This window comes from Triturus cristatus, chromosome 7 (assembly GCF_964204655.1).
Source record: "Triturus cristatus chromosome 7, aTriCri1.1, whole genome shotgun sequence".
Lineage (NCBI taxonomy): Eukaryota > Metazoa > Chordata > Amphibia > Caudata > Salamandridae > Triturus > Triturus cristatus.
This window is the reverse complement of record NC_140590.1, coordinates 1,749,714,112-1,750,002,469: the sequence shown is the minus strand read 5'-3', so window position 1 is coordinate 1,750,002,469 and position 288,358 is coordinate 1,749,714,112. Positions and strand designations below refer to the sequence as shown.

Here is a 288,358-nt window from a genome sequence, read left to right as displayed (position 1 = left end):
GAGCTTTAGGTATCATTGGTGGTGCAGGTGCAGTGGCGCCAGGGCCCAGCAGTATGAGGACCCAACTAAACTCCAATTATGTCTCTTCTACTATCCTTCCTTGCTTGCATTAGGGCCCTAAGCTTAGTTTCGGAGTGAGTGTTTCTTTGGACCTCATAGCGCTGACATAGGGGAGAGGAAAATTGAAGCAGAGGAGACACTTTACTTTGGGCTTTAGAGTGATGACAAGGAGATGGATGGTGCAAGATGGAGCCCATATTTTAAACAAAGGGCAGAGGAGACAGCCCACTTCTCAAAGCAATACCTATCGTTCGTGAAGCAGGTGCAGTTGCATTGGGGTTCAGGGATCTGAGGTGCTCTGTGCATCACAATTATGGCTGTCTTTCTTTAAAACAAGCATTTGCAATTCAATAGGTCTCACATTTGCGAGAGTTTGAGCTATTGGCATTGTAAATGAAAATGCCCTTTATTTATGTGTTTTGAAAACAAACCTGCAAGCAGTGCATAAACACACACTTTGTTCATACAGTCATTGCCTACGAGAAGCAAGGCTGGCACTAAATCAGGTCAAATAACTCAAACACATTTGGTAAGTATTCAAAAAACAGAACTTGTGCAGTACTCAATAAACCCATTAGAAGTGTCTGCTTGATTATTTTAGTATGCACAATAGTTAACAGAACCAGCATGAAGGACACTTTTTTAATTAACTGTAATCATGGAAATGAGCTGAAATACTTCTGCTGGCGTGAACAAATAAAATGTCCATTAATACCTCTGAATGTATTAAGTACCTAAAGCCCACCCAATAAAAATTTGGACCAACGAATGCACATTGCAACAAATGAATATTATCATAGTATCTGCAAACCATCACTTTAAAGGTCAACCAATTATGCATGTGAGAAAAAAAAGTAAATTAAATGGAAAAATATTACACCCACAACTTGTTATGTAGCACTAAACACTACCCTATTTACATTTCAAGTTCTATCTGTTAGACTTACTATAGTCGCTAATTAAATTAAGCTTTAAAAAGATAAAAACTTCAAACACACAGCAATGCACAAGTAAATGTTTGGTGTTCGAAATTCTAATAAATAAAATAACATTTACTAGCCCATAAAATGTCATCCTATCACACCAAAAGTCGCCACTTAATAGGATACATTATTTAATTTGAAATGTTTTTTACTTAATTAAAACCTTTGCATGAGTTTTTAAGACATCAAGATGGCCGACAGGTGAGGAGCTACGGCTGGGAGCTCCCGGCCAGGGATTGCCTTTTTGGCTTAAATCCCCAGATTCCTACCATCCTCCTGAGACCTTCTTACTCACCTGAGGTCTTGTTTATCTGTGGTCTTCGTTGCTCTAATCTCCCACTTGTGGGCTTGAGATTGTTGGAAAAAAACAAGATCAATGCTTTCTCCAGTCGAGACTGAGCAATCATGGCCGATGCCTGGTGGAGCTGCCCAGTTAGCTATAGGGAAGATTGACTCCGGTTTCTCGCCGTGGCCATCACCTACCCAGCCTGGCATCGGGCACAGCTCTCCTCGCATCTCCACTGCTTGTCTTCTTCCTCCCTCGCCTTCCTATGAATCTTTCATGACCTGCGGTCGACAGAGCCAATCTCAGCGATGCTGATGCCTGGTAGATTTTTCCCGATGGCCGTCGATGAGCTCGGAGGAGTTTCTCCCCTACTGACCGTCCCCCTGCCATCCGGGTTCAACTGCTGCTACTTGCCCTACTGCCAGCTCTCCAGCTTCGCCTCCCTTAAGACAACTGGGACGCGTAATATCTTGTTTTTTTCCAATTTGGGGGTGTAGCGGCGGTGAGAATTATGGCACTGCAATGAGGGGCCCTTTGATCTTGTTTTCTTCCTTCCGAGCCTAGGAGGTCCACGCTGCTGCCTCCCTTTCACTGGATTGTTGCCCTGGCACCCGAACAGACTTCCCTTGACCTGTGGCATGTGCATCGGACACTGCTACCCAGACTTTGTGCACTTGGACGGCCCCATCTGTGTTTCGGCTATCGCCAGCCCTCCTCCCTCCTTTGATCCTCAGGCTACTTCCCCATTAGCTATCTTGGTTTTGGACTTGGTTCTATGTGTACTCCGAAAAAACCTCAGACACTCAGAGAAGAATACTTCTCGCGTGTCACAAGGGCAGAGAGGAGATCTCTGGTGGGAGTACCTGCTCCCGTAGTAAACTCTGAATCACAAGAAGTACCCCACAGTTTGAAATAGCGGTAAATAAACCCTGCTTAGGTATGGAAAGGTGATTACTGAAGCATCTTAATTTTTGCCCACTGGGTTGTGAGAAAGGAAAGAATTCCTTTTGTTTTAATTACCCTCACACACCCCAGTGGTGTCATCCTTCATCATCGGGTCACCCTGACTCCTAAAGGTCAGGGTGGGCTCAACCGTGTTTCAGGGAGCTCTTGGTAGATGTGACCAGGGGGTCCTAAAGATAAAAATCCTCATATGGTTCCCGGTATCCCTTTATTCTTGGAATCGTCTGGAATATTAAAAATTACAAGCATATAAAGGGTCACTTGGATGTTTGTGGTCTTATGACCCTAGTGCCAATATGTTTCAGCCCAACAATTGTCCCAAAACGGATCCTGGGCTTTCTTCAGGGCAATATATGTGAAAGTTCCCTCCCTGGTTATGGCAGTGGATAATTATCACACCACTCCTATTTGGTGATAAAGGGCAGATAGCTGCTCCTTTTGTGAAAAACAAAACACAAACTTATCTTTAGTTTAGAGGATGTTGTTCCTTCTTCTCCATCCGTTGGGAAAAGAAAAACAAAGCGAGAAAGCACAACGCAACAATTTTTTTGTAGTGACTATTGCTTCCCGCCCCCGGTACGAGGCTCACCACGTCTTCCTGCTCCCTTCATATATGTGTGACAGACATGGACCAGGGCGAAAGCCCGTGGATGCAGGTATAAGTAGGTTTGTATGCGGGGCAGGACCCTTGACGATGTAAGTAGTGTATGCTATTTTATAAGTCTCACATTGATTGTGAATTGTGAGCCACACAAAAAGTATCCCTGCGCTCAGCCCCGCCCCTCCCACTCTCCAAATCTTTGCCATAAAGTTTTGAAGGGGGCCGCGCCTTCAAAACGTTTGCTTTGGTGGGGGTCTCCGAGCAAAAATAATTTGAAGACCTCAGTTATCAGTAGTTAAGGGTACTATTGCTCAAGTTCAAAGACAGGAACTAAGCAAAGACCGTAATGTGCAGAAAGTGAACAATGATGGGGGCAGAGACAACATGAAGGGTCAAAGAGAAGGAATGAGTCAAGGAAAGGACCTAGGGAGGAGTCAAGAACATCTGAATCCATGAACACAGCCATTGTGACCCCTCATGGCAGCAAGTGTTACAATCCATCCATATAATGGGTAAACATTGGTTAACTGAAAATGACAAAACTTCAAAATTGTAGTCTCATGCACGTGCGTGACAGGCAGGACAATTGCTATAAATTGAAAGCACAAGGAAAAGTGAAAGAATATCATAAAAATTAGACCTCTACCCGCAGTTTAAGAACAAATAATCATTGTGGACACAATAAACCAGTAAGTAAAAGAAGAATAGAGCAAGTACAGAGAGACAGGAAACAGCTCAAAAGCTAAATAGATATTTAAGTGAAATGTGTGACAGGCTTTCCGTCCTCCTATCTTCTTGAACAGAAAATAATATTATTTCTGACTGAGCAAATGGATCAAACCATCTCCAGCATGATGCATATAAAACTGCATTTTGCTCTCAGTCTCCTCTTAGTAACTTGTGGGACAGCAAATTTACAAGATCTTCTTCTCATAATGTTGAGGTTTCACACTCAGAGGAACAAAATGTGGTGCACTATGTGTGTTGGGGAGCAAAAAATATTTGGAAAAGGGAAGTGGATATTTACCTAATGTGGTCAATACTGCAGGACAATGTGTCACTTTTTGCATCGTAATGCTCAATGTGATGAAGAAGAAGACTTAACCCCTTTGTTAAGAGAATAAAGTGGGCTCCCCTTATGTGTCTGAATTTTCTACTGGGACTTGTTCAACTTTCTGTAAAATGCGTTTCTCTTTAACAGTATCCAATGGAAAAAGAGGTACAACTAAATGACGTATGGTGGATCACCTGCTCCAAGAATGCCCTTCAAATATTTGCTCATCTTTTGGTGATTTTGGTCAATTTGTTTATGTATTTTTACTCATCTGTTTGTGTTGTTTACTCCTCTGTTTATGATTCTTCTTCAGACAATTTTGTATTTTACTCATCCGTTTTAATATTTTACTCTTTTTTTTCTTGTAATTTCCCTCGACTATGTGTATAATTTACTCACCCATTAGTGCACTTTGCTCCTCCCGTGTATTTTACCCATCCATATGTACCTTCTACTAACCAGTTTGTTAATTTTTACCAATGTTTGTGTATTTTGCATTTCTGGTTGTGTATTTCACTCCTCTGGGTGCATTGATCAGCAGTCTGTTAAATGTGTGAGTGGGGGTAGCTTTGGTTTACATGAAGGACAGCAATTCCACAAATAAATTCTGAAGCCATGAAAATTGATTATCTTCATGACTTCCTCTTTGGAATAAATCGTTGACCTTCACATTAAATCATCTGTACCACTAATCATGTCTTCAAAGAAGGATGGCGTCCACAACAATCATCATGTAGCACACACGGCCCAACAATTCAAAGTGTCTCCCTGGTCCATGAGAACCTTCGAACCTGAACCCTAAACACATATGATGAGTAGATGGGATTGACTGGAATGGTTTGATGGCAGGTAATGGCGCATCTTTCGGGTCTTTGCTCTACAGTTTGCTCCACCTTGGCACTTATGCACCTATGCAAAACTCGCTCAGTCTTTTACCCAAAACCTTTGTACTTTTACTAATAGGGAATTGGACGTTTCAGGGCCAAATCATGAAGGTCTGTATTACAATATCCCATACTTATAAATGAGTTTATGAATCAGCCTCATTGTACCTGACTCACCACATTTTTTAAATCTCCTTTAACGATTATTCCACAATGAAGTATGGATGTTTAATATATCGTACCAATATGTTCCATTACTTTAAGGGTTTAGGGTATTTAAAGACGTATTACTGCATCTGACTACGTAAATTTGATGATATGATGATCAATTCCCAGGTGTAGAGGTTTTTAGATACCTCGCAGCTCCTGTCTAAAAGAGGGGCTTTATTTTCCGGTTACAGTCCCAAATGCAGTGCCAGCACGGATTCTGTTATATGCAAAAATCCCAATAGAGAAACATATATAGGAAAACATTTTTAAAAAATGTGGACTCCAGTGCCCTCAGCCCTACACCCCATGGCTCTGAAACGTAATATTCAATGGGTCTGACTGTGTCCCAATGGCAGGAGAGGAGTAGTTTCCCCGCCCACTGTGCACCCTCTTTCCGTCTGTGAGAGCATCATCTCCCACCCCCCTACCTCAAACAGCCGCTTGTGAGCTCTGCAGGAACCAGGAGAGGGATTTGAGTAGTCATAGAGGGGGTCTCCCAAAGAATGCCTCCCAGGTTTGCGAAGTTGCGATATTTTTTAGCACAAATTTCACCTTTAAGGGTCATATTATCAAGACAGGCGATACAATTATCGCCGCTTTAGTGGCAGAAAACTGCTGCTAAAACGGCGATAATGGGCTTGATAATATGCTCTATAGAATTCCAATTGAAGCCCATGTTAGATGTGAAGGACAGTAGTTTAGAAATACAATATACTTTATAATTGCTAATACCTGCCTCCCCAGCCATTCCTTTAGCTTTGGGGACCTGGAATAATCTGACCTGTCACATATACATGCAAGAGAGATGGTTAGTAGTTGTTTTGGCAGCGATGACAAGGGCGATGGGTGGTGCAAGCTGCAGTGGCCTCCAGGTCAGAGCCCTGGCACTTAATATTTTACAAATTAAGCGATGGCCATTGTGCCAAAGTGGTGATGCAGGAAAAGTGAGACCCTGTGTGAACAGTGAGAGAGGGTAGATTTTATATCATAGCGTGCCCCTGGCCCGTTCTGTCCACACCTGAAGTATGAGACCCTTGTCCTTGCCCTGCCAGCCTAATTTGTATGCTGTGTTAAATTGACCAGAGGGTACTGTGTTACTATATAACAAATACCCTGGGACATCCTTACCACTCAGCCAGCATAAAACCCCTGTGTAGGCCCTTCTGTTCAATATGTAGGCCTCTTTGTTAAATTGACCATAGTTCTGCCATTTTACTGTATAACAGGCTGAAGGCAGGTCTGACCCAAATCATATCCAGTTCCTCTTTCTGTGAGGCCTCCTGCTCAAAACTAAGAGCCCCCACCCTACCCGTGTGCCAAGTGCACTAGCGCAAAGTTCAACATCCCCCTGTTCTTTCGGCATGCAGCAGACTGCATCCTGGGCTGGTACATAATTTTAAGGAAGTGGCCACCGCAGATGTGTCAAGCTAAAGAACACAGGAGATTTATACATGTATATATACAATTCCCATACAATACCCATTTTTCTGCTTGCCCTACGCAATTTACGACAAGCGCTTGGCCTGAGAAACTGACCTTTTCACCTAGTCTACGGTCTGCATTAAGTGGGAAAAGTGACGAGACGTCTGATTGCAGACAACGCTTTTTGGATAGACTGACGTAGGTAGAAGTGGCGTGAGATGACGTTATTGTAGGCGCTTCTCATAGCCTAAAAATCATATAAAAGGGGAGCTCACACAGTCCTCGGCGGACTACCTCGCTGTCTGTATGTAGGTAACAGGCTGTGTAGGTTTTTCCACAAGAGCTAATAGCTCTTGTCTTGTCTTGCTTAAAGTGTCTTGCTCTGCTTTGCTTAAAGTATCTTGTTTTATTTTACCTATATGAAATGTCATGTTATGTTAACCATTGTTCTCTTCACTTTTGCATTTAAAATGTTTTGTATTGTAATTGCAGGATTGCTCACTCTTGGGTAAACGTGAGTGTTCCTAGGTAAAAGTGTTTTACATTCTGAGAACATTTTCCTTGATGTAACTTATGTTTCTCATAATGCATTTATAAATGTGTCTTTGAGGGTTTCTGAAGTGTCTCTCTTCAAACGATTTCAATGCCTTCTGATTCATGCAAGGTCACTATATTTGTATTTTGTATTTTTATGTCTTTTTCTTGAAGTTTCTTGAAGTTGCACCTTCTAAATAAATCTGTTAAACTTTCAGCCTCAGTTTCCATGGCTCACATATCTGTTTTCTTAATTTTTTGAGCGATCGTTCCCAGACACCCCGTCTCAAATTAAGGTGCCCCTTTTGTCCCTAACTCACTCCCTCGAGGCTCCCGGGGCTCTGTTCACAGCCCCCTGCCCTCCTGACCCTTAATAAATCTTCCCTCCAACAACAGTTATGGCTAATAATGTTGAAGTAAGCCAGATTTTACTTGAGTAATAAAAACCCTGCATACCTCTAACAGTTAGGGCAGGAACTAAGTGTTACTTCCATTACCCCTCTGTAGGCACCAAAGCAACACACAGGACGTTACTTTTTGTAGCTTGGTTGATCGACAAGCAGCCAGAACTACAGAAAATAATGACTTTCTGCTTCTAATGCCACTGTGACAAGAGAAACCTAATAAATAATGACTGTACTAGGCTGACATGGAGGAGAGATTGGTGTTAGGACCCTTGGTGGCCACTAATTGACTCCTGTAACCCAAGGAACCAAGTATGGTGTTAGTCTCACATGTTTCTTCCCTTAATGTGCATAAATTTAAATTGCCAACTATCACTGTGAAGTACAGAAACGTAGTATCAGGCTTGCATCAGTTTACCAACCACACAGTGTGTGAAGTGGTTAGGAGCAGTGCTCGCCGCTGTTTAGTGAATTCAGGTAGAGTGGGGCTGGGGCGCTAATTCCCCTCTCTTAAGAGGTTTTTGCACCAGAAATGCAGAAATGCAAAGTAATGATTGGTGAAATGTTATTCATGCTGGAGAGTGTGGAAAATGACCATCTTTTGTGTGACATTCTCCCAGTTTTTGTTGGCCATGGGACTCTGTGCACTTTACTCCTGCTAATAAGTGGTAATGTGCTTGTCCTCTAGATTTTAAACGATGTAAAATGATATATACATAATTGGCAACATTTAATTTCCTTTTACACCCATGGTACTACATGTACCCAGGGCCAGTAAATTAAATGCTACTAGTAGGCTGCAGAATTCATTATGCTACCCACTAAAGTAGTACTGTAAAACATGTCCCCAGGCCTGCCATTGCAGCCTGTGTGTGCAGTTTTAAAACTGCCATTTCGATCAGGCAAACCAAACCTTTTGCCTGGCTTAAACCATCTCCAGTATAAGTCACCCCTAAGGTTGGCCCTAAATGCCATTTGCCATGTTGCATGGTATTTAAAAAGTATGACATGTATAATTTATGTTTTAAATGTCCTGCCAGTAAAAAAAAACCTACAAAGACATTTTTCACTGTGGCAAAGCTGGCTCTCCTATAGAGTACATTATTACCTTTAATAAGTGCTAAATTCAGTTTGGGAGTAGCTATAAAAATGCTTCAAGGACACACTTTAAGAGTAAGTTAAAATCCAATGAAATAATCAAGTTGGATTTTATATCACTGGTTTGGAAATGACATTTATAAAATTGTCATCTTCCTGCCTAACACCAAAAGGCTTACCTTCCAGTGTCCATTTGGCACGTGACCCTGGATGGATCCCTTGTGATGAGATATATATTGGCCCAAGATAGTGGATAGCAGGCCCTGGAGGTGGAAGGAGAACTTCTCCCTGGGCAAGATGGCCTCGGGCAGCTGTGTCCAGCCCTTTTCTGAGCTTCAAAGGATGCCATTCTGTATATCCACGATGTTTCGCGTAGAATCAAGAACTTGCGGTTGTCACGGCCTTCTTTAAGTAGGACGATTTCACACACCAAAAACCGTAGCTGACTGACATTGTGTTTGTGTTCATTGAAATGTGTGGCAACAGTAGATTTTGTATTGTTGTTTCGAATGTTGCTCTTATGTTCGTTCAAGCGTGTTTTGATTTTTCTTTCCGTTTTACCGATGTATGGTAAGCCACACGGGCATTTCAACATATAGACCAAATGTTTTGAATCACACGTGGCTGATACAAATAGTTTGATGTTAAAACCCTTTGTTGGATGATGGACGACGTTACCCTTGATGATGTTGTTACAATTGCCACAATTGTGGCAGGGCATCGTGCCCTTGGGTGTCAAAATGGTCTGAGAAGGATTCATGGGTTTCAATAATTCCATAAGATGTTTGCTCCTTTCATATGCGAATAACGGTTTTTCTGAAAAAATCTGATTAAAGTCAGGCTCAAGTTGTAACAAAGGCCAATGTTTAAGAACCGCAAGTTCTTGATTCAACGCGAAACATCGTGGATTTACAGAATAAACTCCCTGGTACCTTATGGACTTAACGATTGGATTGAGCTTGGTTGTTTTATTTAAACCTGTAATGTACTTTGTTGCCTGTTCCTATGTATGTATCCTTTTACATGTGTCTCACTGCTTATCACACTAAATTTTCACACATTCTTCTTGCCTGCACATTTTTCACTAGTCTTCTCTTGGTTCCTGTCTTCTGTTTTTCCAATTGTTACATCAGCATACCAGTCACTGTATCACAATCTTGTTGACTTTCAATTGTCCTTCGTAACTTTTCTTGCACAATTATAGTTATCATTACCATTTTTTATTTTTCTATCTGTCATTTTATTTTTCCCTATTTCTCATTTGCTCTTTATTTTATTTTTTCACAATCTTTAACCGTCCCTACATGTTTCTGTTCGATCCTCAACTCTGTTCGATCTTTAACTCTGTTTTCTACTTTCTTTTATCCAACTTTATTGACTATCCATAAGACTCTCATTTTTATAGTTTTTTATTTTTCTTTTCATTCCAATGCTTACTTGGTCATAGTTCTTACAACGTTTTCTCATATAAATTACTCTGGACTTGACATGAGTTGTCTATCCCACCGCATTTTATTGCGGCGTTACATTCTGTTAATTTCGTACTCGCCTCGTTCAAGATGGCCGCCGTTTGAGTGTCCGCTTTTACTGTTTAAATCTCACGAGTTTGGCAGCAGCCCATCACTGTGAGTTTACGCGAGCATCGTTCGAGGTTCGCTTTTGATCATACTGAGGTAACATCACATTGAGAAGCGTTTGTCTTTAGATTACCCGTGCACTTTTCGGGCTGTACTTTTTTGCACTTTTCCGGCTTGTCTCTTATCCGCGGCACGCATTAAACAATTCTGCACGCCATTTCGCGTTGCGAGATTTTCACCAGTCCTTATCACTAGCCTTTACCACGGCGTTTTTTCTGTTCACCCGGCAATACGATGTCTTTAGCTTTCGCACCTTTTTATCTGTGGCACATCTTTTATATCGTGTTGTTAGGCACCTATAAACGTTCATCACCATGGAGGTTATATTTGGTGGTTGTCATCTGGAGCACCTTCTCTTTTGCCACTCGGTTTTTTGCACTTACGTTGTCGTGCATTTAGTCTTATATCTTGTTTTCATTACAAATGACATTGTTGATTTTTTCCTATTTCAATGTTAGCTTGCATGTTGTTTATTACACATGTTCTCTTATACATAGTTAGCCCACTGGGGGCTGCGACATTTACCCCTATCTTTTATTGTTTAGGATTTCTCCTGATGAAGGGTCATTTACCCGAAATGCATTGGGGACTTTCCTTGGTTTCTTCGAAAATACTTTGGAATACGTTCAGCATTTGATTTGTGATTTACAAGTTTAATAATGGACATTTGTACTTAATAAAGCATTCAAGAATTACCTGGTTAAACATTGTTTGGATCTTTTGCGATTTATTCGCCTATTTCCTGCTGTGCTATAAGAGGGACACTGCTCAGTTCTGGGCAGTGCAACCATTGACATTAATTCTGAGAAGGGTTGGGATAATTATTTGAGGTGGGTTCTCACTCCCATCAAGTAATACTCCCATTTTTTACAGGGAGCAACTGCTAACGCCCTCCACCGAAAGTATCTCCCAGTAGGAACATCAATGTACCCCAGTAAGGTTTCCCACTAACTCCGATTTTAAGACGTCTTCTGGCATACCTTATTGCTTATTCCAATCTCATATTGTCAGGTAATGAGTCCCAGATGTCATGGGATTTACCCTCTCCTCATCATCTACAGAACATGTTTTTCTACAAGAAGCTAGGGGCCTCATTTAGAGGTTGGTGGATGCAGAACATCTGCACAAAATAGGCAAATGCACTGTCTGCAGATCTCAGGGTCGCCCTGACCCATGTGGAACTAGTGAAACTCACGGATTTCTTATGGTGAAGCCTTGGACGGCGTTCCCATCAGAAACCCTTGACCAGACACCCTGTCTACTGATGGGCATCCTGGTCACTGTCTCCCACCCTATTTAGGGCATGATGACCATCATTGGTTCCTCTGCCCGCATTTGCCATCTCACAGTGACGCAAACGTGTATGTAGGGTGGAAATTCCTTAGGCATCAGTAAATTGATATCTTTGTTTTTCACAAACTCTCGAGTTGGCATATTTTAGTGTCAAACAAAAACGTGTGTGGAGTGGGGTAAAATACACATGCAGTCCATCCCAGCATTCTGCAACATGCCTGCTGTACTAGCAGGTGCAATGAAGGCAGGTGGGGGATCTTAAAATGCTGCAGAAGGGGGGGGCGGGTCAGATGCAGGTGACAGCTCGAACTGGCAGGATGCCTACTAGGGTCCAACTGAGATACAACATCATTTAATTCTCACTTCCTGGTTGCAGGTCTGTGGGTATGAACTCGCTCCAACATATGGCAAACACAAGCATGAGTGACTGCACTATTAGAAATGTGGATTCGTGCACAGCTCGACTCCATCTTCACATCATCAAACATCATTGCTTCTGTGTTGAAGAGTCCACCGGCCTTCCCCCATCACGCTGATGAATCTGACAATGATCCGCCAGGAGTTGTTAGCATGAAGTTAAATAAATACACATAATGCAACTTTCGGTTGACATCATTTTGCACCATCAACCATGCTATCCACTTTACTAAGTTTTTCTTGGTGCAAAAGACATGGTTTTTTTTGCAGAGTTTTATATATAGCGCAAACTTGACCCGAATCGAATCAGGTATCAGAGCGCTTTACATAGCACCAGTTTCGTTACATTAGGACACACATTCATTTTTTGTTGGGCACGGGGAGATAATGGGGCATATCAACAACAACCGGCGATAATTATCGCTGAGCGCACTTAGCGCTCGGATAATTATCGCCGGCTAGCGCCGATTTTTATCGCTGAGATAGCGTGCTATTAGCAACGCTTATCTCAATAGAGATAAAAATCCTGGTGCTAAATGGCTAACGTGAGATTATCGCTGGAAACCCAGCGATAATCTCACGTTAGCTTGTTGATAGGGACAGACAAACTTAGCCATGATATCCTCCTTCCATAGGATATCATGGCTAAGTCAGAAAAATACCAGACGTAAAAAAGCAGCGTTAACCGCGGTTAGCGCTGCTTTTTTTGTCTCGAACAGGGTTAGCGATATTCTTGATAATAGGAGAAATGTCGCTTAGCGACATTTCTCCTATTATTTTACTCTGGAACGCCCCCTTTGCATCTCATTAGAGATGCAAGGGGAAGCGTAGAGTAAAAGGGTGCTAACATGCAAATTTGCATGTTAGCACCCTGTTGTTGATAGGGTCTTAGTTTTAGCTCTGCTTTTTTGGCTTTTAAAGCCAAAAAAGCAGAGATAAAGCCCTTGTTGATATGCCCCTAAGTGATTTGCCCAGAATCACAGGATGTTTAGCGTCGTTACCGAGACTCGAGCCCAGTTCCCCAGGTCCGAAGTCGAGCGCCCTAGCCGTTAGGCCAACTCCTCTCCCCTTGATGGTTGGTGTGTTGTGGAATTCTCCTGAGGAGTGGCTGCAGTAAGACTTTCATTGTTCTCCTCAACCCATCCCAGTAATTATTGGGGCTAATTCCACCTGGACATCTTATTGAGCAGAGGCCCCAACTCTGTCAATGACAATCACAATACAGCAGTAATAATACGGACCTGCAGATATCTCGGCTGAGTTAACAGTGCATCTACTCCTACCTTAACGATATTTTCATAGTCGATGTTATGTCACGATCTAGCCGATATCCTGACTGCAGTATTGTGTCATACAGCCCATAGGTAATGCACAGCCTTTTCAGAACACACCCAGGGCTCCAAAATAGGGCAAGTGAGACAAACTTTTTCAATCCCTACCGGTCTGAAACTATAACATGAGTGCGGTAGCACATGATAAATGTATGCTTGGGAGCTTTTACATTTAGAAGGTATTTGTTTGAATGTTAAGGCCTTGGGGGAGAGATGTGAACGCTCCTCTGAGACGCCTCAGCTCTGTTTTGATTGGTCCTTAGAGCTCACTGTGTACAAGGGACTCTCGGAGGAGTTTATTGCATCATGTTCCACCCCAGGCCGGGTGGAGAGTGAGTAACAGGAAAGACAGGCGCTTCCAAGAGCTCACAAGAGAAGTGTCCTTTCATCATTCAGCAGCAGCAAGTGCGTGGTGACACATTAATGACCTTATATAGGGGTTGGAACAGTAAATGGTCTCAGAGTGAAAGTGAAACAGAGGTCGGACCTATGGGAACTGAATGTTATCTGCACCCCCGCGGCTTCTTGTACGTTTTCTTTGTTAACAAAGCCAGTTTGCCTATTCAGCGATGGCTAATTCCGCGTGCACAGAGCAAGTACAAGCTTGTCCAAGTATTAATAAAAAGTGAACTAGACCTTACTTCAACCCCTGCCACGTAATAACTTCCAGAGCGTACCTGCTTACAGAGTCCTTGACTACCTTCATAGTTAACAAGGTGTCCATGGAGAATAAATGCAGGGCTGTGTAACTGAAACATACACAGAAAGCAATACTGCGCTTCACCTGTACTCTGATGAGACTCTTACCTGTACATTCTCATCCGATGGACCCCTTACCTGTGTTTTCTCATCAGATGGGCCCCTTACCGATGCATTCTCAGCTGAAGGGGCCCCTACCTGTGCATTCTCATCCGATGGGCCCCTTAACTATGCTTTCTGAGCCAATGGGGCCCCTAGCTGTGCCTTCTCATTCGATAGTCCCCCTACCCGTGCAGCCTCATCTGATGGACCCCTTACCTGTGTATTCTCATCCGATGGACCCCTAACCTGTGCATTCCCACCCGATGGTCCCCTCACCTGTGCATTCTCATGCGATAGGTCTCTTACCTGTGCATTCTCATCCGATTGGACTCTTACCCGTGCAATTTCATTCGATGGGCACCTTACCTGTGCATTTTCACCCACTGGTTCCATTACCTGTGCATTCTCATCCAATGGGTCGTTACCTGTGTTTTCTCGTCCGAAGGGTCCCTTACCTGTGTATTCTCATCCGAAGGGTCCCGTACCTGTGTATTCTCATCTGATGGGCCCCTTACCTGTACATTCCCATCCCATGGGCGCTTACCTGTGCATTCTCATCCAATGGCCGCTTACCTGTGCATTCTCATCCGAAGCGCCCCTTAACTGTGCATTCTCAAAGCGCCCCTTACCTGTGCATTCTCATCCGCAGGGCCCCTTACCTGTGCATTCTCATCCAATGGCCGCTTACCTGTGCATTCTCAAAGCGCCCCTTACCTGTGCATTCTCAAAGCGCCCCTTACCTGTGCATTCTCATCCGAAGGGCCTATTACCTGTGCATTCTCATCCCATGGGCCCCTTACCTGTGCATTCTCATCCAATGGCCACTTACCTGTGCATTCTCATCCAAAGCACCCCTTACCTGTACATTCTCATCCCATGGGCCCCTTATCTGTGCATTCTCATCCAATGGCCGCTTACCTGTGCATTCTCATCCGAAGCGCCCCTTACTTGTGCATTCTCATCCGAAGCACCCCTTACCTGTGCATTCTCATCCGAAGGGCCCCTTACCTGTGCATTCTCATCCGAAGCACCCCTTACCTGTGCATTCTCATCCGAAGCTCCCCTTACCTGTGCATTCTCATCCGAAGGGACCCTTACCTGTGCATTCTCATCCGAAGCTCCCCTTACCTGTGCATCCTGTAGTAAAAATGGATTTAACTTGCAATAAGCTCACTGATACAGAGAGACAGACTCCTATTTATTTCTCATCATCGGGTTCTGAATTCAATCCTCCCTCTACCACATGCTCTCCTCTCTTGTGTTTACTTGGAAAGCGGGCGGAAATTACGCTGACTTGCTTTGATTTTTTGATTCGCAGGGGGTGGACAGCTCACAACATGCATCCCTGGCATCTGTTCCTTCCACACTTTTCATGTCGCTGTCACCAAAGTAATACATGAAAAAGGTTCCTTATTATAAAAACAAATCTACCAGCTGTCTACGTGGCTGTAGAGCCCCCTCCCTCATCCACCTCCCAAAATATCCTTACAGTAACCAATCTGGCTTACTGCTCTTGTACCCACCCGAAGCTCCCTCCCTTTCTCATGGAGACCTGCAGGGTCATCATCCACCCAGACCTGCTGGTCTTCAGGCCAACTTGCAGATGTTGCATGGTGACTGATCTTCAACATCCCCTCCAGCCCCTCTTTCTCATCCACGGTTTTAGTCATTGCACCCACCACCAATGTTCCTGAATGTTCCTGAACAGGGAGAGACACTCCTCCCCCCCGGCCAAGGCCCCCTTTTCACCACGCTCTGCCTTGCTTCTCCAAAGAAGCCGCGGGCGCTAGTAAATGGAAATCGTCATGGTGAGCAGATGGAGCTACAACATTTGCGAGATCACACCGGCCCTATGGACCATAAAAAATACAATTGTTGTGGCATTCTTGGCCAGTGCAAGAAACTGTGACACTGACACCTGAAACTGTAAGTATGGACCATAAAAATGAAGTTATTGTTTAGGAGTCAATCTGCTTAGATGTGTCTTTTTTTAATTTTGCCGTGGATATGACATCACATTTAACATTTTGCAAAAATGAAGGATCGGCTTAGAGGGTCAGTGCAGGGAAGAAGTTATTCTACATTTTTATGACGTGACCTGCAGTTACCTCTGCCCAGAAGCTTGTGGACAATATAGATGAAATCTGAGAAGACAAGAGCGAAGACTCCAGCAAAGACAAGTGACACAGAAATAAAAGATGAATGACACAGGGTAGAGGTCGGTCATCTTGTCTGGAAGCTTTCAGAAGTAGCCCCATCCTGAGTTTCTTCCATAAATATAAGCATCCGAGTATTATTCACGGATCATTCCACATGGGGTGCCTTTTCTGCTCAGGATCCAGATCCCATGGGGCAGTGGGCACCTGCAGTAAGGCACCGTAAACACTGGCAATGTGGCATCAGTGATTGTATAAAATGGGGCATTACCCAGCATGCCAGATGTAATAGGTGTTAAATGCTTACACACTGAGCCACCGACTAGTGACCACGAAACTGCTCTGTTGGACAGGCCACATGAAGGGCTTGCTCCCTCCCCGCATGACAGGGCCCGAGCCCCGGCCCTCCAGGTGTTACCCACAGAAGCAACCCGCACCCCGTCTCAAGACGGGACTCCTGCCCCCGGACATCTCTGTATCATGGGGCCGAACCACTACCGGCTCCCTCGCCCGGCCCGGCCGCCATCTTGGACACTGCACCACGAGGCTGCGTGGCCTCAGCTTGACCCTAACCCTGGGCCTGGCCCGGCCCCGACATCCCGGCACCACCATCCACCCAGGAGGTGAACGGACCACTTGGCAGGTCAATGGGAGAAAGAAGTGTCGATGGCTCTCCCCCGCCAGGTGCCGATCGCCCCCCAGCTCCCCCGGGCGCTGGCTCCACCCCCCTGCTGGGTGTCTGGACTCCCTCATCCCGGACCTCCCGACCTCCAAGTGCGAGGGTCCGGACATCAAAGGGCGCCAGACCTATAACTGGACTGTTCCCATGAGGCACAGGGTCAGACTGATTTGCATATGGCCATGTCTGAACTGGGGTAGCAGAGTGGGCTAAAGAACGGTGATGGATCAAACCCAGATCTGTTGACTGGGTGTGAGTATTTGATTGGTTCTGATGCTCCGTCCATCACCACCCCCTTTTGTACCGCTTTGTTCGCCATAAGTTGGCAGGGTATGCTCAGACGTGAGTCCCTTGCTCACTTTGCTACTGGATTCAAGCAAGCCTGGCTGAAGACGGCTGAAATGCCAGAAACCGGTCCTAGGAAGCTTGTTTCCGGTCCAGGGAAGGCATGGCTTGGCAGTTCGGGCTGGACTGTTCCCATGAGGCACAGGGTCAGACTGATTTGCATATGGCCATGTCTGAACTGGGGTAGCAGAGTGGGCTAAAGAACGGTGATGGATCAAACCCAGATCTGTTGACTGGGTGTGAGTATTTGATTGGTTCTGATGCTCCGTCCATCACCACCCCCTTTTGTACCGCTTTGTTCGCCATAAGTTGGCAGGGTATGCTCAGACGTGAGTCCCTTGCTCACTTTGCTACTGGATTCAAGCAAGCCTGGCTGAAAACGGCTGAAATGCCAGAAACCGGTCCTAGGAAGCTTGTTTCCGGTCCAGGGAAGGCATGGCTTGGCAGTTCGGGCTGGACTGTTCCCATGAGGCACAGGGTCAGACTGATTTGCATATGGCCATGTCTGAACTGGGGTAGCAGAGTGGGCTAAAGAACGGTGATGGATCAAACCCAGATCTGTTGACTGGGTGTGAGTATTTGATTGGTTCTGATGCTCCGTCCATCACCACCCCCTTTTAGACCTATAACTGGGGCAGCTCCAGAGCAGGAAGGCAGTTGTATCCTGGAGTCGAGAGACACCGTGAAGAACTCATCCTTGACGGACTACTGGCGCTGCCGTAGCCCTGTTTTGCGAACTATCGTCCTGCCTGCTGGCGCTGCCGCAACCTTCTGCATCCTCCATCCTCGTCGGGACCTGCTGGCGCTGCCGCGGACCGTTGTAACTACCACCTTCGTCGGGACCTGCTGGCGCTGCCACGGACCGTTGTAACTACCACCTTCGTCGGGACCTGCTGGCGCTGCCGCGGACCGTTGTAACTACCATCTTCACTGGGACCTGCTGGCGCTGCCGCGGCCCGTCCATCTAGAACGCCGAGCTCGAGGATTGTGAGCTATCCATCATATCATCGCATCTACCAGATTGGTAACAAGACTGTCCCGCTACCCCCTTTCCCAACCAAGAGCCTAGAATCGAGGGGACCCCTGAGTCCTGACCTCCTTGTACCATTCCATCGTACCTAAAGATTGCTTATAAAGAACGTTAAACCTTATCTTTGTGTGGTGTACATCTGTGGGGGGGAAGTTACTCGTGTGTACGATCGCTGGAGACGGCTCTCCCCGGAGACCTCTCCCCTTGTCCTCGGCCGACCCTCCCGGTCCGTCTAACATTGGTGGCCAGCGGCGCGATCCGAATCAACGCGTAATCGTACAGAGAGTAGCTCACCCCACGACGAAACCACAATGACAACCAAAGAGAGCGGATCCACCGAGAAATTCCAAATGGAGAAATTGGAAGAGTACAGCCATCGTGAGTTGAAACAATTCTGCATTGAACTAGGCATTGCTACCACCGGTCTGAGTACTAAAGACGATTTCAAGCACGCCATTGAGTCGTGGGCAGAAACCGGGGCCGCCAGACCCCCGGACCAAAACATTGCAGCATCAGAGAGGAACACCACGGCTTCCGAGGAGCGAAGAACGGGTCTCTCGCAGGAAGAGATCCAAGAGAGAGAAAAAAACAGACTGCATGAGTTAGAAATGGCACGGCTCAAAATGGACGGTGAACTAAAATTAGCCGAACAAAAACTGAACCTAGAACATCTGCGGCTCCGAGAAGAACGGGAAGAAAAACAGAGGCAGAGAGAGCTCGAAGAAAAGAGATTAGCGTACGAACACGAGCGCAAACTGGCAGAAATAGACCTACGGAAGCAGAACAAAGAACTGGAGGTGCCCGAGCAACCGCGCACCCCAGGAGCGACAGAAAAGAAAGTCCACATCCCCAAGGATGTCGTTCGAGAGTATTTCCGAGAGGACGACATACAACAGTGGTTCAAGGCCTACGAAAACGCCATGACCTCCCACCGGATGTCTGGGGAGCCGGTCTATGGGGGAGGTTCGTCAATGAAGGCCGCGATGCCCTGTTACAGCTCCCAGACCATCTGATGTCATCCTATGACCACAGGAAGGCTGCCCTCCTCACCCGATATGGGCTCACACCCGAAATGTACCGCCAGAGGTTCCGAGACTGCACCCGGATCCCGGGTACAACTTGGGTGGAATATGTAAACTATTTCAGCCGAGCCTTCGAGGGTTGGATCAAGGGAAGCCACGTAACGACCTACGAGCAACTTTTTAATCTCATGGTGTGGGAGCACCTCTCTAACAACTGCTTCGTCGAGCTCAGGCAGCACCTCCTCGACAGTAAATTGACTGACCCACGGCAACTCGCCGCCGCAGCTGACCGGTGGGAAAGCACCCGAGTAGGCCGGAGAGGGCCGCACGAACAGAACCGGAACAACCAAGGTCAGCACCGTCCCCGAGGAGGAGGAGGAGGCCAGGGACGAGGAAGAGACACCGTCCCGGCCGCTCCCGCGGCCAGCACCCCGCCCCCGGCCAGCCGGGGCAACCCCCCGATGCGCCCGGGGTTCTGAGCCAATGTCACGTGTCACCGATGCCAGCGAGTCGGCCACTACGCCAATGACCCGAACTGTCCACAGAACCAAACTCCGAGACCCCGCCAGGTAGCTGCCGCCGCCCTGGGGGGAGAACAAATCTCCGAAGAACAGGAAGAATGCGGACAGGAACAACAAGGGTGGGAACCGGCCGCCATGATTCTAGCGTGCCTAGGGGGAAGAGACATGGTCCCGCGGGCTCCCCTACCCGCCAACACCAGAAAATATAGTCAGTGGGTGAACATTAATGGACGCCGGGCCGAAGCACTACGTGACACGGGGGCCAGTGTGACGGCCGTCCGCTGTCACCTGGTAACCCCAGAGCAGATCCTGCCGAACATTCTCTGCCCCGTCCGTTCAGCCGACAATTCGGAGAGTCTATGTCGGATGGCCTGCGTCCCCTTCGAATGGGGAGGAGTCTCCAGCATGTTGAAGGTGACGGTCCGAGATGATGCCCCCGTGGACTGTCTCCTGGGGAATGATCTTGAGAGTTCCCCGTGGGCCGCCGTAGAAAGAAGAGAGCACCTGGGGATGTTGGGCCTCCCGGACTGGGCGTGCGTAACCACCCGGTCCATGGCCGCCCGTGCCATCCCCCGACCAGAAGAACCAGAATGGCTAGCACCTCCTCCCCCGATCGCTCCAGTAGAGGACACCGACCATACCGACCCCCCAGAGCAAACCCCCGAAGGGCTCGCTTAGCCCCAGGACCTTCCCGACCTGGCTCAGTGGCGTCAAGAAGGGGGGCCCACCCAGGAACAGTTCCGTCAAGAACAGAAGACCTGTCCCTCCCTCGAGGGACTCCGCCAGCAAGCCCTCACCCAGAGCGCAGGGGACACCACCGGAGCCCATTGGATCTATTGGGACAACAACCTATTGTACAGTGAACAGAGAATCGCGGAGTTAGGGGCCAGTCGAGTGCTGGTGGTGCCCCTCCGTTTTAGAGACTTCCTGTTAAATTTGGCCCACGATGTCCCTCTGGCTGGACACCTGGGCCAGGACAAAACCTACAGTCGCCTGGTGACCCACATTTTCTGGCCAAAGATGAGAAACGACGTCCTCAACCACTGCCGGTCCTGCCCCACGTGCCAGGCCAGCGGGAAGAGCGGCCGCAAACTCAAAGCACCTCTGCAACCCTTCCCAGTTGTCACCACCCCGTTCGAGAGGGTGGGAATAGACATTGTGGGGCCCCTGGACCCCCGTACAGCCCAAGGACATCGGTTCATCCTGGTACTGGTGGACCACGCCACCCGCTACCCCGAGGCTGTGCCCCTGCGAACGGTAACAGCCCCGGTGGTCGGCCGGGCCTTAATGGGGATCTTCTCCCGGGTGGGCTTCCCCCGAGAAGTCGTCAGCGACAGAGGCACAAACTTTATTTCGAAATATATGAAGTCCCTCTGGCAACAGTGCGGGGTCACCTACCGATTCACGACCCCCTATCACCCTCAAGGAAACGGACTAGTCGAGCGGTTCAACCGCACGCTCAAGGGAATGATTGGGGGGTTGGAAGAGCCCCTCCGTCGCCAGTGGGATGTGCTACTTCCGTGCCTCCTCTTCGCATATCGAGAAGTCCCCCAGAAGTCCCTCGGCTTCAGCCCTTTCGAACTCTTGTACGGACACCCTGTGCGAGGGCCCCTCATCCTAGTCAAAGAAGGTTGGGAGATGGCCCCCCTAAAGACCCCTCCAGACGTCTTCAAGTACCTCCTGACCCTACGCAATCAGACCAGGCGATTCAGAGAAATGGCGAAAGCGAACCTTAAGGCCAGTCAGGAGGACATGAAAAAATGGTACGATCAAAATGCCTCCTCCATCGAATTCGAACCTGGCCAACAAGTATGGGTGATGTCCCCCACCGAACCATGTGCCTTGCAGGACAAGTGGACGGGGCCCTTCAAAGTGGTCGAGCGCAAGAGCCCCGTCACCTATCTCATCGATATGGAATCTCCACGGAACCCCCTCCGGGTCCTCCACACCAACAGACTCAAACCCCACTTTGTGCGCTCGGAGCTCAGCCTCCTGATGGCTACAGACAGTGGCGCGGAAGAAGACTCCGAGCCTCTCCCTGATCTCCTGAAGACTCGTGAGAAAGATGGTTCCGTGGACGGGGTCCGACTCTCAGATGCCCTCACCCCGGAACAGCGCCAAGGCTGCCGGGACCTCCTGCTGCAGTTTGCGACCTTGTTTTCCCTCACCCCAGGGGTCACCCCCTGGTGCTTTCACGATGTGGACACTGGGGACAGTCCCCCTATCAGACATCGGGCGTACCGCGTACCAGATCGGGTACGGGCCTGCATCCAAGAGGAGGTGTCAAAGATGCTCACGCTCGGGGTCATCGAGCCCTCGGACAGCCCCTGGGCCAGCCCGGTCGTGCTGGTCCCCAAAGCTGCTGCCCCCGGCACCACTCCTGAGCTCCGATTCTGCGTCGACTATCGGGGCTTGAATGCTGTCACCAGAACCGATGCTCATCCCATCCCCCGAGCGGATGAACTGATCGACCGCATGGGGGCTGCCCGCTACCTCAGCATCTTCGACCTGACAGCGGGCTACTGGCAGATCGGTCTCACACCCCGGGCTCAAGAACAATCCGCCTTTTCTACCCCCGATGGCCACTACCACTTCAAAGTCATGCCATTCGGCATGAAGAATGCCCCAGCTACTTTTCAGCGACTGGTGAACCAGGTCTTGGCGGGACTCGAGGAGTTCAGCGCCGCCTACCTGGACGATATCGTTGTGTACAGCCACCACTGGTCCGACCACCTCCACCACCTCCGAGAGGTCCTGCAGGCCCTCCAACGGGCCGGCCTCACAATCAAGGCCAGCAAGTGCCAAATTGGTCAGGGGTCCGTGACCTATCTCGGACACCAGGTGGGAAGCGGTCTGGTGGCCCCTCTACAACTCAAGATCGCTGCCATCCAGTCCTGGCAGCCTCCAGTCACGCAGACCGAGGTCCGAGCCTTCTTGGGGCTCACCGGCTACTACCGGCGGTTCGTGAGGGACTATGGCAGCATTGTGGGGCCCCTCACGGGACTCACATCCAAGAACCACCCGAAGAAGGTCAACTGGACCCCAGACTGTCAAGCGGCCTTCGAGAAGCTGAAAGCCGCCATGTGCACTGCCCCCGTGCTCCAGGCCCCCGACTACAGTCGGGAATTCATCGTACAAACAGATGCCTCCGACCATGGCATCGGGGCGGTCCTCTCCCAGTTGAACTCCGAGGGACTTGACCAACCGGTGGCCTTCATCAGCAGACGCCTCCTGGCCCGAGAACAGCGCTGGAGCACCATCGAGAGGGAGGCCTTCGCAGTGGTGTGGGCCCTCAAAAAGCTCCGGCCCTATCTCTTCGGTACCCACTTCCGGGTGCAAACAGATCATCGGCCCCTGCAGTGGCTCATGCAGATGCGGGGGGAAAACCCCAAACTATTGCGTTGGTCCATCTCCCTGCAGGGGATGGACTTCACTGTGGAACATCGACCGGGCCAAGACCATGCCAACGCGGATGGCCTGTCACGCTTTTTCCGCCTCGACGAGGAGAGTCCCCAAGAGGATGGGTGACTCTCCCCGCCTTCAGCTGGGGGGGACGCATGTTGGACAGGCCACATGAAGGGCTTGCTCCCTCCCCGCATGACAGGGCCCGAGCCCCGGCCCTCCAGGTGTTACCCACAGAAGCAACCCGCACCCCGTCTCAAGACGGGACTCCTGCCCCCGGACATCTCTGTATCATGGGGCCGAACCACTACCGGCTCCCTCGCCCGGCCCGGCCGCCATCTTGGACACTGCACCACGAGGCCGCGTGGCCTCAGCTCGACCCTAACTCTGGGCCTGGCCCGGCCCCGACATCCCGGCACCACCATCCACCCAGGAGGTGAACGGACCACTTGGCAGGTCAATGGGAGAAAGAAGTGTCGATGGCTCTCCCCCGCCAGGTGCCGATCGCCCCCCAGCTCCCCCGGGCGCTGGCTCCACCCCCCTGCTGGGTGTCTGGACTCCCTCATCCCGGACCTCCCGACCTCCAAGTGCGAGGGTCCGGACATCAAAGGGCGCCAGACCTATAACTGGGGCAGCTCCAGAGCAGGAAGGCAGTTGTATCCTGGAGTCGAGAGACACCGTGAAGAACTCATCCTTGACGGACTACTGGCGCTGCCGTAGCCCTGTTTTGCGAACTATCGTCCTGCCTGCTGGCGCTGCCGCAACCTTCTGCATCCTCCATCCTCGTCGGGACCTGCTGGCGCTGCCGCGGACCGTTGTAACTACCACCTTCGTCGGGACCTGCTGGCGCTGCCGCGGACCGTTGTAACTACCACCTTCGTCGGGACCTGCTGGCGCTGCCGCGGACCGTTGTAACTACCACCTTCACTGGGACCTGCTGGCGCTGCCGCGGCCCGTCCATCTAGAACGCCGAGCTCGAGGATTGTGAGCTATCCATCATATCATCGCATCTACCAGATTGGTAACAAGACTGTCCCACTACCCCCTTTCCCAACCAAGAGACTAGAATCGAGGGGACCCCTGAGTCCTGACCTCCTTGTACCATTCCATCGTACCTAAAGATTGCTTATAAAGAACGTTAAACCTTATCTTTGTGTGGTGTACATCTGTGGGGGGGAAGTTACTCGTCTGTACGATCGCTGGAGACGGCTCTCCCCGGAGACCTCTCCCCTTGTCCTCGGCCGACCCTCCCGGTCCGTCTAACATGCTCCAAATTCATGAATACTTTTCATGTCTGTGATCAATATCTAAGCACAATCACCACCCAGAACCACTGGGGTTTGTGGGTCTTTAGCTGGTATCAGTGATATGTCACTTAAGAGGTTTACCTGATGGACATAGGAACACGACTGCTGCCTAATTCAGCTTTGGCCCATCCCATTATGCCCTAGATGTTCACATAGGGCCCTTCCGTCTCATACCCATTACGCCTATATTTTCACGAAAGAAATGTACCCTTATTCAGCCTGTTTATATAGTGCTGGTTTAATGTTGCCTCTACTCTCCTGTGAATATTTCCTGCATAGACTCTAACAAGGTACCCCTCTGACCACCCCCTGCTGTATCCCACCGACCTCTTGCTGCATAAACCTCACTGGGACTGGCACCTAATTATCCCACCAAAAAACTATTTCCAACTCCCAATCTCCAGGAAAGGTAAGCAATGGCTCTCCCTCCAACAAACAATATATTTAGTCTAAAATATATGAAATCTTCCCTTATATCTGTGTCTAGTGTGGGAGAGTAGGATCTGCTTCACATGGGTACCCCCACTTTTTGCTTTTGTTTCACTGTTTTTCGACCTTAGTCTGGCTGTGGCCCTGCTAATCAGGACCCCAGCCTAGCTGCTTCCGCTCTAAAAAGGTTTCCATGTACATTAGGTACATTTCCAATTGGATTCTGGAGTGCCTTATAAGCCCCTAGTAAATAGTATACTATGTACCTAGGGAATAGGTACCTCAGAGGCCTACCAGGGTCTGAAGCATGTTTTATGCCACCCCTGGGAAGCACTCCAAAATGACACCACAGGTCTGCTACTGCAGCCTGGGTAAGGTGGTGCTTGCACCCCTTACAGTGGTATAGGCTACTTATATCCACCTATATATACAGACACATATAAACCTATAAGTCACTCCTATGGCAGGCCTTGACAATCCTGAAGGCAGAGTGCTTGGTTTTGTGTGAGAGGGTGCCCAAGCATGAGCTGAGCCCCTCTGCAGCTTTCGGAAATACTTCCTTAGGGCTGTTCTGTGATACAGCCATACCATATACTCTTAAGTGCGGTAAATGCTAACTTTGGAATGGCTGCATCAAAACATGTCGTGTTTGGTGTCAAACACCTTGGAATACTACCCCCCTGCCAGTCCTGGCGGCGGGGGTAGCATTCCACCCTTCTAGAGGGAAAGACATGTACACACTGGTCTGCCCGGTTAAAACTTTCTAAAGCCCTGGCATCACAAAATGGATGCCACTGACACAGACACGGGTCTGGCCTCCTGCTGCTGACCGAAACTCCAGCAGGGGGGGCCTGGACAATAGGCTTACTGTCACAGGGAGGTGTAACCACCTCCCCAGACAGGCAGATGTGTATTGGTGCAGGGTGGGTGCATTCAGAGAATGCTTTTGAGACACTGCCTGGGGCACACAAGGTGTCCCTGTGCATAGCCCAGTTCAAACCGGTTGCAGGGGCGCTTAGCCCCTGCTCTGGCGTGAAACTGGACAAAGGGGAAGGGGTGTAACCACCCCCTCCCCAGGTCCTCCCATAGGTGGGACTTTAGAGTTAGTCCAACTCCTAAACTTAGTATAAGTATAGGAACCCAGTCCCAAGGACTTCAGATTACCCTGGACGAAACTCTGCAACATATATACTAGACCTTCGACGTTCTATCACGACTAGAAGACTGAAGAAATCTCCCTTGGGTTCAAGGAGTGACTCCCCTGCTTGGCAGGCACCAAAGAAGTACCTGACCGGTCTGCATCGCTGAAGCTCCCACTGGACGCCGAAGTCTTTGCATCACCAGAGGTGGATTTCCAGACTTCCCCAAGGCTACCCTGAGTCCACAGCAAAGCTGAGGCCCGTGGCTATCGTGGGTGATGTGGAACCGTGACCCCTGAACACCGTGATCTTTTGCAGCAACAGCATCTTCCTGGTCTTCCTCGAAGTTTTTCTTTGGGCTCCAAGTAGCCCCAGCCTTGAGCACTTCCTGCACTGAAGATTGCTGGGCTCCACTCCACGAATCACCAATTTCAAGTGCGACCGCTCAAGGCTCCTTTGCGATCGCTAGTCCGTCGGCTAGTGGGTCCCCACGAAGGCGACTCCTCTTCTGAGTGGGCCTACCTGGTTGCTCCAGACATGCCCTGACTTACCCTCGCTGGATGAGTCCCCCAGACCTTGCTGGTTTGAACCGCAGTCCTGTCTCTGTTTCCAAGAAACTTGCCATTGCCAAGGCTCGTTGGGTCCAATGTGGTCGCCGACACCGCAGCACTCGACAGACTTTGTGGGACAGCTCGAATCCTACTCCTGGTTGTCATCGGTGCCTTCAGGACCTCGTGGCTGAAGAGTCAAGACACCCGTCAACTCACCTGAAGCACCCAACATCTGTGGGCATTGGTCTATCGTGCCCCTGGTCACTGGCAAGTGACCCAGACTCTGTCCACTCTGCTTTCAGGTTCCTTCCATCTTTGATCCAGGCTTGGATCCCTCCAAACACTTCTCCTCTTCACGACAGCAGGACTTCCTGAGCAGCTTCCATTGAAATCGATGACATGACCTGACATCAAAAGACACCTATACACCCGGCTTCCTTGGGTGAGGTAACATGAGTACTCCAGTGCTCCCGTGGGTGCTAGCCCTAGAACTGTCTAAGTCCAAAAGGGTTTGGTCCTGAGTCCATTCTAATTGTCCCTAATCTTTAAATTTCCAACCGCGACATTGCCCATAGAAGTTAACGGGAACCCGCGGCTGTGTTCTCATACGGCACACGGCCCCCGTGGGTCCCCTGTGTCACTACCTTGGGAGGTTCCTTGGTGTCCCAGCGATTCTACAGGCTCTAAGCCTTGTGTCTAGGTCAGTCGTGGTTCTTATACCTCTTTTTGGTATATGGTTTGGTACGCCCCTAGGGCCCAAATGTGTATTTGTGCTATTACTGTTGAATACTGACTTGCAACTTAAGCACTTCAAATTCTAGCCTCATAAAGAGACTAGAGGGGTGTGTTTTATCTTAAATACATATATTTTAAATATATACCTGGTGTGGTTGTCCTTTCAGAGACCTACCAGGGGCTGAAGCATGTTTTATGCCACCCCTGGGAAGCACTCCAAAATGACACCACAGGTCTGCTACTGCAGCCTGGGTAAGGTGGTGCTTGCACCCCTTACAGTGGTATAGGCTACCTATATCCACCTATATATACAGACACATATAAACCTATAAGTCACTCCTATGGCAGGCCTTGACAATCCTGAAGGCAGAGTGCTTGGTTTTGTGTGAGAGGGTGCCCAAGCATGAGCTGAGCCCCTCTGCAGCTTTCAGAAATACTTCCTTATGGCTGTTCTGTGATACAGCCATACCATATACTCTTAAGTGCGGTAAATGCTAACTTTGGAATGGCTGCATCAAAACATGTCGTGTTTGGTGTCAAACACCTTGGTATACTACCCCCCTGCCAGTCCTGGCGGCGGGGGTAGCATTCCACCCTTCTAGAGGGAGAGACATGTACACACTGGTCTGCCAGGTTAAAACTTTCTAAAGCCCTGGCATCACAAAATGGATGCCACTTCCACAGACACGGGTCTGGCCTCCCGCTGCTGACAGAAACTCCGGCAGGGGAGGCCTGGACAATAGGTTTCCTGTCACAGGGAGGTGTAACCAACTACCCATACAGGCAGATGTGTATTGAGGCAGGGTGGGTGCATTCAGAGAATGCTTTTGAGACACTGCCGGGGGCACACAAGGTGTCCCTGTGCATAGCCCAGTTCAAACCGGTTGCAGGGGCACTCAGCCCCCACTCTGGCGTGAAACTGGACAAAGGGGAAGGGGTGTAACCACCCCCTCCCCAGGTCCACCCATAAGTGGGTCCTTAGAGTTAGTCCAACCACTAAACTTAGTATAAGTATAGGAACCCAGTCCCTAGGACTTCAGATTACCCTGGACAAAACTCTGCAACATATATCCTGAACCTTCGACGTTCTATCACGACTAGAAGACTGAAGAAATCTCCCTTGGGGTCAAGGAGTGACTCCTCTGCTTGGCAGGCACCAAAGAAGCAACTGACCGGTCTGCATTGCTGAAGTTCCCACCGGACACCGAAGTCTTTGCATCACCAGAGGTGGATTTCCAGACTTCCCCAAGGCTACCCTGAGTCCACAACAACGCTGAGGCCCATGGCTATCGTGGGTGACGTGGAACCGTGACCTTTGGACACCGTGATCTTTTGCAGCAACAGCATCTTCCTGGTCTTTCTCGAAGTTGTGCTTTGGGCTTCAAGTAACCCCAGCCTTGAGCACCTCTTGCACCGAAGATGGCTGGCTTCCACTCCACGAGTGACCCGTGGGCCAGTTTCAAGTGTGACCACTTGAGGCTCCTTTGCGATCGCTAGTCCGTTGGCTAGTAGGTCCCCACGAAGGTGACTCCTCTTCTAAATAGGCTTCTCTGGTTGCTCCAGATATGCCCTGACTTAAGCTTGCTGGGTGAGTCCCCCTGACCTTTCTGGTTTGAACCCCAGTCCTTTCTCTGTTTCCAAGTGACTTGCCTTTGCCAAGGCTTGTTGGGTCCAATCTGGTCGCCGACACCGCAGCACTTGACAGAATTTGTGGGACAGCTCGAATCCAGCTCCTAGTTGTCATCGGCACCTCCTGGACCTCGTGGCTGAAGTGTCAAGACACCTGTCAACTCACATGAAGCACCCGACATCTGTGAGCATTGGTCCATCGTGCCCCTGGTCACTGGCAAGTGACCCAGGCTCTGTCCCCTCTGCTTTCAAGTTCCTTCCATCTTTAATCCAGGCTTGGATCCCTCCAAACACTTCTCCTCTTCACGACAGCAGGACTTCCTGAGCAGCTTCCATTGAAATCGACGACGTGACCCGACACCAAAAGACACCTATGCACCCGGCTTCCCTGGGTGAGGTAACACGAGCACTCTGGTGCTCCCATGGGTGCTAGCCCTAGAACTATCTAAGTCCAAAAGGGTTTGGTCCTGAGTCCATTCTAAGTGTCCCTAATCTTTAATTTTCCAACCGCGACATTGCCCATAGAAGTTAACGGGAACCCGCGGCTGTGTTCTCACACTGCACACGGCCCCCTGTGTCACTACCTTGGGTGGTTCATTGGGGTCCCAGCAATTCTACAGGCTCTAGGCCTTGTGTCTAGGTCAGTTGTGGTTCTTATACCACTTTTTTGGTATATGGTTTGGTACGCCCCTAGGGCCCAAATGTGTATTTGTGCTATTACTGTTGAATACTGACTTGCCACTTAAGTACTTCAAACTCTAGCCTCATAAAGCGACTAAAGGGGTGTGTTTTATCTTAAATACATATATTTTAAATATATACCTGGTGTGGTTGTCCTTTCATTTGATCATTCAAGAGATTATAGACTGGTAAAACAAGCTGCTTTACATTCCTTCAAGACTTAGCCTGAAGGCTGCTCTCCATAGCTACCACTAGGATAGCTTTCAATAAAGGTTTTGGACTGATAAAGGGTGCCCAATAGAACTAGTGGACAGCATATATCAGACTAACTTCTCACATTGGTGTGCAGCGTGTGGGATTCCAGCTTGCTATTGTTTTACCAGATAATCTAAATTGAATTGATCAACTGAAAACCACTAAAGGTACCTTAGGTACATATAATATCAGGTTTAGTATACAGTAAGTTCTACTGAACTTAGAGTTGTGTGTTAAGGGATAGCACACCCTTTCTACAACTCAAGAGAGTTTAGTAGGCCACACTGGTGTAGGTAGTGCAATTCACCACACCACATTAGTAATGTTTAACCAGCCAGGAACCAGTAGGTCCCTGTCGGAAGCCACTGGGCTTCTCCCCTATAGATATGAAGATCTGACTTTAGCACAGCTTAGGTCCTTGTGTTCCATTATGAAGCTGAAGACAGGCAAAAGCACAACCACCCAGCATCTCTTAGAGATACTGAAGTTAGATGATCTCTCAACCTCTAGTGGGTCTGGTGGGGTAGGCAGAGTCGGTGGGGCAGTAGTTGAGGGTGGGCCTAGGGGTGGAAACTCCCCTGAACCTACCTCTACTGCTGACCAGACTGATCGACAATGATCAGGATCTGGTGAACACAGCTCCCCTGGATGAGGATGATGACAACAATGCTCCCCTCTTTGTTCCTCCAGGGAGAGTTGAACACAGGGTTAGAAGGAATATATCTCCCTCAGGGGAGTCTGTTCACTCTACCTCATCTGTAGGGACCTCTGTTTCTTCTCACAGAGGGAGGGAAACCTCCCAGGAGAGGAGAGAGAGACTTCTGAAATATAAGCAAGATAAATTCAACCTCAGAAAGCAGCAGATGGCCCTAGATAGGGAAGCCCTGGAGCTCTACAGAGCTAGTAAAAAGGAGGGACTAGAGTCCCGTGGTGGCAGCAAATTCCCTAGAGATAGGGAGAGGTCTTATGACCATAGAAACATGAATAAGATTGTCCCTCCCTACCAGAGCGGGGATGACATCCACAAATGGATAACTGCCTTAGAGAGGACCTGTAAAGTACAATGGGTCCCTCAAAGTCAGTAGGCAGCAATCTTATGGCTCTCCTTTGCAGACAAAGGTAGAGATAAGCTCCTCGCTGTAAGAGAAGAGGATGCTGATGATTACCAGGTCTTGAAAAGTTCATTAATAGATGGGATTGGCCTAACCACTGAGCAATACAGGTTACAGTTCAGAGATACCCAAAAAGCACAAAATCAAGACTGGGTGGACTTTGTTGACTGTTCTGCTAAGGCTCTGGAAGGTTGGTTATTGGGCAGTAAAGTGTGTGACTTCAAAGGATTGTATAATCTGATAATGAGGGAGCAGATTCTTAATAACTGTCAAAATCAGCTGTTGCACTAGTACCTGGTAGACTCTGATTTGACCTCTCTCCAAGAATTGGGAAAGAAGGCAGACAAATGGGTCAGAACCAGGGTGAGGTAGAAGGTACAGAACCAAGGTGGTGACCCAAAGAAGCAGGATTCTAAGAACTCTGACAAGGGTGGGTCAAGGGTAAAGACCAGAAGTCTTGTCAAGGGCCCCAAAAATCTTCTTCTAATGGGGAGTCACAGGCAAGTAAGGGTAAAGGCCAAAAGAAACCTTGGTGTAAAATCTGTAAACAGAAAACTCACTAGACCAGTGACTGCACCAAGTCCAAAGAGAATACTCCAGCCCCCACCAATGCCCCTAAGGCACCTGCTCCCCCTAGTGCAGTTACAATTGGTGGTGGGAATACACAAGCTAAGGGTTTAGTAGGGTTGACCCTGGGACCTGAGTTGGGCTCTGGCCTAGTCAGAGAAACCACTCAGGCTGTTCTTGTCTGTGATGGGGGCATGGATATGACCCCCTCTGTGAGTAATGGTAACTTGGGCAAGTACAGGCAACAGCCTTTAATCAATGGAGTACAAGCTTGGGCATTGGGCATTCAGGGGCACAGGAGCAAGTGTCACTGTGGTGACAAAAGATCTTGGTAACCCTGGGCAGATTATACTTGGTGAGATGTACCAAGTGACCAATGCTTGCAATGTCAGAACAGACCATCCTCTGGAAGTTGTTAACTTCTCCTGGGGAGGGGTAACTGGCCTTAAGAAGGTTGTGGTAAGTGCTGACCTACCAGAACTGTGCTTGCTTGGCAATGATTTGGAGACTTCAGCCTGGGCTGAAATGGAGCTCAGGACCCATGTTAGCGATCTCTGCACATGTCTTTGCCGTAACTAGGTCACAGGCTTAAATGTCAAAAGGTGGACAGGCCCTGGATTCTGGGAAAATGAACCAGGGGCCTCCCAAGAGAAGGAGCAGTAACTCAGAATGCAGATCAGTCTCTTCAGGGACAAGATCTTGAGCCTGAAGAAGGAACTGTCCCAGAGGGGCTTGAACCTGACCCGGTTGAGTTCTTGGAGACAGGGAGCCCTTCCAGGTCTGATCTGAGCCAGGAGAAGAAAACCTACCCCTCTCTTGAACCCCTCAGAAAGCAAGCTGGTGATGAGGCTGCTGGGAATGCTAGTGGCGCCCATAAAGTTTATTGGGATGATGGACTCCTTTACTCAGAGAATAGAGACCCCAAGCCTGGTGCATCCAGGAGGTTGGTCATACCTCTAAAGTTTAGGGGTTTCCTAGTGACAGTAGCCCATGATATTCCCCTAGCAGGACACCTGGTCCAGAACAAGACTTGGGACAGAATTGTCCCTCACTTTCACTGGCCCCACATGTCTGAAGACACAAAGGAGTTTTGTCACTCCTGTGTAACCTGCCAAGCCAGTGGCAAAGCAGGTGGCAGTACAAAGGCCCCCCTGATACCACTACCTGTGGTGGGGGTTCCCTTTGAGAGGGTTGGGATTGACATTGTTGGTCCCATGGATCCTCAAACAGCTTCTGGGCACATGTTTATACTTGTGGTAGTGGATCATGCCACCAGGTACCCAGAAGCAATACCACTACAAGGACCACTACAGCACCTTTGGTGGCAAGAGCTCTCCTGAGTGTATTCTCAAAAGTAGGCTTTCCTAAGGAGGTAGTATCTGACAGAGATCCAAACTTTATATCAAGTTACTTAACTGATATGTGGAAGGAGTGTGGAGTGAATTACAAATTCACCACACCCTATCACCCACAATGCAATGGTTTAGTTGAGAGGTCCAACAAAACCTTAAAGGGCATGATTAAACGGCTCCCAGAAAAGCTTATGAGGAGATGGGACATACTCTTGCCCTGCCTTTTATTTGCATACAGGGAGGTGCCACAAAAGGGGGTTGGCTACAGCCCCTTTGAACTTTTGTTTGGTCACCCTGTCAGGGGTCCATTGTGTTTGGTGAAGGAAGGATGGGAGTTACCTCTCAAGCCTCCAAAGCAAGACATAGTGGACTATGTACTTGGTCTATGCTCCAGGATGGCTGAGTACATCAAAAAGAGAACTAAAAACCTTGAGGCTAGCCAGGAACTGCAAAAAGCCTGGCATGACTAAAAGGCTGTACTGTCTGTTTATCAGCCAGGACAGAAAGTGTGGGTGTTGGAGCCTGTGGCCCCAGCAGCTCTCCAAGACAAGTGTAGTGGACCCCACACTATTGTTGAACAGAAGGGAGAGGTCACTTACTTAGTAGACCTAGGAACTCCCAGGAGTCCCCACAGGGTTCTCCATGTCAACAGGCTAAAGCCATGTGGACAGGGTTGACATGGGCTTGCTCATGGCTACTGATGAGGGACAGGAGGAAGAGAGTGACCCACTACCTGACCTCCTCTCACAGAACCCTGATGATGGGTCAGTAGATGGTGTAGCCTTGGCAGGCAGCCTCACTGCCCGGAAGCAAACTGATTGCAGACAGGTGCTCAATCAGTTCAGACACATGTTTTCACTGACTCCAAGTCAGACTACCTGGTGCACTCATGAAGTGGACAGTGGGGACAGTCTGCCAATTAAAAATAAGATTTATAGGCAAGCTGACCATGTCAGGGACTGTATCGGGACAGAAGTCCAGAAAATGTTGGATTTGGGAGTTATTGAACCCTCAGATAACCCTTGGGCTAGTCCAGTGGTCCCTGTGCCAAAACCTCACACCAGTGGTGGAAAAAGAGAGATTAGGTTTTTTGTGGCCTACAGGGGTCTCAATGCAGTCACTAGGACTGATGCCCATCCAATATCAAGGCAGATGAGCTTATAGATACTTTGGCCTCAGCCAAGTACGTGCATCACATTTGACTTGACAGCTGGCTACTGGCAGATCAGACTAGCTGATGATGCAAAGCCAAAAACTGCATTTTTAACCCCTAGTGGGCACTATCAATTTGTGGTAATGCCCTTTGGTTTGAAAAATGCACCTGCCACTTTCCAAAGGTTGGTGAATACAGTTCTCACAGGTCTGGAAGCCTACAGTGCAGCTTATCTAGATGATATATATTGCTGTATTTAGCTCCACCTGGGAGGATCACCTGGTCCACCTAAGGAATGTTTTCGGGGCCCTGCAAAGGTCAGGCCTCACTATCAAGGCCACTAAGTGCCAGATAGGGCAGGGTCAGGTTGTATACCTGGGCCACCTTGTAGGTGGAGGCCAGGTTCAACCACTGCAGAGCAAAGTCCAGACCATCATGGACTGGGTTGCTCCAACCACCCTGACTCAGGTGAGAGCCTTCTTAGGCCTGACTGGGTACTATAGGAGATTTGTCAATGGGTATGGATCAATAGTGACACCCCTGAATGACTTAACTTCTAAAAAAATGCCCAAAAAGGTTCAGTGGACAGCTAGCTGTCAAAAGGCATTTGATGACGTGAAGCAGGCCATGTGCACTGCTCCCATTCTACAGAGTCCTGATTACTCCAAGAAGTTAATTGTCCAAACAGATGCATCTGAATTGGGGGTAGGGGCTGTACTGTCACAATTGAATGATGAAGGTCAGGATCAGCCAGTAGCTTTTATAAGCAGAAGGCTGACCCCTAGATAGAAACGTTGGTCGGCCATTGAGAGGGAGGCCTTTGCTGTGGTTTGGGCTCTGAAGAAGTTGAGGCAATACTTGTTTGGTACTCACTTCCTAGTTCAGACTGACCATAAGCCCCTCTTATGGCTAAAACTAATGAAGGGTGAAAATCCCAAACTGCTTAGGTGGTCCATTTCCCTACAGGGGATGGACTTTACAGCGGAACATAGACCTGGGAGTAACCATGCCAATGCATATGGACTCCCTAGGTATTTCCACTTAGAACATGAAGACTCAACTGGTCAAGGTTAGTTTAATGTCCCTGCGTTTGGGGAGGGGGTGTGTGTAGGAGAGTAGGATCTGCTTCACATGGATACCCCCACTTTTTGCTGGTGTTTCACTGTTTTTCAACCTTAGTCTGGCTGTGGCCCTGCTAATCAGGTACCCAGCCTAGCTGCTTCCACTCTAAAAAGGTTTCCATGTACATTAGATAATTTCTAATTGGATTCTGGAGTGCCTTATAAGCCCCTAGTATATGGTATACTATGTACCTAGGGCATAGGTACCTCAGAGGCCTATCAGGGGCTGAAGCATGTATTATGCCACCCCTGGGAAGCACTCCAAAATGACACCACAAGTTTGCTACTGCAGCCTGGGTAAGGTGGTGCTTGCACCCCTTACAGTGGTATAGACTACCTATATCCACCTATATATACAGACACTAATAAACCTATAAGTCACTCCTATGGCAGGCCTTGACAATCCTGAAGGCAGAGTGCTTGGTTTTGTGTGAGAGGGTGCCCAAGCATGAGCTGAGCCACTCTGCAGCTTTCGGAAATACTTCCTTATGGCTGTTCTGTGATACAGCCATACCATATACTCTTAAGTGCATTATAACCTCGCGGTAAATGCTAACTTTGGAATGGCTGCATCAAAACATGTCGTGTTTGGTGTCAAACACCTTGGAATACTACAGTCCTGGCGGCGGGGGTAGCATTCCACCCTTCTAGAGGGAGAGACATGTACACACTGGTCTGCCCGGTTAAAACTTTCTAAAGCCCTGGCATCACAAAATGGATGCCACTGACACAGACACGGGTCTGGCCTCCTGCTGCTGACCGAAACTCCAGCAGGGGGGGCCTGGACAATAGGCTTACTGTCACAGGGAGGTGTAACCACCTCCCCAGACAGGCAGATGTGTATTGGGGCAGGGTGGGTGCATTCAGAGAATGCTTTTGAGACACTGCCTGGGGCACACAAGGTGTCCCAGTGCATAGCCCAGTTCAAACCGGTTGCAGGGGCACTTAGCCCCTGCTCTGGCATGAAACGGGACAAAGGGGAAGGGGTGTAACCACCCCCTCCCCAGGTCCTCCCATAGGTGGGACCTTAGAGTTAGTCCAACTCCTAAACTTAGTATAAGTATAGGAACCCAGTCCCAAGGACTTCAGATTACCCTGGACGAAACTCTGCAACATATATACTAGACCTTCGACGTTCTATCACGACTAGAAGACTGAAGAAATCTCCCTTGGGTTCAAGGAGTGACTCCCCTGCTTGGCAGGCACCAAAGAAGTAACTGACCGGTCTGCATCGCTGAATCTCCCACTGGACGCCGAAGTCTTTGCATCACCAGAGGTGGATTTCCAGACTTCCCCAAGGCTACCCTGAGTCCACAGCAAAGCTGAGGCCCGTGGCTATCGTGGGTGATGTGGAACCGTGACCCCTGGACACTGTGATCTTTTGCAGCAACAGCATCTTCCTGGTCTTCCTCGAAGTTTTTCTTTGGGCTCCAAGTAGCCCCAGCCTTGAGCACTTCCTGCACTGAAGATTGCTAGGCTCCACTCCACGAATGACCAATTTCAAGTGCGACCGCTCAAGGCTCCTTTGCGATCGCTAGTCCGTCGGCTAGTGGGTCCCCACGAAGGCGACTCCTCTTCTGAGTGGGCCTACCTTGTTGCTCCAGACATGCCCTGACTTACCCTCGCTGGGTGAGTCCCCCAGACCTTGCTGGTTTGAACCGCAGTCCTTTCTCTGTTTCCAAGAAACTTGCCATTGCCAAGGCTCGTTGGGTCCAATGTGGTCGCCGACACCGCAGCACTCGACAGACTTTGTGGGACAGCTCGAATCCTACTCCTGGTTGTCATCGGTGACTCCAGGACCTCGTGGCTGAAGAGTCAAGACACCCGTCAACTCACCTGAAGCACCCAACATCTGTGGGCATTGGTCCATCGTGCCCCTGGTCACTGGCAAGTGACCCAGACTCTGTCCACTCTGCTTTCAGGTTCCTTCCATCTTCGATCCAGGCTTGGATCCCTCCAAACACTTCTCCTCTTCACGACAGCAGGACTTCCTGAGCAGCTTCCATTGAAATCGATGACGTGACCTGACACCAAAAGACACCTATGCACCCGGCTTTCTTGGGTGAGGTAACATGAGTACTCCAGTGCTCCCGTGGGTGCTAGCCCTAGAACTGTCTAAGTCCAAAAGGGTTTGGTCCTGAGTCCATTCTAATTGTCCCTAATCTTTAAATTTCCAACCGCGACATTGCCCATAGAAGTTAACGGGAACCCGCGGCTGTGTTCTCATACTGCACACGGCCCCCGTGGGTCCCCTGTGTCACTACCTTGGGAGGTTCCTTGGTGTCCCAGCGATTCTACAGGCTCTAAGCCTTGTGTCTAGGTCAGTCGTGGTTCTTATACCGCTTTTTGGTATATGGTTTGGTACGCCCCTAGGGCCCAAATGTGTATTTGTGCTATTACTGTTGAATACTGACTTGCAACTTAAGCACTTCAAACTCTAGCCTCATAAAGAGACTAGAGGGGTGTGTTTTATCTTAAATACATATATTTTAAATATATACCTGGTGTGGTTGTCCTTTCAGAGGCCTACCAGGGGCTGAAGCATGTTTTATGCCACCCCTGGGAAGCACTCCAAAATGACACCACAGGTCTGCTACTGCAGCCTGGGTAAGGTGATGCTTGCACCCCTTACAGTGGTATAGGCTACCTATATCCACCTATATATACAGACACATATAAACCTATAAGTCACTCCTATGGCAGGCCTTGACAATCCTGAAGGCAGAGTGCTTGGTTTTGTGTGAGAGGGTGCCCAAGCATGAGCTGAGCCCCTCTGCAGCTTTCGGAAATACTTCCTTATGGCTGTTCTGTGATACAGCCATACCATATACTCTTAAGTGCGGTAAATGCTAACTTTGGAAAGGCTGCATCAAAACATGTCGTGTTTGGTGTCAAACACCTTGGAATACTACCCCCCTGCCAGTCCTGGCGGCGGGGGTAGCATTCCACCCTTCTAGTGTATTTGTGCTATTACTGTTGAATACTGACTTGCAACTTTAGCACTTCAAACTCTAGCCTCATAAAGAGACTAGAGGGGTGTGTTCTATCTTAAATACATATATTTTAAATATATACCTGGTGTGGTTGTCCTTTCATTTGATCATTCAAGAGATTATAGACTGGTAAAACAAGCTGCTTTACATTCCTTCAAGACTTAGCCTGAAGGCTGCTCTCCATAGCTACCACTAGGATAGCTTTCAATAAAGGTTGTCTTTAACCTATACCAATAAGGGTGTTAAAATGAAGATTGTCTTGTAGACAGGTCACATAGTAACAAGTTGTAGGTTTATTCATTAAGTAACAGTTTCAGATAAAGGTAACTGGAATGTGGTAAAGTCCATGTAATGCCCCACCAGGAGCAGCCTCCTTGCTGCTCAGCCCATCTCTTCCAACTGACATCTCCCCAAGTCCCACACACTCAACATTCCAAATAACATCATTAATGGCTGAGCAGCAAGGGACAGAACAGGAATAAGGAAGATGCACCAACCAACAACAATTAGGTTATAGCAAAGGGGTTGTTTGGACTGATACAGGGTGCCCACTAGAAATCACTGCCTGCCTTATGCTCCCAAGCTCTACACGCAGCTCCCAAAGAAAGAGGTTTTACAGGAGTGACACCCCCAAATAAATTCATTCTAGGCTTGATAGTTGAGTGTGGGGGAGCTGCATTGGTTCTGCAATGTCTCTGTTGGATTTTTTCAGTAGTAATGCATCCCCATGAACGTGGGGTATGTCCCCCGGGCACTGGTGAAAGGTCCTTCTGATGAAGGATTCTCCTGTAGACGTATGTTTTAAACGCAGAAGCTTGCCATTTTTTGAAGAACAATATGTTTTATTAAATTTGTTGCTTCACAATACATTATGTTCCATTCTAATGGATTTTTATCATTGTTTTAATTTCAGTAAGAGGTATTACCTTGTTCATTTTTGGATCAGAACCTTAAATATATACATTGCCTGATTTACCAAAGAATTTGTAAAATCTGCACTCATAGAAGTGCTCCTTGATTGCACGAAAAATTCACTACTTTTTAGAATTCACAAACGCTAGCTGTAGTAGGCTTGCAAAGTTGTGCCAGTCTCAGGTTTCCAGGCCTAACACTGGCAATTAAACACCCAAAAGGTGGTGGAATGAAAGCTTACAAATAATCTAAACATTGGCAATAGCCCGGGGTAGAATTCCAGCCCATTTTATTTTGCCCCACTGTGCCACTCTAGACTGAGGCCCAACCAATGCAAATCCGTGCCATTCCTGTTCCTAATGGGAACAGTCCATCTTGAACGTTGGTCATCTCACCCCTCCAACCTATGCCCCAGTACCTTTTAGTGGGCCTGGGCAAAATTTAAATAATGACTGCGTAATTCAAGTAATTTCTGGAATTTTGAATTACGAAACTGTTAAGTGGATTCTTCAAAATTACGTCATTATGACACTTAGCATAAATACACATCAATAACAGTAAAAATATACTGCAAAGGCGCCAGTCGCTGTAAAATGTTATCACAAATACGCCATTCATGGTAAAGTTTTACAGAGAATATACAGAATCAACAGAATGTGAGTGGCTTTTGTTTGTAGTGTCTTCATTTTTTTGCCCATTTTTTAAATCATTAATAGCGTTTTTGTCTCAAGACTAATGCAAAGACGCATTGCAAGCTAAAATGTAGTTCTAAATGATGGATTTGTATGTTGTGTAAATTTGCTGGAAGCAACTTTTGCATACTTCACACACACTTATTTTTTAGTCGGATTTGTTGAGAAATTTGACATTGACCCCCGCTCTAAATCTCACTCAGTACACTATGCCTCTGAGCAGGAGAACCCAGCTCATATGCCCAGACGAGAATCAAACTAGTTTGCCACGACTAACAATTATCGGCAATAGGCTCCATGAGTCCCACCTTGGGCTCACTGACCTATTTACATATAAAACAAGACTCCATAGCCACAGCACTATTATGGCGACCACAGAAGATGGACCTTCAGATTGATTTGGTTCAAACTATGGCCTCTACCTTAGCCGACTTGGGCACCAGGCTAAGTACAATCAAAAAGACCATCTGGCTACCAGACGCCATTAATAAATGTTGCCGCTCTCCACTAATCAACAAACTTTCGTCCCTCCCCGAAAAATTAAGCTCACTTCTGGGTAGCATGAAGAGCTACACCCAGGGTTGCAGAAACCCTGCTCAAAACTTACAAATTGGGTTTCCCTTAACACAGTCATCGAGCGCCACATCCAACGACATATCACCTGCCCCTAGAGGAAATACCTCTCCCCCTCGAGAACCAGGCTCTAACAGGGTCAACTTTCTTTGTGTGCCAAACACAAGGCAGTAGCCCCTGTGAACCAATAGCCGGAACTATGCCAATTAGCATTCACAGCCCAACAGCTATACCGTTCTCGCCGACTCTGAACCAGCTCGGAAATGACGACCCAGTCCCACCAAAGTGCTCAATATTCCTCCACTCATCCCCCAATAAAATCAACTGCCTCCAGAAGAGACAAAAATAAAAAAAATAAACAAAAAAACAACATCTAGCTAAACGGAGATCTTGGCTAGCAGAGGCAGGGGCTCTCACTACGTCAGCCACGGATGAGAGGGGGGAAACCCATTTTCCCATCTTTAATCAGATTCTAAAACCAAAAAACGGAAACTGCCGATTTCAGGGAGGCCTTCTGCAATTTCAATGTTCCTTTCAACAACTTTTTGACAATTACACAGGAAGCATCCAAGGTCAACCCCATTGTTCCCACTGCTCCAGTATTGTATACCACTACAGACAAGGCTAGCAATTCGTCTACACAACCCACGAGCATACCCTTACAACTTTGCAGTTCGGTCTCTCAAAATACCCATACACAATCTCCAAGGGGTGCTCCTAATGCATGGAGTGGACCTAACAAGTGTATGGCAAATGCAAGTAACAACCTGGAAGCATCACACATCAAAACACCAGTGGCCTGTTGGGACCATACGTGCCACAGCAGACATGCGATCCCTTTGAAGTCCCTCGGGCCAGCCGACCACAAATGTCACCTTCCAATCAGTCCCAAACTCCACAGGCAACTGACAAACAAAGACGAATGGAGGAGAACCGTTTTCCACTTGAGCTCACATCTCTCCACTTTAAGGCCCCCAAATCTCCCTTGTAGAACTAGGAGAGCGGAATCAAATGATTCCTGGCACACACTCTGATCTTGCCTTCATTCCGCACTATGCCCATAAGGGCCCACATGACATTCCAAACAGGAACAATCTCCTACGCCTATTCAAGAACATCCCAGTCCTCAGGGGGATAATCTCCTCTGACCTAACAGAAGTTAAGTTCGCCCAAATACCGGGCAAAGGGGCTTCGAACGCAACCATTACTACATGATCAAGAGAGACTATAAGGGACTCCATTCTCAGGGAAGCCAGGTCTTTTGAAGACTGGGGCATCGAGCTGTGGACTCCCCGCCAAAAATACTGCATGCACTCCTTCAGGATAATTCTGCTAGGTCTCAGATAAGTGTTCTCAGTGGGACATGGGGAGCTACTCATGACTGGCTCCCAGGCACCTCAAAAGCTGACAACTCCATCAAAGTCATGTATAACAATAATCAACATCTGGTGAGATGCAAATCCAACCCCACAGACCTCTTTAATAGCCAGAGTCACCAGGGGTTCCTTCATCAAGACAAGTCAGCGTTCCGCTCCTAGCAGGAACTCTCCAAACCCCCCTCACGGCTCACTTAAGCTGGCAGACTCCAAACTAAGCATTACTACCTGGAACATGGCTGGGCTTAAGTCAACACTCTAATCCAAATCCGCAGTGGACTATCTGAGAGAAAGTGACATTATCTGTCTACAAGAGACCTGGGCTCGGTCCCCATCGGTCCTCTACGGCTGCTATGAACTCTTTAAATCGGCATCCTGGCCTAATCTGTTTGGACGACCTTCTGGTGGCCTCTCAATCTTCATTAAACACTCTTGCAAGATCACGGCTACACCCCTTCACCAAACTTTTCTGGGTGGGCAAACTGTTTTAATCACAGGGCTTTCAACACAAACAAAGGCCTTCGCTGTTCTTTTAATTAACTTATCACAACACAACGAAAACATCAATGTTATCTGCAACAGCTCTACAGACTAAGAACTTGGAAGATCTCCTATTAGAGTTTGCCTCTGCTGAAATCCTGCTATTAGGTGACTTCAATAATAGGGGCCTGGGATCCAACAATCACCGAGCCACTAAATCTAAAGATCAAGAAGCTATGAATATTCTACTATGAAACTGTAATCTACGCTCTGCGAAGCAAACCTTACTGTCTCAAGATTCCAGTGTACATCTCCCCACAACATTTAAGAACATTTCAACCATAGATTACATCTTCCTGTCAACATCTCTGGCAAGCCACCTAGTCAAACTGGAGATTCCTATTCGCTCAGAAAGTGACCATAACCCCCTGACTGCAATAATGGACCTACAAACTCCTGTTGCCACCAAAAGTTAAAGAAATGGGGCATTCAAAGTGGACCAAATGTCATACACTAGCCAGAAGAATCAAATGGGACACCTCAGGCATCGCCAAGGTGGGCAAATGGCTTTAGGAAGAAACCTTGAATTTCATTGACAACCGCCTCACCGACCGCCACCACAGGTGGGACAATCTAATAGTCAAACTAAGACACATCTTAACAGGACCTAGAGCCCCTGGCTCACATGCCAGGCCCTCTTCACGGCTGCCCTTCAACATGGTCAATGCCAACGCAATAAGATCGCCAAGGAAGTATGCATGCTTGCATAAACCCAATCCTACCACACTCTCCATCAAAAACATGGTTTCCCTACGCAAATTATACAAAAAATTAACATGGGAAGCCAAGAAATTTAAAGAAAAGGAGTGGTTAAAAATATACGGAATGCTAAAAGTAAAAAATCTGATCCACTTTTGGAACCACATCAACAAACGTCGATCTCCCAACATGCGCAGGGGGAACACGATGTCTGAATCAGCCAGGACTCGGCATGTCACCCAACGATACTGCAGCGAATACCCCGGCCTCCTTGAAGCTTCTAATAGGGATTCAGCTGACTACTCCTGCCCAGGTTTGCAGATTCCAGAAAATCATTAAAAACTAACGGCCTCCCAGCTCCTATATTTAAATGTGATCTGGAAGAATGGGCCAAGCTGTTAACCCCTTGTATAATCACGCCTTCATCACAGGCCAGATACAAGACTCATGGAGAGGCTTGATTTTATGCTCAATTCTTAAAAAAGGAGATCACTCCCTTCCTTCCAACTACCAACTTATAGCCTTCCTAGAACTAGAGGCCAAGGCCTATGCTAGGTGTGTTTTCACGTTACTAGAAGAATGGGTTGTGGAAAATAACATCTTACCATACTTCCAAATGGGGTTCTGTGCACCCGCCTCCACAATTGACAACATTACTACTTTAGCCATCCTAAGGCATCAAGCAGTCCAAAGAAGTCGCTTTTTTCTTTACTGCTGCTTCATAGACTATGGTGCTGTGCTCATCAAAGTGGCCCGCAAAATCCCTCTGGCATAAATTAGACGCTTGGGGGATCCCAGGGGATCTGCTCTGAGCCCATATTTCTCTGCACAAGAACACCTGGGTGCGGGTGAGAACAGGTCCTTTGACCATCTCTACAAAAATTTCCACCATAGATGGCCTGAAGCAAGGCTGCGTTCTCGGCGTTCAATCTCTACACTGCCGACCTTGGGAGATTCTTGGAACACAGCACCCTGCTTCCTCCGCAATTGGGCCAATCGAAATCGGAACTGCACATCTTACAATATGCTGACGATATCATCATAATGGATCATGCCAAATCTGGTGTCCAATGCGCCCTGAGTAAGCTTGATGAATATAAAGAAGCCAACGGCCTCAAAATTAATGAGGATAAGACCAAGGTCCTGATTTATGGTCGCTGCCAAAAAAAATACATTTTTAACCTGGAGCTTTGGGTCAGCGAAGACCAAATCGACACCCAAGTAAAACTACCTGCAGGTATGGTTCGTGAGTCCTCTAGACCACTAGTCCACCTAGCCGCCCTGAAAAAGAAAGCTGGAGCTATAACACACAGCCTGACATGTCTCAATCTCACCCTGAGCAGCGCCTTAGCTGACCCCATATTAAAGGTGATAAAAGCCACCCTTCTTCCCACCCTAAGCTCTGGGAACCATGCCTTCCCAGAGTCTTGATAGCGCCTAAAATATGACTTACAAAAAAACATTTCAACTCCCCAAATACACACACAGGGCAAGATTACCACTTGAGCTGGGCCTCTCAAGACAATCGCTTACATGTGAGGCCGATACACTAAAATACTACATAAGGGTACTAAAACCCCAGGCAAAACCCTTAAAGCCCGCCTAAAAGAAACCTTTGAGAGCCCCAGGAACTCACGGAACCGACAAATTAAAAAGGCTATAAGATCTCTACAAATTGACGAATCAGTGCTAAAATCAGACTCCATTTCTTACACAGTCTGGAAGAGGGATATAAACAAGCAAGTGAGAAAGATCTCGTACCAGCAGGATCTACAGACTTGAAAACGTCAACTACTCTGTCTGTTTTGAACGATTCTTTTCTCCCAGTGTTACCACAACCATACCTTCAAGACAGTTTAAATGCACAGGCTCGCAGGAATATCATGTTTATGTGCTGCCAAGGCCTGCGAATCAATGATTTTAACCAATGGGCCCCATGTGGTGAGGAGGGGGCATGCAGACTATGCAACTATAGGTCCGAATCGTGGCTCCGCCTCCTACACTGCTATCCTTCATCTGACGCCCCCAGAAGATCTCTTCGGAAGCCATTATACCTAGAAATGAGCATCTACACATGCTTGGAGGCATCAGCACTTTGTTTTACCTGAACAGACACTCAAATGCTCGCAAGATGCGGAAAATATGTGAGAATCCTGGAAGACTTACTTTTTCCTCGTACAGTCCCTTCCAAACCGGTTTCCATTCCTCAAAAACTTATAACTGATTACTTTATGGTTTGCCCTAGAGTTTTATTAACACACTAAGCCACTTTATACGTCTTAACTTCGATTTTAATGTTTTTATTCTTAGCAGGGCTACTGTATAAGAATGCCTTCTATAAATAATGATTTGACCTTAATTGTGATGGGCAGTATAACTACTGCTCCCATGGTTGTATCAAAGGTGCTTTTATTGTAATGGTTTAGGTGACTGTGCAAAGAATGTAATAAAATACAAAATACACACACATAGATTCAAACTTGTTTGCTACGCCCTCTAATGAGCCAACTAAGTACCATGGAACGCCAGGCAAGGGTATTGGATTGGCATTTGGGGATGCAGTGCACGCAACGAAATTCGTTTTATTAATTTATATGTTAACTTACCTGTAAACCTCCGGAATCCATAGTTTACTACGCCCCACCCTGCCCCTCCCCCTCCCCACGTCACCACCCTGCAGTTACTCCTACTACCGACCGTGGCTGGTGGAAGGGAGTTCCACAGCCTGGTTGTACTGTACTGTGACTGAAACTCCTACCACCCCAGCTCGCCTTTTTAATTCTAACGGCGGTCACCAAGCTGGCATTGGCTGATCGAAGAGATCTATTTGAAGAGTACCAACTAAATGTATTCCAAAGAAATTAACCTTCTCTGTGCAGAGCCTTGTGAGCAATGCAGGGTGCTTTAAATGTGACACACTGGCTTTCTGGGAGCCAATGAAGATCCGGGATGCCTGTCGCTATTGACTGATATTTGGGAACGTCCAGGATCAATCTGGCGGCCGCATTCTCTACCACCTGCAGCTTCCTGAGTAAGCTGACCAGAAGATTCATATGTAGGCCATTACAATAGTCCAGCTTGGACAAGACTAGGGAGGACACAACAGTGTTTCTAGGAATAAAGGGAATAATTTTTCTAAAGTTTTGATGGTGAAAAAAGATGAGGACGCCACCTTAGACACCTGGGTCTCGAAGTTAAGTTTTTCATCCATGATAAAGCAAAAGTTCTTGGCTTTTGTTATTGGGATAGGAGGAGGGCCCAGGTTATCTGGCCACCAGGCAGGAGACCAAGGTGGAGAGAGGTTACCAAACAGTACCACCTCTGTTTTGCTTGAATTCAATTTCAGGCAGTGCTTGCTTATCCAGCTACTTAGGGCAATCAAGCAGTCATGTAGTTTTAGAGAAGGTTAACATCCTTATCCACCGCCGAAATCACCAGTTGAAGGTCGTAAGCATAGGATGTTGGATTCAGGTTGAAACTTCTAATCAGCAGGGTGAGTTCAGAGACATATATGTTAAAAAGAGTCTGGCTCAATGGGGAGCCCTGAGGGACCCCACAAGGCAGGATAAATTGTTATATTTCATATCGATACCCTGATATAGGTCCAGTGAACATCATACACTTTCCCTACATCATCTCCCGTTATTTCATATGAACAAGCCATATAAGGACATAACTCCAAATAAGGACAGAATGCCTTCCAGGGACATCACACCTTATAAGGACTGCAGCCTTTTATGGACTAAACAGTTCACCTAGTTCCATGCCGAGGGTGGGTTTTTCCCAATCGATATTGCTAAGACGTCATCCTTAGCACATATGAATAATTGATGAGTACACTCTCCAGGGGGTATACTTCACCTCTCCCATCGACGCACAAGGTTTAATCTCCAATGTCATCCTCATACTGAACAATGGGTAACACACGTACATAGACTGTATAAATACAGCACCTCTTGCTATCAGAGAGCAGGAGGGAACCGATACTTCAAGACCAACACACTGAACAGAGACGCTGCAGCTCCGGCATGCCATTGCTCCAGCTGACAGTGGTCTGACGATCCCTTGTGGGGTGTCCAGCTCAAGTCCAGGACGAAGTCCCACACTCTCACTATTCAGGTATGGGGGTTCGACTAAATCCTAGTGGGATTCTAGGCTCATAGGCTCTTAGGCTCTTTCGCACCTACTCACATGCTAGGTACACTCAGGTACATCTAGTCAGGCATCTTAGGAGTACGCACTTTATTTTATAAATGCATTTTATAATCATGTATGTGTTCATGACTATTGCAAAATGTTAGAACAATACTATTCCTTTTTATTCACTGTACTGCTGGTTCTATATCTCTGCTACTGTGTTACAGTTGTAACAGTTCACGTATTTTACATGAGAAGAACTACGATACAATAAACTCTTATTGTAAACACACTCGACTGTTTCTTCTCTGTATCTCTCTGAGAGCAAAACATGCATGCACGAGTGACTGGGTGAAAAACAGTATATTGTTTCCACGAGTCTGAGGTTATTGTGTTCTGAGGTTGCCAAAAACTAATCTCTCTGAGAAAAGGAGATTCTAGTGGCACTGCGAGCTAGCTAATGCAAAACATAGGCTAACATATGCAGCGGGGGTGTACGGAGTCAGTCTGCCAACAGACCCACAGTATAGGTTATCCGTAAACAGCGTAGGTCCTGCATGAAATGGGACTATTGGAACTACACTACAAAATGGTGAGGATTTAAACTGACCTAAATGTACCGTTTGGGATCTCCCTGATAAAAAGGATGTTAAAAGAGTGAGGGCCTTTCCTCTTATCCCTATAGCGTTCAGACAGTGGACCAATAGACCATGGTCCACCGTATCAAACACTGCGGACAGGTCCAGCAGAATAAGAGCCGCTGACCCTCCGCTGTTTAATGTCATGCGTATTTCTTCCATAGTTTTTATCAAAGCAGTCCCAGTGCTATGATTTGCTCTGAATCCAAACGGACTGTGGTCCAAGAGCTGATTTTCTGAAATAAAATTAGAGAGTTCAACATTGATTTTTTTCTCTATGATTTTTGCTGGAAGCGGGAGTCTCGATATGGGACGGTAGTTAGCAGGATCGCTAGTGTCCAGATATGACTTTTTAATAAGGAGGAGAATACTGGCCTGTTTCCAATTGCTAGGAAATGATCCTTGCATAATAAGCATTTGATTAAATACTAATGACAAGTAGGGGGTGATGAACTGATTTGCGAGTTGTAAAATCTTAGGGGGACAAGGGTCATCTGGGGATCCAAATATAGCAGCAGAGAGAAGCGTAGCGATTTGAGTTATGGCTGTTGGAGTAAATTCTAAAAGCAACGTCTCATTGGCTGTTTCCTGATCTTTATGATTGGTATTAACCTTAGTTTTGTAAAAAAAAAAATCAAAAATGTGATCAACTTTATTTTGGAATGTCTGGGCGAGCAAGTTACAGAAATCTTCGTTGTGACTAGAAGAATTGTTTTTTGTAACTATGGTGAGTTTCTTTATGACCTCAAACAGTTCTTTACCAGAGTTGCCAGCATTTTCAATTTGTTGGTTATAATACTGACTTTTCTCATTGACAAGCTTCTTTTTATAGTTTGCAAGAATAGCTTTATAACAATGTTTTTCGAGTTTGTCGTAGTTTTTGCGCCAGTTCCTCTCTTGCCGCCTATATGCTTGTTTTTCCATTCTTAAGGCCTCAGAAAACCAAGGAGCCAATGGTGTCCCTCTGTATTTATTCACCAAGATGGTTGGGGCTAGCATTGCAAAATTAGATTCAAGCCATGTGGTGTAGTTTATGGCTGAGGAATCAGCTTCCATTTTGAAGTCCGGTTGGCTTTGTATCAGCTGAGTTGCTAATGCTGTGGGATCAATTTTGTGCCAGGGTCTACTAAGTAACTTACTGGCAAATGCATTGAGCATAATTGCACTGGCAAAATAAGCGAAAATGCAAAATAGGACCTTAGCGACCGCAAAACAGAACTTTCCAATGCATCAACCGAAATACCGAACAGACAAAAGAATCACAAAAAAAAGCTCTAGCAAATTTAGCGATTAGCAAAATAGTGAAACCATAATAGTGAAACATACAACTGCTCCCGCACATAGCGATTAGCAAATAAAGAATCACAAAGCCATGCATCAAAAAATCGCAATTAGCATTTCAATGAAATTCGCTATTTTGCAAGAGCAGAATAAGGGGAATCACAACCAGGAGGTAAAGTTAAAAAAAGCAAAAAAAACTTTAAAATGCCTTAGGAGACCCCGTAAGCCTTTCACAATGGCAGCCCTCTACGTGCTGGCAAGGAGGATGAGGATCAATGCAGCAGCCCAGCGGAGGAGGAGGATACAGGAGAGGGTATTCCGAGTGCGCATAACATTGCTGGGCCAAAATGAAGACGAAATATATGATAAGTACCGGCTGAACCGTGCTATGTTAATGCGCCTCATAGCAGATTTGGAACCCCTGCTGCAGCACCAGACCCGTAGGATCAATGCCATCCCTGCACACGTACAGGTCCTATGCAGCCTGCACCTACTAGCGTCAGGCAGTTTCCAGGGGGTAGTAGCCGTAGCCGGAGGTATATCCCAAAGGGCACTCTCATGTTTCTTCCGAAAATTCCTTGACGCCATGTTGACAATGATTCACACCCACATCACCTTCCCCAAAACCCCACAGGAGTTGAACCAGACAAAACTGGAGTTCTACCAGGTGGCACATTTTCCACATGTCATCGGATGCATTGACTGCACGCATGTCCCCATCTGTCCACCAGCAGCCAACGAGTACATCTTCCGGAACAGGAAGTCGTACCACTCCATCAATGTGCAGGTCGTGTGCAATGCAAAGCATATAATAACAGACATTGTGGCACAATTTCCGGGGAGCACACATGACTTGTATATATTCCGCCATAGTGGCATCCACAGGCATCGGCTCAGGGTGAATTTGGAGAGGGACACCTACTTGGTGCATACATATATCTAGTTGCTACATCATGAAACAAAATGTAATAGCATTACTGTGGCTAACCGTTTGCTTTTCACCCGGTAGGTTACAGCGCATATGCCTTGCGTGAATATCTCCTGACACCATACCTCAACCCAGCCACAACACAGGAACAGTGGTACAACGCGGCACACATAAGCATAAGGAATGTGGTAGAATGGACATTCGGCATACTCAAAAGTCGTTTTTGCATTCTTCATAAAGCTGGTGGTGCATTGCAATATAGCCCCGAGACCTGCTGCAGGATTGTGGCTGTATGTGCCATGCTGCACAACATTGCCACCAGAAGGGGCATTCCCATTGAGATGGACACTAGTGACTCGGATGGTGACGAGCAACCACCCGCACAACACTGACAGGCGCATGTGGCAAACACTGCAGAGGGTCAGAGGAGATGTGCACACATCACACAACATCATTTTTGAGGTAGGTAAGAATGAGCCATTACTAACAAATGCTGAACGTAAATGTTTATTAACATGAGCACATGTCAAACTGGAGAAGTGCGTTTGGATTTGGAAGGTGATTGCATTGGTCTATAAAGTCAAAATTAAATTGTACTCAGCACTGGAGGGCAATCACCAAGTAGAATTGACCATGGTTACCCCACCATGGCCAAAAAGGAGTATATGCCTGGATAGCGCCTCTTGCCATGTACCCCCAGCCTCCTGTCGCTCGCCTCTGCAACATCACCCTGATGTGATCCCGTGGATGTTGAGCTGCGCGAACTGCACCTCCTGTTGGTCGTCACTGGCACCGATAGGCTACTCAGGCTAGAGGCCTCCTCACTACCCTCCTCCCCTTCCAAGTTGATGGCACTCACAGTCCCGGACTGTATGTGTTCCACAGCAGTGGTCAGTTGTTCTAAGGACTTGGCAACATCCCCGCAGAAATGGCCTAGATCAATGTGCATTTGCGGTGGTGTTACAAAGCTTGTTTATTGCCCTTGTATTTGCTGACATGCTGTTGGAAATGGCCCTTTTTGAAGGGTTATCCCTAAACTTTTTGCTTTTTCCTCCTATTTTTTCCTGACCTGTGTGTGTTGGTTTTAGGACTCTTGGCACTTCACCACTGCTGATCAGTGCTAAAGTGCATATGCTCTCTGTGTAAATTGTGTTTTTATTGGTGTTTCCATGATTGGCTATTTGATTTATGTGTCAGTCCCTAGTAAAGTGCACTGCGAGTGCCACGGGCCTATAAATCTAATGCTGTTGGTGGGCTGCAGCACTGGATTGGGCCACCAACGCAAACAGCCTGTAAAGTGTGTCTAAGGCCTGCCATTGCACAGCCTGGGGCTGCCATGTCGACTTGGCAAGTGCACACACTTGCAAGTCCCTAAACCTTCCCTTTCCTACATGTTAGTCACCCCTAAGGTAGGCCCAAGGCACCCCTGTGGACAGGGTGCATTGTATGTGAAAGGTAGAACATGCCCTGGTGTGTGTGGCATGTCCTAATAGTGAATTACAGCCATTTTCGTTTTTCACTATTGCAAGGCTACCTGTTCTCCATAGGTCAGAATGGGCAGTTTGATTATTACATTGTATAATCCTAACTGACTCAGGGAACATGGTAGAAATTCGAATTTAGGATGCCTGAACTCAGAATGATAAAATACATCTTTTAGTAAAGTTGGTTTTAACATTCTGTGTTTGAAAATACCACTTTTAGACAGTAGGTATTTTCTTGTCTAACTATCCAAACCTGCCTCTGCTAGGTTGTGTATTGCCTGTCTGGAGTTTGAGTGACAGGGCTGGGGAATTCCAGGAGACAGGGTGAGTCCGCCCAGTGGTGAATAGAGAGATCTGCATCTAGATGGGAGGGAGGAGTTGCACCTGGGACCTGAATAGGACTGTGCCTGCCCCCCACAGTGCTGGCTCCACCCCCTGTGGTGCGTCTGATGTCTCTGCCCTGCCCTGTGAAAGGAGAGAAGGAATCATGTCAACAGAGTACTCCAGGGCTGTGCCTTTCCTCCACAATGTAGGCTCCACCTCCTGTGGGGCGTCTGATGTCTCTGCCCTGCACTCGGAAAGGAAAGGAGGAGTCATGTAAAAAAGTGCTCCAGGTCTGACCAGAACTGGTTTGGACTAGGCAAAGGCCCCTCTGCCCTCAGAGGACAAACGATTTTGGGGTATAAGTAGTGGGACCCTGATCCCAAGAATTTAGATTACTTCTGAACTAAGGAACCTGCCAGGAAGAAGGACCGGGAAAGCTGGAGGAGGAGAACTGCCCATATGCTGCATGTTGTGGGGTTGGCCTGCAGTGGTTGCTTCTGTCTTGGATAGGGAAAGGACTGGACTGTACTTTCATCATCCTGCTGTTAGAATTTTCTCCAAGGGCTTGAAGTAGAGCTTGCCTCCTGTTGGAAGTCTCAGGGATAGAAAAGACTTCATAGATCTCGCTGGAATTAAGGAACCTGCCAAAATGAAGATCTGGAAGAGCTGCCAGGAGGAGTACTGCCCTTTTGCTGTGTTGTTGCTTTGTTGAGTTGGCCTGCAGCTGCTGCTTCTGCCTTGGGCAGTGAAAGGACTGGACTGAACTTTCTCTACTTGTGCTGAGTATCTTGAGGAAATATGAATTTTTGTGATCAGTTATGTCCCCTATCTTAGACCCCAACGGCTCCATGTATATGCTACAAGTACATGTATGTTCCCTCCAGTTCCAGTTATGAAGACGCAAATACATGTGCGTCCACCGTCAACATGTCCTCTTTCAGATCTGCCATGAATGGGTCGGATATTCCATTCCTAAGTATGAAAGGCCACCGACTTTATGTGGTTCACTTTCCCCGTTTTACAGTTCAGGCGAGTAGGCCCTGAATCCTGTCATCAAGTCTTTTCCTGCCTCTTGTCTCTGAAAGCTCCGGCCTGAGCCTGCATCTGTATCCATGAACTTTGTCCTACTCCCTGCGCGGCTAACGGTGCCTGACTTCGGCCTGTCTGCCTGCCAAAAACTGTATTTCACCTTCAAGATTATCTGCTCCGCTCCTCATCCAATGCATTCCTGTCTAGTAGTTTAGGTAATAAATCAAAATAGAATGGACCACTTGTCCTGTGTTTACCAAGGTCTTGTCGGCTGTTTCCGTCATAAAAAGACCCTCATATGTTTACACAGGTCGAGGGCGGTATATTTTCATTTTCCGCCTTTAGTGTACTGTTTCAGCATCATCATTGGGTCATTTTTAGTAAAATGCTGACCTCCACCTGGAGGAAGACCTGGTTGGTACTAACAGTAGTGGTCAGAGATAGGAGTGAATATGTGCTCGTGATAAAGTGAAAAAATGGTAAAATCCCTAAGTCACTTTCAACCTCAATAATTTATTCGGAGGCAGTGATTGGGAGGTTTAAAAAGTGAGGTCGTGCGTTTAGAATGAGTGACTTATCGTACGCACTTTTGTATGGTCATTGGTCGACATGTTTCAGCCCTCTGTGTAGTCTTGGGGCTTTCGTCAGGACCGGATTATGAGTGTAGAATCTATTTGGTTCTGCACAAAAATGGTGAATTCACCACTCTCAATTATTGGCGGTCAGAGCAATGGTATCTGTACCTAGGAGGGAAAGAAAGACATTACAGTATAACATGGGGTTTTTTTATGTAATGTCTTAGTCAATGGATAGCTGAAACAGCGTTTGTATGAACATCCGCATTGGGATAGTGTCGCGCATTATTGTGCGCGTGATTAATGGTGAAAAAAGAAGAAGAGGAAAACTAACATGGTAGTGCGGTTTAAAAACACAGAATTGCCAGTGCCATTATGTACATGTTCTTCAATCATACACATTCATCTCAGTGTCAAGCGACCAGCCGACACAAATGTCAGACTGACAGCTTAAAACTCCTGTCTTATATTGTTGGAGGATAGGGGCGTTTCTATCTTGTACACCCAAATTGTCGAGTAGTTCATTTTTAGGTTGTATTCTAGTTGCGTGATTAACTGTTATCAAAGGTGCAACGGGATAGTATTGGCATGCACGGTGACAGAACAGCAAGCAGACCAAGAAATAAAAATTAAATAAACAAACTGTTGTGAGGCTTCAGTGCCGTTTGGCGTTCTCATTCAGTCATGCAAGTTAGCGATGCTCATTACCTTAAGCGCTCGGTCTAAGCGCCTCATGGAGTCACCGGCAGGCTATAGAATGTGAGTTCATTCTAGGGGAGAGAGTAAAGATTAACGCGTCTTACTTGGAGACCTTTGTAGTCTTCAGAAAGGTCCTGCTCGTACTCGGTTCTCACCCGTTACTTCTTCGTAATCTGCTTGTGCTGCCTCTAGCTACGGTGCTCCGTGTGACGCGGGTGCCGGTTTCGGCTCGTTTATCATCCCGGTCATAATGAAAAGTGACAAGGGACTGTTGTGTGAGTGGTTGGCATCAATGGTTGGCATGATGTCAGTGGTTCTTAATTCACGCTCATTATTATATTTATATATATTGCCATTTGGTCAATCAAATCGTTACTTGGTATTAAATTTTTGTCATCTTATTAAAATGAGTCCAGTTTTATCTTCATTGCAATTGTCTGACTGAGGGATACAAATGAGTTCTTTCTTGATGCCCATGGAAGACAGACTTCAGTGGTCATGCTGACAAATTTCCAAAGGGATTGATATGCTTAGGAATTCTTACTTTATTGGCAGAGAGTATGCCATGGGACATTATCATTCATCCCTTCTGTGTCTGTATGGAGACGATAAACCCAGCGTTGTTCTTTTTCGTAGAGAATCTTCTCCGCGTTGTAGGGTTTTGTTGTCAAAGTCTCTAGGACTACCCATTTCAGGTCATCTGCGTTATGGTTTTGTTCGATGTAATGATTGCTCATTTTCGTGGTGATGCGTGATGCGTTTACAAGTTACATTACTCCTGTGTTCGCAGATACGGACCTTTACTTTTCGGCAAGTCATCCCTATGTATTTCATACTCTCTGCCAATAAAGTAAGAATTCCTAAGCATATCAATCCCTTTGGAAATTTGTCAGCATGACCACTGAAGTCTGTCTTCCATGGGCATCAAGAAAGAACTCATTTGTATCCCTCAGTCAGACAATTGCAATGAAGATAAAACTGGACTCATTTTAATAAGATGACAAAAATTTAATACCAAGTAACGATTTGATTGACCAAATGGCAATATATATAAATATAATAATGAGCGTGAATTAAGAACCACTGACATCATGCCAACCATTGATGCCAACCACTCACACAACAGTCCCTTGTCACTTTTCATTATGACCGGGATGATAAACGAGCCGAAACCGGCACCCGCGTCACACGGAGCACCGTAGCTAGAGGCAGCACAAGCAGATTACGAAGAAGTAACGGGTGAGAACCGAGTACGAGCAGGACCTTTCTGAAGACTACAAAGGTCTCCAAGTAAGACGCGTTAATCTTTACTCTCTCCCCTAGAATGAACTCACATTCTATAGCCTGCCGGTGACTCCATGAGGCGCTTAGACCGAGCGCTTAAGGTAATGAGCATCGCTAACTTGCATGACTGAATGAGAACGCCAAACGGCACTGAAGCCTCACAACAGTTTGTTTATTTAATTTTTATTTCTTGGTCTGCTTGCTGTTCTGTCACCGTGCATGCCAATACTATCCCGTTGCACCTTTGATAACAGTTAATCACGCAACTAGAATACAACCTAAAAATGAACTACTCGACAATTTGGGTGTACAAGATAGAAACGCCCCTATCCTCCAACAATATAAGACAGGAGTTTTAAGCTGTCAGTCTGACATTTGTGTCGGCTGGTCGCTTGACACTGAGATGAATGTGTATGATTGAAGAACATGTACATAATGGCACTGGCAATTCTGTGTTTTTAAACCGCACTACCATGTTAGTTTTCCTCTTCTTCTTTTTTCACCATTAATCACGCGCACAATAATGCGCGACACTATCCCAATGCGGATGTTCATACAAACGCTGTTTCAGCTATCCATTGACTAAGACATTACATAAAAAACCCCATGTTATACTGTAATGTCTTTCTTTCCCTCCTAGGTACAGATACCATTGCTCTGACCGCCAATAATTGAGAGTGGTGAATTCACCATTTTTGTGCAGAACCAAATAGATTCTACACTCATAATCCGGTCCTGACGAAAGCCCCAAGACTACACAGAGGGCTGAAACATGTCGACCAATGACCATACAAAAGTGCGTACGATAAGTCACTCATTCTAAACGCACGACCTCACTTTTTAAACCTCCCAATCACTGCCTCCGAATAAATTATTGAGGTTGAAAGTGACTTAGGGATTTTACCATTTTTTCACTTTATCACGAGCACATATTCACTCCTATCTCTGACCACTACTGTTAGTACCAACCAGGTCTTCCTCCAGGTGGAGGTCAGCATTTTACTAAAAATGACCCAATGATGATGCTGAAACAGTACACTAAAGGCGGAAAATGAAAATATACCGCCCTCGACCTGTGTAAACATATGAGGGTCTTTTTATGACGGAAACAGCCGACAAGACCTTGGTAAACACAGGACAAGTGGTCCATTCTATTTTGATTTATAACCTAATGACTTGGAAGCCGGATGGACCTCAGCTTCTTTTTCCCTCCATCTGATTACAATATATAGTAGTTTAGGTAAACATTCTTCCAGCTACCGAGCAAAGGGCCCGGCCTTGCTGTCCTTGTGCAAGTAATTCATAGCCCCTGTTACTATGGAAGATTTCTGCCCTCGCATCTCATGTAGACACTTAGACGCTTGTACACGCACTCACAGTCAGTATAGAATAGATTTTGTTCGAGAGACCTTTCCTTTTGGATAACATAGTTCTTTAAACATAGGATGTTAGATATGATTCGGGATTAGGTTGACTTGACCCCCCAGACTTCTGTCTCCACATGTAGAGCTAAATGTCAAGTCCCCTTCACCCCCTAGTTGCACGTCAATCACACGTCATACGGCTGCGCGCGCATCTCTGCCAAATATTTCTGCTGACATTGCAAGATTCCTTCATGGATCCACCCATTTGCGACATCATGTATAATGACGTTTTCTAGTTACGCCTAGTTACGCCTATTTCTAGTTACGCATGCATATCTTTACCTATTTTATCAGTTGTTACGCCTCCTGCATCTGTTTTCATTGTAATGCCTTTTCTATAAAAATGATTACCTGTCAATAATGTATTGCCCTTCACTTCCTGAACCTCCGTGGTGATGGAATATGATGCCTACAATTCGAATTGTATAAGGAATAAAGCCCTTTCAGAACCTCTAATACCACGGATTCTGCCTCTCATTTTACTGAGTTATTCTTAATAGTTTTCCGCATCAAAAATAGTACAGGTAATTAAAATATTTACCACATAAATTGGCGCCCGAACAGGGACACTTTCTCATCTCACGCGCCGGAGGTGCGTTGCAGGCCCGGTCTCCTGCCACAGCTGGACGGACAACAACGCGTACCCGCAGGATTTCCTGTATCTCCCTCCGGCCAAGCGGGGGCGACTGAGGCTGCGATCAACACCCAGACGAGGCGGTGAGAAGTGCGAAGTATCCCGACCAGAGCCTAGCAGAGAGAGCAAGATCCGAGGTATACAGAGGCCCACCAGGTTCCGAAGTTCCGAAGTTCCGCGTCGAGTCCAGTCCGGTCCAGATCAGTCCAGTTCAGTTCCGAGGCCTTCCGTTCCGAGCTACCCGGTGAGTACCGTTGCCGGGGAGGCGTTTAGACGTGCACATAAGTCGTGCCGGTCAAGACGGATTTGGGTACACAGATCCGGTCTGCACTGTTTTAGCAGTGTATCTGTACTGTTTAGCAGTATATCCAGTATGTCTCGTATATAATTCAGTATTATCTAGTATTAAGTATTATGCCGGTAACTAGTTTTCTTCTAATCATTATTGTTCGTCAAATGTTAAATGTTAAATGTTAAATGTTTTAATATGTTTTGAAGATTGTGGTATGAATGACTGTTCGGTATTGTGTTTATCGTATTAAGTGTGTTTCATATTAAGTAACCAGTTCTCAAAATGCCGCTCTTCTCGAAATTAAGACAGATCAAAACTAGAAAAGGGGTACTCGAAGAAGCTGTTCCCATTCCTCCTAGGGACACTCCAGGGTACTTCATGTATCATAAACATGGCCTAGACGCCGTATTATTTCTTGATTTATGGGTGGACTACACCAAGGAATTACCAGAAAGTCAGAGGTGGCCCGCAGCTGGGACCTGGGATGCGGATTGCATCATGAAAGTAGAAGAAGAATTATGGAAAAAGAAAGCTAGACAATCACAAAAAGATGCCATTGAATTATGGCGTAAAGAATCATATAGACGTACAGAAAAAGCACTCAGACAGGAAGAGAAAAGTAAGGAGAATCCAAATAAAGCCCAAGAAAATCTCTTAATTGAGGAAGGTACCCGAGTAAAATCAGAACAAGTAGATAGACAAAGAAACGCCCTTATGAATGGTATGTATCCTCTTCTGACCGAGGGGTTACCTAAGGCTACCCCGGAAATACCAAAAGATTTGTCACCTCCATTGTTTCCGATAAAAGTACATCCCAAAGGGCATCCCAAAACCGCAGAAGATGTTTTCCTTTCCTCTTATTTAGATGACGCAGCTCCCGAGTATGTTAACACCGCACCACATAGACCACTTACCGATGGTACACAACGCCAAGATCATCCGCCTGTACCTCCGCAACAACAAACTCTGACACACATTCCGACATCCACATCCGTTTCTACCGCTTTTCCCGCATCTACGGTTTCTGTCTTACATCCAACAAATCCTTTCACGCCCAGCACCTCAGATGGTGCTACAGGAGGTACGACAGACATTTTTTCTACACCACCCAGAGGAAATAAACTTTCGCTTAGAGAATTAGCACACCAACGTACGCCCAAACTAGCAACTCCCGACATGCTTAAGGAACTTCTAGTAGATTGTGGATATGATCCTGTGCCCGGTAAACGGGACGAAATGCTGCTGTCATCATTACGTATCCGACGAGCTGCAATATATTTAACGAAGCTACCAGGAATGACTACACATTTAGACAATATATATCACTTTGTCCAGGCAGGGCGAGGTCCTGAAAGTATTAGCAGAGCCATGGAGTACCAGAAAGCAGAGGTACAGGGGCAACTGTTACGTTTCCTTATAAACTGTGTAATCAGAAATCAAGACCGACCTGGGGTAAATCTGGAAGAAATGCAAAAACTTGTCACTTGGGGACAGAATATATCAGAAGGAAGACATGATAGACAGTTATGTATAGTAGCTATGTATCGAAAGATCCGCAAAGAAATAGAACGAATACACGAAGAAAGATTAGAGGTAGACGAGCATGAACTAAACAGAGAGGAGGGGGAAGAATCAGGAATGCCAACAGGACACGTGGACACGATGGCTTATGTAGGTAGAGGAAGATTTTCTAATAATACTAGATGCTTTAATGATTCGGTACGTCCGATACGTCCAGAAAATAATAGAAATTTCCAAACCCCTATAATAAATATAAGATCTCCCGAACACTTGTTCCAAGCCGCCGACAACTTACTCCGAGAACGAAGGGGATATCATATACTTGATTCAATGGACGAACAAGAATTAGCTAGATCAGCAGTACTATGGGCTGACAGTCCCGGAAAATACAGTGATGATGCACTAGCTCGCACGTTTTTGAGCGTTACCCCAGATGAACAGCGTTTAGCTGGTATATACATGATCCAACATCTCCTTATATTATATAAAAGCCAACACTCCGATCCTGGTCCTTTACCTGATATATTGACTGAATTACTCACGAATAAATGGAGAGGTTCAGGTACTGATTTAATTAGAGAAATACTAGAATACAGAAACCAGTATATTCTTTCGGTATGCCCAGAACATGTCTCACTGCCCATCAAGGAAAGAACGACGTATTATATGGATAGACAGAATCCCTTACGTGAAGTGCACCCAATAAAAGGTGATGACAATGAGTTTAAACGTGTATTTGTATACACACCCATATCTAAAATGGAACTATTAGAAATGAAGAAAGTGGTACCCAGTCATGACAAAGACCCAGCGGGTTTCCACCGTGAGATTAAAGACATGTTACTCATGGGAGAATATACCTACCCCGACATTATGAAAATATTGAAAGTATTAATGCCTGCTGGCATTTACGAAAAACTCAAAGAAAAAGATTGGGAGGTGGGAGACCAAAAGATAGATTGGACAGCATTAGAAACAGAAGAGAAGGCCCGAGCCCCAGGTTCAGGGCTTGGGGACAAGACTAAAGTGTTACCAGGTTTACTAGTACAGGTACTGCCACGTTTATTAAGTACGAAGAAGGAAGACTGGGGTGCAATCTCAGCCTGTAAACAAAAGCAAGATGAAGACACTAGTGATTTCTATTCTCGATTCGAAAAATGTTTTGGTATAAATAGTGGCCTAAAAGCAAGTAGCGAATCATATCCACATCTGTTTGTGACAAAATTAGTTGAAAATTCCCTGCCCCAAGTTAAGAATAGAGTATTGAAATTCGAGAGTACCTGGCAAGGTAACACCCCGTCACAAATGTTACAGATGTTACAATATCACCACAATAGAATTAGAGAGGAACAAGACCATGAACAAAGACGCATGAAAGACACAAAAATGAAAATGCTTGTTGCCCAGTCAGTTCCAGTTGACGGTCATAAAAAGGGTATGACACAGTCCAGTGATTCAGCAGGTCCTGTGAAAGGGACGTGCAACTATTGTAAGCAGCCAGGTCATTATATACACGATTGTCCAGTCTTAAAACACAATATCGCCACAGGTATAACAAAGGAAAGACCACGGCCACCTAGACAGGATCAGAACCAACAAGGAGTCCCTCAGCATGCACAGTCCATGCCAGCTCCACAACAGTCCATGCCAGCTCCCCCAGCGCAGCCTATTGCTACCACACAAACAACGACACGACAGATGTACCAGTATGCACAATATGACTATCCTGACTATCAACGATACACATGAAACAGCCTAGAGAGGGAAGTTGGCTTACCCCTTATCGAGGTCCCTGTAGATCAAGAGGGACCTTATGTACACAGTGAACTATTAGGCCAAGATAGAAAATTTTTACTTGATACAGGGGCAAGCAGAACAACAATACGACGCAGTGAAGTTCCAGGGGCACCCCTCTCAGGCTCACAGAATATTTCCCTTGGTTTTTCAGGAAAACCTATCATTAATGAAGTATCACAACCCCTTCCACTTACGATTGGTCCCTTGACACGAACTACAGATTTATTGCTTACTAAATCATGTCCAGAAAACCTGTTAGGTATAAAAACATTGAAAGCTCTAGGAGCTATAATATGTTGTTCTCCGGAAGGAGTAAGATTATTTTTACGTGATTTCAAAGGACACTATGTGTCCCGAGACATGGATCACCGACTGCAGAATTTACCTACACACTTATGGGCACAAGGCCCCACTGATGTTGGTTGCATGAACATTACACCATATCGAGTCACACTTAAAACAGGAGTAGTATTACCACGAATACGACAATACAAGTTACCTCCAGATGCTGTAGTGGCTTTACTGCAAATCATTGACGAGCTTATTTCCCAAGGAGTGGTTGTGGAAACGAACTCCAATGTATGTAATTCCCCGATAATTCCGATTCTTAAACGAACTGATCCAAAAGCCCCGCCAGTATATCGATTAGTTATTGATCTGCGCGAATTAAATAAATGCATTGTACCACAATACCCCGTGGTCCCAGACATCTCTTCATTACTGACAGCCATTGACTCCAAAGCAACGTTCTTTACTGTAATTGATCTCAAGAATGCCTTTTTCAGCATCCCGATAGATCCGGAAAGCCAATACTTGTTCGGATTCAGTTTGAATGGACGAAGTTTTAAATTCACACGCGCACCTCAAGGATTCACAGAAAGCCCCAGCATCTATAGCCAAGCACTAAAACGAGAACTTGACAGTATCCGCATGCCAGTTAACACTGCCTTGCTTCAATATGTCGATGATCTGCTGATCACCGCTCGAAGTGAACATGAATGTGAAAAAGCATCACTGACGGTTTTACAATTTCTGGCCAAAAAGGGGCACAAGGTGTCCCCTTCTAAGCTGCAATTCTGTGTCCAGCAAGTTGTTTATCTAGGGCACTCGCTGTCCAAGGAGGGAAGACAGCTTACACCTGAGCGCATCCAGTTAATTGCTAACATGCCAATACCCAAGACACAAAAGGAGGTGCGGGCTTTTATAGGCCTCACTTCATACTGTAGACAGTGGATCCCTCAATATGCACTTCTAGCAAAACCACTCATTCAGTTGACAACTCGGGAGGCAGCCACACCGACTGTTCTTCCTTGGACTCAGGAGCATACACAAGCCTTTGAAAGCTTAAAGAAAGCTTTATGTCAAGCACCAGTTTTAGCAACACCATGTTACAATAAACACTTTACACTTTTTGTTACAGAACGCGAAGGTACTGCTTTGTCAGTACTCACTCAGGAACAAGCAGGATCACACAAACCGTGTGCTTACTTTTCTAGCACATTAGATCCCGTAGCTCAAGCTCTTCCTGCGTGCCTGAAATCAGTGGCAGCGACAGCTTTAGCAATCAGACAAAGCGATTCTATAGTATTAGGACATCAATTGACAGTGCAAGTACCACACGCAGTAGAGGTTCTCTTGAACCGAACACAAACACAACACTTGACTATAGCAAGATTGACGGGTTATGAATTAACATTGTTTCAGCCACACATAGAAATCAGACGTTGTAGTACATTAAATCCTGCCACACTTTTGCCAGTAAACGGAACAGACCCACTAGCACATGATTGTAGTGAAGTTATTACTATCACGACGAAACCCAGACAAGACTTGACAGATGTCCCATTGTCAGATCCAGACCTGACGTTGTATGTAGACGGTTCATGCATGAGAACAAGTACAGGAGAGTTAGTGGCCGCTTATGCAGTCACAACAGAAACTGAAGTTATTGAAACAAATTGTATTAACACTTTGTCAGCTCAAGCAGCAGAGCTCATCGCTTTGACACAAGCCTGTATTCAAGCCACAAATAAGAAAGTTAACATATACACAGATTCACGTTATGCATTTGGAGTCGTCCATGACTTCGGCGTGCTGTGGCGAGAGAGAGGTTATTTAACTTCTCACGGTGCCCACATTCAGCACGGATCCCTCATTCATGCTCTATTAGACGCAATTCACCTACCCACCGCAATATCAATTATGAAATGCAAAACTCATACGAAAATTACCGATATCATTTCTCAGGGTAATGACCTAGCTGACAGAACAGCTAAACAGACTGCTCAAACTCACACAACTGACGTGACAAAGACGATAGTCCCGACATCAGCACATTGCATGACAGTTAAGGATCCCGCTCTTGATGTAATTGACATACAGACACATGCTACACCAGATGAAATAAAGAAATGGACTGAATTAGGAGGGATCCAAACGGATCAAGGATGGATGACGAAGGGAAAATCTATATGGTTTCTCCCCGATTCAATGGTTCAAGTCATCATTAACACAATACATAGTCCAGCGCACCTAGGAGAAAAAGCTATGCTAGACAGCATTCAACACATTTGGTTCAACAAACACTTGCGAGCAGCAGCTAAACAAAAAGTCTGTACCTGTATGATATGTTGTCAGTTTAATCCAGGTAAAGGCATTCCCGTAGAACAGGGTGGATTTCAGCCTCCTGATCACCCTTTTGAAGTCCTCCAGATGGATTATATCCAGATGGAACGTTGTCGAGGATTCAAATATGTCCTCGTAGTTGTATGCGCTCTTTCCCGTTGGACAGAGGCGTATCCCGTCTCAGATTACACTGCCCCAACTACTGCCAAACAGTTAGTTCGAGAATTCTTCCCACGATATGGTTTGCCACGTGTTGTATACTCAGATAACGGCCAGCCATTCTCATCAGAATTAATGAAACACGTTTCACTCTTATTAGGCTATCAATGGAAATTTCACTGTGTCCGACATCCCGAGGCAGCAGGTCTCGTGGAACGCCATAATCAAACTCTGAAAATTAGATTGTCCAAAATATGTAGAGACAAAGGTATCGATTGGATAGTAGCCTTACCAGTTGCACTCTTTTACATGAGAATGGTAGCACATTCTCAAACAGGGCTATCCCCGTATGAGGTGATCTTCGGTAGACCACCAAATATGTGGGGGACGCCTATACCTCGTAAAATAACTGATGTTGATTGTAATATGCTGACAGATTACCTGGCTTCCTTGATGTCTGCACTACAATCTTGTCGTTCACAGGTAGCTGCAGCCTTTCCCGATAACACCGAGGTAAAACCCCATGACGTGGTTCCCGGGGACCTGGTGCTAGTACGAAATTTTGACCGGAAGACTCAGCTGGATCCTAGGTGGAAATCGCCGCAACTCGTGCTGCTAACGACGAGGACAGCCGTGAAGATCGAAGGTCGCAAAGGATGGTTACATTCGAGTCATATCAAGAAATTTCATGGACTACCATCTGATGTAAACGTTACGCCTTGCGTTTCTTCACCGATTGATTCAAAGCCCCCCTTGATCGAACCACCGGATAAAGAACTTTATAAACTAAAATTGTGGTCTAGCAAGTCAGACAATTTGATTGTTTAAGTCCTCTCTAAGGTGAAGCGGTTGAATTTGTCCCTGACATGTATCCTCTAGACCTGAATAGAGAAAGAAATCGGAAGATGCAGTTGAAAAAGCATGCGTATTGTAAATCACTGCGTAGTCATTGCACAGTAACGTTATTAATTTTGTTTTTCTTAAGTCTTCTGATCATCGTCGCCAGTATACTGTTGCACACATACTACCCTATTTTTCAACGTGCTTATAATGTTACTGCTGAACATTCTTTTAGCGAATTAACTCCGCATGAATTGTCCTATAGATTTGCGCTGCGCAATAACACTTTCATTAGTATGTTACATCATTCCCATCAGACCAGCAATGCCACAAATTGTTGGATATGTGGCCGACTCCCTCCCTATCAGAATTATAAGGGAGTTCTGTCTCTCTTTCCGTATCCGTTCACACATAATGGCTCCTGTGGAGCATGGTTTAGTTTAACCAATTCCTTAGATTCAAATTCGGTAGTTCATCAAGACAATTGGGTATGGGGAAACCTGAACCTAGTTTTACTCAAAGTCTGCTACCCTAACAAGGAGGGACTTCCCAAAAGAACAGGAACTGATCTAGAAAATGAAGTATATGGATTAGGTAATTTTACGCTTAATCTCATGATTCTGAATGTTGAATCCGAAGCTGCACCAATTTTGCCCGCTATGTCAGTATTTCCAGTTAAAGGTGAATTGTGTGTGAGAAAGAATGGTTCAATACATATGGGCCATAGTAAATGCACCACTGTGATAGAATTCAATGATCAAGGCAAGTCTACATTTAGAGCTTCTCGCCATTCCTACTTCGTATGTGGTCAGACTGCATATATACGTCTGCCTTTAGATTGGGATGGTACCTGTTACATTGCATTCCTCCTGCCACCTGTTTTCCTAGCCCCTCCTGATTATCACAGAAATACCCATTTAGTACACACTAGAGAACGGAGAGATCTCCCAATTGTCGATTACACTGAGACGGCATGGGAAAAATATACAGATTTCAATAAAGGTCTCTTTCCCTATATAGGTACAGTCACCAATAGTAAGCTGATACGTAGATTAACTAGGACCCTTGAAGCCGTAGTAAATGAAACTATTTCCGCCTTAGGCAACTTAACAGAGGAGCAGTCTGCGATGCGGATTGTTGTTCTTCAAAATCGTCTTGTCCTTGACGTCATCCTGGCCGATAGGGGCGGAGCTTGTAGGGTCATCGGATCAAGTTGCTGCATATTCATCCCAGAAAATTCGCCATCTGTATATAAAGCTATAACTCACCTTCATAAAATTGTAAGCCAGATACACCAGAATCCAGGCGCCTGGACTTGGTCCGGTTGGTTTTGGAGTGTGTTGTCAGCCTGGGGATGGAGGATCCTATCCTTCCTAGGTATTGGCTTTCTCATACTATTCAGTTGCTGCTTATGTCTACAATGTGGGCCAGCGATTTGTGGTCTGTGTGCCACATCGTGTATTCCACATCCAAGTTTTCGTTCACAATCCCGGATGAAGAAAGAAGAACAAATGATGTTATATGAACAGATCGATGGATTGATGAAGATTGATATCTCCTGAGGGTCCGTAGGGGACAAGGAGGGAATGAGGAAATATGAATTTTTGTGATCAGTTATGTCCCCTATCTTAGATCCCAACGGCTCCATGTATATGCTACAAGTACATGTATGTTCCCTCCAGTTCCAGTTATGAAGACGCAAATACATGTGCGTCCACCGTCAACATGTCCTCTTTCAGATCTGCCATGAATGGGTTGGATATTCCATTCCTAAGTATGAAAGGCCACCGACTTTATGTGGTTCACTTTCCCCGTTTTACAGTTCAGGCGAGTAGGCCCTGAATCCTGTCATCAAGTCTTTTCCTGCCTCTTGTCTCTGAAAGCTCCGGCCTGAGCCTGCATCTGTATCCATGAACTTTGTCCTACTCCCTGCGCGGCTAACGGTGCCTGACTTCGGCCTGTCTGCCTGCCAAAAACTGTATTTCACCTTCAAGATTATCTGCTCCGCTCCTCATCCAATGCATTCCTGTCTAGTAGTTTAGGTAAACATTCTTCCAGCTACCGAGCAAAGGGCCCGGCCTTGCTGTCCTTGTGCAAGTAATTCATAGCCCCTGTTACTATGGAAGATTTCTGCCCTCGCATCTCATGTAGACACTTAGACGCTTGTACACGCACTCACAGTCAGTATAGAATAGATTTTGTTCGAGAGACCTTTCCTTTTGGATAACATAGTTCTTTAAACATAGGATGTTAGATATGATTCGGGATTAGGTTGACTTGACCGCCCAGACTTCTGTCTCCACATGTAGAGCTAAATGTCAAGTCCCCTTCACCCCCTAGTTGCACGTCAATCACACGTCATACGGCTGCGCGCGCATCTCTGCCAAATATTTCTGCTGACATTGCAAGATTCCTTCATGGATCCACCCATTTGCGACATCATGTATAATGACGTTTTCTAGTTACGCCTAGTTACGCCTATTTCTAGTTACGCATGCATATCTTTACCTATTTTATCAGTTGTTACGCCTCCTGCATCTGTTTTCATTGTAATGCCTTTTCTATAAAAATGATTACCTGTCAATAATGTATTGCCCTTCACTTCCTGAACCTCCGTGGTGATGGAATATGATGACTACAATTCGAATTGTATAAGGAATAAAGCCCTTTCAGAACCTCTAATACCACGGATTCTGCCTCTCATTTTACTGAGTTATTCTTAATAGTTTTCCGCATCAAAAATAGTACAGGTAATTAAAATATTTACCACAATCTCCAAGGGCCTGAACTGAGCTGGCCTCCTGTTAAGAAGTCTCAGGGACTGCAAAGACTTCCCAACCTCTGGGTACCGCTCCTGGAATCGCTGTTTCAGTTGCCACAGAGAAGAGGGAACCGCGACCAACTCCGTCACCGACTCCACCGCAACCTGCATCACCTTGCTTCACTTCACTGGCCTGGGCTCACCGACACGGTCGCTGCTGGCTCGACACCCGTGACCGACTCGTCACGCACAGCTGTCCGGCTCGGCCAGCGCCTATTCCCGCCAACCGGCTCTGTCGCTCGCATTGCAACTTGCCAGCAACGCATCGAGCACCGTCTCGCCCTACACCGTAAGCCTTGGTCTCACCGACGCCGTCTACATGATCGTCACTGAGCCGCTGCTCGCACGGCATCGAGGGACACCGCACCTTGCACCGCTTCCACCTTGCACTGTGACTGCAACGAACGCCACAACCGGCTCTGTCACCTGCACCGCAACCTGCCAGCACCGCATCGAGCACCGTCTCGCCCTGCACCGCAAGCCTTGGTCTCACTGACACCATCTGCACGATCGTCACAGAGCCGCTGCTCGCACCGCATCGAGGGACACCGCACCTTGCACCGCTTCCATTTTGCATCGCAGCTGCGACGAATGCCAAGACCGACTCGCACACCCGTGTGAGCCGCACTAAGAAAGGTACTGTGAACAAATTTGTCCCGCTGTTGCTGGCCTGTACCGACGCGGTCAGCGGGAACTGCGAGAGTCTGTTGTTTTCAGCATCACGGTAGGCTCGGACCGAGCTACCGACTCATACGAACTGTGTTTTTCAACGTATTTTGCAACTTAAAGACATTTTGAGAAGTAACTATTTCTGAAGTACTGTATGGTGGATATTTATCGTATTTGGTCTTGTTTATATAAAAATATTGGATATTTTTTTTAAACTGTTGTGGTGTCCGTTGGTAGTGCTTACATTGTATTACTGTTGGTTTTGTGCAAATGCTTTACACACTGCCTCTACGATAAGCCTGACTGCTCGTGCCAAGCTACCAAGGGGGTGAGCAGGGGTTATTTTAGGAGTGTAAGTCCCTTGTCCTGACTAGAGTGGTGGTTTCTGCCTGGCTTGGGTGCAAACCTTAGCCAACCAGAAATCCCATTTCTAACACATGCGGATCAAGCTCTGGTGATGCCTTCTCCGCTTATTGCGTTGCCCTGCAAGCGCTGCACGGGTGAGCTCATGTAGGCTCAAGTTTGTCTGACGATTCCCCTCAGCAACCACAGATGTTAGTTTGCGCACATTGTCTGCCATTGTGCTTATGTTTTTGGCCAGCTTTGTGATCTGCATATTGATTGTGCCCAAATGTCTCCCCTGTAGGCACTGCACACATAGCATCTGAGACTCCACACCATATACATTTGGAACTTGCTCATCATGTGCCGCAATATGGGCTCTGGGCCTGTGCCATCCTCCTGTTTGCACCTGGGCCTGTGTTGGAGTTGGTGGAGGGACACGTGGCTGGCTGGGGGATGTAGTGGGTACTGGAGTCTGATCGGATTCCATTACTAGCAGGGAGGGTACATGTGCCCTGTGTTTTGGTGGTGGGGTGGTGTGCTTTCTGGGACCACAGGAATTTCTGCATCCTTCTCTGCAGGTGTTTCTGAGATAATGAGCTGGTCACTATCCTCGGAGTCTGCCTCCGCTGCATCTGTGATGTGAAACAGTGCAGTGTTAGTCTTGTATGATCCTAATTCTGTTTATCATTTGGCATACTTATATCAAAATAAATCACTTATTTAAACACACTGGCTGGCATGTGGTATTGGCATGTTTAATTACCCATTTTAGCTTTTGAATGACCACTTGTCGGACATGACTACAACTCCCATGATGCATTTTGTGTATGAGGTGAAATGTGGCATGTGGTTTTACCTGTACACTGTGATCTGCCTGGGGGAATGTGCACGATTATACAGTACGCAGAGGATTAGCGCATGCATCTTACCTTGTGGTGTTCCTGCTGTGCCGGATGTGTCCAATTGTGTCACTCTGACGACTGTCTAAGGCTCGATTGTCCCCTCAACAAGGTCCTCCAGGGCTATGTTTGCAGGTGCATTCGATGGACCCCCTCCTGTGCCAGCTGCTTCCTTCACCCTTTCTGCTATGCGCTCCTTGGCGCGTTTCCTCAGGTCATACCACCTATTCTTCAATTCCTCAATGCTGCGGTGTGTGACTCCCACAGCATTCACTTTTTCCTTTATGCACAGCCATATTTTGCGCTTTACAGCCTCTGGCACCTTCAGAGACAATTTTCCAAACAGTTTATCATGACTTATGCTGACACCCTCAATCAGATGTTCAAGTTCCCTCTCAGAGAACTTCAGCTTCCTCTTCCTAGGCGTGGCACTCTTCCCTGCATCATTTTTTTTGTCCATCCTGGGTCTGGGAACAGTAGCTGTATACAGAGTGTGAGGTTTCTCAGCTCAGCTTCAGTTCTCTGCCTCCTCCTCTGGGCTCCTCAGGGCACTGATTGAAGCATGGACTGGATGGCTTCCTGGTTGTGATGTCATCAGTCTGCTTCCAGTGCTACCCGTTTTTTGCGATTTCACTAATAGCGATTTCGCTAATACCGAAATCACTATTACTGAAATTGCTTTTTGTGATTTCCTGTGTTTGCGAGTTGCTTTTGTGTACTCGCTCTCGATTTAGCGATTTATAGCAAATCGCTATTTTTTTGCGAATCTCATGATGCATTCCGGTCAGCGATTTTTTTATTTGCGATGACTTATTTATCGCAAATAAGGAATCGCGTTTTCTTGTTTTGATGCATGTGCACCTTAGTGTCTGGTATGAACGAAGTTTTAACTGCGGATAGCTTATAGCTGAATAATACTGCACACTGATCCGACCACACTAGGGGAAGTGTAGAAGGATTGGAGATTGCAGGATTGTTAGTAAAAAGGCCAGGGGCGTTCCCTTCATAATAGTGACCCCAAATGCCATGTATGACTGTTTTGCGACCGCAATTGCGGTCGCAAAACAGTCGCATTTTACCACCCTTCACAGAAGGGTGGTAAACCATTCTCAAACGGAAAGGGGTCCCCAGGGGACCCCTTGCCCTTTGTGATTGGCTCTAAAAAAAAAAAATTAAGAGCAGGCAGTGGTCCCTGCCTGCCCTTAAAAAATGAATCAAAAACGTTTCATTTTTGTTCTTTTTAATGCATCCCGTTATCCTTTAAGGAAAATGGGCTGTGTCAAAAAAAATCTGCTTTATTTAAAAGCAGTCCCAGACATGGAGGTCTGCTGAGCCCTGCAGGCCACCATACCTCTGAGGGCAAACCATCCTAATGGGGTCGCAAATTGCGAGTGCCTCAATAATATGCAGGAGGCATGCAATTTGTAACCCCATTAGGAATCGCTAACAGTGTCTCAGACACTGTAGTACATAGAATTTTCGAGTCGCAAATTGCTTGGTCGTACATCTGGCCCTTTATGTAAAGTGTATTTATGTAAAGACCTATGAAAATAGACACAGGAGGGAATAATTGTTATGCCTGAATTAAAGACTCTCTGCCTGGAAACTTAGGCTGGAATCCCAGATTTCACCCCAGGCGAAAAAGTGTGTTCTTGGGCAGACACTTTAATGTCTCTTTTGGTTACTGTTATTACCTGTACAAATATAAGGACCCGAAATGTAGCGCTTTTTTCATCAATAGTTTAATACATTATAAAGTATTAAACTGGTAAATTATTATAAAAAACTATTACAAGTTTTTTCATCTTTGGGCGACAGTCTTTAACTATTACTTATGATGAGAGTTACCTGATTGGTTTTTGAAGTATCAGCTCTCTCTGTGTATTGGGTGGTCCGGTATTCATTAGGGCACAGTTCTGTTTGCTTTCAGTTCATCGCAGAGAACTGTTGTCCATCAATTCTGCGAGTTTCATACGCGTCAGTCAGAGCAGCGCAGAGCTGCTGAACAGTGTAGACGAGTTCGCCCTGACCACGGGCGGGGAGGAGCCGTGACGACCGATATGACACGACTGTTGCGCTAAGAGCCGCTGGGACTCGCAGGGATCAGATGGTTTTAAGTTCCACCCTCCTCTGCCAGAGCACCGCGGAGCTGTGAAGCGATCAGACGAGCCTCAAAATATCTCACCACTAGCTGATCTGCCATGGGGCAGGGGAGGGGCCCCGAGGGACCAGAACACACGTCAGTGAAAGTCCAGGAGCCGCCGCCGGAACCCGAGGCTCCCCGGGTTAAAGAGCCCCTGCTAGCCCTTGGGAGTCCGTCTGAGGAGCCCCCAGTGCCAAGCCCGCACCGCTGTAAGTACACCGGGCCCCCACCTAAGCGCTCTACCCCCTACTGTGTTCGCATGGGGAGGGGCCGTGGTGACTGTTGTTTCTCCAATAAGCAGTGCTTTAAATGGGCAAGTGCTGTCCGGTACTGCACTTATTTAATTTGAGAGAGAGAGCGCTACTCAACACTTGTGCAATACATCTGATGGAGAGAGACATACCTTCTTGGCAGCAAACAGGTGCTCTAAAGAATCAGTCCCCGCACTTTTATATTTCCTTTTAAAGCACTGGTGATACGGGGTTGTGGGTTTTCTAGAGAGATGTTGGTACGTACGCTGGGCTGGTGTGGATGGAGTGGCAGAGGGCAGTCAGTAGATATGGTCAGTGGTGATTTATAGTTACAGACAAATCCGGACATGCCCCGTAGTGTACTGAGTAAATGCAGCGACTGAGTCCGACCTTCTGCAGGAGGATTTCAGGGGTGGGAAATAAATTCTGAGTCAACAAGAAACGTTTGTGCATTCTCTATTTAATTTACCAGGATGGAGAGCTGCTGATCCTCCCCGCCCCCCTCTGTCATATATGACCGGGCTGGCGCACAGTGGGCGCCCTGGGCAAAACCAAGTTTGGCGCCTCCACCCATTCGCTGTGGGAAGGTGAGCCGTCAAAAGATAGTCATGAGAAGAAAGTCATTCAAAATGCAGACATGGGCACTGTCGTGTCCTGCTGTATACGTTCTGGTCTCTCAGTATACACTGGTCTTTCCAGGCACTTCCTCGAGGGCTGGACACACATGCACCTGACACCCATCCATCACAGGCGTCACAAGTGACGTTAGCCTGTTGATCAAAGGGCCCGGGTGCACTTGCTGGTGGCCAAATAGAGTAGCCTACTCCTGTGTCTGTGTAGTTCCTCTGCAAGCATGTGGACCTAGTGCCCACCACATTACATTGGCGACGAGTGGGTTCTGGCCCCATGCCGTGCCGCCGGCGAAGGAAACCCCGTGTTTGAGGGAGAATGAGATCTCCGCTGCTGCGTACGTGCATGAAGTGAGCATGAAAACCGAGAACAGGTTGAGCCAGCGTTGCCCAGCAGTCTCTACCACCGTGCTGGATGCTGAGGTCGATCGCGTTGCAGCCCACCAAAGTACTGCAACACACACATAACCCCCGCCTGAGGGAGTGTCTATCACATACGGCAACATGCCATTCTCTGTCTTGGCGTGAGGGTGGAGAAAGGAGCAGCGCTCTCACGGGAAAGTGAGGCCCGCGTGTCTACCTCAGGCAAGGCAATGAAGACTCTGCAGAGATGTCGGTGAGTGCCCGATAACCGTACCGCTGAGGCACGAATCCTGAGGCGGTAACTGCCGAGAGGAGGGAGTGCCCTGTCAACCCGAAGGGAACGGCAAAGAAGCTATGGGCCCTGCCGCCCACCTGGCCGGAAAAGCACCACTAGGCGTAGCGGAAGGAGGCCGGCCCGGAAAAGAAAGAAACGCAGGCCGTGCCCCACCCACACCTCCTCCCCTGTCCAAAAGAGAAGCTGCAGCTTAGACCAACCTGCGGAACATAAAGCCAAAGAATCGGGGAAGAGATGTGGTCCGTCGGCTGCGCTCCCGACTTTGGTGCAGGAAACCAGGGTTCGAACCTCGAGGTCGCGTCCACATCCTGTGATTCTGGGCAAATCACTCAATCTTCCCGTGCCTGAATATGTAATGTAAATACGGTGCTCATGTACAGCGCTCCAATACCTTCGGGTCGAGTTCGCGCTATATAAAAGATGCAGAAAAAAAATAAATTGCTGCAGCTCACTCTCCAAAGCTGGTGACCTCATAGAGAACAGGAACGCCGCGATAGGGAACACTCGCCCCACGTGCCGCCCTGCCTGCCACCCTCAATTTATGAAGGGGGATCACTGCACCAGTGCACCGCGAGGCCTGCAGCATCATGGAAGCGGCTGCGGGCTCCCATATTGAAGTCTGCACCACCTGGTCGAGACTGCATCGAAGAGCCTGCAGTGCCAAGCGGCCCGAGGGCTTATGAAAGCGAAATTGCCCAGGCGCGCTGGTGTCCCTGCAGTCACAGCTAGAGTCACCCCTGCGAGCCGCATGCCAGCATCGAGGCGAGCGCTACGTTAAGGCTGCGCTGGCTGGAGATGCACAGCGCCACCTAGCTTCCGCCTTCTACACTGCACCCAAGTGAGTGACTGCCACGGTAATGTAGCGGCCCCAGTCGGGCTAACAAACTGAGGAAAAGCCATGGCAGTGCATGCTCACACCTGAGGGGCCTGGATGTGACAGAGAGCAAAGAGCCTGGTGCTGCCTGTAGTCACATCAGGAAGAAGATACCCGGCTCGTGAAGAGAGAACTCCGGATGACTCGAGCAGGCCTCCGGCACCTATAAGCTGTCACAGTTCCTGAACAGCAAGAAAGTGGAAGTGCATGAAACAGTATAGCACCTGTAACTGGTAAGGAGTTGCCACCACATACACCACTGCAGGAGCCTTGCCACAGAAGACGACAGTTATATAAAAGGGGAGAGCAGGTGCCCACACCCACTGAACAGCACACTGTGCAGCTCATCCAGAAGGGGAGGAAAGAGTGGAAGGCACTGAGCACTGCTCAAGACATCCCAGTAACAGACTGGTCAAGTGAGTGCCACATGCCCCATGGACTGCCGGTCAGGTTGAGAGGGAGAGACTGAAAAAACCCCAAGCAAAGAGACTGCATTGGCAAGGACAAGCAGTGCCGCTGTGAATGGCTTTCTGCCGCAACTCTCAGCACCTGGAGTGAGAGAGAGAACGCAGCACCTAGGAAAGTGCTGCCCACAGAACTGAGAGTGCCAAGAAACCCAAAGCTGCCCCAGTGCAGAAAACCATCAAGCGACCAAAGGCAGCAAGCCCCCACTTGAAGCGCAAAAGGAGCGGGCACAGAGTGTGCAACTCCCAGTGGCTGACCGATGCCACCGTAATCGAGAATTTTGTCACACACGCCTCAGTGGTGAACAGACGTCACAGCAAGTCAGGAAAGTAGGCACGCCAAGCCCCCGAAGTGGGCGTCCTGAAGAAGATAAAAGTGTGCGAGATGCATGACACATGCACCCAGAAGATTTTCAACATGGGCAAATGCCCAGGAAAGGGAGATCTCCCCAAAGAGAAGAAGCAATGCCAAAGACAGCAGAGTGTCCTCCCTCACACTGCCTCAAGACGGAGTCGCGAGAGGCCCAAGACCGGCAAGAGGAGAGGTGCACACTCCAGGTGACAAGCTGCCTCTGCAGCAGGTGCTCCAACGACAGGCGACACATGGCCAGACGCCATATTGCACTGCAAGCAAGGAGCATGTGACTGACCCCGCCAAGGATTTCTGAACGGAGGCAGAGACAGGCGCCACGACGGTGCAGGTTCGAGGCACAAGCACAACGCCCTCGAGTGAAGAAGGTAACTGCCATCTAATCCCTGAAGAAGAGAGCGAATAGAGGTCTCGCCCGCATGGCCCAGAGACCATTAAGGTTAATAGGCCCTGTTGGCCTGTTTGGAAGAAGGTGCATGCTACTTCACCGGGAGGAAGAATTGAAAAGAAGAGTGCCCAGCCTGTCACCATGAAGAACCGGACAAACACTGGTGCGCTAGGGAGAACAAGAGGAGAAGCATGAGGACTCATAGCACCACAAGCCAAGAGCACACCCAGAGACACCAGACAGCCACCAAGGCAGACCGACGTCCCTGGAGAAAGCCCCATGGGAGAACCAAACGTAAACCGCAGCAAGCGCAAACTGCGTCTCTCCCCAACACTTCCCAGTGCGACCGTCCATCCCTGAGTGTCGGCAGTCTAAGTCGGACAGCATCACCGTTCTTGACCGCCGATGCCAGAGGTGAAAGAACAGCCTCAGCAAGGCAGAGACATTTAGCTGCTAAGTCACTCCAGGAACCTCCTCTCCTAGAAGATCGTCACCAACTGTCATCCAGGTCCAATGGCAACCACTTCATCATTGCCATGTACATTACACCGCACTCAGCAGGAAATGTGGAAGTGTGACCGGAGGGACCACACTAAGAATCGGACAATTGACCAAGTCCAGGAGGGGTAGTCATGAGTGGCCGGGCCGGAAGTTGAAGAGAACCCGAGCTGCTAAAGGAGCGCAGCAAGAGCAAGTGAAGGGGGTGACAACCAGAGAATGAACTGGTGACCGCCCAGTGGGAGACCGAGAGTAAGCCGCAAGCCTGCGCGAACAGTCTCATGCCTCACGTCTCCTCAGCGTGTCCATCATACCACTGTCACCGATGTCCTCCTAGCTCAAGAAGTCAAAGTGCAAGGATGCATATGTCTCCCCAAAAGGAATTCTGCGTGAAGCGTTTGTCTACAGAGCAGTTTGTCACAGCATCCTTAGGTCGAGCCCTGAGTCAGCGTGCAAGCGCTGCTCTGGGATTGATCTGAGTTAGTTGCGTATGGGAGAAAAGCCACACCCACTCTCTGTCTCACCTGTTGAGACGCGCGTACCACGTGCTGGCCGTTTGCGGTGCTGCGGTCTTCTTCTTCTTGATCGATTTCTTCATCGTCGTATGTCTTCGTGGGGGGTCTTCTCCCTCGTTGTCTTCTGCCTGCGGGGCCTGGCGGTGCCGGCCTGGGCAGCGCGGTGCCTTCCCTCACCGCGTCTGGAGTCGCGGTGCACTCTTGGCGGCAGAGCAGGCGGGGTCCGGCTGACAAAGTCACGGGCCCTGTGTGGCTGGGGCTGGCTTTCCGGGTTGGAGGCCGGAAGGGGAAGCAGCAGCAGTGGGGACGGCATGATTCCTCGGCTGGTTGTTTCTGGTCCTGCTTTTAGTAAGAACCCTGTGTGAGGCAGTTTTTTTATCATTCCTGTTTCTCTCATTTTCTTTGTGTTTTTTCTCTCCACTTCACCACATTTGCCCTATTTGGTTGGTCCATGGTTTTGGCGCCTCCCTATTTATGCTTCTACTTACTGTTCTTCTGTTGTGTCATGATGGCGAAGCGTGCTGCCAAGTGCTGACATGTGTTGTCCTCCTCTTCTGAAGATGATGTGCCAATTCCGGCTTGCCGGAGTAGGTCCAAGGATCCAAGGGATTCTTCTACCCCGCTGTCGGCTTCTGAGGTGCAGGTCATGATTGAGGCTGCTGTGGATCGTGCTCTGGCCACCAGGGTTCTGGCCAAACGCAAGGTTTCTTGCTCTGTGGTGGGTCCGGTGGACTCGCCCTCTGCGGACTCTTCGGCTTTGGGGGCTGCCCAGCCTTCTACCTCTTCAGGGAAGTTTGTTCGTAGGGAGGATGTTCCTGCGATTCTCTTGCACATTAAGGAGAAATGGGGTTTTCGCCTTTCTCTGCTTCCGAGGGGTCGGATTACTTGTTTCCACAGTGTGCTAAGCCCCCTCTACTCGCAATGCCTTTTCATGGTTGCATCAAGGACTTGATTTCTGGGTAATGGAGCGATCTGGAGCACTCATCGGTTCCTCGCTTTTTGCAGAAGCTGTACTCCCTGGAGGAGGGGTAGGTCTCTCTTCCTCACTCTGTCAAAGTGGATGCCATGTTGGCCACTCTGGTGCAACTGATAAGAAGGTGGATGGGGCGCTGATGAAAGAATTTGCTGCTGGTAACTTGTCAATGCGTGCTGGCATGTGCTCTGCTTATGTGGCACTGTTGGCGTCTGACTTTGAGAAGCTTGCCACAGATATTTCAGGGGCGGTTATCATAACCACTTTGTTGCTCTTCCACCCAGCTGGGGTACCATCCGTACTCCAGTACTCAAGGCCCCAGCGAAGCGTACGGCGCTTCTGGAGGGGGTTCAGGATCTTCTGGCGAAGACGGCGATCGTACTGGTCCCCCTGGTGCAACAGGACAAAGTTGCTATTCCATTTTGTTTCTGGTCCAGGTGTCCAGGGGGTTCCGGCCGGTTCTGGAACTCAAGAGGGTGAATGGCTCGGTTCGGACCGTTCACTTCAAGATGGTGACTTTGCAGTCTGTCATTCCGTTGGTGGGGATTCTGGACTTCATGACGTCTATCGATCTGCAGGACGCCTATCTTCGTGTTTCGGTGGCTCTGGAGCATCGGATATTTCTGCGTTTTGCGATAGGCGACTGCCACTTCCAGCTTGCAGTTTTGCCGTTCGGGCTGAAGTCCACTCCTTGGGTCTTCACCAAGCTTCTGGCTCAGTTGGTGGCCTTGGTTCACAGTCAGGGGATATTTCTCCATCCTTGCCTGGATGATTGGTTGGTTCATGCTCCCTCGTTCCAGTTGGCTCTTAGTCACACGGAGGTGGTTCTGGCCGATTTGAGGGGGCACAGCTTTCTTATCAATGTTGGGAAGTCTTTCCTTGTTCCGTCCCAAGATCGTCTCTTTATAGGGGCTCGTTTTCGTACAAATTTGGCGGTGGTCACTCTGCCCGAGGTTCCGGTGGACAAAGTTAATTCTCACGTTCTGTCTCTTCTGTCAGGCCCGGTTCAGGTGGCGGCTCGTTGGCTCCAGGTACAGGGAGATATTGCTGCCACGGTTTTTCTGGATCCATGGGCCCGGTTTCATTTACACACACTGATGGCTCATGTTTTGGCGCATTTATCTCCCCATTGTCTCCCCCTCTCTTCTCTGATTCCGGTGTCCCCTCAGATCAGGGAGGCTCTGGGTCAGTGGCTGGTTCAGGGTCACCTACTGAAGGGGGTCTCTCTCTCTCCTCCGGCACCCTTGGTGGTCACCACAGACGCCAGCCTCTCGGGGTGGGGCACCTGGCTGGGGGTTCATCAGACCAGGGGCTTCTGGTCCCCCTCACAGAGCAGGAAGTCTTCGAATTGGAGGGAGTTGGAGGCGGTCTGTTTGGCTCTGAGGGCCTTCTCCCAGTTTCTGCAGGGTTCCGTTGTTCTAGTCAGGATGGACAATGTCACTGCCATGGCTTATGTGAAAAGGCAAGGGGGGACCAGGTCCTCATCTCTGGCACTGGTGGCGGTGCAGTTGTTCAGTTGGGCGGAATCCCATCTGGTGGCGCTCTCTGCGATTCATATTCGGGCGTGTCCAATTCCCTGGCGGATGCTCTCCTCAGGGCCATCCTGTCCTCAGTGGATTTCTGCCTCCATCAGGAGTTGTTTGTGTGTCTGACGATGCGATGGGGTGTTTCGGTGGTGGAACTCTTTGTGAGTGTGGGCCATGCCAGGGTGGCCCGGTTTGTCTCCTGCAGTAGTGAGTGTTTGGCCTGGGCGGTGGAAGCTCTCTCATGCCCTTGACCTCGCGGGCTTCTGTGTGCTTTTCCTCCTTTCCCCCTTCTTCTCTGATTCCTTCTGAGGGTCTGTTCCTTGGGGGCACCGGTGGTTGTGGTGGCTCCAGCTTATCTTCGTGCCACCTGGTTTCTTCTCCTGGTGGAGATGAGGTCGGAGGTGGAGTGGTTCCTGCCTCTGTCTCCATACCCTTTGGTGTTCCCTGTGTTGCAGCGGGATGTTCTGGCCAGGATGCGCTTGGCGGCCTGGAGGTTGTATGATTAGGTCTGCTGCGTAAAGGGGTTCCGGCTGGTTTGACCTCTACTCTGCAAGCGGCTAGGTGCCCTTTGACAAACAAGTCTTATCTGAGGCACTGGCGTTCTTTCAGTCAGTGGTGTCGTGATGAGGGTTTGGATCCTGCTTTCTCTTCTTTGTTTGAGGGTTGGAGGTGATGTTGTTTCTCCAGGATGGTGCTGCGTTGGTCTTAAAGGTTTCTTCCCTTCTTTTGCAGTGGGCTGCGATTAAGGCTTTCCGGAGCTCTAGGGGCAATATCTCGGACCCTGATGGCTTGGTTGGTTGCCTTTTTTAAGGGTCTGGGTAATGTTCTTCCTGCCCCTCGGCGGCACTTTCCCACCTTGGATCTGTCTCTTGTCTTGGGTGCTTTGATGTCACCTCCCTTTGAACCTTTGCTTTGTGTGGACCTGCGTCTTTTGTCCTTTAAGACCTTCTTTTTGGTGGCCATTTCCTCTGCTCGCCGCCTGGGTGAACTGGGTGCTTTATCTTCCAAACACCCTTTTTATAGGATTTTTAAAAGATCGTTTTGAGGCTGGTTCTTTCCTTTCGTCCTAAGGTGGATTCTCAGTTCCACAGGGATCAGGAATTGGTCCTTCCTTCCTTTTTTGATTCCCCGTCCTCTGAGTCTGAGGTGCAGCTGCACTCTTTAGATGTCCGGAGGGCTCTCCTGGTCTATGTGGAGCGGGTCGCTCCTTTCCGTCTTTCTGATTCCCTTTTTGTGGTTTTTGGGCCGGTGAATCGGGGTTTGCGTCCTTTCACTCCTTCTTTGAGTCATTGGGTTAGGTCTCTGATTTCTTTGGCTTATGAGGCAGCAGGGCACCTTTCTCCTTTGGGGGTTCAGGGTTGTTCCACTCGGTCCATGGTGGCGTTTTGTGCGGCGGTCCAAGGGGCTTCCTTTTCTGAGATTTGCCAGGCTGCCACCTGGGCTTTGCCGTTGACCTTTGCCTCTCATTACAGGATTGGCCGGGAGGTTGACCGTTCTGATGTTTTTGGGTACAAGGTTCTTTCCTCTATGGTTCCTGAATAGTGGAATTTCCTTGTTGTCTGTGTTTTTTATTAAACCTGTTTTGTGCATACCGTCTTTTGTTGTCCTGGTTGGCTTTGTACATCTCATAGTGTAAGGAATAGAAGCAAGGTTATTGCATTACTCTGAGTCCTACTACCTCACTTCCATTACTTACATCCCTCCCTCCCTAGTAGTCCAGGCCAACCTTTTGGTATGGTTTCAGTCTATGTGGTATTACAGGAGGTTAGAGGGGGGTCGTGGCTACTTATAGTCCCCACATGAAAAATCACATGGTATGGGTGTCTGGTGAGGCAGGAATGCCTCATAGCGTAAGTAATGGAAGCGAGGGAGTAGGACTCAGAGTATTGCAATTACCAGTAAGTAATTGAGCCAGTATGTGGAATATAAAGCTAACCTCTCTGTCGTGTGATTTACCGCGCTTTTTAGCCAAATAGCGAGTAGGCAAACTTTATCGGTGGATCAGATACACTAGAAGCTATTTAATACAAGCATTGGCATAGCCAATAGGTCTCGCTTTTGGGACCTTATAAGTATTTAGTTATGCAGCACAATATCCTTGGTGCAACAACATCAGCTGTTGCATGGCTAAACCTTGTACCTTATAAGTGTTTAGCCATGCAACAGTTGATGTTGTTGTACCAAGGATATTGTGCTGCATAACTAAATACTTATAAGATCCCAAAAGCGAGACCTATTGGCTAAGCCAATGCTTGTTCTAGTAGGAGAGATTCTGCTCGCTGCGCACATCTCTTGATTAATGCCCGGCAGCGGTATCGGCTCTGTGGGACAGCTTCAGGTTTTGGGCAGAGGTTGCTATCTGTCAGAGCAGTAATATGGGAGGTGTGACTCTAAAAGCCTCACACGCATGCTAGTCTCACACGCATGCACACTTGTACCACATGAAGCCCTACTGCCCTCACACTGTTTAGAGGACAGGAGGAGAAAAAAAACAGTAGGCATCTTATGTTGGGACATCTAACGTGTATTACCTTTATTGGAGTATAAAATTAGCCAGGATATTAGGGCTGGAAATCACTCTCTACAGCTAGTGATTAGCGAATATATATATATATATATATATATATATATATATATATATATATATATATATATATATATATATATATATATATCGCAAACAACACTCCTTCCACTTCTACCAAAGCCTCGGCAGTGAAGAAAGAGAAACGAACCACTTCTTTTTTCCAGGCAAGATGTTTATTTAAAACCTAGCAGCAGTCAACAGATGACGCGTTTCGGGCTTAGGCGCCCTTGTTCACATAAAGGCTGTGAGTGGATTTCGCCATTTTAAGTGATATGCCCTTCCCACCAAAGTCACATGTTCCAAAAGTTAATAGAGAACATAGTAAACAGACTACATGACTCGAATATAATCAATGTAATGTCCATACTCGTTAGTGCCAAAAAATCATAATAACAAAACCCCAACCGCATTTCCCATCATATTATAACGGAAATGTATATTGTTGTCGGCTGGAGAAAAGCAAAATAAAACTTTTTGAAATTACAATATAATTCCAAAATCAAAAGACTTCATTTTGGCAATCTAAAAATCCCTGGATAAATCCAAATACACGTTATAAACAGTGCAAACATTCATTATAGCTGCCTAAATGCATGTAATCATTAACAGACTTGCGACTTTTAGTTTAGAAGGAAATGTGCAAAGAAGATAAAGTGCATAGCAGAGCTAATTGTAGAATTATTTTACAAATATACCATGTGCAAATTGATGTGGTGTTTAGTGTAGATAATGAATGTAAAATGGTTACAAAATAAAAAAATGCATTTTGCAACCTAAACTCGGCTGAGACATTACACAAAGTGAAATATATTATGGGATGGCACCAGCTTTTGTTTGGAAAGTTATATTGTAAACTTAGACCACGTCCAAGTTTAACCATTTTTTTAAAAGACCAATACATGCTTTCCCTATAATACAGTGTCTCTGCCGAAGTGTAAATGAGTGAAACACACAATTAATCACCGTTATAAAACGTTAGTCCAAAATCACTGAACATTTTTTTCGTGACCACGAAATTTACCAATACCAACACACTCAAACAATAGATCATCTAGAACCAGGTCAAAAAACAAACTCAAAAAATCTGTACGATATAAAGCACACTGCTCAGGGTAACACACAGAATACCTATTTACAAGCATGTGTACATATCTTCGGTGTTGTTCAGACCATTTGGGCATTTGCTATCGAAGTTAAGAATAAATTTGGTTTCCAATCTCCTGAGCAAAGCCTCTCTGTTCCCTCCTCTGCGTGGTTTAGGGACAGCAGCTACCACATAGTATTTTAAACAAGATAAATTGTTACCATGAACTTGTTTGAAGTGGCGTGCCACTGGGTAATTGGGATCACTATGCAAGATGGCACGTAGATGTTGAAGGATTCTCTCATGTACCTGTAGCTTTGTGCTTCCGATATAATTGAGCCCACAGGTACAAGTGAGAACATAAACTGCAAAATCAGTTTTGCAGTTATAGTTTCCCATTATCTTGTGTGGTGTAGGGCTGAATGGAGTACAGTATTCTGTTGTGTTCACCCCGAACTTGCACGCCCGGCAAGATGAGCATTTATAGAAACCATCTTTGGGTTTTAACCAGTTGGGTTTAGTTCTTATTTCAGGGCTGGTAGGATCTAACACGGCCCCCATGTTTCTGGCTCTACTGAATGTTATAGTGGGGCTAGATGGCAGACTCATTCTCAGAACGGGGTCAGTGAGTACTATTCCCCAGTTTTTATTAATGATGGATCTAATTTTGCGTTCGTTCTCACTGTATGCTGTGATTAGTCTAGGACATTGGGCCTTATCGGTTGTCTCGGGAGTAGCTGGTGAATCAGATAGAACCTCCGGGACAGACTCTTCCGCTATGGGAGCTGGAAGTAAACTGGCTCTAGGTCTGGACGATGTTTTAGTTAGAGCTGATGTCAAGATCTTATCTGAATAGCCTCTAGCTTTCATGCGACGCATGGATTCTGCCGCACAAATGTTAAATTCGGCATCCGTGCTGCATATCCTTTTTAGGCGTAGCAATTCCCCATAGGGGATGCTCGCAATCAGATGCCTAGGATGGGCACTGGAGGCATGGAGTGTGACATTGCCAGCGGTGGATTTTCTGAAAAAGGTACTTTCTATTCTACCATTCGCTACATACAGTTTGACATTCAGAAATTCCAAGCTGGAATTGTCTATGTGGTGGGTAAAGTGGAGATTCAAATTATTGACATTGATGTTTTCAATGAATTCCAATGCTTTATCTTTACTGCCATGCCACACGATGAAAATATCATCGATAAACCTGTAGTAGTGCACAATGTTTTCTTCAAAGATGGAAGAATAGTCCCTTTTAAGCACCTGCTCCTCCCACCAGCCAACGTGCAAGCACGCATAGCTGGGGGAGAAGCAAGCGCCCATGGCCACACCCCTTAGTTGCTTGAATAGCTCCTTTCCAAATAGAAAGAAGTTGTTGTTAAGACACCAACTCATCATGCTAACTAGGGCCTTGTTGTGCTGATAGAATTCGCACGGTCTTTGGTCCAAAAAGAATTTTACAGCTGATAGTCCTGCCTGGTGATCTATACTGGTGTACAAGGATTCAATATCTAATGAAATTAGGTACATCCCATCTGACCATTGAATGTTCTTGATTTTACCCAGAAAATCACCCGTATCCTTGATGTAACTAGGCAGTGTTTTTACATGATTTTGCAGAAAAAAGTCAATATATTGGCCCACCTGTTCCGCTGCACTTCCTATAGCGGAAATGATAGGCCTACCAGGAATGGGAGAAACACCTTTATGCACTTTCGGTATTAAATACAACACGGGTACAATTGGGTTCTCATTGTGCATAAACTTGAACTCATCATTAGAAATAAGGCCATCGCTACGTAGTTGCATTAGCAGTTTCTTGAGAGAATCTGTAGCCCCTTTATATTTTTTGGTGTTAGATGGCTCATAACAATCACTGTTATCCAGTTGGCGTTTTGCCTCCTTGATATAGTTTTCTCGGGGCCAGATTACTAGGTTGCCCCCTTTATCTGATTTCTTAATGATGATTTCGTTGTTTTCACTTAGTTTTTTCATTAACTGGGCATAGTCTTTTTTCTTTTTTTCAACATGTTTTCTTTGTTTGAATTTTTTGGACTGTACTTGCTTATTCAATTTTTTAATGTCTTCAACCACACAGTCGTGGAACGTGTCTAACGCATCCCTGGGCATCATGGGGATGTATTTGGATTTTTTCTTGAAGGGGCTGATCCCAGCACCTTTTTGTAGCAGATTGATGTTATTGAATCTAGTTTGAGTTGAAAGATCACAGTCAATCTCATCACTTGCTGCCTCGCCAGTATTCAAATCATGTAGGTCTAAATAGATTGGAATATCAGCAGCCCTGATGCCTAAACTTTCCACATAATTGTTCATTCCTTGTTGCAGCTCTTCGTCTTTATCTTTTGCGTTTTTCAAAGAGAAATGTTTTTTCAATTTGAGCTTTCTAACGAATCTAAAGACGTCAATCCTCGTGGAGCTATAGTTGAAAGTTTGGCCAGGGCAAAAATTGAGACCTAAAGACAGCAACATTTTTTCAGCATTAGACAAAGGCACTTTGGACAGATTGATTATGGTTTTATCCAAGTCTACTTCTTCCGTGTCCAATTGCTCTTCTTTTTGTTTTTTCCTCTTTTGTTTATTGAATTTTCTTCTTTCTTTTCTTCGTCTGTTTTTTCTTGTGTTTTTTGCTGTTGTTTGCTGTCCTTTCTCGGTCTCAGTGACCGCAGTCTCTCTGCTACTAAAAAATCCAATTCCTCTCCTGCATTAAGTACTATAGCTGGCGTGGGCCTCTCTCCGCTTTCTATGCTGGATTCACTTGAGATGGAAATTGAGTCAAAACTAGCGCTGTCTGCCGCTGCTCCTCCTGTTGCGGCAGATTTCTGCACATTGGTCTCCACATTACTTTTACCCTTCTGTTTCCCAAATTTTTTGCGGTTTTCATTATTGTATTTTCGGGCGAATGTGAAGATTTGCCCGTTGTTATAATCTACTTCGTCCCTGGCAAATTTATGTGCTTTACGTTGTTTTATTTTTTCTTCATGCTTGTGCAGTCTTTCTTCAATGGCAGTTCTAGCATTTTTGATATAATCAATTTTAGCAGATTTCTTAAGCTCCTCTTCGATGTTTTCTATTTTTTTGATTATATCCACCCGGTCTATTGCTGCATATTTAATTAAAATGCGGACTGAGGTCATGGAAGCTTCCAGGTTGTTTTGCGCCCACTCTTTTAACATTGCAGGGTTGGGATTATCATAACTTGGGGCTAAAAGGATACGTAGACCCCTCGGGACCCGTCCAACTTCTGCATATTTGGTTAATGAGCAATGCTCCCACCACTTGGTGATTTCCAAGCGCTTGTACATTTCCAGGTCTTTTAATAGCGTCTTTTCACTTTCATCCGCCCCTGCCGATGTGCTCGCAGTGGGTACAGTGTTTGAGTTTGCTGCTGGTCTTTTGCAAAACAATTCTTCCGCTGCCGCTTCACGCTGGCGTACAGCCTCGTCTGTCATGCTGACTGCTAGGTTTGTATTACAAATGTAACCCGAATCGTATCTCGGGTTAACTCGTATGCGCCTGTTATCTCCCCACCTCTGCCACAATGCCGTCATCACTCACCGGATACAGTTTCTGCTTCGCCTTCGAACCAGTTCGGTTCTACTCGCCGACCAGTATCCCTTTGCTCTCCTGTGATGCGTGGCGGCGCGAGGGGGCTGCAGCCAATGTTTCACCACGAACATCCAGCTTCTTCGACTTCTAGGCGGCAGCCACTTCCGGGTGAGAGGGTTCGTTGGACGGAAGAAAGTCGGACCTCCGTGAATTCCAAATCGAAAACAACACTCCTTCCACTTCTACCAAAGCCTCGGCAGCGAAGAAAGAGAAACGAACCACTTCTTTTTTCCAGGCAAGATGTTTATTTAAAACCTAGCAGCAGTCAACAGATGACGCGTTTCGGGCTTAGGCGCCCTTGTTCACATAATATATATATATATATATATATATATATATATATATATATATATATATATATATATGTTGTTGATCCTGTTGTAGTGAGCAAGGCGGCGAGACCGCCGAAACGCGTCTTGGCCTGTACAACGGAATAAATATTTTTCTTTGAGCATTTCACCCACAGAGTCAGCGCCTGTTTTTCTTACCTCTAACCAGTACTGGTACAATATATATATATATATATATATATTATCTACTGGCGGTCGCCAGTAGATAGTTATAGTTAGGACCGAGTTCCCATAGGAAATCTGAAAATTCTATTTTGAATAACTTTGGCGCCCGTTGACGAATCCTCGCAAAATTTTCAAAACTAATGGGGCGCTCCGCTCAGCTCCTACCCTGAAAGTCTCGGGGTGATTCGTCAAGCGGGGGCTGAGAAAAAAGGGGGGTCCCAAAACACGTTTTCCCCATGCATTTTCCCATAGGACATTTAGTCGAAGGTACAGCCCGAACGGCTGAACAGAATTACTTGAAATTTGGCAAAGAGGTAGTCCTCAGGTCAGGCATGTGCCTTTTGCATATATGGTGTTAATCTGTTCAGTAGTTCCTGAGAAAATTGCAGTTAAAAGTACATAAATATCTATAAGCGTGCACCGTGCGCGCACCGTGCGTGCACCATAACGTGCGCGAGCGTAATTCTGATTGGTGGTTACATGTCAGTCAACATTCGAATCGGTCGAAAACAGGAAGTGTCGGCCGCCATTTTGTGTGTGACAGTGAAAAAGAAAGGTGGAGAACGTGAAAAGGGGGCAGGGTAGAGAGTTCCTGACCCCCTAGCCTTTGTCAGGGGGTCCCTGAAGGACCCCGAAGGGTGAAAAAAACATTTTATTTTTTTTCTCAAAAAATCGCAAGGTTAAATAATGACAAACGAGGGAAACATGTAACATAATTTGTTTGGTGCAATTAACTGATTTACGGTAAAAATGCAATGAATTGATGGGTCATGGCAAGGTTATGATAACAGAATCAAGCATGTTTATGAATTGTCTCGTGAAAATGCTTAAAATGTTGTATTCAATCAACTTTATTTAAAAGAGACCTCGCATAATTGACCATTCCAAGATGGCGCTTATGATGGAAAATGCGCCAGTCCCCTGTTTGTGTCTAGGCTAACCGATGTAACTCTTTTTAATGGCGCCTCACAGCGCGTTAGGCAAACACTGAAGAAGGATCTATTCTGAAACGCGTCTGTTTGCATTCGGTTTAAATTATTAAATTCTGCTGAAACGAAGCCCCGTGAGTGCCGTTTTTTCCTCCCAGAAAACGGAGGAATCTTTGGAGCCCATATATATATATATATATATATATATATATATATATATATATATGTTGTTGATCCTGTTGTAGTGAGCAAGGCGGCGAGACCGCCGAAACGCGTCTTGGCCTGTACAACGGAATAAATATTTTTCTTTGAGCATTTCACCCACAGAGTCAGCGCCTGTTTTTCTTACCTCTAACCAGTACTGGTACAATATATATATATATATATATATATATATATATATATATATATTATCTACTGGCGGTCGCCAGTAGATAGTTATAGTTAGGACCGAGTTCCCATAGGAAATCTGAAAATTCTATTTTGAATAACTTTGGCGCCCGTTGACGAATCCTCGCAAAATTTTCAAAACTAATGGGGCGCTCCGCTCAGCTCCTACCCTGAAAGTCTCGGGGTGATTCGTCAAGCGGGGGCTGAGAAAAAAGGGGGGTCCCAAAACACGTTTTCCCCATGCATTTTCCCATAGGACATTTAGTCGAAGGTACAGCCCGAACGGCTGAACAGAATTACTTGAAATTTGGCAAAGAGGTAGTCCTCAGGTCAGGCATGTGCCTTTTGCATATATGGTGTTAATCTGTTCAGTAGTTCCTGAGAAAATTGCAGTTAAAAGTACATAAATATCTATAAGCGTGCACCGTGCGCGCACCGTGCGCGCACCGTGCGCGCACCGTGCGCGCACCGTGCGCGCACCATAACGTGCGCGAGCGTAATTCTGATTGGTGGTTACATGTCAGTCAACATTCGAATCGGTCGAAAACAGGAAGTGTCGGCCGCCATTTTGTGTGTGACAGTGAAAAAGAAAGGTGGAGAACGTGAAAAGGGGGCAGGGTAGAGAGTTCCTGACCCCCTAGCCTTTGTCAGGGGGTCCCTGAAGGACCCCGAAGGGTGAAAAAAACATTTTATTTTTTTTCTCAAAAAATCGCAAGGTGCGCGCACCTAGAAGAAACCCTAAAAATAAATAAATAAATAAAACATTTTAAACTGTTTATAGAAGATATTAACTATGCTGTTCAACTTTATCCAAATAAAAAAAAAAGAGCTGAGCCATTCCATATTACAAGATACAGTCAATCTTTAACTATATACATAGGTCGTTTATTGTAAAATAAATATATAAAAAATATAATAGTACATACATAAATTAGCATTTAAAAAACCTTACAAATTCACTTAAAAAACCATAGGTTTCACACACGTTATAGTTAGGTATTAGCATTTAAAAAACCTTGCAAATTCACTTAAAAAACCATAGGTTTCACACATGTTATAGTTAGCTGGACATTTCACTCGTAAAAAAACCATTGAAATTCCCCCGTTATAGTTAGTTCAGATAACTATAACTCGCGCGACCGCCACTCTGTCACAAGGATGATGTCATCAGTGATGTCATCAGTGATGTCACTGACCATGTCATGAGTGATGTAATATGTCACGTCATCAGCAGTGGATTGCGGTCGCGCGAGTTACATTTCACTCGTAAAAAACCAATGAAATTCCCCCGTTATAGTTAGTGCAGGCAACTATAACTCACGCGACCGCAATCCTCTGCTGATGACGTCAGATATTACATCACTGATGACATATGTGTCTTTATGAAAAATAAATATTTGTAATATATGTATAGCTAAAGATTAATGGAAGAAGACATGGGTAAATAAGTGTCTAAATACAGTGATGTAATATCTGACTTAATCAGCAGAGGATTGCGGTTGCGTGAGTTATAGTTGCCTGCACTAACTATAACGGGGGAATTTCATTGTTTTTTTACGAGTGAAATGTCCAGCTAACTATAACATGTGTGAAACCTATGGTTTTTTAAGTGAATTTGCAAGGTTTTTTAAATGCTAATTCGTAACTATAACGTGTGTGAAACCTATGTTTTTTTCAGTGAATATATGTATATACACATACATATATATAAATGCATATGCATATATGTGCATATGTGTGCGTGTAGAGAGAGGTAGAGAGAGGTAGAGAGGTAGAGGTGTAGAGGTAGAGACGTAGAGGTAGAGACGTAGAGGTAGAGAGGTAGAGGTAGAGAGGTAGAGAGTAGTAGAGAGAGGTAGAGAAAGGTAGAGAGGTAGAGAGTAGAGGATGAGTTATAGAGAGTAGAGAGAGAGTAGTAGAGAGTAGTAGAGAGAGTAGCAGAGAGTGAGTAGGAGAGAGTAGTAGAGTGAGTAGTAGAGAGTGAGTAGTAGACAGTAGTAGAGAGTGAGAAGTAGAGAGTAGTAGAGAGTGAGTAGTAGAGGGTAGTAGAGAGTGAGTAGTAGAGAGTAGTAGAGACTGAGTATTAGAGAGTGAGTAGTAGAGAGTGAGTAGTGGAGACTGAGTAGCAGAGAGAGAGTAGTAGAGAATGAGTAGTATAGAATGAGTAGTAGAGAGAGTAGTAGAGAGAGTAGTAGAGAGTGAGTAGTATAGAGTAGTATAGAGTAGTAGAGAGTGAGTAGTAGAGAGTGAGTAGTAGAGAGTGAGTAGTAGAGAGTAGTAGAGAGTGAGTAGTAGAGAGTAGTACAGAGTGAGTAGTAGAGAGTGACTAGTAGAGAGTAGTGGAGTAGTAGAGAGTGAGTAGTAGAGAGTAGTAGAGAGCGAGTAGTAGAGTGAGTAGTAGGGAGTAGTAGAGAGTGAGTAGTAGAGTGAGTAGTAGAGTGAGTAGTAGAGAGCAAGTAGTAGAGAGTGTGTAGTAGAGAGATAGTAGTAGAGAGTAGCAGAGAGTGAGTAGTAGAGAGTGAGTAGTAGAGAGAGAGTAGTAGAGAGTGAGTAGTAGAGAGTGAGTAGTAGAGTTTGAGTAGTAGAGAGTAGTAGAGAGTGAGTAGCAGAGAGAGTAGTAGAGTGAGTAGTAGAGAGTGAGTAGTAGAGAGAGAGAGAGTAGTAGAGAGAGTAGTAGAGTGAGTAGTTGAGAGTGAGTAGTAGAGAGTGAGTAGTAGAGAGTAGTAGAGTAGTAGAGAGTGAGTAGTAGAGAGTGAGTAGTAGAGAGTAGTAGAGAGTGAGTAGTAGAGAGTGGTAGAGAGAGTAGTAGAGAGAGTAGTAGAGAGCAGTAGAGAGTGAGTAGTAGAGAGAGTAGTAGAGTGAGTAGTATAGAGTGAGTAGTAGAGAGTAGTAGAGAGTAGTAGAGTAGTAGAGAGTGAGTAGTAGAGAGTGAGTAGTAGAGAGTAGTAGAGTGAGAGTAGTAGAGAGAGAGTAGTAGAGAGAGAGCAGTAGAGTAGTAGAGAGTGAGTGGTAGAGAGTAGTAGAGAGTAGTAGAGAGTGAGTAGTAGAGAGTGAGTCGTAGAGAGTAATAGTAGAGAGTAGTAGAGTAGTAGAGAGTAGTAGAAAGTGAGTAGTAGAGAGTGAGTAGTAGAAAGTAGTAGCGAGTGAGTAGTAGAGAGTGAGTAGTTTAATTTAAAAGGAACACAATGAGGAGGTTCATTTTGCCATAGAAATTATGATTAGTGAGGAAAGAAGAAAAATTAGGGCACATTTTGAGTGACTTCTCAAATCCTCTTCTATTTCATTAAAAAATTCTGACATGCAGACTGAAACATGCACTTTCAATACCAGCAGCAGACTTCCCTGGTGAGCAGTAGCTTTACTACAGTGATCTAATGAGCAACTAGAGTGCTACCATTCAGAGTTTATGGAAAATGTGTGACACATCTGAATGCCTTCTTGATGGAATCAAAGTAAACAAGCATTGAGAATGCAATAGGTCTCGCCCTCATTTAAGTTAAAGCAATTCTGTTTGTAATTAGGTGGCTTTTTAGCTTTGCTTGTATTAGAGTTTTTCAAACTTTCATGTACATACCATGCATATGTATGCATATATGAATATGTATATGTTTGCATGAATTTATATTTATATAGATATGCAGATTATATTTATATGTTTATATATGTATATATGTATACACATACATATATATAAATGCATATGCATATATATGCATATATATATGTGAATATGTGTGCATGTACAGAGAGGTGTATAGGTAGAGGTGTATAGGTAGAGGTGTAGAGGTAGAGAGGTAGAGGTAGAGAGTAGTAGAGAGAGAGGTAGAGAGGTAGAGAGTAGAGAGTGAGTAATAGAGAGTAGAGAGTGAGTAGTAGAGAGTAGTAGAGAGTAGTAGAGAAAGTATCAGAGAGTGAGTAGTAGAGAGTAGTAGAGAGTGAGTAGTAGAGAGTGAGTAGTAGAGAGTGAGTAGTAGAGAGTGAGTATTAGAGAGTGAGTAGTAGAGAGTAGTAGAGAGTGAGTAGTAGAGTGAGTAGTAGAGAGTGAGTAGTAGAGAGTGCGTATTAGAGAGTGAGTAGTAGAGAGTAGTAGAGAGTGAGTAGTAGAGAGTAGTAGAGAGTGAGTAGTAGAGAGTGAGTAGTAGAGAGTGATTAGTAGAGAGTGAGTAGTAGAGAGTAGTAGAGAGTAGTAGAGAGCGAGTAGTAGAGAGTGAGTAGTAGAGAGTGAATAGTAAAGAGTGAGTAGTAGAGAGAGAGTAGTAGAGAGAGAGTAGTAGAGAGTGAGTAGTAGAGAGTAGTAGAGAGTGAGTAGTAGAGAGTGAGTGCTAGAGAGCAGCAGAGAGTAGTAGAGTGAGTAGTAGAGAGTGAGTAGCAGAGTGAGTAGTAGAGAGTAGTAGAGAGTGAGTAGTAGAGAATAGTTGAGAGTGAGTAGTAGAGAGTAGTAGAGAGTGAGTAGTAGAGAGTGGTAGAGAGAGTAGTAGAGAGTGAGTAGTAGAGAGTAGTAGAGAGTGAGTAGTAGAGAGTAGTAGAGAGTGAGAGTGAGTAGTAGAGAGTAGTCGAGAGTGAGTAGTAGAGAGTAGTAGAGAGTGAGTAGTAGAGAGTGAGTAGTAGAGAGAGAGTAGTAGAGAGTAGTAGAGTAGTAGAGCGTGAGTAGTAGAGTGTGCGTAGTAGAGAGTGAGTAGTAGAGAGTAGTGGAGTAGTAGAGAGTAAGTAGTAGAGAGTAGTAGAGAGCGAGTAGCAGAGAGTGAGTAGTAGAGAGTGAGTAGTAGAGAGTGAGTAGTAGAGAGTGAGTAGTAGAGAGAGTAGTAGAGAGTGAGAAGTAGAGGGAGTAGTAGAGTAGTAGAGAGTGAGTAGTAGAGTGAGTAGTAGAGAGTAGTTGAGAGCGAGTAGTAGAGAATCAGTAGTGGAGAGTGAGCAGTAGAGAGTAGTAGAGAGTGAGTAGTAGAGAGTGAGTAGTAGAGAGTAGTACAGAGTGAGTAGTAGAGAGTAGTAGAGTGAGTAGTAGAGTGAGTAGAAGTGAGAGAGTAGTAGAGAGTGAGTAGTAGAGTAGAAGAGAGTGAGTGGTAGAGAGTAGGAGAGAGTAGTAGAGTGAGTAGTAGAGAATAGTAGAGAGTGAGTAGTAGAGCAAGTAGTAGACAGTAGTAGAGTAGTAGAGAGTGAGTAGTAGAGAGTGAGTAGCAGAGAGAGCAGTAGAGAGTAGTAGAGAGTGAGTAGTAGAAAGTGAGTAGTAGAGAGTAGTAGAGAGCGAGTAGTGGAGAGCGAGTAGTAGAGAGCGAGTAGTAGAGAGTGAGTAGTAGAGAGTGAATAGTAAAGAGTTAGTAGTAGAGAGAGAGTAGTGAGAGAGAGTAGTAGAGAGTGAGTAGTAGAGAGTAGTAGAGAGTAGTAGAGAGTGAGTAGTAGAGAGTAGTAGAGAGAGAGTAGTAGAGTGAGTAGTAGAGAGAGAGTAGTAGAGTAGTAGAGAGTGAGTGCTAGAGAGCAGCAGAGAGTATTAGAGTGAGTAGTAGAGAGTGAGTAGTAGAGAGTGAGTAGTAGAGAGGGAATAGTAGAGAGTAGTAGAGAGTAGTAGAGAGAGAGAGTAGTAGAGAGTGAGTAGTAGAGAGTAGTAGAGAGTGAGTAGTAGAGTAGTAGAGAGAGAGTAGTAGAGAGTGAGTAGTAGAGAGAGAGTAGTAAAGTAGTAGAGAGTGAGTGCTAGAGAGCAGCAGAGAGTAGTAGAGTGAGTAGTAGAGAGTGAGTAGTAGAGAGTGAGTAGTAGAGAGGGAATAGTAGAGAGTAGTAGTAGAGAGTAGTAGAGAGAGAGAGTAGTAGAGAGAGAGTAGTAGAGAGTAGTAGAGAGTGCGTAGTAGAGTAGTAGAGAGTGAGTGGTAGAGAGTAGTAGAAAGTAGTAGAGTGAGTAGTAGAGAGTGAATAGTAGAGAGTAGTAGAGCGTGAGTAGTAGAGAGTAGTAGAGCATGAGTAGTAGAGAGTAGTAGAGAGTGAGTAGTAGAGAGTGAGTAGTAGAGAGTAGTAGAGAGTGAGTAGTAGAGAGTGAGTAGTAGAGAGTGAGTAGTAGAGAGTGAGTAGTAGAGAGTAGTAGAGAGTAGTAGAGAGCGAGTAGTAGAGAGTGAGTAGTAGAGAGTGAATAGTAAAGAGTGAGTAGTAGAGAGAGAGTAGTAGAGAGAGAGTAGTAGAGAGTGAGTAGTAGAGAGTAGTAGAGAGTGAGTAGTAGAGAGTAGTAGAGAGTGAGTGCTAGAGAGCAGCAGAGAGTAGTAGAGTGAGTAGTAGAGAGTGAGTAGCAGAGTGAGTAGTAGAGAGTAGTAGAGAGTGAGTAGTAGAGAATAGTAGAGAGTGAGTAGTAGAGAGTAGTAGAGAGTGAGTAGTAGAGAGTGGTAGAGAGAGTAGTAGAGAGTGAGTAGAAGAGAGTAGTAGAGAGTGAGTAGTAGAGAGTAGTAGAGAGTGAGTAGTAGAGAGTAGTAGAGAGTGAGTAGTAGACAGTAGTAGAGAGTGAGTAGTAGAGAGTGAGTAGTAGAGAGAGAGTAGTAGAGTAGTAGAGCGTGAATAGTAGAGCATGAGTAGTAGAGAGTGAGTAGTAGAGAGTAGTGGAGTAGTAGAGAGTAGTAGAGAGTAGTAGAGAAAGTATCAGAGAGTGAGTAGTAGAGAGTAGTAGAGAGTGAGTAGTAGAGAGTGAGTAGTAGAGAGTGAGTAGTAGAGAGTGAGTATTAGAGAGTGAGTAGTAGAGAGTAGTAGAGAGTGAGTAGTAGAGTGAGTAGTAGAGAGTGAGTAGTAGAGAGTGAGTATTAGAGAGTGAGTAGTAGAGAGTAGTAGAGAGTGAGTAGTAGAGAGTGAGTAGTAGAGAGTAGTAGAGAGTGAGTAGTAGAGAGTGAGTAGTAGAGAGTGAGTAGTAGAGAGTGAGTAGTAGAGAGTAGTAGAGAGTAGTAGAGAGCGAGTAGTAGAGAGTGAGTAGTAGAGAGTGAATAGTAAAGAGTGAGTAGTAGAGAGAGAGTAGTAGAGAGAGAGTAGTAGAGAGTGAGTAGTAGAGAGTAGTAGAGAGTGAGTAGTAGAGAGTGAGTGCTAGAGAGCAGCAGAGAGTAGTAGAGTGAGTAGTAGAGAGTGAGTAGCAGAGTGAGTAGTAGAGAGTAGTAGAGAGTGAGTAGTAGAGAATAGTAGAGAGTGAGTAGTAGAGAGTAGTAGAGAGTGAGTAGTAGAGAGTGGTAGAGAGAGTAGTAGAGAGTGAGTAGTAGAGAGTAGTAGAGAGTGAGTAGTAGAGAGTAGTAGAGAGTGAGAGTGAGTAGTAGAGAGTAGTCGAGAGTGAGTAGTAGAGAGTAGTAGAGAGTGAGTAGTAGAGAGTGAGTAGTAGAGAGTGAGTAGTAGAGAGTGAGTAGTAGAGAGAGTAGTAGAGAGTGAGAAGTAGAGGGAGTAGTAGAGTAGTAGAGAGTGAGTAGTAGAGTGAGTAGTAGAGAGTAGTTGAGAGCGAGTAGTAGAGAATCAGTAGTGGAGAGTGAGCAGTAGAGAGTAGTAGAGAGTGAGTAGTAGAGAGTGAGTAGTAGAGAGTGAGTAGTAGAGAGTAGTACAGAGTGAGTAGTAGAGAGTAGTAGAGTGAGTAGTAGAGTGAGTAGAAGTGAGAGAGTAGTAGAGAGTGAGTAGTAGAGTAGAAGAGAGTGAGTGGTAGAGAGTAGGAGAGAGTAGTAGAGTGAGTAGTAGAGAATAGTAGAGAGTGAGTAGTAGAGCAAGTAGTAGACAGTAGTAGAGTAGTAGAGAGTGAGTAGTAGAGAGTGAGTAGCAGAGAGAGCAGTAGAGAGTAGTAGAGAGTGAGTAGTAGAAAGTGAGTAGTAGAGAGTAGTAGAGAGCGAGTAGTGGAGAGCGAGTAGTAGAGAGCGAGTAGTAGAGAGTGAGTAGTAGAGAGTGAATAGTAAAGAGTTAGTAGTAGAGAGAGAGTAGTGAGAGAGAGTAGTAGAGAGTGAGTAGTAGAGAGTAGTAGAGAGTAGTAGAGAGTGAGTAGTAGAGAGTAGTAGAGAGAGAGTAGTAGAGTGAGTAGTAGAGAGAGAGTAGTAGAGTAGTAGAGAGTGAGTGCTAGAGAGCAGCAGAGAGTATTAGAGTGAGTAGTAGAGAGTGAGTAGTAGAGAGTGAGTAGTAGAGAGTGAATAGTAGAGAGTAGTAGAGAGTAGTAGAGAGAGAGAGTAGTAGAGAGTGAGTAGTAGAGAGTAGTAGAGAGTGAGTAGTAGAGTAGTAGAGAGAGAGTAGTAGAGAGTGGGTAGTAGAGAGAGAGTAGTAAAGTAGTAGAGAGTGAGTGCTAGAGAGCAGCAGAGAGTAGTAGAGTGAGTAGTAGAGAGTGAGTAGTAGAGAGTGAGTAGTAGAGAGGGAATAGTAGAGAGTAGTAGTAGAGAGTAGTAGAGAGAGAGAGTAGTAGAGAGAGAGTAGTAGAGAGTAGTAGAGAGTGCGTAGTAGAGTAGTAGAGAGTGAGTGGTAGAGAGTAGTAGAAAGTAGTAGAGTGAGTAGTAGAGAGTGAATAGTAGAGAGTAGTAGAGCGTGAGTAGTAGAGAGTAGTAGAGCATGAGTAGTAGAGAGTAGTAGAGAGTGAGTAGTAGAGAGTGAGTAGTAGAGAGTAGTAGAGAGTGAGTAGTAGAGAGTGAGTAGTAGAGAGTGAGTAGTAGAGAGTGAGTAGTAGAGAGTAGTAGAGAGTAGTAGAGAGCGAGTAGTAGAGAGTGAGTAGTAGAGAGTGAATAGTAAAGAGTGAGTAGTAGAGAGAGAGTAGTAGAGAGAGAGTAGTAGAGAGTGAGTAGTAGAGAGTAGTAGAGAGTGAGTAGTAGAGAGTAGTAGAGAGTGAGTGCTAGAGAGCAGCAGAGAGTAGTAGAGTGAGTAGTAGAGAGTGAGTAGCAGAGTGAGTAGTAGAGAGTAGTAGAGAGTGAGTAGTAGAGAATAGTAGAGAGTGAGTAGTAGAGAGTAGTAGAGAGTGAGTAGTAGAGAGTGGTAGAGAGAGTAGTAGAGAGTGAGTAGAAGAGAGTAGTAGAGAGTGAGTAGTAGAGAGTAGTAGAGAGTGAGTAGTAGAGAGTAGTAGAGAGTGAGTAGTAGACAGTAGTAGAGAGTGAGTAGTAGAGAGTGAGTAGTAGAGAGAGAGTAGTAGAGTAGTAGAGCGTGAATAGTAGAGCATGAGTAGTAGAGAGGGAGTAGTAGAGAGTAGTGGAGTAGTAGAGAGTAGTAGAGAGTAGTAGAGAAAGTATCAGAGAGTGAGTAGTAGAGAGTAGTAGAGAGTGAGTAGTAGAGAGTGAGTAGTAGAGAGTGAGTAGTAGAGAGTGAGTATTAGAGAGTGAGTAGTAGAGAGTAGTAGAGAGTGAGTAGTAGAGTGAGTAGTAGAGAGTGAGTAGTAGAGAGTGAGTATTAGAGAGTGAGTAGTAGAGAGTAGTAGAGAGTGAGTAGTAGAGAGTGAGTAGTAGAGAGTAGTAGAGAGTGAGTAGTAGAGAGTGAGTAGTAGAGAGTGAGTAGTAGAGAGTGAGTAGTAGAGAGTAGTAGAGAGTAGTAGAGAGCGAGTAGTAGAGAGTGAGTAGTAGAGAGTGAATAGTAAAGAGTGAGTAGTAGAGAGAGAGTAGTAGAGAGAGAGTAGTAGAGAGTGAGTAGTAGAGAGTAGTAGAGAGTGAGTAGTAGAGAGTGAGTGCTAGAGAGCAGCAGAGAGTAGTAGAGTGAGTAGTAGAGAGTGAGTAGCAGAGTGAGTAGTAGAGAGTAGTAGAGAGTGAGTAGTAGAGAATAGTAGAGAGTGAGTAGTAGAGAGTAGTAGAGAGTGAGTAGTAGAGAGTGGTAGAGAGAGTAGTAGAGAGTGAGTAGTAGAGAGTAGTAGAGAGTGAGTAGTAGAGAGTAGTAGAGAGTGAGAGTGAGTAGTAGAGAGTAGTCGAGAGTGAGTAGTAGAGAGTAGTAGAGAGTGAGTAGTAGAGAGTGAGTAGTAGAGAGAGAGTAGTAGAGAGTAGTAGAGTAGTAGAGCGTGAGTAGTAGAGTGTGCGTAGTAGAGAGTGAGTAGTAGAGAGTAGTGGAGTAGTAGAGAGTAAGTAGTAGAGAGTAGTAGAGAGCGAGTAGCAGAGAGCAAGTAGTAGAGAGTGTGTAGTAGAGAGTGAGTAGTAGAGAGTGAGTAGTGGAGAGAGTAGTAGAGAGTGAGAAGTAGAGAGAGTAGTAGAGTAGTAGAGAGTGAGTAGTAGAGTGAGTAGTAGAGAGTAGTTGAGAGCGAGTAGCAGAGAATCAGTAGTGGAGAGTGAGCAGTAGAGAGTAGTAGAGAGTGAGTAGTAGAGAGTGAGTAGTAGAGAGTGAGTAGTAGAGAGTAGTACAGAGTGAGTAGTAGAGAGTAGTAGAGTGAGTAGTAGAGTGAGTAGAAGTGAGAGAGTAGTAGAGAGTGAGTAGTAGAGTAGAAGAGAGTGAGTGGTAGAGAGTAGGAGAGAGTAGTAGAGTGAGTAGTAGAGAATAGTAGAGAGTGAGTAGTAGAGCAAGTAGTAGACAGTAGTAGAGTAGTAGAGAGTGAGTAGTAGAGAGTGAGTAGCAGAGAGAGCAGTAGAGAGTAGTAGAGAGTGAGTAGTAGAAAGTGAGTAGTAGAGAGTAGTAGAGAGCGAGTAGTGGAGAGCGAGTAGTAGAGAGCGAGTAGTAGAGAGTGAGTAGTAGAGAGTGAATAGTAAAGAGTGAGTAGTAGAGAGAGAGTAGTGAGAGAGAGTAGTAGAGAGTGAGTAGTAGAGAGTAGTAGAGAGTAGTAGAGAGTGAGTAGTAGAGAGTAGTAGAGAGAGAGTAGTAGAGTGAGTAGTAGAGAGAGAGTAGTAGAGTAGTAGAGAGTGAGTGCTAGAGAGCAGCAGAGAGTATTAGAGTGAGTAGTAGAGAGTGAGTAGTAGAGAGTGAGTAGTAGAGAGTGAATAGTAGAGAGTAGTAGAGAGTAGTAGAGAGAGAGAGTAGTAGAGAGTGAGTAGTAGAGAGTAGTAGAGAGTGAGTAGTAGAGTAGTAGAGAGAGAGTAGTAGAGAGTGAGTAGTAGAGAGAGAGTAGTAAAGTAGTAGAGAGTGAGTGCTAGAGAGCAGCAGAGAGTAGTAGAGTGAGTAGTAGAGAGTGAGTAGTAGTGAGTGAGTAGTAGAGAGTGAATAGTAGAGAGTAGTAGTAGAGAGTAGTAGAGAGAGAGAGTAGTAGAGAGAGAGTAGTAGAGAGTAGTAGAGAGTGCGTAGTAGAGTAGTAGAGAGTGAGTGGTAGAGAGTAGTAGAAAGTAGTAGAGTGAGTAGTAGAGAGTGAATAGTAGAGAGTAGTAGAGCGTGAGTAGTAGAGAGTAGTAGAGCATGAGTAGTAGAGAGTAGTAGAGAGTGAGTAGTAGAGAGTGAGTAGTAGAGAGTAGTAGAGAGTGAGTAGTAGAGAGTAGTAGAGAGTAGTAGAGAGCGAGTAGTAGAGAGTGAGTAGTAGAGAGTGAATAGTAAAGAGTGAGTAGTAGAGAGAGAGTAGTAGAGAGAGAGTAGTAGAGAGTGAGTAGTAGAGAGTAGTAGAGAGTGAGTAGTAGAGAGTAGTAGAGAGTGAGTGCTAGAGAGCAGCAGAGAGTAGTAGAGTGAGTAGTAGAGAGTGAGTAGCAGAGTGAGTAGTAGAGAGTAGTAGAGAGTGAGTAGTAGAGAATAGTAGAGAGTGAGTAGTAGAGAGTAGTAGAGAGTGAGTAGTAGAGAGTGGTAGAGAGAGTAGTAGAGAGTGAGTAGAAGAGAGTAGTAGAGAGTGAGTAGTAGAGAGTAGTAGAGAGTGAGTAGTAGAGAGTAGTAGAGAGTGAGTAGTAGACAGTAGTAGAGAGTGAGTAGTAGAGAGTGAGTAGTAGAGAGAGAGTAGTAGAGAGTAGTAGAGTAGTAGAGCGTGAGTAGTAGAGCGTGAGTAGTAGAGAGTGAGTAGTAGAGAGTAGTGGAGTAGTAGAGAGTGAGTAGTAGAGAGTAGTAGAGAGCGAGTAGCAGAGAGCAAGTAGTAGAGAGTGTGTAGTAGAGAGTGAGTAGTAGAGAGTGAGTAGTAGAGAGAGTAGTAGAGAGTGAGAAGTAGAGAGAGTAGAAGAGTAGTAGAGAGTGAGTAGTAGAGTGAGTAGTAGAGAGTAGTTGAGAGCGAGTAGTAGAGAATCAGTAGTGGAGAGTGAGCAGTAGAGAGTAGTAGAGAGTGAGTAGTAGAAAGTGAGTAGTAGAGAGTGAGTAGTAGAGAGTAGTACAGAGTGAGTAGTAGAGAGTAGTAGAGTGAGTAGTAGAGTGAGTAGAAGTGAGAGAGTAGTAGAGAGTGAGTAGTAGAGTAGAAGAGAGTGAGTGGTAGAGAGTAGGAGAGAGTAGTAGAGTGAGTAGCAGAGAATAGTAGAGAGTGAGTAGTAGAGCGAGTAGTAGACAGTAGTAGAGTAGTAGAGAGTGAGTAGTAGAGAGTGAGTAGCAGAGAGAGCAGTAGAGAGTAGTAGAGAGTGAGTAGTAGAAAGTGAGTAGTAGAGAGTAGTAGAGAGCGAGTAGTGGAGAGCGAGTAGTAGAGAGCGAGTAGTAGAGAGTGAGTAGTAGAGAGTGAATAGTAAAGAGTGAGTAGTAGAGAGAGAGTAGTGAGAGAGAGTAGTAGAGAGTGAGTAGTAGAGAGTAGTAGAGAGTGAGTAGTAGAGAGTAGTAGAGAGAGAGTAGTAGAGAGTGAGTAGTAGAGAGAGAGTAGTAGAGTAGTAGAGAGTGAGTGCTAGAGAGCAGCAGAGAGTAGTAGAGTGAGTAGTAGAGAGTGAGTAGTAGAGAGTGAATAGTAGAGAGTAGTAATAGAGAGTAGTAGAGAGAGAGAGTAGTAGAGAGTGAGTAGTAGAGAGTAGTAGAGAGTGAGTAGTAGAGTAGTAGAGAGTGAGTGGTAGAGAGTAGTAGAAAGTAGTAGAGTGAGTAGTAGAGAGTGAATAGTAGAGAGTAGTAGAGCATGAGTAGTAGAGAGTAGTAGAGCATGAGTAGTAGAGAGTGAGTAGTAGAGAGTGAGTAGTAGAGAGTAGTAGCGAGTGAGTAGTAGAGAGTGAGTAGTAGAGTAGTAGAGTGAGTAGTTGAGAGTGAGTAGTAGAGAGTAGTAGAGTAGTAGAGAGTGAGTAGTAGAGAGTGAGTAGTAGAGAGAGAGTAGTAGAGAGTAGTAGAGAGTCAGTAGTAAAGTAGTAGAGAGTAGTCAGTCAGTGTCAGTCAGTGTCAGTCAATGTCAGTCAGTCAGTGTCAGTCAGTCTGTCAGTGTCAGTCAATCAGTGTCAGTCAGTGTCAGTCAATCAGTGTCAGTCAGTCAGTGTCAGTCAATCAGTGTCAGTCAATCAGTGTCAGTCAATCAGTGTCAGTCAATCAGTGTCAGTCAGTGTCAATCAGTGTCAGTCAGTGTCAGTCAGTCAGTGTCAGTCAGTCAGTCAGTGTCAGCTAGAGCAGCTCTGCTGACCTGGTTGTCTGGCTCTAAAGCAGCTCTGCGGACCTGGTTCTCTCTCTCTAAAGCAGCTCTGCTGACCTGGTTTCTCTGGCTCTACAGCAGGTCTGCTGACCTGGTTCTCTGGCTCTAGAGCAGCTCTGCTGACCTAGTTGTTATGCTACAGAGCAGCTCTGCTGATCTAGTTCTCTGGCTCTACAACAGCTCTGCAGTCCTGGTTCTCTGGCTCTAAAGCAGCTCCGTTGACCCAGTTCTATGGCTCTGAAGCAGTTCTGCTGACATTGTTCTCTGGCTCTACAACAGCTCTGCTGACCTGGTTCTCTGGCTCTAGAGCAGCTCCGTTGACCTGGTTCTTAAGCTCTAGAGCAGCTCTACTGACCTGGTTCTCTGGCTCTAAAGCAGCTCTGCTGACCTGGTTCTATGGCTCTAAATCAGCTCTGCTGATTTGGTTCTCTGGCTCTAGAGTAGCTCTGCTGACCTGGTTCTCTGGCTCTAAAGCAGCTCTGCTAACCTGGTTCTCTGGCTCTAAAGCAGCTCTGCTGGCCTGGTTCTCTGGCTCTAAAGCAGCTCTGCTGACCTGGTTCTCTCCCTCTAAAGCAGCTCTGCTGACCTGGTTTCTCTGGCTCTACAGCAGTTCTGCTGACCTGGTTCTCTGACTCTAGAGCAGCTCTGCTGACCTAGTTCTTAGGCTCTAGAGCAGCTCTGCTGACCTGGTTCTCTGGCTCTACAGCAGCTCTGCTGACCTGGTTTTCTGCACTCACGACGCACGCACCCGACTTCGCGAAAATATATTTAAAAATAATATAAGTTTCTTATAAGTACAAATATATTATTTTGATGAATATCTTACATAATCTCTTGCCTTAATATGTATATTAAAGACACATACATATCATTTTGGAACATAAATTTTTTTTGCGGGAGTCGCGCACCCAGCGTGCCCCAGCACGTATATGTCACGCGGGACCCGCAAGCGCGCAAACATCTCGTACCGTAATGTGCATGTGTCGCGAAAGCGCGGGAACAGGAGTCGCAGACTGCTCGCATACCAATCGCGCATATCACGTGATATTAAATGGATATGATGTAACTGAAAAACACGCAGCCGTCACACACCATACGCGGATCCTTCATGACTTTTCTAAAATGGCAGCTAGAATGCGCGCACCCACCGTGATGTGTACACTTTGAGTGCGCGACTGCGAAAAAAATTGGAATTTTTTTTTTAAAGAAAATGATATAAATATATTAAAATAAAAAATGAAAACAAGAAAATTTATCAATATTTCAGTTTTAATTAAAAAATGTTTTTTTGCAATTTTCAGAAAAATATATAATGTTATTTAATGAATAAAATATTTATAAATAAACAGTTAAAAAACTGTAGAAAATCAGTACAAAAAAATAGATATAACTACTATCACACTTAAAAGTTAGCATTTAAAAAACCTTTGAAACTCACTGAAAAAAAACATAGGTTTCAGAGACGTTATAGTTAGAAAATAGCATTTAAAAAACCTTAGAAATTCACAGAAAAAAACCATAGGTTTCAGGGGTGTTATAGTTAGCTGCCCATTTCACTCGTACAAAACCATAGAAATTCCTCCGTTATAGTTAGTTCTGCTAACTATAACTCACACGCCCGCAATGCACTGCTGATGATGTCACATATTGCATCATTCATGACATGGTCAGTGACATCACTGATGACATCACTGATGACATCTCAAATGACATCACTGATGACATCATCCACTTGACAATCCGATACACCACATCATACACTAGTATAACCTTCCATCACTCACTGTAAAATACAGAGTACCATATTTGAAACCATTGACACAACAAAACCAGTTACTACATACCCACTCACTGATTCCTAAGTCTACACACACAACTACCCATTCAACAACAGAATCATCTATACATGCAGTCATTAATTAATAGAACACTATCAAATGCACTTATACACATATATAGACATTGACACATCAGCAGTCATCTTAGTCGGTTATGCAGTCATCCTACTCACTCATGAAAAAAATGTATCGCACTTAAATTTACTCACTTACACAATTAGCCAACGACACCTCATTTATTCAAACACATAGTAACTCATTGTTAATATGTTAAAAAAGCACCATTACAATTATACACTCATTCATATATTTACTCTCACAATCACTGACTCTTACACAAACTTATTTATAAACACCAACTCCCACATACAATGGCTTTTATTTTTTTACTTTGTTGAAGATGTACAACTAAAACATATTTTCGCTCACCAACACACAAATAAATACACTCAGTCACCCAAACAACTGTTTCCACATGCACTCTTAAACCCATACACCTAGTCAATCAACCATTCACACATCTATGAATAGAGTTACACACACCCCATCCAACCACACACAAACTCAGTGTCCCATACAAATACTCACCCAACTAATCAATAACTAATATACACACTCATGTAGTTAGTGATCAAACTGAGGCAGCATGTTATACAACAACAGAGACAGTGCTGCACACATTCACATAGTTTATTTACGAATCCATGTATTAAGTGAGACACTTTTAATTACTCACTTAAAAAGACAGTCAGACAGCTACTAAATCCTCCATCCAGACAGTTATATATCCACTCAATCTTCAATACAGATTGGTATATATATAATACATATATAAATTTCAAACTAAACCACATTCAGTGGATGATAGCATCAGTGATGTCATTTGAGATGTCATCAGTGATGTCATCAGTGATGTCACTGACCATGTCATGAATGATGCAATATGTGACATCATCAGCAGTGCATTGCGGGCGCGTGAGTTATAGTTAGCAGAACTAACTATAACGGAGGAATTTCTATGGTTTTGTACGAGTGAAATGGGCAGCTAACTATAGCACCCCTGAAACCTATGGTTTTTTTCTGTGAATTTCTAAGGTTTTTTAAATGCTAATTTCTAACTATGACGTCTCTGAAACCTATGTTTTTTTTCAGTGAATATATATATATATATATATATATATATATATATATATATATATATATATATATATATATATATTCCACAAATGTCCAATAACGTGCTCTCTCAATACCAAAGAATCCACGAAAATTGCGGTGAAGGGATAAACACCCCTTCACCGCAATTTTCGTGGATTCTTTGGTATTGAGAGCGCACGTTATTGGATATTTGTGGAATATTGGATTTCTGGCGTGCTCCGCCGGTGTGTGCGCCAACTCCCTTGGGTCCGAGCAATTCAGAAGGAGCAATCTGGAGTTTGAGTATATATATTACCTACTGGCGGTCGCCAGTAGGTAGTTATAGTTAGGACCCTGTTTCCATAGGAAATCCGCAACATTCTATTTTGAATAACTTTGGCGCCGGTCGACGAATCCTCGCGAATTTCTCAAAATAGGTGGGGCGCTGCGCTCCGCTCCTACCCTGAAAGTCTCAGGGGGATTCGTCAAGCGGGGGCTGAGATAAAAGGGGGGTCCCAAAACGCGTTTTTCCCATGCATTTTTCCATAGGACCTTTAGACAGGGCTACAGCCCGAACGGCTGAACAGAATTACTAGAAATTTGGCAGAGAGGTAGTCCTCAGGTCAAGGAAGTGCCTTTTGTAGGTTTGGTGTAAATCTGTTCAGTAGATTCTGAGAAAATAGCCTTTAAATCAATATATATATCTGAGCCAGCTTACGGTACGCTTACCGTAAGCTTACCGTACGCGTACGGTGGCGTGCGCGAGCGCGATTCTGATTGGCTCTTAGATCTTAGTAAACATTCGAATCGGCCGAAACCAGGAAGCGTCGGCCGCCATTTTCTCTCTCGCACTGAGAGTTAGGTTGTAAAATAAAGCCAAAAAACATGTAAAGGGGCTGTTTAGACAGCTCCCACACACATAGCCATGTTGAGGGAGTCCCCAAAGACCCCCCAATGCCAAAAATGCAATTTTTATTTTTTCGATAATTTCGCCGATTACGCTTACCGTATGCGTACGGTAAAAAATTACAAAAAAAAAAAAACTATCCGCACTCTCCCCACCCCGTGTGCAATTGTTGGCCGCAGGCCACCAATTGTGCACGGCCTATTAATCGTGTGATAAACTAGAATATTTTAAACAAAAATAATAAAAGGAAAAATTATCCACACATCCACCCCGTGTGCAAATGGTGCCCGAAGGGCACCATATGTGCATGGCTTATAAAACTGACGAAAAATTAAAATATTACCTTTCAAAACGAAGTGCATCATATGTCCTCCATGTGCGCACGGTGCGCGAAGCGCACGCGCACCGCGTGCCCACCGTGCGTGCACGGCACTAACTGCGTAAAGTGGGCGCGCGGTGCGTGAAGCGCACCGCGTGCTTACTGTGCGCGCACGGTGCGCGAAGCGCACCGTGCGTGCACGGAACGAACTGCGTTAAGTGGGCGCGCACGCCACGAATGGCGTAAAGTAACTTAGCATTTAAAAAACCGTACAAATTCACTGAAAAAACCATAGGTTTCACACACGTTATAGTTAGGAATTAGCATTTAAAAAACCTTGCAAATTCACTGAAAAAACCATAGGTTTCACACATGTTATAGTTAGCGGAAATTTTACTGATAAAAAACCAGTGAAATTCCCCCGTTATAGTTAGTGCAGGCAACTATAACTCACGCGACCGCAATCTTCTGCTGATGACATATGTGTCTTTATGAAAAAAAAATATTTGTAATATATGTATAGCTAAAAATGTATGGAAGAAGACATGGGCAAATAAGTGTCTAAATACAGTATTAGCATCAGCAGAGGATTGCGGTCGCATGAGTTATAGTTGCCTGCACTAACTATAACGGGGGAATTTCACTGGTTTTTTATCAGTAAAATTTCCGCTAACTATAACATGTGTGAAACCTATGGTTTTTTCAGTGAATTTGCAAGGTTTTTTAAATGCTAATTCCTAACTATAACGTGTGTGAAACCTATGGTTTTTTCAGTGAATATATATATATACATATATATATATATATATATATATATATATATATATATATATATATATATATATATTACCTACTGCCGGTCGCCAGTAGGTAGTTATAGTTAGGACCACGTTTCCATAGGAAATCCACAACATTCTATTTTGAATAACTTTGGCGCCCGTCGACGAATCCTCGTGAATTTTTCAAAATAGGTGGGGCGCTACGCTCCGCTCCTTCCCTGAAAGTCTCGGGGGGATTCGTCAAGCGGGGGCTGAGATAAAAGGGGGGTCCCAAAACGCGTTTTCCCCATGCATTTTTCCATAGGACCTTTAGACAGGGCTACAGCCCGAACGGCTGAACAGAATTACTAGAAATTTGGCAGAGAGGTAGTCCTCAGGTCAAGGAAGTGCCTTTTGTAGGTTTGGCGTAAATCTGTTCAGTAGATTCTGTGAAAATAGCCTTTAAATCAATATATATATCTGAGCCAGCTTACGGTGCACTTACGGTAAGCTTACCGTACGCGTACGGTGGCGTGCGCGAGAGCGATTCTGATTGGCTCTTAGATCTTAGTAAACATTCGAATCGGTCGAAACCAGGAAGCGGCGGCCGCCATTTCGTGTGTTTCACTCAGAAAAAAAAGAGTGATAACAAGAAAAGGGGGCAAGGAGGAGAGTTACAGACCCCCTAACATTTGTAAGGGGGTCAAAGAAGGACAGAAAAGTACAAAGAAAACATTTATTGATTTTAAAAAAAATCGCGGGGTAAGCGTACGGTAAGCGTACGGTAAAAAAAAATAAAAAAAAAAAATGAAATGCAGATTTAAGTGTTTAGATATTAGGGGGCTCTAAAAAGAGCCGTTGTGTTTATGAAGTGATTTTTTAGTGGTACCTACAAGTAAGTACCGATGCAGAGTCTAAGGTTCAAGAGGAAGACTCTGTTCCCTTCATCATTGAAGTGCACACCATCTCCTCTATAAATGTCTTGCATGTCGTAACGCAAGTTGTTGTGGTAAATGGAACCCATACCATAGTCACGGAGGAAAGCAGAAACAGATTTGTTGACGTGCTTTCTTGCTTTGTCAATCTGTGGACAGAAAAGATTGGACCAGTTCCATTTTTGCCTTTGGCATATGTTAGAAAACACAAAGGCAGTTTTAGGGAAAAGTGAAAACAGTTGTGCAAAGGTGTCCTTCATAAGCATTTCCAGACCTACCCCAGTCAAAGTGCCTAGGTCATTGCCACCGCAGTGCACTATTATGAGGTCAGGGTGTTGGATTTGCATGAAGGATTTCACCAATGGCATCAATTGGTGCCACTTTAACCCTCTCTGACCAATCCATTTAATGTCTACATTTGGCAAAGCAAGGTCTCTCACCATACCTGTTTTCTCTGCAAACTTTTCACTCCAGAAGACATAGCTGTGTCCTACAATCCACACTGTGAACATCTTCAAAGGAGATATGGATGCACTCAGGAGGTGTATTTCAGTAGAATGGTAAAAAGAAATGAAAGACAGTTTGGAAATGGAGGCATACATATTTCTTTTTAAAAAAAAGAACTGATTGGCTGTTTCATACCATTCTACACTAAAAACTAGGCTGTATGTGTAAATTTATAGAAGCATGTTTTGTATTGGTACAGAAAAATGTGTTACCAAAGAACAGTACTATGGATTTGCTGTTAGGTTTGAAAAGTCAAGCACTCTTGCTCTGTGGAATTGAAACATTGTTTGGCGAACTTCTGACCTAACTCCACACAGCAGTGTTCCATGAGCTGTTGCTATGGTAGCAGGCAGAAGTCAAGTTGGGGGAAGGGTACTAGGCAGAAGTCAAGTTGGGGGAAGGGTACTTTTGGAAAAGGGTTGGTTTTCAACCAATAGAAATGTGTGATTACATTTGAAAAAAAGGGGGAAGCACTGAGATTTGAAACTTACATGTATATGTGTGGAAAAAGAGAGGGAAAGTTTGCCATTATCTGGTTCTGCTGAGAGGAGACAGGTGTAAAGAACAGAGATCCTGGCTCTGATAATTTGCTGTTTGAGTGCCACATTTCTTTCACAGCTAACTAATTTTAAAGGTGAGTTTAGAGTTTGAGAGGGGATGTATATGGTAAATTAAGAAATGAATAATAGAAATGCAATTCTTTTTGTTGAAGTTGTGTTTATTATTTTCTGTTTTGGGAGAAATGTAAATGTGAGGAACATGTAAAATAATATGGACTATGTTTTCACGATAAATTAAGGTGTACTGGTATAAAAAAAGAATAGTTTAAGGGTTTGAGGTTGGACTCAGTAATGCAAATACATTCAGCATCACTAAGGCTGGTTGCCCTTGCTGGAGTGTAGGCAGTCACCCAGGTTACAAATGGTGCTGGTCTGAAAAAGCAGTTTGGACATGTGCTTTTTAAAAAATCTGAAAAGTGGATTCATAATGTGTCAGTCTGTAAAAGTGATTATCACTTGCCAAAAAAAAGAGTAGTAAGTGTGCTTTCAAATTGGCAAAGAAATTTCGTTTTGTGACTAATGTGAAAACATGACTCTGTGTGCAAAGAGGAATTACAGGCAGAGATTTATTGCGTATTGCTCTGGTGATTTCACAGTTGCATTAGATGGAAAGGGGGAGCCATTTTTTGGTGCAGAAGCAGACTCTTAGCACACACACAGCTGCTTACAATGTGGAATCATGCACAGTATTCACAAGCGAGTGGGGTTTGAGGTTTCAGTCAGTAATGCAAATACATTCAGCATCACTAAGGCTGGTTGCCCTTGCTGGAGTGTAGGCAGTCACCCAGGTTACAAATGGTGCTGGTCTGAAAAAGCAGTTTGGACATGTGCTTTTTAAAAAATCTGAAAAGTGGATTCATAATGTGTCAGTCTGTAAAAGTGATTATCACTTGCCAAAAAAAAGAGGAGTAAGTGTGCTTTCAAATTGGCAAAGAAATTTCGTTTTGTGACTAATGTGAAAACATGACTGTGTGCAAAGAGGAATTATAGACAGAGATTTATTGCGTATTGCTCTGGTGATTTCACAGTTGCATTAGATGGAAAGGGGGAGCCATTTTTTGGTGCAGAAGCAGACTCTTAGCACACACCCAGCTGCTTACCCTGTGGAATCATGCACAGTATTCACAAGCAAATACATTCAGCATCACTAAGGCTGGTTGCCCTTGCTGGAGTGTAGTCAGTGAAATGCAATATATTCTGAAAACAGCAAAAAAAAGGCAAAAATATTTTTTGATAAATATGTAAATATGTGTACTGTATTATAAAATGTTTTATTAAATAATAATACTTTTTTCTTTTTTTTCAGATTGGGATAGAAAATTTTCGAAAACTAGAACCATTTTTAAAGCAATTAAAAAAATTTTTTAATGAATAAATATTTTTTTGAGTGGGTATGGTAAGTCAATAATATCATGGTCCCTTTTTTCCACTTCTCTACAATCACATTTTCAGTTTTTAATTGTAGTCTCTCAAGGACCTTGTAATGTGATAATTGATTTTTAGTGTTTTTTTTTTTTTTTTTTTAAATAATTACGCGTACCGTACGCGTACGGTAAAAAAAAAATTCAAAAAAGTTTTTATAAACATATATAAAAAAATAGATGAAAGGTAAGGTTGGCTCTTAAAATAGCCGTTGTGTTCATGCAGGGACAGAGGAAAGAAAGATTGGGAATATTAGATGGTACGACAAGTGTGCTGATCTATTTTATTGTTCACTAGGGAAATACTGGTCTGCCTATAAGTAATTAGATCATGACAAGTGGCGCACCGTACTTCAACCCTCGCAAACCGAGGGTTAATTTCCAGAGGACCAGAAAAAGGAGATGCTCCCCCCACAGATGAAGGGCTCACCTGACCTGCAGAAGAAGGACTCGGCCCTGCAGATGATGGTCCAGGCTGAGCTGCTGTGGATGTGCTTGGTTGATTTACTGAAGGGTTACCTCCAGTAAGTCGAGCATGTGTCCTTCTGTGTACATCCTTAAGTTGTCTCATCATGGTGTGATTCCCAAAGGAATACTTCCTGTCAGGATTCCCTCTTGAAAGTACACGCTTACACAGCTTACAAGTCACTAAGGGTGCATTTACCTTTTGCTGGCCTTCTGGAAAAGAAAAATACTCCCATACATAAGAGGTCTTTTGTTTCCTCGCTCTCTGCCTCAAGGTAGTGCTGCTAGCCTCACTCTCAGAAGAGCTCTGCTGTTCTGCCATCGTATCACAAAGACAACCCAGCTCCTTCTCCTAAGGGATCACAAGCAGAAATGAGGGGAATGGGTGTGGTGTAGGAGAGTTCTAGAACTGAAAGTAGTTTCAACCAATCAAAAGTTGTGTTTCATGATCACATGACCTACCGTACGCTTACGGTACGCTTACGGCGCGGTTACGGCAAAAAGTACGCATGCGCGTAAAAAAGACACGCGCACGCGCCCATGCGCACAACAGGCACGCCCCTTCACTTCCGCGTAACGTGCGCGTGCAGCGTACGCGTTACGCGCTGTGCGCGCGTGACGTGCGTATACGCAAATTGCGTAAACAAACGCAAACAGCGTAGAAATCTAACGTAATTAAAGCAACACGTGCGCTTACCGTACGCGTACGTTTAAAAAAAAAAAAAAAAAATGGAAAAACAAAAAAAATAAGTTATACTAATAAATCTTACCTGTTTATTTTATAAAAATGGTAAAATAAAAACATATTGTAGAATTTTTAAAATTTAACCATAGTCTTTAAAAAAGGATAGAAAATTATATTAAAAATATGTTAAAAAAAAAATAAAAAAAAATAAAAATAGCATTTAAAAAACCTTACAAATTCCCTGAAAAAACCATGGGTTTCACACACGTTATAGTTAGGAATTAGCATTTAAAAAACCTTTGAAATTCACTGAAAAAACCATGGGTTTCACACACGTTATAGTTAGGAATTAGCATTTAAAAAACCTTAGAAATTCAATGAAAAAACCAAAGGTTTCACACATGTTATAGTTAGCTGGACATTTCACTCGTAAAAAAACAATGAAATTCCCCCGTTATAGTTAGTTCAGCTAACTATAACTCGCGCGCCCGCAATGCACTACTGATGACGTCACATATTACATCACTCATGACATGGTCAGTGACATCACTCATGACATCACTGATGACATCTCAAATGACATCACTGATGACATTATCCTTGTGACAGAGTGGTAGACCTCCTCTCACCCTAATATAACCTTTGATACACACATTTAAAAATAGAGACTGAAATTTTCAAAAAAATGGACATACCAATAACAGTTACGACAACCTATTAGTAATTCTAAGATCCACATACACATCCACTCATCCACCAACAATCCTATACAGTCACTCATACATGTACTCACACATCATATGTACTCATACACCTAAACATCCTGTAACACAATGCCACTCATTCATAGAGTTACTCACACATAGTCACTCATGCTAATAAAGAATCAAACATCCATTTACCTGCATATACAGTTATACACACACCACCACACTTACTTTTACAGAAACTTACACATACATAGTCTTTTAAACAATCACTTATAGAAACACATACTTATTCATACAGGAACTCTTCCAATCTATCACTCTCACATATACTCACTTATAAACACCAATAGTCACATATACTAGATTAAAACATATGTAGTTACTCATAAAGACACTATTGAGACAGTCATTTACTCACTAACACACCTATACACACACTCATCCACCCATACGGTCCTGCACACATGCTGTCTTCAACACATACAAACAGTGAGTCACTCATTCATGCACCTATGCACTACGTAATAACCTCCACCGAACCATGAAGACACTCAGACACTCATACTGATACTCAAAAAAACAACTAATAACCTATATAGACACTCATGTAGCTACTCACCAACCCATGCAGCCACTTATATACAAAGTGAGAGACTGATACAGGTATTTACACATTTAAACATTACTCACTTAGCCATGTATTCATAAAGATACACTTAATCAGTCAGTAATACAATCAATTTTTCAAAAACAAATCATCAATTTAGACACTTATATACCCATTTATTCTTCCATCGACCTTGAGATATACATATATTAAACATATTTAATTTTCAGAAAAACACATATTCACTGGATGATGTCATCAGTGATGTCATTTGAGATGTCATCAGTGATGTCATGAGTGATGTTACTGACCATGTCATGAGTGATGTAATATGTGACGTCATCAGTAGTGCATTGCGGGCGCGCGAGTTATAGTTAGCTGAACTAACTATAACGGGGGAATTTCATTGGTTTTTTACGAGTGAAATGTCCAGCTAACTATAACATGTGTGAAACCTTTGGTTTTTTCATTGAATTTCTAAGGTTTTTTAAATGCTAATTCCTAACTATAACGTGTGTGAAACCCATGGTTTTTTCAGTGAATATATATATGTATATATATATATATATTCTCAAATCCACAAGAACCCACAAGGCAGGGTGCACTCACAGGTTGGCGTCTTTGAGATTCAGGAAGAGACCAGCACAGCAGGCGCCAGCAGTTACCTGACGCGTTTCGAGTTAACACTCTTCCTCATAGGTTTCACTGCTTACAAATGACTGCCATCAAAATGGTGTTTCCAGCGATCTCCCTTTCTTTATTTCCATACCAACAATCAAACTCAGGTGAGTAAAGTCCTGGTGCATACTGGGACTGGAAGTCCATGCAATCTAACCCAAGTGGGCTTTGTGGCAGCCAAATGTACAAATAAAGTTCAATCACTGGTGTGCTTTTAAAACATCTCCCACAATATTCTTTTCGGCAGTTTGTTCCGCACCGCTGATTGACAAACCAGCAGCAGAACCGCCTTGATACGCGGCGGTGCTCCCCACGGCCGGGCCGGCCGTCATATTTTCAAATCCACAAGAACCCACAAGGCAGGGTGCACTCACAGGTTGGCGTCTTTGAGATTCAGGAAGAGACCAGCACAGCAGGCGCCAGCAGTTACCTGACGCGTTTCGAGTTAACACTCTTCCTCATAGGTTTCACTGCTTACAAATGACTGCCATCAAAATGGTGTTTCCAGCGATCTCCCTTTCTTTATTTCCATACCAACAATCAAACTCAGGTGAGTAAAGTCCTGGTGCATACTGGGACTGGAAGTCCATGCAATCTAACCCAAGTGGGCTTTGTTGCAGCCAAATGTACAAATAAAGTTCAATCACTGGTGTGCTTTTAAAACATCTCCCACAATATTCTTTTCGCCAGTTTGTTCCGCACCGCTGATTGACAAACCAGAAGCAGAACCGCCTTGATACGCGGCGGTGCTCTCCACGGCCGGGCCGGCCGTCATATTTTCAAATCCACAAGAACCCACAAGGCAGGGTGCACTCACAGGTTGGCGTCTTTGAGATTCAGGAAGAGACCAGCACAGCAGGCGCCAGCAGTTACCTGACGCGTTTCGAGTTAACACTCTTCCTCATAGGTTTCACTGCTTACAAATGACTGCCATCAAAATGGTGTTTCCAGCGATCTCCCTTTCTTTATTTCCATACCAACAATCAAACTCAGATGAGTAAAGTCCTGGTGCATACTGGGACTGGAAGTCCATGCAATCTAACCCAAGTGGGCTTTGTGGCAGCCAAATGTACAAATAAAGTTCAATCACTGGTGTGCTTTTAAAACATCTCCCACAATATTCTTTTCGCCAGTTTGTTCCGCACCGCTGATTGACAAACCAGCAGCAGAACCGCCTTGATACGCGGCGGTTCTCCCCATGGCCGGGCCGGCCGTCATATTTTCAAATCCACAAGAACCCACAAGGCAGGGTGCACTCACAGGTTGGCGTCTTTGAGATTCAGGAAGAGACCAGCACAGCAGGCGCAAGCAGTTACCTGACGCATTTTGAGTTAATACTCTTCCTCATAGGTTTCACTGCTTACAAATGACTGCCATCAAAATGGTGTTTCCAGCCATCTCCCTTTCTTTATTTCCATACCAACAATCAAACTCAGGTGAGTAAAGTCCTGGTGCATACTGGGACTGGAAGTCCATGCAATCTAACCCAAGTGGGCTTTGTGGCAGCCAAATGTACAAATAAAGTTCAATCACTGGTGTGCTTTTAAAACATCTCCCACAATATCCTTTTCGCCAGTTTGTTCCGCACCGCTGATTGACAAACCAGCAGCAGAACCGCCTTGATACGCAGCGGTGCTCCCCACGGCCGGGCCGGCCGTCATATTTTCAAATCCACAAGAACCCACAAGGCAGGGTGCACTCACAGGTTGGCGTCTTTGAGATTCAGGGAGAGACCAGCACAGCAGGCGCCAGCAGTTACCTGACGCGCTTCGAGTTAACACTCTTCCTCATAGGTTTCACTGCTTACAAATGACTGCCATCAAAATGGTGTTTCCAGCGATCTCCCTTTCTTTATTTCCATACCAACAATCAAACTCAGGTGAGTAAAGTCCTGGTGCATACTGGGACTGGAAGTCCATGCAATCTAACCCAAGTGGGCTTTGTGGCAGCCAAATGTACAAATAAAGTTCAATCACTGGTGTGCTTTTAAAACATCTCCCACAATATTCTTTTTGCCAGTTTGTTCCGCACCGCTGATTGACAAACCAGCAGCAGAACCGCCTTGATACGCGGTGGTGCTCCCCACGGCCGGGCCGGCCGTCATATTTTCAAATCCACAAGAACCCACAAGGCAGGGTGCACTCACAGGTTGGCGTCTTTGAGATTCAGGAAGAGACCAGCACAGCAGGCGCCAGCAGTTACCTGACGCGTTTCGAGTTAACACTCTTCCTCATAGGTTTCACTGCTTACAAATGACTGCCATCAAAATGGTGTTTCCAGCGATCTCCCTTTCTCTATTTCCATACCAACAATCAAACTCAGGTGAGTAAAGTCCTGGTGCATACTGGGACTGGAAGTCCATGCAATCTAACCCAAGTGGGCTTTGTGGCAGCCAAATGTACAAATAAAGTTCAATCACTGGTGTGCTTTTAAAACATCTCCCACAATATTCTTTTCGCCAGTTTGTTGCGGACCGCTGATTGACAAACCAGCAGCAGAACCGCCTTGATACGCGGCGGTGCTCCCCACGGCCGGGCCGGCCGTCATATTTTCAAATCCACAAGAACCCACAAGGCAGGGTGCACTCACAGGTTGGCGTCTTTGAGATTCAGGAAGAGACCAGCACAGCAGGCGCCAGCAGTTACCTGACGCGTTTCGAGTTAACACTCTTCCTCATAGGTTTCACTGCTTACAAATGACTGCCATCAAAATGGTGTTTCCAGCGATCTCCCTTTCTTTATTTCCATACCAACAATCAAACTCAGGTGAGTAAAGTCCTGGTGCATACTGGGACTGGAAGTCCATGCAATCTAACCCAAGTGGGCTTTTTGGCAGCCAAATGTACAAATAAAGTTCAATCACTGGTGTGCTTTTAAAACATCTCCCACAATATTCTTTTCGCCAATTTGTTCCACACCGCTGATTGACAAACCAGCAGCAGAACCGCCTTGATACGCGGCGGTGCTCCCCATGGCCGGGCCGGCCGTCATATTTTCAAATCCACAAGAACCCACAAGGCAGGGTGCACTCACAGGTTGGCGTCTTTGAGATTCAGGAAGAGACCAGCACAGCAGGCGCCAGCAGTTACCTGACGCGTTTCGAGTTAACACTCTTCCTCATAGGTTTCACTGCTTACAAATGACTGCCATCAAAATGGTGTTTCCAGCGATCTCCCTTTCTTTATTTCCATACCAACAATCAAACTCAGGTGAGTAAAGTCCTGGTGCATACTGGGACTGGAAGTCCATGCAATCTAACTCAAGTGGGCTTTGTGGCAGCCAAATGTACAAATAAAGTTCAATCACTGGTGTGCTTTTAAAACATCTCCCACAATATTCTTTTCGCCAGTTTGTTCCGCACCGCTGATTGACAAACAAGCAGCAGAACCGCCTTGATACGTGGCGTTGCTCCCCACCGCCGGGCCGGCCGTCATATTTTCAAATCCACAAGAACTCACAAGGCAGGGTGCACTCACAGGTTGGCGTCTTTGAGATTCAGGAAGAGACCAGCACAGGAGGCGCCAGCAGTTACCTGACGCGTTTCGAGTTAACACTCTTCCTCATAGGTTTCACTGCTTACAAATGACTGCCATCAAAATGGTGTTTCCAGCGATCTCCCTTTCTTTATTTCCATACCAACAATCAAACTCAGGTGAGTAAAGTCCTGGTGCATACTGGGACTGGAAGTCCATGCAATCTAACCCAAGTGGGCTTTGTGGCAGCCAAATGTACAAATAAAGTTCAATCACTGGTGTGCTTTTAATACATCTCCCACAATATTCTTTTCGCCAGTTTGTTCCGCACCGCTGATTGACAAACCAGCAGCAGAACCGCCTTGATACGCGGCGGTGCTCCCCACGGCCGGGCCGGCCGTCATATTTTCAAATCCACAAGAACCCACAAGGCAGTGTGCACTCGCAGGTTGGCGTCTTGGAGATTCAGGAAGAGACCAGCACAGCAGGCGCCAGCAGTTACCTGACGCGTTTCGAGTTAACACTCTTCCTCATAGGTTTCACTGCTTACAAATGACTGCCATCAAAATGGTGTTTCCAGCGATCTCCCTTTCTTTATTTCCATACCAACAATCAAACTCAGGTGAGTAAAGTCCTGGTGCATACTGGGACTGGAAGTCCATGCAATCTAACCCAAGTGGGCTTTGTGGCAGCCAAATGTACAAATAAAGTTCAATCACTGGTGTGCTTTTAAAACATCTCCCACAATATTCTTTTCGCCAGTTTGTTCCGCACCGCTGATTGACAAACCAGCAGCAGAACCGCCTTGATACGCGGCGGTGCTCCCCACGGCCGGGCCGGCCGTCATATTTTCAAATCCACAAGAACCCACAAGGCAGGGTGCACTCACAGGTTGGCGTCTTTGAGATTCAGGAAGAGACCAGCACAGCAGGCGCCAGCAGTTACCTGACGCGTTTCGAGTTAACACTCTTCCTCATAGGTTTCACTGCTTACAAATGACTGCCATCAAAATGGTGTTTCCAGCGATCTCCCTTTCTTTATTTCCATACCAACAATCAAACTCAGGTGAGTAAAGTCCTGGTGCATACTGGGACTGGAAGTCCATGCAATCTAACCCAAGTGGGCTTTGTGGCAGCCAAATGTACAAATAAAGTTTAATCACTGGTGTGCTTTTAATCTCCCACAATATTCTTTTCGCCAGTTTGTTCCGCAACGCTGATTGACAAACCAGCAGCAGAACCGCCTTGATACGCGGCGGTGCTCCCCACGGCCGGGCCGGCCGTCATATTTTCAAATCCACAAGAACCCACAAGACAGGGTGCAGTCACAGGTTGGCGTCTTTGAGATTCAGGAAGAGACCAGCACAGCAGGCGCCAGCAGTTACCTGACGCGTTTCGAGTTAACACTCTTCCTCATAGGTTTCACTGCTTACAAATGACTGCCATCAAAATGGTGTTTCCAGCGATCTCCCTTTCTTTATTTCCATACCAACAATCAAACTCAGGTGAGTAAAGTCCTGGTGCATACTGGGACTGGAAGTCCATGCAATCTAACCCAAGTGGGCTTTGTGGCAGCCAAATGTACAAATAAAGTTCAATCACTGGTGTGCTTTTAAAACATCTCCCACAATATTCTTTTCACCAGTTTGTTCCGCACCGCTGATTGACAAACCAGCAGCAGAACCGCCTTGATACGCGGCGGTGCTCCCCACGGCCGGGCCGGCCGTCATATTTTCAAATCCACAAGAATCCACAAGGCAGGGTGCACTCACAGGTTGGCGTCTTTGAGATTCAGGAAGAGACCAGCACAGCAGGCGCCAGCAGTTACCTGACGCGTTTCGAGTTAACACTCTTCCTCATAGGTTTCACTGCTTACAAATGACTGCCATCAAAATGGTGTTTCCAGCGATCTCCCTTTCTTTATTTCCATACCAACAATCAAACTCAGGTGAGTAAAGTCCTGGTGCATACTGGGACTGGAAGTCCATGCAATCTAACCCAAGTGGGCTTTGTGGCAGCCAAATGTACAAATAAAGTTCAATCACTGGTGTGCTTTTAAAACATCTCCCACAATATTCTTTTCGCCAGTTTGTTCCGCACCGCTGATTGACAAACCAGCAGCAGAACCGCCTTGATACGCGGCGGTGCTCCCCACGGCCATGCCGGCCGTCATATTTTCAAATCCACAAGAACCCACAAGGCAGGGTGCACTCACAGTTTGGCGTCTTTGAGATTCAGGAAGAGACCAGCACAGCAGGCGCCAGCAGTTACCTGACGCGTTTTGAGTTAACACTCTTCCTCATAGGTTTCACTGCTTACAAATGACTGCCATCAAAATGGTGTTTCCAGCGATCTCCCTTTCTTTATTTCCATACCAACAATCAAACTCAGGTGAGTAAAGTCCTGGTGCATACTGGGACTGGAAGTCCATGCAATCTAACCCAAGTGGGCTTTGTGGCAGCCAAATGTACAAATAAAGTTCAATCACTGGTGTGCTTTTAAAACATCTCCCACAATATTCTTTTCGCCAGTTTGTTCCGCACCGCTGATTGACAAACCAGCAGCAGAACCGCCTTGATACGCGGCGGTGCTCCCCACGGCCGGGCCGGCCGTCATATTTTCAAATCCACAAGAACCCACAAGGCAGGGTGCACTCACAGGTTGGCGTCTTTGAGATTCAGGAAGAGACCAGCACAGCAGGCGCCAGCAGTTACCTGACGCGTTTCGAGTTAACACTCTTCCTCATAGGTTTCACTGCTTACAAATGACTGCCATCAAAATGGTGTTTCCAGCGATCTCCCTTTCTTTATTTCCATACCAACAATCAAACTCAGGTGAGTAAAGTCCTGGTGCATACTGGGACTGGAAGTCCATGCAATCTAACCCAAGTGGGCTTTGTGGCAGCCAAATGTACAAATAAAGTTCAATCACTGGTGTGCTTTTAAAACATCTCCCACAATATTCTTTTCACCAGTTTGTTCCGCACCGCTGATTGACAAACCAGCAGCAGAACCGCCTTGATACGCGGCGGTGCTCCCCACGGCCGGGCCGGCCGTCATATTTTCAAATCCACAAGAACCCACAAGGCAGGGTGCACTCACAGGTTGGCGTCTTTGAGATTCAGGAAGAGACCAGCACAGCAGGCGCCAGCAGTTACCTGACGCGTTTCGAGTTAACACTCTTCCTCATAGGTTTCACTGCTTACAAATGACTGCCATCAAAATGGTGTTTCCAGCGATCTCCCTTTCTTTATTTCCATACCAACAATCAAACTCAGGTGAGTAAAGTCCTGGTGCATACTGGGACTGGAAGTCCATGCAATCTAACCCAAGTGGGCTTTGTGGCAGCCAAATGTACAAATAAAGTTCAATCACTGGTGTGCTTTTAAAACATCTCCCACAATATTCTTTTCGCCAGTTTGTTCCACACCGCTGATTGACAAACCAGCAGCAGAACCGCCTTGATACGCGGCGGTGCTCCCCACGGCCGGGCCGGCCGTCATATTTTCAAATCCACAAGAACCCACAAGGCAGGGTGCACTCACAGGTTGGCGTCTTTGAGATTCAGGAAGAGACCAGCACAGCAGGCGCCAGCAGTTACCTGACGCGTTTCGAGTTAACACTCTTCCTCATAGGTTTCACTGCTTACAAATGACTGCCATCAAAATGGTGTTTCCAGCGATCTCCCTTTCTTTATTTCCATACCAACAATCAAACTCAGGTGAGTAAAGTCCTGGTGCATACTGGGACTGGAAGTCCATGCAATCTAACCCAAGTGGGCTTTGTGGCAGCCAAATGTACAAATAAAGTTCAATCACTGGTGTGCTTTTAAAACATCTCCCACAATATTCTTTTCACCAGTTTGTTCCGCACCGCTGATTGACAAACCAGCAGCAGAACCGCCTTGATACGCGGCGGTGCTCCCCACGGCCGGGCCGGCCGTCATATTTTCAAATCCACAAGAACCCACAAGGCAGGGTGCACTCACAGGTTGGCGTCTTTGAGATTCAGGAAGAGACCAGCACAGCAGGCGCCAGCAGTTACCTGACGCGTTTCGAGTTAACACTCTTCCTCATAGGTTTCACTGCTTACAAATGACTGCCATCAAAATGGTGTTTCCAGCGATCTCCCTTTCTTTATTTCCATACCAACAATCAAACTCAGATGAGTAAAGTCCTGGTGCATACTGGGACTGGAAGTCCATGCAATCTAACCCAAGTGGGCTTTGTGGCAGCCAAATGTACAAATAAAGTACAAATGGGAAAAGACTTTGTCCCTTTCTATCTCGGCGTGGATGGCACTGTACTAATCCTGTGCTTAAAGATTTTGATAGAAAAACAGACATTTGAGGTGAGCAGATCTAGAGTGTCGTTGGTGTTGAGAGTGCTCCATACAGGAACTGCTTTCCACCTAAACTTGAGAACTACCCAGAGTTCTCTGCTTCTTTTTTGCATAATTTATTCGTCACTCTATGCCTGAAAGGATATTTCTTTGACTTATACTGGGTGCTCCCTTGTGTCTGGACAAAGCTATACCTCTCTGAAGAGCTCTAATTAGAGCGAAACACTGTGCCAGGGGTTGCTTTTACTCATTTCAGATTGGCTTGATTGGTATTTTATCAATTCAAAGCTGTAATACTGTGCCTGGAGTGATAATTGGCTTTTGTCATTTTACAGCTCGGCAAGGACAGCACTGTGCTAGTCCTATGCTTAAAGACTTTGCTGTAAAAATGGCAAAAGACTTTGTCCTTTTCTATCTCGGCGTGGATGGCACTGTACTAATCCTATGCTTAAAGATTTTGATAGCAAAACAGACATTTGAGGTGAGCAGATCTAGAGTGTCGCTGGTGTGGAGAGTGCTCCATACAGGAACTGCTTTCCACCTAAACTTGAGAACTACCCAGAGTTCTCTGCTTCTTTTTTGCATATATATATATATATATATATATATATATATATATATATATATATATATATATATATATATATATATATATATATATATATATATATATATATATATATATATATATATATATTATCTACTGGCGGTCGCCAGTAGATAGTTATAGTTAGGACCGTGTTTCCATAGGAAATCCGCAACATTCTATTTGGAATAACTTTGGCGCCGGTTGACGAATCCTCGCGAAATTTTCAAAACTAATGGGGCGCTACGCTACGCTCCTACCCTGAAAGTCTCGGGGGGATTCGTCAAGCGGGGGCTGAGAAAAAAGGGGGGTCCCAAAACGCGTTTTCCCCATGCATTTTCCCATAGGACCTTTAGTCCGAGCTACAGCCCGAATGGCTGAACAGAATTACTTGAAATTGGGCAGAGAGGTAGTCCTCAGGTCAGGGATGTGCCTTTTGCAGGTCTGGTGTAAATCTGTTCAGTAGGTCCTGAGAAAATAGCATTTAAATCAATATATATATCTGTAAGCGCGCTCCGTGCGCTTACGGTAAGCTTACCGTACGCGTACGGTGCCGTGCGCGAGCTCAATTCTGATTGGTGGTTACATGACTGTAAACATTCGAATCGGTCGAAATCAGAAAGTATCGGCCGCGATTTTCTGTCTCTCGCACTGAAAAACAAAGGTTGATAACATGAAAAGGGGGCAACGAAGAGAGTTGCAGACCCCCTAGCGTTCGTCAGGGGGTTCACGAAGGACCAAAAAGTATGAAAAATAAATTTAATAATTTTTTAAAAAAATTGCGGAGTGCGCGTACGGTAAGCTTACCGTACGCGTACGGTAAAAAAAAAGAAAAAAAAAAAAGAATTAACAATCACATTTAATATATAAATCTAAGGACCCCCAAGGGAGAAAAAAACAATTGATATTTTGTAAAAAATGGCGAGGCGTGCACGGTACGAAATGCGCAACGTGGGGGCACGGTGTGCGAAGTGCACCGTGCGCGCAAAAATTAAAAATAAATACATAACTTAGCATTTAAAAAACCGTACAAATTCACTGAAAAAACCATAGGTTTCACACACGTTATAGTTAGGAATTAGCATTTAAAAAACCTTGCAAATTCACTTAAAAAACCATAGGTTTCACACAAGTTATAGTTAGCTGTACATTTCACTCGTAAAAAACCAATGAAATTCCACGGTATAGTTAGATCAGGTAACTATAACTTGCGCGACCGCAATGCACAATGTGTCATTTCAGATGTCATCATTGATGTCATGAGTGATGTCACTGACCATGTCATAAGTGATGTAATATGTGACGTCATCAGCAGTTTATTGTGGGCGCGCAAGTTATAGTTACCTGATCTAACTATAACGTGGAATTTCATTGGTGTTTTACGAGTGAAATGTACAGCTAACTATAACTTGTGTGAAACCTATGGTTTTTTAAGTGAATATATATATATATATATATATATATATATATATCAGAGTAAAAAATTAATGAATGTAGTCGGTCAGATGTGCACTGGTGCCAAACATCTGTCTGGTGTGTTGTGACACAAAGACACAACTGCAAGGCTACTAGTAACTTGTTAAGACTCTTAATGCAAATATATATATATTACTAGGGATGAAAATGCAGAATGTCACGGCGCCACCATTTCTTTTACTCTCTCCTTGTTACCCATTTCTTAAATGGAGCAAGTGGAAAAAGGTTATTGTGAACTATTCTATTGTCTGCTGCACTAATTTGAGTGCTGAAATGACACTGTCTGGGAGCAGAAGTGCAAAAAATATTCAAAACTATGTAGGGGTTGTCACTAAATGAGATGAGGGATTTCTCGAATATGAAATAGCAATAGCAGAGCTTGATGCACATTACTAACCAAGAGTGAGTACTATACTTGAAAGATATCATTTTGGACTGAGGAGCCAAGTAAAGGATGAAACGGTGAAAGAATTGGTTACTAGCCTCAATAAATTGGCTTTGACATGTAAATTTGGTGAGACCTGAGAGGAAATAATTTTTAACCAGTTTGTACTGAGATGTAATAATCAACAAAATCAGAGAGGTACTTTGAATGAAGGATGAACCACCTTGTAGGAGGTCTTCATAGCGGCGAAACAAGTAGAACACATGTTGAAATGTATTGAATTAAAAAAAAAGTTTAGCCTGAAAACCTGGGTTCAAATCTACCTTCCCTACTTTACCAAATTGTCTGATCCTAAGCAAATTAATTCCCTTCCATGTGCATTATTTCACTGTCTTAACTCTCTGACCACCTAGAAGAAATTCAGTTCAGTATGTGCACTATATAAAAATCTAACTTACGTACGATTTAATAGACATATATATATTTTTTTTTTAACGTTTTCTTTACTTTGATTTCTTACAGGATTATGACTTCAGCAAACAACAATGCACCCAAAAAAGCGCATTCATAAAGAAGAAAAAGAGCTGCAATATATCTTAATAGATACCCTAAAAATATATTCATAACGCTATCAAATCCAGATTTCAAAGTATAAAGTGCAAGCAGGCAAAAGCGCACATATACATTAAAATGACAGTCAGGTCAAACCCAGAATTATAATTACATCAAAACAAGATCTACTCTAAAATTATAAATGTCCAAAATATCACTTATTGAAGCTCAACGATACCAAATATAGAATTTCAAAGTGTCAAGTGCAAAATTGTATTTACTAAAGTGTCAGATATACAGTTCTAAAGTGCCTTGTGCAAAATAGAAGCAACATATAGATACCATCTAATAATCTGTACTAAAAGACAAAGCCCAAGTGGCAGTTTTTTATAAACCGTTGCAAGGTGCAGCTACTCTACTCTTATACCCATCTTACTTCAAGTTTGTATAAAGGGAACAGAATATTTCCAAATTCTAGCAAAGTTTTTACCTTTCCCAACTCACCTTCAAACCTTTCCCAACTCTTTTCCATACAGCTGCTCCTTTAAATTCACTTTATTAATTTTCTCTAACCACATTTGCAGCCTATAACAAGTAATGCACTATTAAAGAACCAATGCTTAGAGACGGAGATCTTACTATAAAAATCCAAACCTAGGCTTCTAGCAGTATGGTCCGATAAGGAATTCAATATAAATTGAGGGAAAGAAACTAGAATCTACTTGGACATTAGAAAAAAGTCCATTCTCGATGCAGAGCAAAACCAAGAGAGAAAAAAAGTGTAACGTCTCGCTTTTGGAAAGAAAGCTCACCAGGAATCTACCAAACTATGCTCCTCTTTAATCCTGTGAACTCTCCTCGCCATCTTAGGTTTGCACTGAGGAATGGTTACCTTATTGATATCAACTTCTGGGTTCTGATAAAAATTAAAGGCACCACCAATTATTATATTTCTAGTGTGATTAGCTAATTGAGGAGACAATCCATACAATGGCTGGGGGTCATAAAAAGTTGATCCATAAAAATAGGCTGAGTACCTCTCATCATTAATACAACTTTTGGCAACCACATCATTAATGCAAATTTTGGCCACCACCCATCTGCCTGACACTTTTGCCGCCACCTGATCCAATCGGACCTCAGACTTCTCACTAACTAAAACCGCAAACACTCTATGAGATGCTGAGGCACAGTAATTGAATAGGCGACCAATTAAATGAAGACATTCTGGATTTTCTAATATGCGTCTCCTGCAGTAAGACCAAACAGGTATGTGCAGCAACATTACTGTCTATTGGTCTAATAGACAATAATGTTGCGCCACATACAACAATATTGCCCATGAAAATAGTCCACATGACAAATTGGCATCTGTTGGTTTACTCATAGCATTGTGGTCAGGTCACTGCAGTTGGGGGGCTGTTTAAAAACTATTACTTTTAATATATGTCCCTGCTTAACCCAATGAATCTTTTGAGCCAAGACAACCGTCTCTTTCTGTTCTTGCTTGGCTCTCCCTGTAAACGTTCTGGTTTTCCCACCTCTAGTATATGCGTGAGCCCAACACAGACACATGGGATGAACCAGTTAGGCTCAGAGTATGGCTGGTGTAAACAGGAAGGGGAATCAGGTTCGAGCATCTGCGTCGGCTCAACATCACTTAATCTCCTGGCCTACCAAAAAATGAATGTATCCTTGTGTTACATAACTGGTGCTCATGTAAAGCGCTCCAATACCTTCGGGTTGAGTTTGTACTAAATAAAGCTGCAAAAAAAACCAGGGTGGTTTGAGCAAGTGATAGAAGTTGTCACTGGTACAGAAAGTAACGCTAGTGATGTTGAAAGCTGGCATCCATACGATGGATATAGACGGGATAAGGCATAGATACACGAGGTAATATGTAGATGGTTAAAGGCCGACAACAGGGCATTAGGTTGGCATGAGTAGGTGACATAGTTATAGACTGGCATTAGCATAAGGGCTCAACCTGGCCGCATATGGTTTGTGCGAGAAGATCCTGTTACAGTTAGAAGTGGAATGCGCACAATAGATCAGCCTGCATCCCAATTAGAATCTGAGTGCCTCAAAGTGGGGGCTCTGGAGTGGCAGTTAACTGTCCCCAAGTACTTGATGACTCCATTGGTCTTGAACACTTCTTTTGCAGCAAACAGTGCAATGCTGCTGTGTACGGTGTAGTAATCGCTGCGATCGAAGAGTCGTAAGGTGGTGCTGGGCTTATCGGGCATAGAGTGGTAAAAGGCTAGGAAGCCGCTCTCAGCTCCGCTGTCTAGGGATAAAGTTTGCTTGGGTTGCACGGCCATGCTGCAATCTACCCCCACACGCGCAACACATCAGGTCAAAGAGCAAAACTACAGTTACTCAGGCAACAGTGCTGGGATGACGCCACCACGCTTCGCCGCAGACACTTCTGTAGCCAATGGAGCTTGAGGGAAATTGTGGAAGGAACTGCACTAAAGCTGGTGAAAGAAACTTTATGTTATCAAGCATAAACGTGGTGGCCATCTTAGCACAGTCCATAAGAATGTACGCCGCATATTTTGTTCTATAGGAGCTAACAGTACAGTGTTGGGAAAATGAAATATACCGAAACAGCTGTTAATATTTTTTGGTGGGGTGGGGGGTTATTTCCATAACCAATAAAACATGGTTAAATTAGGACAGTTCTTTTGATGTTACATGCTCTTTACTTCCCCATAATTGCTATTCAGATTACTCAACAAGCATTGGCCGCGTGGCCATAAAAGTAACGTCGCGCGGCCGCGAAAGTCATCGCGATCGCGATCACGGTGAAAGCGGAAGTCATCGCGATCACGATGACACGTTAAAAAAAAAAAACGGGAGTGGTGCTCGCGCGTGCGCGCTACGGGAAAAAGTGCTGTGCACGTCGCGCACGCTTGTGCGCGTAATAGCAAGCTGGTGGCCGCAAGGTAGCTCTTTTGAAGCAGCTACTAAATGTCTCGCCAGGCAGCGCATGTGCTGGCTCAGGCGAGACCTAAAAACAAGGACCAGGCATCTCATGACTGAGGAAGCGTAGTACTAGGAGCAATACTGCCATCTAGCGATGTTTGAGAACAAAGACCAATTTATAGTTAAGCAAACCTGGCTCTTCTAGGACGACCTAAATGCAACCTGTTGAAAATGGTGATAGCTTTCAGTGCATGACTGACTCTTGCACATGCTAGATTCTCTCACTGTTGTCTGGTATCTGACAGCTGCTTCAGATGATTGTGCCTACCATTCCAATCTTTCACAACTGTCGGCGTCAGATGGCGAATGCAAGTTTGTTTAGAAGGCGCGCTGTTTTCTGTTACTTATCAGTCGGATGGGCAGATCAAATAGGTTTGCCTCCTGGCCATTATTTTTATGGTGATGCCAGTAAAAACATCGGGGAAGTGAATAAAAGCGGATGTATTTTTTCTTCTGAAACATAAACTGAAAGCAACAAATACAAGAAGAAATCAGTTAAGAAGAGGTGTAGAGCTTTCCACGATGCTCATAAATGAGCCTTAAAGCAACCATGTTAAAAAGAACACGGAGGGTTTTCTGCACATGGCTTCTCAAGGACCTGCGCCGGCCCTTCCAGAGCCTTCACGCATGAACGAGTGGGTGGCGTTTTGAGAAAGGCAAACCAGCCCTGACGGCAGGTGCAGTCACAGCTCTGGGCTATCGGCGCCATCGTATGTGTAGCTGACGTTTACTTTTGGAGTGTAGAAGTCCCAGTATCTCAGAGTGGGACAGAAAGGGAAATATGAGAGGGTGGTAACTGCAGATGTGTGGGACTGAAGGGGCTCTTCCTTGAGCATCCCCTGTAACGACAATTGACACTGGCGTACATACCACCCAAGAACATAGGAGGTTCTAACTCTCTGCACAAAAAAGGTGCCCGAGGCATTAACCCTGAACAGCCGAACCAGGGCACTTTTGAAGATGTCGGGTAAAAATGCATTCAAACGGCTCTCATATCTAACTATTAAATTCCTTACTTTTTTTATAAGTGGGTGATACCTAAATGTAAATAGTACTATAATCCTCTTGCCACAGTGGTCAAAATGAACAATCTAAGATCCAATCGAGTTGTAGTATCTGGAGGGGCAGAGGCTTGTGGACTTCTTTTTTCCGTTTTACCTACCAAGGCGTTGTGGCCATTTTCACCCTGCTGCTCTTGAATACTCTCTTCTCCGTAGGAAACGACACCACCACCCCAGAGCCCTGGACCCCGACCATCTGTGCTCGCTGAGCCACATTGCTCACAAGGAGGTTGGTGGTCGGACCCCGCATCCGTGACAGTTGGCGTCACTCCATCCTCCAGTATCTCTTTTGAAGCAGACACCTGGTACCCTCATCTCAATGGCTCAGCATCCCGGCCCCCTCATTAAATAAGCAAATGCCCACGATTGAACAGTTGTAGTAGGGATGAGCAGTGCCAAACGAATGGAGAGTCCTAGCCGTCCAGTGCCCTGCCGTGTCGTAATCTGATTACTTACGCTCATCAATGCACGAACACATGAAGGGATAACTAGGAAAGAGGGTAGGTGTGAAGGTAAGGAGTGGAATAATCACGTGGTTTTAAAATTCCAACAGGTGTTAACTCCTCTTAACTACACGAAAGGGTCTTTCATAAATTCTTACCAAACACACATCACAGCTGTGCATAGCTGCTCAGATACCTTAGTTTTGGGGTTAACACAATTTCCCCTCATTGCAGGAGGTGCTGTTAAACCAAGCTGTAGGTACTGAGGTCTCCAATATGAACATTAAATAGGAATCCCCCCTTAAGTGTGAATATCCCATTGGTTGTATGTGACCGCAAAAGCGGAGCCCATCGGATCCCTCCAGCGTTGTTCTTCGCTCCCCCAGGTATTCAGGTAGGGTCCACTCTAATGGGGCGAAGGAAACCCTTGCCAGCCTGGGTTGGCAGGGTGGGGAGGGGCAGCTTCTGACAAGGTAGCCTTCCTAAGGGACTGGGGCAGTGTTATCATGTAGGCCCCTTGTAAGTCCTCAAAGAAATGGCTAGACTGTTCTTGATATAAGAGGGAGGAGTGCAGCCTGAGGTGGCCTCCTTCAAGGATCCAATGACCGATGCAGCGGGCAAATTCCATGGGCACTATGGGGCCTTTCCTGGAGTCCTGGCAGCAGTCAGCATGCCAGTGCTTATGGTGGTGACGTTTTTTGACTTTTTTTCTTACCATAAGAGCTCCACAGCCATCAATGCTGCTGCACTGTAATTGGGAATGAAGTTGAGTGGTAATGAATTTGAGCTGTCAAGCTTCATTGTCTGTGGTAACAGGGTTACAAACTCTGATACATCATAGCACAGTATGTAACTTAGTGAATGTGGGAGCCGGCCTCGTGGCGTGGTCCTGTTTCCCCGCGCTAAGCCGCACGAGGTCCCATGCACATCGGGACTCCTCCATCTTGGATTGCACGTCACTCCACGTGACCACCTGTATGACCCTGTTCTACACGGCCTCGGTCCCAGCGAGGCCCGACATCGAGACGCCAACCCCTGGCCCGGGGGATACCACGTGAGCCCTTCCCACTCCCGGCGGAGGGCAGTATCGATGGGACCCCCTACCGTCTCTCCACACCTAGGTGTGATCACCCACCAGCTCTCTGGGGCCTGGCGCCTCTCCTGCTGGGCGTCTGGCCTCTCCCTACCCGGTCTCTCCGCCCCCTCCGGGCGCACGGGTCCGGACATCAAAGGGCTCCCGTCCTATATCTGGGGCGACCCGACAACAGGGCAGTAGTTGTATCCTGGAGTCAAGAGCCCTGCTGATCGGATCGCGGCTGACCCTACGGAAGAAGACTCACCCTGAACCTCCACTTGAGCCCTGCTGACGACGTCGCGGCTCCACCGTGCTTAAAGACCTTCACGAACCTTTGGGGCCCTGCTGACGCTGTCGCGGCCCGACCTTGTTGAACCTTACCACCAGAGCCCAGCTGACCTCGTCGCGGCTCGACCGAAGTGGACCTACCACCAGAGCCCTGCTGACCGTGTCGCGGCTCGACCTAAGCGGAACTACCATCCGAGCCCTGCAGACGACGTCGCGGCTCTCCACGTCCGAGCCGCTCTGAGACCAGCATCCAAGGTCTAGCGCAGAGGACTGTCCCGCTACCCTACCCTCTTGAACGGACATTGAGACTCTGATAGGATCCCTCGATCCTCTGTAAATATTGCTCGTATTGCTGCCGATAAAGAATCTAATATTGCAACTGCTATCGAGTCCTGTGTGGTGGTGTTACTGGGCCTAGTACGATCATAGGAGAAAGACCTCCCCGAGGGGGCTTCTCAGCGGCGCTCGGCTATAACTTTGCGGTAGGAAGGTGCCCGGAATAGTCTCCCCGACTACCCGGTGGGCCTCCCTCCAACAGTGAACATTTCCAGTGGTATTCTATGGAGCAGGGTTTGTGAGCTCCCAACTACCTTCAATACTTGTTCGGTTTACAACAGGGTTAGTAAACACGTATGATAGATCTAGCCCTCAGACTGTGGGTGCAAATGGGATAACTCGGCTAAAGACCTAGCTGCTGAATTTCCTATTAACCCCTTCGATGCTGCGCAGATTCCGCCGCTGTGCTGGCGGAATCTTGCGCGGGCGGGATCATGACGGAATGGTTCCGTCATGAGCACAGCTCAACCGTGGGTCATGACGGAACCATTCCGTCATGAGCACCGAAGGGGTTAAAAATCACTTTCTCCAAAAACACGCAAGCAAACGAATAATGATGCTATCCAAGGAAAGTAAATGGCGATTTTAGGGTGCCAAAAACTGATTTCCAGTTCCAGGCGAGTACTGGGTGACCGGACACCTTTGACATGGCATTCCTCCACGGTTTTTGACTTCGCTACCCTGTTTTGCTGAACCCGTTTTTGTTGACATTTATACTCTGTGCACTTTATCCTTGCTAACCACAGGTAAAGTGCTTGTGCTGTCTCCCTTAAACACAGTAAAATTGGTATACACCTAATTGGCCCTTTTAATTTACTTATAGGTACTTAGTAAATGGCACTACATGCGCTCTGTGCCTGTGAATTACATGCTTGTGTGGGCTGCAGTACTCATTGTGCCACCCACTGAAGTAGCACTATAAGTCATGCCTCTGGCCTGCCACTGCAACCTGTAGAGCAGTTTATAACTGCCATTTCGACCTGGCAAGATAAACTTTTTGCTAAGACTAACTTTAATTTTTAATACTTCTAAAACACCCCCAAGGTAGGCCCTAAAAGCTCGTATGCAGGGTGCATGGTATTTAAAATGTAGTATATGTGTACTTTAGGTTTATATGTCCTAGCAGTTAACAACTCCCGAAGTAGTTTTTCACTGAAGCACGGCTAACTCTCCTATAGCTAACACTGGGTTACCTTATTACATTTAACAAGTTATAACTTCAGTTTGAGAGCAAATAGAGCAATATGTCTTCCACCCATTTGAATAATGATTTAAAATCCACTTTAATGGTGAAGTCAGATTTTAAGTTACTATTCTGAAAATGCCACTTTTAGTAAGTTGGCAATTTCCTGACTATACCAAAAGTGTCTTTCTGACAGTGTCCAGTCGCATGACTGGTAATGGCTTTCCTGTGGTGTGATGTTAATTTATCCAGACAGGAGTCAAACGGGCCTTGGATAAGGGGACGGTCTTCCTCTCCTGAGCAGGGCAGCCTGGGGGGCTGTACTTAGCCCCTCATGAGCTTCAAAAGGTAGCTTGAGAGCTGTGCCCACTCCCTTTCTGACTTGCGAAACTTCCTGCCTGTCACTGCCAAATTCAGCCCACACCTGGACCTACCTGCCCTTCGTTACTCTAGACAGATTGGAGCCCAACTCCAAGGAAGAGGAAAAACTGACAAAAACCAGTTTAGGAGTAGAGAAAGAGACCCATACACAAAGGCTGGCACAGGGTATACAAATGACACCCTCAGAATTTATCATTGGACCACTAATGGACCTGCAGAAGATTCAGAAGATGGACTGACCTGCTGTGTGAAGAAGGAAGACTGAACTGCTTGCCTTGAACCCAGAAACCGAGAAGTGACTCCAAGGTTCAGTTGGCTGACCTCCTGTTTGGACGACCGGGACAAAACAGGCTTCCAGAGGTCTTCTTGACATCTGCCCAGCTGACCAGCCCTAATTGAGCCTTCCTGAGCCCTGCTGCTGGTCTCTGAGTGAAAATCCCGAGTTTTTGGCCTCTTTGTATTCACAGAGGTTCACCTGCATCTCTTGTCAAAGCCAAGCTCCTGCTCTTTACGCTCGCAACCACCGCCTGAGGCTCCTGCCAATGCAAAGCTTTGACTGATGACCTGCTTTTCGCGCTAACAACTATCTCCTGGCCCTCAACCTTCGACTGGCAACCAGTTCCTCGCGTCGATAACGATCTCCTTGTGGCCAACGCAAAGCTCTGGCTGATGCTCCTTACATGGAATTGGATTAAGTGAGAATGTAAACTGACCACCAGGAGTAACCTGTTCCCATCGGGGTCTCCCTGAACTTTTGACTTTGACCCAATCCAACCAACCAGATGACTGTGATCAGCGATTGTCCTTCTTGGTGCTATGTTTAGCTTAAACTTTACAAAATCATAATTCCAGTTCTGCTTATTGTTTTATTGTCATTTTAGTAACATTTGTATTTATCACAATTTAGTCTATTTTTTCTAAATTGGTTCTGTACTTTTCTGTTTTTCTTGTGCTGTTTACTTCATTACTGTATGAGTGCTGCATAAATACTTTGCACGTTGCCTCTAAATTAAGCCTTACTGCTTTTGAGCTAAGCTACCAGAGGGTTAAACACTTGTTTATTTAGTGACTTCTGTGGTTCACCCTGACAAGGATTGTGTTTGTTACTTGTTGACTGGGGCTCTCACCCCTCTTAACTAACAGCTCACTTTCTTACACTGGGGTACAGTAGTTGGGCTCCAGTGGCTACTTGGTATTCAGTGTTCTGGATGCAGTTACTTCACAGTTCCTTTTGGGCCTAGTTATGGATCACACTTGTCTCATGTTTTAAACTGGAGCAAATAGAGCAGTGATCACCACCGATTATGATTACTCTGAGGAGTATCAAGCTTTAGGAACCTGCATTTCAAAACGGGTTGGATGAGAAAAGTGGGGACCTCCACGGAAGCAGGCGTGCACCCTAACGTTACTTAGTGAAACATGTGTCAACATACTATACCCCAGTGTAATCTCCCTGTCTTCACTTGGCACACCATCTTCATGCCAGTTAAATCACAACCAGCAACTCTGCCTGTCTGGATGACAAGCTTAACATCTCCAGTTGCTCTTAGCAACCAGGATATCCTCAGACTTGAGTTGAAGGAGTGAAAAAAATAATGCTCAGTTGAAGACATGCTGCCTGTTTTTCTGAGAATGGTGTGTCTCTATCTGTTGCTTGTCCACCAGGTCATTTTGGGTATTCTAAAGATGACTTACTAAATATTGATCAGTCCAGGCTTAGTCTATCCCAGTTTTCGGCCCTAATGGAGCCCCTGCAGATTACACCTGGGAAGAATAATCTGCTGGTAACAGTTATGGCGGGCTGTAATGATGCGGACCATCTGATCCCCCATCCTCCGGTTCTAGATTAGGACACATTGACTTGTGCCCTAATTAATGCCCCTCCTTCATTTAAGCATGCAACTCACATCTTTCATTTGCTTTCAGTGGGTTATTTGGAATTATACTTTGTCACTGAAACGTAGATTTTGCGCCAGGGCTTTAACGTTCTCCACCATCCTTACTGATGAGATATAGGGTTGCCATCATTTACAAGGCTGGCTTAAAGGATGAAGAGTTATGTTTGAATTCTCTTCTTTCGTGAAAATCGTTGGTTTTTCCATCTGAAGGACTGGTTTTGTTCTGTTTAGTGGGATAATTTGTTATTGTCCCTTAGGAGCCTTGTGGCTGAATTACCAAGTCATTTGCTGATTTTGTGTTACTGTTTCTTCTCTTCCATTTTGCCTTTTTAGTATTGGGTGATTTTAACATCTGGATCGAGGAGCCTCCCATTGACAGGCTGTGCTTTTTGTTAATACTCTGATACTCTGGAACCCCGTGAACTTTCTCAAATGGTTGCAGGATCTGCCCACCAAAACAGCCACGCGCTTGATGTTATTTGTGCCCTATATGCAGGGTAATTTGTAAGAACACTTGCTTTAAGTATTGACAGTCTGTTTTTGGGAACTTGAACATCAATGGATGTAGGGTCATCGGTATCAGACAGCTTCCGGCGAGTAAGCCCCAGCTGGCACGTCCATGGGAAAAACTCTGTTATCAAATTAAGGGACCCTCTTGACTCAATTATCAGAGTAAGACACATGGGCTTGGTCTGCCCTGATTATATTGGCTTTGTAGACTAGGTAAATGGTGGCCTAGTTGTTACTTTTCCTCCTAAGAGCATTCATAGCAAATGGTTGAGAATATCTGCTTCCGGCTACTCCTCTTCTTTAAAATAGACAACATGCGGCTGGAAAAAGTTAGAAAAGATCTGACTGTCCCACTATACAATCTAGAAGCCAAACTCGAGCTGGAATGTGCCCTCTAGACATATAAGGAACTAGTGTTTTCTGCTAAAGCAGATTTTTTTGTCAATAAGATTTCGGCTACACTGATCTCTTCAAATGAGAATTTGTCCATAGTGCACTCATTGTTCTCTCCCTATTGCTCCACTTTGAGCATTCCCAAATTTTTTGAGGATCCAATCTCTGCCAAATGCAAAAATTCTGTTAATCTTTCACCCTCTATCACAGTGGATGATGGGCTTGTTAGTGGGGCAATTGCTCTTCTTCCGTGGTTAAATTCCATGGTTAAATTGTGGCTTTTCCGTGGTTAAATCTCCATAGCAAGGTTTCCTACATGCTTAACTGCTCCTCCTGTGGATAATGGAGGAACAGTAGTGCATATGGAGTGAATCTATACCCATATTCTGGACATCACACTCTTTTATTAGGTAGACTCTTGCACACCTTATTGATGTCATGCTTCATCATCGGGTGTCACCCTGGACCCTACAAACCAGGATGAGCTCCAGCAAGCAATTTGGATAATTCGTCTGCTGTTGTCTTGGGCTAAAATTACCTCAAAACACCACTGTATCCCTTTTATTCGTGGTGTGATAAAAAACAAGCATTTGCAATGCAATAGATCTCGCATGTACGCGAGTTTGAGCTATTGGCATTGAAAATGACAATGCATTTAATTTATGTTTTGATTTTTAAAACATGAGTAAAAGGCTTGGTAATTTACAATGCCAATAGCTTAAACTTGCGTAAATGCGAGATCTATTGCATTGAAAATGCTTGCTTTTTTAAGTTGCCGGTTCTGCTGTGACATCAAACAACTTGGTCATGCAGACAGCCCGTAGGCTGAGAAAAATAGTGAGCAAATCTGTCTGTTCTCCCATCAGCTGGGGAGCGGCTTTGTCCTGTCCCCTGGTGAGAGGTTCACTGCTCAGCTGCAGGCAAGTTGTAATGGCAGCGCAAGCAGCAGCCCTTTCTCCTGAGGGCGGGGAATGGAGGCAGCATGAGCCCTGGAGAAAGGAGGTGGCTGCCATGAACAAGCTGGCATGCTGCTGCTTTAGAAAGTGTAATTTTCAATAAAGAAATGGTTTGGCAAGCAGCGCTATATGTAAGGACTGCTGTCGCTAAAATTCTGCATGCCAGTGAGCCACGGTTAACAAAACAAGCATACTCAACAGAACACAAACAAGCATTGGTCAATGCAAGAAAAGTATACTACAGCCAATAGAACTGGAGGAAAAGTAAGTGGCCCACACAGGAACTAATGAAAAGCCAGGAAAGAAAGGAGCCGGTATGTAAACCCTTTTGCAGGCCATACCTAAAAAAACAAGCCCAATCCCCTTTAAATGGCAGCCCAAACCAAGCAATTATCCTACTAGAAAAAGCCCAACTGCCGGTGGAGATGGAAAAGTACAAAAAGCCTAATTAAAAAAACTACAAGCAACCGAGTGGGAGCCCCAGGGGGGAGGCAACAGTAAAAAAAAGCAGCAGTAACACAACTGTGGCATTAACAGGAGGTGAGAGGAAGAATGCTTTATCTGAATGTAAGTAGCTAGGGCACTGAAGATAAACACAAACAGACAGTAGCAGAGCAGAAAACCAAGAAAAAAAAGAGTCCCCCAAGAACAGATGAGGAATAGAAGAGAGAAAGGAGGGACAAAGAGGCAGGACTGACCAATGGCAAGTAGGGATTTTTGAAGGACACTGACATAGACAAATGAAAATCAATGTCAAGAAAGGGGATGGACTTGATACCCACAGACCGATTACAGCAGGCCTTGACGAGACAGCTGCACTTTCTAGCTCGACCTAAAAAGAGCTGATGTTGACGCTACTAGCAGCCATTTTGTAGGAGCACGCTGCATGATGATGTGTTCATCTGGATGCGTCATCATGCTTGCACAAGCCTACGAAATAACTTGCGCTGATTTTTTAAAATTTACCAGTCAGATAGGGATCGGTATATATAAAAAAGATATAAACAAAACTGGAGTAGCGCAAGAGAGCTTTCGTTTAAAGCAGAGGTACAAGCTGCATTTTGCTGCCTGTGGCTTAAAAAAAAATATATAAGACAAAAAAATAAAATAAAACGGGTGGTGGGAGGAGGGAACAATGTAGAACATGCGGGGAAGAGCAACATGGTGGGTGGGGGGAGAAGCATATAAGGAAGAGAGCAACATGGAAGAGGATGAGAGAAGCATAAACGGAGAGAGCAAAACAGCACAGCACAGGGCAGGGGAGTTTGATGGGAGAAGCAAAAGAGGATGCTCAAGCAATACATGAGGGAGAGAGCAACATAGAACATGGGGAGAAGCACACACGAGAGAGAGAGATAGAGAGAGAGAGATGGAAAACACATGCACACTCATGGAGTGCTTTTCCAAAAACTAGTTCCATAAAAGTGAGCGGTGGAAGGCTATGACTTCCTAGCAAAAGAATAGTAAATAATCTATGCACAAGGGGAGTGACAAACACAACAACAACAGCAAGCCAATGCAAACCAAAGAATAAGAAGCAAGTAAATGAGTGTGACAATAAAGGCAACTAATGTTAGGCAATAGACGGGCTGTAAGCCTATTGTAAATTCTTGATGCATCCACAATAGGTCTATAGCTCTCGGATAAGCGGGACCTAAATACCATATTGTGTAAGGAGGCAGTGGGGCTTTGTGCTGAGACTTGCCTGAGAGCTCCTTTTGCCCCTCCCCCACCAACGCCCACCCCCCACCCCTTCCAAAAAAAGGTTGCTGAGGCGCCTGCAAGTGTCCTGGGGTGTCTTTAAAACCCTAATGGAAATTGGCTGCTCAAAGCCTCCACAGATGAGCTGGAAACTGTCAGTGCAGGGGTTTAAAGATCACCTTCCCTTCAACTGTGTGATATCGGCACTTCCCAGGTTTACCGTGTGAAGGGAGCTGATCTTGTGTGAAACCTGTTGGCATCGTCCGTGTTGTCCGGTCTGCTAGTGTCATGTAGGCGGTGGGGGATTGGAACGAAGTGGCAGGGATTTCGATGTAGAGGATAATGGGACTCTCCCCCTGAAAAAGGCCAGTGCTGGGGGTGTCAGGGAAGTGAGTCTTTTTGCCCTTAAAGATTGTTTGCTTTTCTCCTGCTGCCCTCTGCAGTAGTGGTTCACAGCGGGAGGCAGATATAAGCAAGTCTCAGCTTTGGCCTTTAATGCAGGAAGAGGGAGGGAGGAATAGGTTCCTCTTAATGTGAGATATGGATCTGTGACTAAAAGAGGCCGAAGGTCATCTGAAGCAAGCATTGGCAAACCAATAGGTTTATCCTATGCAAAATCTATTGGTTTGTCAATGTTTCTTTTAGATATGTTGCACACTAGCACGGGCTGCTGTGCAACATAGCTGGATGTAAATAAAGTAATAGCACTATGAGGTGGCCAGCGTGGGTGGGAGAAGAAGAATGGGGGATGGGTGGGGGCAAGCAAAGGTGATACAGAAGGGGGTGGGAGGGAGTTGGCATGCAAGAAGGATGGGGGAGGGTGTTGAAGGAACGCGGCATGTAACAAGATTAGGAAATGGGGGGAGCGACAGGGAGGGGTAGAGGGTGCTTTAAAGTATATTAAAGGGAAGCGAGGCAGCTCTGTACTCTCAGCAATTATTCCAGCTGCCTCAAGTCTTTGGCACTTTGACACTATTGTTTATAGGTCGAGCCTAGCAGCTAGCATGCACTGCGAGGCATGGTGTATTCAGTACATGGGCTTCCAGCTGGCCCATCGCTTTTCTTTGGTTGTTCCGGGTGCCTTTCAAAATTCCTTACTTTTGAATGGTACAGCGTGCACATTTGTCCCTCCTTAGGTCTGTCGTTCTCTCTCATAGTGACTGGTCGCGTTACAGGGCTCATTTCACTTCTGTCTATTAAAATATTTTTCGTGAACCATTTTTTTCCGATTGTCAGCCTTGTGTTCTGGAAATATTCCAAACGCGAGCAGCTGACCAGTGTTACTGCTTTTCCCTCCCACCCATTGTTTCACCCTGTGTTCTCCCCTTCGCAACTTAGCTTCCACTTTCACTCAAGATCTAGTTGAGCAGTCACAAAGATAGGACGTTAGAAATGTGACTTTACTTGCTAGCTCCTTTTCGCCCAGTCTTTCATTTTTAGCATTAATCATGCTTCACTCGCTCCGTTGATCCATTTCTGTAAACAGGGCAGTAGATCCTGTTCATCTGATCACAAATGTGGCAGCTGTGTCTCGCCTCCCTGTGGTAATTCCCCATTCTTGGTCCTCTAGGTAGTGCTGCTAGCTGCTTCTCTGGTACCAGTGATAATTCGTCATTCTTAGTCCTCTAGCCAGTGCTACTGGCTGCTTCTCTGGTTCTGTCGGTAATTCCTCATTCTAAGTTCTCTAGACAGTGCTGGTATCTGCTTCTCTGGTCACATTGGTAATTCCTCATTCTAAGTCCTCTAGACAGTGCTGGTATCTGCTTCTCTGGTCACATTGGTAATTCCTCATTCTAAGTCCTCCAGGCAATGCTTCAGCTGCTTCTCTGGTTCCAGTCCTGATTCCTCATTTTAAGTCCTCTAGGCAGTGCTGCAGCTGCTTCTCTTGTCCCAGTGGTAATTCCTCATTCTTAGTCATCTAAGCAGTGCTTCTAGCTGCTTCTCTGGTCCCAGTGGTAATTCCTATTTTTTAGTACTCTAGGCAGGGCTGCTAGCTGCTTCTCTGGTCCCATCAGTAATTCCTCTTTCTAAGTCCTCTAGACAGTGCTGCTAGCTGCTATATTGGCCCCATTGGTAATTCCTCATTTTAAGTCTTCCAGACAGTGCTGCTAGCTACTACTCTTGGCCCTTTGGTAATTCCAGCTGCTTCTCGGTCTCATCAGTAATTCCACATTCTAAGTCCTCTACACAGTGCTGCAGCTGCTTCTCTGGTAGTGTTGGTAATTTCTATTTTAAGTCCTATAGGCAGATCTGCAGCCATGTATCTCTTCCCAGTGGTAATTCCACATTCTCAGTCCTCTAGGCAGTGCTGCAGCTGCTTCTCTGATCCCAGTGGTAATTCCTCATTGTTAGTCATCTAGACAGTGCTGCAGCTGCTTCTCTGGTCCTATCGGTAAATCCACATTCTTAGTCCTCTAAACAGTGCAGCTATCTGCATTATAAGTCATCTAGACAGTGCTGCTAGCTGCTTCGCTGGTCTCATTGGTAATTCCTTATTCTAAATCCTCTAGACCGTCCTGCAGCTGCGTCTCTGTTCCCAGTGGTAATTCCTCATTCTAAGCCCTCTAAGCAGTGCTCCAGCTGCGTCTCTGTTCCCAGTGGTAATTCCTCATTCTAAGCCCTCTAAGCAGTGCTCCAGCTGTGCTTCTGTTCCCAGTCGCATTTCCTCATTCTGAGTCCTCTAGGCAGTGCTGCAGCTGTGCCTTTGTTCCCAGTGGTAATTCCTCATTCTTAGTCCTCTAGACACTGCAGCTAGATGGTCCTGTAGGTTAATCCTTATTCTTAGTCCTCTATACAGTGCTCTAGCTGCATTCCGAGTCCTCTAGGCAGTGCTGCAGCTGTGTCTTTGTTCCCAGTGGTAAGTCCTCACTCTTAGTCCTCTAGGAACTACGTCTAGCTGCTCCTGTGGTCCCGTTGGTTAATCCTTGTTCCTATTCCTCTAGGCAGTGCTGCGACTGTGACGTTCTCAGCGTTAATTCCGCATTCTAAATTCTCCAGAGAGTGCTGCAACTGCTTCTCTGGCCCCAGTGATAACTCATCATTCTTCGTCCTCTAGGTAGTGCTATCTGTTTCTCTGGTCCTGTCAGTAATTCCCACATTTTAAGTCCTCTGGGCAGTGCTGCAGCTGTGTCTCGGATCCCAGTGGTAATTCCTCATTGTTAGTTATCTAGGCACTGCTGCTAGCTGCTTCTCTGGTCCTATCGGTAAATCTGCATTCTTAGTCCTCTAGACAGTGCAGCTATTTGCATTCTAGGTAATCTAGACAGTGCTGCTAGCTGCTTTGCTGGTCTCATTGGTAATTCCTTATTCTAAGTCCTCTAGATCGTGCCGCAGTTGTGTCTCTGTCCCCAAAGGTAATTCCTCATTCTAAGCCCTCTAGACAACTGCTGCAGCTGTGCCTCTGTTCCCAGTGGTATTTCCTCATTCTTAGTTCTCTGGGCAGTGCTGTTAGCTGCTTCTCTGGTCCCTTCTGTATCCCTCATTCTAAATCCTTTAGACAGTGCTGCAGCTGCTTCACTGGTCCTGTCAGTAATCCCTCCCCCCCCCCCACCCATTCTAAGTCCTCTAGACAGTGCTGCAGCTGCTTCTCTGGTCCAGGTGGCAATTCCTCATACTTATTCCTCTACGCATTGCTGCTAGCGCTTCTCTGGTTCTATCAGTAACATTTCTAAATTCTATAGACCATGCTGCTAGCTCCTGTTGGTAATTCCTCATTCTAAGTCTTCTAGACAGTGCTGCAGCTGCTTCTCTGGACCCAGTCGTAATTCCTCATTTTAAGTCCCCTAGGCAGTGCTATAGCTGTGTCTCGGTTCATACAACCACTACACTCCAAACCTAAATGCATAGGTAAAAAACCTTGCCATTTACAACGCCAATAGCTCTAACTCTCGCAATTGTGAGACCTATTGCATTGTAAATGCTTGTTTGTCATTGTCACCGGACACCGAGGTCATCAGGGCCGCTAAGGCGCTGTTCCTAATATAACCATGACGAGACTGGCTAGAAGACCCCACACAGGAGCAATTGGCAACTTTGCTACATGCTCTGTACATGTTGTCAAACTCCTCCTTCCACAAAAGATGAGGGTGCCTGCGTTCACCAGCTTACTTTCTAACTGAAGAGAACACAAACTTCACCCAAATCATTAGAAATCTACCTCAGCAAATGTTGCTTCATGAGCAGCCGCTGCAAGCAGAAATGAATCTCTTTGCTTACTGACCGCAATGGGAGAGCGTGTGGTTTCGTTTTCCATTCTGGGAGCAAATTATATTTCCCACTTAAGCCTATCCCCTGGAGTTTCTGAAACCTACATGACACCCAAAACTGATATCACTGTCAGCAGCCCAGCCTTGCACTGTTGGACAGTGCAAGGCCCCGCCATGAACCAGGATCAAGAGATGGGTGGGAGTGACGAGCTGGATAGAGGGGGCCTTAAATTACATGCACTCTTGACTGGACTGCAGAAGCAAAGAAAATAATCAAACTTAAATACACAGTTCCCGGAGCTGCTTAAGTCTCAGCTCGGTCAGGGAGGCACTGGAGGATACTAATGACTGGGCTGCCAGAGCAAAGTAAACAAAAGAGGCCAGTGTGAGTGGGAGAATAAGAATGCGGTACACGTGGCGTAGGAAGTGTGGGGGACGTGGGGGATATATCCCCACCCAGATTTTGGAGTGGGGGGACAACGGGGACAAGGGTGGGGGAGACGAGGGGACAAAATAATTTCCCCACTCCCTTCTGTTATTCGCAGGGCCATTAGCGCACGAAAGCGCTACCGTATAGCCCTGCACTTGACCTGCCTGGAGTCATAGAAGCCACCCGCCCTCTGCCTTTTGTTATGCTGCAGGAAGGCTCAGCCGTTCTGGGAAGGGCAGAGAAGGAAAAACAAGCATTGGCATAGCCAATAGGTCTCGCTTTTGGGACCTTATAAGTATTTAGTTTTGCAGCACAATATCCTTGGTGCAACAACATCAGCTGTTGCATGGCTAAACCTTGTACCTTATAAGTGTTTAGCCATGCAACAGTTGATGTTGTTGCACCAAGGATATTGTGCTGCATAACTAAATACGTATAAGGTCCCAAAAGCGAGACCTATTGGCAATGCCAATACTTGTTTTAAATGGATTGTCTCTATGCCGGTTTATGTTATGTAGGCCTGAATAATGCTCTCTTGTAGCCTTAACTGATAGAATGAGCTTTGCATGTGTTGGTTAAACTGTTGCGCATTCAAACATTTTGATACGTGTGGGATAATGGGCTGCAGATCGCTCAATTAATTTTAAGATATTTTAATTTATATACCATTTTATATTTGTTTTAGGTTGGTGTTCTGTGTTGGCTGTATTGATTTAATTAATTGCTATTTATTTTAGATTTTTATGATATTTGTAATTGCTTATGTCAATGAATTGAATAATGTGCAATATTTTTTTAAGAATGCATTTCTTGGAAATAAAGAGTCTGATCTGATTATACATGTGTGCATTCATATATAGCAAACATATATTCCTGTTCTGCTGAGGCTACCCTCTTCACTAACTATAAAGATGGTTCTATATTTTGAATGAGGCCATACAAATTGCACAGAAGGGTATACTTTGCAAAAGTCTATGCAATTTGTTGCAGCTTCACAAAAGCTTGCAATCTTTGTCACGTCACTATGAAAATCATGAAATGTGGGGACATATGTCATCAGCAAGCCCCGTAGTGGTTGCAGGCAGCAAAGAAGACACGGGCACAGACCAGGCTACGTGCAAGTAGCAGCTTTATAGGCAGATAACTGAGTTGCATTACGTTAGGAGTCACAAAATGCGTGTGTTTTACGGTGAACGTGATATATAATGACTGTGCAAACTGATTAACTGTAATTTTGCTGCAGAGCATGACATGCACAATCACGACAATACCCCAAATTGTGGATAGATATCTGATGCCGAAACGGGAGAGGTTCCGAGGACAGTGAAAGAAGTACAGAAATGAGAGTGGCTGCACAGTTGGGGAATAAAAATGTGAAGGAGACGAGTGAACTAGCCTATGTTCGCATTAAAGTCTGACGAGCTTGGGAGCTAAACGCCATAAAGATGGTGAGATGCGAGTGCGATCTCAATGAAAGATAGGGCTAATGGCCTAATCACAGTGCAGTGCTGGTTAAGGGAATCCCATTGGTAACGCACAGTGGCTTGCATGGACAAGCTGACGCGCAATGTAACCCCACAAACTCGTCCCAAATGTATGTAGTCCAAACGGAAACCCAAACAGTAGACGGGGCAACTAGTGTGAAAACAGCTAAGCAGGGGTGGAGAACGTTAATACAACTGGACGCTAATTGTAACAAATTAAAGAACTAAATAATTAAATCAAAAACTGTCACTGTGCAACAAGTTACTGTATAGTGAAAAAGATCTAAGAGTGCTTAATGGTGTAAAGTTATATACAGTGATTATATGCCAAATGCGACGAAAAGAAACACACAACAAGCACCAGAAAATGTCTACTGTCTGAGGCTGCATTGGCTTAGTCGGAAGTGAATTGCTCCTTGAAGAATTCACATCAGATGCTTCCGAAGTTAAGAATAACAAGCTAACGAGGAGGGAGGGGGAGAAGGGAGGGGGGAGAAGGGAGGGGGGTAGTGAGAGCAGACAGTAAGGGGGTGGAGGAGGCTTAATGAGCCATGACAAAAAGGCAGATGGCGGCTGCGGGCGTGCACGCTCACGTGCACTCAAGCTTTAGGCCACCAAAAGGTTCTGGTGGCACTTTTAAAAGCCACTTACCAAATGTCTCGAAGAGACAGCATGCGCTGTGTCAGGCGAGACCTAAAAAACGCTGTTTCTTTTCCTTCATGGCAAGGACCGTGTCCACTACTCCCAATCTGACTCTGGCAGCTGCCCTCCTCTCTTTATTCCTCCATCTCTTTCTGTCTCTGTCTCGCTCCTGCTTTCGTGCTGATTTCAAGAGGCAGCTCTTAAGGTACTCTCTCTTGCCTCTCCTTTTCTTTATTTGTTCGTGAAATGGATCCAAAAAAGGCAGAACGCTTTGGCTGTAAATGTCCTCATTTTCTGATCGTTTTCTATTGAAAAGAAAAACCTCGGAACGGAGAGAAAAAATAATTAAATACCTAAATAAAGCAATACAGAGTGGTCAGCAGACAGGCCAGATTGCTATTTACACCCACACACATTAGCGCCACTTTACAGAGTTTGCCAGTGACACGCTACTTTCTTTTTATCTTCTTTCCTTGAACAACATTGTTTTCCCAGGGTGAGGAAGGCCACCATTCCTAAAGGAACTGCAATACCTGGTTGATGGGTAGAGTGGAAACGTTTAATATGATCATTTTCAACTGTTTTAATTATTTTAGCTTATTCTGGGATGTGGTCTTTTTTAAACCAAACTGCATACATTACAGGTCCTGAACTTTTCAGGTAAAATCACTTACTGATTTCTGAATAATGAGTTTAAAACCGTTAAGGTCACCATGTTGTTACTGATTACAGTTCACATGCTTTACTTATTCTTGCATTCCCTATGAGTGTTTGCTTTTTCCAGGGTGGTGTTTTTTTTTTCAGGCAGCATTTTACTGTTGTCTACTGCATAATTTGAATTTAGTCGCAGCACAATTGAGTTGTAGCTGAAGGCAGTGCGAGTTTCTCCCAGTGGGGCAGTATGGCGTTCAGTGTGGGAGAGAATGTGGCACTCTGGCCAGAGCTGCTGAATTTGGAACAGGAGAACCATGTTCAGCCTTCATGACCAGTCCACCAGACCACACTCCTGACAGAGCTTATTCCAATGCTACACCTTAGAAGGCCCAATAGACCTTAGAAGCCCAGGTGTCTTAGCACCCGCAGGTGGACCCTAACGGTGGCAAGTCTGACTTAACCTTGAAGGCCTGTCCACCACAATCCATACTGCAGTTCACCTCCAGCCTTGCGGGCAGGCATATGAAGCAGCACACCCTAGTTTGACAGTGAATCTGTCACTGAGGTCACAAGACCCTTGAGGCTAGTCCACCTCACCCATTGGTACCTACATTGGCCTTTTTCTAGCACTAGGAGTGCAACTTGCCTGGGGTTGGCAATGTAGGATTTGCATACACACCAAACTTAGGGGGTGATTATAATGGTGGTGGGACCGCCACGTCGCCATTGGTGACTGCATCACAGCCCGCCATATTACAATTGCGGGGGATTCCCTGGCGGTCGGAAAGACCAACTGCCACGCACCCGACGGGCTCCTTGAGCCTGTCAGTGCGGCGGAGGGGCTCGTGGTTCCTACAATGCTGGTGGTGCCTACCAGGCACCGCACTAGAGATTATGATGTCCCTCACCCGCCAGCCTATCCATGGCGGTTCACCTGCCATGGAAAAGCTGGCGAAAGGGACCTTGGGGGCCCGTAGCAGGCCCCATATCACTGCACCATGTGGCAGAGCCCTTTCCCCCCAGCCCCCAGACATGGGACCTGGGGGGCACCTATGATGCCCCCCTACATTTCACTACACCATGTGGCAGGCACCGCAATGTGCCTGCCACGTAGTGCAGTGATATATTTAACATGTTCCTTTTTTACACTGTGGCGGATAATGCAGCCAGCAGCACCTGCTGCAATGTAAAAGATCGGTCGCACTGTAATGCCAATGGTGAGGCTGCCACCTTGAAGGCCAGCGGTCCCATTCCCCCACTCGGTGGCGGACTGAAGTCATTGGGGGCCCATAGCAGACCCTTTTCACCCCAGACATGGGACCTGGGGGGCATCTATGATGCCCCCCTACATATCACTGCACCATGTGGCAAGCACCGCCATTGTGCCTGCCACGTAGTGCAGTGATATATTTAACTTTTTTACACTGCGGCGGGTGATGCATTCCCTGTTGAATGTGCCTTTACATTATACATTTTCGGTTGTATGAGTTGATTGCATACTACACTCTTCTACAGGTATTAATTTGAGTGTAATTAGTAACCCTGGGCGTTGTGGGGCTACGTGGAGCATCGCATAGTGCCCAAATCTACGCACACTCGCGTGCTCCGCGTAGCCCCACAACGCGCCGCCCGCTTCCCGCCCGCCCTCCTTTTCAAATAATGTAAACTATGATAAAAAAATTAAATATAATGCCTTACCTGCAGCGCGGCGTCTCCGGGGCTCCCGCTTCCTCGTTGACAACTTCTTTTCACAAATGGTCATGCGCGGACGCCCGTGCATGCGCATTTCTTGCGAGAAATGCGCCGGCGTCCGCGCATGCGCACTTGTGAAAAGAAGTTATCGGCAACGAGGAAGAGGGAGCCCCGGGACGCCGCGCTGCAGGTACTAATACTTGGAACTGTTATACTAGTTGGCACGCCACAGCAATAACTCTATAGTAATAACACAGTAATCCAGTGTATTTAGGACACCCCAAGATGGCCGCCGCAGTTTAATACTGAGACTCCCGTTGCGTCTCAGTTCCCAGCTGTGCCGAATTTCAGCAACGGTCAGCCTTTAAAAGCGCACGATAGCTGAGATTAAAATTAGGCTGTTTCGACTCAGGCGGACCCCCACTCGTATTCTGGATACTAACGTCAGAAATGTAAGTAGATTTTGGCCCACGCACTGTTTACAGGCTTGTGTGCGACGCGAACTGACTGATGTAAACGTATAAGTTAGAGCAACCCCATGACCTTTTAGTCCAAGTAGTCGATTGTGAGAATCAGTCATAATACGTTTACCTAAATCGATGGTCTTTATATATAAACGACTAAGGCTGCAATTTAGTCTTGGGAATGTTGATTACGTTCCGACATAACTTACTGGGCTATGATGATCTCTATATCCAAGGTACCATTTTAATGTAGACCAACAATGCATCCATACTTAGACCAATCCTTTAATTGTAACATTCAACATCTTTGCGCTGTGTGTTCAACTATCAAGGCAAATCCATGCTTGGTAAACTTCATGCTGGATTTAGCAAACATCTTTTTAAAAAATAATATACACTGCTAACCTGATACCGCTTAGTAGTTTACTAGGTTTCCAATATGAGAGATAAAACAAATGAACTATGGCCGTGAGTTTAATTCATAAACGGTATATCAATGATATGTATAACGCATAGGATAGTTACTGCATAATATTCTTCGTTTCACTTTATTACACAGCTGCGAAATTATGACAGGATTAACTCCTAAGTAAAAACGAACTGGCAGTTCAAGGTGCTAAGCACTATCTGGTAGGATATGAATTCTCTTTTTCCATGACAAAATAATGCAACTTTGTAAACAAATGCTAAGTTTCCGTCTTTTTTCATTTTCAGTATAAATACCTTCACGATTTTAATCAAAAGCACGTGAGAACACTAATGAGATTCCAAAGTAAGCACGTTCTCCTACTTAAATTGTTCGTTTCAAAAAGCAATCTTCTGATATAAATCAATGGTAACAGCTTGTTCAACAACAGATGGTGGATATAGCTCAGACTTATTAGATAATAATATTGACAGTTCCATTTCTCGCACACGGGTTGGATTTTATGTTTTAGACTATGTACATAAGTCTGTTAGCGCAAAATATGTTTACATTTATGTAACTATTTGCATTGTGTTTATTTAGTAGTCTTGTTTACGCAATTATTGTCCTGAAGATGGTCTGACGGATTGACACCACCCAAGACCGAAACGTCGACTTTACCATCTACTTCCAGTTTATTTGTTATGTACAGTAGACCATATGCTCAACAAAGAGTTCTGTCTCTGTTCAAACTAAGTAGGAATAGATGTGTTTGTTTGATGAAATGTGGACTTAATCTCGTCCCCTGTTTTCATGAAATATTGCTTTAATTTATGTCTCTTCTGTACTCCTTTTTACTCTTGATGAAAATATAAAAATCACTGTGCTTAAATCACAGAAAGAACCCCCGTGTGTGTTGTTATTATAAATTACTGATGTTCAGATCAGTCGATTGATTTCACAGTGGTGTTATTTTATCTTAACACTCACATTGATTTAGTTCGTTGAAATTTCCAAATAATGTGTTCGTTCTAAACAAAATCCCTTGTTGGCAAATTTACCCTTTCGCGCTGCAGGTAAGGCATTATATTTAATTTTTCTATTATAGTTTACATTATTTTAAAAGGAGGGCGGGCGGGAGGCTGGTGGCGGGTGGCAGGTAGCTCTGCTTCACCCTGGTGTGTGCATAGCGCTGCCTGCTACACCTACTTCGAAAACCGCGAAGCAAGCAGCGCTACGTACACTCCGTGGGCGAAGCGGAGTACTACGCCCGGGGTTATAAATTAGGAGTGTATGGGACCAATTGTTTTCTAACCTTTGCAAAGGGCCCTACACTTCACAGCAACATAAGTCACCTTTCTTTTAGTAATTTGTGATCCCTTTGAGCTACAAAATTGTTTTGGGGGAAATCGTTAGATTATGCAGCAGATGATGTATTATGTGGCAAATATGATACAGCCACAGTTAAGTCGAAAACATTTTTCCACTTAACTTAATTTTGCCCCAACATTGTAGTTGATCAATTTGTAAGTTCCCCAAACCCAAAAGTCGAGTTTGGGCACAATTTGCATTTTAAAAGCAGTCCTACAACACAGGGCTACTTTTAAACTGACCTCAGGCTCAGCAGTACACACATGCAAGCGCTGAAAGGGCTGCTGGCCTCTAAATTGCCATGCCCTATTATATGCTAGGGACTTAGAGGTAGTTTCAATCCCCCTGCCCTATTATGAACTAGGGCCTTATAGGGTAGGTCATGCCAATCACAGGGGTACCCTAACCCATAGTGCACCCTAGTGTATGTAGGTGTTTTTTAAGTGTCTTTTTCAGAATAGCACTGGCTGTTTAGGCAGAGGCCAGGGTCAGTCAGTCAGTCAGGTATCACCAGTACCAGTCAGCAAAAAGTTGGGGAGTGCCCAGGGCACAGGGTGGCTTTGCAACTCTAGAGAAACACAAACTCAAAATGTAAAACATAACACCATGGTTGGGGGGGTTCTCTTTAAGAATCAGAAGGACTGCTTTTAAAATGCAAATTGTGCCCAAACTCGACTGAGTCAGGACTCCTAAGGCCTCAGAGCACGACAGGGTTTGACATCCTTCGCTACAGGCTCTCTTGTTAGGAAAGCTTTTCTGCCAGTTGAACCAAGTAAGGAAACCCGTCCCCGGCCCCAGCTCAGTAACCGTATTTATTGCCTTCGCAGGACTCCAGATCTTAAAGTATCCCCCATGTTGGCGCGCGCCCACCCGCCTATAAAGCAAGAAGCAGCTACTGTGCAGTAGTGAGAGTGAAACCAGTGCCCCACATTCTGCCACAACATGAAGGACAAGAGAGGTACCCTGAGGGGTCAGCTGTGCTCTAGTCTGCAGACCCCGACATCTGTGAGCTTTCGGTAGTGGAAGCCAGTTCAGAGGCGCACCTTTCAGTGGCACTGATAATTCATCAGCGTTTCATGTGATTCATTGGCGCCCTCTGCTGTTTCAGGAGCATCACATATGAGTAGATGTCGAAAGGCTCCAAGATTTTTTTGTTTCTTGAGATAAAACTTTATTTTTAAATATGTATTTGTTCTGAAAAAGGTGAATTGTTGAAACTACATTAAGGTATTTTGGAACGCCTAGCGTCTTTTCTTGATCAATGTGTTTACTCGATTGCTAACTCCTCCAGCTGTGGGAGCATCCCATGGGCCCTCCCACCGTTCACTTTCTCCCGTCAATCATGGATAACAAGACCTTTGTGGTGTTAGAAGGGCTGCAGTTTATTCACATCATAAGCTGGTACATAAGTTATCAGTATTTATGCAGCCATTAACATGTTCGGCTATTTGCTTAACTTTATGTAAAGCATACAGTTCTTTAGTGGTCCTCAGTGTAATCTTATCCTTATTGCATATTAGTAAGCATAACTCCCATAACCTGCAATGCATCATCCTTCAAATCATAGGTCTCTTTATTGGGTGTCATAAATGTTGTAAATCACTGTATGTCAGCTTCCGTGACACCTCTCCTTCTGTCGATTACTTTGGTACAGCAGGTCGCGGCTTCGAGGCTTTCCTTGCTACCAAATGTTTGCTGATCTTGGCCCCGTAACCATGCCTGGGCTCCAAGTGCTGTGTACGCCCAACGCTGACCATTTATTACCCCTGTTTTCTGCCCTCAAGTGTCCCTGCTGTGAGGTATCCCAAGGACCTTGTTCGGGCAATTGTCTTTTTATGTCTTTGTGTGAATATATTTCTTGTTAAACCCTGTAGATTCCTGCTCCCTACTCTTTGCTGCTGCGGTACCCACGTTATAGGGTATGGGTGGGTGGGATCAGCTTCCAAAGGCAAAAAACACAATGCTTACTGCTTCTCTTGGTTGCGTTTTGGCCACATTTGTAGCCACGCCTCCTCTCATCTGATTGGGGCTTTTAAACCACACTTGTTTTGAGCCACTCTGATGACCCTTGTTTTGGCGTACTTTCTTCGCACCTTGTTGCTGCTGTGCCCCTCGGATTCCACCCATGTGGGCAGGGGGCTAACCGCCGTCCCTCCAGGGTCGGCTGCACCTCCTGGTCCAGGCAGACTTGCTGTGGTTACTGGGTTTTCTCATCTAGACGTTTGGTGATCTCAGTTTCATACAGACTGACCTCCTCTTTGACATTTTTATTTGCCTGGTCGCCTCAAGAAACAAAAAAGTTTGTCTAGGTTTCTTGTGTAAACCTGCATTCATTTCTCAAGTGCAGTGCTGTGGAGCCGCACACACACATACACATTGCTAGACCACAGATTCAGCGCATCCAGTTCTAACAAGCCTTCAATTGTACATCTTTCCTTTGGTAAAATTCAATTGGATTATTTCCTTTTAACTGACTCATTATGGTTCCCCTTCACTTTGACTGCTTATCAGAATTTAATTTAACTAATTACTATACTTGATGTAATTTGTAAGCCTCTATGAAGGGCGAGCGGTTATGGTCTTATAAATCCAAGTTTCCTGAGTTAGACTTGTAGCTTAAGGCTTGGGAAGTTTAGAGTATTACAGTAAGGGATTTAGGTTTGTATTTTAGACAAAGGTATGCTGGACTGTGTATTAATATGAAGGTTTGGGATTTAGGTTTGTATTTTAGACAAAGGTATGCAGGACTGTGTATTAATATGGTTTGGTATTTAGGTTTGTATTTTAGACAAAGGTATGCAGGACTGTGTATTAATATGAAGGTTTTGGATTTAGGTTTGTATTTTAGACAAAGGTATGCAGGACTGTGTATTAGTATGAAGGTTTAGGATTTAGGCTTTGTTTTTTAGACCTTAATCTATGTATTGTATTTTTATTGCAGATGCATGTGTACTGTTTCCTACCCCAAAAGAGGTGCTCAATTGCTTTCTGTGCTAGCCTGTACGTTTTGCTTGATTAGAAAAACGTTTTGTCTATGGTGTAGCTTGTGAAGGGAGTGATTTGGGTTTGTGCATGTTGTGTTTAAGGTGTCGGATTAGGCTTAAAACGTTGATGATGTATGTGGTTGTAGACCGGCATTTGGGCTCAGTTTTAGAAGTAAGGCAATAGTCTTAGTTGTGTGTGTACTGACACTGGTTTAGGGGGTTTGATGTAGGAGTTTAGCATTTTAGGATGAATAGTATAGGTATAATGATTAAGTCATAACTTCAGATGTATAGTTTGGGGAATATAGTGCTAAATTTACCAATGTACCTTTTAAGGTTCAGGATTTAATATTGCCTCTTATTGTTAAATTAAGATTTATAAGTATAGTCCAATGTTCAGGCCCCAACCTGCAATTTAGATGTGATTTATACTTGTACTTAGGCAGTGTTTTAGACTTATCAGTTTAGGGATTTCTCCTTCAGCTTAGGAATTTAGAATTTGGGCCTGATTTAGATTACGGCCGATGGGTTACTATATCATAACGGTGACGGATATCCCATCCAACGAAATGTAAATCCCATAGGACATAATGGGATTTATATTTCAGCGGATGGGATATCCATCACTGTTGTGCCAGAGTAATCCGACAGCTGAAATCTAAATCAGGCCCTTAGTCTGAGTATTTTTAAATTTAGTCCTGTGGAGTATATTCCAATCCTCCGAGTTTAGGGTTTGTTTTAACAGTGTAAGCGCATGGATTTAGCGTTAGGCATAGAGGTTACATTTCTGAGGTTTCATTTTGAGGTTTAGATACAGGAGTTACTCTTACGCCTGTTGTGTTAGGGGCTTTGATTTTGGTTAGAGCCACAGTTTTACGAGTTCATGCCTAGGAGGGTAGACTTAGGGTAAAGGGGTAGCTTTTAACTCGTGGTTAAGATTTAGGTGTCAGGAGTGTGGGTATGGGGTGGGCTTTATTAATACAGTATTATACATGCTTTGAGAATTTATGCTTGTGATTTAGTATTTAGGCTCAGAGGTTTAGGTTCTTTGATTATGGTCTAGCCTAAGGGATTCAGGCTAAGATGTATGCCTTTACTTTAATAAGTTTAGTCTTAAACTTAATGATATATACTTGGATATAGCAGTTAAAGTTTAAGTTAAACTATAAGGATTTAGAGATTAAGGCAAAACGGTTTAGGTCACTTTTGGCTACTGGATATAGGCTTATTCTTAGAGAATGGGGCGGGTGTTATGTATTGTGCTTGGACTTCGTTTTAAAAATTGGGAGTAGGTTTAGATTAAAATATTTAATTTAGAAGTTAGTGTAAGGCTTAGAGCCGCCCATGTCATTAGGTTAAGACCAGGGCTACTTGAATTTGGATTCAACGGAAGACAATTTATGCAGTGAAATGGAGTAAATTATACAGCTAAGGAAAATAAAACAGTGAAAAAGAAATGCTAATTATGCAACATTTTGCTGTCAAAGGCAATTTATGCAGCATGTTCTTTTGGGTTACAATGCAGCTTTTTAGACAATTTAGCACTCACTGGTACAAAATAAATCCTAACACTGCAGGAAAAAATTGATTTCTTAAGAAGCAAAGCTCTATATAGTTTGTAGATCCCGTCCAAATTTTTATTAATCATCAACAATTATTATTTTGCCTGATATGGAAGTATAGAAATGAAATGTTACATTTGTTGGACTTTCTAACTTCTAGAGAAATAGTTTATGTAAATCTAATTTTTTTTTTGCACTAAGCAGATAACAAGCCTAAACAAGAACATTTTGTGTAATAAAAGGTACGCCTCTTTTAAACTGTGTATCTAAGTTATGTTTTAGACTTGTTTCAGGTTTGGGTGTTCTCTGTATTCACACCATAAGGCAACTTGAACTGCTCTTTTCTCTAAGAAATAAGCTTGCATAACAGCAGTGTATATTTCTTATTTATTATGTAACTGCCTCTTTAGGAGACACCTTGAAGTTCAAGACATGAAAACATATTAAAAGATGAAAAATGTTTTGGATTCTTCTAAACCCTGATTGCCCTCTCGAAATACCAAAGTATATAAAAAGTGATGATGGAATGCTTGAATTAATTTCAGCCACTGGTAATTACTTGGGCCACACCCCAATGTATAATTATTTTGCACACCATGCCACCTCAGTTTAAACCCCGCCATATTAAAAAATCCTGACCCTGCTCCTCATGGGAACAATCCAGGCCAAACTGCCAAGCCAGGTCCACCCTGAATCGGAACAGAAGTAACCCTGGACTGGTTTTGCCCTAGTTATGGGCTCATCAGCTGGGTACATCTTGCTTCCAATGACACAGTGCGCACAGGACCTACTCTGGGAATACCCATCCCACTTAGGGCAAGACAATAAACTATACAAAATAGTGCTGGACAGAAGGCTTGAAATAATCTCTAGAAACTGGTAATTACTCAGTGTTGCATCCCAATCCATTGTTACTTTAGCAGAGTTGGTTCTGGAACCAAGCTATACCTTGCTGATGAGCCCATAACTAGAGTGAAACCGGACCTGGGTTGCTTGTGTTCCAGTGTAGTTTGGGATGGACAGTTCCGATTGGAGCAGGGTTAAGACTGATTTGCTTAGAGCTGGGTCCAACCTGATGTGGTGTGGTGTGCAAAATTACAATGGATTGGGATGCGCCCCAAGTTATTACCAGTGGCTTAAATGAATTCAGGCTTTCCATCCATCACTGTTTTGTATACTTTATTCTCGCGAAATACCAGCCTTCTTTGAGAACTCTCTGCAAAGTAAATAAGAATTTCCATGAATGGTGAAACAAAACCTTTTGATGACAAATAAGTAATATTTTGTTCTACCCTCTTTGATTAGGATATACATGAATAAATATGTAAGGTGTCCCTAATTTGAGATATTAACACCATCTTGGCAATATTATCACTTTTTCATTTTTGAGTACTGCAGCAAGTAGCAGATGTCCAGTTAACTTTTGCAAAGTATTTGGCATGGCATTACATTAATTATCCATTATGTTTAGCAACTTTTGATCTTTTGCAGCTTAAAACTGTTTTATTAATCAAACCGGCTAAATATGTAATGGATGGTAGATTATGTGAAAAGTGTGGAAAATTCATAATTCTGTGGATAGCCAAGAGGTATTGCAGAATTACAGTGAATCTGGTAAGGATTAGGGGTTGGTATTTAGCCAAAGTTCTATCACCCTGTGCTGTTTTGTGTGCTTAGGAATTACACCTATGGGTAGGCAGGTCATAGTTAAAGGTATTCCTGCATTTTTGGGGTGTCTCTTCTTTGTATTGACATGCCCATGCATAAAAACTCTTCTAAATGTGTTTTTGTCAGAAATGCAACATTTTAATGGTTTGAATAGATTTTTATGACAATATTTCTTTGCTCGTTGCTATTCACTTAGCACAGGGGTCTCCAAACCTTTCAATATGAGGGCTACATCGCATATTTTATAAATATTGGCGGGCTAAAAAAAAACAGTTTTATAAATGAATGAATAAAATTTAAATGAATGAATAAGGTAAACTTGGATCTTTTTTGTAGTCAGCATGATATGATTCAGAACAAAAGAGAAGTGTGGCAATTACAAAAAAACAATGCCGTGCTTACTGAGAAATCATACATATGGGTTCACATCCAACTTTGTAACCACATTCAATAATTCCAACAACTAAACCAATTTCAATCCTCCTTTTGCCCAGGGCGCAGCACTGAATTGGCTATGAGATACATAGCGGACGATGCACAAAAAATCCTGAATCAGAAACCATTGTGTCTCTTAATTCTCCTTGACCTATTGTTGGCATTCGATACAGTTAAGCATGACAACCTACATGACCTCTTGGAACACCACATGGGGCTATCGGGAACAGTCCATAACTGGTTCACCTCCTATCTACAAAATAGGAATCAAAGAGTGTAAAGATTATTCATTCATGATCGCAGACCACCCTGGTCACATTAGGTGTCCCTCAGGGCTCCTCGCTTTTGCCCATTCTCTTCAACCTCTTCATGGAGCCTCTAACGGAAATTGTTAGCTCTTTAAATATCCACTACCACATGTACGCTGACGATACACAACTTTACTTTAAAGTTGCCTCCCTCAAAGACATCAGCTCCCTCAACACAACTCTTCAGAAAACTCAAACTTGGCTTGCATCTGAACACCTTAAACTAAATACTCATAAAACCGAATTCCTACTAATCGCTCCACTCAGCCAGTCAATGGAAGTATAGTTGAAACATCTAACAGCCCTCAACTGCATTCCACAGATCATTGACTCAGTGAGATCACTGGGATTAATTCTTGACACGAACCTCAACATGCAGAAACACATCAGTGCCGCCATCAAAGGGGCAAATCACCATTTGAACACTCTGAGAACACTTAAACCCTTCCTCCAATGATTTCAAGCATGCAGTGCAAGCCCTAGTGATTCCCCGGTTGGACTAAGAAGTGCAACCCTCTTAGGGTTGCCCAGATTCAAACTGGCTCCTCTAAGGGCATCGCTCTACCGTGCTGCAAGGCTCATCACAGGCTCAAAAAGAAACATCCACATCACCCCTGATCTGAAATCCCTCAACTGGCTCCCATACGAAGATAGAGTCATGCGAAAAATTGCCTGCATGACACATAAAGCCTTCCACTTCGAAACCCCTAGGTATCTTCCTCAGAAGCTCAAACTTTCCAGTGACTCCAGATCATCAAGAAGCTCCAACACCTTTCTTCTGAAACCACAGATTCTACAAGAAGAACATTTACAACCAATCTTTCTATGGAATGGCGCCCAGAATCTGGAACACCTTGTCCACTGAAGTCAATATGAATCCATCAACTAATTCCTTCAAGAAAGAAGTCAAAGTACTCCTTAAGAACACATTTCTTCCCTAGATACTAAGATAACTTTGTTACCTCAAACACATCAATGACTTCTCTCACCGGAGATTTCAGTGTTTTAAACTTCACAGTCCTAACTCCACCCTCCCGTTTCTTGACACTGCCTGCTTCTACAGCTGTCATTCTTTGTCTTTTACTGAGGTATCCCCTTTGCTCTTGTACATTGTAAATCACACACTCCCTCTCTGAGTTTTAATTATATCCTGTCTTTTTAGGTCTCGACTAGCGTTGCAGCGCATGCGCTGCTCGCTTTGCGAGGCATGCAGTATACACTATAGCTGGGGGAAGCTCCGCCCACTTTCCGTCTATAATTTTCATTGGCTTGAATCATAAATTCAGCATTGTGATTGGTTTTTGGCTTCTTAGTCCCGCCTCCCGCCGGCCATGTCGTCATTTTTGTTCTTCCGAGGCTATCAGCCCCTTTACTTTAAATACCGTTTTGTTCCCCTGCCTCTCCCTGTTCCCTCCCACAGTCCATAATTTTTTTTACCACAACCAGCCCCCCATCCCCTCCCATTCGTGCCTTCTTTAATTCCTGCACTTCCGTTTAAAATGCAATAGGGCTCTCGTAAACACGAGCCCTATTGCATTTTCAGTGCTTGTTTGTTTTTTGATTGGTGGCAGACTTTGCACTCTTTGTCTCGCATGCGCGCGATGTCTTACATCGTACGCATGCGTGACAAAACAGTGGCGTTTTTCCAAATCACTGTGGGAGGCAGAGACAGCACAAGCAGGGAAGTGGCGGACAGCCTGCCCAGTTACCAGTCGGCGCTCTCAGCGCACCTGCACCCTTCGCAACGATCCCTGCCTGCAGTGAATTACAACCGCGTGAGCACAGTAGATTATAGTAATAAGATTGTCGGAATAACACAATGTTGTGGTGTAAAATGGCTCTGGCACCCCTGACGTTTGCTGTGGGTCATTTAATCTTACGGTCTTTAATAGGTGCGCCTGTGTCACTGTGCTGATTAATGGCCCTCGGAGGAGAGAGCCGCAGTGTTGGCCCAGCATGTTATGGTTTAATAAATGACCGTTTTTTTTCTTAATTGATGGCGTTTATTACCACTATGTCAATGTAGTGCAGAATGAGAATTAGACCGCAAATAAAAACACAACATCGTTTTTGGTAAGGCCACTTGAATCTATCCTGAAGAGGCAGGGGTGGCACTGGCAGCTCTGCCCGACATGAAATTTCCGCGTAAAACTCTGCGGTGCCAGCTCCAAGTGACACGCTATGTCATTGTGCCTTGTTTACCTACTTACTGCCCTACTAAAAAACACATTCTAGCGGGATGCGCCTCGACGCTGCCCGCGGCCCTGTCTTTCGGAGTGGGCCCCCTTTTCTCTTCTCTGTGTGTTTTGAAAGTGTGTAGAAGACTGCTGGGCCGAATGCAGCACTAAACCTGATCTACAAGGCAGGAAGTAGCGTGGTATAATACAGGTGAAAAAAAGGGTAGACAACGTGAACTAATAAACAGGACATCTTCATGCCATTCACCTTGAGCTGTCGGTAGTCATACATAAGCATTGTGTGTAGTGTATTATTAGCAGACACACGTACATATAACACTTGTCAGTAGCTGTATGCAGACAAGCACAGTTACGCACACCTGTATTTTTTTAATAGGCTACTGTGAAGAGTGCCGCAACATGTGGTGTGATCCGTGGTACCTTGATTCATGCACGATCACTCTACACTTTAAAGTGTCCCACTGTGTAGTAGGTTACTGCAGTTAGATAATGGACTGGAGACAGACAGAGGGGCGGAGCTGGAAGGGCATACTCATACTTTTCCCAGTCTTTTTTGTTAGTAACGGCCTTCGATAGTGTTCGGCACACCCCTGTTTTAGAAGTTAAGGGACGGGGTGTACAGCATTCGTCAGGTGTGTGTGGGGCAGTCTTGGGCACGTTTTTCAGCATACACACAATCGGAGATTGTGCACGAGCACCTTGTTTGAGTAAGCCCTGGCAGAGAGTGCACAGACCTATGCTATCCTCTTTCACCCACTTACTGCCCTATTAAACAAAGAGTTTAGCAAGATGCGCATGGACGCTGCTTGCGGCCCTGTCTCTTCTCCTCTCTCGCTCCCTCCATCGGGACGGCGTGCCTGCTTCAGAGACACCGCGCTTTCTGAGCGCCATTAATCATACAGTAAACCATGTTGGAGTGCATAACAACTAATGGTTAAAATGTCCATTAATTACAGCACAGTAAGTAATAAATACAGAGGAGAAGAGAAAGGTGAAGGCAAAAGCCTACAAAGTTCATATCTGCTAAGCCTGGCTTAGTATTTATAAGATATGTTAAGATGGCATCATAAGTACGGCCGGAAAACAAAAGAAAATATAAACAGCTGTAAGTTTAAAAACAGTGCTTTGGTGACTGATGGAACTGAGTGACAAACGGAAATGCTGCTAGTCTGGCGCAGGAGCTTGCATTCCGGCTGGAAGAGGTGCGCCCTGAGGGCCCCGTTGATGTCCTGGTGTATAAGTGTTGTCTGGTATTGCGTTAATTGTAATAACAATAAAAAACACTTTTGTGTTGTATTACTTGTACCTAATAGATATGTGTGATATTTGCGTAAAACAAGCGTGTAGTTGTACAATATACGACATTCTATTTGACTAGTATATGTTCTGCAGGTTGCAGTATTAATATAGGTGGTGTGTGCGGGACTGGTTTTCAGTGGCAAGTAGATATTTAATAGTCTATGTGAGAAATATTTAATTGCTGCTGTCCAGGGGTATGGGAGTTGTGAAGTGATGTAACTGTGTGAAGGGAGCTTCTATTAGTAACGTAATGAATAGAGAGGGCACATTTTACATTGTGGACGCTTCTTATGTATTTATTTTGAGGTAAGCTTGCATTTTCCTATAACAGCTTTGTGTTAAGGCCTCTAATACACAGATATAGGACCTGGAGAACTTCAGATTTTGTAACAAAACACTTGTTAACTTTTCACCACCTCCCTCCCACCCAGAGAAGCATATCTGAGATCAGAGATAAAAAAAACACATAGTCTAGAATATAAAGTGTATACCCCTAATTAGATTACTGCCCTTTAAAAACCAGAGTAGCTGGTGAGAACTCGACCCCTGGCCGCGTTTCACGTTGTCCTCCCTATATTGAACGCCTCACCTCCTAATCGCTAAAGGCAGGTTCAGAGGCACCCTGAGTCCAGCTTAAAGCGCAAAGAAGAAAAGAGAAAATTTGCTGCGTAAACAAAGTCCAAACAGCTCATATGAATGGCAAATGCCTGCACGTCTGGGTGTGTGTATGCATGTGCTGAGCCCCTGGAACAGAAATGCAATGCAGGGGTTGCAGCTAATGGCACATAGTAATTTAGTAGTGGTTTGTGGGAGATATCAGTGTTTTGGGATCAGATTATTGAAATTTGTAAATCATGTTATTCGAATTGCTGCTGTGAATTGGTTTATGAGTGATGTGAAATATTTTTATATTTTCTGCAACTTTTATGGTCTTTGACCGAAATAAAGTTTTCAAATGAAATTAAATGAATTAGGTTGTGTCTCAACGATTAAATACCCAGCCTCTGATCAGAGAGGGTGCTATGCTTAAAGTTTAACGGGACAATTAAGGTGTGGTGATGTATGTAGAGGCACTGAAAGGCAATGCCAACTAGCGAGGACACAATCACACAGAAAATAACTGTTTCAGCACCCAGGCTAATGGGCTGCATAGCTAAATACATATACGGTCCCAAAGGCGAGACCGATTGCATTGCAAATGCTTGTTCTTCTTTATATATGACTTTATCGTTATCACATTGCTGTTCTCTGCCAATTTTGTAAAGCGCTCTGATACCCGCAGGGGTTAAGTCAGCGCTATACAAAACTACCAAAATAAAAATAATGCGCAAAAATATCAAACGTTAGCAAATGCTCTGACAAAATATTCAATTACTTAACTGTAGATAAGATAAGCAGGCTATTCGTTTTTTTTAATTCATGTTAAATAATAGAGATTCAAGAGGCTCTGCTGACACCTACAGGCTGCCAAAGGAATTTGATATATATTTCCCTTTGATCATCTGAATCGGAGACTTTGGGAAACAACAGAGAAATTACATGTTAGCCTCTCAATACTAAAGTTGTTGCGGGCCAGATACAATCTTGTAGTTTGGAGACCCTTGCCATAGTATGGTGTCTTTGCATCATGTTTCGGGTATTTTTTGGGGTCTTTTGTGTTCATGGAACCAGTATCTTCTAATGTCTTCATTACCCTTTATCATTTTGTTGAGAGGAGGGTGGGGTGATTATAACAGGAACAGATAAAATGGAAGCACACTAATGTCTGTGTGGTTCTATAGTAAGGAGAAATATTTTAAAATGTAGGTCATGTGGTGGAGGGGACTGGGGAGCGGAAGTAACACCTGGAACTGCTGCCATCGTGAACAGGGGTGGTAAAACCAGGACAGGTGCAGGGGAACAATCATAACTTGTGAGCAAAGACCGATCTGCAGACTACACAGCTCCGACGGTGCTGCAGGATGCAAGCAATTGCATAGACCAGATGGGCGCGATGGGTCTTCTGATACTAGTATAAACATCTGTGTATGTAATCTGCACTGAAGCTGTGTCACCCTTCAACTCATTTTTTTGCATGTCAGCTTTCGCTACTGCAGTCTCACTCTACCTCACTTTCAGCTTCTGATGGTCTGCAGGTGGTGTTGATCCCTTAATGGATTACTGTGCTCCTCGCTGAACCTGTTTGTTAAACATTCTAAATGACAATATCAATTTAGACACGTAGAACATATTTAGTCACACAAGATTGGCAGATCTTAAAGGCAAAAAGTTAAAGGTTTATTTTCAGATTGTATTCCTACATAAATGAGTAATATAGTCAAATCAATTAATCAATAAATCGTAGTGCAAAGCTCAGTTAGAGTACAGAATCAATCAAAGAACCTAGAAAAGTTCCGGACAGGAAAATACAAAGGGGCAGATTTATGAGCCCCTTGCGCCACTTTTGCGTCACTTTTAACATGGGAAAAGTGACGCAAAAGTGGCGCAAGGGGCTCATAAATCTGCCCCAAAGTATATAACAGGAGTCCCGCACAGACTGGCCTCCAAAGACAATGAGAAAAGGCCTATCACACGTCCAAAAAGGCCCATTTGTATCGGGTTCTGAACAAAGGATTTCATACATTCTGTGCAGTTGTACTCAGTTTCCGTGAGATAGTCTAATCAGAATTAAGCACAGTGAAACAGCTGCAAGGCAGTACCATTCAAAAGTCTCTCCTAATTGTACAACATGGAGACTTTCACGCACACTACCTGTACAAGAATAAAAAGTGCTACATTGTGTGATTCTGCTATGACAGGTACATCCTTGAAGATGTACAGCTTTGCTGAAACAATATTTTATTATTCTCATGTAGGTCTCCATCTTGTCTGTGAAACTACATTCAGCATCATATTTTTGAGACATGAAAATACATGTCTATCCACGTGGTTCAGAACATTGATAGTAAATGTAACAGACAAAATGGAGTAGGAGGCCATCATTGTTAAGTTAGTTACAATTTGCTTCTATAGACCCTAATGGGTGATTTGCCACGCTCTATTAATGTCTGATTGATCGATTAGCAATAGCGTAATACAATTATTAAGCTGCCATGTTTTCAGATCGCTTGTGTGACATTGCCATGGCTTGAATGCACTTATGAGTGAGATTCAACTTCCTATTGTGTGACACTTAGATAGACACTCTCTTGTGAGTGAAACCAAATGATGAACTGCACAGAAATAGATAAATATCAGAAATTGCACCCTTTTGAGCAATGTGAAGCTGTAAAAGTATCTTGCAAATGCTGCAACAACTCTGAAATGGAAGGTCACTAACCCAGATCCTCTTCCTAAGAGGACCGCACAGCTAGGCTTTTAAAGATGCATGGAGGTGGAAATCATCGCCATTTGTCGGTCATACATAACATTCATTCTCAGTGTGGAACAAGCTTATAGTAAGCACCGGGTGTCAGGCTGAATTATGAAAAACATGCCTCTAAGCAAAATGGAATTGTGGCTGCCTAGGACGGTGGGTAAAGCACATGCTGCGGAGATCATCAGATGAGGAACTGTGCTGCACAATCTAAGGACCGGTGAGAGCATGGGACTCACCTCTCCTGGCTGCCAGTCTCAACTGTCTGTTCCTGAGAGCCACATGACACCTCATAATAGTTATAGTGGAGCCGAACCCTAAAGAAGGGTCTGAAAGGATGCATCGATAAGATGTCCGAAGAGAACTAATCACATTGCACCGAGTACAAACCCTAAGAACGGCAGATATGCCCCGTTCCGTCAAATAGAAGTATCAGAGTTTGCTCGACAGCACCTAAACGTGAGAAAAATGAAGGGACAGTTACTTTTCTGCACTTTTGTCGGCTTCAGAAATGATTCCTTGTATATTCTGTCATGAACTACACAACATAAACTTTGGCCTCAAACAGAACACACAAGTATGGGTGACGCTCAGCAAACCGATTTCATGACACAACCAAACATGACGCACAACAGACTAATTTTTTCAGAAATATAGATTTCATACTTTGCCTGTCGTTTTTTGTCATGGATATCCTTTGGACAATGTAAGGAACTGGGTTTCTGTTGCAGTAACCCCCCACTTTTTGCCTGATAACTGATGCACTTTTCCTTGTTGTGCCCTGAGCTCCTGCCAATCAGTTCCTAAAAACGGCCTAACCGCCAAAACCCAATTGGCATCTCTTATCACAGGTCAAATGGTAAATGGTACCCTAGGTACCCAGGGCCTTGTGACCAGAGAAGACCCCTAAGGGCAGCAGCACGTATTGTGCCACCCCTAAGGCCCTCTGCCCTGACACACACACACTGCCTTTGCAGGCTGAGTGTCTTGGTGCAGAACAAAACAAAGAGTTGACATGGCACACATCCCTGTGTGCCATGCCCACAACACACACTGCCCTGGCATACCTCAGTCACCCCTCTAGCTAGGTGCCCTATGCCAGTGGTGTGGGCACAGGTGCATGAGCCCTGTGCCCCTACAGTACTCGGGTCCATTCCTGGGCACTGTAAGTGCAGTGCTGCCATTAAGAGTATATGGTGGTAGGAGGTCGTCAACATGAACTCCACAGCACCATGATGGCTACACTAAAGACTGAGAAGTTTGGTATCAAACTTCTCAGCACAGTAAACCCACACCGATGCCAGTGTGCGATTTACTGTAAGATGCACGACAGAGGGCATCTTAGAGATGCCCCCTGAACCTAACCTACAATCCACGTCTTGTCTGAGGGGCTGCCTAGGCTGACATACAGCAGACATGTTGCTGGACCCCTGGGTAGAGAGCCATCTGCTCTCCTGGGCCTGCAACAATGCACAACCTGGGTGAGGTACTAAGTCTCCTCCCCCAGGATGGGCAGGGGAAGCTTCAAAGGCATTACGCCTTTGTGAGCTTCTCCAGGCCACTTGCTGTACTCAGCAACTGGCCCCTACCGGTTCTGACCCCCACTCTGGCGGGAAGACTGGCCGCAAACCCCAAGGAAGGAAAGGGGGTGTGCCAGCCTCTGCCAACCCCACCGCTCAGGCGGGGGAGGCGAGGTGAAGCACATCTCCGGGCTCTCGCCATCTTGAAGATGGGAAGCCCTGCCCAATCAGGACTAGGCTACTGCCCCCCTCCCACAGGAGAGTGGCAGGATGGCGGTGTACCCACCCCAGGGCAGGAACCAATTGGTCCCTGCCCTTTTCCTACCTGTAACGTCCCTAAATCAAGTATTTAGGGGCACCCTGAACCTTCCTCCCTTAGATCCAGAAACCAAAACAAGAAAGAAGATCAAGGAACAAGACGACCTGCCGTGCAGCTGCTAACAAGAGGAAGACACCAACTGATTTGGCCCCAGCCCTACCGGCCTGTCGACCCTCGAACCTGCTCCTGCTAAACCCCGGCGTCTCCAGTGGTCAGCAACGTCAAAAACCCCGGAGGACCTGACTGCCTTGTGACTTTAACTAACTGGGACTCCCACGAGCCGTGGTACTGCTCAAAACAAGCAACAAGCCCCTGGCATCAGCCAGGAACCGCTAACCCTGCACACTCTGCACCCGCCAAGCCTGGCCTGTGAAGGAGGGGACAAAGACCACGAGGACGTCCCCCCGGCGACTGTGACCCCGAATCCAGCACCCAAGGACCCACCTCGACGCTCCTGATGACGTCTGCAGCGTCAGAACCAGGGACCCCTACAACCGTGACCAGCAGGGGGTAAGATTTCCCGACGCCAAAAGGCACCCCTGCACCCGAAGCCCTGCGGCCCTCTGTGCCCAACTCCTGGGTGCCTACCTATCCTTCAACTACCCAACTTAACTCTCAAAGTGGTGGTCGCATCTGAAGCATCTTCGTCCCCGAGCTTGCAGCCTTTGTTCGTCCTTGAGCTTCTCCGATGCAATCCTTTGAGCGCCCGAAGGCTCAAAAGCACCCTGCACCCAGCTGCCCGAGTGCCCCTGGCAGTGCAACCTCTACTCTAATCTACTTCCCCATTTGCCCTGAGCAAGTGACCAGGAGCCCACCTCCCACAGCCGCGTGGCCTGCTAGCCAGCAGCCACCAACCAAGGGCCCCTGCTTCCCATAGGATAACATTGGGCCTATCTCACTCTGCACCCGGCTGCCCCTGTGCCACTGAGGGTGTAACGACTGTACTTACCTGACCCTGGGAGACCCCTGAGTCTATGCTCAGAACCTTAACCCTGCCAGTCGAGTACTTACCCAAAAGCCGATAACTCACTTTTCTTTCATAGGGTAACATTGACTGGTTTCACTTGGAAATTCTTTTAAGTGTAGAGTTTCTAAACTTTAAAATATTCACCTAAAATCAACCGAGTAACGAAAACGGAAATACTCACCTGCTATTAGGAGAGATCCCAGTGATGGATCTTGGTGGCCAGCACTGACCCTGAAAAGTCATTACAACCGTACTTTCTACTAACTCAATTTTCTGCCATAGGAAACCATTGACTGTTTTTCTGTGAAATTTCGTTTTAGTGTCGATTTTGCAAACTTACAAATATTCGTTAAAAATCGCCTGTATAACTTAAATGCAGTCTCTCAACTGCTTACAGGTGGTACACTAGTGCTGGATCCAGTATCCAACACTGACCTAGAATAAGTAACAATAACCCCACTTACCTGCTAAGTGAATTTCCTCCCATAGGATAACATTGGCGATTTCATTAAAAAAAGTATCTAAGTGTCAACTTTTAAAATACCAAAATCTTGCTTAAAAATCACAACAGTAACTAAAACGTATTTACTCACCTGTTTTGAGGAACTGTCCCAGGACTGAATCTAGGATCCAGTCCTGGAATTAGAAAAGTAATCCTAAAAGTAATCAATTGCATTTACTTAGAATTTACCTTTGAGCTCAATGTATAATTGTGTTTGAATCGTGTTGCCAATTGCAACAAACTGTACCTATAGCATTCAAAAGACTGTTGCCTATTGAAAAGTATTTAACTAAAACATTTCATTCTGAGAAAGTATATTTTGATACCTATTGTTGGTTCTAAAATAAAACAACCATATATTTTTATATACAAACCATTGGCCAAGAGTTCAGTTCTTGAGTGTGTGGGACCATTTGCTGACTGAGTGTGTACAACAAATCCTTTACACTGTCCTCTGAAACTGCCTTACTGCTCGACCAAGCTACCTCTTTAGAGAGTAAGGTTATATCTGACTTTAGCCTCTGCCAAACCTCTGGGGACTGTGGACTCTGTACACACTGTACCTATTTGGGAACAGTATATACAGAGCCACTTTCTCACAGTCAACACTAGGGATTTTTAGTTTTCCTCTTTGCACTCCAGTCGTCCCGCCCCTCACTCCAGTCAAATCCGCCTCTTTTGAGATGTCTTTTGCCTGGATGTTCATGTCTGAGGTGCAGAGACCGCAGGAGGTAATGTGCCACCTAGGAGGGGCTGAAGGGGGCGAAACCTGGGAGGGGCTACAGGGGGCAGTTAAACTCCAACTCCTACCTCCAGTCACAGATTTGGTCATGTTGATATTTCATATGAATTACTTCTACATGCTTCTTCCTGGTGCAACCTGTGCATTGCATTAGCACTCACTGAAGGAACATATTTTTCTTTCTAGGTCATAAGCTGATTGTTCTTCTAACAACAGTGACCAGAACCCATCTGCTGGCTGTCATAGCTGTGCTGATCGTCGCTCTAGTCATCCTCGTGGTGTTCCTCGCAGGTGAGTGTCCGCCTCTTCCTAATGTGACAGCCTCTTGAAACCCGTTTTCCCAAATGGTTGCTGCCCACCCCAGCCCTGACGGAGGAACCCCAGATCCACACAGGCTCTGCCTCCTGAGCACCGGCAGTGCTTCATTTCATTGTATAAGTATATGTGCCAGACCCAGGGGTTTGCCCCAAAGTCCTCGGCCGGCCATATTTCTGTGTTGAAAGGTGGGGGGGGCGGGTGGATTGTGCCGAACACCAAGGCTGCGTAGTGTCAATTCCACCTCGTGCCACTTTCATCCATCACCAGACGCTCCCTCCCCTTTATGTCCCTCTTGCAGGTTCCTGCTTTCTCCCGCTGTCACTGTTTTTTGTCTTTCTTTCCCTCCTTCCTCCTCTTGTGTGTTTTTTCTCTCTTTGGGTCAATCTAATGAGGACAAATAAGTGCCAGTGGCTAAAAATAAATGCTGGTGGCCCCCACCATCAACCTCCAGCTCAAATTAAGGCCTTAACACTTGGGGCCTTATTTACAGTCCTCATGGGAGGTAACAAATGGCGACAGGGCGGTAACAAGGAGGGTCTAACAAGCCTCATTATCAATCGGAAGCCAGCATTTACCAAGGTCATTAACTAACACCAGCCAATCAAAAATATGGACAGAGAGAAGGAGAGGCTTCTACAGCATACTTGACTACTGCATGCCTCGCAGAGCGAGCAGCGCATGCGTGCTGCCGCTTGGCTCGACCTAAAAAATGGTGGCCAATCATGCCCAGCCATCACAGGAAAGGCTTTCAGAACCCCTCCTGTCCTCACATTTAGTAAGAGTAGACTTATTTTGGCAGTTCAATGTAAAGCCAAAACTTTGGTATGTATATTATAAATGTATGATTTATAATGTATGTTTTAATAATTAAACTCCACATTCTTGGCTATTAACCTGTGAATACAGAGGTGTACCCAAGCCTACATTTAAAAATAATACATGCAAACATAAACATTCAGTCATGCCTGCCGCATAATAATACAAAAAAATATGTAAAGCAAATGTTGCCATTATATTTTATATCTGGAACGTATCACTTTCATATCTGTGATCACGTGTCTCTTAAAATACAGATAGGAGTTATACATTATAGAAAGTGTTCCATGCAAATGACTTCTGTTTGGCATCAGAGAAACTTGAAGGGTTGTGACCATGTTAAGTTTTTGTTACTGGTCTCATGTGGTCTCCTGACTCTGGGCAAGCTATTCTAAATCAGTAAAGTAGATGTAATCACACACAAATTCTAAAATTAAATGTAAAACTAAATTGCATATTATAACTTACCATGGATTTTGTCCACTTATTTTTTGGTAAGCTTATTCATACATCATTCAAAGTGAAAAGATGTTCAAGCGAAGGAGAAAGTAAGTTTTGCTGGTGCATAAAAGGGCCTTTTTTCAGTGAGTCCTGAGTTTAAAGTAATAGACTGTGCCACAGTTCTGACAGAAGTGAGTAAAGTCTTGCAGTTTCAAGGGAGAGGGTTTCTCCCCCGTAGCAGTAGTTGTGGTGTTCAGCAATCATGGCAGCCAGCCAACGACGCCAAACCCTTTCCCCATTATCCTAGACAATCCAGACATCCAGTCCCCACACCGATCGTAGATTTTACACCTTTAGGAGGGGTAGGTGCTTACTAAACACAATGGGGGGAGACCGGATGGGTACGGATTTAAGGGCGCCCCTCAGAATATTATTGCCTACTCAGTTTGCCAGTTGCACGCTACATCATCCGGGCACAGATAATTGAGAAAAAACAGTATAATTTTTAAGTGAAATAGAGAAAAAAGAAAACCTAGTGAACATTTGCAATAATGTTCTCTAGCTCTGAGAATGCACCACTAAGGGGTATGTAAACTCTTTGAAAGTTTTTCAGCATAGCATAGGAACTCTCTCTAAATAGTTCGTGAAAATAAATGTATTTTTTATGTTAAATAGTAACACTATTGCAATGTAACCTTGAAAAGCGTTGGGTACAACGTAACAGTCACAATAGATTGTATAAGATATAGGTTTCTTTTTACAAAGTAACTATTTTTCAGTATTGGGAGACATTAGATATTTAGCAGTATGGTACTGTAAAAAGTACACAAAGCGCCTTCTTTATTGATAAGCAATTACCCTGACTTCTAGTGCAAAAGTGATTCAGCACCAACGCTAATAGCTAAATACATATAACATCCTAATGGCGAGACCGATTGGCATTGCCAATGCTTGTTTAAAAGTGTTCACACACATTTGCTGCACATAATGTCCTCTGGTACCTGTTTGATCACTGAAGTGTTTGTGTTTGCAGGATAACACTGATTTGTAGTGAAACTTCTGAGGGATCTGACATTACCTGAAATGAAGCACACACTGCTTAGGGCCAGTACTGAATAAGATCTGATGGATGGGTGGATGGATAGTCCACTGCCAGGATTCTAAGTAAACACTCCTGAAGAAAGTTGTCCCACTGGAGTCCTAAAAGGACCAGTTACTTCTAAAAAGCTCACTGTGCTAGAGTCGTATTTCTTTTGTAGGGTGCTGATAGGGAACCTGACACTGCCAAGTTTCTAAAGAACCTGCTGGAAAATGTCACACTATTGGAGTCTAATGGTGTTTGACAGCTCTGACTGAAAAAGGTTACACCCCAAGTGTGTTCCAGCGCTTAGGAGGCACTTCTGGCAGAGAGGCGTGCTACCAGTGAGGAGTTCTAAAACAGCACCACTTTCAGAAGAACTAACTGCGAAAGTCCTATATTGATGAGAAGGCACTGACTGGGGAAAGATTGCACTGCCCGGGTTGTTAAGACAATGACTACAGTGATGACAAAGTCACACTGCTGGAGTCCTATTGTACTGACAAAGTATAGGGTGCTGGAGTCATATAGCACTGAGAAGGTACCAAGAATAGAAAGTTATACTACCCAGGATCCTAAAGTACTAAGAAGGTACTCCTGTTACAAAGTCACACTCCTGAAGAACTGTCTTTTTGACAAGGCATTGCCGGGGCAAGTGGCACTGCGTGGCGTCCTAAAGGACTAAGAATTCATCAAGGAAAGGGCATCACAGTGTAGCAGTGTGAAGGTACTGAGTGGAGAAAAGTACACTACCTGGAATTCTTAAGTTCTCAAAATAAACTAAACAATAAACGATGTCAACATCCGTGCTCCAACTAAAACACACCAGTGCAAGCCAAAGCCTACCGCACCCAGTTACTGAGAAGTCCTTACTGACAATTAATGACTCATCAGCAGAAAGGAAAGAAGATGGAAGATAAATAGAACTCGTAATGACCTCATCATACTGAAATTCCTCCATGAAACATGCAGACAGTTCATCACATCAGTTGAGCCAAAGTACTACACCAATACCATCAATGAAGCCACTAACAGAAGCAGAATGCTTTTCAAGAAAATCAAGCACTGCATCAACCTCCTGCCACACCCACCTATTATTCAATCCACAGAGACGTGCAATGTCAGCAACCACGTCTGCATAGAAAACATGAAGATCATCCAACTGCACATCGGCAAAACCAAGCCCACTTCATCTCTTACACACAACCTTCCTGTAGAATCGCCAAATGCTCAAATTTCAAAGCCCTCTCTCTCTCAGATTTTACTGGCATACTCAACACCCTCAAAGCCACTTGTGAAGATGATTTCTTACCCTCGTCCTTCATCAAGGCTCTCTTAGCATTCTCTCTCACTCTTGTGCAACTTTGCCTATGCCTGCCATACTCAAGTCATCTGCTCAGAAGCTCCGAAGACAAGACAGATTCTCTCATTTCTAAGGAAACCTACACAAGACCATGATGACCCCGCAAGCTATCGTCCCATCACTCGTCTGCCATTAATGGGCAAGATAATTGGAAAAACAGTCTACGTTCAATTCTAAGACCACATCACTCTCTGTTGTTCTCGGTGAGCGTCTAAAATAAGTGCTGGTCCCCAAAAGTGAGTGCTGGTGGCCCCACCGGCAACACCAACTCAAATCAAGCAGTGCCCTCAAAGAACACATAGCCCAAAAAAAAGACTGCCTGGTACCAGCTCCCTGTTCTGGAGGGAAAAAAACTGTTTCTTCCTGAAGGCACCTTCAGAACTGCTGTTCAAGACCTTGAACTCTTGGATCTGGATGGTGAGAATGCCCTGCTCCTGGCCTCGTATACTTCACACTGGCATCCCTTGAGGGCATCCTGCTCACCACAGCATGTCTCCTCCATGGCCTGCTTGAAGAAGTATGCTCACATCACCCCCATTCCGATTCAACTGCTGTGCTTTGTCTCCTCCTATGTCTGCTGCGCTGTTAAGTGGATGGCCATCCCTTTCTCCAAAGCAGCAAGACCTAGATCCCTTGCATTGTCCTGATGTGGCCTTGTTATCCTAAGAACACATCAGCAGTGTTATGGAGGGAAAGGGACTGGTCAAGTAAAGTAACAACATATAATTACAGAAAACAGACATTGGGGGATATATTTCAACCCTCTCTTAAATACCTTCCAGGCTCAATTAATCCCATCATAAAGTATGTTTCAAAGCGAGAAGTACGTGGACTTGGATGTCTGAATTAAATTGACGCATTCCATTATTTTAATTGGTGTTTGTAACAATATAAAAAAAATATTTGAGAATTACTGATCATTTGGGTCTTACTAGGAGATACAAGAATGTGATATTGTACATAACGAAAGTTTATTTGTAAATTGCATTCTTTGGTAGCAATAGGCAGACTAATCCTGCTGCTGTTGAAAAGTATTTACTGGTTAGCAGAAGTACACAACATGTGATGAAATGGAGCGACAAGGTTTTAAACCTAGGTTTAGATTGCTACGAAGTCAGCAGCGAAGCATCTGTACCTGCTTAAGTCTGTCCGTTAATTACTCATGCTTCTCACACCGCCCCTCAACACCCACGCTGACAAACGTTTGGAATTAAATGGTGGATGTAAAGGGAGTAGATTGTTTTTATGGTAATGTCTTCCCTGTTTATATTCAAGTTCTGTAAAACTTTCAGCTATTGTAAAATAGCGCATTTTTTTCATCTTTTCGTCTAATACGTCTGAATATTTCAGCATCACAAGTTAACCGAACCTATGGTGCAGATCGGAGCTTCCGAATCCCTTCTGCTTCCACGGACGGAGTGATCTCACAGTCACACACACACACACACACACACACATTACACGCTGGTGGGGCCCATTACACCAACATTCAAACCTAAACCACTTTGTCCGTGCCTTGCATAGGGGAAACACTTTCTTTGTATACCTAACCAATCTGCATGTACTCCGAGGTCGATGCGACCAACTAGTTGCTTATAAATCTAGCAAAATATTTCACACAATTTGCAAATAAATTCAATAATCATGACAAGAAAAAAACACCCGACACAGAGATTCAAACAGAATGTTCATTTATCTAAAATTGTAGGAAAAGCCAATTAAATGCAAATTCATTTCTCCCATATTTACCTATTCTGTCTAAATGTCAGATCCTAAGTCAGAACCGGTCCTCAGTAGAAGAAACAGAGTTTTCTGCAGTCATGTAGAGTCACCGTCCTCTCCGTCAGCATAGGGACCTCGGATCATCAGTTCGGCAACAATTGGCACTAGACCTCTCTAGTCTATTTATATTTATACTAAAATTTTACATTCAAAGGTTACAAAAAGAACATTAAAACATCCGTTGAACAGGAAAAACTGTCGTCTCTTTACATTCAAGAATTTTCCCATTATTGATAATTCTAAGTTTCTGAATAGAAAGTCAGATGTCCCATAAATGTGTTACTTCTACGGATGTCTCTCCTGGATAAAAAAAAATGAATCATCTTGTGAGACCACTAAAAGTTCATGTAGTCGGATTATTCAGTTGCTACAAATTTTCACATCCAGGGGTTTTTGGCTGCCATCCTGGATTTGTCGTCATGTTCATGGCTTTTCAGTTCAACTAGAAGTCAGGGTCGCAGTCCGTGCAAAGCCTCTTTCATTATTGCATCTAATTGACTGCAGGCTGCGGATGGTGGCCATCTTTCAGCAGGCCACAATTGTCAACTTAAGAGCAAAGAAACACAAAACATAATTACTGCACAGAAATGATGATACAGTGTTATTCCCCTGCTAATACCCTTATGTGTATGTAATTATCTAGCCATTTGCGACATCAAAAGCCATTAATGCATTTTAATTAAAGCGCAAAACATCACATAAGCAACATCTATGTTGTCAATCTGCTCACCAATTTAGTCCACTTATTATTTTAGCCATGCAATAGCATTCCCACGTGTAATTCTTCTGTTAATAAGGTTGATTAATCAAATACGACAAACCTTTAGTAGTTACTAATTAATCAGTAGTATTTTTAATAATGACGCACAGATATTTGGGTTTAAAAAGAAATCCCTGCTCCATCAATCCCCCCTTTGGTGATATCTAATCACCACAAAAATCAAAACCCCCCCAAAAAATCAATTTTTATTTCCCATTTTTAAGAATTCGAAATGTGTTCTTGTTCATTTTTCAAACCCTTGTTTCCATTTCATCTTCCTTCTTTGTTTCTATATACATGCTTTCCCTAAGTTCTTCTAATTCTATTTCTTGTAGATCTCTTTCTGATTTCTTTTGTCTCTTTTTAACATTTTCTCTTGTTATTTTCTTTTTATTTCTTCTGTATCTACAACACAGACACCCTAATCTAAGGATCAATAATGCTACAATTACACACGTTAATGGAAATAATACTTTACCAAAAATGGTACTACCTATTTTAGCAACAAAGTTCTTAATAGCAATCATCTTATTAGCCATTTTAGTCCAGATACTTTCAGCTTCCAGTGGTACTAATTCTTCATGCAAATCAGTATTATTTTTGATATAGACCTTCAGATCTTTGCTTTCGTCTGGAATGTAAGTGCAACAATGTTGAACCTTCAGCATTCCACAGACTCCACCCTCTTTTGCCAATAGAATGTCAAGGGCAAGTCGATTTTGCATTGACATAGCGCGTAAAGCAGCCATTTCCGTATTTACCAAAAGAAAGCCTCCAGCGGTGCTTGATGACAAGCGATCTACCACTGTTGACAGCTTCCGAATGCCAAATGCATTTAATGAAATTCCCACTGCTGGTATCAAAGCTCCAAAAATATCTCCTACAATTTCTGTCCATGTTTCTCTTCTATAGCGCGTTAATGTATTAGTTTGTTCAGCATTGTCTACTCTATCAATGTGAAAAATCTTTGGAAAGACCAGGCCTACATAGCATGTGCCATACCAATGGTCGGGCAACCTGTAATAAGCCTTGTTCCCACAAATATAATACGCTCCCGGAAAAACTGGATCTTCTCCTCCTCTAAATCCCCATCCGGTTGCAATAAAGTATGTATCATGGCACTCACTCGTCCCTATGAAATAATAATCATACTGGGATTTCTGTCTGGTAATGCATAATTTTCCCTTCTGTGGTGTGTCTAGAGCTAAAGTTGGACTAGCCCCATCTTTCAATTCTTTTTCTTTCTCAATGTCCCACATTGTTTCACTCACTTTATGTCCCTCAGCTTTCTTATGCATGTTCAACCTTCTTCTCTCCACCATGTCTAGAAATGTTTTCTCTTCTTCCTTCAAACTGCAAGTTAAATTATTTCTAAAAATATAATCTAATGTTAATTCTTTAGTTTCAATAAAAATCTCACCTAAAGTGTTAGCTTCCTTTGCAGGATTCAATTCTTTATTCATAGGCAACTGCCCCAGAATATTATCTTTATTAGACATGCTATAAACTAACTTCCCTAATAGATAAAATATACTAATCAACACACTACATGAAATTCCATACGTAGCCGGAAGGTGATGGTAAGTTACTCCCTCTGAAACAGATGCAGGTAATTGCATACAGACGTAGCAATCCCTTATTTCCATTGTCTTTACATTTTGAAAATACATTGCTAGAAAAATCATTAATAGACCTATCCTTATGTATATGTACATTACTAATTCTAGTTGGAACTACCTTCGGTGAACTCTTCCCTATATTAGTTATATTCTCAGTGTGTCCTTCTAAAGTGTCTATAGTAACTCTAAAAGAAATTAATAGAGCAAGCACGCTCCACAGCAGCATTAATAGTCCTGTACAGCAGCAGCACATTTTGCACCATCTCTTCAAGAAGGTACATCTACTTTGATTATTCTCAGTGTTAGCCATTTTGTTACTTTGACCGTGTCTTTTGACTTAGCCTCTTCTACTCCACTACTGAACTTTTAGGGCAGCAAGTACCCACCAGATTAATACAATCTATTAGTTCTTAGGATATTTTCACTTTTCTTCTTTAAGTGACTTCTTTGGATTTAGTCAATTTGGGTTTTCATCATTCATTATTGTCTCTTCATCATCATCAAACTGTATCAGGTCCTGAACATCCGTTTCTTCTCCAATGTCGGACAAGATAACTCTCAGGATTCCAACAGCTTCTTCTTCAACCACTTTCAGTAAAGCCTCCTCTGGATTTCCTTGACTATCTGCCTCTTCTCCTTCTTCAGGCAGTGCCACATACGTCCATGCCGGTGACTTATACTTCTGATTTGGTTTTCTGATTCTTTTAGTTTCTTCAGGTTTCTTTGTTTCTTCTTCTTTCGTTTGATTTTGACTTGACACTTCGTTCACTTGTTCAGCTTTCGAAGAGTTAACTCGTGTCAGTCGGTATCTCAGTCTCTTTATCTTGTTGGGCCAAAGATCTCCTTTAGCATTTCTTTTCTGTTTTCCCTCTTTACTGTTTCTTTCTCCAATCCAAGTTCTTTTTCTCAGAACTCGTCCTTCATGTATCTCGTTTTCACTTTCATCAGATTCTGTCTCAATTGCCTCTGGTTCATCAACAATTTTTCCTTTTTCCACAGTCTCTTTTTCCACCAATTGAGATTTCCCTACTTCTGTCCCTCCTCGGGTCTCCGACACGCAATCTTCTTGCCGTCTACTTGTCCCTTCACCTAGCTTGTTGTTGGTGTTCCTTACACCTCCTCGGGGTTCTTCCGCAATCTGTCCCTCTCTGTCTTTTTCTGTCCCTTCTTCTTCAAGAATTATCTCAGGTGGAACTTCTTCAATTTCCTTATTTGATTCAGGTGTTATTTCTGTGGAAATGTTCTTTTCTTTCCTTTCTTTCTTTTTATGTTCTTCACTGTTAGTTGGGACTTCAGGCACTTCCTCAGAATCTGAATTCGTTTCTGAAGTGGGTAATGTTCCTCTCAGAACTTCTTCTGGCGGGACGAGAGTTTCTCTTGACTCACTTTCTCCCCTTTCAGGATTCTTTTTCCTTTTCACTGTGTCACTGTCTGCACCATCACTGGAATCTGATTCTTCAAAATAATCTTTCCCAGTACCATCCTTTGGATTTGGAACTCTCAAAGTGTGACTTGCATGTATCCAGTTTTTCACTCTAGCACACTTCACAGCAGTTGTTGTAGTCAGAACAACTTGTCTTGGCCTTCCCCACCTTGGAACCAGACAGTTTCTTCTTCTGTGGACTTTTATTCTTACCCAGTCCCCTGGGCTCAGATCATGGGCTTGCTTCTTTTCAAGTGTGGTGGCGTCTTCTCCAACCTGGTGAAACACAGAATGGACTGCGTCAGCCAGGCCTTTACAAAATCATGTCATCAGTTATAGTCATCAGCTTGTTGACTGGTACAAATGCATGTCTCAGTGCACGTCCCATGATGATCTCATGTTGACTTAAACCTGTGGTTCTGTCTGGAGTAGACCTTATTGTCATCAGGACTAGAGGCAAGACATCAGGCCATTTCATTCCTGTGGCTAGGCACATTTTGCCAATTCTGTTCTTAATGGTACCATTCATTTGTTCAACCACACCAGAAGCCTCTGGTCGGTAAGCACAATGTAGCTTCTGCTGTACACTCAAGGCTTCACAGATTAATCCCATGATTTCATTGTAAAAGTGTCCTCCTCTGTCTGACTCAATGGTCACTGGGAACCCGTACCTTGGGATGAATTCTCTTAACAATAGCTTGGCCACTGTTATCCCATCATTTCTTCAGGTTGGAAATGCCTCCACCCACCTGGAGAACAAACAGACTACCACCAGGACATACCTTAGTCTATTGACTTGGGGCATTTCAATGAAGTCTACCTGCATTCTGGTGAAAGGACCTCCCTCTCGGCCTATTGTACCTAGGCTCACCACTGTCTTCTTTCCAGGGTTAAATTGCTGACATATCAGACATCTCTGACAAAGACTCTCTGCTATCATCCTGAATTTTGCATTGTACCAGGTCTGCTTAAAGGCCCTTATCATAGCATCCCTTCCCAAATGTCCCTGGCCATGATACATTCTTGCCATTGTTGACAGCATGCTGTTAGGCATGACTGGTCTTCCATCTCTATAAACCCACACGTGGTCCTTTTCCCTGGGTGCACAACCTGCTTTTACCCAATCTCACATTTCCTCATCTCCTGCCTCATCCTGCAACTGTTTCACTTCCTCCCATGTTCCCACCATATTAGTAAACATTAAGGAACAAGAATTCATTTCCTTTTCTTTACTTCGGTTGATGGAGTGATTATTCCTCGCACAATACTGTGCTATGTCATTTGCAAACTTATTACCCAGGGTAATAAAATCATCACCTTAACCATGAGCAGCACATTTTACAACTGCTAGTTATTTAGGCAGCTGTATCGCCTCAAGCAAATTTCCAACCACTTCTGCATTCTTTATGGGAGTTCCACTTGAGGTCAGGAAACCTCTTTGTAGCCATAGCTGGCCAAAATCATGGACAACTCCGAAGCCATACTGGCTGTCAGTCATTATAGTCACTCTCACATTCCTTCCAATCTTGTATGCTTTCGTTAGTGCCACCAATTCTGCCACTTGAGCGGATTTAACTCCTTTCAAGGGTGATGCTTCCACAACTTTTGAAACTTTACACACAGCATATGCGGCACTCAACACTCCTTCTTCTGTTCTCAGACACGATCCATCCACAAACAACACATGATCACTGTCAGGCAGTGGAAGATCTCTTATGTCTGGTCTTGGTTTTGTACAGTAATCAAGCACATCCAGGCAATCATGATCAACATCATCTCTCACACCCACATTTTCAGCATCTGGCAACAGTGTTGCTGGATTCACATTCACACATCTCTCAAGACTCACATTTGTTGCTCCAAGAATGACTTTTTCATATTTAGTCAGCCGACTATGAGACATGAACTGTGTCCGGCTCCTTGTTAAAAGGATTGCCACATAATGAGGTACGAATACCCGTACAGGATATCCCATTATAATGCCCTCACTTTGTTCCAGACTTCTGCATGTTGCAGCTACTGCTTTCAGACAACCTGGTAAACCCACTGGTACTGGGTCAAGTGTTGATGAGAAGTACGCAATTGGTCTTCTCAGACGTCCATGTTTCTGGATTAACACTGAAAGTGCACATCCATTCCTCTCACTACAGTACAACTCGAATTCCTTTTCATAATCTGGCATTCGTAGGGCAGGAGCTTCACATAGCCTGTTCTTTAATTCTCTGAATGCTGCCATTTCTTCTGGGTTTAATTCCAATGGGTCTTTCACCTCACTTTTAGTCAATTTAATCAGGGGTTTGGCAATTGAGGAAAAGTTACTTATCCACTGACGACAGTAACCAACCATTCCCAGAAACATTCTTACCTCTCTTTGGGTCATTGGGGCTCTCATTCCTCTGATGATTTTAATTCTGTCAATGGTCACTTTCCTCAGACCTTTCTCAATATTATGTCCCAGATACTGGACTTCTTTCTGGCAGAATTGCAGTTTGGCTGGAGATACTTTCAATCCTCCATCTGCCAAATGATTCAGCAAAGCAATGGTGTCTGTCTCACAAGCTTCACGTGTTTTTGATGCCACAAGCAGGTCATCAATATATTGGACCAAAACTGAATTTTCAGGCATTGTTAAACTTTCCAGAGATTTCTTCAACAACTGATTAAATATCGAGGGGCTCTCTGTATACCCCTGTGGAATTCGGCACCATGCCAAAATTCGCTGTCCAAACCTAAATGCAAAAATAGGATGGCTGTCATGATGTAACGGGATTGAAAAGAAAGCATGACACAAATCAATTACTGTGTACCATTCTGCATCATGGGGAATCTGATACAAAATCACTGATGGACTTGGCACAATGGGACAGCATGGTACTACAATCTTGTTAATCTTTCTCAAATCCTGTACTATTCTGAACTTCCCATTAGGTTTCTTCAGTCCCACTATAGGTGAATTACATGGGCTGCTCAATATTTCTCTTAGCACCCCCTGCTGGATCATTTTCTCAATTATAGGGGTTATTCCTTCAATTATTTCAGGTGTCAATCTGTATTGTGGAATGTTTGGATAAGTTATTCCATCCTGTACAGCAATTTTCACTGGATCTACATTTCTCATCAAGCCCACATCTTCTCCAGTAAAATCCCAAACGGCTGCTTTCACTGTTTGTTTTAATTCGGGGGGCAATCCATCCGGATTGAACACTGCATAAGTCCCAATAGCCTCACTTTCCCTGTTATCTAGGGTCATTCTGTAAAGGACATCTTCATCTGGTGTCTCAAAGGCTATTTCATCTGTTGTACAAAAGATAGTGCAATTCATTTTGCACAGTAAATCCCTGCCTAACAAGTTCACAGGACTGGTGTCACACACCACAAATCTGTGCATGTCTGTGAATTTCCCTATTCTAACCCTTACTGGTTCAGTAAGATGAGTCTTTATCTGTGTGTTGGATACACCAACCACTTGGATTGCTTCTTCCGAGAGAGGAAGATTCTTTATATCGGCTGATCTAACAGTTGATCTCGTGGCTCCTGTGTCAACTAAGAAGGTAACACTTTCACTATTGATTTTCCCATCAACAAAGGGTCCTGCCTGGTCTATTTCTAGAGTTGCGCCAAGTACGCACTCCTCTTCCTCTCTTCGGCACCGTCAGAAGTCTCCTTCAGAGTCACTTCCCTCGTTTCTTAACCAATACTGTGAAACAGCGCTCGCGCGTTTTGGCTTGTTTACCTATTCATCATTGTAGAACCCCGAATCTTGACTGTACTTCTGGGATCCTCTGCTTTGTGGCAAGGGCGGTTTTGGCACCTGATTCTGCTGCTTAACAGCCTTCTGCTGTTGCTGATGCTGACCACACCCCTCGTTCTGCACCTGTGAATTCAATGATGGATTGTCATCATTAGTGGACGGTGGATTCTTACACTCGGATTTCCAGTGCCCTAATTTTCCGCAGTTGTGACATGGAAACCTTTTCTTCGCTTCCTCGATGTTACCTTTCCCTTTTCCTGAACCAAATCTGGGTTTATTTCCTGGATTATTTGCTTGTTCAACCAACTGTGCTTTCTGTCTTTCTGCAACCTTCACCTGTGCCCACATTGCCTTTTCTTTCAGTTTTCTCTGCTTTGCCTCAATCTCATCACTGAAGTATTTTGCATGTCTCAAGATCTCGTCAATCTTTTTACTGTGCCAGTCTACGGTGTGCTCCCGTATCATTTCACTGATTTCAGGTCGCAAGCCATACACAAATCTATAAACAAAATGGCTCAGGTCCTTGTCACCCAGATGTTCATCTCCACTGAACTGTTTGAAAGCTAGAATTAGCCCCTCATAGTAAGCATGAACTGATTCTTTCACTTCTTGATGTGTTCGATCTATCTTAACCCAGTCTGTTTCTTTGGGGGGTACCTTATTCTTCAGGAACACCATGACCTGCTCATATTTTTTCATTACCTCCGGGTCTGGAGCTCCTGTCTTGGGATCTCTCGGATATTCTTTAGTGGGCCAGTCTATGACTACCTTGCATTCTGCCCACAAGTCTGCTGGTACAATTATATCAAACAGACTATTCAGGTCAATCCACAGCACTTTTGACAATTTTACAAATCTGTCTACCTGTCTGTACCACTCGACAGGCTTTTCTCTTAGTCGAGGGAAATCATTCGTAAATGACAAAATATCCTGTCTGGTCCATGGGACATGTACATATCCTCCTCCTGGAATCTCTCTCATGGGATAAGCTGCCACTGTTTTCTCCTTTTCTCTCATGGGAAATGTTGAATAAGTCCTGTCTCCTGCATCTTCTCGTTTCCTGTACCATCTATCTTTCCATTTTTCTACATCTCCCCATTTTCGCAGCAATCCAATCATTTCTTTAATCTGCCCTGTTCGGCCCACATCATTCAGATTCTCTATGTCCTTATCTGTAAAATGCACCCGGTAAGGCCTTTGTAAAGCTTTTACCTTGTCAATGTCAATTCCCATTTCACTGGCTATTCCTTTCAACCTGTCATGTGTGTTCCTTGCTCTCCATGTGATACTTTTACACATGAATAACAGCTCCCCTTCCTGATGGTCTTTCAGTATTTCTGTCGGAATGGTTCCCACTATTAGCTCCTCCAATTCTATGCGTAGTCTAGCTACATCAATTGCCTGGGAATCCTTTTCTTTCCTCTGCAAAGCTTTCAGCCAATCATTCAAGTCTTCAGCAGTTATTCCCATAGATTTTTCCGCACTCACTGGTTCTGCAACTCTTTGTGGATCTAAGATCAATCCTTCAGTCATTCTGTTCCCATCCATACAACCAGAATTCAAAACTGAGTTAGTCTGCTCATTCAACTCTCCACCACATATTGTATGTCTCCACTGATTTTCTCCCGATCTCCACTGACTTTCTCCCGACCTCATGTCTGTCTGTTCTGGAGGAACAACCAATCTGTTACCTACATACGGTACTGTTAAACCACTTTCGCCCATCCTCTGCTTATCAAAAATAGGCATAACCGGACCTATGGTTACTGGCACCGTAACTGCTTCCAGGTTTTTAGTCAATTCCCTGATTTTCTCTGTCAATTCTTGTGTGGTTCTTGCTAGTTCTCTTCTCTTTCCATCCTCGATCTCATTTTCCCTTTCTATCTCTCTCTCTTTCTCTCTTTCTCTCTCTCTTTCCCTCTCTTTCCACAAGAGAACTACTGCTTTTCAACTCAGGGGTCATGACTTCTGTCTTTATAACCCGCAGGGTGTCTCTCATTGGGGTAACTGGGGTTCTTACTTCTGGTTCTCGTCTATACGGGGGTGGTCTTTTGTAAAACATATCCTCTAAGACATCATCTTCAGACTCATTCGCCCCATATCTCCTTGTTTCTACATTGTGTGTTTTCTCTGTACACTTTTTCCCTTCTATATCTCCAGTAGTTATGACAGGATGCAATCCCTCAGTCATACTAGCACCTCGCCATCTTCTCATCCGATCATGATGAGTTTCACGATCATACTTCCTACCGAACATGTATCGGTAGTTACCTCCACTCTCTGCTTTTCTCGCTCATGTACTTCATCTTCCCATTCCACCAATGCCTCGAATTGCGTCGGCCTAGGCCGAGGCTCTAGATTCATCATCTTCTCCTGTAAATTTCTTAACACGGCCAGATTAAATGAGCCATATTCCGGGAAAGCCAAAACCCCATCCTCTCTAGTATACTTCGCCCAGTTGTCTAACCAAATACAGGTATGATACCCATATTTTGCAACCATAAAGGATGCGGGGGTTCTTGTCGGAGGAAGTAACTCTCCTTCCCTAGTTATAATATCCTTATCCTTGTCGAACCAGGTCTTTACTTTACTGAATAAGGACTTCTTTTTCCTCTCTCCATTATGGTAATACATTTTCTTGTTTTTCGTAACTCTTAGTCTGTTCTACAACTGTACGATGTCCTGTCCAATTGCAGCGCGACTCACTCTAACGCACCAATCCGGAGCGTTTACGTCACTGACTTCAGTCTACGAATCCCAGCGCGACTCACACCAACGCACCAATCCTGGAGCGTCTACGTCACCCTGTACTCCTTCCAATCCCTGCGCGGCGCACACCAACGCACCAATCACAGCGCTTTCTCTGGTCTAACCCCCTGTCCAATCACAGCGCGGTCCTCCTGACGTCAGCAGTCGCTGCAGCAGCTTCTGCTCCTGTCTCCCGTCTCCCGTCTCCCCCTCCTTTACAAAATCTACTCGGTAGACTTTGTTTCAATTTCTTCGAGTCTGTTAGTTACAACATACAAACATCTCCATTGTCTGCTTCTCTAACCACAGAATAGCAAAAGACCTTTCCCACGAGAATCCCGCCTTTCCCGGGAGCAGCGCTTACCTCTGCCCCACTACGGAATCGTTACTTCCGTTGATGAAGTAGCACATCCCTCTACTCTACCCTTCTTACAAGCACCAATTAACTGTTTTCTCCGGAATGCTCCTAAGAGTTTCACAATTAACCAGAATGCCTTCTCATTCACGCACTTTCACACCAGAAAATGTAATACATTCACACAGAATCCTGTCTTTCCCGAGAACAGCGAACAGTCTGTCCTACTACAGGATTATTACATACGTTAACAAAGCAGCGCTTACCTCTGCTCCGTCCTTCAAACAAGCTCAGAGAATACCTATTACCTTCCTAGTGATAAGTGTTAACGGAAATCCCAAAAGGATCCCTGATACCTAAGACCAGAACTTCACAGATAACCTTCGCTATCATACACTCTTCTCGCACACAGAGAATACGTTTCTAATGGTAACACACGGCGATGCTACCGAATCGAACACAGACAATGCGACGTGCAACTTCAATTGTTACACGTTTTCCCCTGCATACATACAGGGCCAACAATTCCGCCTCTTCCGAAAGCAGCGCTTCCCTCTGCCCTACTACGAAACTGTCACCGACTCCCTACGTCCCAGAAGCCGTTCACAATACATAAAACTCAACACAACTTCAACATACAGTGTTAGTACAAATATCAATCAATATTCAACAAGCCTATATACACGCAATTTCACTAGACCAAGACAATAGTTAACCATCATTCTGCTACCAAGAAACTAGTGCAGATCGGAGCTTCCGAATCCCTTCTGCTTCCACGGACGGAGTGATCTCACAGTCACACACACACACACACACACACACATTACACGCTGGTGGGGCCCATTACACCAACATTCAAACCTAAACCACTTCGTCCGTGCCTTGCATAGGAGAAACACTTTCTTTGTATACCTAACCAATCTGCATGTACTCTGAGGTCGATGCGACCAACTAGTTGCTTATAAATCTAGCAAAATATTTCACACAATTTGCAAATAAATTCAATAATCATGACAAGAAATAACTACCCGACACAGAGATTCAAACAGAATGTTCATTTATCTAAAATTGTAGGAAAAGCCAATTAAATGCAAATTCATTTCTCCCATATTTACCTATTCTGTCTAAATGTCAGATCCTAAGTCAGAACCGGTCCTCAGTAGAAGAAACAGAGTTTTCTGCAGTCATGTAGAGTCACCGTCCTCTCCGTCAGCATAGGGACCTCGGATCATCAGTTCGGGAAGAAGTGGCACTAGACCTCTCTAGTCTACTTATATTTATACTAAAATTTTACATTCAAAGGTTACAAAAAGAACATTAAAACATCCGTTGAACAGGAAAAACTGTTGTCTCGTTACATTCAAGAATGTTCCCATTATTGATAATTCTAAGTTTCTGAATAGAAAGTCAGATGTCCCATAAATTTGTTACTTCTACGGATGTCTCTCTTGGATAAAAAAAATGAATCATCTTGTGAGACCACTAAAAGTTCATGTAGTCGGATTATTCAGTTGCTACAAATTTTCACATCCAGGGGTTTTTAGTTGCCATCCTGGATTTGTCGTCATGTTCATGGCTTTTCAGTTCAACTAGAAGTCAGGGTCGCAGTCCGTGCAAAGCCTCTTTCATTATTGCATCTACTCGACTGCAGGCTGCGGATGGTGGCCATTTTTCAGCAGGCCACAATTGTCAACTTAAGAGCAAAGAAACACAAAACATAATTACTGCACAGAAATGATGATACAGTGTTATTCCCCTGCTAATACCCTTATGTGTATGTAATTATCTAGCCATATGCGACATCAAAAGCCATTAATGCATTTTAATTAAAGCGCAAAACATCACATAAGCAACATCTATGTTGTCAATCTGCTCACAAATTTAGTCCACTTATTATTTTAGCCATGCAATAGCATTCCCACGTGTAATTCTTCTGTTAATAAGGTTGATTAATCAAATACGACAAACCTTTAGTAGTTACTAATTAATCAGTAGTATTTTTAATAATGACGCACAGATATTTGGGTTTAAAAAGAAAACCCTGCTCCATCACCTACACTCCTCTTTTTGTAGATGTTCTATTACTTTTCTAAATTGGTCAGCAGGTGAGTCCTTGTAAATAAACATCGTCCAAACATCACATTTAAAACTGCAATTTTTCAGTGCGCTTTCCTATGTGCTGCGGGTTCGTTGTATTCTTAGCCCTAGTACACTGCACTTGTGTTTCATTGGGCAGAGAGCACCTTTGTTTGGTGGACCTAGTCATGCCGTGATCTATCGAACAGTCACTTCTCACCAATTGTGCGGGCTCTGATCTATTGGTGAACAGTGGAAACTGCAGTGGCAGCCATTCCAGTCCTCACGTGGAGGGCTCAGTTTCCTGTCCGCTGTGAGGGCCGGGTCAAATATCTGCCGGATTGAAGTCCTTAAGTTTGCCGTGGCTCCTATGCTCTTGAGCTGTTATCCTTCTTTAATGTATAGTTCTTATCTCTAATAATTGCAGCGAGGTGTCCTGACTGTTGTCTCTTTTTCTGCTTTATTTCTAGAAAAAACCCATTATCACCATGACACGCGTGGACAGATAGAGGGTGTAAAAGGATGTGCTGCTCTAGAATTCAAGTTCAGCAAAGTGCTGCCACCTTGTGACGAAGATTCGATCTGGTACCGGAACAAATGTTATTATTTCTCTAAAGTTGACGGAAACTGGACAGAGGCCAAAGACTCGTGCGCCTCACTCAACTCCTCCCTGGCGATGATTGATACACCAGAGGAACTGGTAAGAGCTGTTACAATCTGTTACTCACCATGTGCTCCGTACCCTCTTCCCTCTTCAGCCATGCCAAGTACCACACATTAGTCGTTAGACTAACGCATTACAGTTTGGTGGTCCGCATCACCACACTGAAATGCGAAGTTATGCATTCAGGCGGGCAACTAGAGCCAAATTTCCGGGGGGGAGGGGGATGGGGCTGAAAAAGATTTCCATGGGGGGCTAATTCTTCCAGCCTAAGAAGGCTCGAGGCCAGTGACTCTAAGAAGGGGTGAAAACACAACAATAGCCTCATTAACAAGTAAATGGTCTTTAAAAGAACTGTGAAGTACTCGGGTGCGGCTGCAATTAGACGGTCACCGGCCCACAAAGCTGTCTCAGCCGGGGCTGACACACAAGATGGGGGGGGGGGGGAGGGGGCTGAAGGCCGGTGAGTCCAATGGGTCTTGCGCGCCTGCATGCATTATTAGCGTCTCCTCAGCTGTTAAGCTGGAGTGCTCCTATATAATAATGTACCGTACATGCTGCAGTAGGTGCGCACGGTGCACGCTGTTCTTGGCAGGTTTGTGGGCTCTGGCGCAGCTGCTAGAGCTGCACAGTGTTACAATGTAACACTTAGGGCATGTGCTCCCCATTAGCGTTCACTGATGTCAGGACGTCGGAGTCAGTGGCCAATGGCTGGCTACGGAGACATTGAAATATTTGAGGTACACGATTTTAGCGGCAGTTCTCAAAGTTTCTATAGACTGCACTAAGGGCTGCTGGGGCAATGGCAGCGTAGCTCGCTGCTCGCACCGTGGCGGGTATCCCGCGACGGACCCAACTGGCGGCTCGTGTACCTGCTGACAGACACTGCTGCCGCAGGCAATATGGCAGACAGCTTGCGGCTGCAGTGCTCGCATGCAGTATAACGAAACCCAACCCCACCGGCTGCGCCTGGGACAGTGTGTGTGTGCGCACTCAGGTCCTACCTGAGCCAGAATCATGATGCAGATTGAGGAGCCGTTACCACCCTCGAAAGAAGTAAGTGTGCCTGAGTGAGTGCTGTATAAAGTTGCTAATGATGCGAAGGCCAGGCTCCATCCATTGAGGTATTTATAAGGTGTGTTTCATCCACAGCTAAAGAACTGGCAGGTCTCTCGCCGGGGCTGCAGAGCAATGTGTGCTATAGTAAGCTCCTGGTAGACCTCTGCTCACAGACGAGCTGTGCTTGGGGCCTGCTGTCGTTAACGACTTTCACACTCCATGGTCAAAGGCGCTCTGCAGAGGCTGAAACATGCCATGCAACGATTTGGGCACACTTCCAAGCAGACATTCCACTTTACATCATGTTCTAAAGGCAGGATTTTATTTTAACAAGAACTGTTCCCCTTTAGGAAGGCAGCTTCTATATGACAATGTTTACCCTGTGCCCAGAGCCATACTTTGTACAAATCTCGTTTTACACACACTAACCAAAGCTCATGCTTGGAAGAAATCAGAAAAAGGAGGTAAAATACCCACAAACGAAGAAATGTAACTCATGCCTTGAACTCCAATTGACATACGATGACACAGTTTCGTGATAGCAGTAATAATAAAATGTGTTTTTTGACAGTACTCAAGGTCTCACCATCCGTGGAGCCTCGCAGTACTATAAATAACAGCACACCATCTCACACAATCAACATCAGAAAAAACGGAGACCATATCCATTCATGGGGCCTGCAGATTTCACGCCGATCCTTGCAGCAGGGACTTAAACCTACTTAGTCATATTACCTGGTGACACATTCAGTTTAGTGCCACTTGCCCTAAGCACTGCAGGGCAAGTTAAAGGCGGCATTTTGTTTTCGAAAAAACAGTAGTAGTAATAAATAACAATAAAAGAAAGCCATATAATTTTACAAACTGCAGTAATGGCATAGGTAAATGCAATAGTATTACGTGGTAATTATTTAATGTCAAACTAGTGGCTCCAAGCTGCTCGCACAAGTATATAAGTGAAGTTCATGCAGTATGGTTTGCTTACGGGTAAGCGACAAGAGGGAGAGTTCTTGAGGTCAAATTATATCTAAAAAAACAAGAGAGAGAGAGCTAGGACATGTGGACTGGCGTCCTTGCCCCTAGATTCAGTTATAAACCAACTAAGATGGCCACATTAAATGACTGTCTGACACAGTAATGTCTAGTACCTCATTGGTTGGTGTCATGCTTCATCATCGGGTCCCAGCTGAGTAGCCAAATGCTACTAAGATGTGCTACAACACCTGTTTACAGTGGAGCAGGTTTGAGGTGTAGGTGAATGTGATGAAGTGAGTGTGACTGCAAAAATACCTCTTGGATTCTACCTGTCAATTTATTCTTGGTGATCCGGGGTATGTTTAAAAACAAGAGAGTGGATAAAGGATACTATGTGCAGCCAGTTATTATCCTATGATGGTCAACATGTTTCAGCCCGCTATTAAAATAAATGGGGCTTTCTTCAGGACCTCTCAATTGACATGAGTGAAAGTGAAAAAGTGTGTGGTAAAAAATAATAACCACGTGTTAGGAAATTTTTAGTGCTCGCGCTAAGGAGCACTATGTATGCCAAAAGGGCTGACCGTGATATGGGTCCTCTCAGTAGCTATTACCTGAAAGAGAAAAGGACAAAATCCAATACTAAGTCAAGCAGTACTCAAACATTCAGTAGGTTACGCCTTGATTGTAATCTTTGTGAAGTGGAGTCAAGTGCGACAACACGCAGTGTCAGACATGCGTGCATTACCCATTCATACACATACCATGCGTTCAATAAGCCGTGCTTGTATGCGATATGGTGGTCATGCCATCAAATGCTGTGAAAAAAATGGCGCACTTTTGATTACCTTATTTATAGCATAGGTGTTCCGTGCAAACCTGTGGCAGTGAATGATCAAATATTATAATACGTGTCCGGCTATGTTGCGCCGTGAACAAGTAGTCTTATAGTTAGCAGTGCTAGATAAACAAAGATTAGTTTATATAGTTACTCTAATCGTTTTGATGGCTCACGTATCTGTTCCTGGGAGGGGGGAGCCTTTAAATCACAAACTATGGCAACAGAAGGAAAGAATAGAAGGAGGAAGTCAATGAAAAAGCCTGGCGTTGCAGTAAAAGAAACGGGTACAGCGGCCAAGAGCTTGTACCGCCGGCTGTACCCCGATTTGGATCAATCTTACTTGGTGTGGAGGTCTCTCCCGCCGTTTAACCTATTTGGTGTCCTCAGGAGCAGGCTGGCTATGGAGGCGACCGCACTCAGTGTTAAAGAAAGATTATGGTACGGGAGCCGACTTCCGGGAAGGGTGCACGTCATCACGTGGGTGAGGTCATGCAGCATCTAGAACGCTGACTTCGATACGTGAAATCCAGCTAGTGGCGGTGTATGAAAGTGAGAATACTGATCATTCTCCCAATACAGCGGTGTTTCAAATAGTTGAGATGTATGGAATAAAAGCAATTTGCTGAAGGCAATGCGACTAATGTAGTAGTAGAGCCTAAGGGTAAAAATTTAAATTATGCTCCAAATGGACTCGAGCTCTGCAATTGAAAGCAATGCTTTTGTGAGCCTGATAGCTAATAAAGGTAGCGATGTTCCGATGAGCATATATCAGAGAGGGAAATTAATAATTAGACAATAGTCACACAATGGGGCAAATGACAAATTATTGATCATTCAGCGATTAAGGCTGTTCCAGGGTATACTGTCATTCAACCCATCAATATGGGTAGAAATGCGGTTAACCCATCTTTGTTCTTTATCCAATAGTTGTTGGATATTGGTGGTGTTATTATCCAGTTGTTCAATACCTACCCAATGCATATCGTTCCGGGTGTGACTCTGTTCCAAAAAGTGGTTTGTCATGCATGATATGTTGTGCTTACAGCGGATGTTGCTTCTATGTTCGCAGATTCTGGTTTTCACTCTGCGACTTGTCATCCCCACATATCGCAGGTTACATGGGCAGGTTATGAGGTAGATGACATTTGTTGAGTTACAGTTTGTGTGTTTACGGTTTTCCCAGACTTTTCCTGGTTCTAAGTTGAGTGTCTTAGTGGTGTGTGTTAGATGACACACACTACAATCACCACAAGGGTAGTGTCCTGTTATTCTAGGTAAACCCCATGCATTATGGATAGTAATCTCTTGTCGATTTTGTTGTTGGGGTCTTGTGTGCACTAGACTGTCCTTCATGCTTTTTCCTCTTTTGTATGAGAATAATGTTTTTTCCCATTGTAGTTTACCTGTGTTCAATATTGTCCAGTGTTTCTGTACAATCTTGGCCACTTGATTAGATACTGGGCTATAGGTTGTCACGCAAGTAAGAGGGACCGAAGTATCTGTAGATGTTTTTAGTTCTAGTAGTCCGTCACGATTCTGATTACGTGCCCGTTTTTTTGCTTTTCCAATGATTTTTTCTGGGTATCCACGATTTTTTCAGTTTTGTAGTTCATTCTTGTGCCTGGTCTTTGTAGTCCTTGAGATTGCTGCAATTTCTGCGTAGTCACAAGCAATGTTCCCTCTATTTTTTTCCCTCTGTGTGCGGCAGTGTAAGGTCTCTGTACACTGCAGCCCAGGCTATGTGCACCGGCAATCAGACCACGCGTGTGGGTGCAGCGTCAAATATCACTCCAAATTTTTGCTTAAAAAAGTGAAAGGACGGTGCATTTCCACACCTGTAGCACAACATGAAGGGTCTAAAGGCAGGTGTTCAATTTAGATACACACGCCATGACATGAATTGGTTACACAGGCAAGTACACTTCGGGTTTAGAAAAGCATAGGACTCCAACAGTGGTACCATAATAAGATTTTACTAAAGAACCTCAACTCAAGGACTGTTCATAGGGTAGGAAAATTTTGGGAGCCTATACAAGATCACATATACACAATTCACATGGATATGGCACTAGATGAATCTGGCTGTGGGCGGCATGGAGAAGCCTTTAAATACAAAAAGTGCAAGCACTGGGTCAAGCCTCACAATGACCCCGGAGCCTTATCTTATTTTCTGGCTCCTGAAAATACTGAGCTTTAACACGGAGTTGCATAAAACCGTGTTCCAATACTGCCCCGCGCATTGGCTTGCAATGCCAAAGGAGTGTGTAATAATTAAAAGGAGACTGATCCAGCATCACCCAGCTTGTCATTGAGGTGCCTTACACAGTGTTTGGTTAAAGTTAGAACACTCTTTCAAGCAATAATACAGTAAATTACCTTTGACACAATTCTGTCCCGAGTCACTATCAGGAAAGTGTATTTGTTGCGCTTGATCCCATTAAAATGGAAAAGGTTGAAAGAGTGGCGGACTTCAGAAAGGAAAGAGTCTTTTGTGCTTTAATGTTGTTCTCTGCTCATATTAGTTTGTTTTGCTTAATTCCGATTCTTTTTGAATCTATACATTTGTGAGCGATAAAAGGTTCCCACCTTTTAAGTGCTGCTAGTACCAGTGATCACTCATGTTCAAGTGTTAGTAGTTGAACAGTGGTTATTGAAGGCAGATGTGAAGACGTCTTTTTCAAAGAAAATCCAGCAACACCTTGTATTGCAAAGTAATTGGTCACTATTCGGTATGCTTGAAGTGTTATGTAGATGTCTTTTTTATTTCAGAACAATTTTATATGTAAAAAGGAAACATCATGAAATCCAATACAAGCTTTGTAAAGTATACAAAGGGAACACACACTAAAATCAGTTGTGAAATCACAAGTTCTACAGTTTCAGGTGCAGTGCCAATCGGGATTAAAGACTTACAGGTACATGCAGCAACAAAGACTTTTGCGATTCCTTAATTGCGATTTTTAAGGAATCGCAATTAAGGAATTGCAAAAGCCTATGCATCTAGGAATCGCTATACAAATAGTGATTCCTACACATTCCTTAATTGCGACTCGCAAATTGCGAGTCGTAATTAAGGAATGCCGTCCCATTCATTCCTATGGGCCTCCAGGCCCATAGGAATGAATTGGAGATTGCATGAGCAATTTGCGAGTACCAGTAGGTACTTGCAAATTGCTCATGCAATTTCAAGGGTGCAAGGGTGTCAAAATGACACCCTATTGCACCCCTGAAATTGATCTGTGCACATATGTTGCACACACACATGCTCTAAGGGCATGTGTGTGCGCAACATTAAACTTTGAAAAATGCACAAAAGTGCATTTTTCAAAGTTTTTGCAAATTACCATGAAGTTCTACTTCATGGTAATTTGCTCCCCCTATTAGCGAAATCGCTAATTTTTTTACCTTAATGCATTGCATTTAAGGAATCTCAATTTGGGATTCCTTAAATGCAATTGCAATTTAAGGAATCGCAATTTAGAGATTCCTTAAATTGCGATTTTTGCATTTGGGGGGATGATGCATCCCAAATGCAAAAATACCGGTCGCAAAGGGGCAGATTCTGAGAATCTGCCCGTTTGCGACCGGTTTTTCCTTTGATGCATGTGCCTGTATGTTAAGTAATTCACTGTTATATTGGTTATGGATCAAAATGTTGGTGGGAAGCAAAATATTGAGACGCATCAGACATAAGAATAGAAATGTCACACAAACACAAGGAAAATATGAAAATGTCACATAAGGAAAATGAAACTTGCCAGCTATCTTTTGCTGGAAAGGAAGCGTCACTAATAGTTGTTAAAATGTCACTAAAAATTACACTGAAATCATGAAAAGGTCACACAGAGTAATGTGAAACCTTGACAGCTATGCATGTAATTTCTATATACGTTTCACTCCTCTTTATGGCTTGATTTTTCTGGCGAGAAAGTGTTACTCACAGCCCTGCCAGGGACCATGCATCAGACCATGTTAGACTAAAGCATTTCAGTGTGGTGGTCCGCACTGAAATGCAAATTCACGCACAATAGGCATAGCACCTGCCTTGGCTGTCAAGCCATAACTCCGCTATGCTGAAACTGGAGTGGCAGCAGGGCTGTGCGAGAGCGCTGCTCCCGGTAGGCTTTGCGGGCTGCTGGCTACAATGTATTAGTTAAAATAGGAAGTAATCCTCATGGCTGCGTGCGGCATTACGTCACTGCCACGCCATCCCTGCTACCACCAAGACCCAATCCCACGGACCCGTGGCGGCTTCTGGAGTCTAGAGCACGCTCTGTTCAACTGCTGAGTCTGAATGCAGTCCGGGTGGCACGTTTGCCGAGGGAGTCATTAGTTGTGGCCAGGAGGACTCTGATTTCTATGATTCGAGAGAGGGCAAAGCTCGGGTAAAATAGGCGCGTCGGTGCTTGTTAGTAAGTGTGCTCGCTTTTAAAATGCATGCTTTTAATGAATATGCATACTTAAGCTCATGGTATTTAGAGAAAAAACATGCCTTGGAGTTGAAAACATTCCCGACTTCAGTCTAATCTAGATCTAATCACCAGTGTATGATTTTTATTGATCCAGCTAGCTGTTTAGTGGGGCAATCAGTGCCCCAGTTGTACGCCGACGGAGCCAGAGGACAGGGCCGCCAGTCACTGACTCTGTGCCTCCTCCCGTGGAGAGCGAACAAAGACTTTAACATGTGAGGGGTGCTCTCTGTGACCCTTTGCAGTAACATTCCTATACCTGAAGCGGAGACAACATTTAACAGTATTTAACATTATTCCTGCACTGGTGAATATTGTATTGTCTTTCTATATCGCAAATCTTGCTCCCCACAGCCCACTTACTCCACGAGTGGGGCCAGCACAACCCCACAGGCACCCTCTTCTCTTATGTTGCAGTCTGGCTGTTTTCGGCTGCCTCCAATGCCGCCTCATTGCAAACACGTCCCCTGGCTGGCAAGTACCAGAACCCCTCGGGGTGATCCAGGCAGGCACTTGTGTTATGACCGATCGCCTGTTTTGACCGCTGCGCAGCCGGTTCTCGCTCGATTTGTCACATATATGTCTAGGCAGGCCTGCTTCAGGGCCCTCCTTTATCTCTTCTTAGTCTTACAAGGCCCAGTAAAACGCACTCTTTTCCAAATCTCTTTCTAATTATTATCACTCTCAAAAAGTGTTTTTTTCCATGTGATGTTCCTTTGATGGGAAGAGGAGGTTTCTGAGGTGGGAGTATCAGGCAAGTGACACTACTCAGGCTCCCTCTGGGAGAATCCCTCTTCATTACTTCCTCCACCTGACCCCGGACTCTGCAACGCACTCCCTTACAGGCTTGATTATCCACTACTCCTGTCCAGTGCACCTTATCTCACAGCTGACCTTGGGCCCCAGCCCCATATCAGGCACCATTGGGCTCCACTTTCATTTTTCCCAGTAAAAATATTAGTAAAATCACCTTCAAACTTAAAACATTGAATATAGCGGTAAATATAATTAGCACGCACTTTAAAGTATGTTGCACAGTAGCCCTTATGACCCGACTGCTAATTAAATAAACAAAAACAGAAAGGCCATGACCAGGCCGGCTTCAGAGCTGATGCGAAAATCTTTTTTGGCGCCGCACCAATAACCTCTTTCTCCGTAAATAACCTTTACTACCACCTTCCAACAGTGCCCCTCATCCCTCCATGACCCCCCTATTGACCTCCTCCTCGGATTCCCTCACTGCCACCCTCCACTAGTGCCCATCATCTCCCCATAGCCCCTCCCCCTCATGACCTCCTCCTCAGATTCCGTCACTGCCACCCTCCACCAGTGCCCTTCATCTCTCTGTAGCCCCTCCCCCTCATGACCTCCTCCTCAGACTCCCTCACTGCCACCATCCACCAGTGCCCCTCATCTCTCTGTAGCCCATCCCCCTCATGACCTCCTCCTCGGATTCCCTCACTGCCACCCTCCACTAGTGCCCATCATCTCCCCATAGCCCCTCCCCCTCATGACCTCCTCCTCAGATTCCGTCACTGCCACCCTCCACCAGTGCCCTTCATCTCTCTGTAGCCCCTCCCCCTCATGACCTCCTCCTCAGACTCCCTCACTGCCACCATCCACCAGTGCCCCTCATCTCTCTGTAGCCCATCCCCCTCATGACCTCCTCCTCAGACTCACTCACTGCCACCCTCCAGCAGTGCCCTCATCCCTCCCTAGCTCCCCCCCAAGACCTCTTCCTCGGATTCCTTCACTGCCACCCTCCAACAGTGCCCCTCATCTTTACGTAGCCCCTCCCTCATATGCATTTCATTTGTTGTACAGCGCTACTCATATCAGTGTAGTGTGTGTCAGTACTTTACACCACGCACACATTATACAGAGACAATGAATCATGCTAGTAATGTAAATCAGTCTGCAGGGAATGTCACATTAGCCAATGAGGATTACAAGGTGTAGGAATCACATGTCATCCATACTGGTGGGCAGTATATTTTAAGAGGGTTTGGTCTGGCGAAACACAACCTCAGGATTTAAAGAGTATTCCATGGGGGTCAGTTTTATTGATAAAAATGTATATCTGCCCAAACATACTAATTTTAGCAACATTAGAATAATGAAAGACTGGGGAAGTTCTAACTACAGCACAAAAAAAGAAAGTGAAGTTCTAACTATACCATTCATGTTTGTATGCAGCTCTTTGATGACAGCTCATTGGTCACTATCCTATGTTAGGATTGTAACTTCTGAACTGCAAGTAGCACAAGGATCTCTGTGACAAAGGCAGTAACCCACTGAGCTTCCACAGAAAATACAGTTCATCTGCACTTAAAAACTACTAACAGACAAATGATTTCTCTCCAGCAGGATCATCACCAGCGTTATCTGGGCATTTTGTATTGTCTTATTGTTATCCTGCAGTGGCCATGATAATGATAAAAACTGTTTAAATGAAGCACTCACAAAGTATTTGTCCTGCTGGGCCTGCGCAGATTTAAAAAAGAAAAACAAATAGTGACACATTCTCTTACCTACTTCATTAGTCAAACTTAGTGTCACAGCCTGATGTGATAAGCAGCTGCAGGGGCCAGGAAAGGTGAATAGGAATAAACAAACTTATTTTCTCTGGGCGCTGCATAATAAAAGAAATATCCATGCAGCAGAACATTGCCGCCTTTGCCATGTGGAGATGAAGGGGTGAAAAATCAAACAAAGCCTCTTAACATGTAAATGGTCTTTTAAAGACCTGTGAAGTACTGGGTGCGCCTGCGATAATCTCTAAAACTGTCTTTGTGTGTGTGTGCGCGCGCGCCCGGGAAGCTGTCTCAGCCCGGGCGCACACACACACACAGACAGCCCTTTGAGCCCAATGCCGTTGTACGCCTGCCTTCAAGCCCTCACTGCGAGGGCCAAGGCTCATGTTTGGGTGGGCCTGGCACCCGGCCCACCCGCTAGAACCGGGCCTGCTTTGAGATAGTATTCTTGTTAATTGCAGTGCACACCGGCGCTGCAATTAACAAGAATATTATCTGAGAGCACCACATTAAGCCCCGCAGCTGCCCACTATTAGCTAAAGAACTGCAGGGTCAAATACGACGTGTCCTTTCAGACGATTCTGAAAGCACACTTGTGTATGACTCTGCATTCCTTTTGCTGATAGTGAGGGGCTGAATGTGGGCCTTTGAGATAGCATTCTTGTTAATTGCAGCGCCCGTGTGCACTGCAATTAGCATGAAAACTATTTCAAAGGCCCACATTCAGCCCAGCAGATGCCAACTATTAGCAAAGGAATGTGGTAATCTAAAGCGCGATGTGTTCTTTCAGAATCAAAAACACGTAGCGCTTTAGATTACCACATTCCTTTTCCTAATAGTGCACGCCAGCGGGGCAGTTTGTGGGTCTTTGTGAAAGTATTCATGTTAATTGCACCACTTGACGGCGCGGCAATTAACAAGAATACTTTCACAAAGGCCCACAAACTGCCCAGCTGGCGTGCACTATTAAGAAAAAAATGCAGCAAGTGGCAGCGTTTTGAAAGCGGCGGCGCGAACGGGCTGCGTTGTGTGTGCGCGCCACAATTGGGTCACTGCGCGCTCAATTTAGTGCGCGCGTGCACACCCGCGCACGTTCTTGGGAACAGTGGTCGCAAGTATTGTCTGTAAGGGAGGTTTTCCCTCAGGGATCGAGGGCGAAAACTGGTGAAATGCAGCAAGGAGTTTCTCGCTGTTGGTTAAAAATGAGTCTTAGTATCAAGTCTTCCATTGTTGTGTGTTATTTCCAGATCTAGGAAGGTCATGGTTCTTCTATTTATGATGTGCATGAATCTCAAGTTGGGATCACAACTGTTGATCCAGACAAGAAAGGTTTCTAACGACTCTTCAGATCCTTCCCAAATCAGTAAGACGTCATCTATGTACCATCTGTAAAATCGTATGTTAGTTGTGAGAGAGTTGTTAGGGGTCAGCAAAAACTTTTGTTCAAAGTTAAAGACATACAAACCTGCTACACTTGGGGCGAATGTGCTCCCCATTGAAGTGCCGTATGTTTGTAAATATAGTTGTCCCTCGAATTCGAAAAAATTATCTTTGAGGGCTAACTCAGCACATTTTATGATGAATGCCTGTGGGGTTTTGTAGGACCAAGTGATGTTGTCAAGTGAACTTTTCAAAACTTCCAAGGTGTCATCCTGGGGTAGACTCGTATAGAGACTTTCTATATCAAGATTGACTAGAAAACTAGTATTAGGGTTGAATACAAAATCTATGATTTGTCCTAGGAGGTCTTTTGTGTCTTTCAGGTAGGTGGTGGTGGCCTGCACTAGGGACTGAAAAAAGGCATCGCAAAATTTGGAAAGTGGCTCTAATATGGAGCCTATGACAGACACTATAGAATACTAGTTTTCTAGTCAGTCTCGATATAGAAAGACTCTATACGACTCTACCCCAGGATGACACCTTGGAAGTTTTGAAAAGTTCACTTGACCACATCACCTGGTCCTACAAAACCCCACAGGCACTCATCATAAAATGTGCTGAGCTGGCCCTCAAAGGGAATTTTTTCGAATTCGAGGGACAACTATATTTACAAACATACAGCACTTCAATGGGGAGCACATTCACCCCAAGTGTCGTGGATAGGGCTGGACAATTTATCTAGCTAGCATATCCCACATATTGTTTTTATACATGTCTGATTGGCTATTAATAAAATTTATTTTTTTGACACAATCTAGACATTTTAACTCACCTTCACTTTCACTGAACACGAAAAACTAGTTCCGCAGTAATTCTGGCGTCGAAGCACACCAGGGTGGCACTCGGCCCTTTCCTGGTGGGGCCCGATGATGAAGCATGTCGCCAACCAGGTTGATGAGTGAGGGCTTTACAAAGAACCTATTCAGATTCTTCACTTGTGCTCTATTCATATGCTAAATCAAGGAGTACACTCTTCTGTTGTTTCTGAATATATTACTTGGGGGATTAAGAGTGTTCCTCAGATAAATCCCCTCCCTCTCTTGTTGTTTTCATCATGTCTTTAACTTTGAACAAAAGTTTCTGCTGACCCCTAACAAATCTCTTACAACTAACATACGATTTTACAGACGATACATAGATGACGTCTTACTGATTTGGGAAGGATCTAAAGAGTTGTTAGAAACCTTTCGGACAATACTTGCGAATACGCAGAAATTGCAGCAATCTCAAGGACTACAAAGACCAGGCACAAGAATTAACTACAGAACTGAAAAATCATGGCTACCCAGAAAAAATCACGAGAAAAGCAAAAAAAGGGCACGTAATCAGAATCGTGACGGACTACTAGAACCAAAAACATCTACAGATACTTCGGTCCCTCTTACTTGCGTGACAACCTATAACCCAGTATCTAATCAAGTGGCCAAGATTGTACAGAAACACAGGACAATATTGAACACAGGCAAACTACAATGGGAAAAACCATTATTCTCATACAAAAGAGGAAAAAGCCTGAAGGACAGTCTAGTGCACACAAGACCCCAACAACAAAATCGACAAGAGAATACTATCCGTAATGCATGGGGTTTACCTAGAATAACAGGACACTACCCTTGAGGTGATTGTAATGTGTGTCATCTCACACACACCACTAAGACACTCAACTTGGAACCAGGAAAAGTCTGAAAAATAGAATCTGCGAACATAGAAGCAACATCCGCTGTAAGCGCAACATATCACACATGACGAACCACTTTTTGGAACAGTCATACCCCGAACGATATGCATTGGGTAGTGATTGAACAACTGGATAATTACACCACCAATATCCAACAACTATTGGATAAAGAACAAAGATGGGTTTAACGCATGTCCACCCATATCGATGGGTTGAATGATAGTATACCCTGGAACAGCCTTAATCGCTGAATGATCAATAATTTGTCATTTGCCCCATTGTCTGACTATTGTCTAATTATTAATTTCCCCCTCTGATATATGCTCATCGGAACATCGCTATCTGTAATCGGTATCATGCTCACAATAGCATTGTTTTCAATTGCAGAGCTTGGGTCTATTTTGTTAATTTCCCCAGTGTGTGACTATTGTCTAATTATTATTTTCCCTCTCTAATATATGCTCATTGGAACATCGCTACCTTTATTAGCTATCATGCTCACAAAAGCATTGCTTTCAATTGCAGAGCTTGAGTCCATTTTGAGCATAATATAAATTTTTACCCTTAGGCTCTACTACTATATTAGTCGCATTGCCTTCGGGCAAATTGCTTTTATTCCATATATCTCAACTATTCGAAACACCCTGTATTGGGAGGATGATCAGCATTCTCACTTTCATACACCGCCAATAGCGGGACTTCACATATCGAAGTCAGCATTCTAGACGCTGCACGACACATCACCCACGTGATGAAGTGCACCCTCCCGAATCATTCACTGCCACAGGTTCGCACGAAACACTATGCTATAAATAAGGTAACCAAAAGCGCGCCCTTTTTTTCACAGCATTTGATGGCATGACCACCATATCATATACAAGCATGGCTTATTGAATGCATGGTATGTGTATGAATGGGTAATGCAGGCATGTCTGACACTGCGTGTTGTCGCACTTGACTCCACTTCACGAAGATTACAATCAAGGCGTAACCTACTGAATGTTTGAGTACTGCTTGACTTTGTATTGGATTTTTTCCTTTTCTCTTTCAGGTAATAGCTACTGAGAGGACCCATATCACGGTCAGCCCTTTTGGCATACATAGTGCTCCTTAGCGCGAGCACTAAAAATGCCCTAACACGTGGTTATTATTTTTTACCACACACTTTTTCACTTTCACTCGCGTCAATTGAGAGGTCCTTAACAAAGCCACATTTATTTTTATTGCGGGCTGAAACATGTTGACCATTATAGCATAATAACTGGCTACACATAGTGTCCTTTATCCACTCTCTTGTTTTTAAACATACCCCGGATCACCAAGAATAAATTGACAGGTAGAATCCAGGAGTTGTTTTTACATTCACACTCCATCAAATTCACCTACACCTCAAACCTGCTCCACTGTAAACAGGTGTTGTAGCACAGCTGAGTAGCATTCGGCTACTCAACTGGGACCCGATAATGAAGCATGACACCAAGCAGGTTTTCTTTAAAAAACCAATGAGGTGCTAGACATTACCGTGTCAGGCAGTCATTTAATGTGGCCGTCTTAGTTGGTTTACAGTCAAATTATATTTGCAACAATAATGGTAAATGAGCCCTGGGGGGATGGACAATCTATAGAAAAGGAATTTTGAGAAGAAGCCGGTCTTGTAGATGGGATTAGGCTCTGCATTTTAACAATAAGCAGTAACGCAGTACCTATGTGATCTAACAACAATAAAGTGTGCAGCATTTTGATTCACAAAAAAAGATGAAATATCAACGCAGACAAACAGTGTCCCAGGATGTCTTCCTGTTCCATGATGCAACCCTGCCAAGTACCATGCACTAGGCATTTCAATGAGGCGGTCCCTTGTCTTAATTGCTTAATTCTGCTGGCGAGAAAGTGTCATGGTCTTTGAAATGACACTCATGATTACACTGAAATTTGGAAAATGTCGCACATGAGCAATCTGAAACCTTGGCAGCTATGCACTTCCCAAAACATTGCTCACCAGCAAAGAGCCTCGTTTCGTATTCCTCGTTATCGCCACTTCAACTTTTGTGGCACGGGACGGGGCTTGGTGGCGCTTTGAGTTTCAACATATACACCCTCTGTTACATACAAATAGAAGCTCAGTTCGACAATGGCGGTGGCACAGACTTGTGGTTTAGGGTGGACAGCGCCTTGGTGGGGACTTCAACAATTTTTATCCTCAACCCGGAAATCTCCTGATGCCCGTGGCAGGAAGAGTCCCGTCCCTCACCTTCCCCTCGGAGGTTTTCACCGTTGGACTTTTGCCCCTGGAATAGGATCCCAGCCACAGGGGTCGAGCTGAACGAGCTCGCATTTTACCCGGCGAAAGGAGTACATATTCTCGCCTCAAAGGCAGATTCTGTAACCAGACCAGGCCACCGGTGTTTTGGTCCGTCTCACATCTGCCGCCCCAGCCTTGTGCTTAAGAATGAATGACTGTCCCTCCGTCGCCTCGGGGCTCTCGCTGCAGCGCGCCCTCATTGGAGACTCGGAGCGGGGGTACATGGGGAATGAGGACTCCACCTCCAGGGGACACCGTGCAGCCCTGCCAAGTACCGCGCATCAGGCATTAGACTAAAGTATTTCAGTGCGGTGGTCTGCATCACAGCACTGAAATGGTCAGTCACGCATTAGCTCCTGTGCCTGTCAACATTTAGGGCCAGAGCGTTGGCTGCTAATAATTATAATATAGCAAATTCGAGCTGCACAGGCAGGTAGGCAGCGCAAAGTGTGTGCTGCTTGCAGACTTACTGGGGGCTGCAAGCTCAGTGAGCTGCTTAATACTAGCTGAACCGGGATGGCCTTTGGCAAAGGGCTGTGAAGCCGGAAGGGTGCTGCTGGCACATTAGTGCCACACCTCCTTAGCTCTTTCTGGCCTTGCTGGGGTTGTCTTTCTTGATCTCTTCCTCTGAACTCTGGTGGGGGACCAGCTTTAATAATATATCCCCCCCACCACCGAGTTCCTTAACGATAGGTAACTTTTCCTGAGCCCTCAGGTCACCTACGAAACATTTGTGGAAACCGGCAGGCCCAACCCGCTGCTGTCACAGTAGCCCTTCCGCCACGCATAGCCCTAGAGGTCACGCTCACTGGCACGGAGGCTGGCAGGATGTTTTGGAAACTCCTGCCGGCCCTTCCCTCCCAGGCAGATTGCTGTGGCTTGGGCACCCTGGCCAGATAGATTGATAATCTTCACCTGCCCTCCAGTAGGGGCCGAGGGGACACACACTTGCACTGAGGCAGACTGTTTCAGAAGCGCCTGGAGCAGCATAGCTCCTCCCTGACCCTCGGGAGTCACGCAGATTGACCGCCCCCTTCTTGGGCCTCAGGCCTTTTGAAAATGAAGGTCCGGTTCCAGGTCGACAGATTTACAGCAGTGCTGCAGGGCTCAAAGAGAGTGTCTCCTGGGCTGTCTACATCGTGCCAAACACTGCCAAACCACCAGCACGGGGGACAGGCTGAAGTTGACACTTGTTAGTGTGCATAGCAGCACTTCCTCAATTGGTGTTCGTTTTTGTTGGCATTCACACGGATGATTTGGGTTCCATGTCGGTATGCATTTTGCGATGCAGCGCTCGCAACTAAATTAGTTTTATTTATTTAGTTGTTTACTTACCTCCAATTATCCATATTCCGGTGTTTAGTACCCTCCACCCTGCCCCTCCCCCACCCCGCCTTTCCGCCACACCGAACTCCCTCCACGGGCCACGGCTGCAACTCAGTGCAATTTGGCATGTAAAGAAAGAAGCGTGACACAGCTGAGGAGTCGATCCGTTTTCGTGAAGCACTCGAGTGCTAATCTCCCTTTACAATCTGATAATTGAGCAATGCCCTTATGTATTCAATCAGAGCAGGAAGGAAGTTTGGGAGGGGCCCTAGTCACACTGTGATTAGTGACAGTGTCCACTCAGGCTCTGTGGAGACCATTGCACTGCAGGTGTGTGAGAAGGGCCGTAAGAGGGAGATCTTCTGCCTCAGGAAACCTAATAGTAGGCTTTCTGCTGGCATAGCAGAGTAGGGCAGCACTTGATTGGAGGCAGATCGAGGAGAAAGGTGGTGATGATGACGCTGTAGCACAGCAGTGGGGGTGTGGCGGGGGGGTCAGGGAATCAAGGTGTAGTAATGTGGACATCAGAATAGGGTTTCTAAAACACATTAACTAAATACCCTGTCTGCGTGCTTCTATGTCCCTGTGCATGTTCTTGTATGAGTGAGTGTTGTCTGCAGTGTCCATATCTGCACACCAATTAACCCTCAATCAAATTAAATGTGGGCCTCTGGCCCCGCCCCTTAGCACTGCCTGTAGCCCCGCCCCCATAGCCCAGGCCCCCTAACCCCGCCCCCTAGTCCCCATCTCAGGTCCTGCCCTTATTTTTTTCCATTTAAAGCACTGCTTGGTATCCTTTCGGCTGTCATTGAGTTCTGCAATGAAACGTGCCCATTTTATGAAAACTTATTTATTCTGAAAATTGAAAAGAACAGTGCGCCATGAGCTAAGATGGCGGTGGCATGGGCAGACGTGCCTGCCGCGAGCTCTGTCCCTGCCTGGCACTTTAGCACCTAGGAATGGCCTTTCCCTGCTCGTCACTGTGCTTGTCGGGTGTGTACTGGCACCGGCAGGCAGTCGGCGCGGCTCGATTGTCAGAAATTGCGAGCCGGTTGTGGAGGTCTGCACAGCGATCCTGCGGCCTGCGTTGCAGCTACCTAGAGGGCATCTACGGAGGCGTCTCCGGTGTGCTCCGATCCCTGCTGTTGCCCGTGAACCCAGCATGGAGGGAGCGCCGTGTCGGGGCCCTAGCAGTGGTGGCTCGGACGGGGCTCGACATCAGTGGCGTCCTGAGAGGGCGCGAGGATTTCGGGAGCACTAGACCTGAAGTGCGCGTTCCTGAGGCACCGCGACCACGCAGTCGGATACATCGGAACTCTCGGCTCCCTGGGTCACATGCTGACCTGTGGATTTTGAGGCTGCTGCTCAGGGAGGCGTGCGGGCTGCTTTGAGACCCTGCAAAAGTGCACACATCGCCCACGAACATTCCGGGAGTGCTAGTTAATAATGAGTGCGCGTTCCTGAAGCACCGCAACCCCACAATGGATATATCGGGGAGGCTTCCCTGTAATCCCATGGGGGTAAGGAGGACTGAAATAAGGCTCCCTGTAATGTTGTGGGCAGATGTGAAGAAGGCACAGGATTAGTGATACACGGAGCACATAGCCATTGCCTGACCTTAAGATGACCGCCATGTCCCATTATTACGTCAAGGGACTATCATTTCAGGCACTAATCGTTCCCGATTGTTGTATTCTGCACAGAGGGGGCAATGGATGCGATCACGGCTCCCACCGGCCGGCTGAAGCTGACACATACTTACCGATGCCAGCGCCTTTTCACCCCTGGTTGGAGCTTGTTGTTAATCTGCAGCCCATATCAGCCATATAGCCTTGGGCGGCCACAGGTCCGGGCGAAGATGCCCGAATGTTGCAAGGCTGCCCATTCTTACAACTGCACCTGACAACTTTTCTGCAAACAACCGCAAGCTCAGCTTTTACAACTACCTAAGCTTGAACCTTCAGGGACACACACTTGCTTGCCATTGGAATTCTTAGCTTTTTGACCGATGCCCGGTGGAGCTACCTGACAGCTAAAGAGGAGATAGGCTGTGGACTTCCCCCATCGGCCGTCACCTACCCAGCCAGACTTTGGGCCGACTTTCCTTCGTCTCTCCATCATCTCTCCATCGCATTCACCTTCTACCCCTTTACCCTACCCCCTTCCCCCCCATGCTCCATTTATCTTGTCTCCTATGTTCCCTAAATGTTTTCCTGTTGAGACCTAGCTATTTGACCGATGACCGGTGGAGCTACCTGATAGCTATAGAGGAGATGGGCTGTGGACTTCCACCTGGGGCGTCACCTACCCAGCCGAACTTTGGGCAGACTCTCCTTCGTCTCTCCATCCTATTCCCCTCCTACCCCTTTACCCTACACCCTTTCCCTTCTAAGCTCCACTTATCTAGTCTTCTATGTTTGTGAAATGTTTTTCTAGTAACTGATGTAACTTATGTAATTTTGTAAGTTTGTGGAACCTTATGTAAAGCGCTTTGATACCTCCGGGTCTAGCCAGCGCTATATAAAACTCAAATAAATAAATAAATAAAATAAAAATAAAAAAAAACAGTGGCCCACCCACTAGCATCCCCGGCTGGGGGCCCCGGGTGGACCCTCATTACATCTCGTTCTTAGAAGTGTTGAAATTTCATTAGGGAAAGCCACAGTCCATTTTTTTACCACGGTTATCTCTTTGACATAGTGCAGCTCCAATTCCTTTGCAGCTTACATAGTTCATCATTATGCAATTGTTTCTTTTGTCAAATTCATGTAAGGTATTTGACAAACTAATCTCCTCTTTGATAGACTCGAAATCTTCCTGTACTTTAACAGACCAGTCAAAGTTGACCTTATTTTTCAACAGTTACCTCATTTCATATGTCTTCTCAGAAAACATCCATATAAACCTTGAATAAAAAATATTCTATTAGTTCTTAAAAGGACCTTAGATCATCTTTGCAGGATGGTACAGGTGCATCACAGATGGCACTAACCAATTATCTCTCCTTGCTCAGATAGTTCAATGTTTGCATTCCAGATTTCCATTTAGAAAACTCCGCTCAAAACCCATACTGTAAATTGATAAACCCCTTTCTCAAATTGTGGTGATGTTGATTTTTGTTATTCGTCATCAACAAGATAGCATCTTGTAAAAATATCAGACCTTCAAAATCTTTGAGAAGATTGTGCATCAATTTTTGGGAAACCATGGACACGGTAGCTAAGCCAAACGGCATCCGTACAAATCTGTAACATCCTACGGGTGTCAAAAATGCAGTAAGATCTTTACTATCTGGGTGTAAACAAACCTGACGGTTGGCCCAAGATAGATCTATGGACAAAACCCATTCTATCCCCCTAGTCATGGCAAACATTTAATTGATCTTTTGCAATGGAAACCTTTCGACAACAATGTTTTCAATAAGGTACCTTAGGTCTACACATAAACCAATCATCTCATTGGGTTTCATAGCCACAACTAAAGGAGCAATTCATTCAGAGGCTTCCACTGGTTCTAGAACGTCTGCTTTTAGCAATTTGTCAACTTCCGCATTCAATTGCTCTCTCACAATCCTTCGGATCTGCATTTTTTAATGGCTATTATGTGCAAAAAGCCCTGAATACACCAGTATGCTCAGAGAACACTTTAGGAAACTCCTTCAAAAATCCCTTTCCAGGTTTCTCACTACTACACACAACCAATACCTACTCTGGGCTGTTAGGGTCCGAAATTATGGCAATGCCTCTTTGATCAATCCACTCCAACACTGAGGGGCCATCCTGTTCTACATACAGTTTTCCCATAGCTTTCCTATTTTTGAACTGAAAATTAACTGTCCTGTGCCTGACCATAGGAATGGGATCACCTGTGAAACTTTGTGGCGCACTACCTGATTGTAGTAGTTGGTTGCCCAACACTCCCTCAAATTTATTCTTCCACACACACTTATCAACAATCTTATAAGGGGAGCTTGAATTCTCTACTATTACGATCTGTACCCCCACTTAATTTCACTCACAGGTGCACTCCTACAAGCCATAGTAAGAGTGGGACTACCTTCGAGGATGTGTTGTCCATATCAGCTGTACTCAAAACACACTTCTTCCTGTTGATTTCACCACTGTCACCAGTTAAGGAAGATTCCTATTCGGAACTAACATTGTCTTTAATGGTTGTTTCCCTTTGTTCTCGATTTCTTCTTTTGCACACTTCTCCAAAGTGCCCCTTAATCCCACATACAGAGCACTTTTGATTCACCCCAGGGCAATTGTTACTGTAGGCTAAGTGTTCAACTCTTCCACATCTGTAATGCCCTTTGGGAGTAGTTTTACCCCTATTCTAATTCAAATCTCCAAATGTTCTTTTCGCACGCTCATCCTTTCCTTCTTCCCCTCTTTAATCTGAGTATTTCTTCTTTAGGCACTTTTCCTAGGTTTTATTTTTGCTACAACGTCACCAGACCCACCACCTGCCAAACTCTCCAAAGCTGCTTTGGCACACTTGTTTGAAATCTCCACCTTTCTAACCACAGCAATCTTATCCCCCAACGGGGACTGTCCATGCATCCATAATATTTCTTGTACATATTCATTGCTGACATGCATAATTATTTGATTCATAATAAATGCGTTATGTAGTGGGCTGGCTAACCCTGCAATTAAGTAGCAACTTCTTAAGGGCCGATGCATATTCATCTGTGGACTCTGTTTTCCCTTATTTTCTGTGATAAAAATGATATCTGTCTGTAGCAATAGCAATACATACAGATGGTAAATAATTGTTATCTAAATATGCAAATTCATTCAAGAAAATGTCCTCCTCTGCAGGTGGTCTAGGTTTATTTTCTATTCAGTTATATATTTTTGGCCTTGAGGACCTAAATAATGTAAAAGGATTTTTTCTTCTTCTCCTAACTTATCTCCTCATCTTCACAGTTGTCAATATAATTTAAAAAGTACTCCTTCTATACCTGCCACTTTAATGGTGGGTCCCCAGGCACGGCCATGAATGTTTGTGGAGGAGTCAATGAAAAAGTCTGTGAGGCACACATGTTTGTTTTAGACCGAAGTTACCACCGCTTCTCGAAGTGCATTATTATGGTGACAACAGAAAGATGCCTCACAATATTAGCAGTAAGGAGAATAAACAATTGTTGAACAACAACTTGCTTTATAAATTATTGATATATATCCGACTACCTCAGACATAAGCCTCTTGAGCAAAGTTTGTACATTTAGGCATCAGTCAGAAATCAGGCTTGGATGAAACAGCATTGCTAATGCAGTAATTGTCGACTCGTAGTGTGACACCGCAGCTGTGTGATGTCACACCTCAAGCTTTGTACACCGCCATTGCCCAGTAGCCTCTTTAAAATGGCTCCTTGTGAGATCCAAACACTCCTTGAGCCGTGGGTGTAGTATTAGTGTGAGCTTGTAGGAAAGTGTACATGCACAACATACACGTGTGTAGCGCTCACTCCCATGAGGCCAACTAGTCACCAACCCAACAGTAATTCTCAAAATCTGGAGTGCAGTGTTACCCCGAGGCTCTTGCCATTAGCTTCAATGTTTGCCGAATAACACAACACAGCGCAGGCTTTCAATTCAGGATGAGGCAGCGCAACAAAACAAAATTCATCAGGGGCGTCCGTGGATTCCGTTGCCAGGGATGAAATCTCATCACCAAATCCGTTGAGTACGATGAAGATGAGCTTGGAAGGTAAGTGCACACTTAATTCAGCCTATGGACAGCTGCCAGCAGCAGCATCTCCAGGCTTCTCTCACGCCCATACTTCAACTAACTACCCTCCGAATCCACTTCAAAAGAACACATTCCATTAGATCACAGACCAAACACACATACCCTGAGTCCCACAAAGGAAAAAAGGAAATGTAGAAACACAACAAACAATTTAGTCAATGAGTCCTGCTGTATGTGCATATAGACTTCCTACAACTTTTATATTGAGCCAGCAAGAAGCAGTGGTAGTGGCAGTAGTTTCATTTCAATCAGATGGTGTTATGACAGCTTCTTCACCTCGCCCCTTCTCTCATTACAATAAAGCAGGTATGAGGGGCATTGCAAGTAGCCGTGGCTGAGCGGGTGCCATGCAGTCTCCCCTTTGTATGCCACTGCAACCTTATCCTAGAAACACGGAGCGGTGGATGTGCAGAGGAAGTGTAATGCATTCTGTATCAAAAGGAAATCCCTGTCCATAGTACATCATTAGATTCATGATCATTGGATTCCACTTTCAAAAGTGGATTGCTTTAGAGATAAAGGAAACCATTGAATAACAGCGTGTTAATCCACAACACGCTGAGTTCAAGTGAGATTAAAGTTAGGGATATGCAGCGTGGTGGAAATAGATGAGTGCCATTATTTGTTAGTCAGATAAAGACAATATTTTAATCAGGTAAAGGCAAAATTTAGAAAACCTCTGCAAACCTGCACCCTATTGGAGTTCTCTGATCAGCCCCTTGTAAAAAGTAGACACTGGTTTAATGATGCTTCTTATGTGCTGCTTCCCTGAGCACAGATGCTTCTAGAGGGACTCAATATGGCCTCATCTTGAACCTGAAGGGATTTTTATAACTATTGCATCTAACTCAACATCTAAAAATCTTTTTGTGTGTCATACTCTGTAACCATAATGACCTCAATGTCAGATCAATTGATATTTAAGAAGATGTCTCTGAAAGACCACTGTTGGGCACTTACAGACAAGTCATTGCCCAAACAGATACAACTCAGTGTCAGTTGTGTTGCCTTCCTTGGATCCTTCACTACGACACAGCAACAGTCTTACTGAGGCTCCTTCCAGAGCCTGTCAGGATGTTGATCGAGAGTGTTCTCTGTCGAACGTTATTCTGAAGGAGACAGAATGTGACTTGCATGTGGAAGATCTGTTTTCCAAACCGCATTCTGTTCTTGGAGGAGGCGGAGATGGAAACGTCCAAAGAGATGGAGAACAGGCCGGATTATTTGGAGTTTGGTGGATGCTCGACATACAGCAAAAATGGCATATGTCCCTTCTGTTTTATTTAGAGTGTACAGATGGAAATACACTCTAAATAGGGAAAATTGGGACATTTACCACCAATATACTCTAAAAAGGGCAGACACAGACTGCACCAACTCTAAATACCCTCCTAAGTCACCATGAGCCCATTTTCCAGCACTATGTATTGACTTCCTTTGGAGACAATTAAAAAAAAAATTGGGCTGCTTGTTCTGTTAGGTTCTTCACCTACTTCAGTCCACACTTCAAACTTCTGAACTGACAAGTTGTGCTTGGCGGCCCTGAGTTTCTCACACAAGAAATCTCTAGCACTGTCTTTTTCCAAGTTGGTCCTTTCCTTTTCAAATTCTCTCCATGGGTACGTAGTTTTCAGAAACAGCTGAAATCACTTTGTCATTATCTGACAATGTATTTTGCTGTAGGTTGGCCATAGGTTTTTCGATGTTTATACTGTCTCAAATTGTTTTACTGCAAGTAGTTAGAGACATCATCTTTGCTCCGTACCGTGACAGGTAGCACATCTCACTTTTCTCTCTGATGTGCGGGATTTCAGCCACATGTAAAAGTGGAAGAACAAGGGACCTGTAGGTTTTCCAGATCATCTGCAATCCCTTGATTAGAGCTGAGGCAGTCCTAGTGTGTGTTGTCATCTGTGAGACAATGATAGGTAAGAGAGCACCCAGAGGGCCCCCATTTCTAAGCTGACTCGTCCTGTCGAGCTACAGAAAAAAGTTTCCAAGTAAAAAATTGGATGGTACACCCAATGCCAGATTTACTCTTTGCAATTTGGGTCTTTTGGTCTTCTTTATTCCAACGTAGCAACCAGGCTTTAGCGTGAGTGCAGAAGACAAAGAAAATGACTAAACTAATTGAACCTCGAAAAGAGAAAGCACCCTGATGGTACTGAACCACACAGTCAGTGCTCTGCTTTTTGAGTCTATACAGACAAAGATACAATTGAATCAGGAATCCTCAGAATGTAATATGCAGCTTGGCTTAAACAGGTACTTGCCGTCTCTGAAAGAATGGGATTGATTCATCTTCTTCGGATGGAGATTTATATAGTCTGTTGCTGCAACCTCTGCGTCTTCCCTTTTCATAAATGTTCAACTTAGTCAGAGGCCATTCAGCTATGCCTAGAATCCAATTTGCTAATGTACAAGAAATCCCTAAAAATCTGGCCTCCTGTTTGTGTTGCTTTTAGTTTTAATGAATCTATTGTGTCTCTATTAAATTAGCACCTAAATGCCTTTGAGTGTCAGTCGCTCTCACTTTTTATATAATTGCACGTGTATATATATATATATATATATATATATATTCACTGAAAAAACCATAGGTTTCAGGGGTGTTAAAGTTAGCTGGACTTTTCACTTGTACAAAACCATTGAAATTCCCCCGTTATAGTTAGTTCAGCTAACTATAACTCGCGCGCCCGCAATGCACTGCTGATGACGTCACATATTACATCACTCATGACATGGTCAGTGACATCACTCATGACATCACTGATGACATCTCAAATGACATCACTGATGACATCACTGATGACATCATCCAGTGAATGTGTGTTATTCTGAAAATTAAATATGTTTTATATATGTATATCTCAAGGTCGATGGAAGAATAAATGGGTATATAAGTGTCTAAATGGATGATTTGTTTTTGAAAAATTGATTGTGTAACTGACTGATTAAGTGTATCATAGTGAATACATGGCTTAGTGAGTAATGTTTAACTATGTAAATATCTGTATCAGTCTCTCACTTTGTGTATAAGTGGCTGCATGGGTTGGTGAGTAGCTACATGGGTGTCTATATAGGTTATTAGTTGGTTTTTTGAGTATCAGTCTGAGTGTCTGCATGGTTCGGTGGGGGTATTACGTAGTGCATAGGTGCATGAATGAGTGACTCACTGTTTGTATGTGTTGAACACAGTATGTGTGCAGGACTGTATGGGTGGATGAGTGTGTGTATGGGTGTGTTAGTGAGTGAATGACTGTCTCAATAGTGTCTTTATGAGTAACTACATATGTTTTAAACTAGTATATGTGACTATTGGTGTATATATGTGAGTATATGTGAGAGTGAGAGATTGAAAGAGTTCCTGTATGAATAAGTATGTGTTTCTATAAGTGATTGTTTAAAAGACTAAGTATGTGTAAGTTTCCGTAGAAGTAAGTGTGGTGGTGTGTGTATAACTGTATATGCAAGTAAAGGGATGTTTGATTCTTTATTAGCATGAGTGACTATGTGTGTGAGTAACTCTATGGATGAGTGGCATTGTGTAACAGGATGTATAGGTGTATGAGTACATATGATGAGTGAGTACATGTATGAGTGACTGTATTGGACTGTTGGTGAATGAGTGGATGTGTATGTGGATCTTAGAATTACTGAAGAGGTTGTTGTAACTGGTATTGGTATGTCCATTGTTTTGAAAATTTTAGTCTCTATTTTTGAATGTGTGTATCAAAGGTTATATTAGGGTGAGAGGAGGTCTGCCACTCTATCACAAGGATGATGTCATCAGTGATGTCATTTGAGATGTCATCAGTGATGTCATGAGTGATGTCACTGACCATGTCATGAGTGATGTAATATGTGACGTCATCAGCAGTGCATTGCGGGCGCGCGAGTTATAGTTAGCTGAACTAACTATAACGGGGGAATTTCAATGGTTTTGTACAAGTGAAAAGTCCAGCTAACTTTAACACCCCTGAAACCTATGGTTTTTTCAGTGAATTTCTGAGGTTTTTTAAATGCTAATTCCTAACTATAACGTGCCTTAAACCTATGGTTTTTTCTGTTAATTTCAAAGGTTTTTTAAATGCTAATTTCTAACTATGCCTACAGAGATAGGACATGTGAAGAAAGAAGAAAAAATGCACAGAAAGAAACAAAAGAAGTGCAGAAAGAAGCAACAGAAGTCCTCAAATACGAAGATAAGTGCAGGAAGAAGGATAACGTGCAGAAAGAACAAAAAGAAGAGCAGAAAGAAGCCTTGTTGCAAAATCATCCTGTACCCTCAACTTTTTCAGACGGATACTGGTGGTAACTGAGTCTGACTAACCAGTCCTAGAGCCAGTGCTATATTAAAAGACACTTAGAATACAGTGAAAACACCTACATACACTAGGGAACATTATGCGTTGGGGTCCCCCTGTGATTAGCCTTACCTCCTCTATAAGCCCCTAGTATATAATAGGGCATGGGGATTAAAACTACCTCTTAAAACAGGCCACAGGGCGTTTTTGCACACGTTAACTCAGGCCCCGTCCCCTCCTTTCACCATTGTGTAAACACGCCCTGTGTCCGTTTTTAGTTGGGAGATTAAGTTCATTTGAGTCCTGAGGGTCCCTAGGGTCTAACTAGCCCACTAGGTACCTCCAGTAAGTGCCACAGAGCTGCGTTGCAGAGAGGTGTAAAAAGTGGCACGGCCTGGACCACCTCTCTGCAATGCAGCTCAGTGGCGCTTACTGGAAGCACTTGGTGGGCTAGTTAGCCCCCAGGGGCCCTCAGTATTGAAGGGAAATTATATCCCCAATTTAAAACGTGCCATGGTGCGTGTTTGCACACGTCACCTCAGGCCCCGTCCCCTCCCTTCACCACTGTGTAAACGTGCCCTGTGGCTGTTCTAAGTTGAGAGATTAAGTCCCCTTGAATCCTAAGGGTCCCTAGGGTCACACTAGACCACTAGGTACCTCCAGTAAGCGCCACAGAGCTACGTTGCAGAGAAGTGTAAAAAGGGGCTTGGCCTCAGAACACCTGTCTGCAGCGCAGCTCCCTGGCGCATACTGGAGATGCCTGTTGGGGGCGCGTTTGCAGAGTGCTGCATGGAGGGGGCATGGCCTCCGGCACGATGCCAGTCTTTTATTTATTTTATTTTTTTAAGAAGGGGGGCTGTGTGGTTCCCCTTCTTATTCTAATTTATTGGCCCTGATGACCCCATCCCCCAGGGCCTGTCTCCTAATTATATTTTTTTGACCCCAATCCCCAGGGCCGGCCACTGTTTTTTATTATTTTTAAAATATATATATTTATAGACACACCTAGGACATGCTGGACAAACCGTACGTACCTATCACCATGACGATTTGCGTGATATTCATTAAAAGGCGACTATGCATGCAATTAATCCACGTGGAATGTATTTACACCACTAGTGAAGCTCTGACATGTCTGATGCTCTACCGTACCTAATCCCGGTAGACACCCTTGTCGTTTATTTATACAAACATGGGTAGCTATTGACGGGCACATTTAATACACATGCACACCAAGCCATTCAAAGGGGATTCGACAAAAATTCGACCAAAACTATGCAAGAAACCCCCCTCACAGTTAATAAAACACACATCCACTGCCGGATGTGTAATACTTTTTATTTTACTCTCTGGAAAGGGGACGAACATCACTTGCGAGTCACAGCGCGCTCCTGACAGAGCCCAATGCTGTGTTACACCCACCATTGCCTGCCGAGTGCCACACACCTCTGTATTGTATTCCACTAGCTAGTGCATATGCTATGACACTCTCTAGCCCATGTGCACTGTAACACCACCCCGTGAAAATGTCATGCCACACTTGTCTTCGCACGGGTTATATTGCCCCATCTAACATGCCTTCCTCGATGCCTATGTTATAACGCACAGTGCTATGCCATACATATTACAATTTGGGATCCATATCTTTGTCACAGTGCATATGCAACGTTACACTCCCCAGCACATATTTTATATTACAACTTTAGAGACTAGTTAGGTTACACAACACTGCCCTGTGCATATTACACTCCAAGGCGCATATCGCATAGCACGCGCTAGTGCCTGTGCTATCTCGCGCTCTCCAATGAATCTGTCATTGCGCACAATGTATTGCATATTATATTTCACGCCTGGTTCATCTTATATCACACTTTTTGGTGCATAGTTTATACCATACACTATATCTAGTTTTCATTTTCAATCGTGCTCTCAGGACTATGTTCTATATAACACTGTGTTCACCTACCCTTTTCACGGGCATTACATTTTGCGATAGGGGGTGGAGGGTCAGGGGGTGTTTTTGCCAAGTGAGCCCGGAGTCACAGTCACTAACGTCTTCTTCTTCCTGAATAAAAGTGAGATTATGCTGCATACTTGTTCATATTTTAAGTAGTTTGCACAGACAAAATGTTTTAAAAACAATAAAGTTTCTAATACCCGCCTTCTCTGAACAGTTAGCTTGCTGCCCCATCCCCCTCCTCCCTATCCTCTGTTGTGTGAATCCATGGACTAGCCTCCTCCCTCCTGCCATGCATGGTCTGATGTGCTGCCACTGCCCTCAATTTAGTATGATGTACCAGTCCACTCCTCCTTCCCTCCATTGCCCAATTCTATGCCCCATCATTGACCTCCTGCTTAAACTCTGTGCTTAGCTTGCTGCCCCTATTCTCCTTCCCCCTGCCCTCCGATGTCTTTGTGCATGCCCCTGCTCCATCCTTTTTGCCCACCATGTCCCATGGACCTGCCACTCCTATCTACTCTGAGTGTTCTGTTGAGCTGCCACTCCCCTCCCACCTGCCTAGCATTGTCAGATGACTGTAACCTGTCCCTGCCACCTCCACCCTGCCTGTCCACATGCCATGCCTCTATCCTCTTCCTCCTGTCCTACATGGTCCATTGTACTGCCACACCCTTCTGCCCTCCCTGGTCTGTTGTGCTGCAACTGCTCCTCCTGCCTGCCCCGTGTGGTCTGTTGTGAGGCCCCTTCCCCTGAACTTTCTTGTCTGTGCACAGGTCCTGACCCTCCCTTCTATCCTCCATCGTCCTCTGTGCATGCCCCTGCACCCTCCTTCTTGCCCATCATAGCCATTGTGCTGCCACTAACCCTCCCACTTGCCATGCATGGTCTTCTGTGCTGCCATGGCCCCTCCCACCTTCCCTGTGTGGTCAGTTAGCTGCCCCTGACCCCCTCCCACCTTCCCTCCATGGTCTGTGTGTATGCCATCACAGTCTCACTGTTGCTCTTCATGTTGTGTCTTGCTTCTAGTGCCCATCCTGCCTGACCTCCATGGCCATCTTGCTGCTCCTGCCCTGCCCCCTTGCCCCCAGCCCTCTGTTTACATGTGCAGACCCCTACTCCCTCCCTCCTGGCTTGTCTGTTCCATTGTAATGCCCCTGATCCGTCCCTCCTGCCCTTTATGGTCTGTTATGCTGCAGCCTTCTCTCCTGTCTGTCCATAATGGTCAGCTAGCTACCATTGCCTCTTGCCCCTCTGTTCTCTGTTGTCCATGTGCATGGTCCTGTCCCCTCCCTCTTGCTTTCTATGGATTGTTGTGCTGCACTCCCGTCCTGCATGCCCTGTGTGGTGTATTGTGCTGCTGCAAACCCTGATGCCTGCCCTGCAGGGTCAGTTTGGTGCACCTCTCCATGTCTCTCCTGTCCTCTGTTATCCAAGTCCATGTCCCTATCCCATTTCCTTCCATGATCCAATGTACCATACTTGCGAACATTTTGAACTTGGTAAGAGGGAGATTTTGAAAAAAAACTGGGGTATTGATTTTCCCCTTTTAGTTACATTGAAAAAGAGGATATTGTAGACAGGAGACAGATCAAATAAAGCCCATTTGAGCTTAAAAACATTGGACGTTTCCTGGCTGAATCGGGTCTGTTGGCATGTATGGTTGTACTACCATTGCCTCTTTCTTCTGCCCACAATGGTCTATTACATTGCCACAGCCTTGAAGGAGGGTAGATTTTGTATCACAGGGGGCCCCTGGCCCGTTCTGTCCACACCTGAAGTATGAGACCCTTGTCCTTGCCCTGCCAGCCGCATTTGTAGGCCGTATTAAATTGACCAGCGGGTCCTGTGTTGCTATATAATTATCCTGAGACATCCTTACCACTCAGCCAGCATAAAACCCCTGTGTAGGCCCTTCTGTTCAATATGTAGGCCTCTTTGTTAAATTGACCATAGCTCTGCAATTTTAGTGTATAGCAGTCTGAAGGCAGGTCTGCGAGGCCTTCTGCTCCAAACTAGTAGCCCCCACCCTACCCGAGTGCTCCGTGCTCGGTATCAAAGTTCAACATCCCCCTGAAGCTGTCGACATACAGTAGGCTGCATCCTGGACTGGTACTTGCTTCCTGGGCAGGTTTCCCGCTTTTAAGGAAGTGGCAACCGCAGAGCGTCAAGTTAGGAGAACTGAGGAGATTTTATACATGAATATATTGAATTCCTGTACAATACCCATTATTTTCTGCTTGCTCTATGAGCGATTGGCCTGAGAGACTGACCTTTTCACCCAGTCCATTGTCAGCATTAAGTGGGTAAATGACGAAATGTCTGGTAAAATCTGCAGACGAAGCTTTTGGGTAGCATACGTAGGTAGATGTAGCGTGCAAAGGAGCCCACAAAATGATATAAAAAGGGAGCACCCACAGATATCGACGGACAACCTCGCCGTCTGTATGTAGGTTAACAGGCTGTGCAGGTTTTCCCCAAGAACTGGGAGCTCTTGTCTTCCTTTGCTTAAAATGTCTTGCTCTGCTTTGCTTGAAGTATCTTATTCTATTTTACCTATATGAAATGTCATGTTATGTTTAACCATTGTTCTCTTTACTTTTGCATTTAAAAGATGTTGTATTGTAATTGCAGGAATGCTTGCTCTAAGAGTAAATGTGAGTGTCCCTAGGTAACATTTTCCTTGGTGTAACTTGTTTCTCATGATGCATTTATAGATGTGTTTTCTCTCTCTCTCTGTCAGTCCATTAATTGAGATACAGAGAATATCATGACAGCTGTATGATTATCTGGATTCTGTATTTTGTACTTTGTCTCTATTCTGCGGTTTCTTTGAAGTTGCATCTTCTCATTAAACTGCCATTGTATTCTGCCTCCAATTCCATGTCTCATATGTCTGTTTTCTTCATTTTTGGAGCAAGCGTTCCTAGGCACCCCGGCTCAAATTAAGGTGCCCCTTTTGTCCCTGACTCACTCTCCTGCTCAGTTCTGTGGTGGCTCCCGGGGCTCTGGGGACCGCCCCTAGCTTCCTTGACCCGTAATAGATCTTCCCTCCAACAGCCTCTCTTGCAAGTCCTGTATTGTTGGTTTGTTGCCCCTGCCCCCCTTTCCACTGCCCTCCATAGTCTGTTGTGCTTCCACGGCCCTTCCTGCCTGCTCAGTGTGGTTAAATTGTTGCCTTTGCACCCTCCTACCTGCCTTCAATTTTCAGAGTCCGTGCCCCTGGCCTCTGCCTCTCAACAGTATCCTAATGAACAACTAGATTGCTAACATTCTATATTTATTACAAAAGTGTGGAACGCCTGACATCATCTTGATGTAATCAAAACTGTAATACCTAGAGCATTCCTTTAGAAATTACATATATGAGAGGGTCTTATTGGCATCAAAATTATGGTTAGTGCTCTAAAAGACTAAAATAAGGACATATTTTCTGAGTTTTCAAATAGCGACAAAGCACTTTTAAATTATTTGTTATCTATGTTTTTTTATCTAGTTGACAACTTGATTAAATGTTGCACTTAGGGGAGAGGATGTGGTGTTACTTCCAGAACTGCAGACTTTGCAACTGGGGAACCAGGTTGAAGTTTCTGCTTCAGCTCGACATTCTGTGATTCTGGTCAAATCACTTAGTCTCCCCATGTCTACAACCAAAATGAATTTGTTCTTGTGTGATGTAACCAATGCTCATGTAAAGCACTCCAATACCTGACAAGTCTGCACTATATAACACTGCAAAAACACAAAATAATAAGTGTTTTGCACACTTCTGTCATTGGGCTATATTTGGGCTATATCTGGGTGATTTTGGGCTACATTTGGGCTCTTTTGTCTCCGGTGGCCATCTTGGGAGATTTATTTGTTATGAAGTTTCCTAATTTCCTCATGTACTGCAGTCTCCTCAGTCGGAAATGCTTTCAGTTTTTTACTTTGATTCCATCATGAAGGTATTCAGATATGTCACACATTTGCCATGAATTCTGAATGTTAGCACTCTAGTTGCTCATTAGATCACTGTAGTAAAACTACTGTTCACCATGGAAGTCTGCTCCTGGTATTAAAAGTGCATGTTTCAGTCTGCATGTCAGACTTTTTTAATGAAATAGAAGAGGATTTGAGAAGTCACTCAAAATGTGCCCTCATTTTCTTTCTTCAGCATTAATCATAATTTCTATGGCAAAATGAACCCCCTCATTGTGTTCCTTTTTAAATTAAATGTTTTAAGTGTTACCAGTTTATTCCAATCAAGATGGCTTCAGGTGTGCCATACTTTTGTCATAATGAAGACAGTAAGTGCTCTAGTTGTTTTTAAGAACATTCTTGGACATTCTGTCATTGGGCTATACTTGGGCTACATCTGGGTGATATTTGGGCTACATTTGGGCTCTTTTGTCTCTGGTGGCCATCTTGGGAGACTTATTTGTTATGAAGTTTCCTAATTTCCTCATTTACTGCAGTCTCCTCAGTAGGGAATACTTTTAGTTTTTTACTTTGATTCCATCAAGAAGGCATTCAAATGTGTCACACATTTGCCATAAAATCAGAATGTTAGCACTCTTTTTGCTCATTAGATCACTGTAGTAAAGCTACTGCTCACCAGGGAAAACTGCTGCTGGTATTGAAAGTGCATGTTTCAGTCTGCATGCCAGGATTTGAGAAGTCACTCAAAATGTGCCCTAATTTTTCTTTCTGCAGCACTAATCATACTTTTTATGGAAAAATGAACCCCCTCATTTTGTTCCTTTTTAAATTAAATGTTTTAAGAGTTACCACTTTAATCCAAGCAAGATGGCTTCAGGTGTGCCATACATTTATCATAAGTAGGACGGTTAGCGCTCTAGTAGTTCTTTGGAACACTCTGGAAAGCTGCAGTAGAACACAAAGGAATCAACTGACAGTCTCTGCCCTTGTTGGATGTACATGTTTTACTGAGAATGTCAGACTTCATTCTCACATGACTGAGAAAGATAATGTGAATTTATAGAAATTAAGCTCTCAGTTTAGCTTATAGATCACCTTCCAAACCTCTGTGGTAAAAGCATGAGAAAATATTTTTCTCTCAATCATGATATCCCAGCAGAAGGCTTTTTCACATGGTGAAATCACCTTAGAACATACCACAATTCCTAAAATGAGTATGGTACCATCAACAAATGATTTATAATGTAACTAAAGTCTTAAAATCTTCTATTAACTGCAATGCTTTTTAATGAGGTGCTATCATGTATATTGGTCCCAAGATGGCTGCCAACACTTCTTGGATGAAGTGCTGACAGCCAATCAGATCTCAGGATGAGATGTGTGGTTAGGCTCCGCCCACATATATATATTGATTTAAATGCTATTTTCTCAGGAACTACTGAACAGATTTACACCAGACCTACAAAAGGCACTTCCTTGACCTGAGGACTACCTCTCTGCCAAATTTCAAGTAACTCTGTTCAGCCGTTCGGGCTGTAGCTGTGTCTAAAGGTCCTACGGAAAAATGCATGGGAAAAACGCGTTTTGGGACCCCCCTTTTTTCTCAGCCCCCGCTTGACGAATCCCCCCGAGACTTTCAGGGTAGGAGCGGAGCGTAGCGCCCCACCTATTTTGAAAATTTCGCGAGGATTCATCGACCGGCGCCAAAGTTATTCCAAATAGAATGTTGCGGATTTCCTATGGAAACAGGGTCCTAACTATAACTATCTACTGGCGACCGCCAGTAGATAATATATATATATATATATATATTCACTTAAAAAACCATAGGTTTCACACATGTTATAGTTAGCTGGACATTTCACTCGTAGAAAACCATTGAAATTCCCCCGTTATAGTTAGTTCAGATAACTATAACTCGCGCGCCCGCAATCCACTGCTCATGACGTCACATATTACATCACTCATGACATGGTCAGTGGCATCACTCATGACATCACTGATGACATCATCCTTGTGATAGAGTGGCGCTCACGCGAGTTATAGTTATCTGAACTAACTATAACGGGGGAATTTCAATGGTTTTTTACGAGTGAAATGTCCAGCTAACTATAACATGTGTGAAATCTATGGTTTTTTTAAGTGAACTTGCAAGGTTTTTTAAATGCTAATTCCTAACTATAACGTGTGTGAAACCTATGGTTTTTTTAAGTGAATTTGTAAGGTTTTTTAAATGCTAAGTTATGTATGTTTTATTATATTTTTTATATATATATATATATTTAAGGTTTTTCACCGTGCGCGCACGGTGCGCGCTCCCCGCGATTTTTTTGAAAAAAAAATAAAATGTTTTTTTTCACCCTTCGGGGTCCTTCAGGGACCCCCTGACAAAGGCTAGGGGGTCAGGAACTCTCTACCCTGCCCCCTTTTCACGTTCTCCACCTTTCTTTTTCACTGTCACACACAAAACACACAAAATGGCGGCCGACACTTCCTGATTTCGACCGATTCGAACGTTGACTGACATGAAACCACCAATCAGAATTACGCTCGCGCACGGTGCTCGCCTATAGATATTTATGTACTTTTAACTGCAGTTTTCTCAGGAACTACTGAACGGATTGACTCCATATATGCAAAAGGCACATCCCTGACCTGAGGACTACCTCTTTGCCAAATTTCAAGTAATTCTGTTCAGCCGTTCAGGCTGTACCTTCGACTAAAGGTCCTATGGGAAAATGCATGGGGAAAACGCGTTTTGGGACCCCCTTTTTTCTTAGCCCCCGCTTGACGAATCACCCCCAGACTTTTAGGGTAGGAGCTGAGCGGAGCGCCCCATTAGTTTTGAATATTTCGTGAGGATTCGTCAACCGGCGCCAAAGTTATAAAAAATAGAATTTTCAGATTTCCTATGGAAACACGGTCCTAACTATAACTATCTACTGGCGACCGCCAGTAGATAATATATATATGTGTATATATATTACCTACTGGCGGTCGCCAGTAGGTAGTTATAGTTAGGACCACGTTTCCATAGGAAATCCGCAACATTCTATTTTGAATAACTTTTGCGCCGGTCGACGAATCCTCGCGAATTTTTCAAAATAGGTGGGGCGCTACGCTCCGCTCCTACCCTGAAAGTCTCGGGGGGATTCGTCAAGCGGGGGCTGAGATAAAAGGGGGGTCCCAAAACGCGTTTTTCCCATGCATTTTTCCATAGGACCTTTAGACAGGGCTACAGCCCGAACGGCTAAACAGAATTACTAGAAATTTGGCAGAGAGGTAGTCCTCAGGTCAAGGAAGTGCCTTTTGTAGGTTTGGTGTAAATCTGTTCAGTAGATTCTGAGAAAATAGCCTTTAAATCAATATATATATCTGAGCCAGCTTACGGTGCGCTTACGGTACACTTACCGTACGCGTACGGTGGCGTGCGCGATTCTGATTGGCTCTTAGATCTTAGTAAACATTCGAATCGGCCGAAACCAGGAAGCTGCGGCCGCCATTTTCTCTCTCGCACTGAGAGCGATTTTTAAAATTTAAAGCCCAAAAACATGTAAAGGGGCTGTTTAGACAGCTCCCACACACATAGGCATGTTGAGGGAGTCCCCAAAGATCCTCCAAGGCCAAAAACGGAATTTTTATTTTTTCGGTAATTTCGCCGATTACGCTTACCGTACGCGTACGGTAAAAATTAATTAAAAAAAAAAAACATCATCCACACTCTCTGCACCCCGTGTGCAATTGGTGGCCGAAGCCCATCAATTGTGCATGGCTTATCACAGCTGAAAAAAACTAAAATGTTTTAAAAAAATAAATAAAAAAAAAAATTATCCACACTCTCTCCACCCCGTGTGCAAATGGTGCCCGAAGGGCACCATTTGTGCATGGCTTATAAAACTTACGAAAAATTAAAATATTACCTTTCAAAACGAAGTGCATCATATGTCCTCCATGTGCGCACGGTGCGCGAAGCGCATCGTGCGTACATGGCCCATCTAGCGTAACGTGGGCACGCGGTGCGCGTAGCGCACCGCGTGCCCACCGTGCGTGCATGGCACTAACTGCGTAAAGTGGGCGCGCGGTGCGCAAAGCGCACCGCGCACAGAACGAACTGCGTTAAGTGGGCGCGCACGCCACGAATGGCGTAAAGTAACTTAGCATTTAAAAAACCGTACAAATTCACTGAAAAAACCATAGGTTTCACACACGTTATAGTTAGGAATTAGCATTTAAAAAACCTTGCAAATTCACTGACAAAACCATAGGTTTCACACATGTTATAGTTAGCGGAAATTTTACTGATAAAAAACCAATGAAATTCCCCTGTTATAGTTACTGCAGGCAACTATAACTCACGCGACCGCAATCTTCTGCTGATGACATATGTGTCTTTATGAAAAAAAAATATTTGTAATATATGTATAGCTAAAAATGTATGGAAGAAGACATGGGCAAATAAGTGTCTAAATACAGTATTAGCATCAGCAGAGGATTGCGGTCGCGTGAGTTATAGTTGCCTGCAGTAACTATAACGGGGGAATTTCATTGGTTTTTTATCAGTAAAATTTCCGCTAACTATAACATGTGTGAAACCTATGTTTTTTTCAGTGAATATATATATATATATATATATTGTAACAATCAAAGAAGTCTCGTAGACAGCTCTTGTAGTTGTAGTTTATTCTTCAAGGTACATCTTAGTAAGTTCCAATGTAATTCTCAATATAAGCCCCGCCAGGAGCAGCCTCCTGGCTACTCAGCCCATCTTCTCCAACTGCTCTCTCACCAGTACCAACATTCCTCACATTCCAAATGACATCATACTGTAAGAGCATCAGGCAGAGAACAAGGGCAGGGAAGGTGTATTACTTAACAAGCAGATTACTACATATCTTCCCCTTAATAATGTTTAAACAAAATCACACAGCATACACATATATAAACATAGGAAGAGAAGATAAACATTCCAGAAATAAACGCAATATAACAGTACTAATACGAGAAGAAATCTCATTATATAGTAATAATAATAATAATGAAAAATGTAATAATACAATACTGCAATAATAGTAATGCAGAAATAATAATGCAAGTAATCAACTGTAAAATAGAAATAATAAATGTAAACAAATAGCAGGACAAGGAAATATCACATGCCCTCTACTGCACACACTGTAATATACAGTACACTTACACCTACTGCACACTTTTGCAAGATCAGGGACTCACACTCCCGCAAAAATACTCTGTTCACATACTGCATTCCCATGCAGTACCAGTAACTTTATAAAACATTGTAATAAAGGAAAACACTTCCCTTGTGACATTATGTTGGAAACAGCCCACTCCCACTCCGCAGGGTGGTGGTGGACTCCCCGAACACACTGTGGTAGCTTGGCTCGAGTGGTCAGGAAACAGGCACCGTGCTAAGCATACAATATACCCATACAATAACCATGCGTGCATCCGTTCCAAAAACGACTCTACACCGTAAAAATTATGAAAATATTCTTCTTTATCTTTTTCTCTTAGTTGCTGATTGGAAAAAAATAAATAGGTCAATCACAATATACAATTTTAAATAGTGCAGGTTAAATAAATATTATCTGAAGATTCAATAAATAGGGGTGCTCATAAATACAAGGGACATAAATATCAGTGCAGGTAATACAGGCAATTAAATATTCTGAGGCAATAAATACTGTACCAATAAATATTGTACACCATCAAGTCCTGTGGACCTATAAATATAGTGAAGCAATAAATAGGTAAAAACTCAATAAATACAGTACCCCCAATAAATAATTAAAAGTATACAGCAACACTCATGTAATCAGATCACTTTTCAATTCTTAAGGGCTGATTTGGCCCAGGCACAGCTTGTAGGGTTGTGGAAGGCTTGAGGGGTTCTACTCCCTGGCTGGGACAAGGCTGAGGCCTAAACTGAGGTAGATCAAGGGGGGAATACCAGAGCCCTGGCTTTCTCTCTCCACACCACCTCTCTAGGTTAGTCCCAGTTCACCCCAGGCACAGTCAGGTTGGTTTCAGCACCTCCCTAGCCCCTTAGAGCAGTCTCTCAGGTCTCCACAGGGCCTTAGGCGCCCTCTACTCCACTTACTGCCCTTTTTCTGATGTTCCGACGCCGCTGGAGTCGTGTCGACGCCGTGAGGCGGTTCCGGTTCGGTCTCGGCGGCCTCGGCACAATGTCAGTTCTTTGACGACGCCGGTAGGCGGTTCCGGTCCGATGTCGGCGGCCTCGGTTCAATCTCGACCTCCGATTCGACGGCGTCGGGCAGTCTCTACTCGGTGTCGACTTCGGGCGGCTCCGGTCCGATGGCGCTCTCGGCTCCGATGACGTCGGCCGGCCTGGCCTCGATGTCGACTTCCGGCGACTCCGGGGTGCGATCCTCACCCCCGACCTCCGGTGCTCCTCCTCTCAGGTTCCGGGCGACTCCGGAGTGCGATCCTCACTCCCGACCTCCGGTTCACCTCTACCTCGGTCTCCGACGACTCCGGAGGGCGGACTTCACTCCTCCGATGACGCCGCTCGCTCGACCTCGGTTCACTTCCTCCTCGACCTCTGGTATTCCTCACGACCTCCGTCGGCGCCCTCTCACGACCTCAGGCGGCTCCGGGTACGACGTCTGCTTCTTCAGTCAGCGCCGCTTCTCCACCTCGGGCCCCAGGTCTTAGGCTACTCGACGCTGGATTCCAGGGAAATCAGTTTCCAGGTCAGGATCTTGCTGCTTTCTGCTTCTAAGGCCTGTTCCTGCTGTTCAGGTCCTTAGGATGAGTTTTTCTGTCTTCTTCCCACACAGGGCTATAGGCTGGGATCCATCAGTAGGGACAAGTATCAAGGGTGGGTTTATGGACCCCACTCCAGGCACAAGTTTCCACCCCTGCTGCTTCACTCCTTCCTCCTTCACTGTTGTGCTGCTCTCTCTTCACCAGTCAGGTGCCAACTGCCAGCTCCAACTGCCAACACTCTGTCTTAACCTCCCAACATTCTAAACCGCCTCCAACTGTCACAGAGTTCTGGAATGTTCTGGAAGGTGCTGGTAGGTTCCAGTGGATGCTGGTGATGTCATAGGTGGCCACCATTTTGTGCTCCAGGCCCTCAGACAGAAGTTTCAGGGGTAGCTAAAATGGCTCCCTGAATCTGCAGCAACACTAAAAAGTCTGGTGGTTCCCAAAAAGGAAAAATTCAAACAGGGTTTGAGGCAAAAGTGGGACAAAATAAATAATGATGAGGAGGGACCACCCAAAGGGCTGACAGGTCCAACACGCGTCCCCCCCAGCTGAAAGTGGGGAGAGCTACCCAACCCCTTGGGAGTTCTCATCACTAAGGCGGAAATACCTTGAGAGACCGTCTGCATTGGCGTGGTCCACTCCAGGCCGATGTTCCACCTGAAAGTCCATCCCCTGTAGGGAAATAGACCACCTCAACAACTTGGGATTCTCCCCCTTCATTTGCATCAGCCAACGAAGGGGTCTGTGGTCGGTCTGAACCAGGAAGTGCGAGCCAAACAGGTATGGCCGCAACTTCTTCAGAGCCCATACCACTGCAAAGGCTTCACGCTCTATTGCACTCCACTTCTGTTCCCTGGGAAGTAGTCTCCGGGATAGGAAGACCACGGGTTGATCCAGACCCTCTTCGTTGAGTTGCGATAACACTGCCCCAATGCCATGTTCTGATGCATCTGTCTGGACAATGAACTCCTTGGAAAAGTCTGGGGCCCTTAAGACCGGGGCCTCGCACATGGCTTTCTTCAATCTCACAAAGGCCTGCTGACAGGCCTCCGTCCAGACTACCCGTCGAGGTTGTTTCTTGGACGTGAGCTCCGTGAGGGGGGCTACGATGGTACCGTACCCCTTCACGAAGCGGCGGTAGTATCCCGTGAGGCCCAAAAATGCTCGGACCTCAGTCTGTGTCTTGGGGGGTTCCCAGGCCATGATGGCCTCGATCTTCGCCTGGAGGGGTTGCACCGCTCCCCTACCCACCAAGTGTCCAAGGTACACTACCGACCCCTGCCCGATCTGGCACTTGCTGGCCTTGATCGTCAATCCAGCTTGTCTCAGGGCCTGGAGAACAGCTTGCAGGTGACGCAAGTGATCCTCCCAGCTGTTACTGAAGACGGCTATGTCATCCAGATAAGCAGCAGAGAAACTCTCCATTCCGGTGAGGATCTGGTTTACCAGGCGCTGAAACGTGGCAGGTGCGTTCTTGAGCCCAAAGGACATCACACAGAACTGGTAGTGGCCATTGGGCGTGGAGAAGGCTGACCTTTCCCTTGCTCCATCAGTCAACGAGATCTGCCAGTACCCTGAAGTAAGGTCAAAGGTACTTAGATATTGGGCAGCTCCCAGCCGGTCAATCAATTCATCCGCCCTAGGGATTGGATGAGCATCAGTTTTTGTCACTGAATTCAGTCCCCGGTAGTCCACACAGAACCTCAGTTCTGGTTGGGCACCCGGTGGTGCAGCTTTCGGTACTAACACCACCGGACTAGACCAGGGGCTGCTAGAAGGTTCAATCACTCCTAGCTCCAGCATCTTAGTGACTTCACTATGAATGCTGGCCTTCACCTTGTCTGACATCCGGTAGATCTTGGACTTCACAGGTGGGCTGTCTCCTGTGTCCACGTCATGGACGCACAGGTGAGTCCTACCCGGGACAAGGGAGAACAACGAAGAGTACTGCCCCAAGACCTGGCGACAGCCCTCCTGCTGTTCAGGAGTTAGAGATGGGGAGAGAATCACTCCCTCCACCGACCCATCCTTCTCTTGAGACGCAAACAGATCAGGGAGAGGCTCGCTTTCCACGTCCTCTCCTCCGTCAGTCACCATCATCAAGATGACTTCGGGCCTCTCATGGTGGGGTTTGAGGCGGTTGGCATGCAGCACCCGCAGGGGCTGACGAGGGGTCTTCAGGTCCACCAAGTAGGTAGCCTTACCCTTCTTCTCCAACACCTCAAATGGTCCTGACCAGCGATCCTGGAGGGCACTAAGCTCTCCCGGTTCGATCACCCACACCTTCTGGCCAGGCTCCAACTCCACCGGGTGAGCGTTGTGGTCATACCACGCCTTCATCACTGCTTGGCTGGCTTCCAAGTTGTCAGAAGCTTGCTTCCACAACTTAGCCATTTGGCTCCGGAAGGCCAGCATGTAGCTCACCACATCCTGGGGGAGCTTTCTGGGAGTTCTTTCCCAGCCGTCTCTCACCAGGTTAAGAGGTCCGCGTACAGGGTGCCCATACAGAAGCTCGAAGGGGCTGAAGCCCACTCCCTTCTGTGGCACTTCCCTGTAGGAAAAAAGTAAACAGGGTAAGAGGACGTCCCATTTCCTCCGCAGGCTTTCAGGCAGACTTCTGATCATGCCTTTCAAGGTTTTATTAAACCTCTCCACCAGACCATTGGTCTGGGGGTGGTAAGGAGTCGTGAACCGGTAGGTCACTCCACACTCCTTCCACATTGCCCGCATATACGCTGACATGAAGTTGGTCCCCCTGTCGGACACAACTTCCTTGGGAAAACCCACTCGGGTAAAGATTCCCATCAGGGCCCTTGCCACAACAGGTGCTGTTATGGTCCTCAGAGGTATTGCCTCTGGGTACCGTGTGGCATGATCCACCAGAACCAGGATAAACCTGTGACCAGCTGTAGTTGGCGGATCTAATGGACCCACAATGTCGATGCCCACCCTTTCAAAGGGGGTGCTAACGACAGGAAGTGGTTCCAGGGGAGCTTTCAGCTTCACCCCTGTTTTCCCACTGGCTTGGCAAGACACACATGTCCGGCAGTAGGTATCGGACGACACTTTCATCTGAGGCCAATAAAAGTGTGGGACAAGACGGGCGAAGGTCTTGTCTTGCCCCAAGTGTCCTGCCAATGGTATCTCGTGAGCCAACTCCAGAAGGAAGGCTCGATAACGTTGAGGGACTACCAAGGCTCGTGACGATCCATGTAGGGGTGCCTTGGGTTCACTGTAGAGGAGGCCATCCTCCCAGTAAACACTGTAGTTCCCTTCAACGTTCCCTGCTGCCTGGGCTTCGGCCTGTCGCCTCAGCCCCTCAAGGGTAGGGCACTCCCTCTGGCCCTGGCAGAATTCCTCCCTGGACGGGCCTCCCTCCACGTGCCACTCGGCCGGGATGGGTAGGTCCTCCAGGTTGGTAACGTCCCCCACCGCAGACTCCTGGTCCACCACCTCCGGTGGCCTATCCGTCCTACGGGGTGGGGACGCCGAGGCAGGCTCCTCCTGTCCTCGGTTCTTCCCTTGACTGGCAGCTGGCTGGGCCTTTGTTCCAGGCTCCAGCCGGAATGAACTCCCTCTTCGGGTAGTCGTGGACCTTGTGCTAACACAGGCCCAGTCAGGTGTACCCAGCATCTCGGTATGAGTCCGGTATTCCACCTCCTTCCAAGCGTTGTGCTCCATGTCATTGCCCAGCAGACAATCGACTGGCACGGCAGGGCTTACGGCAACTCGAAGTGAACCTGCAACCCCCCCCCATTCAAAGGGAACCTCGGCCACGGGATAGTGACCTGTTCTGCCGTCAGCCATCGCGGCTGGGTGGAGTACATCGGGAATTACCTGCTCTGGAGACACCAGTTGGCTACGCACCATAGTCATACTGGCTCCTGTGTCTCTCAGAGCCTCCCCTCTTTGGCCGTTGATGGTGATCCACTGCCCATACTTTGCGGTATTTGCGGGCACCTGGATCTTAGGAACCATCTCCCGTTCTCCCAGGGACACTAAAGTGACACCCGCCCACTCCCTTCCCTTAGTTAAGGGCATCTCCTCCCCGAGCACTGCACTAGCTACTCCGGGGGTCTTTCCTCCAGTGGGAGGGGGTGATCGTTTCTGACACTTTGGATCTCCTTTATAGTGTCCAACGCCACCGCACTCGTAGCAATGGACAACCCTTGGCTGCTGACTCTGGCCAGGATTAGGGTTTCTGGGTGGGTTAGCCTTAGAGGTGAATCCTGTTCCCTTCCCTTGGAAGTTATTTTGGGGGCCTTTGGAGAACTCCTTTTTCTTTTCCCCTCCCTCTTTCTTCTGGGGGGCGCCCTGTCCGGCCTTTTGAGTATCCCCTCCAGTCCCCCTTGTGGACACCCGGGTACTAGCCCAAATGTCCGCCTCCTCAGCAAGCTTCCGGGGACTGGTCAGCTTGCTATCCACCAGGTGTTGCCGCAGTTCAGGGAAACATTTCTCGAGCAGGTGTTCCTTCAGTACTAGGTCAAACAACTCCTCGTAGTTCCTCACTTCACTGCCCTGAATCCAACCTTCCATTGCCTTCTTCGCATAGTCCAGGAAGTCCACCCAATTCTGCGTGCCCAGCTTGTGACTACCCCTGAACTTCTGTCTGTACTTTTCAGGTGTTAGTCCAAACTTTCTGATGAGCGCCAGTTTCATGGTGGGGTAGTGGGTCTGCTCATCCTCCTCGAGGGCCAATAAAGCATCCCTACCAGCTGGAGGCATGTACTTATACAATCCCCCTCCCCAGTACTTCTCCGGAACCCCATGGGCCCTCAGTGAGACCTCATAGGCCGCTAGCCACTTGGCGATATCGTCGCCCACTCCATAGCTAGCCACTATGTCCTTTGGCAGGTAAGGTTTGGATTCCCTGGTGATCTCTTGGGTTTGGCTGCCACCATTAGGAACAGGTTGTGCCCCGATTCTCAAGATCTGAAGATCTATTTCTTTCAGTCGTAATTCATGGGCCATCCTCTGCTCCTCCTTCTCCTTTTCCAGCCTTGCTAAGTCCCATGTGAGCTGTCTTTTCTCCCTCCGGTCCGTTAGCTCCACTTCAGACAAGCCACCGCTAGAGGCACTGCTGCCCTTCCTAGAAATGGTTCTGGGCCCTGCTGACAGGTTCCCCACCTCAGGTTGGTACATCTCAGCCCCCTCGGGGTCAGGCTCTCCCTCCCTGTCTTCCTCCTCAGCCTTGCTTTCCCTGCGTGCCTCCCCCCAAGCCCTTAAGCTGGTTTGGAGTGCACCCTTCTTTGCTCCTGGGGGACAGTACACCCCCTCTCGCTGGCAAAACTCCCTGAGTTGGGCCACAGTGTACGTTTCTAGATTTTCTAGTACAAACTCCATCTCGCCCACTCAGGTTAGAGGACAGGTTTTGTGCAGTAACAATGCAGGGGGGTACCTTTAATAATACCTCCTCCCACCACCAGAGTAAATTTGGAAAAAACAAAAACCCACAATTAGGAAGGCCGCTCTTGAGAAAACTCCCGGTGTAGGCCTATGGACTACCCACAGTTATTGTTGAGTATACGTAGGCACAGCTCAATCCCACCGCTGAACACCAATTTATGTTGGAAACAGCCCACTCCCACTCCGCAGGGTGGTGGTGGACTCCCCGAACACACTGTGGTAGCTTGGCTCGAGTGGTCAGGAAACAGGCACCGTGCTAAGCATACAATATACCCATACAATAACCATGCGTGCATCCGTTCCAAAAACGACTCTACACCGTAAAAATTATGAAAATATTCTTCTTTATCTTTTTCTCTTAGTTGCTGATTGGAAAAAAATAAATAGGTCAATCACAATATACAATTTTAAATAGTGCAGGTTAAATAAATATTATCTGAAGATTCAATAAATAGGGGTGATCATAAATACAAGGGACATAAATATCAGTGCAGGTAATACAGGCAATTAAATATTCTGAGGCAATAAATACTGTACCAATAAATATTGTACACCATCAAGTCCTGTGGACCTATAAATATTGTGAAGCAATAAATAGGTAAAAACTCAATAAATACAGTACCCCCAATAAATAATTAAAAGTATACAGCAACACTCATGTAATCAGATCACTTTTCAATTCTTAAGGGCTGATTTGGCCCAGGCACAGCTTGTAGGGTTGTGGAAGGCTTGAGGGGTTCTACTCCCTGGCTGGGACAAGGCTGAGGCCTAAACTGAGGTAGATCAAGGGGGGAATACCAGAGCCCTGGCTTTCTCTCTCCACACCACCTCTCTAGGTTAGTCCCAGTTCACCCCAGGCACAGTCAGGTTGGTTTCAGCACCTCCCTAGCCCCTTAGAGCAGTCTCTCAGGTCTCCACAGGGCCTTAGGCGCCCTCTACTCCACTTACTGCCCTTTTTCTGATGTTCCGACGCCGCTGGAGTCGTGTCGACGCCGTGAGGCGGTTCCGGTTCGGTCTCGGCGGCCTCGGCACAATGTCAGTTCTTTGACGACGCCGGTAGGCGGTTCCGGTCCGATGTCGGCGGCCTCGGTTCAATCTCGACCTCCGATTCGACGGCGTCGGGCAGTCTCTACTCGGTGTCGACTTCGGGCGGCTCCGGTCCGATGGCGCTCTCGGCTCCGATGACGTCGGCCGGCCTGGCCTCGATGTCGACTTCCGGCGACTCCGGGGTGCGATCCTCACCCCCGACCTCCGGTGCTCCTCCTCTCAGGTTCCGGGCGACTCCGGAGTGCGATCCTCACTCCCGACCTCCGGTTCACCTCTACCTCGGTCTCCGACGACTCCGGAGGGCGGACTTCACTCCTCCGATGACGCCGCTCGCTCGACCTCGGTTCACTTCCTCCTCGACCTCTGGTATTCCTCACGACCTCCGTCGGCGCCCTCTCACGACCTCAGGCGGCTCCGGGTACGACGTCTGCTTCTTCAGTCAGCGCCGCTTCTCCACCTCGGGCCCCAGGTCTTAGGCTACTCGACGCCGGATTCCAGGGAAATCAGTTTCCAGGTCAGGATCTTGCTGCTTTCTGCTTCTAAGGCCTGTTCCTGCTGTTCAGGTCCTTAGGATGAGTTTTTCTGTCTTCTTCCCACACAGGGCTATGGGCTGGGATCCATCAGTAGGGACAAGTATCAAGGGTGGGTTTATGGACCCCACTCCAGGCACAAGTTTCCACCCCTGCTGCTTCACTCCTTCCTCCTTCACTGTTGTGCTGCTCTCTCTTCACCAGTCAGGTGCCAACTGCCAGCTCCAACTGCCAACACTCTGTCTTAACCTCCCAACATTCTAAACCGCCTCCAACTGTCACAGAGTTCTGGAATGTTCTGGAAGGTGCTGGTAGGTTCCAGTGGATGCTGGTGATGTCATAGGTGGCCACCATTTTGTGCTCCAGGCCCTCAGACAGAAGTTTCAGGGGTAGCTAAAATGGCTCCCTGAATCTGCAGCAACACTAAAAAGTCTGGTGGTTCCCAAAAAGGAAAAATTCAAACAGGGTTTGAGGCAAAAGTGGGACAAAATAAATAATGATGAGGAGGGACCACCCAAAGGGCTGACAGGTCCAACACATTATATATCAAATCAGACTTTAACACCACCCTATAAATCATTGTAAAGGAATCTACCTCCCTATAAACCACACACACACAATAACCTCCCAAAGGAGAAATCTACCTCCCTATAAACCATACACACACAATAAACTCCCAAAAGGGGGAATCCACCTCCCTATAAACCATACACACACACAATAACCTCCCAAAAGGGGGAATCCACCTCCCTATAAACCATACATACACAATAACCTCCCAAAAGGGGGAAATGCATCTCCCTATTAACCATACACACACACAATAACCTCCCAAAAGGGGGAAATACACCTCCCTATAAACCACACACCACAGTAACCTCCAAAATCATTGTAAAGGGGAAATCCACCTCCCTATAAACCACACACCACAGTAACCTCCCAAAAACTACACTGTAAAATGAAAATAGACATCCAGTATCAACCTAGAATATAACACATTGTAAATTAAAAGCAAATGTACATAACATTGGTACATATCACCAAGTTCAACACATATAACACGTTGCAATTTAAAAGCAGATGTACATAACATTGCTACATATCACTAAGTTCAACACAGCATCACTGAGTGAATTATCAGTCATCTCATGCACTACAACAAACGAGTGAATGACTTAATTTAACTTAATATTTTACTGTCATTTCATGCACGCCATGAATCAACGAGTGACAGTTGTCTCATGCTCAACAAAACCATGAGTGACTTAATACCTTACAGTCATCCCATACACAGCCACAAGCCAATGAGTATGGACAACAATAAATCAATAATGGCTTCAAGATAAAATGCGTAAGCATCTACAAGAAGCATGTACGACTTCAAAAACATTAACTGTCTAACAGTTAGGAGAGCCACTGCATACCAAGGCCATCCCAACAGCACCGGAGTGACTTCACCTAATATCGGAACAACATGCACGTCTCAGCACTCTGAGTCTTTATCCGATGATCCGAGAGGGTCTGCATCCCGTCGTATTCCACAAAATAAAATTCTTCCTGCCGTCACACCGGCACTTGTTAAGGACGAAACAAGGCCAATCACAGAGACTGGAGCATACGAGGTGCGTCAGTTCAGCGCAACTGTTTTCTATGACGTCGCAGATGTCCCACGATGCTGACTGCAGGCTCGGATTTCTGCTCACTGATCGGATTTCTGCTCACTGACTGGCTGATCAAGAAAAACTCCCCACGTACTACTAGTAATCTGCTTGTTAAGTATATATTTATATATTTTACCTACTGGTCATAAGCAGTGCATTGAGGGTGTGTGAGTTATAGTTAGCTCACTAACTATATTGGCTGAATTTCACTGTATTTGTACGAGTGAAACCTGAGCCTAACTATCACACCCCTGTAACCTTTGGTCTTTCCAGTGAATATATTTATATATGAACCTAGTGGCGGTCACCACTGAGTAGTATAGTTAGGTCAGTGTTGGTACCCTCCCTTGAAAATACGTAGACCCTGGGGGCTGCAGTCTCCAGGGTTTAATGAGGCTCGGGATGGGGGTCATGCAGCTCTAGGGGATGGGATCCCCAGAGCCTAATACGATTCGGGGATGAGGTTCCTGAGGCCTAACAAGGCTCATGTAGGGGGCGTCGCACTTCCCTCCCTTGTTTAATTGTATTTGGCCCTGGGGATGAGGTCCCAGGGGCCCAAAGGCCAATTGTTGGGTTGCCAGCATGTGGAAGTTTGGCTACACTGTCCGGCGTGTGGAGGGTGGATTCACATATGGTAGCAAAATATCTTATGTTAAAAAAAAAACTCCACATATTCACTGAAAAAAACAAAGTTTAAACTAACGTTATAGTTAGGTGAGCAGCACGAGGAAAGGGCGCTAACTGCAATATTGATGGGCACCTTGGTGTGCCCAGTCAAGCAAGCTAAACTTCTCAAAATTACAAAAATAGCACTTTGTAGCTTGAAGAGGGTGGTTACCAAAACTCACCAGTTTCCACTGAATGGCCCAACTCTGGTGTTGGTTGGTTTGCCCACTTCAAGTGGAGGATTTTTCACTGCAGGGAGAATGAGGACAGACGTAGGGATTGTCACCATAGGTGATTGCTGTGAAGATTGCATATTTAGGAGCTTTGCCTCTATGGTTGCGGCGGGTGGCTTACCCGAGGATCAGTTTCTAGTATATGCAGCGATGGTGCTGTTGGTGAGATTTTTGGGTAGGAGGGCAATCAAAACCACAAATAGGTGCTCCTTTCATTTGGAAGAGGTCGCAGGCTGATATCCTGGCTATACAAGACTCTCCTCTCAATGGGCAAAGGCAGCCTGTCGACTTTCAAAGCTAATTAGGATAGCCACGAAGGATTGAACAATCGCACAGTTTCTAGGGATACTAGATTCAATTACACAAGGTTTAACTACCTGCAAACCACCTGTCTTATGCCCCACAGACTAATCATACATACTGGGACGAATGAGGTAGATTGTCTCAGATGTGCCCTAGTAAACGCAGACTTCAAGCACATGGTCTGGAGTTACCCTGTAGTTATACGCTTTTGGTTGGAGGACCCAGGCGACATGGAGCAAACTCGAAATAGCGTTCATCTTTGCAGGTTGGAAGTACATTTGCTGGCCCTATATACCCGCCCATAGGCACTGTAGAAATGCACCAGGTTACTAGACTTGGCATCAGTATTTGCCGTGAGGGCTATTGCAATGCTCTGGCATTTGCCTGAAGGCCCACCCCATAGCAGATGCCAGTGAAACAAGCATTGGCATAGCCAATAGGTCTCGCCTTTGGGACCTTATAAGTATTTAGCCTGGCAACAGTTGATGTTGTTGCACCAAGGATATTGTGCTGCATAACTAAATACTTATAAGGTCCCAAAGGCGAGACCTATTGGCTATGCCAATGCTTGTTTTATAATCTACTTACGGCTCATTGTTTCTAGAGCAAATCACTCCCTTCCCCCTCTGATATCCCATGAAAAGAGCCAGTCTCACTTGAGATGTTGTCAAATCCTGAAATAGCTCAGTCCTGTCTGTAAATTCTATGGCTGAGCGAGGGCCTGAACTAAATGTAGAAATCTAACAAATTTGGATAAAAATGTTTAAAAGGTAACTTTTCTACATCCCTGCACAGGGTACAAATTAATGCATTGGCACACGAACGTTACTTGTGAGGTATACTGCTGCAAAACCCCATTAACTAAACAATAAGGGTGACATTTAAACAGGGTAAACAAAATAATAAGCCAATATATTCGACAAAAATCGCACATCCTAATCAATAAAGGTGTACTTGCCTCCTCTTGGCACATAGTTTATATATACACAGCATGGCAAAAAGGACCAGATAGTGCTTTTCGGTACTGAAAATGTGTCCTTTCTAAATTCGATTTGCTATTCTCGGGCTCGTCGCTGATGTTTACCTCGGAATGGCGCACAGCACTGTTCACACTGTGCTCTGCTATTGTCGTCATCTACTTCGCTGAAGATGCGAATTTCCTCTCTAGGGCTTGATTTACAGTGTCGAAGCACTTGATTTGATGTATAAGCTGAATTCTATGACCTCAACATGGAGCAGGTGGTTCGACATTTGTTATGACGTTTGACAGCCTATCTTCGGTGATTATAGGCATCGAATTATTTTGCAACATTATGGTCCCGCTGGCAACAAGCCCTTAGTGTGTCCACAAACTGAATCCTGGTAGTCACCGGAATAGGACATTTGTTGAGACTGGGCAGAGTCTGTCGTTTCAACATTCGATGTGACAGTGTTCTTTCGGAAGCCAAAGTCCTGTAAATTCATCCCTAATCCGTGTCCTGCTTGAACAGCGGACTCAAAGTCACTGCATAAAGTAACTAGTGTCTTTTATTGCTTGTGATATTCAGTGCCAGTATAAGCCTGGTGCTGAATATCACAAGGAAGGCAAACATTACACAGCGAGTGGGTGTCTACCTAATTACTACAATATACCGACTACTAAAGAGCCAGGCACACATGGTTCTGATACACCGCCTAGTTGCTACACTTGGATTTCTTCAATGTAGCGGTTTTTGAGAGAAGCGTCCTGCATTAGCGGGCGGTACGAAAGGTTCCACCATCCGCCATCTCAAGCGTATATGCCTCTGGACCGAACAATGAAACCTGAAGATGCCATCACAAGCCAGGGGCTCTCGGGCGTTCAGTCGACGTAGTCATTAGCCCTCCTGACTCTTGACAAAGGAAGCTCGTGGCCAAAAGAGACGACCAGCATATCAGTGCGAGTGATGACGAGCATTTCGGAACGCTAGCCATATTGGGCTAGACGTCCATGAAGAACGCTGGCAACTGTCCGATACTGGCAAGAAATGCCACAGAACATGGGCGCAGCTAATGCGCGTGCTAAGGATGAGAGGACCTATGACCCTGGATGGTCTAAGAGTGGGAAGAAAGCTTCACTGTGCGAGATCTTAGGCAGCCTGTACTGTGTCTACTGAAGGCTTTGAACAACCCTGAGGTGTCTTATGAAGGCAAGCCACAGTCCTCCGTAGTGCTGGAAAGTTTGGTTTTTACCTTCTAATAACCACAAGAATTAATTGTCTTAAACACTGAAAAGCGGTGGCAATGCTTCAGAGTTCATGCTGGGACAGAAGCTAAAGCTGGCGATGAATGGTGCCGTGACATACCACTGATGATGGTAGAGTGATGGGCACGGATCAGCAAACAAGAATGGCATCGAGACCCTCAATGAACCTTAAAACAGTCAAGAAGGCAGGACACTATATCCGGTGGCATGAAGGGCGAGACCAGCTGTTATTGCAGCTTCACAAGATACCCGTTGAAGAAAGGCTGGCACACCTGGAAGCTGTACTCTGCTCTCTCCAAGCCAGGCATTCAACACAGAACAGAATGGCATCAAAAACACGTCACCTAAAGCACTGAGGTATAATAAGGGCACAAGCTGTGAAGGCTGAGACACCGCCCCCTGACATTTGTAGCTGCCACATTAAGGCTGCTGTTCAGCTCTAAACCTGCATAATGTCAAAACTGCGCTTCACCTGGGCGTGCACGAGAAGGGGAGCGAGTGTGACATCTCCCGCAGAACTCAAGTGACACTGGACGAGCTCTGACCTTTTCTACTCCAGCAAAACACACAGATACTATCTAAATCAGCAAATTAAGAGAAGTACCAGTCAAATATTGTCTCGTTTCAAGCACAGTTAGACAGATAACATGCTGGGAAGACTATAAAAATGGTGATCTAAACTGGTGTGCTATGGCATAGTCTAAATCATTTATTTATCTCTGCAGGTAACTTCCCTGAAGATAAATGCAAAGGGAGACAAGCACGCACGCCTCGCGCTCAAAGTACAAAATAAAAAAACAAGTTTGACGAGAGGCAGGAGGGGGCCTATGCCTGTTTCCATTGCGGAGCGAGCAGGAACCATCTGTTAATTATAAACAGATGGTTTGAAAGCTCGCTCCCGCAAGGGAATCGCCAAATGTGCACGCGTTACCATTCAAAGCAATGCAATGCGTGCACGTTTTTGACTGCAAAACTGAATCTATTTCTGAAGGTCTTTTTCCTATGCAGCGCATGTGAGACATAAAAAATGGAGAAATGGGTAAATGAGGGATCTGCTTTGCGAAACTCTGAGACCTACAACTCATCTGTGGATGGAAATAGTGGCTATTTTCACTGAGACTACCAGCTACGCTTCCCTAAGTTCTAATCAACCTGGGTTGATTAGAACATATTCGAGGGCCACAACGGCATAGAGTTAAAAGCAATATGGCGACTATTACTCTAATGATGATTGTAGCAATGAGTGAATGAGGGATGTTAGTGCACTGTTTATGTAAAGATCCCAGAAGTAAAAGAGTGCAGGATTGAGCAACACATGTTGTTTTGAATGTTGTTGCCTTACTAAGGTTAAATGTCAATCTCCACTACAGATTGTGAAACCGATCATTCTGAAGAATGGGATACTTCGTTTTATGTTAACTTTTCTCGTTGCATCTCAATGACCACTTGACCATGTAAACCATCGAAATGTGGAGTTTCAGGCAGTACACTGTTTCTTCACTGCAGGTCACTACTATTCGCTAACTGCTGTCTACTTTCTGGGTTACTGCCTGATATTTTTGTTACTGAAGTAATTTATAATGTATTTCTATACGTAATTAAAACCATTACAAGAAGCATAACCTGCAAAATTAATATTTTTAAAAATATGAAATAGCAGGAATATTTCAGTTCAAAATGCATTACAGGAACAACACGACTAGAATTAAAATAAAATAAAATAGGCACGGTTTGCAATCATGACTGAATTGAAAAGCCTCGCTGTTCACAGTAAATGCGTGATTCTTTAAAATACAATGCAATGCTCAAGGTTGACTAGTTCATTGCGATAATGAAACGTATTCTTAAACCAAGATGATTTTGTATTGTTTTCTTATTTGTAGTCTTATTATTATTATTTGTTTTCTTAATTCCTTTTATAAACTCTCTCTGCTGATCTGCGCCCTTAACCCCTTCTGTGCCCATGACGAGATAGTCTCGTCATGGAGCGCGGTTGCGCTGTGCCCATGACGAGACTATCTCGTCATGGACCCCGCCCGCTAATGAAAGGGCCGGCACAGGAGGGGGAAAGGGCGGGGCACTCAAGGGGTTAAACTCAACCATCCTGTTCAACACTAATTATTAACTTTCAGGGTGTGGCACTTTTTGTCTTGTTTGTAGAGTTTCATGATGCGTTACAAAGGGACTGCTGACCATTGGATTGGCCTCAAGAGGGATTCTTCTGAACAGCCGTGGAAGTGGGTCGATGGCACCTTATTCAATAAGCTGTAAGTTAAATCTTTGGCTCACCTCACTGCCTCACATTTAAATTATCTTATAAACTTATTGAGGACATTTCAAACAGGTCCCTAGCTGGGCAAGTACCAGACAGTGACCCACCCCTAGTAAAACACACAGGGGCAGATTTACCAGTATTTCACACGATGCAGCAAGATAATTTGCTGTGTTGCGTGAAAGGGAAAGAGCAGATATGCACCATTATCTACCAAGATATTGCACATTTCTTCTGTCTTCTTGCACAGTTGTGGCTGCCTAGGGCCATCGCAGGCACCCCTGTGCCATGCAGCAAGGGTGCCTGCGTTACAAACAGGCTTGTTTTTTAAAACAATCCTGGAAGACATTTCCTATTTGTATGCATGCTACAGAATGTAGCGCTCATACTGAGAGGAAGTAACAAGGATAATTGGAAATATTTCCCATTGTTACACCTAGGTCAGGGAGGCACACTATTTTGGTGCAATCGTTTGTAAATCTGGGATTGTGTAAACACACATGAATGGATATGTGTGAATGATCCACCCATAGAACTCCTCCCTGCCACAGGGTAATACAAGGCACCCAAATGCACTGCCTTGCATTAGATAGGATATACCAAACCACACAGACCCTCGCAAGGTGGCTTTGCGTGGCCTAGTAAATCCCAGTTAAGGGCTTGTGTTCCTTTGCGTCACCTTGCGCGACTCAAGGAAACACAAGCCCTCAGTAAAGCTGGGCTTAGGCTCAGATTTATCAAGGATTTTGTGGGCACTGGTGCAGAGCTGCACAATTTCGTAAATTGGCACAGTGTTTTCTGACACTTTGTGGCACTCGAGCTCCGGTGCAAACCCATAGTAAATAATACCCCACATCTTAGCAGTAATTTTCATGGATGACTTTTTCAAAATGCAGGTTTTGTACACCAAGGAGAAATTGAAGGTATCAGTGGCCTTGGTGCAGTACAGCACACACACACATAGCCTAGGACTCTGGAGCGATAGGTGCATCACATTTCATGTATAGATTGTTTAACTGGGTATGTTCATGTGAATAACAGTCATTTTAACCTGCGGTCACATCACTGGATGGCGATCTAGCTGCACACTCTAAAGGTTGAATTCCCGTCTCCATATGCACTACATCTCCTTACCTGTTATGGTGAACAAAACAGGATGGTAATGCCTAAAACTCATTATCTACTCCAAGATCAACTTTCCCATATATAATGAACACATTTGTTAATAGTATCATAACACTTGTCCAGTCACCCTTGATACACACTTTGGGTCGCTGCCACCATTATCAAGGTAGAAGATTTTATCTGGGGTCTTGCTTTCTATCTCAGACACTTAAGATGTAATCCCAGTAGGGTTGGAAGTCCTTGGTAATATACTAATATGTCAGCAAGATCAAGGTGTCCGTATTTCTCGTACACCAACAGGCCTATTGCCTGCCGCCTTGTTAGAGAGGCTACTTACTTCTCCAGAAAAATCCATACATACTGTCTTTAATGGGACCCCTCGCTTCTTCTCAATTGAAAGATTTATGGGGTTACTGTGACGGTGAGTACTTGAGCTAATGAGTTACCTGTTTTAAAGTCCTGATGAGTTATCTAACAATAGAATGTCGGGTTGCCACTGAAGATAGCTTTAGGCCTTGCTGACAACTGTGTAATGTGTTGCCTTGCTGATCCCTGCTTCTGTCCGTTGCCGATCCCCTCTGCAGGCCAGTGTTGGCCAGGTTGTTGCATGTTAACTATGGTCATCACCCATTGCAAGGGCTGTTTTAGTGATGAAGCCCCAAACAGGGGCTTACAAATAAGGTGTAAAGTGAAAACAAAGCCTGTTTTTTGCAAGCACCCACCTTAATCCTAGCAGTTTCTTTCCTCTCTCTATAACTCTTTTACATTGCTCATGTAAGGGGTGTCCAGCGAAAACCCAACGTAGATCTAGAACACATTTTCAGGATTTTTGCATAACATAAATTTGTATACAATTCATGTAAATAGTCTCATTTTCATAATTGGTGGTTATCCCTAAAATTCGGCTTGGATCCACCCTCATTAAATTACTTTGCGGTCATTCCATTTGATAAACCCAAATCCATCTTCTGTTTGGTGGTCTTCAAGACCTCACATTTTATTCTTTAGTGCACTCCATGTGTGGAGTTCCACTTTGCTGCCTTGACGGTAATCAGCAAAGTACTAGACCCTGTTTCTCCTATATGACTCACAGCTCATGTTTTCCTCTCCCTCTGTGTTATGTTATGTTAAAAACATTTATAAAGCGCACGTACACCAAACGGTTTCATGGCGCTGATGAGGCAGAAAGAAGGAGGCAGGAAACTGAGATTAAATGTTATTTGATTGAGCAAACAAACGAGTCTTGAGCAGTTTTCTGAACTGTGCGTAAGAAGTAATCAGTCTCATCTCCACAGGGAGAGAGTTCCAAAGTTGTGGAGCTAGGACAGCAAATCTTGAGCCTCCATGCTTTTTGCATTTAAAAGAGGGAGTGATCAGCAGGTTTAGATGTGAGGAGCGCAAATCCCGGGAGGGGATATATCTTTGAATCCTATACAAAATAAAATCAGGGCTGTTGCCGTGAAGAGCTTTAAAGATGGTGCATCCCAGCTTGAAAACACACCTTTTGGCCACGGGACGCCAGTGTAAGTTTTTCATTATGGGTGTCACATGCTGCCATTTTGGTTGGTGGAAGATGAGTCTGGCAGCTTGGTTTTGAATCAACTGAAGACGTCTAAGTTGATAGGCAGGGATGCCACAGTATAAGGAGTTAGCATAGTCAAGTCGGGAGATAACCAAGGCTAAAATAACCAATGTCAAAGGTTCCCTAGACCGAAATCGACGAATCTTCCTTATTCTCCGTAGTTGGAAGAAACTTGCAGAAACTACTGAGCCTATTTGCGCATTCATTGACAGATCGTTAGAAATCACAATGCCTAGGCTTTTGGCAGAGTTTGTAGGCTCCGGGAGGTTGCCTAAAGAAGATGGCCAGAAATTGGAATGCCTTGGATTGGCAGAGCCACCTGTAAGAATCAGCTCAGTTTTGTCAGAGATCAACTTGAGTTGGTTGTGATTCATCCAGTCACTTATAAAGATCATGGTAGATTGAAAGTGAATAACTGACGATGCTGATGAATTAATTTCAAACACCAATTGGAGGTCGTCAGCGTAGTTGAATGTCCCAATCCTTTTTTCTCTCAGAGATCGAATTAAAGGGAGAAGATACAAATTAAAAAGTAGGTGGAAAGAGAGGAGCCCTGAGGGACCCCACAGGTCAGTTCCCTCTTGTTGGACGAGAAATTAGCCAACCGAACTGCTTGGAAGCAGTTACCGAGGAAGGAGGAACGCCATCTCACCCCCAGTCCCTGGATCCGAGCACTTCTGACACGGTCAACCAGAATATCGTGATCAACGTGTCAAATGCTGCTGACAGATCCAAGAGAACCAGGGCCTGGGGGATGGCGTTATCAGCTCCTCTTCATAGTTCGGCCAAAACAGTAAGTATAACAGATTCAGTGGAATGGCCAGGTCTAAAACCTACCTGATGGGAGTCCAAGATCTGATGGTGTTAAGTAAATGAGCTGAAGCAATTTGCCACTTATGCCTCGAGGACTTTAAACAAGTAGGGCAGCAAGGAAATGGGGTGATAATTGCTCAGAACTGACGGATCCGCACCCGGTTTCTTCAGAATAGGGACGATTTCCGCACTTTTGAATATATCAGGGATAATGCCACGTTTAAGTGAATTGTTAAGGAATGAAAGAGGGGGGTCGGGACAAATGGAGAAAGCTTCTCGAAGTATATGAGGAGGGCAACAATCATTGGGGGAACCAGAGTCAACCTTTTTGAGTAAATGAAGAAAGGTCTCCTTAGAGATCAAGGGAATTTGATCCATCCGATGTTCATTCTGACAAATGTTCGGGTCAGATATAGGGAGACTAGAGGGGGGAATGCTAGCTTTAATGGATGCAATTTTCTCAAGAAAGAAGGAATTAAGGGAGTCACAGAGGGTCTGTGTAGGGACTGGCTTTGGCATGATCCTGTCTGGTTTAGAAAGCTCATTCACAATAGAGAAGATTTATTTGGGTTTATTAGATGAATTAAGAATTTTATTAGAGAAATAATCTTCCTTGGTTCAGAGAATCTCCTTTTTGTATTCTTTCTGGAGAGCTACATATATAGCCCTCTTGTCAGGGAGATAGTGATGTCTCCAGCTGCGTTCGGCCTGTCTTAAAATAAGTTTCTTGTTTTTTAAGTCGTCCGAAAACCATTGTTGGGCATCATGGGGTCTCAAAATTGTGGTTTTCTTAAGGGGAGCAACGCGGTCACTGACCTGCTTGAGCCAAGTCTAGATGCTCTCTGCCTGGGTCTGGAATGCCTTCTTTGCAGATGGAGCCATGTCAGTTAGCAATAATCTGAATTGAACAGTGTTCATACGTTGCCAATTTCTTGACATCACGTTCCTTAAATGTTCAGGTTTTGAAGGGAAGGCATCAATAAGGGAGAAGGTTATTAGATGATGATCGGACCAAATACAGGGAGAAATCAATAGAATGGAGATCTCCAGGTTGGATGTTTATATTTGGTCAAGAGTATGCCCTTTTATATGTGTTGCAACCTTACCATGCTGGGTGCAATTCATCCCAGTTAGAAGATCTGTCAGTTCAATCAAGCTGGGGCACTCCCTTTCATCATTAGGCCAGTAATTGAAATCCCCAACTATCAGAATTCTAACATTGTTAATGGCAAAGTGGGATATCATTTCGCCCAATGCCTGAGGAAATGTAGGCATATGATGAGGAGGTCTGTAAAAGATGGCACAAATAAAAGGTAGCTGGGGGGTTTCAAATTTTAAAACTAAACTGTCAACTGACGGTAAGCCCGTGATCGCTAAGGAGGTAAATTGATGGTCTTGGTGAATTATAGCTGTCACCCCACCACCAGCTTTTCCTGGGGGGGCGGTTAGCCTGCAGAATATAGTACTTGTCCTGTACTGCAACCAAGATGTCAGGGGCATATTCCTCAGTCAACCATGTTTCAGTGAGAAGAAGAATATCAGGTTTGTCAGAGTCTAAGAGCTGAAAGATTTCCAGCTGGTGTCTCACCATAGATCGAGTATTCAGATAGTAGACTTTAAGGCCCTTTGACTCCTGGGTTTTGAGTTTCAGAGGCAGGTTGTGAAGGCGTGCTGAGTGTAGGAGGAGTTTTGATGTCAATTTCAGTAAAAGTGTGTCTGGAGGCCAGAATATCTGCTTTCTTTAGGTTAGAGCGGGTAATATCATTAATATAATAATTATCCTGGTATGAAATCAGCTCCCTGGTCGAAAAGCGATGAAAATGGGCATAAGGTACGGCCCCTGGTCCCGTTCGGGCGCAGACGGGCTTGCCTTTGGTGCTCCTTCGGCGCGCCCGCTGCGCGTCCGGGGGTGCATCTTGTTTAAATGCTTTCTCGGCTCCTGCCACCAGCCTGACAACCAGCCGTAAGCGGGGGTGGAGTAGATATGTAGGAGGTGTGACCTACAGCGTTTCTCCGTACAAGCGGCACAAGCGCCGTGACGGACCGGAAACGCTGGAAGAAGCAATTAGGCCTGAAAAATGTTAAAATACGCAAGAACACGTTTTAAAATTTCAGCAATCAGTTACAGTTAAATAAAAAAATGCTTTAAAAATGTTTTCCCAATACTTTCCCCGAATTTCCCCTGCCCAACAAGCAGCAAGCAGACCTTAATTCTGCAGAGCGTCGGGAGAGCTTCCAGTTTAAATTCTTTCTCGGCTGCCGCCACCAGCCCAACAACTAGCCGGAAGTGGGGGTGGAGTAGGTATGTAGGAGGTGTGGCCTCCCACATACCCTCTGGTGATTTAACTCAATGGTAGGACCTTTGCTCTGCCAGTCCGCATTCCTTACCTGGCTACTTTTCTGAAAAATGACTTACAAAAGCATTAAGGCACACGCTTCTGAAACATGATACATTTGGCATGGAGCTTGTTGCATCCATTCCCCACTACTGCAAGGCACCTAGCAGCCAATACACCGACATGGCCCATCTAATAGCTGTAAACTTGCATGCTAGTTTTCCATGTGATCTGTTATTTACTAGCTATACTTGAGTTCAAGCCTCTAGTCACATTTGACCAGTGCTGTTGCAAATTGAAGCTCATTCCTGACTATGTTTTCTTGGTGTTACAGGTTCACAGTGGAAGATTTCTCAGAGTGTGCGTATCTGAATGAAAAAACCGTCAGAAGTGCCGGGTGTGGCAGAATAAGGCACTGGACTTGCACCAAAGTGGCCCCATATGAGACAAAGCGTAAAAAAAGAACATTGAACATGCAGCATTTTTACTAGGGGTGTTTAGAGCATGCATAGTGCACATATCCACAGTTACTTGGCAAGCAGATAAACTCACTTTTGTCTTGCTGGAAAGGCATGTTAGTGAATGGGTTCATACATCAGGCATGATAGGCTCCTGGCCGCTAGGGATACATTGGCCATGCTTGCGGATGCATGAGTTACGCTGTGCTGATGAGACCAAAGGAGGTCGAAATATGTGTATTTATTTACTTGTGGCTATATTTTTATTTACTTATTTTTTTATTTTATTTTATGGAGTTTTATATAGTGCAAACTTGGCCCGTATCGGGTATCAGAGTGCTTTACACGAGCACCAGTTGCTTTACTTGAGGACTCATTCATTTTTGTTAGGCACAGGGAGATTAAGTGATTTGCCCAGAATCACAGGATGTTCAGCGTCATTGCCGCGACCCGCACCCAGTTCCCCAGATTCGGGGTCGACTGCCCTAGCCGTTAGGCCAACTCCTCTCCCCTATGCCCCTCATGGCTATGTATTTCATTATGAAGATTTCCTGACACAAACCTCTAGATGTGTGTGGCAGCATTTTAGGGCACTCCAGCCCAGTCAGAGTGAGCAAAACTCCCTGATGGCATTTCCTACTGCCCGGTCACAAATGGTCTGGTGTTTGTGGGTGTTATCCCAGATGTGGAAACACTAGAACTAGTTTTACTGACTAGAAAAGACGAATGGTCTTTGATCTTCAGTTGCCACAGCAGCCAGGTCTTCTGCCCAGCCATCTTCTCTGGCAAGCACCAAAGCAGGCAGTGCTCGCCCTGCTACAATACTTCCTAGCAGGGGCACCTTCCTTCTACCCTTGCCCCACACCGATGCCAATACTCCCATTTACCACCTGCACTTTGGGCAATTCTGTGCGGTTTCATGCCCTGTAAAGTCTGATCTTCAGTTAGTCTCTCTTCCTTTGCCTTTAACGTACAATTACACAGTACTGGTGGGTGACAGCCCTGGTACAAAGGGCGCAGAGTTTGCACCCTGCCAGTAGCAAGAGCTTAAGAAGTTTAACTAAAGTACAGTTGGCATGAGATTGATAAAGGTTTCAGCAAGCATCACTGCAGGGATGCCCTGCTAATTAAAGCCGATTTAGGACGTGATAATGGAAATTGATTTCATATCCGGACTGTATTATATACATATATGTGCAGTGCATATGTAATAAAAAGACATTCTCAAGAAACACAGCTATTTTAGACATCTTAACCCCTTGCATGCCCGCCCCTTTCCCCTTTCCCCGCCCAGTGCCGCGCCTTCCATTAGCGGGCGGAGTTCATGACGAGCTGGACTCGTCATGGGCACAGCGCCACCGCAGCCCATGACGAGTCCAGCTCGTCATGGGCACCGAAGGGGTTAAGGCTGATGAGAGCCATTATGTTGTGTTCCACATTTCTCATGTTTCAAACCTGCTAAGATGCATTGAATAACAACGGCCAATTTCCGAATGGGTCCTAACAAGGTGGAGCCCCTTTGGAGTCAGTGAAAGGCTGGACAATTTATGTTTCCAAAATCAAATGGAAAATAGCATATTCTGTGCCTGTTTAGGGAAACTAGAGTCCAGTAAGAAATTATTTTCCTGTGGAGAGTCACTTAGCCGTCAAAATTAGATCTATCACTAATTAATCAGAATGTAAATATTCGACAAAAAATACTCCTATTAATTAGACATGACTGTTTTAACAAAGAAGAATCTCTGACTTTTTTCAACAGCCTCAAGGTTTTTTAAACCATAGGGCCTCAGTTAGATTTTGGCGGGTGGCTTGCAGTCCACCAGGGGAGCGGAAGGAATAATTGTCCCTGCCCTGGCAGAATACCACCCGCTAAATTCAGTCGTCATCTACCTGAGATTTTCCATGGAAGCACTAAAAGTTCCATGAGCAGCCACCATCTTTCATGCAACTACTCTGCAAACCTTTTTGTTTTAATTTTTCTGTTTGAGACCACCAGGCTTTTCCTGTGGAGCCGAACTGAAAAAAGCACAACACCCAAGCAAAACCAAGGCAAAGTGGACTTGTTGTCTGAAAATTTTGTTCGGGAGGAGTTTAACAGCCATTTGTATCCTAATGCACTGCTTTAACTTTTAGACATTGCTCACCATATGGCTCTTATAAAACCACAGACATCAACGGAGGGTTCAGTTGCTCTGTGTATGATGCTTCATAGAGCCCCAGGATCAACCTGTCCGCCAAGATGTAAAACAGGCCCTAAGTTTTCCGTAACTGTTTATGTGCACTATGCAGCTCTAACTCACCCCTAGGGATTGGGGGGGGGGGTTGTTTGTGTGTTTGTACACACACATGAGTTGGCTTATAGAGATTTTTAATGTTAAGCTCCTGCCCTGGGAGAATCAAGTTGAAATTGTGATTTTGTAAGACTTTTAAAACCTAAAGTAAAATGTAAAGTCACCAATAACTCATCAAATCTATATTTTTATAACTTCGCGCATTGCAGTGTTGAATACTAGACAGATTCTCCAATTTTTAATAAACCATTAAAAAAACACATTAAACATGTCTTTGAGTATTTGTTTAACAATTTTCATGCTACAAAGTGAAGCTATAGAACCAACTGCAAAAGGGAATTGCACTCCAGCCGCAGAGCATACAGCTCCAGCTCAGTGCTTTAAACAATATTGTAAGCTGACCTGGGGTCATGGATTCAATGACCCAGGAGACTCACTGTGTTTTTTTTTTTAAGTTGAGGGGGTCTGCTGGGCTCCCTGCAGCCCCTCAGCGTTAAGAGAAATGGTTGGTGGTGCCCCTGCCTTCTAGGGGCACCACCAGGACAAACAACTTGATTGATTAAAGCCCTCACAGGGAATTCTGAGGTGCCTCTTGCAGAAGCAGTGATTTATAAATGATTGGGCCTCACAGCCCCTGCTGGCGCCCCTGCCTGTACCCAGCTGGTGGGAACCAGGCTCGGTCACTTTGCTCCTGCCCAGATGGGAGAAGCATTTGTCTCTACTCTCACTCAGATAGGAGCAATGTTCTGTTCCCTCCTCATAGTCTGTTGTGGTGGGTGCAGACTATTTTTTTCAAAGTGGATGCCCAGATGAGCTCTCGGCAGGGCAAATAGTTGGGGGCAGCGAGGAGAAACAATGACCCTGCGGCCCCAGCTGGTTTCCAGGCAACACCTATTGTGGTGCTGGAAGGAGGAGGCTCAGTCACTTTGCTCCTGACCGGGCCGAAGCAGCATTTTTCTCTGCTCATGCCCAGGCGGCAGTTACGTTTTGTTCCCTGCCTGGGAGAGTGAGGGTAGAGTATGCCCACACTCTCCCAGGCAGAGAACTGCAGTGCCCTGTGGATGGTGTCTCAGGAACACTCAGGAACACTGCTCAGGTAATGCTCAGGGATGGAAAGCCAGGAGCTGCTGAACCAGCTTGGAGAAGGTGGCCATATGCCAATTTTTATTCTTGATCCCAGGTAGTTGACTAACATGCAATGATTGCTATGACGGAGCCTCAGTTTTATCTGGTTGTGGAAATCGTTGTCCTGTCCAACACTGTACCCACACTACAGTGATGCTAACCATGCTCTACTTACACTAGGGCGAATATCGCTGGTGTTCTCTGCACAGGGGCAGGGAAAACAATAATGTTTAGAGGACGGGTAAACAATCCATGGCCCTCACACTCTGGGAGAAAAGTCTTTGAACTTCAGACAGAATGATTGCTTTTTTTTAAAAAGAAACTCTCACTTTTGGAGTGTGTATTTTAAAAAACCAAAGAGAAACAGATAAACTCAGTTGTCAATATGCAGGTGGAAGAGTTTTTGGGGGGACTAATGAAATGTTAAATATTAGAGAATTTCCTGATTGCCAAAGGATTAAGATTTTTTAATAATTTATATATACTAACTTGAGTGTCAACACCAGACATCCCATATTTTTATAGTCAGGGTAAAGCATGTTTCATAGACTATGAATAAGCACTTTTACTCCTTCAAGATAATTAATAAATACCTGTGAATACTTGCAGATCCATTGCCTTTTCATTTATACCTGGATTCTGAATTGTACTGTTTTAACGGAGGCTTAAAAGAAGTTGGGATAGGTGAGCAGTCAAATAAAATGATTGATTTCCTCTGAGTGCTGGTAGTGGATGAGTTTCTCCACTCTTTTTCCTGCCTTAATTTTATTTTGTTTGGGCACATATGTAGGGGCTTTACAGCTGGAACATGGTACTCAGGCCCTTACTTGTGATATGAAAAACCTTCAGTTAAAGTATGAGGCTCCTAATCAGTATTTTCACCGCTGTGTCATGTTCATTTTAGGTCTCTAAAACCACGGGAGATGTTTTAAACGATATCTGCAACATCAATCAAATCTGAGTCTATCAAGCCTATCATCACCAATTCTTCAGCAAGCGTGCTCTGTAATGAAGATCCAAGGGAATATATGAAATCCAATGCAATCCAATAAGTTTAGAAGGTTTATTCTCAGATACAAGTGAATAGACCACCAGTCCAGGCAGCAGTTGACTTACAACTGCCTGGGATCAATCTCCAACCCCTCAAGCATTCTGTTGCTAGGTTATGACACATAGAATGCAGGGACGCAGCCCAGCAACACAGGCAAAGGGAAATAAGAGCAATACACATGGGTAAGGGAAAAGGTGTAAGAATATAAGTAAAACCACAACTGTCCATTAAATACTATATCTAAGGAAACATGATTTCTAGTGTTACTACTGAGGTTCTAGTTGGAAATGGCCCTTTTTGCAGGGTTACCCCAAACATTTTGCCTTCCTTCTCCTCTTGTTCTGTCCTCGTTTTGTTGGCTTTACGACTCTGAGCACTTTACCTCTGCTGATCAGTTCTAAAGTGCATTTGTTCTCTCTAAACATGGTATAATTGGTTTATACACGACCAGGATATTTAATTTACTTGTAAGTCCCTTGTAAAGTGGTATACCATATACCCAAGGCCTGTACGTTAAATGCTACTATTAGGCTGCCATAACAAAGAGTTGCCAATACTGATAATCCATCAAACAATTACTTCAGTAGTGCAAAGAAAAGATCTATCACACCATCAAGCCTTCTTTTACTTATTTTAAATTTATTGAACCAATTTTTTACTTTTCAATTCGAAGTTATTGTTTTATTCGATATGCCACAAAAATGTATCAAAAAAAGACACACAAAGACATTTTTAAATACCCAGCCATACCATTGCTGAATAAAAAACATATTCATTCTAATTGTTCCAACTATCTACTCACAAACTCCATTCACCAAGCATTTATAACCCGCACTAAACAACAATCATACATAAAGCTTAAAACTGGCCAACCAGACCTAATTACATACATTTTATATGCCAGGGATAGTGACCAAACAACCGCTACTTATTTCATACAATAGTCCTTATCAATGCACTATCAAAAAACGATGAAACCTTTTTTGAAATATGAATAAAATTTACAATGCACAAAAAAGCCTCAAATAATGACCGCAGGTTGTTTTAGTACACAAACACACAAGGTCGACACGTTTCGAGCCCGCTTCTCAAAGGCTCTCCTCAGGACCAAAATAACTGAAATACAAGAAAATAACGAGATCTTATTATCTAAAACGAAAATACTTATTCCAAAAACCAGCAACATGCCACCGCCAGTGTATGCTTGCTTACCTCAAAATGAAATAAATTGTAGACCTTGAATGAGTGAAAAACTTTAAAAGTTCAAGTATCTGAGGGAGGATAAAGAATGCGAAGTCAAAGAAAAATAGTTATGTCCCAAAATTAGAAAAGTCCTTGCTCACTATTAAAAATAAACAACTGTTGCAATGCCACTTACGTTGGAACTTGTAGTCAATGGCCGTTTTTGCTGCAGCATTTAAGCGGAGCCATTCTCAAAAGGGGAAACTAAGGAAGAAATTACACAACACAAAGTAAACTGACTGTTACGGATGACCTAACGTCTGCTAACTCTTAGCAACTAAGCAATGTTTTACCTTACAACGTTGCCAATATCCCATTGTGAATGTGGTTAAACCGGTAAAAATCCCTCAAGATCGGGACCCGGGATGCGATGTCCGGTGCCCCACTGCTTCTGAAAAACAAGTAACGGGGGGACAAGGATCAATAAAAATCCTTTGTTACGCCCAAAATAGAGCGCACTGTGTGCTCATATGAGCCACAAATCCTTGTTTCTCCACCGAGTGGATCGTACCTTTAGTTGTGCAGTCCTCTGCTTCCCAAGCGACGTGTCTGTAGCGGTCGCTCATTACGGGCGGAGCTCTGTAGTGTCGATATTGCAGGAAGTGTCTTGGTGGAAAACAGCCGCCCCTTTGCATTGTGGGGAATCCAGCAGTATTCATGGGAAATGTAGTCTGTCTCGCTCGATTCAAAAAGAATCTGATGCTTTATTGGTACAATGCCTCTTGTGTGATAAACTAATTCCTTAGATGATGTTTTTTATCCCTTGTTAGAAAAATTGAGAATTTTAACTTTGCTAAACATGTCACAAAGGGTGAAAAGGACACATTATATCATTATAGTCTGTATAATTCTGAAAATTCATTTAGGCTATTAAGCGTTGTGTTAAATTTCAAAATAAGCATTGCCTCACGCTGGTTAAGTTTCTGATCCAAATCTCCACCTCTAGAATCTGGTTCCACTTTGGCAATGACAGTCCATTTCAAGTCTCTCTCAGTATGTCCCTTTACTTTCCAGTGAATTACCAATGGTGCAGTTTCAAAAAAAATTCTAATCCTGGATTTGTGCTGTGTGATTGCCCATATATAATTGTGGTCATGTTATTTTCTTGTATTTCAGTTATTTTGGTCTTGAGGAGAGCTTTTGAGAAGCGGGCTCGAAACGCGTCGACCTTGTGTGTTTGTGTACTAAAGCAACCTGCGGTCATTATTTGAGGCTTTTTTGTGCACTGTAAATTGTATTCATATTTCAAAAAAGGTTTCGTCATTTTTTGATACTGCATTGATAAGGACTATTGTATGAAATAAGTAGTGGTTGTTTGGTCACTATCCCTGGTATCTAAAATTGATGTAATTAGGTCTGATTGGCCAGGTTGAGGCTTTATGTATGATTGTTGTTTAGTGCGGGTTATAAATGCTTGGTGAATGGAGTTTGTGAGTACATAGTTAGAACAATTGGAATGAATGTGTTTTTTATTCAACAATGGTATGGCTGGGTATTTAAAAATGTCTTTTTGTGTCTCGTTTTGATACATTTTTGTGGCATATCGAATAAAATAACAACGCTGAATTGAAAGGTAAAAAATTGGTTTAATAAATTTAAAATAAGTAAAATAAGGCTTGATGGTGTGATAGATCTTTTCTCTGCACTAATGAAGTAATTGTTTGATGGATTATCAGTATTGGCAACTCTTTGTTATGCTGGTATAGTTTGGCTCAGCCTTACTGATTAGAGCCAGGACCCTTGGTTATATTTTTTTACTATTAGGCTGCAGTACTGATTTTCCCACCCACAGAAGTAGCCTTCCAAAAGTGTCTCAGACCTGTCGCAAGGCCTGTGTGTTCAGTTTACTGCCACTTCGACTTGGCATTTGAAACTACTTGCCAAGTATTAAATGTCCCTTTTACACATGCCACCCCTAAGGGAGGCCTTAAGTAGCCCTAAGGGCAGGGTGCTATGTAAGTTAAAGGTAGGGCATGCACTGTTTTGCATGTACTGGTAGTGATAAACAGCTAAATTAATTTTTCACTACTGTGAGGCCTACCCCTCACATAGGTGAGCATTAGGAATTATTTAATACACATTTAAGCTGTAATGCCTGATCAGAGAGGAGTAGCTTCTTCATGTTTCAAATCTTTGGAATGGTGATGGTAAATCCTCCTAATTGGTGAAATTGGATTTAACATTACTGTTTTAGATATGCCAGTTTATGAAAGTGGACATTTCTCTGCACTTACCTCTCTGTGTGCCTGACAGCCTGTCTCCAATACATGTCTGGGTTGGGTGACAGCTACACTTTGAGCATTCCCTCTAGACAGCCACAAACCTAGGAAGGATGAATCACTGACAGAATATCGACTACAGAAATATCGACAACAAAAATATCGGAGCCTAAATATCGATGTCCACAATATCGAAGTCCTCTCTACATTATGTAAGTACAAAAATATCGAAAAAAAATATTGTTGTCAAAAATATAGTTGTTAAAAATATTGTTTTTTTAATGCTAAAAAAATAATGTAATATAAAGTAAATAATACATATAATTAAAATTAAAAAAAACAGTTAAAATTATTTTAAAATGTTACAAATTAGAACTAATGCTTATAATGTAAATATATATTAAACATGTATACCTATAAAATATAATATATATATACCTAATAATATTTATAAATAATTATGTTAAGAACTTTTAAATTGTTAAACATTTTAAAAATTATAAATACCTATATACACATACACCAATAATATAAATAAAAATATACATAACAAATTAAAAAATTACTATATTTTTAATCTTTTTAAAATAAATTATACACTACATTAACTAAAACAGTATAGAAAATATTGGATAGCAGAGGGGATAAAATTACTATTCCCACTCCAGAGAGTGCAACAGTAGGGAAAGTGTTAGATAGCATAGGGGTAAAAAATACTATTCCCACTCCAGTGAGTGCATCAGTATGGAGAGTGTTGGATAGCGTAGGGGTAAAAATTACTATTCCCGCTCCAGAGAGTGCTACTGTAGGGAAGATATTGGATAGCGTAGGGGTAAAAATTACTATTCCCACTCCACTGGGTGCAACACTAGGGAAAGTGTTGGATAGCAAAGGGGTAAAAATTACTATTCCCACTCCAATAAGTGCAATAGTAGGGAAAGTGTTGGATAGTGTAGGGGTAAAAATTACTATTCCCACTCCAATAAGTGCAATAGTAGGGAAAGTGTTGGATAGTGTAGGGGTAAAAATTACCATTCCCACTCCAGAGAGGGCAACAGTAGGGAAAGTGTTGGATAGCATAAGGGTAAAAATTACTATTCCAACTCCAGAGAGTGCAACAGTAGGGAAAGTGCTGGATAGTAGAGGGTTACATTTTTTTTATTAAATAACCAACTAATAATTAACAATTAATTAATTATGAATACCAATAAATTCAAATTAATAATTATTTTAATAATATTAAATTACTTCCCACCCTATTCCCCTATAAACCCACAACCCGCTCCTAAAATAAATTAACACAATTAATATAATTATCAATTAATAAAAATTACCAATTAATAACTAACAATACATTATTAATACCAATAATAAAAAAATAATTACTTTATTATAATAAATTACTTCCCACCCTATTCCCCTGCAAACCCACAACCCGCTCCTAAAATGAATTAACACCATTAACATAATTATCAATTAATCAATTTATAGAAATGAATTACCAATTAATAATTAATCAAGAATAAATTATCAATTAATAAAAAATAATAATAACTTTATTATAATTAAATTACTTCCCACCCTATTCCCCTATAAACTTACAATCCGCTACGGATCAAAAACGCAAAATGTAATTAAAAATTATGAATATTTTCTAAAAGCTATTTAATTTACTATAATTAAATGACTTCCCACCCTAGTCCCCTATAAACCCAAATCCCGCTATTGTACTAAAACGCAAAATTTACTTAACAAAAATTACTTGCTTCTAAAAATGTTATACATATATTTAAAAAAAAATACAATACTGAACAAAAAATATGGAACAGATACATATAAAATACATACTAAAATACATAACACTAATATAATCATTGATATTATTAACAACTATATTTTTGCAAACGATATTAATGTCTTCAATATTAACAAATACTATATTTCTTACCGTCAGGTTGATATTCTGATCACCGATATTCTTGATGTCGATATTCTGTCCCTTCGATATTTCCAACTCGATATTTCTGTAGTTCGAAATAAGAAACTCAATATTATGTCTGTGCACCAGGAAGGATAGCTGTGTCTGAGTACATACATCTGCATACATCTGCTTTCTGATGGCCTTGTCTGGGCAGAATGGAAGGGAGTGGCTAGCACTTCACTTGAGTAGGTAGTGCCCTGTCCCCACACACATGGCTGATTTTTTCCCCCATAGATAGCCTTGCAGACAGGGCTGTAATAAAGGGGGATTGTGTTCACTTCAAAAAGCTGCTTTGATGTTACCCCCACATCATTGGCACATTTGGTATAAGTACTGGGTCTCTGACCACATCAAATCAGACAGTACTGGACTTGTAACTGAAGCTCCGCCGAAGGAACTGCTATGCTGCTTAAAAGACTCAACTGGACAACTGATCTGCAAGGCCTGCTTGTCTGTTTGTTGCCATGCAGCCGCCGGCTTTCTGACTTTGCTGAAGGACAGCTGGACTCTTCCGTCAAACTAAGTGATCTACAAGGGCTTGTTGGCTTGCCTCCTGTTGATTGAGATGCAGAGATATCAAAGTCTCGACCCCTGCTCCTGTGCCTGGCTCACTGGAAGTGGTCTGGATACTTGCAACATGGATTTCAATGCATCTTCTCTCCGCCAATAGCAGAACCTACACATCGACCCGACTGTGGGAGTAGAATCGGCACATTGCATCAGAAAACGCTATTTGCCTCCAAAGAGTGAACTTTGTACAGTGTATCGCCACCACTGCAGATTGTTGAGATCAAGGCATCCTCTCAACTGCATTGAAACCTCGTGTATCACTCCACGCTTCTTGACTCCTGCACCTGTCTGCTGAACGTACGCATCGCTATCACTGCACGGAGAAGATAGACGCTTCCCTCAACTGCATGACCCGCATCAATGCGTAGTCCAACGCAACTCGCTGTTGCGACCAGTAAAGTTACTTTGTTCACAGCGGCCTGGGTGGGTCCTCTATTCGGCATGCGCTCCATCGCAGTCAGCCATAACTTTGTCTTTGTCCCAGCCCGGGAAATCCACGTAACCCATTTCTAGCGCTGTTTGCTTATAAGCGCTACCCTGCATTTGATCATTTAAAATTCAATATCTCAACTTATATACATTGGATGTTTGTCATTTTGGTCTTGTTCTGTTCCGAATTTATTTTTGTAAACCTGTGGAGTCTTTTTGTGGTGTATTTATTGTCTTACTGTGTGTGTTGTGTGGGTGTGTTTGCTTCACAAATACTTTACACATTGCCTTTTTAGATTTGCCTGACTGCTCTGTGCCAATCTATTAGAGGATGAGCACAGGCAATCTCCAAGTGTGTATCTGACTTTCCATGACTAGGATTGTGGTTCCTGCTTGTACAGGGGGCATACTCTGACAACCAGACACCCAATTTCTAACAGGTCCCATTCCCCAGTTTTCTAATGTGATCAGTTACTTGAAAAGCCTTCTCATGAAGGAGGGGCTTGTACAGCCCATAAGATGGCTGCATTCTACTCAGCTCCCAGAGGAGCCACAACGATGCTCCAAACTGCAGTGGATATGAAGAGACAAGGCAGCAGACTAACAACTTGTCCACTGCAGGGATCATCACTAACTGGGACAAATAGAGGAGGGCATAGGAGCTGCAAGTCCTCAGCGCTAGGACTTTTCAGTCTGATAGCCCTGGATGTTTAACTCCTAACCTGCACATTGCGTGCTGGGTGTGAGAACATCACATTTTCACTTGGAGCTGCAGCCCTGTAGGCCTTTAGGACTGGATCCCACAAATGTGGGCAATTAGAAGACAGCAGCAGTGATATGAATTGAGCACTATCTGGCCTCTTTACTAAGACACTACGAGAGGGATGAGGGGGAGAGAGCAAGAGGAGTCCAGTTGCTACCTTTAAGTGCAGAAATATCACTAACCCAGTAAACGAAACCTTCAAGTCATTTATGGAGATCCGAACTAAGGAGATATCACTACGTTCTTTACCATAAAAGACCAATTGAGTGCTTATTGACTTATAATAGCCTTCTACTTACAGGCATAGTTAAGAGACACAAAGAACATCTTCTCCTTGCTACTGTAATCACTACTCTATGCCTTGCTACTATTATACAGAGTGTACATAGTCAAAGAAAATTTAATGAACTGGGACTCTTTTTTTTAAAATACATAGGGGTCTATTAGGTGCCTGCGGTGGCGGTAAATGCCTTTTTCCGCATGCCAGCAGCGGGCCTCACGCCCGCCATATTAGTAGCGGGGATCGCATTCAGCTCTGCCGCCCCAGGTGGGACAAAGAGAAATCCAACTCAGATACCACAAGTAATCTCAATCCAAACCAGCAACGTTTCACCCTTCCACAGTTTTCAAAAGCAACATAAGTCAACAAACCGTAGTGATACAATAAAGTTTTATTCAAATCTCCGCTACCTGACGTGACAACAACTCCGTTACCATGACCACGTCCAACGTAATCGCGCCGGAACCGTCATATGAACCATCCAATCCACAAGAGCGTTTCCTAGAACTTGGAGAAATGCCGGAAATGTGAGAACAGCCAAAGACGGGAACAAGAGACCACGTATCCTCCAGCAAGACGAACATAAAAAGGTATGAAACAGCGAGCCCAACCACGGGTAATGCGGTTAACACAAAGAGAGACGCGTCATGCGAAAAAAACGTCACAGCGCAAGATTAGAAACCTTTAAATGCACGCGCTTTAAACACTGTCCAAGCGGTCAAGTCAGGCTTTTAAAGCCCAAGCAGCACCTCTTAAGGCACCCACAATCACTGAACGTTACGAGGAATCAGCACCATGTAAGACGACAAACCACAGCGCTCCAACAGTTACACCTTTAATCTGGACACAGAACACGTGGCCATGCCCCACCAACGCAGAAATAATGATAGATACAAGCTAGCGATTAACCCAATGTAGTTATTCCGATACCAACGTTCCAATGGCATTAAACGCCACTGTCAGGGTGAAGATACCAATGTTTTCACTTTCTGTCCCCCAGAAAGAAACCAGCCAGACCTGAAAGGACAAGTTACTCCCTGTGAGCCGGCATTTTTCATACAGAACGGCAAGGTAGGACAAGCATCAACAAAAACACCAAACCACTACCAGATAACCCCCAGGCCAAAAGTGTAACCACACTCACAATGTACCCATTTATTTCAGACAAAGAAGAAAAGCCATCATTTTTCGAAATGAGCGTAAGTTAAAACAACACCTTTGCTTCCACAAAAACCCAGTTTAGCATAAAAACTAAAACAGACATTTTTTGTCCTTACAGAATTAGACGTCCGATTCCAACCACACATCAGCCCTGAAGACGACCTTATAAATAGAACACAGGTCCCCTATGATAAAGGTCGAAACGAGTTGGCGAATAAGCAGAGATCGAGAATTTTCCGGGAGAGATCAATCTAGACATCAGAACTCCCACACGAGCCCACAGATAAAACCAATAAAACCTGGTCGCTCGTTCGAATTCATTAAGCCATAATCATTTGACTCTGCTCAGGACCGCAATAATACCTAGAACCATAGGAGCCAATCAATTCAAGCTCCTAAAGATAAACAACATCGGACATATGATTATTGTTATGCCATAATTTGTTTTGTTGATTGTTTTCAAATTCATTTTAGTGTGATTTTGATATGATATGAAGTCACTGTATATATGTAAATACTTGTCACTGTCTTTTGTATACAACTTGTGCATTGCAAAATGGAGTAATGTTCGTTCAGTCTAAAAGCAATAAGTAAGTGAAAAAAATTGTTTTCAAATCGCAGTCATTAAATAGACTAGCTGATAAAACAAATTGTGATCAATGGTGTCAGAGGTAAAACGTATGTTGTAAAAAATATTAGTATGGCCAAACACAGCCCATTTCCCGTCTGCCGCGATGCAAACCGCCATCAAAGTGTGCCCGCCACCGCGTCGGTGGGAGCCAATGGAGACTCACCGCCGTGCGGAATAACGTCCCGTCTTCTGTACAAATCAGGATGTCCCAAAAAGCCAGTCGCATCTCAGCGGAAAAACCGCCCAACTAGAGACGGCAGAAGCTCGACAGCGGAGTGCGAAACCTGATTCCCGGTCCCAACTGCAATGGATCCAGCTCTTCACGTCTTTCCGGTGCTGTACCTGATACATCACCAGCAACTCATGGACCGTCGCAGACGCTGCCGCAGGTACGCAACAACACAATCCCGCACACAACCACAACACACAACTCATGGCCACACCAGACACCCTGGTGGGAACAGAAACACATCCACAAGTGTACCCACACATGTCCTACCTGCCACCAAGTCACCCCTCCGCAGCCAGGTCACACATCACCGCGATCTCCAAGTAATGTCCCGGTCACGTCACCACAGCGGTAAAGACAAGGGAAAATATGCGCACAATGCAGAAGGCAGGTCCAGCGCCAGGCATGGGCAGGGCATAAAGTACACAGGGCACACCTCCCCACTCCACACACTGCCCCCCCATGAATGGACATGTCATGAGCACCCCCCTGTGCACCCCCATGTCCATCACCAAGGTAGGTGAATCCACACCCTGCACCACACAACAAACAACCACAGCAGGAGTGGCTGCAGAGGAACACACAGCACAGAAGCACAGGCCCAGGGCAACCCACTCAACAACAACACCACATTCATGGCAAGAACGCTGAGTACAAGCACAAAACGAACACACACACATATAATGAACAAACATCCTACTGGACACACAGCCTGCCAAGTCATACAGACACCCCCCCACACTGACACAGCCACATACAAAGACCACATGCCACCAGCTATGGAGCACAACATATAGGAAAGTCAAAGTGAGGTCCACACAAATGGAAGGCCAAGGAGACAACCAACAAGCATGTGTACATCACATGCAAGACAAGGAACAGAGAGCAACACCCTCACCCCATCAAAGCACACATGGCTGGCACAGTGAGTGAACTCAAACCACAGTCACCTCATTGCAAAAACTCAGGGAGACAGCAAGGCAACCCATGTATAGGCACAGGGATGAAAGGAAGGCCGTGAAGTCAAACTGTGAACAGCCACACATATATACACAACAACTTCACAGGAGTATGCCAGCAGCACAACACACAGGGCACATTGACATGCTCCATGACTGTCAAACACAAGTAGGATTCTTCACACATACCCCCTCACACCTGCAGCACACACCCCAGTGTCAAACAGACAAAAGTGTGTCAATAATGTCCAGTCAATACACAGACAAACAATCACACTCCCTGGGGGTATCCACAAACATCACACACCCACACAGGGATGCCAGAACCAATGTCTGCACAAAAACAACAGCCAAACACATAACTCAACAGAAACACACACAGAACCACAACAAGACCACACATGACCTGTGCAGCAAAACTGTGGGAAGACAATAGGAGCACAGACACAACAGGAGTGCACAACCTCATCAATCAGGAACAATGCACAGAAAACATACCACAACACAGACAAGAAGTGCACCATCACAGAACAAAAGAGCCACATTAAACACACAACAGATGCATGTGACAATAAATCACATAGCAAACACAGCAGGACATCAGGGGATTCACACCAGGCCAGAACAAGGCAACATAAACCTATAGCACTGTATGCACAGCAAGCATAACAGTCCCACACAGCCATAAGTGACACACCATGAACACCCACAACAACAATCAAAACAGCACACTGACAACATCACACTCAGGAAGTCAAGCAGTACCCCAGCATACACACATACACCTAACACAAAACCCAAAGATGTACAAGTTTGGGACTCAAAAGCGGAAACAACTTGACCAGAGGACTGGGCAGCACAGACAGTTGAACTGCACATGAGCAACCATGACTGCTGAACAGTACTACAACACAGATAACTAATTGGGGAAATGCCATGAGTTGCACCGTGCTCCTGGACAAAGGTCTGCACCACAAAGCACAGTGTCACAAATGAAGTGATGGGGAGGCACACACACACAGGCAACACAAGGGAACAGCTGACATCAAAGCGAAGTGGTGTGCACTTCAGTAGTGGACATGGCAGGAGTGCACCATACACAAACAGAGGGAGTACTGACTCACAATGTTAAGGCATCTGAAGCACAGATAGGGGATGGTATAACACTGCACACCACATGCCACACTGGAGGCAATAAATCACCATGTGACAGCAATTCATGAGCACATCACACCCACAATCAGGGACATCTTAAGGATTCTGGGGGCCCTGGGCCAAACATATTTTGGAGGCCCCTGTTCAGAACAGCTTTGAACTTATGATCCAATTTGAGCCCCTGTTTCCCACGCAGTTTCCGCTTCCTCAGCTGCGTTAGCGATCCAGTTTGCATCATAGGCATTAACCTATATATTCCCGATGTAAACGGACGCGTGCAGCTGACAGCGGTAGGATTTCGTGTTTTCTGCCCTGCTACTAGGTTTTTAATACTTTTAAAATTGTATATGTGTGGCTGAATTACTCTGTGCTTTTAACAACTTCTCCTACCTACGCGCACTTGCACTTTACTTGATTCTGCTTGCCTACACCTCCTTAGCTGCTCCGATTCGCATCTCGCTTTTCCTCCAGTCCAGGTCCGCCACGGCTGATACACCGATTGTGCGGAGGGCTGGGGTTACTATCAGGCTCCTCACTTCCACCCATGCAGTTTCTGCTTCCTCAGATGAGTTAGCGATCCAAACGGATACATGCAGCGGGCACGCCACTGGCGCCGCAAAGGCAGGCCCGTCTGTGCCCGTCAGCATCCCGGAGGCATCTGGCACCGGCCATGCTACCCAGTTCACCTCCGGTGAGTTTCTTCCACTATATTACAATAGGGAAAAACTGCGTAGCCTTAGGTAGCTACCATTACGTCAGTGTACAGCGGCTGATCCGAGCCTGGAGGTAGACTTTCACTGCAATAAGTGCAACTGGTCCCTCCTCCAGCCCAGGAAACTTGCACCCAAGATCTTTCCACGCAACAATAAGTGTAAAAACAATAAGAAAACAGAGAACTTAAAGGCCACCCTTTTGAATTGTCGCTCTATGCAAAAGCATGAGCCACACATGTGTCACCTACTTTTAGACGAACAGCCTGATCTTTTACTTCTCACTGAGACCTGGCTGTCTGAAGCTTCCAACCCTACTATCACCTCGGCCATCCTTACAGGTTATAAAATCCTTAGGAGGGACCGACCGAGTGGTAAGGGGGGGCGGTGTCGCCATAATTTACAATAAAAAACTAGACTGCTTTCCCATCCCGATGGAAAACATCGAGGATGCAGAGTCCTTAGGCTCCCGCTGTACCTTGGTCCCCCATTATAGCACAGCTGTTTTTCTGATTTACAGACCTCCCGGTGCAATTGGAAAATGTATTACTACGCTTAAAACAGCCACCACCTAACTGGCCTTAAAATACAACAACTGCCTTATTCTGGGAGATTTCAATATACGTATGGACAATGGAAAAGGCCCTCAAACAATTTCCTTGTTGGAGACGCTGCAGGCCTGCAACATGTTTTCATCTATTTCTTCGGCCACCCATGAGAAGAGCCATACCCTAAACCAAATCTTTCACAACTTTGACATATTTGTAAGCCTACCTCTTACCATTACCTAGTCTGACGACCTCATATTAAAATGTGTCATTCCCAACTCTGCCACAGCCCCTCAGGCTAACGCCGGGCAGAGGGTCCCTAATTACAGGAAGTTCCATAAAATATCCATCCCGATGTTAGCAGATGCCCTTGGTCATTCCTCAACAGAGCTGTCTGGCTGCCCCGACTCGGACACCCTCTCAATAGATTCATGGTTCCGAACCAACATTGGTGCAGCGGTACCGGTTGTTTCCCGCTCCTCAAAGAGGTCGGCCCCACCAGCTACATGGTTAAACGATTCCCTCAGATCTAGCAAAAAAAATTGTAGAAAAATGGAACGGAAATGGTGTAAATCCTATCGACCCGAGGACAAGAAGGTGTATAAAGACACCTTAAAAGATCATTACATTCTCGTGAAGGCAGCCAAGAAAAACTTCTTTCAAACTAAGATAGAAAATGCCCAAAATAGGAGTAAGGAAATCTTTAGCATAGTTAAATCCTTTACCTTTACCGCCCGAAAGCCAGCACAAAGGAAGGGCCATGCACGGAAGAATGGTATAATCAAATAGCTCAATTCTTCCACAAAAAGATCTCTGTGATCCAACATGCCTTCACTGACATCTCAGAGGAAGAACTGACCTTATACCTTAGTTCTTCTTGCAAATTTCATATCTTGGATGCTCTATCTTTACTAGCTTTCCCTGAGTTTCAGCTTGAAGAGTCACTGACCCTTCTCCAAAGCATTAAGTCTGGCTCTCCTACTGACCCATATCCAGCGAATATCCTGAACCTATTAGTTCCCACCATAAACTCCATGGTAAACCAGCTCATTAATGTTTCCCTCTCCTCAGGGAAAATGCCGAAATTATGGAAGAATGCCAAGATTCTTCTACTGATAAAAAAGGCTAACTCCAAACTGACAGACCCTGCCACCTACAGGCCAATCTCCCTTCTTCCGGCCCCCTGCAAAGTATCAGAGAAGCATGTAAACAAGGCCCTCCAAAAACACAGTGAAGTTGGGAAGCTCATTCATGAGTCCCAATCCGGTTTTAGGGCTAACTACAGTACAGCGTACGCTCTGCTGGAAGTGACTGAATTTCTCAAGGGTAAGCTGGACCCGGGAGGCAAGGTTGTTCTGATACTGCTCGATCTGTCAGCGCCAATCGATACGGTCCCACATGAGAGGCTCCTGGAAAGACTTGCTAACATCGGCCTGGGGGGGGGACCGCCTTAATGTGGATGTCATCCTTCTTGGCAAATAGATCTCAAGACATCTGGCTCCCCTCTTTCTCATCCCCGGTTCTGGCCATGAATGTAGGTGTCCTTCAGGGCTCCATTCTCAGTACCCTTTTAATATATATCTATCCCCCTTGCATTTCTGGTAGAGAAGAGGGCGCCAAAATAGTTTCCTATGCTGATGACACTCAGCTGATTTTTACATGTGAAAAAGGAACTGACTTTGACGGGGCAATGATTAGGTCTTGCCTCACAAAGGTTTTTAACTGGCTTAAGATCAATCAGCTGAAGTGCAATCCTGACAAAACTGAAGTTGTTTTTTTTGGTTATCCAGAAACGCCTGACTGGAGCTCTTGGTGGCCAAAAGAGCTGCCACCTCCACCCGCGGAAAAGGAGAAAGTAAAAAACTTATGAATTGTCATAGACAAGACACTCTCTATGCACTTTCAAATCCAAAAGCTTGCTTAGGCATACTCCGGATGCTAAAAAAAAATCCTGCCGCTTGAGAGCAGAACGATCGTGGTGCAAGCCCTGGTGACATCAAAGCTTGACTATGTCAACAGCTTCTACCTCGGTCTTCCCAAATCCCTTATATAGCACCTACAAGTGGTACAAAATGCGGCAGCCAAAGCCATCCTGAGATCTAAACACAGATCTAGTATGACCCCTATTCTTAAGTCTCTAAACTGGCCCTCCATAAAAGAACGGATCGACTTCAAAGCGATGACCATCTTCTTTAAAGCTTTCCACGGCTTAGGAGCCGGCTACCTAAATAAGCGTGTTAATCGCTACACAACATCTAGACCTTGCTTTACTTTTATGCCGCCGGTGCGTCACTTTTTTGTGACGCACTGGCAGCATAAAAAAATGTGCCATGTTGAGCCCTATTTACAAAGTGACGCATCTAGGCCGATACATTATACCAGCGCCAGATATATTGTATGCAGGGTGGGTGTTTCCCTTCAAAAAGCCTCAGAAATGGCGCATTGAAATCTATGAGAATCAGTGCACCACTTCTAGGACTCCATTGCGTCAATATCTTACACCTGCCTCATGGCAGGTGTAAGACTGATGCATTCCCTTTCACGTGGGGCTTTCCCCATGTGAAAGGACACATTGCTGGAGTTGCATCTATTTTCAGACACACCCCAGCAATGCATCACTTTTGCGCCGACAGATACGTCAGAAATACTGACGTATCTGTAACTCCTTGCGACATGATGCGTCATACAGTAAATATGACGCAGACGCATCCATCATGTCGCAAGGAGGGCGCACTAAGAAGTGACGCATCCCTGTTTTCACACAGCGATGCATCACTTCTCATAAATAAGGCCCTAAATGTGTTTACATCTAATAGTCAGGGATAGGTATGTGTGTTTTCAATATTGTAACACAGCAGCAGCTCACCAATATTACTGCAAATAATCTCTGTGACGCCCTCCCATTTCTTATATGTTAGGCCTTGTTTTTATCTAAAAGAAACGTTTTTTATGTATATTGCATGAAGCATAAACACAACATTTCTCTGCAAAATGGCTGTACTAGACTCACACATCAGATACATAAAAAAATAAATGAAAGGAAAACAGTATTTAAAACAATCTGTTTAAGAAATATTCAAAGGTCATTAGGGCAAAACACTGGAGATCGGAGCTGACTCTGTCAGGGGGCCCCCTGAAAGGCTGGGGCCCTGGGCCAGAGCCCACTTTGCCCATGCATTAAAACGTCTCTGCCCACAATGTCAGTGTGGTTTAGCAGGTATGCACAGTGAGTACAAACAGTATCAAGACACACGGCTGTTCAACAAAACAAAACCCTGACTTGCCAGTCACACACTCTGCATACTCACAATTGGCATAAGCAACAAGTAGGAGTCAGCCAGAACTGCAAGGACACACCAACACAGTGCACAACATACAACTCACACATGTGCACACAATCACAGGCCTGAACAATCACAGAAACAGGCACTCAACTCCTGGGTGACACGTGTGTAGTTGATATTGCATGGGCACACACACATCAACAATCACGACAAACACACCCCCTTCACACTGCTCACTTCTTGACCGCCCAAGTGCACACATTGAAAGTAACCCATGTGACTAGTATGACTGACCATCACAGCATGGCCAGACACCTACACTGCTGGGCACACAGAAAGTAAGAACACAAATACATGATGACCCTGGCCAGCCTGCCTGCAATCCTGTGGAAAGAATCCCACACTGTATTGCAGTGCCCCTAGACCTGACTTGTACAATAAAGCTAACATGAACAAAGAATGATAATGATAACGGTATTTCATCGAAAACCACCGTCATTGCACCCACAAGCATCAGAGTCAGGAGGAAATGAAGTCCCTATCACACCTGTACAAACTAGAAAAAGTGAGACGAGCCATTGGCAATGTTGAAGTGGCATACGGAGCATGTGGCACAGTAAACCATATACACACAGGAAAGACTATTCAGGACACTGACAAAACCGACAACAGGAGCAACTGTCTTTGTTCACAAATTGTACTAAATGCAGAGCTTGTCCATGAGAAGCTGCACAGGCAGGGGGCAAACAGCAAGGCCAGTGACCAGTCCAATGTGCAGATGAGGTACATGAGAAGCTACACAGGGAATACTTCAACACAGCAAGGAGCAACAAGGACAGTGGTCAAAACAAAGTGCAGATTGAGTCCATGAGAAGCTGCACAGGCAGGGGGTACACAGCAGTGAATGATGAGGCCAGTGGGCAGGACTAAGTGCAGAGTGAGTGCATGAGAAGCTGCACAGGGAATGGGTGCGACTGTACCCTGCCATGCAACACTGTCTGGGGTATCACGATGGGCAGCACAGGCCCTGCTGTGGGAGAGACAGGTGTGTGAGGTTGGCCAACATTCAGACTTGGCTATCAGTTGGACTGGGAGCTGGCTGTGTTTCAGCCACAGTTGGAGCACTTGACTGGGGAGAGAGAGGCCCAGCTAAGGTACAACTATCAGTGGCTTGGCAAGCCGGAGGGCTGCTTGGACCAGGTGGTGTAGTGGCACATGGAGGTGGAGTCATGCAGACGTGTGACACAGTGTGGGTGGAAGATTGTGAAGGGGTGCCTTTCCACTTTGTGGGAATTCTAAATGGCTTGCCTGACTTTGGATTAATGGGAAGTGTTGTGGACACAACAGGCACACTCAACACCAAGGCTGCAGCAGGTGCAGACAGTGGCCCTCCCTCTGGGGACGTGCTGGATCCAGCGGTACACTTCACATAGCCATGCCTTTGCCCCTCCATCCCCTGTCTACCAGGTGTTCCCCCTACAGTGCCCTCCATTCCCTGCTTCACTGGGCTTGGAATGGGAGTCGAGGTAGTGGGTGAATCTGCCTTGGAGCCCTTCTTATGTGTACCCTTGGCAGGCACCACCTTCTCAGTGGGCACCGAAATTGTCTGCTTGTCTTTGCGAGATGCGTTTGGGACAGGAGAGTCCTTGGCTGGGGATGGCTCTGAGCTATGTGACACTGAGGTCTGCTTCTTTGCTTTTTGGCCCCTGGTGTCGCCTGATGGGCTTTTGTCTTTGCGCTCTGGGGTGGCTTTGGTTTTCTGTGGGGATGGTGTCTGCGGCCTGGACCGCTTGGGCTGCTGCTGCTTCTGTGTGCTACGTGTGCTGTATCTTGACCTTGAGGTCCGTGGAGTGTGGTCACTATCATCAGAAGTGACCATTGGCATGAGTGTGGACAAAGGGACTGGAGCTGGACTCTGAGATTGCGCCAGTTGAAGGGCTGCCGTCACTGCGAAGGACAAAGACTGGACAGTCTGGTGCAGCCCACCCACGTCTGAATGTATGCCCTTCATGAAAGCAACCACCTGAGCCAATTTTTTGTTGTGGTCTATGAATGCATTGAGGAGAGCTGTCTGGCCTACACACAGCTGGCGCAAAAGGTCCACAGGCTCAGCACTGACGGCAGCAGGGGGGACAGGGGCAGGGGAAGCGGTGTCCGGGGTGAAGGAAACTCTTCCCCTCTTACTGAGGCGAACACCAGAGGAAGTGGCTGGGATGGTGGGCACTGTACGCTAGGTGGTAGAAGATGATGCAGAGTCCCCGTTCAATGTGCCCGCCAACATGGCTGCGTCACAGCTGGCATCAGATGACATTGAACTTTGCATCTCGGGCTGTGATTCCTACAGCATACTCCTGTCCCTCTCCAATGCGCTGGTCACATCTGTGTCACTGGGCTCCTTTGCAGCTGTTTTGCTGGTTTCACCACCACTGGTGTCCATTCCCTGTCCCTTCGTGACCACGGGAGATGCTGCATGAGAGAGAGAGAGAGATGTAAGGTCAGTTCAGTGGCAGCAACAGAACAAACATATGCAAGCAAAGCAACCATGAAGATGACTAAAACTACATGTTGCACGCCACCCTGTGCAATAACATTGTGCAAACACACTTTTGTTACTCAAACAGTGCGTGTAAACAAGAAAAACAGGCATAAGTGAGCCATGTGATGACCACAAAGCACAACATCTTGCATGTGGCTCCGTTCAAACAGTAACACAAATAGCTCAGACCTGAAGCCCACCACCCAGAACGCTATTGAAATGCCCAGTACCCAAATTCCCTTAGGAAGTACAGGTAAGACTAATGCATGACAGCTGCACCCAGCACAGAGGCCACTTACAAGCCACTGCAGCACACTACCAACATCACATAGCCCAGCACTGGCACAGGCTGTGTACACATGCAGCCACACACAGCCAAAGTCACCCTTCCCAGAATATTCACCCCTAATTTGCTGCTGATGTTCCTTTAATCGTGCATCCAGCTCAGGGTGTGTCACGGCCAAAATGCGGCACATTAGTGGTGTCATGCTGCGCCGTGCCAACCTGCCAGTGCGAGGGAGCAGCCCCAGTGTCATCTCCGCAATGTTCTTTGCCAGCCGTGAGATGTCGTCCCAGCTTTTGTGGCAGTGAGTGCACCATGGGTTTGAGACACCCAGAGCCCGCACATTGCTCGCAATGGCCTTCCACACAGCCTTATGCTGGAGTACTTTGAGCTGCAGGCATGGGAGACAAGATGGGGCAAACATCAGTGACACAGTGTCATGTAACAAGATCACTCAGGAGAGTAGCATGAAACTGACTCATCACAAATCCACAGATAAGTCTTGCAGAGACAGGAATGTGTCTCACATGGTACATCTTCATGTGAGAAGCACATGTAAATGCATGCAGGTGTGAGGGGACACCGTACCTGCACATCTCATATACAAGCAGGATGCCAGCACAGAAAGCCATGTGTACTCTACCCACATCTACTGTCCATTTCTAGGTAGAGTAAGACATACATCACATATCAACATGTGTTTGGGGGGAGCCTCACTGTGTCCAACACTGCGCAGGCCTCAACGACCTTGCCATGTGAATAGCTAACCGTGTCATGTATGTCACATTGAGGGACATGATCTCACAAACCCATACCCTTTTCACAGGGCCAGTTGTGTGCAATCTACAGGGCTGAGATGGCTCATTGATGGAGAGTCCTGCAAAAACACACATGTAACACTGTACATTCAGTGATGTGTCCTTGTCAGATTGGGTGGTGCCAGTGCAGGCCAGGTGGGCTCACACTGAGATGGACAACAGGGACCCACACAGCCATTCACACAAACAATCACTGTCCTGATTCCTGCATTACCAACTTGCTACGTCACTGTATGGCTGACAAAATAACACATGTCCCTCCAATCTTGATGTGCAGGCAGGGAAACGTGTGGCGTAGGGTACACCCCCCTTCACCCTAAGAAACAGCATGTTAGGCAGTGCATGTCACAACCCCACACTCTCAGGCACATACTGCATCAGACTGACCACATGTGTGCCCCCCCTGCACTCTCACCCCCACTGTTGAAGACTTACCACAACATTTGGGGCACCATTTAGCCTTGGGTACTGTGTGAGCACCTCGTCCACCAGGAACTCCAGCTCCTAGCTTGTGAAGGGACTGGCACAGATCTTCTAAGTCCTTGCCATCACTGTGGACATGAGACAGCAGCGGCGGCTGTGGGTGGTGAGGGGTCTCAGGCAGCAGTCCCTGGAGGCCACAGCAGTCCCTGGAGGCAGCAGCATGGGAGGGGTCTCAGGCAGCAGTCCCTGGAGGCAGCAGCAGGTGAAGGGTCTCAGACAGCAGGCTCTGTGAGCAGTGGAAATGTGTCACTCTCTCCCACACATATATATCCCTCTGGTGTTGTTTCAGTGGTTCTAAGCTGCTGCAATTGGTGTTCCAAGTCAGCCTTTTTCAAATGCATCCAATGACCGGCTCTGCGATCGCGGAGCACGCCTACCGCGATTTTCAAAATTGCATCATGCTACCACGATAGCGGATCCCATTGGCTGTAAGGGCATGGTCCATGGTGGTGACACACCGCAGGGGCCAGGTGGGCGCTACCGCGTTGGTGCAGCTTTCAATTGCATCCAATGAAATGCGCCGCAGTGGCGGAGCACGCCTACTGCGATTTTCAATATTGCATCAGGCCTCCACAATAGCGGTTCCCATTGGCTGTAAGGGCATGGTCCATGGTGGTGACACACACCACAGGGGCCAGGCAGCAGCTACCGCGAGTTGGGTGCCATACAGTGACATGGTGTCAAGCACCACGCACCTTAAACTTGATCTTCCACAGGAGCAGATGACTATTCCCGAAATCCCCATGCTCCACTGAGAACGGACGAGTAAGCCCACTACCAGTAGAGGGGGAAAATGGGGATGGGATAAAGAGAGACTCCACTGCAAATACCTCTTCTGCTCGAGTTTGGTATCCTTCCTACTCAGCTAGGTATCTGTAACACAAAACACAACATTAACTACTTTCCAAACAACTTTTCCACCTCTAAGCTCCCCTTCTACCCTGTCGTGTCTCCTACCTTAATTTCTGCAGTTGTTAGCTTCTCTCTGATGACCAATAGAATTTGGTTTAAGCAGTATATGAAATAAATGTCCTTGTAAATAGCTGACTCTCTTACTTGGATGCTGGAGTCAAAATAGGTGGTAAGCAAAATATATATATATATATATATTCAGTGAAAAAACCATAGGTTTCACACACGTTATAGTTAGGAATTAGTATTTAAAAAACCTTAGAAATTCAGTGAAAAAACCATAGGTTTCACACATGTTATAGTTAGCTGGACATTTTACTCGTAAAAAACCAATGAAATTGCCCCGTTATAGTTAGTTCAGCTAACTATAACTCGCGCGCCCGCAATGCACTGCTGATGACGTCACATATTACATCACTCATGACATGGTCAGTGACATCACTCATGACATCACTGATGACATCTCAAATGACATCACTGATGACATCACTGATGACATCATCCAGTGAATGTGGGTTTTTCTGAAAATTAAATATGTTTTATATATGTATATCTCAAGGTCAATGGAAGAATAAATGGGTATATAAGTGTCTAAATGGATGATTTGTTTTTGAAAAATTGATTGTTTAACTGACTGATTAAGTGTATCATAGTGAATACATGTTTTAGTGAGTAATGTTTAAATATGTATATATCTGTATCAGTCTCTCACTTTGTGTATAAGTGGCTGCATGGGTTGGTGAGTAGATACATGGGTGTCTATATAGGTTATTAGTTGGTTTTTTGAGTATCAGTCTGAGTGTCTGCATGGTTCGGTGGGGGGTATTACGTAGTGCATAGGTGTATGAATGAGTGACTCACTGTTTGTATGTGTTGAACACAGCATGTGTGCAGGACTGTATGGGTGGATGAGTGTGTGCATGGATGTGTTATTGAGTGAATGACTGTCTCAATAGTGTCTTTATGAGTAACTACATATGTTTTAAACTAGTATATGTGACTATTGGTGTATATATGTGAGTATATGTGAGAGTGAGAGATTGAAAGAGTTCTTGTATGAATAAGTATGTGTTTCTATAAGTGATTGTTTAAAAGACTAAGTATGTGTAAGTTTCCGTAGAAGTAAGTGTGGTGGTGTGTGTATAACTGTATATGCAAGTAAATGTATGTTTGATTCTTTGTTAGCATGAGTGACTATGTGTGTGAGTAACTCTATGGATGAGTGGCATTGTGTAACAGGATGTATAGGTGTATGAGTACATATGATGAGTGAGTACATGTATGAGTGACTGAATTGGACTGTTGGTGAATGAGTGGATGTGTATGTGGATCTTAGAATTACTGAAAAGGTTGTTTTATCTGGTATTGGTATGTCCATTGTTTTGAACATTGTAGTTTCTATTTTTGAATGTGTGTGTCAAAGGTTATATTAGGGGAAGAGGAGGTCTGCCACTCTATCACAAGGATGATGTCATCAGTGATGTCATCAGTGATGTCATTTGAGATGTCATCAGTGATGTCATGAGTGATGTCACTGACCATGTCATGAGTGATGTAATATGTGACGTCATCAGCAGTGCATTGCGGGCGCGCGAGTTATAGTTAGCTGAACTAACTATAACGGGGCAATTTCATTGGTTTTTTACGAGTAAAATGTCCAGCTAACTATAACATGTGTGAAACCTATGGTTTTTTCACTGAATTTCTAAGGTTTTTTAAATGCTAATTCCTAACTATAACGTGTGTGAAACCTATGGTTTTTTCACTGAATTTCAAAGGTTTTTTAAATGCTAATTCCTAACTATAACGTGTGTGAAACCCATGGTTTTTTCAGTGAATTTGCAAGGTTTTTTAAATGCTAATTTTTTTTTTATTCTTCAATTTTTTCAAACATATTTTTAATTTAATTTACTTACCTTTTATAAAGACTATGCTTTAATTTTTAAAATCCTTAAATATTTTTTTTTAATATATTTTTTAAAATAAACATGTAAAATTTATTTCCAGTTCTTTATTTTTTTTTTTTATTTTTTTTTGGTACGCGTACCGTAAGCTCACGGTAAGTGTACGGTTTACGCAACGTCCGTAATCTATCTACGCTGCTTGCGTATAGTTACGCACTTTGCGTAGCCGTGCGTACTGCGCGTGGGACGCGTGCGCGCTTACGCCACACGCGCACGTTACGCGGAAGTGCCGGGGAGTGACTGTTATGCGCATGCGCGCAAGCGCGTGTCTTTTTTACGCGCACGCGTACTTTTTGCCGTAAGCGTACCGTAAGCGTACCGTAAGCGTACGGTAGGTCATGTGATCTTGAAACACAACTTTTGATTGGTTGAAACTACTTTCAGTTCTAGAACTCTCCTACACCACACCCATTCCCCTCATTTCTGCTTGTGATCCCTTGGGAGAAGGAGCTGGTTTGTCTTTGGGATACGATGGCAGAACAGCAGAGCTCTTCTGAGAGTGAGGCTAGCACTAGCAGCACTGTCTTGAGGCAGAGATCGAGGAAACAAAAGCCTTCTTATGTTTGGGATTATTTTACTTTTCCAGAAGGCCAGCAAAAGGTGAATGCACCCTTAGTTACTTGCAAGCTGTGTCAGCGTGTACTTTCTAGAGGTAATCCTAACAGGAAGTATTCCTTTGGGAATCACACCATGAAGAGACACCTCCAGGATGTACACAGAAGGACACATGGTCATCTTTTTGGAGGTAACTCTTCAGAAAGACGAGCCAGTACATCCACAGCAGCTCAGCCTGGACCATCACCTGCAGGGCTTACTCCTTCTTCTGCAGGTCAGGTGAGCCCTTCATCTGTGGGGGGAGAATCTCCTTTTGCTGGCCCTCTGGAAATGAACCCTCGATTTCGGAAGGTTGATATTCATTGCACATTTTGTAAAGATCTAATTTGCCATAGGGAGACCAGTGTTTCCCTAGTGAACAACAAAATAGATCAGCACATTTGTCGCTTTGAATAATTTTCCCATGCTTCCTTTCCTCTGTCCCTGCATGAACACAACGGTTCTTTTAAGAGCCAACCTTATCTTTCATCTTTTTTTTACATATGTTTTTAAAAACTTTTTTTTATTTTTTTTTACCGTACGCGTACGGTGCGCGTACTTTTTTTTTATTTTTTAAAAAAAACACTAAAAATCATTTATCACATTACATTGTCCTTGAGAGACTACAATTATTATTATTGACTTACCATACTCACTGAAAAAATATTTATTCATTTCTTTTTTTTAAAAATAGTTTTAAAAATGTTTGTAGTTTTCGAAAATTTTCTATATCTATCTGGAAAAAAAGAAAAAAGTATTAATATTTTTTAAACATTTTATAATACAGTACACATATTTACATTTTTTACCAAAAAATCTTTTTGCCTTATTTTTGCTGTTTTCAGAATATATTGCATTTCACTATAAATTGTGAAAGCAATTGCATTCATCATTTTACAGCGGGCAAAAAAAAATACCAATCACAAAGATTGTATTAAAAAAGCCCTGATTCTTTTTTTAATTAAACTTAACATTATAGAAATGCATAATATTGTAAAAAAATATCATCTAATACCAATACTTATTTCTTTAAAATACCGTCTGATATGTTTGTTTCAGAACTATAATCACAATATTATATCTCAAATAACTCCAAAATACATCTGATTTCATTTCCTTTAGGCCAAATAGTAATTTTAATTTTTTTTTTGGAATAAATTTCCAACGGAAATCCAATAAAATTCTAAAGTTTAATTTGTCCAGATCTCACCGATTCTCTGTAACATTTTGGTTCACGAAAATTTTTTGAATCATTTATTTAGTCCACAATAGAATTGGTTACTTTTCCACATGGCCAAATAGTAATTTTTTAAATCATTTTTGAAAAAATTTCCAATGGCAGTCCAATAACATTCCAAAATTTAAAATGTGCAGAAGTTACCGATAATCTCTAAATTATTGGTTTTTCAAAATTGCATTAAAAATTAAAAAAGTCCACATTACAATTGGTTATCTTTCCATTAGGCCAAATGATAATTTTAAAAATCTTTTTTTTACAAAATTGCAATGGTAATCCAGTAAAATGGTAAAATTATTTTGTCCAGATCTTGCCAAGTCTCTCTAAAATTTAGGTTTCAGGAAGATTAGATAGGAATTTGCTAAATCAAAAGGCAAACGTTGTTTGAAAATCAATTGGGAATCATTACACAGTGTCCAGCCTTTTTCACATTTTAGATAAACTGTGTAATGTCCAGAAGTAACAGTAGGTCCATCATGGAAAATTATTGCAACAGTTACAAAAGTTTTTCCTGAAATTGATAATTACTGTCCTGTAAACTTCTTTATTAAAGTATCCAATTTTGAACCATCAGCTCTACATCGTTGCATCATTAAAATTACATACTGTCCGTATTCCTTTAAAATTAATGTTGAAAACATGTCAGAATTACACTCACCACATTTCATGCTATGATTAGCATCTTTAACTAATTTTGCAAAAGTGACTGTTTTACTCTCTGGCAATGTCAAATAAATAAACCTTTCATTATCAACAATAGAGCCACATATATTATAACAATTATCACAACTATGTTCCCATTTATAAGAGAGACCAAAAAAAATGTCAATGGGAACTCCTTCTTCTTCCACTACCTGAAGAAAATACATCAAAAATTCATGTGCATCTTGCTGTTCATTTTGAGAAAACTGTGTTCGTCCTGAACATACATCTAAAAGTTTTCTAATGTCAGTAGCACTTTCTATTTGAGTTTTATCTTTACTCAACTTTTGAAAAAGGAGACTCAGCTCTGAACAGAATCTTTTTCCGTGATTTACTATTATCTGCTCTTGCAAACTTTCCAGATAAAATGCAACGTTCAGCACTACATTTGCGTAGCAGTTGACACCAGAGCTATTTTCAAAATGACATCCTACCACCTGTTCTTCATTTTCCTTTTTCTTTTTGCTTGCAATTACATCACTCCTCTTTTTTTTCCTCTTCTCTACATCTTCACTACAGATATTCTCATTTTTTCTTTTACGAGAAACTACACGTTTCTCCAACACAGGATACTGACCTAAATGAGGAGCATAGCTTCTTCTTAATCTATTATACTCCTTTACACAATTTGTATCAGCACTAACTTTTGATTCTTCAAAGTCTATCATGAATAAACCTGATAATGTTTTGACTCGTGACAAAGCAACATATGCCATACCTTCTTTGAACACAGTTGAACCAATGTTCACAAATGCACAATCTACAGTCAATCCTTGAGACTTGTGAATAGTTACAGCATATGCTAGAGAAAACGGAAACTGCTTCCTACGTACATATAAGTCTTTCACAAGCATAAAACGAACTGTACAACGACAAATATCTTTAACTTCATCTATCTGATCAAATTTTATTTTTAAACATTCAATTCCTTCTTTTTTCTGATAATTAATAAAACCCACAACTCTTCCCATCGCTCCATTAACTAAACCTTTCTCAACATCCAAATTTCTCCTTAAAAACACTCTACAGTTCATGCAAACATATAGATTTTTTTCTAATCCAGCTGTTTTGGAGATGTTCTTCTCTAGTGAGTCCAATTTATTTTTCAGTTTGCCTGTTACTGTGACAGTAATTCTTCCATCCTCAATTTTGTCCACTGCTTCCAATTTCCTGATCTCTTCCTTTTCCAATTTCAAAAGCTCCTCATTGAATATTGAGCATTCACGTAGAGTAGGCATTAAGCAGATGACACTTTTGTTTTCTGCAATGTTCTTGTATATCTTCTCTGCAACTATTTCTTCCTTTGGAAATAAATTATGTAGCAGCCGAGTCTGTAATGCTTTTTTGCCAGCTTCTGTGAGTAGTCCAATCCTGATATCTTTCAGAATACTTCCATATTCTTCATCGTTTGCTTGCCTCATATTAGTTGTAAGTTCCTTGTACTCAAAGAAGGACCAAATATTTGTATTACCGATACTTCCCAATGACTTCTTCGTGTCTTCATGTGTCACAGTATTAAACACTGGTTGTCCTTTAACTGGAGTAAGTTGCAAAAGATCTCCAAAAACTATGACGTGTTTTCCACCAAATAACACGTCATAGTCTGTCTTCAAAATTTGCTGCATTCTTAAATGCACAAAGGCAAGCATTAAGTTTGATACCATGCTCACCTCATCAATAATGAGAACTTGCATCTTCTTCAATACTCGTGAAACTTCCAAGGATGCTTCTCCAGTTAGCTTGTTGAATTGTATTTTGTTCTCATGCTCCACTGGTAACATTAGCAAACGATGTAAGGTGATTCCTTTTATGTTATATGCTGCTAACCCAGTTGGAGCAGTAACCACACAAGACAAAGTAGAATCCGTTTTTTGCTTTAGGTAGCTTCTGATGACTTTAATTAGGAAACTTTTTCCAGTGCCAGCTTGTCCGCTTACATACATCCTGATTGGATGAAATGATGTGCATGAGCACTCTTTTTTTACATGTAGAAATCCGTGATCAATTTTGTTTTTGATCTCTTCATAAATTTGTTGCTGCTCTTGATTCAGTTGTCTTTCCAAATTTTCTAAGTCTATAAATTCTTCTTGAGCTTGATTCATAGCTGTTTCCACTTCATTCATGGCTATTGATGCTTCATTTTCAACGATTGGTTGTCCTAGGGGATCTTGACTGTGTGTTCCTGAACTTTGGCTGTCCTGAGAACTGTCTCTAGCTATTTCTGCTGCAATTGTAGTTTCCTGTTCAATTTCTTCATTTAACATTTGCAGATAAGTTGTGAATGTATTGCATTGTATGCTGTCTTTGCAAGCATTAAATGAATCCTCATAGCTTTGAAATTCTCCCAGTAGTTCATCCTCTGTACGCCATGGTTTAAACAACTGTAAAAGAGCCAAGTAGTAAAATTCTTTCTTGTCGGTAGTGTCGCAACTCAGCTTCCGGTGATTTATCAAACTTCCTTTGGTTTGCTTCACCAAACATCCTTCTTCACCAACAACTTTATATTTTCCATTATTAATGTCTTCTGCAGCTTTCCGTGAATAAATGTAGTTCTGCAACACTTCATAGAGACACATGTTCTCCAGATGATGACTTCTCTTGGGATAATATGTGTCCAACATGTTTGTTTTCAATATATCTGTACTTTCTGGGTCATTCTCGGCCAAATATTCAATTTCTCCAACAGATTTCAGTACCCGATTTCTCATTGCTGCAAGGCCTAAACTTGCCCAAATTATTCTTCTTGACTTCGAGTAGAGACTTGCAGAAGATAAGCTATCTGAACATTCGTAGGATCCAATTTCTCGATGCGATAACATCTTCAAACTGAAACTGTACAGCTTCTTACTGACAGTCTTCTCGTGAGAAATCTCTTCCCACATTTCCTTCAATTCTGTTTTTTCTGATTTCGTAATGTAAGACGTTACATATCGTGCAACAGCAATGGAATTGTCAGCTACATACTGTATATCCATGTTAGCATTCCACATGGATAAAATGACTGGGTTGTAGTCATTTATATTTTTTGATTCTTCTTTTCTTTTAAGGTTGTAGGTATTCTTAGGTGATTTTCTTGTGATAGTATGTCTCACAGCTGACATAAAACTGTTTACTCTTCCATTTGAAAGAACAGGTCTAGGAAATCCAAATCGACATTTAGTGTAGTATTTTTCTTTGCTCTTGTATTTCCGTCGACAGTATTTTCCACACCGATGACTTTGGAAACGTAAAACTTGCTCCTTTAACTTGTTCTCTTCTGTGCTTTTTGGTATACCACATGTTGCATATTCTTCAATGTAAGATAACACTGCTTCATCAGTATCTGTTCCAAACTTTGGGGCATCCTTGATCCACAACAGCATATGAATATGAGGAGCACCTCTTGCCTGGTACTCTTTTCTCCAAAAGAAATCCACTACTTCTCCAAGGGGTGGATTTTTTTTATTGCAGATGAAGGACATCATAGCCTCAAATCTATGATTGAAATATCTGCAAACATTAACCGGATCCAATGAGCACAGTTCTCCTGCTGTCTTGTATTCGATGTTTTTAATGTTTGAATTGGCCTCTCGTAGAAAATCCAGTAAATCATCCCAAGCGTACTCGGCACAGCTTAGGGTAAGGAACCATGTTGGTGTTCCTAAATTGCGTAACATGCATTTTAGTTCACCATGGCGTCGGTACCAATATTCATTTGTCCCACGCTGACAAGCCATCAGATTGATCAGTTGTGTTTCCAAATGATCATCTCGGTGCTGCACTTTCTCCATAAAATCCTTAGCAGACACATTTTGTAAATGTACTCCACTTTTTAAAATGTGATTTACTGCATAAGACAGTGCAGACAAGTCGCTTTCAAATAAAAGATGAAACAAATAAGGAATACTTTGTCGAAATCTGGGATCTTCAGCATATAGTCTTGTAGTCTGATACTCTGAAGCTGGAATCTGTTCTGGACGTTCATCGTATCGTCCTCCTTTTCCCGTAGGAAACAGCTGGGGAAAACATCGAGCTTCCAAGCTCTCCTCCCATACACTCACGGGAGTTCCTTTTGCTTTCTTCATCTGAAAGAGATCAATATTGTCTCCCATAACTTCTTTCGAATGAAGAGGATGTATGCTAAAATGTTCATAAATTTCTTCTTCCTTTGTCTTGTCCACTTTTTCAATTTGTCCAGTTGGTGTTTCTGTGTCTTCTTGAAAATCTTCGTCTTCTTCTTCTTCTTCTATATAAATTGATTCATACCATTTGTTATTTTTTTCAAATACAAATTTGCTCTTTGTACTTTCCGCACATCTACCAGCTCCTGCCAAATCTTCTTATTCTTTGTAGGTACACCATTAACCAGAATAATTAATGGTTCAGTTTCCAAAGTATCCGCATCAATAGTTTCCATATTTTTTTTCAAATCCAAGGGCAAATACACCACTCTACCTTTTAAACCTCTCAGTAAATCTGAAGGAGGTAATTTACCAGTTTTGGGCTCCATACGTACTATGGTCTGGAACGGATGAACACATTGAATGAGTATAGACTCATATGTATTTAATTCAGAAAGTTCAGCAGGAATAGCATCCAATTCTAAATTATTATGTACAGCTCTGGTCGGCATTCTATTTTCCTCTAACTTGTTGTAACAGTATTTACAAATACGCTGATCTTCACCCAATTCAAAACAATTTTCAAGAAATATATATGTGGCAAAATCCATCCACTTATAATTATCTTCATTTTCACTCTTTCTGTAGAGATCAACATTCCTAGTTTGTTTTCTATAATGAGTTCTGCGGCAACAAATACAAGTAACATTTGGTCTTTCATTAGAGACTATTGCAAATTTTGTTATGTGATCATTAAATGTCTTACTTACAGAAGGTTCTACATTCTCTTCCACTTCTTCCTCATTTACTGTGTCCTTCTCTGCACTGTTTTGTTCAGGACCAAAGTAACAAAACTGAATTTCATCAACAACCTTCTCTACATCTGATACCGTTCCTCGGAACAGAGCCCTATTCAATTCATTTAACTTTATTGCTGGACTTTTGGCAAAATACAACCGTCTCACAAACTTTCTCATTTCAGTATGATGAACAGCCAGCATCCTAAAATGATGGAAAACACTATTGCACACTTTTCTAGATAGACAAGCCAGAGAATGACCCTGCAAACCAGTATTCTCTCTCACTCTGCATGGATCCAGACTTTGAAGCACCTTAATCTTCTGTTTTACACTTTTTTTACTATATTCTCTTAGAAACTCTCGAAATCTGTCAATAGATTCCTGACGCACAGTGCAAATACTACTACAATTCCAAGTGTACACTGGGGCTTTAGGACGTCTCCCCATTGCCTCATCTGCCATCACTTGTACCTCATCTCTTGGAACCATTATCTCCTTCTCCATTATGCAACCATTTTTTACTTCGTATGAACGACCTCTGGTGTCAACTGCATGCAGCAAACTATTACTTTGAAAATAGCTCTCTTCATTAAAAAAAGGTTCACTACTTGAACTATGCATCCACTTTCCTAAAAACACTTTACAAAAGTTTGTTCTGTTCACTACTCTTTTGCTTTTGCTTTGTGATTTCAGTACATTAACCATTTTATCTAATGTACGCATCCTATTCAAAATTAATATGAATAGTTTCCTTTTTAATTCTAATGCTTTTGCTGCAATGGCTTCAATTTCTTTTTTTCTCTTGTAATATTTTGCCTTTTGCTTATATTTCTTCACATCCTTTATCAAATTGGACATAACTCTTCTCTGAAACATTTTTCTACGTATCTCTTTAAACGCTGTTTTTCTGTTTATGTAAAACTTTTCAGTTGCAGAAGGTATATTTGCATTAACTAAATTCTCAATTTTTTGCTGTTCTCTTCGTTTTGTTACATTCTTCCCTGGACAGACATTTTGTACATTTTTCTTTGTTTTGAATATTTTTTTAAGAAATTCTTTTTTCTGCTTACCAGAAGATTTTTTCTTTTTCCCAACATGAGCATCTTCTACTAACTTTGGTCCTCCAGTTGTCTTCAAATATAGTTTTTTTTTTAGCGTTTTTTGAACTCGAGATTTTGTAGGCATCTTAAATTTTGTTCACTGTTCTTCAGCAATACCTGAAAAAAACTAAAAAAAAATCCTTTATTGTATTTAAATATATTACTACATTTCTTTTCACAATAGTCACAAAACAAAATTTCTTTGCCAATTTGAATGCACACAAACTGCTCTTTTTTTTGGGCAAGTGAAAATCTCTTTTACAAACTGTCACATTATGAAACCACTTTTCAGATTTTTTAAAAAGCCCATGTCCAGAGTGCTACACTCCAGCAAGGGCAACCAGCCTTAGTGAAGCTCAATGTATTTGCATTACAGACTGAAACCTGAAAACCCCACTCGCTTCTAAATACTGTGCATGACTATACACGGCAAGCACATGGGTGTGTGCTAAGACTCTGCTTCTTCCCCCAAAAATTCACTCCCCCTTTCCATCTAATGCAACTGTGAAATCACCAGAGCAAGACGCAATAAATCTCTGCCTATAATTCCTCTATGCACACAGAGTCATGTTTTCACATTAGTCCCAAAACGAAATTTCTTTGCCATTTTTAAAGCACACTTACTGCTCTTTTTTTTTTCGGGGCAAGTGAAAATCACTTTTACAGACTGACACATTATGAAACCTTTTTTTTTAATTTATTTAATTGCACTTGTCCAAGCTGTTTTTTTCAGACCACCACCATGTGTATTCGCGGTGACTGCCTACACTCCAGCAAGGGCAACCAGCCTTAGTGATGCTGAATGTATTTGCATTACAGACTTAAACCTAAAAACCCCACTCGCTTGTAAATACTGTGCATGACTATACATGGCAAGCACATGAGTGTGTGCTAAGACTCTGCTTCTTCCCCCAAAAATTCGCTCCCCCATTCCATCTAATGCAACTGTGAAATCACCAGAGCAAGACGCAATAAATCTCTGCCTATAATTCCTCTATACACACAGAGTCATTTTTTCACATTAGTCCCAAAACGAAATTTCTTTGCCATTTTGAAAGCACACTTACTGCTCTTTTTTTTTCGGGCCAAGTGAAAATCACTTTTTACAATTGGAAATCACTTTTACAGACTGACACATTATAAAACCACTTTTTTTGATTTATTTAAATGCACATGTCCAAGCTGTTTTTTCAGACCACCACCATGTGTATTCTCTGTGACTGCCTACACTCCAGCAAGGGCAACCAGCCTTAGTGATGCTGAATGTATTTGCATTACAGACTTAAACCTGAAAACCCCACTCGCTTCTAAATACTGTGCATGACTATACATGGCAAGCACATGGGTGTGTGCTAAGACTCTGCTTCTTCCCCCAAAAATTCGCTCCCCCTTTCCATCTAATGCAACTGTGAAATCACCAGAGCAAGACGCAATAAATCTCTGCCTATAATTCCTCTATGCACACAGAGTCATGTTTTCACATTAGTCCCAAAACGAAATTTCTTTGCCATTTTTAAAGCACACTTACTGCTCTTTTTTTTTCGGGCCAAGTGAAAATCACTTTTTACAATTGGAAATCACTTTTACAGACTGACACATTATGAAACCACTTTTTTTGATTTATTTAAATGCACATGTCCAAGCTGTTTTTTCAGACCACCACCATGTGTATTCTCTGTGACTGCCTACACTCCAGCAAGGGCAACCAGCCTTAGTGATGCTGAATGTATTTGCATTACAGACTTAAACCTGAAAACCCCACTCGCTTCTAAATACTGTGCATGACTATACATGGCAAGCACATGGGTGTGTGCTAAGACTCTGCTTCTTCCCCCAAAAATTCGCTCCCCCTTTCCATCTAATGCAACTGTGAAATCACCAGAGCAAGACGCAATAAATCTCTGCCTATAATTCCTCTATGCACACAGAGTCATTTTTTCACATTAGTCCCAAAACGAAATTTCTTTGCCATTTTTAAAGCACACTTACTGCTCTTTTTTTTTCGGGGCAAGTGAAAATCACTTTTTACAATTGGAAATCACTTTTACAGACTGACACATTATGAAACCACTTTTTTTGATTTATTTAAATGCACATGTCCAAGCTGTTTTTTCAGACCACCACCATGTGTATTCTCTGTGACTGCCTACACTCCAGCAAGGGCAACCAGCCTTAGTGATGCTGAATGTATTTGCATTACAGACTTAAACCTTAAAACCCCACTCGCTTCTAAATACTGTGCATGACTATACATGGCAAGCACATGGGTGTGTGCTAAGACTCTGCTTCTTCCCCCAAAAATTCGCTCCCCCTTTCCATCTAATGCAACTGTGAAATCACCAGAGCAAGACGCAATAAATCTCTGCCTATAATTCCTCTATGCACACAGAGTCATGTTTTCACATTAGTCCCAAAACGAAATTTCTTTGCCATTTTTAAAGCACACTTACTGCTCTTTTTTTTTTCGGGGCAAGTGAAAATCACTTTTACAGACTGACACATTATGAAACCTTTTTTTTTAATTTATTTAATTGCACATGTCCAAGCTGTTTTTTCAGACCACCACCATGTGTATTCTCTGTGACTGCCTACACTCCAGCAAGGGCAACCAGCCTTAGTGATGCTGAATGTATTTGCATTACAGACTTAAACCTGAAAACCCCACTCGCTTCTAAATACTGTGCATGACTATACATGGCAAGCACATGGGTGTGTGCTAAGACTCTGCTTCTTCCCCCAAAAATTCGCCCCCCTTTCCATCTAATGCAACTGTGAAATCACCAGAGCAAGACGCAATAAATCTCTGCCTATAATTCCTCTATGCACACAGAGTCATGTTTTCACATTAGTCCCAAAATGAAATTTCTTTGCCATTTTGAAAGCACACTTACTGCTCTTTTTTTTTCGGGCCAAGTGAAAATCACTTTTTACAATTGGAAATCACTTTTACAGACTGACACATTATGAAACCACTTTTTTTGATTTATTTAAATGCACATGTCCAAGCTGTTTTTTCAGACCACCACCATGTGTATTCTCTGTGACTGCCTACACTCCAGCAAGGGCAACCAGCCTTAGTGATGCTGAATGTATTTGCATTACAGACTTAAACCTGAAAACCCCACTCGCTTCTAAATACTGTGCGTGACTATACATGGCAAGCACATGAGTGTGTGCTAAGACTCTGCTTCTTCCCCCAAAAATTCGCTCCCCCTTTCCATCTAATGCAACTGTGAAATCACCAGAGCAAATCACAATAAATCTCTGCCTATAATTCCTCTATGCACACAGAGTCATGTTTTCACATTAGTCCCAAAACGAAATTTCTTTGCCATTTTGAAAGCACACTTACTGCTCTTTTTTTTTCGGGCCAAGTGAAAATCACTTTTTACAATTGGAAATCACTTTTACAGACTGACACATTATAAAACCACTTTTTTTGATTTATTTAAATGCACATGTCCAAGCTGTTTTTTCAGACCACCACCATGTGTATTCTCTGTGACTGCCTACACTCCAGCAAGGGCAACCAGCCTTAGTGATGCTGAATGTATTTGCATTACAGACTTAAACCTGAAAACCCCACTCGCTTCTAAATACTGTGCATGACTATACATGGCAAGCACATGGGTGTGTGCTAAGACTCTGCTTCTTCCCCCAAAAATTCGCTCCCCCTTTCCATCTAATGCAACTGTGAAATCACCAGAGCAAGACGCAATAAATCTCTGCCTATAATTCTTCTATGCACACAGAGTCATGTTTTCACATTAGTCCCAAAACGAAATTTCTTTGCCAATTTGAAAGCACACTTACTGCTCTTTTTTTTTTCGGGGCAAGTGTAAATCACTTTTACAGACTGACACATTATGAAACCACCATGTGTAACTACAACAAAAACAATTCCCATTTCTATTATTCATTTCTTAAGTTACCACATACATCCCCTCTCAAACTGTAAACTCACCTTTAAAATTAGTTAGTTGTGAAAGAAATGTGACACTCAAACAGCAGATTATCAGAGCCAGGATCTCTGTTGTGTTCACCTCTCTCCTCTCAGCAGAACCAGATAATGGCAAACTTTCCCTCTATTTTTCCACACATATACATGTAAGTTTCAAATCTCAGTCCTTCCCCCTTTTTTTCAAATGTAATCACACATTTCTATTGGTTGAAAACCAACCCTTTTCCAAAAGTACCCTTCCCCCAACTTGACTTCTGCCTAGTACCCTTCCCCCAACTTGACTTCTGCCTGCTACCATAGCAACAGCTCATGGAACACTGCTGTGTAGAGTTAGGTCAGAAGTTCGACACACAATGTTTCAATTCCACAGAGCAAGAGTGCTTGACTTTTCAAACCTTACAGCAAATCCATAGTACTGTTCTTTGGTTACACATTTTTTTGTACCAATACAAAACATGCTTCTATTAATTTACACATACAGCCTAGTTTTTATTCTAGAATGGTATGAAACAGCCAATCAGTTCTTTTTGTTTTGAAAAAAATATGTATGCCTCCATTTCCAAACTGTCTTTCTTTTCATATTGCCATTCTACTGAAAGACACCTCCTGAGTGCATCCAGTTCTCCTTTGAAGATGTTCACAGTGTGGATTGTAGGGCACAGCTATGTCTTCTGGAGTGAAAAGTTTGCAGAGAAAACAGGTATGGTGAGAGACCTTGCTTTGCCAAATGTAGACATTAAATGGATTGGTCAGAGAGGGTTAAAGTGGCACCAATTGATGCCATTGGTGAAATCCTTCATTCAAATCCAACACCCTGACCTCATAATAGTGCACTGTGGTGGCAATGACCTAGGCACTTTGACTGGGGTAGGTCTGGAAATGCTTATGAAGGACACCTTTGCACAACTGTTTACACTTTTCCCTAAAACTGCCTTTGTGTTTTCCAACATATGCCAAAGGCAAAAATGGAACTGGTCCAATCATTTCTGTCCGCAGATTGACAAAGCAAGAAAGCACGTCAACAAATCTGTTTCTGCTTTCCTCCGTGACTATGGTATGGGTGCCATTTACCACAACAACTTGCGTTATGACATGCAAGACATTTATAGAGGAGATGGTGTGCACTTCAATGATGAAGGGAACAGAGTCTTCCTCTTGAACCTTAGACTCTGCATCGGTACTTACTTGTAGGTACCACTAAAAAAATGACTTCATAAACACAACAGCTCTTTTTAGAGCTCCCTAATTTCTAAACTCTTAAATCTGCTTTTCATTTATTTTTTTTTATTTTTTTTACCGTACGCTTACCGTAAGCTTACGGTACGCGTACCCCGTGATTTTTTTAAAAATCAATAAATGTTTTTTTTGTACTTTTCTGTCCTTCTTTGACCCCCTTACAAATGTTAGGGGGTCTGTAACTCTCCTCATTGCCCCCTTTCCTTGTTTTCTCTGTTTTTTTTCTGAGTGAAACACACAAAATGGCGGCCGCCGCTTCCTGGTTTCGGCCGATTCGAATGTTTACTAAGATCTATGGGCCAATCAGAATCTCCTTCGCGCACACCATGTTTCTTCCGTACGCTTACCGTAAGCTTATCGTACGCGTACCCCGTGATTTTTTTTAAAAATCAATAAATGTTTGTTTTGTACTTTACAGTCCTTCTTTGACCCCCTCACAAATGTAAGGGGGTCTGTAACTCTCCTCATTGCCCCCTTTTCTTGTTTTCACTCTTTTTTTTTCAGAGTGAAACACAGAAAATGGCGGCCGCCGCTTCCTGGTTTCGGCCGATTCGAATGTTTACTAAGATCTAAGAGCCAATCAGAATCGCGCTCGCGCACGCCACCGTACGCTTACCGTAAGCGTACGGTAAGCGTACCGTAAGCGGGCTCAGATATATATATTGATTTAAAGGCTATTTTCTCAGAATCTACTGAACAGATTTACACCAAACCTACAAAAGGCACTTCCTTGACCTAGGGACTACCTCTCTGCCAAATTTTGAGTAATTCTGTTCAGCCGTTCGGGCTGTAGCTCGTTCTAAAGGTCCTATGGAAAAATGCATGGGAAAAACGCGTTTTGGGACCCCCCTTTTATCTCAGCCCCCGCTTGACGGATCCCCCCGAGACTTTCAGGGTAGGAGCGGAGCGTAGCGCCCCACATATTTTGAGAAATTCGCGAGGATTCGTCAACCGGCGCCAAAGTTATTCAAAATAGAATGTTGAGGTTTTCCTATGGAAACGTGGTCCTAACTATAACTACCTACTGGCGACCGCCAGTAGGTAATATATATATATATATATTCACTGAAAAAACCATAGGTTTCACACATGTTATAGTTAGCTGGACATTTTACTGATAAAAAACCAATGAAATTCCCCCGTTATAGTTACTGTAGGCAACTATAACTCACGCGAACGCAATCCTCTGCTGATGCTAATACTGTATTTAGACACTTATTTGCCCATGTCTTCTTCCATTAAATTTTAGCTATACATATATTACAAATATTTTTTTTTCATAAAGACACATATGTCATCAGCAGAGGATTACGGTCGCGTGAGTTATAGTTGCCTACAGTAACTATAACGGGGGAATTTCATTGGTTTTTTATCAGTAAAATGTCCAGCTAACTATAACATGTGTGAAACCTATGGTTTTTTCAGTGAATTTGCAAGGTTTTTTAAATGCTAATTCCTAACTATAACGTGTGTGAAACCTATGGTTTTTTCAGTGAATTTGTACGGTTTTTTAAATGCTAAGTTACTTTACGCCATTTGTGGCGTGCGCGCCCACTTAACGCAGTTCGTTCCGTGCGCGCACGGTGCGCTTCGCGCACCGTGCGCGCACAGTGAGCACGCGGTGCGCTTTGCGCACCGCGTGCCCACGTTACGCTAGATGGGCCATGAACGCACGATGCGCTTCGCGCACCGTGCGCACATGGAGGTCATATGATGAGCATCGTTGTGACAGGTAAAATATATGTTTTTTTTATCTCTTGCACTTTGTTTTTCAACCCCCTGTCAGAGTGCGAGAGAGAAAATGGCGGCCGCCACTTCCTGGTTTCGACCGATTCGAATGTTTACTAAGATCTAAGGGCCAATCAAAATCGCGCTCGTGCACGCCACCGTACGCGTACGGTAAGCGCACCGTAAGCGCACCGTAAGCTGCCACAGATATATATATTGAT

General features: G+C 44.5%; 1 protein-coding gene across 1 annotated transcript; it reads left to right on the top strand.

Moving 5' to 3' along the window:
• The first annotated feature begins 71,318 nt into the window (after nucleotides 1–71,318).
• On the top strand, nucleotides 71,319–247,613 carry LOC146812991 (C-type lectin domain family 2 member A-like). Its single transcript, XM_085620011.1, has 5 exons — nucleotides 71,319–71,706; nucleotides 166,076–166,180; nucleotides 184,890–185,119; nucleotides 238,630–238,736; nucleotides 244,932–247,613. Exons 1-5 carry the CDS (start codon nucleotides 71,556–71,558, stop codon nucleotides 245,086–245,088), a joined length of 750 nt encoding a protein of 249 aa, XP_085476137.1. The 5' UTR covers nucleotides 71,319–71,555; the 3' UTR covers nucleotides 245,089–247,613.
• Nucleotides 247,614–288,358: the final 40,745 nt, after the last annotated feature.

Coding starts and splice junctions, on each gene's coding strand:
- LOC146812991 (XM_085620011.1), top strand. CDS start 71,556: ATGGGGCAGGGGAGGGGCCCCGAGGGACCAGAACACACGTCAGTGAAA. Junction 185,120..238,629: donor TTGATACACCAGAGGAACTG/GTAAGAGCTGTT, acceptor TCTTGTTTGTAG/AGTTTCATGATGCGTTACAA. Junction 238,737..244,931: donor GGCACCTTATTCAATAAGCT/GTAAGTTAAATC, acceptor TTGGTGTTACAG/GTTCACAGTGGAAGATTTCT.